This window comes from Leucoraja erinacea, chromosome 17, assembly GCF_028641065.1.
Source record: "Leucoraja erinacea ecotype New England chromosome 17, Leri_hhj_1, whole genome shotgun sequence".
Classification (NCBI taxonomy): domain Eukaryota; kingdom Metazoa; phylum Chordata; class Chondrichthyes; order Rajiformes; family Rajidae; genus Leucoraja; species Leucoraja erinaceus.
The window spans coordinates 33,475,190-33,763,547 of NC_073393.1; the positions used below are offsets into that span (position 1 = coordinate 33,475,190).

At 42.6% G+C, this 288,358-nt stretch overlaps 2 protein-coding genes across 5 annotated transcripts; one reads left to right on the plus strand and one right to left on the minus strand.

Annotated features, from left to right (window-relative positions):
* The first annotated feature begins 9,516 nt into the window (after positions 1–9,516).
* On the plus strand, positions 9,517–17,670 carry sdr42e1 (short chain dehydrogenase/reductase family 42E, member 1). Of its 4 annotated transcripts, none has more exons than XM_055648941.1 (5): positions 9,517–9,855; positions 12,447–12,650; positions 12,901–13,017; positions 13,102–13,208; positions 13,699–17,670. In XM_055648941.1, exons 4-5 carry the CDS (start codon positions 13,135–13,137, stop codon positions 14,795–14,797), a joined length of 1,173 nt encoding a protein of 390 aa, XP_055504916.1. In that variant the 5' UTR covers positions 9,517–9,855; positions 12,447–12,650; positions 12,901–13,017; positions 13,102–13,134; the 3' UTR covers positions 14,798–17,670. The 4 variants fall into 4 exon arrangements, with proteins under 4 accessions (XP_055504916.1, XP_055504914.1, XP_055504915.1 ...); XM_055648939.1 differs by having other exon boundaries at positions 12,447–12,548; XM_055648940.1 differs by having other exon boundaries at positions 12,450–12,548.
* A 3,870-nt stretch (positions 17,671–21,540) lies between these two features.
* plcg2 (phospholipase C, gamma 2) lies at positions 21,541–213,594 on the minus strand. Its single transcript, XM_055648937.1, has 32 exons — positions 212,741–213,594; positions 107,423–107,575; positions 97,619–97,712; positions 95,659–95,706; positions 93,481–93,565; positions 91,075–91,158; positions 89,330–89,373; positions 88,302–88,374; positions 86,857–86,958; positions 79,667–79,785; positions 77,481–77,566; positions 76,801–76,921; positions 75,548–75,716; positions 71,690–71,800; positions 70,411–70,506; positions 64,911–65,092; positions 63,515–63,715; positions 61,137–61,256; positions 60,867–61,047; positions 58,618–58,683; positions 58,185–58,288; positions 53,927–54,023; positions 53,246–53,312; positions 52,946–53,106; positions 51,842–51,947; positions 45,189–45,404; positions 41,342–41,466; positions 38,710–38,830; positions 34,295–34,468; positions 30,958–31,046; positions 28,556–28,785; positions 21,541–25,451 (listed from the first exon to the last, which is right to left on the minus strand). The coding sequence occupies exons 1-32, from the start codon at positions 212,934–212,936 to the stop codon at positions 25,406–25,408; spliced, it is 3,867 nt and encodes a 1,288-aa protein (XP_055504912.1). The 5' UTR covers positions 212,937–213,594; the 3' UTR covers positions 21,541–25,405.
* Between the last annotated feature and the right edge of the window lie 74,764 nt (positions 213,595–288,358).

Below are 288,358 nucleotides of genomic sequence, written 5' to 3' on the forward strand. Positions count from 1 at the left end.
CAATTACAATTAAAATTTAAGTTGAAAAATAACCAATATTGTAAATATCTTCAGATCTGCGATTTCGTGAAGAAACATATATGAAGACATCAAATTATAATTTGAGACCCACTGGAAGAAGCAATGAATATTAAGGCCGACTCACAGAAATTAATATATTTCTATAATAGTATAATAGTATAGAACTACCATCGACAGAGGCACTTAGAGAAGATTGGTATGAGAATTAATGATAAAAATCACGAAAGAAACATGGGAAAAGTATTTGATATATATATACACACAAATGTTCGATTAATGTAAGCATCCAAAATCATCAGCACTCCCCTCCCATCAATAGAATCACTCAATCTCAAACGGTCCGTGTCAAGGGTGAAGAAAATCATTTCTGATCCCTCCCACCCAGCTCACTACATCTTCCACCTGCTGCCGTCAGGAAGGCGCTACAGCTCACTACCCGCCAAAACATCACGATTTAAAAACAGTTTCTATCCACATGCAATTCGAATTCTGAACACCCTATGACAATATCACATTGCCACCTCGTGCATGTACTATATACTGTTTGTTGTTGTGTTTTTATGTTTTTATGTTATGTTTGACGGGAATCAGCTTACTGTATAACACCCTGTACTGAACCTGAATTCCACCAGCTTGACTGTGTGGTCATTAAAATAATGTAATCTAAGACATAACTTAATTCAATTTAAAATTTTACATAGATTATATTATTCAAATACTAGACTGAATAAATTTTATCCAAATACTTCTCCCTTTTGTGATAAATGTTTATCTCAAAATGCCACTAGAACACACTCTTTTGTTTCCTGCATAAAATTTCATAAATTCTGGAGCGATATCTTTGAAATATTTACAAAATTATTCAAGATAAAATGGAGCCTAACACTGAAATTATTATACTTGGAGTAACGGGAGACGGGAACAAATTGAACACATTTCAAAATTCATTTTTAAATTATGGGTTAATAATGGCAAAAAAACTCATACTTAAATTTTGGAAAAATACACCCATACCAACGCTTAAAATGTGGATTTTAAACATGTTGGCCACAGCACATCTTGAAGAAATGCGATTCCTCCTAATAGATAAACCAGACCAATTCTTAACGAGTTGGTCTCCATTTATCGACTTCTTGGAAGCATATAGTGCAACAAAATCATAAAAACAATTGTTTCAGGTCTGGGTGAAGGATGGTCAAGAATATAAATACCTATCTCCTATAAACTTCTACTTTCTACTCTTTCCCCTTCTCTTTCCTTTTTTTTTCTCACTTTCTCTCTTTCCTCCCTTTTTCCTTTTCACACACCATACATCACACGTTTTTTTTTATTATCTATTCTCTCTTTCTCTCTTTTATTATTTAAAAAAAAAAATGAAGCTATACATAAAATGCAACATGCCAATATATATTAGGCACCTTGGTGCCACATTACTGTGGCACCAAAAAAAAAAGGAACTGTAGATGCTGGTTTAAACCGTAGACGCAAAATGCTGGAGTTAACGGGACAGTCAGCATCACTGGAGAGAAAGAATGTGTGACGTTTCGGGTCGAGACCCTTCTTCAAACCAAGACCCTTTCACCAGTCTGAAGAAGGATCTTGACCCAAAACATTCAGCTCATAATTAATGAAGCATTTGTGATATTATAACTAAAGCATAGGTCATATTTTAAGAAATATTAATTTCCATTTGAACTCTTCCAAGAGTCGTATTTTACATTAAACTTATCAAGAAAATAAAAGTTATTAAGATGCGCTTAAATGAAATTGTAAAAAAAACACTTCAGGGCCTGAAAGGAAACTTGAAAATACAGCAAACAATCAGCATATTAGGCAACATTGCATCTTTGCCCATTTTGGGTCACTTCTTTCCACTACTTGCATTGTGTACATTTTTTTCACTTCCACCAGGTAAGCAGTCTTTATAAATTAAATATTTCATCGAAAGACCAGCACTGCCCTCAATATCAGCCTGGAATTCAGAGTTGATGAGTGTGTGGAAAAAATGCAAGACATGCACACCACTCAATTAGCTGAGTTTTAAAGTATGATACACCATTAATTCCATATACCCAGGAATTACATTGAATGTTATTTCAATATATCTGGATTTTCCTTTCATTTAAATATGCAAGTTGGGTCTGTGGCTTTCCTCTAAAAGCTCTCATACCCAATATCTTCCTCCCAACGTTGCATTTTATCCACCGAAATCCACTAATTAAACCAATTTCTGATGGCAGAAGGCTTTGAAAACCAACTGATACAAGAACATTGATTGCTTGAATTTGGTCTCAAAACTACACTCTGACCATAAATTAGAGAGAGAAGAGTAGATAAATAAATATATACCAAAGGTTGACACAAAATGCTGGAGTAACTCAGCAGGTGAGGCAGCATCTCTGGAGAGAAGGAATGGGCGACATTTCGGGTCGAGACCCTTCTTCAGACTGATGTCAGGGGAGGGGGCGGGACAAAGATAGAATGTAGTCGGAGACAATGAGACTAGTGCGAGAACTGGAAAGGGGAAGAAGAGAGAAAGCTAAGGGTATATGAAGTTAGAGAAGTCAATATTCATACCGCTGGGGTGTAAACTACCCAAGCGAAATATGAGATGCTGTTCCTCCAATTTGCGCTGGGCCTCACTCTGACAATGGAGGAGGTCCAGGACAGAAAGGTCAGACTAGGAATAGGAGGGAGAGTTGACAGGCTCAGCATCTCAGTATTAAAATTATAGTCAGGCTTGCTACCAATGATAACAGATAAGCACTGTTTTATTCCAATATACAGTTCTGAGTTTAGGTGCTGGTACAGAATAAATATCACTTAAACCCTTTTGATAGACACAAATTGGGTAAACTGTTAAAAATATATATACTGCTTCATGAAAAAAAAAAATCACGATTAAACCCGCACCATTTAGTTGTTCATGAAATAGGGTGCAATGTTCGTCTACAATGCAGTCAGTCACTTTGAAATTATTTTGATCAGTGTACGTGCTAGAAATCAGAAAATAAATCAACAATCTATTAGAATCTGATTTTCGATGGCATTTGTCAGTGTACATATTTTTAACACCCCATTCTTCCACAAGCCCATTGTTCATATGTTAACAACTTATAAACAACCAGTTCCTAAAATGGCAACATTGGGACACAACAGAACTTCCACAAATTGTATTATCATGTACTTCATTTTCACTCCACTGGGTTTATATCTGTATGTCTAACTGTTTCCTGGGGCTTGAAGGCGGTGATAATCGGTTCTATGCTCTGTAAATAACACAAAACAAGTTTCAATATAAAATGTGGAATCAGTGAGACTTTAAGAAGATGTTTAAGAAGGAACTCCAGATGCTGGAAAATCGAAGGTACACAAAAATGCTGGAGAAACTCAGCATCTATGGAGCGAAGGAAATAACTTTAAGACTTTAAGAAGATGTCTATTTCCTTATCTTGATCAAGTTGCACAGTAGAACAATCATTTAGCAAAATTGATTCAGAACAAAAAGGAGAAAATAAACAAAATAAATCTTAATGAAACATACCAGATTCTGAAGGAGGTTGTAAGCACAGGTACAAAAGGAGGATGCAAATCTTAAAACAATGCAGATGCTGGAAACATAAACTAAAAACCAGTGTGTTGGAAATTGAGTGAATGAACAATACTTTTTGGTCACATGTACCGTGGGTACCTAGGTATCGTGAAAAGCTTTGTTTTGCACGCAACCTAGGCAGTACACAAGTGTTGCCACGTGTTGGTGCTGACAAAGTTACAACATTCTCAGAGGACAGATGCAGCCTTGAAGTTTCTTTTGTGATTGCGGAAGTCCACAAGTTGAGGGTGGCTGTTCATGATCATTTGTCTGACTCTCACTGACAGTGAAATCCCAAAAGTTAAGCATCATGGTGTGAAGCTGTGGCAGTTACCCATCACCTGTGCTTGTGAATCCAATCAAGCAACTATATTTAAATTTGGTGCCAGGGCAGATTCTTCATTGAAGAATTACTGCTTTCCTTAGTTCTTCTCAGTTAATATTAAATATTTCAAGAGTCAACCGGGTTTTATTGTCATATGTCCCGGATTAATTCTTACTTAATTCTTACTTACTTGAAGTAAGTAATTCTTACTTAATTAATAGTAATCTATGCATGGGTATTTCGGTGGTTGTATTTCAGTGGTTTATTGAAAACAATTTAAAGAGATACAAATAATACCTTAGAAAAATCTGGTTTGGATTATATTGGCACCCAACCTTCTTAACTCATTGTCAAGCCCCCCCCCCCCCCCCCCCCCATCCCATATTGAGTTGCTGAAGGCCTTATCATTGCGACGAGCTGAGACGCAAAACAGTCGACTTCTCCCTCATATTCCTACTGGGGAAAGCACATGAAAGAATTGGGAACATTTTTAGGAGATCGGCCACGAGTATGGGCTTCTGCCACTGACTTAATGTCATGGCTTTCAGAAATTAAAGTGCGAGAATCTATCATTGAAATCGCATATCAAAGACTTTTTCAGATTAGCATTAAGGTAAAGAACACGGACCCACATAATTTCCAGCAGATCATCTCACTGACAGAACCTAAACAATATCAACTGACCACACTTATGTGGTGATGGAATACTGCAGGGCTTCGGGGGCTGAAATAGTACACTACTTTTGTGTTTCCCCACAAGAGGAATGTCATAGACACCAACATCTGTGAAGCCTTAAAGAAATAAAAGTTTTAATTTAGTTTAGAGGTACAGCATGGAAATGGCCCACCAAGTCCACACTAACCTGTTCACACTAGTTCTGTTATCACATTTTCTAATCCACTCTCTACACACTAGGGACAATTCACAGAGGCGTCTTTGGGATGTGGGAGGAAACCGGAGCACCCAGAGGAAACCTGTGAGGTTACAGGGAGAACGTGCAAACTCCACACAGATAGCATCCGAGATCAGGATTGAACCCTGGTCTCTGCCACTGTCAGGCAGCAGCTCTACAGGTTGTGCCTTTCTGCTACATTGATAATGCTCTTGTGCAGCAGTTTACAAATAAGATTTGACATCAAGTCAGACTGCAATTAAGGCAGAGGTACTTTTAAAGATTAAGGAGAAAGAGGCAGATATGTTTAAGGAGATAAATCTCCTGAAGAGCTTAGGACCAACTAAGGGCACAGTAGAAAGATAATTCTATTAAATTCAAGGATGTCATAGAGACTAAAAGTTACCACCTTTTTATATCAATGTACTGTACCTGATTAAGCAATTCTTGACACTGAATGGACTTCTTCACAACTCTCTGGGAATCATTTAATTTTTTGAGCACAGATCCTAGAATAAGAAAATACGCACAACTGGTTTCAGATGTCAAGGAAAAATGCCTCTGATATATACTACACAAGATATGAACGTCTAATTCTCAACAAAAATAAAATGTGGATAATCAGTTTAATTAAGGAAAAGTAAATTTCCAGGTTAAAGGGCACAAGGTAACACGAGTGGAATTCATTGCCACAGATGGCTGTGGATGCCAAGTCAATGAATATTTTTTTAAGGTGGAGATTGACATATTTTTGATCTGTTAGGGCGTCACAAATTATTGGGAGAAGGCAGGAGAATGGGGTTGAGAGGGAAAGATAGATCAGCCATGAATGAATGGCATCGTAGACTTGATGGGCCGAATGGCCGAATTCTGCACCTATAGGGAGGTTTCACGGCAGTCAGGTCACGACCCAGGAACCGTACTGTTGCCATGCTACTCCAAATGGAGTACATGCGATGAACAGCAGGTAGGCACTTACCATTGTTTCCAGCATAGCGGGCCCGTTAAAACCCGCTGAAATTGTCAATTTTTGCATTGTAAATAATTATGGAAATCGGGATAAGCGTGTGAGACATTTAGCCTACATCAGAATTCCTAAAGTGAGGAGAAATGACGTTAGATAGAAGCGAGAGCTGAAGGACAACAACAGCCAGAGCGCTTAGCAAACATTGGCCGTTTGCTCACTGAATTTCATCAACTAAGGGGAGGGGGGGGGGGGGGAGCGGGGGGGGGGCAGAGAGAGAGGGGAAAGAGAGGGGGAGAGAGAGTTAGGCGAAATAGAAGGGAGAGAGGGGAGAAGGAGAGAGAGAGAGAGAGAGAGAGAGAGAGGGGGAGAGTGAGGTGGGAGGGAGAGAGAGGGGAGAGAAGCGAGAGAGCGAGAGAGAGAGAGAGAGAGAGAGAGAGAGAGAGAGAGAGAGAGAGAGAGAGAGAGAGAGAGAGAGAGAGAGAGGGAGAGAGAGAGGGGGAGAGAGAGGGGGAGAGAGCGAGTGGGAGGGGCGGGAGAGAGGGGGAGAGAGAGGGGGGGAGAGGGTGAGGGGGATAGAGAGGCAGGGCTGTCAACTCCCATGCATTGAGCGTGAGAATCATGCATTTCACCAAATTCTCACGCTGATCACAAATTTCCTCTCGCTCTGTTGTGAGAAATTCTGTGATCAACGAAAATTTCAAAACTCATATCAACTGCATGGGCCGCGGGTGTTGGAAGCAGAAGCAGCGGCGCGGACAGGAACGGGGCTGGCGAGTGTTTGCCGGGCTGGTGTGTCGCTCACTGCAGCTCCGGCAATGGATGGGGGCGTTCAGAACCATGGGTCACAGTTTAAGAATAAAGGAGGGGCCAGTTAGGACTGAGATGAGAACAAACTTTCTTCACACAGAGAGTTGTGAATCTGTGGAATTCTCCGCCACAGAAGGCAGTGCAGGCCAATTCACTGGATGTTTTCAAGAGAGAGTTTCTTGGGGCTAACGACATCAAGGGATATGGGGAAAAAACAGGAAAGAGGTACTGATTTTAGATGAATAGCCAAGATCATATTGAATGGCAGTGCTGGCTCGAAGGGCCGATGGCCTATTCCTGCACCTATTTTCTATGTTTCTATGCTTGAGTATATGGCAATAAAACTCGATCACGATTTTGAAGCATTCATGCATGGTGGAGGTATAATGTAGTCAGAGTGATTGTGCGAAAACAGGCCCTTCAGTGCAACTTGCCCACACCCGCCAACATGTCCCAGCTACGCCACCTGCTTTTGGTCCATACCTCCAAACCTGTCCTATCCATGTATCAGTCTATCTTTTTCTTAAATGTTGGGATGGTCCCTGCCTCAACTACCTCCTCTGGCAGCTTGTTCCATACACCCATCACCCTTTGTGTGGATAAAGTTACCCCTTAAAAAGTTACCTCTTAAAAATACTTCATACAAAAAACATTGAAATCACACTTCTACAGTGCACTAAAACATGATTTTAATACATCAAATTTCAAAAGGTTCCTACCCTGGGAGGGGGGACCCCCTTCTTGCACACCCTCTCCCCACTCGGTTGCTCCACTCCCTCACCGGGTACCCCCAAGGCCAGTGATCAGTGATCGCACAGCCTCCCCCTTTTCAAAAACGCTCCAATTCAATTTAAAGCATATATATTGCATTCAAGTGTAAGTTAAAAGACTCGCTACAGTATGCACCATATTACTCGCTACAGTATGCACCAATTTCAAGCTGAAAAATGCAAATGTTCCGTACCAATGGGAGGGGGACACCCTCCTCCTCTCCCCCCACCCCCACACACCCCCTGTCGCTATGCTCCCTCGGGCTTGGTCTCTCGCAATTTCTCACTCCAACTCTCACCCAATGTTGGCAGCTGTGAGAAAAGGGTTTATAGGGATGGTTGAATTATACTAGAACTCTGAAAAATATAACTTAGAAAGAAATTAGCTTATCAGCAGAAGCCAGACTGCTGGTAGAATAAAGTAACAATATACAGAACAGAGAGAAATTCTAGATAAAAAGTAGCAAACAGATAGAAACTTCAGCAGAAGGCCTTGGGAGTCTTTGACATCAGGAGATGGTCCGAGACATTCCTGGACTTTCTCGTGGGAATGTGGGCTTTATGTTATGATTGGACGAAACTCGATGGGGAGACATGAGGTAGTGACCATAGTGAAGAAAAGTATAAAGATAGAAAGCATCTCCATTTTCTTTGTGCCTCTAGGGGACATCAGAGGAGAGGCACCTATTCTGCAGAATATGAAATTAATAAAAACACTTCTTTGTCTGAATTTGTCTCAAGAGCATTTGTGATTTTTGAATCTCACAGCAGCCCTGTGTAACATTGCTACCAAAAGACAACATTTAACAGTGACCACCCACCCACACAGTAGGTATATTACAAAACCTACCTGAATCGTCATTGGGAATCTGCTCTCAGCCATGGCCGCGATTTTGGCGCTGTTTGGAGGGGGCGGGTTTAAAACGCGATTTTTACTAGGCTGTACTAATCGCACATGTTCAGCCTAGTAAATCATTAACGAAAAATCGCTGCAACACCCGGTCGCAAAAGGTATTATTAGTTTTATAGGCCTCGATAATATAGTTCTAATAGTTTTAAAATTAGTTTCATTCCGCAACCTCTCGCAGCCCCAGGGTTTTATAAAGCAAACAATTAAAGGTATGTACCTTATTTTTACATTAAATGGGGCATATATATAACCCTATATATCAAGTTATCTATAGCGAGTAGTTCATTTTGGGCTTTTTATATCCCGCAGTATTTTTCTCGGCGTTTGAGGGCACTAATCCAGCGCTATGTCAACGTTCTAAACCAGCGCGTTCACATGAACCCACTAGAAAGCCGATTTAAATGGGCATTTATTTACAGCAATTGAACACTAAATTCCTTCCATTTGGCCTATAAATTAATGTAAATTAGATATAAAAATCATGTTATATTGTGAATTATTTGTGAATAATCTTTGGACACTTAGGCTATTTAAAAATGTTAATCTTTCCTTAATAAATCGGCTTTTGACTATCCAAGATCACAGCTTTTTTGTAATGTCCATTGAAAATCAATAGGGAACAAGATGCTAATTTCCGAGTATGAAAATGGTCATAACTTTTTTAATACTTGAGATATGAAAGTGAATTTGGTGTCAAATTAAACTTATTGTTATGCTTTATCTGATGGGATAAATTGCAGACTTGATTTTTTAAATCTCAAAATTTTGTAACATTGCTACATACAGTGCCCAGACCGCTGGCAATGAAGTGGAGGGTGATAACGACAAGGCGCATTAAACCTCGGATAATAATGTGATAAATGGTCCATTATCATGGCCGGTAATAAAACCATACCCACCAAGAACATCATTAATAGCAGCAAAGTCAGCGAGTACCGCGGTACATTCGGCGGCCTTTATTTTACCCGCCATTCTGCTCCTCTCCACTCTTCGCCCGCGCTGAGCCAATCACACCGCCGCCGCCATATTTGATCAAGGCAGCTCGCATTGCGTTGCGTTGCGCCGCGCCGTTCCGCGCCATCTTTGATGAGGGCAGCGCCAGGTCACCGTCCTCACCCCGCCTTCAATCAGTTGTCCATGCGCCATCTTTGATGAGGGCGTCGCAACCCACCTCACCCCCTCACCTTCTATCAAGGCAGCATCAATTGACCCTTCGCCATCTTGGATTAGGGCAGCACCAGCACCGGCGCCAGCTCCATCTTTGATCCAGGCCCCACCAATCACACACGCTCCGTCCGCCAACATTTATGTACTAAGACGAAATATTCAATTGGGCCAAATCGCAAATGAATCATTTTTGAATCACTGTACAAGGTGGCCGGCGGTTTTAGTCGGGTGAGAGGCAGGTTGATGGTAGCAAGTGGGTCGGAAGTTTGAGGCGCGGCGCTGAGTACTGGAGCTGAAGGAGAGGGACAGGCGGCGTTTATAGAGGACAGAGGGACATGACTGGACTTTTGGGGCGAAACCCTCTACCAGGACCGCATGTGGAGGCGAGGGAGCAAGTATAAAGGTGAGAGGGGGAGCAGGGGCTGGCAGGCGGTTGATGGGACCAGGCGAGGAGGGAGATGTGGAGCCATGATGTGGGAGAGGTGCATGGAATTGGGATGCAAGAGCAGCAAGAATGAGGCCACATGTAAAGTGGAGGAACAACACGGCTCATATTTCCCATGGGAAGCTTGCAACACAGCGCTTAAAGTCATAAGTGATAGGAGCAGAATTCGGCCATTTGGCCCATCAAGTCTGCTCCGCCATTCAATTTTGGCTCTCCCTCCTAACCCCATTCTCCTGCCTTCTCCTCATAACCCCTGACATCCGTACTAATCAAGAATTCTATCTATCTCTGCCATAAAAATATCCATTGGCCTCCACAGCCTTCTGCGGCTTCCAGGTATCCCTTTTGTCATCACACCTTCCCCAGCCAACAATGGGCCATTATGGGGTCCACCTTCCTGAAGTCATTTGTTGTGTGTAGGAACATAGACACAAAATTCTGGAGTAACTCAACGGGACAGGCAGCATCTCTGGAGAGAAGGAATGGGTGACGTTTTGGGGTCGAGACCCTTCTTCAGACTGAGACTAGTCTGTCTCTCCCCCTTGACTCTCAGTATAGGGGGGGTTGCATGGTAGGTCACTGGGTCATAGGGCTCAACGCACGGAGCCGCTAAATCCAACTGGAAGACATCCGTCACTTCCGGTATATGTTATTAATGCTAGAAACGCGTACTTTCCTACCTGTTAAAAACCGCCAAAATGTTGAATTTTTGCGCTGAAAAAATTTGTGGGAGTCGGGGTAAGTGTGAGAGACATGTACCCAACTTCAGAATTCCAAAAGTGAAGCGAAATGAAGGTTTAGAGAAGCGAGAACTGAAGGGACTACAGCAGCTAAAGTGCTTGGTAAACATTGAAAATATTGGGAATTATCGCGTTTGCTCACTGCATTTCGTCAAGTAAGGCATTATTTGTGTTTTTTCTTGATTCCTTTGGTATCTAAAAATTCTCAGAAGTGATAAATCTGGCTGTAAATTTTTCTTCAGATGCGTTTTCATTTTGTATGTAAAAACCCACGAGAACCATGGGCGATTAAAAAAAATTACAGCCAGATTTATCACTTCTGAAACTTTTTAGATGCCAAAGGAATCAAGAAAAAACACAAATAATGCCTTACTTGATGAAATGCAGTGAGCAAACGGCCAATGTTCGCTATGCACTTATAGGCTGTTGTTGTCCCCTTCAGCTCTCGTTTCTATCTACCGTCATTTCTCATCACTTTTGGAATTCTGAAGTAGGCTAAACGTCTCTCACACTTATCCCGATTTCCATAATTATTTACAGCGCAAAAATTGACAATTTCAGCGGGTTTTAACGGGCCCGCTACGCTGGAAACAATGGTAAGTGCCTACCTGCAGTTCATCGCGTGTAATCCATTTGGAGTAGCGTAGCAACAGTACGGGTAATGGGTCGTGACCCGACTGCCGTGAAACCTCCCTATTGGACAGTGGGTGGAGGAATGGTTGATTGAACTGATTGATTGATTGAATTTAATACTGAGAAATGTGAGGTGATGCATTTTGGGAGCATTAACATGGGCAGAACCTACACAGAGTGAACCGTATGCCTCTGGGGAATTGTAGAGCAGAGGATAGGAGTGCATGTAAATCATTTGTTGAAAATGGCATCATGGGTTGAAGAGGTGGTCAAAAAGGCTTTTTGCATATTGGCCATCAGTCAGAGCATTGAGTATAGAAGTTGGTAGGACATATTGCAGTTGCATAAGACGTTAGTGAGGCTGTATAGAGAGGATTGTGTTCAGTTTTGTGCAAGCTGGAAAGAGTGCAGAGAAGATTTACGAGGGTGAGGCTAGGACTCAACTTTTAAGAATCATGGATAGGACACGTTTAGAGGGATATGAGCCAAACACAGGCAGGTGGGACATGTTGTCCAATATGGACGTTTGGCCAAAGGGCCTGTTTCCACGCTGTTAGACTCTATAATCTAACTTCACTCTGCGAAATAACGTTATCAAATACAAAGTTCTTTTTAGCAGATAAAAATGTATATTTGTTACTGCAAGCTAAAAATACAAAATACAAAATATATTGTTTAATAGAGTTCAGTGTTGATGGAAGCGATTGCTTGTCAATTTCAATGCCAATACCATGTCGATTTCAAGTCTCCGCAGTATAACTAGCAGCCTGTTTTTAAAGAGATAGCCTGCTGCAACCAAAATTCGTTATAAAGTCATCTTTAATAACAAGGGTTTACTGTAATTTAACATTTTCCCACATTGTACCTCTTTTGCCAGATCTCTGTAAACAAAACCTCCTCCCAAGTGACATTCCTGCCTGTTTTGTCACATCCACAAGTTTACCTACCATTGATTTGTTTCCAACCTGTATGTCAATGTACTCTAACCATTTCTGATCTAACAATGATAATTTCTGTTGAAACTGGAATAGACATTTAATTACAGCATTACCAAAAAAATAAGATTACTATTCTTCCATGTTTGCTATTCTTACAGTTAAACAGAAGAATTCAAAGTATGTTTTTAAAATAAGTATTTTTCGCCATTCAGAAGTTTTAAGTGAATATGTTTTACAGCAGGATCCTGATATCACTACCATACCTGAAGACCAGTGATATCGGGGGATATTGGAAGATTGTGAACCCTGGATTGAATATAGTGTTATGATTAGTGATACAGTAAGTGCTGAAGCTGAGAATTGTCATTGCCAGCTCCTTATCACAAGATGCATGGCACTGAATGAAGATAATGGGCACACACAGGACATGTTTTTATTTACGGTATTAAATAAGTCAATTTTCCATTTGTATGCAATTAAATTAATTGTACAAAGAAGAATCCTTGTATTTCTACTTCTATCTTTTGTATATCCAAATATTATTTTGTTTTCTATGAAATGTTTAAAAAGTTATTTTTAAAATGTGTTTTACTTTCCTCTTCGGTTCTGGTTTGTTGTTTGTAAGAACTCTTAAATATAACTTACTGTTAGACTGATGATGATGATGATGATGTTTCGTTGCTTGTTGTTAGAAATCCTCCGGAGCTGATAAACTGAATTTGGAAAGGGCAAAGTCCAGATAAAAAATTCTTAATGACCACCAATCTCTCCCCCACTTCCGTGCAATGAATCCAAAAGCCAACTTGTCGGTAAGTTGCTTTCTTCATCAGTATGTAATATTGTAAATTATTTTAATCTTCAGAGGTGTCATATTTATATTTTATTTTCAACAGCGCACTATACGTTTGTACGTCTAATCTAAAGAAATGGAGACATCAGAAAAGATCACAGCATCCAAAACTATGCTGATAACTGGTGGGGGAGGTTATCTAGGATGTAGGTAAGGTCCTTCATGGTACATGTGAATTAAATTGTAATTACTTAATGGAGAAATACTTAAAGTACTGTTTGAAAGTGAAGTTAGTAGTAACTTTTTAAGAAGATGGTGCCTTGGCCCCTTGGACAGCTGCCGATTCGGCCCTCGTCGGATCTTCTAAGGGCAGCTCGTTGACTGGGGCAAGAAATGCAATTTTAGCCATAAAATTAATTTACATTTAATATTTGTTTTATTTAAGTTTCTAGCTTTTGAGTGCTTTTGAGACATGGGAGGGGTATAATTAGTGGGTCAGAGCTTTATTGTACCATTATTACGTGACCCCTGTTGGTCTGGCGAAACGGATAATGTGGCAAGGCTCTAGACCCAAGGGTGCCAGAATATCAGTGGTGAACCTTTATTAGAATCTGTTCTATCCAATGTTAATTATCTAATGTAACAATGAACTATTGTTAGCAAAAAAAATTTAAGCTGCCTTTTATCTTTTACATTTTAGACTTGGCTGCACCCTGCAGAAGATGGGCCTAAAGGTGATTCTGTTTGACATCCACGGTCCTTTGGTGGAAATGCCTGATACAGTAAGCTTTATAAAAGGAGATATCTGCAACTACCTGGAGGTGGAGACTGCATTCAGGAATGTAGACTGTGTTTTCCATTTAGCTTCTTATGGCATGTCTGGTAGGGAGCAGCTAAATATAAAGCTGATAGAGGATGTTAATCTAAAAGGAACTGATAATGTTATCAAAGCATGTCTGAGGAATGGAATACCAAGACTTCTTTACACAAGTACGTACAATGTTGTGTTTGGGGGCCAAGTAATTAAAAATGGAGATGAATCGCTGCCATATCTTCCTCTGCATCTTCACCCAGATCACTACTCAAGGACTAAATCTTTAGCTGAGATGAAGGTGCTGCACGCAAATTGCACAATGCACAAGAAAGGCTCTGGTGTTTTACGGACATGTGCCCTGCGGCCAGCAGGTATCTATGGACCAGGTGAGCAGAGACACCTTCCAAGGATCGTTAATTACGTGGAGAATGGCCTATTCAAGTTTGTATATGGGGCCGCAGATTGCCTGGTGGAGTTCGTCCACGTTGACAACCTTGTTTCTGCACAAGTACTGGCATCAGAAGCTTTAACAGGACGAAAAGATTACATAGCAGCAGGCCAAGCTTATTTCATCTCTGACGGCAAACCAGTCAACAACTTTGAATTTTTCAAACCACTGGTTGAAGGCCTTGGCTACAAGTACCCCACAATTAGATTGCCACTCTCACTCATCTATTACTTTGCTTTCCTAACTGAAATAGTTCACTGTTTTGTCGGCCGCATTTACAATTTTCAACCATTTCTGACCCGAACGGAAGTCTATAAAACCGGCGTCACGCATTATTTCAGCATACAGAAGGCTAGAAAAGATCTGGGGTACAATCCTCAAGAACATAGCTTGAAAGAAATAGTGGAGTGGTTCAAAGCCCGTGGTCACGGGCGGAAATTATCCATGTACAACATTAGACGCTTTATGTGGGATGTCGTATTTTTAATACTGCTGTTGATTGTTATCATGTCTTGGCTTCCAGTAGTATCTGCATAATATTTCATGCACCTAATACTCTACTGAACATTCTTTGCAGCCCGGAACCTAATTGGTAAAGTTCAAAAATTGGCACGGGTTTATATAAAAATAGAAAATGTATATTTTCATGTAAAAGGGAAGTTAGTTGCCACTGGAAGCCTGGGATTAATGTAGTCAACTACTTTTAGCTCTTCCATAAATTTGTGGGAAGAAATGTTGGGACCAGAAGAGGCAGAAGAAGGCAATTATCTTTTCTTTTTGGTGACATGTCTCACAAATAGAGCGGTACGGTCGTCATTAGGTTGTATCAATGGGTGTTTCAGGGGGTATTGTGCTATTTAGTTATATCTTTTTGATTGTTGGAAAAAAGGAGAATGGGAAAGCAGTCAAGAATTGTGCTGAGAAAGTGCCAAGAAGCAAAGAAGTACATCCAAAGAGAAATGTAGTCCGATTTCATCCATCATCAGATTACATCAGACAATTATACGGAATCTCATCCATTCCAACCGCAATGCCCCATCTAAGCCAGTTCTATTTGCTCGCATTTGGCCTATATCCCTCTAAACCTTTCCTCTTCATGTACCTGTCCAAGTGATTTTTAAATACTGCCTTTTATAGTTTAATATCAAGACAAGGAGAGATATATGGAATACTGGAGTAGGTTGAGAACTAATTAACCTGATCTTACAACGTAGAAGATGGGTTATGATAAGTTGAGAAATATCCTTGCCTTTCAGAACGTGTGTTAAATAAGAAACTAGTTTGACCTCTCTCAGGGAGAAACAATTTTTATTTGGGATCTAAGCATGGTTGGCAAGGACAGCATTTATCGTTAATCTCTAGTTACCGCTGAGAAGATGGTGGGACTTGCATTACTGCAGTCCCTCGTGTCAAGGGATGTCCATAGCATTTTGGGGTAAGGAGATCCAGAATTTAGACTGTGTGACAATGAAGGGTCGGTGTTTCAAATGCAGCATGGGGTACAATCTGGAGGGAATCCTGCAGTCAATGGTGTTCCCTTGTGCCTGCTGCCTTTGTTCTCAGTAGAAGGGTTTGGGAGCTGTCATAGTGGCCGAATGAGTAACTGCAGTGCATTACATAGATGGTGCACACTGCATCCTTAGTGAGCCAGTGGCAGCGGCAATGAATGCATAGGGTGGTTGATTGGGTACCAGTCGATTAATAAACTTTGCCCTGGATGATATTAGACTTCCTAAGAGTTGGCAGAGCTGCATTCATCCAAGTAAAAAGAGAATATTCCATTTGTTTGAAACTGTTATTGCTTTGGATTTTGTCTCTTTTATAATGCACACTTGTGTATGTGTAAATATAGAAAAATAAAGAAAAGTTAATGACAAGCTTAAGGAAACTAATCCAATCTCTTTCTAAAAAGCTGAATGAATGGGTAACAAATAAAATACAATATCAAATTAATTTATTTTTAATTCATTGATATATTCATAATTATTTTTCTTCGTACTGAGATTTGTGAAAACATTTGAATGGTTTGAAGGTTAAATTCAAGTTAGGTTAATGCTATTGTCATTGCACATAATTCTCCAGGCAGAAATGATGATGAAAGAGATAGTACTATATAACACTTTAATATACAGGAGTGCTTCTGATAATAGGTTATTTGGTGTGCAGTGCGAATAAACAAATGGACAATTATACTAGTAGCATTCTGCGAACAGGCAAGAGTTTAATAATTTTTCATCTCTGTTTTGGCTGGAGAAAGAATGTTGATCTGATAAAGATTTATTTTCATTGGTATCTTAAGATTATTAACTGAGCAAACAAAAGCTGCAGCAATTTGATATGTGTTTGGAGCCAATCTGAGCTATTGGATTAGGGTATTAAAGTCTGTTGAGAAACATGAAACCAATTTTCTGGCTGGGAATGTGATGTAATGAATCAACGGATTGGATGGCCTTTTGATAGGTAACCTCTCATTTTTATGTTTACAATAACCAAAAACAACGTTGGCTCTGCGATACATTCGTATTTGATCCATTTCCCCAGTTTACTTCCCTGCAACCTATTCTCTCTTGTGCCCCCCAATTCAATCCTGATGCCCCCACCACCCACCTTCAACACAAATTATATTTCTACAACCAATTAATGAAAATACTGACCAGCAGGTCCCTGAGATGTGGGAGGTAACTGTGTGAAATCCATCTATTCAAAATCCACCTGTTTACAGGACAAATGTGAAAATTGCACACAATGCTGGAAATCGGGATTAAAGCTGGGCCACTGGAGCTACAGGCCGGCAGTACTAGCACTGCATCATTGTGCCACCCACAAATCAATGCCTGATCTTGGTGAGCTCATTCACCATCGTGAATGCATTAACCAACAGCACTGCAGAAACAGGCTCCAATCGATCATCTTCTCAGTTTGATGCATAACTTAAAAAATTATATGTGCATACATCAATGTGTTTTCAAACTCTTTGTTAGTGCAGTGTAAATGTTCAAAATGTATTTAATGCAACAAAGCTTAGACCAATAGATAAAGGGGATGGGACAACTCTTTAAACTTTTGTCAAACTTGGAACTCTTCAGATGAAGGGCAAATATGGGTTTTGGTTGGTTTCTGATGTTACTTTCACGATAAGTTCTAGAAATGTATCTTCATTAACTGGACATTCTGGAATTGGTGTCCTTATCAATGTGTACAATATTTGTACTTAAAAATAAAAGTTAGCTTGTGTGATATTTTGATGGACTAACATGTAATATAACTTCTGTTAAGATAAAATGTTTAAAAAAAAAAAAAACTTTCTGAGGGAAACTACTCATAAACAAGAATTAGTTCTTTTGTGGAATATTTTTTAAAGGTATTTGCATAAATGTTACATTTACTACTAATAAATTTATCTTGCATACATTATCTGTTGAGTAGTTATGCATATTTTAAGCCATAATTTCAAACAGTTTTTTTTATATGATTGTCATCGAGAGATACAGCATGGAAACGAGCATCTGCTGAACATCTCACCCATTTTTAAACCGATCCCATCCTAATCTTCCAACATTTCCATCAACTGGTTGAAATTAAATGAGATTCATATTTAATGGGCTTCGTTTAGTAGATAATTGCTCTGACTGTGCAGGGAAAAATGAAATATTCTTCATTTTTCATGCACATTCCAATATTAACACATTTTTCATTATTTTAGATGCTGAAATATAACACTTGTTGCAATTTGCAAAACTCTCTTTGTGGTCATTTATACTCTTAATGTTCATCAACAATCTATGCCTGGTCTAGAGGGTATTAGCAATAAAGAGAGGTTGAACAAACTTGGATTGTTTCTCTGGCAGGTCAGATGCTATGGGGACACCTGGTAGAACTACATAACATTATAAGAGGCATAGATCGGGTAGACATAGAACCTTTTCCCAGGGTGGAAATGTTAAATACTGGAGGTCATGGCTTGACGGAGAGAGGCAAATTTCAAAGATGCGCAGGGCAAGTTTTTTTTTTACAGAGAATTAGGAGTGGCTGGAACATGCTACCCGGGGTGGTGGTGGTGAAGGCAGATACAAAAGGGGCTTTTAAGAAGCTTATAGATATGCAGGAAACTCATGGATCATGTGCAGGCAGAGAAGAAGTTTAACTTGGCATAATGTATGGCATAGACTTAATGGGCCGAAGGGCCTATTCCCGTGTAGTGCTGTTCTGTGTCCTATCTATATTACTAAAAGTCTGATCTTGACCGCTTTTGGCCCACTGTGGCGCGATTTACGAGAGAACGGCACCACCTACGGCCGTCATTTTTGGCCACCTCGCTCAGAGCCCCCCTCCGCCTTCCGGGACCAGAGGATTTTTCCCATCGAGAGAGATATAATAATGTTTTTACAAAATTCCCCATTCTCTCTGCTGCCCCCGCTGGCGGCAGGGGGAGGGACTATAAAACCCGGAAGTGTCGTGCCTCACTCAGTCTCTGCCAGACCCAGGAAGCGAGAGGGTCATGGCTCTCTGAGCTGCGAATAACACTGAACACATGTCTACTCCACGGTGAGTCCCCTCGATGCGGCTGTAAAGTGGCTGCAGCCCAATTGTTTGCCTCGCCTTTTTAACAAGATTGAGTTCACAAAATGAATTTTGGTTGTCGGGTGGCTGCAGCCCAATTGTTTGCCTTGGCTTGGCTTTTAAAATCGTTGCAACAGTTGGATGCCAGCACAAGAATCCATTCGGCCCACAGTGTCTATACTAGCCCTCTGGAAACCAGTACCTTCGGCCCGCAATACCCATACTAGCGCAATAGACAGCCCCCCCCCCCCACTGGCGAGCAATATTGGAATTGGTGGAGAGGTGGAAAATTGCGTTGGTGACCAGCCCTCCCGTGTGATGCTGGGACCCAACGGGTCCCACTTAGTCTAGTATTTACATATAGAAATGCATTTAGAAAGTATTCAGACCCCTTCACTTTTTCCACTTTTAGTTACGTTACAGCTTTATTCTAAAATGGATGAAATTCATTTTTTTAATCATCAATCTATACACAATACCCCATTGTAAAAAAGCGAAAACAGGTGTTTAGAAATTTTTGCAAAGTAATTAAAAATAAATAACTGAAATATCACATTTACATAAATATTCAGACCCTTTACTCAATGCTTTGTTGAGGCACCTTTGGCAGTGATTACAGCCTCAAGCCTTCTTGGGTATGATGCTACAAGCTTGGCACACCTGCATTTGGGTAATTTTGCCCATTCTTCTCTGTAGATCCTCTCGAGCTCTGTCAGGTTGGATGGGGAGCGTACAACTATTTTCAGGTCCCTCCAGAGATATTCAATTGGGTTCAAGTCCGGGTTCAAGTGGCTGGGCCACTCAAGGACATTCACAGACTTGTCACAAAGCCACTCCTGCGTTGTCTTGGCTGTGTGCTTAGGAAGGTGAACCTCCGCCCCAGTCTGAGGTCCAGAAGCTCTGGAGCAGGTTTTCATCAAGGATCTCTCTGTACTTTGCTCCGTTCATCTTTCCCTCGATCCTGACCCGTCTCCCAGTTCCTGCCACTGAAAAACATCCCCACAGCATGATGCTGCCACCACCATGCTTCACCATAGGTATGGTATTGGCCAGTGGTGCCTGGTTTCCTCCAAACGTCACACTTGGCATTCAGGAGTTCAAAGAGTTCAATCTTGGTTTCATCAGACCAGAGAATCTTGTTTAGGTTCCGTTTTCGTCACCCTGCTATGGGAAAGATGTTTTTAAGCTGGAAAGAGTGAGGAGAAGATTTACGAGGATATTGCCAGGACCTCAGGCCCTGACCTATGGGAAGAGGCGAGACAGACTAGGACTTTATTCATTGTAACGCAGAAGTTTTAAGGGTATATCTCATAGAGGTGCATAAGATCCTGAGGGGTATAGACGGGGTGAATGAACAGATTTACCCAGAGTCAGTGAATCAAGAAGCAGAAGACATGGGTTTCAGGTGAGAAAGGAAATATTTAATAGGAACCTGAGTGGCAGCTTTTTCACATAGTATGGTGGGTATACGGAACAAGCTGCTCGGGGAGGTAACTGAGGTAGGTACCATGACAACATTTAAAATACATTTGATTGTACACGGACAGGAAAGCTTTAGAGGGATATGAGCCAAATGCAGGCAGATGGGACTAGTAAAGATGGAGCATCTTGGTCGGCAAGGGCAAGTTAGTTGAAGGGCCTATTTCCACGCTGCCTCCTATCAAATCTATGCCAGCTCGGAATAGTCCCAGTTTCCACTCACTTCCTTGCAATCTATTCTCTCACACATCTGTCAACTTCACCTTGTTTTTACTGCCAACTCTACTAAGGATAACTTGCAGCTACCAATTGACCTTCTAGCCTTCCTTCGGGATATGAGCGGAAATTGGAGCACCCAGCACATTGTCACAGGGAGAACATGCAAACACTGAGCATACAACACTACAGGTCAGAGTAAAATTCAGGTCATTGAGGTTGTGTGGCAAGAAAAAGACAGATTGCTGAATTATTTGATGCAAAAGTGAAAACTAATATAAAATACAAAAAAAGACTACTTTAAACTTGGCCCCTAAAGATATTCTTTAAATTATTTTTAGAAATTAGATTAGAGAACAGCACGATCCTTAAGGATCAGTTTTGGAGCAGTTCAAATAAATGTAAATCTACCAAACAGATGCATGATGTACAACGCTTGACTGTATTATATTCCGGCCCTTGTGCAATATGCTTGATCTAATTGACTGGAAAATATGGTGCATTCATACAATGTGCAATGGCTTGCACACCCAGAGGAATCTCGTGCCTCATGATAAATGAGGTAACTTTGTCATGAAGCTTACATGGTACAATTTTAATCATGCAATCATCCTTACCCAATGCCCAAATGTTATGGCATTTTATGTTCTATAACTGCTAGCAGTTAACACCATTTTAGCAAATTACTAACACATTACAACAGAAATGCAGATATGTGAATTTATTTATATGCATATGTTAAATAATTGACAAAAAAAAAGCAAAATTCACAATGTTTAGAGCTGTTTCACTTTTTTTTAAAGAGCATAAAACTACATAAAACACCATACTCTACATGGCTGCAAAGTAAACTCAAACTGATTGTATCCAGCATCAACCAGGGTTAGTCACTTTTAACTCAAATGAATTTCGGAAACACTTTGCATAACTTGACTGTTCCAGTGACGTTCAAATGTATTTCCTTTTTTTTTTAAAGAAAGCAATGGAAATAAAATTCAACATGGCTCATATTTTTCAGCAATAAATACAACAAATTATCAGTTTCTGGAAATAGCACAAACTGTATTCACTGACCTACTTTTCATTCTGCAAAGATTTCAATCATAATGTAAAAAATGAATCCATTTAAAATGTAACTGCTGATACACCATAACTAGAAAATGATTAATCCAAAGTTATGTAACACAATAGATAGAGAAAGGAATAACAAAAATATAAATAAGACACATCCTACTAACCAATTTGAAGTCATTCAGCTCAATAAAGTAATTACCGGTAGCAACTGTAAAATGTTTGAATCAAATGTTGTTTTTGTAACTCAATTTTAAAATAGATGTAATGAAAAACTGGACTAGAAAAAAACGTAAGTAATATGTTAGAAAGCAGAAAATACTGAAAATGTAGACCAGGTATATATTATCCTGTATACTGTGTATTTCCTGCATTTTGCTTATGTTTCTTGTTTCCATTATTGCATTTGTTCCTTACTATCTATCCTCCAGTGTTTGCATGATGGATGCTTACATATGCAATAGTCTAATATTTCATCTATTTATTGTCCAATTGTTTTTTTCTATGGAAGTACATTGCCTCCCAGAGAACTCTTTGGATGATTTGGATAATGTCAGTCGTTTTTTCAAGATTCAACAGGAATGATAAATGACTGAATCATAATTTCAGAAGTGCATCATCTTAACATTAACATTCAAATTAGAACTGATGTACATAACCTTTTGTAAATTGTCTACATTAATTTCCGTTGCGAATGACACAAAACATACAACATTTTGAAGAGTGATACTAAAAGATGAAAATTCATGAGTTTCATAACTCTATTCGTGAAAATCAACAGATGCAGTTCTTAACTTCATTTTAAAAATGCATAGAACAAGCATTATCTTAGCACAATGACATTTTGCATTACTAAAATTAGTGGAAATTAATATTAATGGTAATTATCCAGAACAGTTGAGAATAGTTTTCAAAGAAAAATGTAACATTTTTTCTGTCCTGTGTTTAACAATGATTTTGACTTTTATGAGATTATACTTGTAGAAGTGATGCACTTCAGGTAAAGGCACACTGGAAATGTTTATATATGTACTTCTCACATTAAACTTAGTTTAATAGAAACAACAATCTCACCCACAACAACCTGTCAGTACTGATCAGCCATTGACACATATATCTCAACTACTGTCATCCTTAAAATTCCCAAAATAGCAAAAAATTATGGAAAGACAAAACATGAAAACATATAAGAACTTTCTGTATTTTATTTTCCACTACTACTACTATGACTGGATTCATTGCAAATTTTCGGATTTAACATCAAATATACATTCACAATGGAATTATAAAGTACATTTAAACGGAGAATGTACATTGGATAACAGCCTAAAGCTTCTGATGAAAATAATTCTGCAAATATTTACTGCAGAAATAAAAAGCAACGATTGCTATGTAAAGTGGCACTACAGACATTTTTATGTATTACTACACTACAAAAATGGTATAGTAGTTTTTTCCTGACTATCTCAGATTTTTAATAAATTATTTATCGTTTTGTGATTTGTGGTTCCATTGAAGATACAAATCCAGTTTCCTTAAATGCCTGCACTGCAGAAATTTCCTGCTAGACTCTCAAATACTAGTCACAGCGTGCAAATGGGATCTTTGGAAGTGTTAGTACATATACAGCGACCTTTTTACTTAGGAGGAGGTAAGCCAGAGTTTTTCAAATCTCACAGAAGGCTGATATTTAAATTAATCTTGGTAAGAAAGAAATATCAGGAAATAAGTTATAAGGCACAAATGGAACCCTCTACATTTGGTAAATACAGAACATTTTAGGAATAGGCAAGAAAAGTAGGTGACGTTGAATAAATTAACCAAAATTTCTCTTTGCAGATACCGGATGTGCCTCATCAAAGGTCAAATGCACATAATTAATACTGAGGCAGTTTTATACTCCAGATTAATGTTTCCTGCAGGGGGGAATTGGAGTTCAACAAGCCTGCCTGCATAAGTTAAGCTATATGAAAAAAAACTTCCATACAATTTTTCATCAAAAGGAAAGAATCCGCATGCTTTAACATAATGCTTCATAGACTTATAAATGCAAACAAAAAATGCTTGGTATTCTGAACTTAATTTACTTGAAACGTTGAACTGGCTGGTACTAACTAAATATCATGCTGTGAATACTTTTAATTTTCAACTCAATCCTATGATCCAACCTGTTTAATGAAAACTGTCAAGTGAGGTAATATTCTCTAATAATTGAATGCCAACCATAATCTTGAAGAAAAATTATAATTTACAGGACTGTAGTATTTTTCCTACACTGTTGAAATTACTGATGTAATGTTTTCTTTCCTCACTACGGGACCAAACTAATTGTGTGTTTCCCATTGATTTGGGTCTAGTCATGTTGTCTATTTGACCTTCCATGGCGTGCCACTTCTTTGGTTTGATACCAAGTATCATTTCTCTTCAGAAAACATTTATTGGGCTTTGTTCTTCCTCTGCATTGCATGATATATGTTATTAACAGTCTCAATATATTTTAATGATACATCAATATCTGAACATGACAACCTATTCCATCTTGTCTCAATGCTCCAACTTCTGTTTTGGAAATGTCAAAATGGAACACTGACACACAATATATTCTGGTCCTATTAGTACATGATTCATCAAGTTAATCTCAATTCTTCATAAATTAAGCACATAAAATTTGGGATAAACTCATCTGATCAGACAGCATCCGTGGAGTGAAAAGTAGAGCTACTAGCTCAAGTCGTTGATGCATCATCATATCTCAATTACAGAAAAAGGTTGGTGAGTTTAAATGTCATTTCTGCTTCTCTCCACAGAGTATTTGCAATTTTTTTATTTCATTTTTATAACATCTGCAGTATTTTGTTCTCAATCTATCATTTTTATAATTCACTTTAATATTTAAATCCCATTTGCAATCCATATTAATTTTGAAGTCATTTTGATTGGTTGGAAGATATAGCATGGAAACAGGCCTTTCAGCCCACCGAGTTCATGCTGACCATCGATTACCTGTTCACACTAGTTCTATGTTATCTCACACATCTAATCCCAACACACGGGGAGCAATTTTCAGAGGCCAATTTACCTACAAATCCGCATGTCTTTGGTATGTGGGAGGAAACTGAAGCATCCGGAGGAAACCCACGGAGTCACAGGGAGAACTTGCAAGCTCTGCGCAGACAGCACGTGAGGTCAGGATTGATCCCAGGTCTATGGTGCTGTGAGCTCTACCAGCTATGCCACTGTGCCAACCCAATCTGTTTTTTACCAGAGTTCAAACTTGATAAATCAACTCAAGTTCATCTGAAAATGAGTAAAACACAAAGTGCTGGAGTAATTTTGTGGAGGGCCAGGCAGCTTCTCTGGAGAAAATGGATTGGTGACGTTTCTGAAGGGTCCCAACTCAAAATGTCACCCATCTGTGTACTCCAGGTGTGCTGCCTGACCCGATGAGTTACTCCAGCACTTTGTGTATTTTGGTTATGATTCCAGCATCTGCAGTTCTTTATGTCTACTTTATCCGAAGATCATTTCATGGGATTGTAAATGTGATAACCTTTAAATTGATTATCATTTGTAGGGCAGATTCTTTGGAAAGCCTTTGGAGTCAACAGGCCATTTAATGTGGAAAATAAAAGGCACTTTATTGAAGTGGGAAGATTAATGATTCTAATATCCAACAAAAATAATAACAAGATATAGTGCAATAACCACTAAATATACTGATCTATTAACCACCAATTTCCTAATTTACAATAATCAATATTTTTGCTGTACAATATGTTGGCACCATGGATGCGGGCAAAAGGCAGTCTTCTTTCACACTTAAAACTTGTTGGTGTGACCAACTCTCTTTTCCTTATCTTTACCTCTGAAAAGCAAAACAGAGAATGTCTTTTAATATTTAACCTAGACTTCTACAGGTCAAAACTGCAAAAGTTCAGCACAATACAAACATGAGATCCATGATGGTGCCTGACCCAGGTGACTCTTTGTATGCTAATCACAGAGTGGATCTACAATCATGCATTGTAATTACTCCACTCTTTTTAACCTCTACCCCGACAGCAACATTTACCTTTATTATGCATCTGTATATTGTGGATGGCTCGATTGTAATCATGTATTGTCATTCCGCGGACTGGTTAGCACGCAACAAGAGCTTTTCACTGTACCTCGGTACACGTGACAATAAACTAAATGAAATGAAATAATTTTAGAATTTCTGCTGCGGCATTGTTGAATGTCTCCACGACGATACTACCTACCCCTTCATGTCCAGAAGGTACATCTGAGAGCCGGGTATCACTCTCCATACAGCTGACAGGCTTAAGGGGTTTTACCAAGGCATTTGGTATTGAGGGAGGTTGACGTAGAGACGATATGGACAAACCTACTTCTGACAGAGTTGTTGGAATCAAATTAAAAATATTTGGTATAAAATCAGTGGTGAATGGGCCATGTATATTCAACAAAATGCCAGTAGGATGTTGAAATCAAGCTCACTTGTAAAAAGGAACTAATTTTATAAAAAAAATACAGGGCTTCAGGTGAAGAGCAAGAGTGTGGGACATGGAGTCATATATCTATACAACATGGAAACAGGCCCAACCCGTCCATTCCGACCAAGTTGCCAAACTGAGCAAGTTCCACTTGCTTGCGTCTGATCCATTTCCCTCCAAACTTTTTCTATTCATATATCTGACTTAATTATCATAACTGTGGCTGCATGTGGTACTCGAGGAACAAAGAACAACATGGCAATGCAGAGAAGTGAGTGGTACATAATGTTTGCTAGTGCTGTTTAGAAGAGTTTAAACTAATATGGCAGGGGGATGGGAACCGATGCAGGGAGCCAGAGGGTCGTAATTTGAGGGCAGAAACAAAAGGGAGAAAAGTAAAAGTTGAAGGACTAAGAATATTAAAACAAACCTGAAAGCTTTGTGCCTCAATGCAAGGAGCATCATAACAAGGTGGATGAATTGAATGCGCAGTTAGTTACTGGATAACATTGGATGAAGGGATTCAAAGCTCTTGTTATGAAGGCCAACATTCCATTAGCTTTCATCACTGCCTGCTGTACCTGTAAGCCAACAGTCAGTGACTGATGTACAAGGATGCCCAGGTCTCGCTGCACCTCACCCTTACCTAACCTAACCTAACCCCATTGATATAATAATCTGCCCCCTTGTTTTTGCTGCCAGTGACAGGGTTGGTCAAAGTCAGCATGGATTTATGGAGGAGAAATCATTCTGGAATTGTTTCTGGATGTAACAAGTATAATGGATAAGGGAGAGCCAGTGGATGTGGTGTATCTGGACTTTCAAAAAGCCTTTTACAAGATCCCACACAAGAGATTAGTGTGCAAAATTAGAGCACATGGTAGCTGGGTGGCAGTGTGAACTGCGATGAGGATGCTATGAGGCTGCAGGATGACTTGGATAGATTGGGTGAATGGGCAGATACATGGCAGATGCAGTATAATGTGGATAAATGTGAGGTTATCTACTGGTGGCAAGAACAAGAAGGCAGATTATTATCTGATTGATGTCAGATTAGGAAAAGGGGATCGACTGATTTTATATTCACAGGAATTTAGAAGGATAAGGGGATCTAGTAGAAACATATAAACTCCTTAAGGGATTAGACAGGTTACCTTAGATGCAGGATAAATGTTCCCGATGTTGGGGAGTCCAGGACCAGGGGGTCAGAGTTAAGAATAAGGGGTAGGCCATTTAGGACTGAGATGAGGAAAAACCTTTTCACCCAGAGAGTTGTGAATCTGTGGAATTCTCTGCCACAGAAGGCAGTGGATGCCAATTCACTGAATGTTTTCAATAGAGAGTTGGATATAACACTTGGGGCTAACATAAGGGATATGGGGGAAAAAGCAGGGACGGGGTACTGATTTAGGATGATCAGCCATGATCATATTGAATGGTGCTGTTGGCTCGAAGAGCCAAATGACCTACTCCTGCACCTATTTTCTAGGTTCTGTAAGACTTCTATATTAATATTTACCGTACAGAATATAATCTGAAAATTGTTAAATCCCAGGAAAGAATATTTTCCAAGGGCAGTTCCTTCAACTGAGCAGTTAGTAATGTCTAAGCTAATTTTAGATGACTAATACAATGTTTCACATGCTTATGGGCTTCTGGCCTTAAGAATGCAGTCTCTCTTAAAAGTATAGTTTGTGTTGTTCTGTTGAGACATATTAGAATAGCTAGTTTATCTCTAAAGTATTAAATTTTATTGTTAATCTGAGCAGAATAGAATTTTTTCAATGACATGTTTGCACATCTGAAACTGCTCTCTTCCTATTTTATTAAATTTGATGTTATGTTGATTGGATAAAAATCATAAATTATGTGAATCATAATCATAAATAGAAGCAGCGTAATCATAAATGGAAATAGCATTTTTTCCATTATTTAGTAAATTAAGGAGTTTTGGGGTGAGGTGGCTTTGAGGCCAGCAAAGACATCTATAGGAAATGCTGCCTCAAACTGAGTACTATTGTTTTGCTGCTGCAAGTAAGAATTTCATTGTTCCATGGACATACAATAAAACACTCTTGAACCTTGGCATCAGGAATGGGGTTGATTTTCAAATTTTGGGAACCCAGTTAGCAAAATGCCTTGGATAGTCATCTTTAAACTCACCTCAAATGCTGAAAGAACTGACCAGTGCATACGGGCAGAAGCTCAAACATTGAACATTGTTGGGGATTCTGAAAAATTAAAAGGGGCTGCAAGATGAAGTAAGGAGCAACCCTCTTCAGCCAGCAGTAAGCACCTTTCTAAACGGTGAATGGACGCATCAGCGGGATTATTGAGGGTGAGGTTGTTCCTGCCCTGTCTTGCAGGGTGCAATGAATTAAAAATTCCAGTGAAGCTTTTTGAAATTTGTGAAATATGTCCTCCATGCAGCTTCCCAAGTGATGGCAAATGATTAGAAGTTTCACATGCATACCTCCTCTTTGGAACCTCTGGAAGTTGGTCCCTCTGTCCTCCGCTCCGGCCAGCTGGCAGTGTGTTGGAATCGTATAACATTGGATCACACGCGTGCCTCTGCCGGGGCGTGCTGCTGCTGCCATACAATCCTTCTAGTGTCCGCTGCCTGACTGGGGCAGTATCGTACAGCCCTTCAACGGGCCGCTGCCGTAACTGCAGACGCGAGGAGTACAGTTCTTCTTCACCCGTCTGCAATGATGAATGAGGGGAATTAGTGTTAATCTAGCTAAATGTCACGTGACACTTTCCCATGGCCCTGTTAATGGGACATGATAAATAATCTGATCCCACCAGTCTAAATCCTGGTAGAATGTCACAACTCATTATTGTGGAGCATTTCTCACCGTGTCATTAGTCTACAAATTTTTACAACCATCTGAATTTGTGTCGGGCTTAAAAAGTGAGATCTGCTGCTTACTAGAAGAGACTGCAAGAGATAAATGTACTTTCTTATGCTAAATTCACTGTGGTCATTCAGTTATGAGAGAAGACACACATAAGCATAAATAAACACTTTTTAGTTTCACTTTAGTGTGACTGGAATATGAATTCTCACCTACAGAAATTATAATGTGCATTTGCATTCTAGCAATCTAATTAATTCAATGATCCATTATTCTATCAGTTTGAGGTTGACCCATCGATGCTCTGTACTCCTCTGGATGCTGTAAACTGATATCTCAGTTGTACCTAGTGGGTAATATGGATTTCCTATTGCAAAACAGATTATTTCTCAAAACACCTTACTTTTCTTAAGTTTTATTTATATGTCTTTTTTACCTCTATGTTACAATAACAAGTACCAAGACAAACATATTTCGTGACCAAGACAGAATGATGCTGCCTGCCTTTGATATGGAAGAAAGGTCTCCATTTTTGAATGTGACCAGAATGTTTTCACTCGTGGGAGAACGAGAATTGGGCTTTATTGTTTAAAAATACGGTGTCACCTGTTTTAAACAGAGATAAACATTTCCCTCAGGAGTCATGTGTTTTTTGCAGTAAAAGACAATGGAATATTTTCTAGGTGGCAGTAGACATATTTTTGATAACTTGTGGGAGGGAGCAGGTGGGGTAAAAGGTTTCTTGAGCTGATGATTAGATAATCGAATATCTTATTTAATGACCAAACAAGGTCGAGGGGTTGTGTGATCTATTTCTGCTTCAACATGTATGTCCTTATGTATGTTCGTATGGAAATGGACCTCCTATCCTTCCCAATCGTGCAGCCCAGATCACATGTAAAGGATAAGGCTGAAGCATTTGCAACCATCTTCTGCTAGATATGTGGCTTAGATAATTCATCTTGTTGTTATTCTCACTGCAACTCACTGTTACTGGAACTTGTAGCCAACTCAACTTTAGTCTGTGTCATATCAGGAATGTCAGATTTTCTACCTAAATATTATAATTGATCAGGCAGCTAAAGTTTAATCATGTTACACGATAACTCGGGAGTAAATGAGTCTCAGAGAATAACAACAGTGGGAGAGCTATTATTAGGCAATAGCTTGTTCAATGTTGATTTGCTCTCACTGAAGAACGATTTTTGCTCATTTGTCTCTTTGTCAATTCGTTCATTACTTATTGTACCTCAGATATATTAGTTATTATTTTTGCATTGTCGAATCTTTGAAAAGTGCATGTTTGCCATCAATATTTCTCATGAATAAAACTCTTGGGTAGACCTGACAACATTGACTCGTAGTGACTGGAGAATATCAGAGAAGGGATAAGATACCCACAACCAAGTCCAACTGGGCAGTGGCATGGTGGCGCAGTGGTAGAGTTACTGCCTTACAGCGCAGCGGGTGTTGGGTTCGATCCTGACTACGGGTGCTGTCTGCACGGGGTTTGTACGTCCCCCTTGTGACTTGCGTGGGTTTTCTCCGAGACCTTTGGTTTCCTTCCACACTCCAAAGGTGTACAGGTTTGTAGGGTAATTGGCTTGGTAAATGTAAGAAATGTCCCTAGTGTGTGTAGGGATCACTGTTCGGCGCGGACCCGGTGGGCCGAAGAGTCTGTTTGCGCCGTATCTCAACTAAACTAAACTAGACTTTTATTCCATTGAAATTAATACAATGCAAATGTGTTGTTCTATAATAGCCACACAACTCTGCATCTCCTTCTGGTGAGGGTGAAAATCTATTCCTTGATCCCCTTAATTTCCTGGCATTTTCCTTCATCACAGAGACAAAAGAATTTGAAATGCTACTGAATGAAAGGTGCTTTTTTACCTGGTTGTTTGACCTTGAAAATGCATACAAATATATGTGTGCTCTTAACAATCAACGCTTTAAGCAACGGGTTAAAGCTCGCACCCGTGAAAAGATTAACGTTATGAAGAAAAACATTATTTACCCCTAAATGATTCACTTCACATTGGACTAGAAGAGCTGCTAATTCAATATCTTCATTGTAACCATTTTTAAGAGGAATTGACCTGTAACCTGGAGAAAAAACCCAGAAAATAAGCATTTCTTAAACATATAAACTTCTGAACACCGGATTTTACATATCAATAGCTGTTAAACATATTTCACATTAAAATTCTTTGGAAGCTAGTTCTAAGTGAGTGTAATGGAAACAAAACATCATCGCACTCCAGCTCCTAAAATATTTTAACATATTTTTCACGTGAAATTATTCAAATGGTAATGACGAGGTGAATTTGAAATCAAATTTTAAAGCTACTTTGCAAAAAGAATGATACATAGTGGTAAAATGACAGCATACACTCATGTCTGGGGTAACTGTGTATATTGAGGGTAGATTACCAAATGTTAGGCCCCGACCAAGTGTGAACATCAAAGAACATCAAAGTGGAGGATGACTGAACTTTGGTGCCTTCCCTCCCAGTGGGAAACTTTGATTCCACTGTGTGGGGATGTTTATGTTAAAGACTATCGTGTTCTGTGTTCTTTTATTATTCGTATGGCTGTATGGTGACCCCAAATTTCACTGTATCAATTGGTGCATGTGACAATAAATGTCTCTTGAATCTTGAATCTTGTTACCTCACAATCCTAGAGCCTGTCTCAACAATCCTCTTAGAAATCTGAGATATTAGCACATGTGAATTTACAGTCCTGTATTCCGTGGCACATTATTCTCACGAACAGCACCAATAAAGATGCAAGTTCTTGATCAAAGGAATCCCGGGTTGTCTCTGGAAATGTTACTTCCACGGGGAACATGGTTGAAATGAATAACAAAACTGTAAATGTAAATTACTGGGCTTAGCTGCAGTGGAGATGTTAAAATATTTGTTCAATGCTAGGCCATCCCAGACATAGTCAGAAGAAGGGTCTTGACCCAAAACGTCACCAAAACATGTCCTCCAGAGAAGCTGACTGACGCTGAGTTACTCCAGCAGTTGGTGTCCTACGCAAGATACCAGCATCTGCAGTTCATAAGTTCTAGGAGCACAATTAGGCCATTCAGCCCATTGCCTACTCTGCCAGCCAATTGTGACTGATCTATCTTTCCCTTTCAAACCCATTCTCCTGCCTTTGCCCTATAACCCCTAACACCTGTACGAATCAAGAATCTGTCAATCTCCGCCTTAAAAATATCCATTGTCTTGGCTTCTACAGCCTTCTGTGGCAATGAATTCCACAGATTCAATTCCTTCTCATCTCCTTTCTATAGATACGTTATTTTATTCTGAGGCTATGGTCTCTCGTCCTAGACTCTCCCACAAGTGATGGAAACATTCTCTTCATGCTCACTCTATCCAGGCCTTTCACTATTCGGTAAGTTTCAATGAGGTACCCCCTCATCCTTCTAAACTCCAGCGAGTACGGTGCCTTCAAGCCAGTGCCTTCAAACCTTATCATATGTTAACTCAATCATTCCTGGGTTCATTCTCGTAAACCTCCTCTGAACACTCTCCTATGTCAGCACATCCTTCCTCAGATAAAGGGCCCAGGAAGTGCTTACAACACTCCAAATGCAGTCTGACCAGTGCCTTATGAAGCCTCAGCATCATATCCTTGTTTTTGTATTATTTTTATTTTTAGATTTAGAGCCACAGCGTGGAAACAGGCTCTTTGTCCTTCCAAGTCTGTGGCGACCAACAACACACTTGTTCTATCCTACACTCTAGGGACAATTTACAGAAGCCAATTAACCTACAATCCTGTACGTCTTGGAACGTGGGAGGAACCTGGAGCCCCGGAGAAAACCCACGCAGTCACAGGGAGAATGTGCATTCTCAGTGCAGACAGTCAGGATCGAACCCTGGTCTCCGGCGCTGAAAGACAACAACTTAACCACTCTGGCGCCCATGAGAGTCAACGATGTTACAATGAACCTGGAGTCACATGTAGGTCAGACCAGGGAAGCACGGCAGATTTTCATTCTTCAAAGGTATTATTAAAGGAGATAAGCCACCATTGCTGGTAACCAGCTGTTTTTTTTATTCATGTTCTTGAATTTAAATCCCTTAGCTAGTAGGGTGGGATTAAATTGATCAAACGCCATCACGGACCATCAATCTAGTCATCTAGATTCCCAACCCGGTGACAAAATCACTATATCCTAGTGATTGGCCATCGCTGTCACAGGCTCTGCTAATTAAAAACATTACTAATCATTAATTAGATAAGTATATGCAATAAAGATAAATGGTCCTTTTTAAAGATGACAAATAAGATTAGATTTTTCATACTTGCATACTTGCAAGAGATGATTTATAGATAGCCATAAAATGGTGCAGATGTTTCATAGCTTATTTTATATTAAACATTCTGATACCTAAATTAAATTTATGTTTCCCATACTGGAGGCTGAGGCAAGTTTATGTATAGTTAGATTTAAATTGTGATATTGCAAACATTAACTCACATATAGAAAACAAAAAATGTTAACTGTCTGTGGAGGTTTGTTCCTTATGAATATACATAACCTTCACTAAATCCAATTAAAATGGAGGACAAACTGGAACTATACTCGGTTTATATATCTTTCCAAATGTGGGGGAAGGAACTGCAGATGCTGGTTTACACCAAAAGATAGACACAAAAGCTGGAGTAACTCAGCGATTCGGGCTGCATCTCTGGAGAAAAGGAGTAGGTGACGTTTCGGGTCTGAAGAAGGGTCTCGACACAAAACCTCACCTATTCCTTTTCTCTATAGATGCTGCCTTACTGCAGCATGAGAGCTGAGTGACTCCAGCTTTTTGTGTCTATATACTGTATCTTTCTAATATCAGGAGGAACATTTCAATGAAACCTCAAATCATCCTTCAGTCACACATTACTCCTAAATCATTTCATTATGACCCAGAGCTAAAAGCGAGAAAAGACCAGGACACATCAGGACTGGCAACAGGCAAGGCAAGGTGACCTGACCGCTTTCCATGGATGCTACCTGATCTGCTGAGTGTTTCCAGCATTCGGGAAGAATGTTGTCTTTGGTCACTAGTGTTATACATGTGCACAAGCAATAGCCACCAGATGGACATTCCTACACATGTTCGGATCCGTAATTAAAGGGCGATTATCCATTCCAAGAATCGTGGTACACACATGGGAAGCATTTGGCTTCTAGAAATTAATTACACATTTACCAAACTTATTTTTCTGCTAGAATGAACCTAGCATGTCCCTGCCTTTGTAATCGGCTAAACACATTTACAGGATAATGCTGAACTTAAAATATCTTTTACCACAATATTCAGATCTGTCAAACTAACCCGTTTTGATTCCTTTGATGGGGAAAGTGGCATGAGCCAAGAAGTTTGGATCACTGAACATGTCCTCTTCATACACACCAAATCGGAGAAAAGCTAAAGAGGGATCTTGGATGATAAATTCCTTATGTTGCTCTTCAGTTGCCCCTGACCACACCGGATTAAGGCCATTATCATCTGGAATACAAATAGGTAAATGATTTAAATCATTTGAAAAACATAACATTCTTTATCCACAACATAAAGCATTCCTGCCTCTATTTATACATAACAGTGTAATCATTTTCAAATAGTTGAACATTTAAAGGTATGAATATAACATAATAAAGTAATAATAAAACAATATATTGTGCAAAGAATAGCTGTTTTCCACCAATTAAAAAAATGGCTTTTTACTAAGATGCAGATCTGGGAACCTGGAAATTGCATTCCTTTACTATTATTATTTCAAATCACAGTGGGATGTTTATATGATTATATATCATTTTATCTCCTTTTGCATTCTTAGTATTAAGAGAATTGTGTCCTGACCATCTAAGTAAAGACCTCATTTGATGCAGCATACAGTGCCCTCCATAATGTCTTCGACAAAGACCCATCATTTATTTATTTGTCCCTGTACTCCACAATTTGAGATTTGTAATAGAAAAAAAAATCACATGTGCTTAAAATACACATTGTCAGATTTTAATAAAGGCCATTTTTATACATTTTGGTTTCACCACATGGAAATTACAGCTGTGTTTATACGTAGTACCCCCATTTCAGGGCACCATAATGTTTGGAACACATGCCTTCACAGGTATTATTAATTGCTCAGGCGTGTTTAAATGCCCCCTTAATGCAGGTAGAAGAGAGCTCTCAGCAACTTGTCTTTCCTCCAGACTTTCCATCACCTTTGGAAACTTTTATTGCTGTTTATCAACACGAGGACCAAAGTTGTGCCAATGAAAGTCAAAGAAGTCATTATGAGACTAAGAAACAAGAATAAAACTGTTAAGAGACATCAGCCAAATCTTAGGCTTACCAAAAACAACTCTTTGGAACAACATTAAGAAGCAAGAGAGCACAGGTGAGTTTACTAATCGCAAAGGGACAGGCAGGCCAAGCAAGACCTCCATAGCTGATGACAGAAGAATTATTTCTATAATAAAGAAAAATCCCCAATCACCTGTCCAACAGATCAGAAACACACTTCAGGTGTGGATTTGTCAATGGTCACTGTCCGCAGAAGACTTCATGAACAGAAATACAGAGGCTACACTGCAAGATGCAAGCCACTGGTTAGCTGCAAATATAGGATGGGCAGGATACATCTTGCAAATAAGTACTCAAAAGAGCAACTACATTTCTGGAAAAAGGTCTTGTGGACAGATGAGACAAAGATTAACTTATATCAGAGTGTATGGAGGAGAGAAGCAACTGCCCAAGATCCAAAGCATACCACCTCATCTGTGAAACACGGTGGTGGGGGTATTATGGCCTGGGCATGTGTGGCTGCTGAAGGTACTGGCTCACTTATCTCCATTGATGATACAACTGCTGATGGTAGTATAATGAATTCTGAAGTGTGTAGACACATCCTATCTGCTCAAGTTCAAACAAATGCCTTAAAACACATTGGCCGGTGGTTCATTCTACAGAAAGACAATGATCCCAAACATACTGCTAAAGCAACAAAGAAGATTTTCAAAGCTAAAAAATGCTCAAATCTTGAGTGGCCAAGTCAATCACCCGATCGTAACCCAATTGTGCCTTTTATATGCTGAAGAGTAAACTGAAGGGGACTAGCCCCCAAAACAAGCATAAACTAAAGATGGCTGCAATACAGGCCTATCAGAGCATCACCAGAGAAGACACCCAGCAACTGGTGATGTCCAGAAATCGCAGACTTCAAGCAGTCATTGCATGCAAAGGATATGCACCAAAATTCTAAACATGACTACTTGCATTGACATTGACATTGCTGTGTCCCAAACATTATGGTGCCCCGAAATGGGGGAACTACGTATAAACACTGCTGTAATCTCGACATGGTGAAACCAAAATGCATAAAAATGGCCTTTAATAATATCTGACAATGTGTATTTTAATCACATTATTTTATTCTATTATAAATCTCAAATTGTGGAGTACAGAGGCAAATAAATAAATGATGGGTCTTTGTCCAAAACATCATGGGGGGCACTGTATAAGGTGGAGTTTCCAGTTTGTACTTATCCGATCTAAATTTAGGTGTTCGACACAAAATGCTGGTATAACTCAGCAGGACAGCGAGCATCTATGGAGAGAAGGAATGAGTGATGTTTCGGGTCGAGACCCTTCTTCAGACTGAGTCAGGGGGGAGGGAGACTAGAAATATGAAAGGGTAAGGTGTGAAAATGACAGATCAAAGCAGATGCTGATCAAGGAAATGTAGAATGGTTCATTGTTAGCTGAGGAGAAGGTAAGAACAAGGCATAAAGATCTTTGTTTACGTAGTAGTTCGGGATGCCACAACCTGGAAACACACCAAGGGTTGGTACGGCCAGTTTCCCTTGAGGTGAGGCTAATGACTACTATTGAAAGGTTTGCGTAGGAAGACAATGGAGTAGGGAGCAGGGTACTGTAGGTTTTAACACTGCTGTTGAATTGTCCACATGTACTCAAGACCAATAGAATGAAGTACTACAAAGATTCAGATTCAGATTCAGATTCAGATTCAATCTTAATTGTCATTGTCAGTGTACAGTACAGAGACAACGAAATGCATTTAGCATCTCCCTTGAAGAGCGACATAGCAAACGATTTGAATAAAAAAAATAATAAGTGTCCGGGGGTGGTGATTGGCAGTCACCGAGGTACGTTGTTAAGTAGAGCGACAGCCGCCGGAAAGAAGCTGTTCCTCGACCTGCTGGTTCGGCAACGGAGAGACCTGTAGCGCCTCCCGGATGGTAGGAGGGTAAACAGTCCATGGTTGGGGTGAGAGCAGTCTTTGGCGATGCTGAGCGCCCTCCGCAGACAGCGCTTGCTTTGGACAGACTCAATGGAGGGGAGCGTGGAACCGGTGATGCGTTGGGCAATTTTCACCACCCTCTGCAATGCCTTCCGGTCAGAGACAGAGCAGTTGCCATACCATACTGTGATGCAGTTGGTAAGGATGCTCTCGATGGTGCAGCGGCCAGAAGAAATGAGGTGCTGAGAAATAGTCACACAACTACAGGCCCATTCAGCCCACCTTATCCACGCCAACCAAGATGGCATTCTGGGCTAGTCCCATTTACCTGCATTTACTACTTATCCCTGCAAACTCTTCCTACTTCCATAAATCTCTCCAAATGACTTAATAACATCCACCTCTACAGTTTCCTCTGGCAACTAATTCCAGATATTTCATATTCCTTAGCCTGCCTTCTCAACTGATCTAGATCCTGCTATAAATTTACATATCATTGAAATAATTGACACATTAAATAAAAAGATCAAGGGGGACTAAATATTGAATTGTAGATTCTGAAGTATTTGTATTTAAGATATATTTTTAGGAATAGGTGTGATTAGTGTGTCTATTACTAAACAAATACCCACATACTCACACCTAGCAGAGTTTCTATCCTGATCTGCGGTGCCATCTGTGTGGAGTTTGCATGTTCTCCCTATGTTTCCAGTGGGTGCTCCAGTTTCCACCCACATCCCAATGTTGGTGAGTTAAATGTTCACTGTAAATGGCCCCTAGTGTGCACGAGTGGTAGAATATTGAGGGAGTTGATCAGAATGTGGGCAGAATTTAACAAAGGGATGAATATAGTATTAGTGTAATTGTGTGGCTGATGGTCAGTACAGACAGTGTGCTGAAGGAGCTGTTTCTCTCCATCACTCTATAATGTGGCTGCACGTTGCCTTGGTGGTAGAGTTGCAGCCATTATAGTGCCAGGTTCAATCCCGACTACAGGTGTTGTCTGTGCGGAATTTTACGTTCTCCCCGTGATGGCGTGGGTTTTCCCCGGGTGCTCCAGTTTCCTCCCACTCTCCAAAGATGTACAGAAACTTGCAAACTTTGGTAATAACTTGCAATTTGTCCCTGGTGTTTGGGATAGTGTTAATGCACAGGGATTGCTGGTCGGCGTGGACTCAGTGGGCCAAAGGGCCTGTTTTCGCGCTATATCTCTAAACTAAACTTAAAGGTGATTATATACATGCTGGCGGACACACACATGCGCGCGCACACACACACACACACACACACACACACACACACACACACACACACACACACACACACACACACACACACACACACACACACACACACACACACACACACACACACACACACACCACACACACACACACACACACACACACACACACACACACACACACACACACACACACACACACACACACACACACACACACACACACACACACTTACTTACTTATCACCGCTGTCTTGAACTTCTTGATCTCATTGTCATTCTCAGGCCCACACAGTTCCACTTCTACAAAAGGACAGACTAGACTCCTCCCAGGTTTGGGTAGATGACGGGCACCAAGTAGCTGGAAGGTTAATGAAAACAGTAAATGTAAGAATATTCAACAGGCATCACAGCGATTTATAACAGCAGGATAGGCCACAAAGATACAGGATTACTTTACAACTCTGTACAACAACCACAACTCAAAGTGCTGAAGGTGGGCAGTGGGTCAGGCAGCATCTGTGGAATGCACAGGGAACATTTTGGGTTCAATCCTGACTACGGGTGCTAGTATGTAGATTGTACGTTCTTCCCATGACCTGATTGTAAGACTAATGGTAGCAGGGGCAAGAAAGCTGGAAAATAATGACCAAACTCATTTGTGATGTGGCACACTTCCTGCAGCAAATATTTGGAGCCAAAATAAAATGTTATTTCAATACATATCACACTCTGATACTTGAACTGTTATCATGTAATTTGATGACATTTGGTTAGGGTTTGGGAAGGCTATGTTTTGTTACCGTTGTGAACAGCAATTGCAATAGTCGTGGAATGAAAAGAGGATGTCCGGGCATTGTCAAGATACCTCGTCCTCGGTGACTGCCAATGACAAAAAAATTCAAATCGTTTGCTATGTCGCTCTTCAAGGGAGATGCTAAATGCATTTCGTTGTCTCTGTACTGTACACTGACAATGACAATTAAAATTGAATCTGAATCTGAATTACACAAGTAGAACCCGCTCTGGGGCAAAATAATTGTCTGAAGAAAATGGGAGCATTCAAAACTTGCCATAGAACCAGAATGGTTGTAAACCTTGCGGTTAGACACAAAATGCTGGAGTAACTCTGCGGGTCAGGCAGCATGTCTAGACAAAAAAAACAGCTGTTGTTTCGGGTTAAGACCCTTCTTCGGACTGAGAGTTAGAATGAGAGTAAACCTTGTATTACATTAAAACTCTCCATGAGTGACGTAATATGACAGTGCACAGCACTGCATTGTGCTAAAGATAGACACAAAATGCTGGAGTAACTCAGCGGGTCAGGCGGCATCTCCGGAGACCCTTCTTCGGACTCTCATTCTGACTTTCAGTATGAAGAAGGGTATTGACCCGAAACGTCACCTATTCCTTTTCTCCAGAGACATTGTCTGACCTGCAGAATTACTCCTCCAACTTTTTGTGTCTATCTTCGGTTTTATCCAGCCTGTGCAGTTCCTTCCTACACACTGCAATATGCTATTTGTCCCTTTCGCCCATTACTCCACTACACACTACATTGCCTCTCCACCTCTGTAAACTCCACTTTGACAATGCTCTAATAATTCTGTGTTCCTTCAGATGTTGTCTAACGATTTTCACATGAACATTGGACATCACACCTTCAGATGTCCAGGCATAAACTCTCAGATTCCCTTCCTACACATCTTCAACTAAACTTCCAATCTATCCGCACAGCTCCTCCTTTGACTCAAAGGGAGACAAAAATGCTGGAGAAACTCTGCGGGTGAGGCAGCATCTACGGAGCGAAGGAATAGGTGAGGTTTCGGGTCGAGACCCTTCGTCAGACTGATGGACTTGTTTTGAATAATGTAGCTCGTAAGAAGTGCCTTGGAATATTTGCTAAGTTAAATGTTTAGTTCAATCGAAACATTCTGTTATTGTTGACACGTCGTTTCAGAAGGTAAGTGTGTGAAAACCATAGGCTAATTTGCCATTTGGACAGTGAAATATGTTGATTGGAAAGTTCAGGATTGAAGCTTAGTGCAGAAGTATTCCACAATCCCCAGTAATATAAGATTTTTTAATTCACAAAAACACCCAGACCACTTTATGGGAACGTAATGAAATCAGGAAAAAATGTGGATATGCACAGGGAGTAAATAGGGCAGGATCAACATTTTAGACAGAGATTGGTATGAGCAAAATTGTTAAAATGGGACAAAAGGCAGGGAGCCAGATATCATGTTAACATAGTTAACATTTACAACAAAGTTTAGCTTTAGTTTAGAGATACAGCACAGACACAGACCCTTCGGACCAACGAGTCCGTGCCAACCTGCGATGCCAACCTGCGATCCCGCACACTAACACTATCCTACACACACTAAGGACAATTTACAATTTTACTAAGCCAATTAGCCTACCAACCTGAATGTGTCTGGATTAGGAGCAAACTGGACCTCCCGGAGAAAACCCACGCAAGGCATGGCGAGAACGTACAAACTCCGTACAGACAACACCTGTAGTCAGGCATCAACCCGGGTCCTTGGCGCTGTATGGCAGTAACTCTAACACTGCGCACCTTGCCGCACAGGTGGTACAGGGTGATATTCAGTGTGTACTGTTCATATTTAAGTGGTAAAAATACATTGTACAACTTCAAGAATACATTTGCCTGAACGATTTAAAAAAAAAAGTTAAATAATGTTTGATTTTTGCTGTTCAGTGATAAAAATTATTTGGCAGTCACTCTTGAAACTTAGAGGTTGGCCACATGAGAAACCATTTTCACCTCTCACAATATTTTCATTCCAGAAGTATTATAATTGTAAAGCAAATAACACAGTACATGTGGAATTAACTTCCTTACTTTTACTTTAATGGAATATGGTCGGTGTTTATTTGGATTGTCACTTCTCAAAGATTCAGGCTGTAGCAGATACCCAGTTTTTCCATTCATATTAAACATGGCTTGATTCAGCTGCATTGACCTATCTGTAACAAAATTGAAATAAATCAGGGCAGTTTTAAGTACAGGTTGTTTTGCTTTTACGGACGTTTCCACAATGCAAATTTAATATAATATGTGTGATGCAATGGGCAACACTATTAGTTTTATGTGGACCTAACTTGTTAAAGTGCAATTTCGATCAGGAACGAGAGAACCACTTAGTTACTTTGGAAATTGGCAAGCAGAAAAAAAACTGTCTTGGAAAAAAAATTCCATGTAGCATCCCCACTGTCAGGCACCAAAGAACACAGCTGTCCTCCTGCTCATTTCATGGAATGTGCAACTCACAGCAAACACTTCAAAACATGGAGGAGGCATGACCAATGCTTTTGAAAATATTTCTCCAAAAGCCTACTGCTGTGCCATTGAGAAAATGTTTCAAGGTCCTTATGGATATTTTGTATCGATCTCCGTATTCTTTGTAAAATGGTATAAAAGCATACAACGAAGATTCATTTATTATCATCCACCAGGCAAATCGACAAAGCTTCAAATAATTTTACCCAAGGACTGTGGCTCCATCTGGAGGTGGCATGAGCAAATACATAGTTTCTAATATTTAAGCAAAATTGATTAGCAAATCTCAAATCTTCACTGTAACTAATGCACTACCAAAGAACTATTAATTCTTACGGCATGGAAAATAGTATGATGACTTGAAAGATCAATATCTCCTCATAGATGTGAATTAAGTATTCCTTAACTTTTATCCTCTATATTTTATGTGCATATACTCCATATATTATCAATTACTTATTAAATTAAGATCAAATCAAGTTTATTGTCATATGTACAGCCAGTTGTATGTACAAACACTGTTCTCAATTTGCAACAAGGGTTCGTACAAGCAATCGTTGTTGAGCAGTCAACTGACAGGGAATAGAAGAACTTGGATTTGGAGAAGAAATCAAGTGCACTCTTGTGATTTTGCCCGGAGTTAAGGAGGTGCTGGACCACCAGTTGATGGAAAATCAGTGTTGAAACTGTAGTATAACATGATGGTTTATATAGTCTAAATACAGGATCTCTAAATCTAAAGTAAATATGGAGTTTGAGTTGAAAGAGGCGGCCGGAAGGGAGTCCAATGCCTTGATGCTTCATCTTCTTATGTTCTTAACTTTATTTTAAAAATATATATACATTTGTGGAAGTAGAATCATGGCAAATGAATTTTATCATAATTTCACTGACTTAGGAAATGAATTATGTAGGAACTTTACTTTCTTTTTTTTTCTGCAGAATGATTTACATTGATTGTATGCAGGAAGTTATGTCGTTAAGCGAGACTAGGCTAAATTATTCATACGGATTCTGCCTGGATTAGAGGGCTTTCGACGCTAGAGATCAGAGTCATGTCATGATTTTGATAGGAGCAATTGGATAGATTAAGTCTTTCACCTGGAGCAAAGGATGCTGAGCGGTGGCATGATAAAGGTGTATATAATTATGAGATGCTTTGAGAGCATGAGTTTATTTCCCATGGTAAGGGCGTCTGAAACTGGAGGGCATAGGTTTAATGGTGAGACATGGAGGTCGAAAGGGAATTTGAGAGATAACGTTCTCACACAAAATGTTGTTGGTATCTGGAATGGGCTGCCAGAAGAGGTGATGGAAGCAGGAATAGTAACAACATGTAAAAGGTATCTGGACAATTAGTTGAATGAGCAAGGTATAGAGGGATAAGGAATTAATGCAGGCGAATGGGATTACCACCACATGTCATTGTGGCTATCCCTTGAGGTCGAGGATGACGGTCTATATTCCGTTGTTTTTATGGACTCTCAGGTGGCTTTGGAATCCAATCCTGGCTTTGAAGGTTCTTTGGCATTCAGGACAGGTAATTCCAGATGGCAGATCAGGCTTTGGTTGTTTCTGCGTCTCTTTCCATTTTCTTCTCTTTTCTTCTAATTCTGTGCATCTGTTGGCTTCGAAGGTCGCTGTTCCTTCTTGGCTGATGGTTCGCCAGAGTTTCCTGTTTCCCAATTGTCGATGTCTAATTCACATTTCTTCATGCTGGCTTTTAAGGCGTCTTTGAATCTGTTCTTTTGTCTGCCTCTTTTACGTTTGCCTTCTTTAAGCTGGGAGTAGAAGGTTTGCTTTGGTAGACGCTCGTCTTCCATCCGAACAACATGACCGACCCATCTTATTGATGATGATGAAGGATTCAATGCCAGATGTTTTTGCTTGTTTCAGCATGCTGACGTTGCTTTTCTGTCTTTCCATCTGATATTTAAGCTGCTTCGAAGACATAGTTGATGGAACTTTTCAAGTGTTTTCACGTGGCATCGGTATGTTGTCCAGGTTTCTGATGCATACAGGAGCGTCACATGATAGATAATGTGGACATGGTAGGCCAATGGGCCTGTTTTAATCCCTTTAACTCTAGGACACTAACACTCAAGGGCTCTAACACCAAAACACAACAACTTTCACCACTATCAATTCAAGTCTGTTGGAATTATACATTAAAACAGTCGCAGTCCATTTCAAAATATCACAGAATATGTGGGTTTTACAAAAGAAAGACACAAAATGCTGTAGTAACTCAATGGGTCAGGCAGCATCTCTTGAGGATGTGGATCGGTGACACTTTGGGTCGGGACCAGCCACAACTTCCGCAGTGTGTTTCTGTTCCAAGTAAGCAACAATTGGCATCGTAAATTTAGGACCATTCAGGAAATGCAGCACCAAAATTGCTATTCCTGGTGTCTTATAGAACACAAACATCACCCATCCTTTCTCTCCAGAGATGCTGTCTGTCCCACTGAGTTTCTCCGGCATTTTGTGTCTATCTTCAGCTTCAACCAGCTCTGCAGTTCCTTCCTACATTATTGTTTTAATGTTGTGATAGAACATGTTTCTCAGATTAGATATGTTTAAACTTATTATTCTTAATGTAATTTAATAATGGTTTGATAATTTTAAACTTTCATAAGGGTTGAACAGTGATGCATCAGGTAGTGCTGCTACCTCACAATTCTAGGGATGTGGGTTCAAATCTAACCTCGGATGCTATCTGTGCTGAGATTGCACTTCTCCCTGTGACTGAATGGGTTTTCTCCTGGATTACTAGGTTCTTCCCATACCCAAGATGGATAGCAGGTTAACTGGCAATTGTGAATTACCCTTTAGCATAGGTTAATGGCAAAAAAGAATCAAACAGAAAATAAATTGGATAGCGCAGAGAAGATCGGAGGGGAGAAAGGGAATCATTGAATTGTTTTCCTAGGAATGTTTATGGACAAAAGGATGCAAACCATCTTCTCCTGTTTTGTGCTAAGTATAGGGGGATGAATATCAGTATTAATATTTATTGTGGTGATTACACTTTAAAACATTTTTTTTTAATTGACTATAAAATACTACAAAATGTTCTTGGGTCAAGAAAGGCTGTATTTAAAATACTTATTTTTTCCTTTTATGTGGAGAGATAAAAGAGAGGAAAAATATGTATTATCAGCATCCAATCTAATTAATTTTCAATGATAAACACATGTTCAATCCAACTCTTATAATTACGGGGACATCCAAGAGATTATCAGAAATTCTAGGGATGCGTTACTGTTGATAAATATTTACGTAAATTTCAGCTTGTCACATTATAGAGACTGCAGTCCACTCTTAACATACATTCAAAGGTTACACAATACACATTCTATGAAGTACAATTCAGAACTTCAATGTCATTCTGAAAAATATCATGTACCTGGCGTTTGATAATTTAGAGCCGCCATTTGGGATCCATGTTGCCACAACATAATTGGGTCATAGTTGGAAGATTCAATGCGTTGGCCTTTGGGGTAGATTCTGGATAGTTGCTTACGGTTGTAGTCCCGAAACTCTTTGGACTTTTGTTTGAGGATAGCTTCTGCCTTATTTTCTGCAAATGATCTTATTTCTTTGTAATCAATAATGTCTTTTGCTGAAAAAAACAACAGATTGCAACAGTTATAATTGTGTCTGTACATTAATACTTTCATAGCATCCTTGCATTTAACAGGGAAGAGCATAAGTTATAGAATGAGCAAAACCTGTCATTTTGGCAAGGATGTAAAAAAGCCAGTGTCAATGGAAAGCAAAATCAACTGAGGTGCATTGGTGTGGTGGGGAAATAGGATATGGTCAGTTTTACATGTCGGCTGAGGCTATAGATTACCAGCAATGAAATGGTCAATTTATGCTGGACGGCAGAGTAATGACAGATGAAACGGTAATGTTAAAATCTGCAAAGTATTACAAAAGGAAATAATGATATCCTATGCACAAATTGTATCAATGAAATAGATAAGGATGAACAAAACCAAGGAGTTAATGTTAAACATACTCAGCAACAACTAACAAAGGCAATTTGTAGAATGTACCACGTGCCCAGACTAATGAAGAGGTAATAGCGTCTTCAATATCGCATATCTTGAAAGCTATGCTAAAAATATGATTGTTAAAATGAAGGAGGTATAATTTTTCTATTATCGTTATAATTTTTTTGTACAACAAATTACGCAATGTTATACAACGCAATTACGCCTGGCATCAGTTCGACGAGGACGTCGACAAGGTGCTAGAAGCAACTGCGAAGGGAGACGTGGACCGAAGGTTGAGGACGATGACAACAATCATCATCAGCCTAGCAGTGGAAAGGTTTGGAGAAGTGGAGAAGAAGCTGGCCAGAACACCTTTCACCATGAACCAACGAGCAACAAAGATCCACAAGATCCGGCAGGAGCTGAAGTCCCTCAAAAAGCAGTATAAAGAGGCCAGGGAAGAGCAACGTCCCCCCTTGGCTGAGCTACGAACCATCCTGAGGAAGAAGCTGATAACCCTCCGTAGAGCTGAGTGGCATCGAAGACGCCGGAAGGAAAGAGCCAGGAAGCGAGGAGCATCCTTCATAGCCAACCCCTTCAGCTTCACCAAACAACTACTCGGGCAGAAGCGCAGTGGGAGTTTGGCTTGCTCTAAGGAGGAGATCGACCGGCACATCCAGACGACCTACAGTGACCCCGTCAGGCAGCAGGAGCTGGGCCAGTGCAACATCCTGATAAAACCACCTCCACCCATCAAGGATTTGATAGTAGAGAGCCACTCCTGAAAGAGGTCCAGGACATTGTGAAGAGAGCAAGAGCTGGCTCAGCCCCTGGCCCGAGCGGAGAATCTACAAGAACAGCCCCATGTTACTGAAACGGCTGTGGAAGATCCTGAAGGTCATCTGGAGGAGAGGAAAAGTGGCGGAGCAGTGGCGATTCGCTGAAGGGGTCTGGATCCCAAAGGAGGAAGATTCCAAGAAGATCGATCAGTTCAGAATCATCTCCTTGCTAAGCGTTGAAGGCAAGATCTTCTTCAGCATAGTGGCGAGGCGGCTGACCAACATCTTCTCCAGCAATAGCTACATCGACAGCTCAGTGCAAAAGGGAGGCTTATCTGGAGTGCCGGGGTGTCTAGAGCACACGGGGGTGGTGACCCAGCTCATCAGATAAGCCAGGGAGAACAAGGGTGACCTGACAGTGCTCTGGCTTGACCTGGCCAACGCCTACGGCTCCATCCCGCACAAGCTGATCCAGACAGTCATGGCCAAGCATCATGTGCCGGGCCAAGTGGCAGATCTCATCCTGGACTATTACAACCAGTTCAGCATGAGAGTCTCATCAGGGTCAGTAACATCAGAGTGGCACAGACTGGAGGTTGGGATCATCACAGGCTGTACCATCTCTGTGATCCTTGTTACCTTGGCGATGAACATGATCGTCAAGTCTGCTGAGCCAGAGTGCCGGGGCCCTTGGACCAAGTCAGGAATGCGCCAACCACCAATCAGAGTCTTCATGGACGACCTGACTGTCACCACTGAGTCAGTGCCAGGAAGCAGGTGGATCCTGCAGGGGTTGGAGAAACTGATTGGATGGGCAAGGATGAGGTTTAAGCCAGGAAAATCAAGGTCACTGGTGCTGAAGAAGGGCAAAGTCATGGACAAGTTCCAATTCAGCTTCGAAGGGACACCAATCCCAACTGTCTCCGAAAGGCCAGTGAAGAGTCTTGGCAAGGTGTTTAACAGCAGCCTGAAGGATACAGCATCTGTCCAGGCAACCTGTCAGGAGCTGGAGAGCTGGTTGAGAGCAGTGGACCGGTCGGGGCTTCCCGGCAAGTTCAAGGCATGGATTTACCAGCATGGTATCCTGCCAAGGATATTCTGGCCACTGCTTGTCTACGAAGTCCCAATATCCATCGTAGAGAGATTGGAGAGGAAAGTCAGCAGCTTTCTCAGGAGGTGGCTGGGACTGCCCAGGAGCCTTAGCAGCATCGCCCTTTACGGAAATAACACCAAGGTCCAGCTGCCCCTGAAGTCCCTGGAGGAGGAGTTCAAGGTGACTCGGGCCAGAGAGGTGATGATGTACAGGGACTCCAGTGACCCCAATGTGGCTCAGGCAGGGGTGGAGGTGAAAACTGGGAGGAAGTGGAGAGCCGGCGAAGCCGTGCTGCGAGTCCCGGATACGCCACAGAGTCCTGGTGGGAGCAATGACTCGGGGAAGAGCAGGCCTGGGAATCTTCCCATCTCCCCAGTTTGACAAGGCCAAGGGGAAGGAGAGGCGCAGGCTGGTCCAGGAGGAAGTGAGGGCAGTGGTGGCGGAGGAGAGGTGTACCAGAGTGGTTGGCTTGAGGCAGCAGGGTGCTTGGACAAGGTGGGAGCAGGCCATGGACCGAAATGTCACATGGACTGAGCTCTGGCAGGCTGAACCACAGCGCATCAAGTTCCTGGTCCAGGCAGTGTATGATGTCCTGCCCAGCCCATCGAACCTCTTCATCTGGCGCAAAGTGGAATCTCCAGATTGCCCGCAATGCTCAGGCAAGGGGACGTTGGAACACACCCTGAGCTGTTGCCCAAAGGCTCTTGGGCAGGGCCGGTACACATGGCGTCACGACCAGGTTCTCAAACCCATTGCAGAAGCCATCAGCGTGGGATTCAGCAGCTGCAGACGAGAACGCCCCACCACCCAGATGATCACCTTCGTGAAGGCCGGAGTGCAGCTGCCAAGAACCACAGCAGCCAGGAATCCGTCAGGAATCCTGGCGACTGCGCAGGACTGGCAGCTTTCTGTAGACCTGGTGAAACAGCTGAAGTTCCCACAGCACATTGCCACGACCACCCTGAGGCCAGATATCCTCCTGGTCTCAGAGGCGACAAAAAACATCGTCTTGTTGGAACTGACAGTGCCGTGGGAGGAACGTCTGGAGGAGGCCCACGAGAGGAAGATGGCAAAATATGAAGAACTGGTCATAGACTGCCGCAAGCAGGGCTGGAAGGCAAGGTGTATGCCCATCGAGGTTGGCTGCAGAGGTTTTGCAGGGCAATCGCTCTACAAAGCCTTGAGTGCACTGGGCATCAACGGAGTGGCGAGGAGAAAGGCCATCAAGAACACCACAGAGGCAACGGAGAAGGCTTCGAGATGGCTCTGGATCAGGAGAGGAGGTCCATGGGGAGGAGCGAATGCCACCTGAACACAAGTCGTGGTCTGATCAACCACGGCTGGGTCGCCTGGGTGAGGGTGTCTGATGTTGAAAGACCCGAAACACTCAATGACCCCAGGTTACATCACTGATGATGTGTTCAGGAGCATCTATCAATGTATTTGTATCAATACTCCTGGAAGTAGTGGTAAAGGACAAGAGAAGCACAGATTTCTCAGTTTAGAACTGAAACAAAAAGGAAATAATCTTATGAAGGTAGAGACCATTTTTAATGGTGTAATCAATACAACTTGAACGTATGTACTGATATCAGGAAGCAATTCCCAGCAGGAGAATGAACAACACTTGTTGTACAATTCCAAACATATTTTGGCTCCAAAACTCTCCACAAAGAATTTAATGAACAAATGGTTGCAACCACAGATTGAATGGATGAACAATCCATAATTACTGTGAATTTACTTTAATGTAAAGGATAACCTGCATGGTCAAAGTGGATAAGAAGGTACACAAAAATGCTGGAGAAACTCAGCGGGTGCAGCAGCATCTATGGAGCGAAGGAAATAGGTGACGTTTCAGGCCGAAGCCCTTCTTCAGACTGATGGGAGGTGGGGGGGGAGAAGGAAGGAAAAAGGGAAGAGGAGGAGCCCGAGGGCAGGGGGATGGGAGGAGACAGCTTGAGGGTTAAGGAAGGGGAAGAGACAGCAAGGGCTAGCAAATTTGGGAGAATTCAATGTTCATGCCATCCGGACGCAAGCAACCCAGGCGGAATATGAGGTGCTGTTCCTCCAATTTCCGTTGCTGCTCACTCTGGCAATGGAGGAGACCCAGGACAGAGAGGTCGGATTGGGAATGGGAGGGGGAGTTGAAGTGCTGAGCCATCGGGAGTTCAGGTAGGTTATTGCGGACTGAGCGGAGGTGTTCGGCGAAACGATCGCCCAACCTCCGCTTAGTCTCCCCGATGTAAATCAGCTGACATCTAGAGCAGCGGATGCAGTAGATGAGGTTGGAGGAGATACAGGTGAACCTTTGTCGCACCTGGAACGACTGCTTGGGTCCTTGGATGAAGTCGAGGGGGGAGGTGAAGGGACAGGTGTTGCATTTCTTGCGATTGCAACGGAAATTGCCCGGGGAGGGGGTGGTACGGGAGGGAAGGGAAGAATTGACAAGGGAGTTGCGGAGGGAGCGGTCTTTGCGGAAGGCAAACATGGGGGGAGATGGGAAGATGTGGCGAGTGGTGGGGTCACGTTGGAGGTGGCGGAAATGGCTGAGGATTATTTGTTGTATTTGCCGGCTGGTGGGGTGAAAGGTGAGAACTAGGGGGACTCTGCCCTTGTTGCGAGTGCGGGGATGGGGAGAGAGAGCAGTGTTGCGGGGTATGGATGAGACCCTGGTGCGAGCCTCATCTATGGTGGAGGAGGGCAATCCCCGCTCCCTGAAGAGCGAGGACATTTCCGATGCCTTGGTGTGGAACGTCTCATCCTGGGAACAGATGCGGCGTAGGCGGAGGAATTGGGAGTAGGGGATAGAGTCTTTACAGGGGGCAGGGTGGGAAGACGTGTAGTCCAGATAGCCATGTGAGTCAGTGGGTTTGTAGTGTATGTCGGTCAGAAGTCTGTCCCCTGCGATGGAGATGGTAAGCTCAAGGAATGGTAGAGAAGTGGTAGGGAAGGTCAAAGTGGATGTTTCTTTCAATTGCTTTAGATGTTGCGAGACATAGGCAAGCCAGTGTTTGAATCTCACTATATAAGATATGAGAAATTAAATAGGTGAGACTTAAACATGCGTCAGTGCCGTGCTGGAGGCAGACACACTATTTCGGTAGCATCCAGCGACCTTCACTACCATTCAGGAATGACAAATACTATCAAGGCAGCACCCTGGCACGGCAGGTGGAGATGTAGTCTCATAGTGCGAGTCACCCAGTTCAATCATCATCTCGGGTGCTGCATGTGTGGAGTTTGTTCGTTCTCCCAGTGCGGCCATGGTGTGCAGCAGTAGAGTTGCTGCCTTACAGCGCTTGCAGCGCCGGACACCCGGGTTCGATCCTGACCACGGGTGCTGTCTGTACGGAGATTTACATTCTTCCCATGACCGCATGGGTTTTCTCCGGGATCTTCAGTTACCTCCCACACGACAAAGACGTACAGGTTTGAAGGTTAATTGGCTTGGTGTACGTGTAAATTGTCCCTAGTGTGTGTAGGATAGTGTTAATGTGCGGGGATCGCTGGTCGGTGCGGACTCGATGGGCCAAAGGGCCTGTTTCCGCAATGTATCTCTAAACTAACCACGTGGGTTGCCTCCGGGTGCTCCGATTTCCTTCCACATTCCAAGAATGTGCATGTTTTATAGGTTAATTGGCCATTATACATTGCCCTTAATGTGTAGGGAGTGGATGAGAAAGTGGAATTCCATAGAATTAATTAGAATAAATGATCGATGGTTGGCGTAGGATCTGTTTCCAGGCTGTATCTTGAAACTAACCTGAACTAGTATTGTTATAATGTTTTTGTGTAATGTTATAATTTCTAACTGTATTGTTGCTGGGTGTGAGGTCCAAGGTTTAAAGGAGATGTGTGGGGCAAGTTTTTTTACACAGCGAGTGGTGAGTGCCTGGAATGGGGTTGAAACAAATGTTAGTGGCATTTAAAAGACTTTAGGATACTCCCATGGATATGCAGGGAATGGAGTGATATGGGTTAAGTGCAGGTAGATAAGTGATGACTTGGCATTATTTTCAACATCGTGGGTCGAAGGGCCTGGTCTTGTGCTGTGCTGTTCTATGTTTTATTATACAGGGGAATATTGAGTGAATAATTCTGAAAGGATAGATTATTTTATTTCTACATAAAGGAGAAACCATCTTCAAAATCTGCTCAGTAGTGGTAAGATTTAAAAAATTACCAGTTGGAAAAATGTCTTTGCACTTTGCAGGCCTGCAGTACACAACTAAATCAGATAACTCTTTGGCAATTTGTTGCTTCTTCTCCATCTCATTTCGATTTTCCTCCTGTTAAAACAAAGCCAAAATCAAGTACCATTTCAGGAGGAAATCATTATGCAGGAAATGCATTTCACATGTAAACTGCTTACCCATAAATCAGCAAAGAACGGGAGCAGAGAGAGACAGGAGCAGGCAGCCTTTCAATAAGATCATCTGCTTTCTCAACTCCAATTTCTCTCACAGAACCTGAGTTCCTGTAACCTTTAAAATCCATCAGTCTGTCATGAATCAACTCGAATGAACCCGCAGGTTCAACAATTCCAAAGATTCACAACTATTTGACGAAAAAACATTCTTCTTTATTCTCCTCATGTTGAGGTTGCGACCTCGAGTTCGGGAATCCCAAGGAAACATTCTTCTCACACTTACCTTGTCTTCACCACCTCCTCTGGCAACTCGTTCCATATATTTACCCCACTCTACATGCAAACGTTGCCCCTTGAAACGTTGCTCCTATTAAATATTTCGCCTCTCACCTTAAATCTATATCTTCTAGTTCTTGATTCCCCAACTCTGGGTAAATGATTCTGTGCATGTACCCTATCTATTCGCCTCATGATCTTAGACACCTCTATTAGATCACCCCTCATCCAACTGCACTCCAAGGAATAAAGTCCTAGTCTGCCCAACCTCTCTCTATAGCTCAGCCACTCGTGTCCTGATAACATCCTTGAAAATCGTAAATTAATCAATGTTATTCGGCTTAAGTTAGAAATCATTGTTAGTGATCAGGAATACTTTATTTACAGAAATAATGAAACTACTGATGATGATTTATACCAAAGATAGACACAGAGTGCCAGAGTAACTCAGTGGGTCAGGCAGCATCCCTGAAGCAAAAGGATGGGTGATGTTTCAGACTGAGGAAGGGTCTCGACCTGAAACATCACCCATCCCTTTTCTCCAGAGATGCTGCCTGACCCGCCGAGTTACTCCAGCATTTTGTGTCATACTTAATTTATAGTTTTCTTTAATTTTAAATAAATATTTTGGCAGAGACATACCTGTACATATATCTTCTGAGAATTTTGTACCACTTCATGGTACCATGAAAACAAATCTTCCAATGATTCAGTAGCAATGTCCAGTGGTGGAGCATCCACAGGAACTTTAGGTTGGATCGTGAATACAAAGGCCATCTCGTGCATCCCATTTGTCTGCTTAACTGTTGTGAAAGTAAGTATAATTCCAATGTTTAGTGTAGCGTTGCATGTGTGAACTGCACTTCAATCTCATCAGAACAAGTGAAATCAAGACAATCTAAATAATCACATTGTGTAGATCAGAGGACAGTCCATACATACCAACAGAACAGTTAGCCAGTTCCACGATTCCTATGCAAAATACTCCTAGTGGATTATCTTCTGTTATCTGAACAATAAAATAAAAATAGGAATAAGCACAGTGGAGAGATCTGCAAACTAGTTAGAATTAATTTGAGACCATTATTAACTTAAAATCTATATCTACACATATATATATATATATATATATATATGTATATATATCTCTATGCACACACACATCTATACAAACGCACATATATACACGAATATATACACACATACATATACACACACATACATATATGTACATACACACTCATATATATAGATACACACAGTCCTGATGGGAAAACTATCAGGGATGGAAACATAACTTTAAGAAAGATTCTTTACAAGGAGGTGCTTTGATATACGTACATAATTAGAATACAGCTGCTCCTCGACCTACGATGGGGTTACGTTCCGATAAACCCATCGTAAACCAAAAATATCGCAAGTCGAAAACGCGTTTGATAAATTGCGATCACGTGACCGGAAGTGACGTGCGGCTCGCTGCCATTGTCAAGCGTTTGCCGATCGTAAAGTCGAAATATCGCAAGTCGAAGCATCGTAAATCGGGGAGCACCTGTAGTGCAGCTGAATACATTAAGGTCCAGTTTTTAAGATTGTCAAATAAAAATTAAGTCAAACAAAACATACCTGGCTGCCAATATCTTCTTGAATTTCAGCAGCAATTTCTTCAACGTAGTTGGATGGGAAGTATTTTTGTATTTGATCTCCATAGTCCCCCTTCCACCTAAATGTACACAGTACATAGAATTATAGAAATCCTAAACATGAGAACTAGAAGTACATTGGGAATCCTGAGATGAAGTAAAGCAAATACAGGCCCACCATCGATTCTGGCATCCTTGATTTTGGAGTATTCCTTTCTGGATTATCCCTTTATTCCAGACCAATAGAGAGAATTCCAATGGCACAGGAACGGTCCACCTAGGCCGCCGAGGGGCCAAGATACCGGCAACGTGGGCCTCGGAGGTTGGCTATGGGAATGGATCTTCCCGCTTCGGCCCGGTGAGAGCCCGCAGGGAGCAAATTCCACCCGCCATTCAGCGTGGAAATCCAGATAAGGTCGAGATCGTCCCGCCCTACCCGGCCCAGGCGCAACATTTTCGGGGGGTGGGGGGAGTGATTTCAAGTGCACTCTCATGAATTTGTGCAGATTAAAGGAGGTGCCGGAGCATCAATCGATGGTGGCCCTATATTCTGCAGTCATCCTTCTGTGCTGCTAAATTGAGGTGGATTAACGAAGCAAAATTATTCTATTATTGATAATCCAGAAACCAGTTCTACAATCTGGAGAGACTACTGGATTGAGGAGTTTGTCTTGATTTTTGTACTCCAATGTCCATGGTGGAAGTTAAAGCCACAATCCATTAATTCCATTGCAAAAACACTACCAACTGAGCCTCGGAAGAGATTCGTAATTGGTTGATCAAAACTGAACGCAATACTCCAACTGTGGCCTCACCAGCACTTTGTACACTCATAACATAACAACCCAACATCTATGCTCAAGATCCTGACTGTTGAAGGCCAATGTGCAAAAGCCTTCTTGACCACCTTATCTACCCCTGAAGTTATTTTCAAGGATAGACACAAAAAACTGGAGTAACTCAGCAGGACAGGCAGCATCTCTGGAGAGAAGGAATGAGTGACGCTTCGGGTCAAGTCCCTTCTTCAGACTGGTTAGGGATAAGGGAAACGAGAGATGTAGACGGTGATGTGGAGAGATAAAGAACAAAGAATGAAAGATATGCAAAAAAGTAATGATGATAAAGGAAACAGGCCAATGTTAGCTGTTTGTTGGGTGAAAACGAGAAGCTAGTGCGATTTGGGTGGGGGAGGGATAGAGAGAGAGGGAATGCCAGGCTACCTGATGGGACAGAATTCAATATTCACACCACTTTGCTGTAAGCTGCCCAAGCAAAATATATGGTGCTGTTCCTCACTCTGACAATAGAGGAGAACTAAGACAGAAAGGTATGTGTAGGAATGGGAAGGAGAATTAAAGTTTTTGGCAACCAGGAGACCAGGTAGGTTCAGGCGGGCTGAGCGAAACACGATCGCCCAGTCTGCATTTGGTCTCGCCGATGTACGAGTCCACATCTTGAACAACGGATACAGTAGATGAGGTTGGAGGAGGTGCAGGTGAATCTCGGCCTAACCTGAAAGGACTATCGGGGTGTTTAAGAAGGAACTACAGATGCTGGATAATCGAAGGTAGACAAAAATGCTGGAGAAACTCAGCGGGTACAGCAGCATCTAATCATCTGCTGCACCTGCTGAGTTTCTCCAGGACTATCGGGGTCGCTGGACAGAGGGAGGAGGTGTAGTGACAGTTCTTTCAAGGGAATATGTATCTGAACTCTGAACTTAGATCCCTCTGCTCTATGACACACCCCAGAACCCTGGCATTACTGTGAAGGCCCTGCCCTGGTTAGACTTCCCAAAATGCAACATTTCACATTTATCTGATATAACTCCATTAACCAATCCTCTGCCTTCTTGCATAATTGATCAGGTTCCTGTGTAACCTTTCATAACCATCTTTACTATCGATAATATCACCTACTTTGGTGTTATCTGCTCACGTCTTGTACGTTCTCATCCATATCGTTGATGTAAATCACAAACTGCAACGGACCCAGCACCGATCCTTCAGTCACAGGCCTCCAGTCCGAAATGTTGTTCTGGACAAAATATTTATCCCTTACCCAGCATTGCTTCTACAAATGTTACTACAACATGGGGGACGGCACAGTGGCGCAGCGGTAGAGTTGCTGCCTTACAGCGCCAGGGATCTAGGTTCGATCAAAACTATGTGCGCCGTCTGTATGGAGTTTGTACGTTCTCCCTGTGATGACGTGGGTTTTCTCTGGGTGCCCCGGTTTCTTCCCACACTCAAAACACGTCAGGTTTGTAGGTTAATTACATTCTAAAAACATTCCAAAAATGTCGCTAGTGTGTAGGATAGTGCTAGTGTACGGGTGATCATTGGCCAGTGGGGACACAGTGAGCTGGTGGGCCTGTTTTCACGCTGTATTTCTAAAGTCTAAATTTCTATCTGCCTGTGGTGTGGGAGCTTGTGTTCATAATTCAGGGGGCACCGCACGATGGCAGCCTCGCCAACAGTCTGTCTGTCTTTTCGTCTTTCTTTTGTTATTTTTAGTGTGTTTTAAAGGTATGTGTTAATGTTCTCTGGCTTGTTTTATGTGGGGGGTGGTGGAGGGGATCGGGGGAAACTTTATTTCAATCTATTATCTTGCCGGAGATGCGATTGTTTTCCGGATCGTATCTCCGGTCGCTCTGCGGCCTAACATCATGGAGCTGGCGGCCTTGCTTGGGACTGACTTTGGGCCCCACATCGGGGATGTGGACCTACCATCGGAGCCAATCCCTTGCCTGGGATCGACGTTCTAACCATGGCCTGCACAATTCCATGCAGATAGAAAAGAAAAATCAGGAACAAACTCTTCCAAGCCAGGCACACCTACACAAAGAGGCAACCTGACCTTCTCAGCCACAAACAGATAGTGAGGGGAGGGTAACGTTACACCTGATGTAATGGTGGGAGTTGGTCCGAAAGAGCATTGAATGCCCTTGAAGGAGTGAAGGGCAAGGAATATGAAAATGAGAGAAATTAAGAAATATTATTTGGGGGTCAAAATGATGCAGCGCCGGAGACCCGGGTTCGATCCTGACCTCGGGTGCTGTCTGTGTGGAGTTTGCAAGTTCTTCCTGTGATTGCGCGGATTTCCTGCGGGTGCTCCGGATTCCTTCCACATCTCAAAGACGTGCTGCAGGTTTGCAGGTTAATTGACCTCTGTAAACGACCTCAGGTGTGTTGGGAGTCAATGTGAAAATGGGATAATATAGAACTAGTGTGAACGGGTGATGATGGTCGGCATTGACTCGGTGGGCCGAAGGGCCAGTTTCCATGCTGTATCTCTAAACTGAACTAACCTAAACTAAGCTAAATCCATTGAAGACAACAGGGCATAATTCAAAGAGTGAAGTGCAACGTGCAGTCACTTCCACTTCCAACGCTTAGCACGCACACCCACACAGGGGATAATGTTTTACCCTGCAGCACAACAACAGGACACGCCACACCTGAACAAGGAAATACATGCTGGAAAATACAGGGAAATTGGGCAAGAAGAATAAAAATCTTAAGAAAGAATGTAGCAGCAACTTCAGGGATTGTATCTGAGTTGTCTTTCAGAGAGAAATATTATCCACCAGGTGACGTGGGCTGTATGGGATTTGGAGAATCTTCACAGACTTGTGGAGGTGGATATTTGTGATAATCAGTGTGGGCTGAATAAGAAATTAAGACGGAGAAATTTGCAATGTCTGAAAGGAGTAATGGTTACATTAGAGCACTGAAGCACCAGATGTTTTGCCTTTATGGATATGCTGTTCTCATTATTAGCCTTAGGATGTTTAGTTTAATTTAGTTTAGTTTGGTGATACAGCACGAAACAGGCCGTTTGGCCTGCTGAGTCTGCATCCCCAAGCACTAACACTTTGACACATTGGGGACTATTTAAATTTATACCAAATCAATTAACCTACGAACCTGTGCGTCTTTGGAGTGTGGGAGGAAACCGAAAATCTCAGCGATAGCCCACAACAGGTCACAGGGAGAACGTGCAAACTCCGTACTGACAAGCACCCACGGTCAGGATTGAACCCGGGTCTCTGGCGCTGTAAGGCAGTAGCTCTACCGCTACGCCCACTTTGTAGGACACAATGTTGAAGCTTCTCAACCTTTCTTTCTCAGACTCACTAATAACAATGAATGCGTCCCTTTTCACAGTGTGAGCCTAATCTAATCACTCCAGATTTCCATGACCAATTCATGTACTAATTGCAGAACAAGAATCCTTACCATCCTTGATCTTGTTTTTTGACATTGTGGATAATGCCACCTCTGGGAAAAGTGAGTTCATCTTGTTGTTGGCTTTTATATTGGTACAGAGCTTTTACCGAACCCTACAGATTGAGAAAGAAATGGTTAAAACTAAATAAAATCACAGTGAAGGTGTTTGTATTTATAGTTAACAGATAAGAACCACACACCGACAATTTTATCACTTAAAAGTCAACAGAGGAAACCTTTCTCCTCAAATAGGGTTTATTTCATTCGGATTATAGCGATGTTGGCCTGCGGATCACAGCCCAGTCCATCACAGATATTTACTTGCATTCACTTAATTTACCATTGGATCTAGAATTTCACTTCAAATTTCCTATTCCTGTCTATTAATGATATTTTGTTAACATTACATTAAGCACAAGACAAGTCAATTTCAGACTCCTACCTTAGAAGGTGCAAGTTCATTTGGATCCACGTAATTTATACCATAGAGACTGCCGTAGTCTTTTTGCTGAAAGCAAAGCAAACTGTGATTATGCTGAATGTAGAAGATTGTTATGAGTGTGGTTTCAGGGCCATTCTGTAGAGGCCTTCCTACTCGATCAATAATGTGTTGAATAATCAAAAAGCATGTTGTGATTTAACCTGCCTTGACAAATAGCTGAAGGGCCACTCAGTCTGAATCCACAACAGGATTTATGGGCTAACCTACACCTGCCAGTGACAATGCCAATGGCCTTAGTAGAAAATACTGTATTTGCTGGAGGAAGTCCACAATTTACTGCTGGTATTAAACGTCAAAAGAGCTAGGCTTAATTTTAGGTCACCACCCCCCAACCCCCTACTTTCAGTCCATAGAAGGGACTCGACCCAAAACGCCACCCATCCTTTTTTTCAGGAGATAATGCCTGACCCACTGAGTTACTCCAGTACTTTGAAAACAGCATCTGCAGTTCTTCATTTCAACTTCTTAGTTTTACATGAGTCTTGGGAATTAAGGGGAAAACTAAAAATCCCCCTTTTGGCAAAATGCAAGATCTCAAGATCAATTGTAAACAATAAACCCTCATTCTCTGCCAGTTAGAAGACAAAGGGCTGCCTGCAGATTGCCCGGTGCATCATATACTCTCCTAACGTGGAAATACAATGCTGGTTCCTTCATCATCATTGGGCCACAATCTTGGACCTCCCTCTAGAGCAGCACTGGAAATGGACAATTAAGCTGCCTACCAACACCTTCTCAAGGGCAAACTAGCGTGGATAATAAATGCTACCGTATAAATGACAAATTCATTCAGATTGGAGATCCTCATTCAGTTTTGAGCATTCAGTATTCAATAATGTGGCAGCATGATGTTGCTGCCTTGCAGCGCTAGAGACCCGGGTTCGATCCCGACTGTGGGTGCTTATCTGTACGGAGTTTGTACGTTCTTCCCATGACCTGCGTAGGTTTTGTCCGGGATAATCATAATAATAATTGTACTTTTTAAACATGTATGTTTTGTAATATTCGAGGAATTTGATTTGCCCTACAGTCATTCCAATAAAGAGCAACAAGACACCCAAATAAATGTTTAACATGAACATCCACCACAGTGACTCCCCCACATTCCTCACGGTGATGGAAGGCAAAAAAATTCAATCATTTTCCTTTCTTTCTTATCCCGCGGTCAGGGCACTCGAATCTTCCGTTGTCGGGGCGATTTGGCTCTCACAACCGGCGATCAAGCCCTCCACATCGGGGTGATCAAGCTCCCGCATCGGGGGGGAATCTCAGCTCCCCCGCACCAGGCGATCAGCCCGGGTCGGGGCTAGTCGAACCTTCTGCGACTTTGGAGCTTCCCGACATCAGTCTCTACCCGAGACTGCGAGCTCCTCGATTCGAAATCCGCATGCCGCGGTTGGAGTGTCGATCCCAGGCAAGGGATCGTAGGCTACGATGGTAACTCCACATCCCCGTGGTGGGGTTCAAAGTCAGTCGCAAGCAAGGCCGCCAGCTCCATGATGTTAGGCCGCAGAGCGACTGGAGATACGATCCGGAAAACAATCGCATCTCCGGCAAGGTATGACAGTGAAAAAAAGTTTCCCCCGACCCCCTCCCCCACCCCCCACATAAAACAAACCAGAGAACATTAACACATAGTTTTAAAACACACTAAAAAAGACGAAAAGACAGACAGACTGTTGGCGAGGTTGCCATCACTGACGGTGTCACCCGTTTTTCTCACACACTCCAAGGACGTATAGGTTTGTAGGTTAATTGACTTGGTTTAAATGTAAATTGTCACTAGTGTTAGTGTGCACGGAACATTGGTCCGTGTGGACTCGGTGGGCCGAAGGGCCTGTTTCCGTGCTGTATCTCTAAACTAATTTAAACTAAATTTAAAACTCAGTATTCTGTGTCTCTTGTAAATATTTGTTGCGTTAATTAGTTGATATTTAAATCAGGTTTCCAAAAAAGTGGACAACCTGACAACCTTATAGATGGACCCACTTAGAAGAGACGATCAAATTATATGAGTCAAAGCACTCAATTATCTTGAATAATGGTGATCTGAGGCAAGAGACAGACAGTTAACCCCAGGGGTTAGGAAATTAATTTTTCACTTTCTCGCCTGAGGAAGGAAACATATCGGCGACAATATAGTACATAGATAGACAAAGTACTGTTAACAAAATAAATAAACCACTTACCATGTTGTATCGCTCAAGCACCTTTTCCGTGACTGGATATCGGAGTTTCATTTTTCTATATAATGCCTGCTTTTTGTGGTAACTGATCAGCTCCACGAGGCTGTCGAACTCTGCTGACGTCCCTAGAATGTACTTTCCATCTTCATAGTTAATGCGGCAATGCTTAACCTTACCCTCAGCCCTGGGGTGAGACACAATTTTAACGTTTTTTGATAGCACCACGGATACTTTTAAAATTAAAATCTATTGAGGAATGGTTAGTTCTCTCACCTGAAGGTAATGGCGTATGAATTGGGCTCATCTCGCTTTCGAACCAGAAACGCCCCGTCTCGCGGGATCCTCATCAGCATGTCCTCGGCTTCTCCTCGACATAGGTTTTTATAATACCATCTGGACATGAAAAAAATGTACACCTTTCCATTTTTGATCCCCGTGATTCAGTGCATTGAGCAATGGTCGTTTATCTCTGGGACCTATTTCGTGGGTATCAACTGGCCGGTTTCGCAACTTTTCTCAGTCTTTCCCACCAGGCTGCTAATTGTTGGAATAGAGAAACTAACGGGAAACTGCTGAATCTGCAACATCTAAACTCCAGAACCAAGATCAGCCTGACTTTAGACTTCACTTTAGAGATACAGTGCAGAACAAGCCCTTCGGCCCACGGCGACCAGTGATGACGGCGCTCACGAGAACTATCCCACACACGAGGGACAATTTACAATTTTACCAAAGCCCAATAGCCTACAAACCTGGACATCTCCGGGGTGTGGCAGGGAACTGGATCACCAAGAGAAAGCCCACGTGGTCACTGGGAAAATGTATAAACTCTATACGGGCAGCATCCGTAGTCAGGATCGAACCCAGGTCTCTGGCGCCATAATGCAGCAACTTTACTGTTGCGCCACTGTGCCTGACCTTAGTGATCAAGCTGAAATACATAGACTGTGCTAGTGTTCAGAGGCCAAGTCACTGCCCACATTGGACCAAGCGAGATGCATCTTTCAACCTGTACAAGTCCGCCTTTTGTCAAAAAAGATCCATAATGAGACAATGGAAACAGTGGAAGACTTTTTACCTCAGTGAAGGCAGACACTGATGACATTTGCCCTCAATGCACCAGCCCAGACTTTGACTGACTGAGGAAAGCAATGCCTGAAGATTAAGGCCTAACACCTTAAATCCTACAGGGCAACAGTCATTCCTGCCATTCCTCCCCTCATGTTTGCTACTGTGAGTTGCATATGTACAGCAGGCATTTCAAGGCACGGGAATGATAACACCAACACTGTGGCTGCAAAATGCGTCAAGTAAATGAAAGGAGAAGCGAACCAATGTTAGGTTCCCCTCCCAGACAAACATCCCATGCACTCAGTGGAGCCTCACTTGCACTCAGCTCCACTGGGTAGACTGAGTCGCTTGCACACCTAATTCTTCCCCCCACAACATGCATTCCCTTCTGAGCTCAGTCACACGGTGCTCTCAAACCACATGGAGAATTGCAGCGTTCAGGTTACTAAGAACCCTAGTCTCCATTACTGCTCAAACAGACAAGGAGCAAAACAAAAAAATGTTGGAGGAACTCAGTGGATCAGACAACATCTGGGGAGGGAATGGACAGGCGACACTTCGGGTCGGGACCCTTCTTCAGCCGAACCCGAAACGTCGCCTGTCCAATCCCTCCAAAGATGCTACCTGATCCGCTGAGTTTCTCTGGTATTTTGTGTTTTGCGCACGATTTAAGCATCTGCAGTCTGTTGTGCTGCAGATGTTTTATTGTCAAACAATAAAAGGCAATCATTTTGGACTGGACACCAATCATTATTCTAGCCTGCGTTTAACAGATACGATGTAAATCTTCCTTTCTCCTAGCTTGATCAAAAAATACTTAAAACACCAAGGTTTAAATTTAGTTCCTTATAAGGCTGTAGAACTTGCCAAAAACTGGGCACTGAATAAGCAATCTCACTCATGGAAATTACTAGCTATGTGAAGAAAGAACTATTTCCATTCTTTATTAATAGAAAGTTAAAAAAATAAGTCATTGAAAACAAAGACCGGTTAACACTATCCATTTGAGTCAACAACATCCAATTAATAACTCAGTTTATCCTTAATCTGCATCCACTGCATGCACTGGAATTTAGAAGGATGAGAGGGATTCTTATAGAAACATAAAATTATTAAGGGATTGGACAGACAGGAAAAACGTTCCCAATGTTTTTGGGAGTCCAGAACCAATGGTCACAGTTTAAGAACAAGGGGTAGGCCATTTAGGACTGAGACGAGGAAAAACATTTTCACCCAGAGAGTTGTGAATCTGTGGAATTCTCTGCTACAGAAGACAGTGGAGGCCAATTCACTGGATGTTTTCAAGAGAGAATGAGATTTAGCTTCTAGGGCTAACGGAATCAAGGGATATTGGGGGAAAAAGCAGGAATGAGGTACTGATTCTGGATGATCAGCCACAATCATATTGAATGGCAGTGCTCGCTCGAAGGGTCGAATGGCCTACTCCTGCACCTATTTTCTATGTTCCTATCCACTGCTGTTAGAAGACCACAATACAATAACATGCTAGATGTTTATGATGCAAGTTCTCTATGCTCTAGACAGATTTGACTGCATAAGATTTCTGATGGTACACTTACTCCTGAAATTCATGAGGATTTGGGCAGGGTACAGCTTCAGTTAAACATAGTTCAAATTCAATGCATCGTAAAGGCGCAGTCTGATAGTATTGCACCAGATCATAAATATTGTTGAAAGTTAAATTATCGGTCAGGAAATATTTTGTGGTCTCTGCGTCTGTGGACGTGCGAATACGGCAGTGCTGAACTCTTCCATTCCTCCTGGTTTGAGAAACACATAAAGAACAGAATCCAAGTGTTAATTTATTATTTACTGTTCAATAGAGTTACAGTTTAAGTTCATAAGTTATAGGAGCAGAATTAGGCCATCATGTCTACTCTGCCATTCCATCATGGCTGATCTATCTTTCCCTCTCAAACCAAATTTCCTGCCTTCTCTCCATATTTAGTTGTTTTTCTTTTAATATTTTACCTTGTATGTATCGTTAGCTTTTAGAAATGTTTGAATGGTGCACTGACTGGCTGACATTTTTATATTTCGTTGTACATGGTTCATGTTACAATGACAATAAAGAAACTATTCTATTCTATTCTATAACCCGACACCCGTGGTAATTAAGTTTAGTTTAGTTTCGAGAAACAGTATGGAAACAGGCCCTTCGGCCCACTGTCCTCTCCCACCAGCGATCCCCGTACATTAGCACCATCCTACACAATAGGGACAATTTACAACTATTACCAAAGACAATTAACCTACAAACCTGTATGTCTTTGGAGTATGGGAAGAAACGGCGCCCCCGGAGAAAACCCACCTGATCATGGGGGATAAAGTACAAACTGCGTACAGACAGCATCAGCCTCTGGTGCTGTAAGGCAGCAACTCTATCACTGCGCCACCGTGCTGCTCTTCAGTTACTCTCATTTTATTTTTGAACATGACATTCTTCACATCATTTAAAGCTGCCAGCATTAGTTACTGACCAAGAGTGTGACTGCTCTAATGTGGTTCTGTTATCATGCACTATATCAGAGTAACTTATATAGTGAAAGATAGATCAGCCATGATGGCAGAGTAGACTCGATGGGCACAACAATTTCTAATTTTGCTCCTATGACTTACAAACCTACAGTATGAGCACTGTTACTGTGAGTTGCCTCAACACAGTTTGTTATGTTCAAGTTCCTTAAAGGATATTAATGGCTTGTTTTTTGTAATTAACGTTGGACTTCTGAAAGTTATTTATTATCTTATGGCAACAAATTCCAAAGGAGAAGTGAAAAGAGTTTACCTTTTAATAGATGTTTTACCGTTTAATAATTTTTTATCTTTATTTTTTTTTTAATCTTTCTCCAAATAATTCCGCAGCTAGCAATAAAACAGTTTTTTTTAAAGAAATTAATAATCCGGACTGAGGAATATTTGGTATGAAGGTTTAATAAAAGAGATCAGCTATACCAAAATGACAGCGTGAAGACTCCGTTGAAGGTATCACTCTCACGGACCAGAAACGTCCCGTCTCGTCCTGTTGTTTCTGCACAAACCTCCTGCAGCAGCTTCTCGGCTCTCTGTTTGCCATCCTTGCCCATCTTCCCATGAAACCACTTCTCATTAAAGTGACGATACATATTATCAGTTTCCTAAAAAGAAAAAAAGCGTAATTGTTTATTTTTTTTACAGGATATAATGACCCAAGAGTCACACCAAAGGGAAATGCCCGTCGGAAACCAGCAGCACTGCGCCGCTAATGTTTTCAATGATGACGAAAGGGAATGTACAAAAATGACAGTGAAAGAGTAAATGAGAACATGAGTGAATCTAAAAGCAAAGCTGTCGAAACAAGGAACTGCAGATGCAGGTTTACAAAGAAGGGCACAAAGTGCTGGAAAACTCTCAGCGGATCAGGCTGCATCCCTGGAGCACATGGATGGGTGACGATTCGGGTCGGGAACCAAAACGTCACATCTATATTCTCCAAGGATACTGCTCGACCTGCTGAATTACTCCAGCACTTTGTGTCCTTAAGAGTAAAGCTGTCTTACTGGAATTATATAAGGCCCTGGAATATTGTGTATACAGAGCCCTCAATAATATTTGGGACAAAGACCCATTATTTATTTATTTGCCTCTGTACTCCACAATTTGAGATTTGTAATAGAAAAAAGCACATGTGGTTAGATTTGTCACACTGTCAGATTTTATTAAAGGCCATTTTTATACCTTTTGGTTTCACCATGCAGAAATTACAGCAGTGTTTATACATAGACTCCCCATTTCAGGGCACCATAATGTTTGGGACACAGCAATGTCATGTAAATGAAAGTAGTCGTGTTTAGTAGTTTGTTGCATTTCCTTTGCATGGATTGACTGCTTGAAGTCTGCGATTCATGGACATCACTATTTGCTGGGTGTCTTCTCTGGTGATGCTCCGCCATCCAGCTTATGCTTGTTTTGGTGGGCTAGTCCTCTTCAGTTTTCTCTTCAGCATATAAAAGGAACACTCAATTGGGTTCAGATCAGGTGATTGACTTGGCCACTCAAGAATTGACCATTTTTTAGCTTTGAAAAACTCCTTTGTTGCTTTAGCAGTATGTTTGGGATAATTGTCTTGCTGTAGAATGAACCGCCGGCCAATGAGATTTGAGGCATTTGTTTGAACTTGAGAAGATAGGATGTGTCTACACACTTCACAATTCATTATGCTACTACCATCAGCAGTTGTACCATCAACAAAGATAAGTGAGCCAGGACCTTCAGCAGCCATACATGCCCAGGCCATAACCCTCCCACCACCATGTTTCAACAGACAAGGTGGTACGCTTGGGATCTTGGGCAGTTCCTTCTCTCCTCCATACTTTGCTCTTGCCATCACTCTGATGCAAGTTAATCTTCGTCTCATCTGTCCACAAGACCTTTTTCCAGAACTGTGGTTGCTCTTTAAGTACTTCTTGGCAAACTGTAACCTGGCCATCCTATTTTTGCAGCTAATCAGTGGTTTGCATCTTGCAGTGTGGCCTCTGTATTTCTGTTCATGAAGTTTTCTGCGGACAGTGGTCATTGACAAATCCACAATTGACTCCTGAAGAGTGATTCTGATCTGTTGGACAGGTGTTTGGGTTTTTTTCTTAATTATAGAAAGAATTCTTCTGTCATCAGCTATGGAGGTCTTCCTTGGCCTGCCTGTCCCTTTGCGATTAGTAAGCTCACCAGTGCTCTCTTTCTTCTTAATGATGTTCCAAACAGTTGATTTTGGAAAGCCTAATATTTGGCTGATGTCTCTAACGGTTTTATTCTTGTTTCTCAGTCTCATAATGGCTTATTTGACTTTCATTGGCACAACTTTGGTCCTCATGTTGATTAAACAGCAATAAAAGTTTCCAAAGGTGATGGAAAGACTGTAGGAAAGACTCGAAAGTGCTGAAAGCTCTCTTATACCTGCATTAAGGAGGCAATTAAACACACCTGAGCAATTTCAAATGCCTGTGAAGGCATGTGTCCCTAACATTATGGTGCCCTGAAATGGGAGGACTATGTATAAACACAGCTGTAATTTCTACATGGTGAAACCAAAATGTGTAAAAATGGCCTTTAATAAAATCTGACAATGTGTATTTTAACCATATGTGGTTTTCTCTATTACAAATTGTGGAGTACAGAGGCAAATAAATAAATGATGGGTCTTTGTCCCAAACATTATGGAGGGACTGTAGCTCTGATTTTGCTAGCTCAGGAAGATAGGAAGAATGGGGACACAGTTGACTGTAGATGGTGGAACCTTGAGCGGAAAATGAACTGCTGGTGGAACTCAGTGGTTCCGGGCAGTGTTTGTGGAGGGAAATGGCAGGCAATGTTTTGGGTCAGAGTCCTTCTTCTGAGGAGAGCAAATCTTTTGATCAGTATTCCCTAAGGAAAAGAACTCTGTGGCAGGAGAATTGAGTGATGGGGTGGTCAGTGAAAATCGTGAACATATTAGCATTACAAAGGTGGAGGTATTCAGGTGACTTATTGGGCTAGAGGTGGATAAAATCACACGACCTGTTAAGATATAGCTCTGGCCGTTATGGGAGACAAGTTGTTGGGATTCTCTAGGAGATAGTGACATTTTTGCTGGATGAGGGTAATGTGCCAGATCACCGGAAAACAACAGATATGGTGTCTTTATTGATGAAGAGCAGAGTTAAGCAAGATTCACTGGAATTTTGAAGGATGAGAGGGATCTTATAGAATCATATAAAACAGGCTAGATGCAGGAAAAATGTGCACAATGCTGGGGGAGTCCAGAACCAGGGATCACCGTTTAAGAATAAGGGGTGGCTGTTTAGGACTGAGATGACAAAAAACTTTTTCACCCAGAGAGTTGTGAATCCGTGGAATTCTCTGCCACAGAAGGCAGTGGGGGGCAATTCATTGGATGCATTCAAGACAGAGTTGGATACAGCTCTGAGGGCTAACTGAATCAAGGGATATGGGTAGAAAGCAGGAACGGGGTACTGATGCTGGATGATCAGCCATGATCAAATTGAATGGCAGTGCTGGCTCAAAGGGCCAAATGGCCTATTCCTGCACCAATTTTCTATGTTTCTATAACTGCAGACTTGTAAGTAAGCAGGGAACATATTGGAAAATACCACGAGGGACATGATTAATCTAAATTAGAAATGCAGAAATTAAACAAAGGTAGTTGGAATGGCTTCTATAAGGGTGATCCTGGCTGACCAAATTGATTGAATTTTTTGAAGAGGTAATATATTGATGAGGACAGTGCAATTCATGTGGTCTTCCTGCACTTCACTATGGCATTTGACACGGCTTCACGTAAAAGATTATAACCTACAAAACTGGGACATGTTGGAAAACTGCATCCAAAATTGGTTTAGAGACATAGAAACAGAAAATAGGTGGAGGAGTAGGCCATTCGGCCCTTCGAGCCAGAACCACCATTCAATATGATCAGAATCAGAATGCTTTATTGTCATGGCTGATCATCCAGAATCAGTACCCTGTTCCTGCTTTCTAACTCTCTCCTGACAACGGAGATGATAGCAGAGGGCTGTTTTGTAATGCCCATGTTGTACAACAAGTATTAGTGCTTTAGCCTCTATAGTCCTGCCTTTTACATGAATGATTTTAAGATATGATTAGTAAATCTGAAGATGTCACAAACATTGTTGTTGTTGTTGTTGAGAATGAGGACGTCAGTCTTAAAGAGGATAGAACTAGGGGTCACAGTCTTATGAAAAAGATCAGCTATTTAAGCCTGAGGTGAGTTTTTCACCTCGAGAATAATAAATGTTTGGAATTCCCGGCTCATCGTGACTGCGGAGATTCAGTCACTGAATATGTTCAGGCAGAGACTGACAGATTTCCGATTTCAAGCAAGTGAAAGGATAAGCGGTTCGTGCATAAAAGTGTCAGTGAGGTGAAAGATCAACCATGTGTGGGGCAAGTTGTTTTTTCACACACATAGTGGTGGGGGCCAGTAATGTGCTGCCAGGAATGGTGATGGAGGCAGATACGATTGTGCCATTTAAAAGCCATATAGATGTGCAGGGAATCGAGGGATATGGATCATGTATCAAGGAAGATTTCACACAACATTGGATCAGAATGATGATATTTGACCCATTGGGTCAGCTCCACCTGCTTCTGACACAATTGTGGCGGATATAGTTTTTCCTCTCAATCTCATTCGTCTGCCCGTGACCTTTGACACCCTTACTCTTCGTAAAAGATTACAAATGAACACCATCTAAACGACGTTTGGACAGGTACATAGATAGCAAATGTTCAGGGACATATGGGCCTAGCGCTGGCTGGTGGGATTAGTGTAGATGGGGTCAGCATGGACAACCTGGGCCGAAGGGCCTGTTTCCACACTGTATGATTCTATGATTATAGGGCTGTAGTGAAAGCAATGAGCGGGTCTTTCAAAGAAATTAAGTAAACCCCCTTCAATGCAGCACAGAGTAACTGCATACAGCACAGGTTACTCAGGTAGGAAGGGAGGCTGAAGGAAGGAAGGCAATGTTAATTGGACTAAGATTTGGATCATGCAACATAAAGCTGCTTGGTTGATTCTATGTGAGATCATAGGCTGCAGTAGAATATAGTGGACACCATGACAGAAGTGACATGCAGTTAATGCAGTGGTATAAACTAACAAGGACAGCAACAGTGGCAATGAAAAACTGCCCAATAAAGTTGGAAACGTTAGGGGCTGGTTGATGAAAGAATCTAAATGCAGAAGCGTAGAAGGATGGAGTACTGTAAGCAAATTTGGGCCCCATATCTGAGGATGGATGTGCTGGCTCCACAGAGGGTCCAGAGGAGGTTTACACGAATGATTACAGGAATGAGTGGGTTAACAAATGATGAGCGTTTGACAGCACTGGGCCTCCACTCGCTGGAGTTGAAAAGGTTGAGGGGGGTCCTCATTGAAACTTACAGAATAATGAAAGGCACAGATAGAGGGGATGTGGAAGGGATCCTTCCACTCACTGGTGGGAGAGTCTAGGACCACAGGTCATAGCCTCAGAATTAAAGGGCACTCATTTAGAAAGGAGGTGAGGAGGAACTTCTTTAGTCAGAAGGTAGTTAATCTGTGGAACTCATTGCCACAGAGGGCTGTGGAGGCCAAATCAGTGAATATTTTTAAGGCAGAGTTAGACAAATTCTTGATTGGAACTGGTGTGAATGGGTTATGGAGGGAGGCCAGGAAAATAGGATTAGGAGGCAGAGATCAGCCATGATTGAATGGCGGAGTAGACTCGATGGGCGACTGGACTAATTCTACGCCTATAACTTGTGAGGACTTGCAGATTTCAGTCTTATTCCTTGAATATCCATGGAAAGTTAGAATAAACCAACAGAAATTAAACCTGATAGAATTCACAGCAGCGAGCAAAGGAATGAACAAAGGAGGAAAGGGAAATAAAGGAATAAGTATGTCAAACTGAACCTGGCATGATGTTTTTGTGAATTCATTATCATCGTCACTTGACTCTGCAAAATACAGCTTGCCATCTACGATCACACAATAATGTTTGTACCATTTCTGTGAAAAGAAATAAAGCAGAATTCAAAATACTTTGGAAAACCCCGTAATGGTTAAATGTCACTAATACAGCGCGAGTGTGGGACTTAGTGCCAAGATTTTCAGGCATATATTAAAAAACCCAGAAATACAGAGATCTGAAGATAGGTGCAGAGCTCTGTAATGAAAGTTGTTGCTTTATAATCGAGTGAGTGGGGTGATCTACATTTAATATGAGAAATCCCCTTAGGAAACCATTTTAAATATAGTTCCCCTGACAACTAATTCAAATGTGCGACAGGAGTCAGGCCTGTTCGTGTGAAGGACGTGTTGGATAAAATGGGCTGGTCTTGCACAAGCTCAGTCAGGTGGTTTAGTTTCATTCCTACATTAGAATTAGCTTCAGATCTGCTACTGTTTAAACACCATCATAAGCTGATATCATGAACTGCCATGATTGCTTCATAGCATTTTTCTCAGACAGTCAATATTTACATATTTTTTACTGAACATCTTTCAAAAATAGTAATATTTTAACACATCTTTGCCAGGATTGCTAAAATTTACTTTCTTTGATAAGGTTAACCATATTCAAACTGAATTAGGCACAGCAACAGCTGTTCATCCATGCAGCCTTTTCATTATTTGATAAAAATCAGTGCTGATCTGATTATATTCTTCACAGCATTCCCCTTTGCCTGCACTTCAGGCTTTAGAGATACAGCGCGGAAACAGGCCCTTTGGCCACCCAAGTTCGCACCAACCGATTTTACTATTTTACCGAAAGCAACAAAGCTACAAAGCTGAATGTGTTTGGAGTGTGGAAGGAAACCGGAGCACCCAGAGAAAACCCACCACGGTCACGGGGAGAATGTGCAAACTCCGCACAGACAGCACCCAAGGTCAGCATCGAACCTGGGGCTCTGGCGCCGTAAGGCTCACTCGATTATAAAGGCCACTGTGCCACCCTTATTCAGAATCTGTCTCCCACTGCCATAACAGACTCTGCTACTACCAACCTTAGAGCAAGAGTACAGAAGACTCTCAACCCTCAGGAAGATGTCAGTTAAACTCATCTTTATCTGAAATGACCCTAGATTATTCCATGAGGAAATATCCCCCCTATACGCATCCTGTCAAACCCCTGCATAAATCTAATCCATGGCACTAAAGAAATCAGGAACATTGATACTCGCATTCTTACCAAATCAATTGGATCCAAAATATAGAGAAATCCAGATTTCTTTTCAAGCTCCTTGAAGCTGGTGTATACAGTGGAAGAGAGGTTCTCTTGCTGGGTATCCAGTTTTTTGTGCTGAAAAAGTGGCAGATATTTCACAATGAGTGTAGCCGGCTGCCAATCTGATAAATGGCTATAAATGACTACATCTTCTATCCCCTCCCAGTCCAATCCCTCCCGACCTACAGTATGCCCAAGATACTTCACACACCCTTCGTCTCTTCAATGACTCCTGTTTTCCAGGCCCCCGCTCCCTCATCTTTACTATGAATGTTCAGTCACTCTACACCATCTCTCACCGGGAAGGCCTTAGTGCCATCTGTTTCTTCCTCAACCGCAGAACCTGCCAATTTCCCTCCAAATACACTATACTCTACCCAGCGGAGGTGGTCCGTACTCACTACAACTTCTCCTTTGACACCTTCAACTTCCTCCAAAGAAGTTGTAGCCATGGGCACTCTCATGGCCCCCATCTATGCCTGCTTCTTTGGAGGGTACATCGAACAATCATTGTTCCAGGCGTACACTGGCCCTATCCCTGAACTCTATCTCCGCTACATTGACGGCTGCATTGGTGCTACCTCCTGCACCCATGCAGAACTCATGGACTTTAACTTCACCACCACTTTCCATCCTGCACTCAAATTCACTTGAACCATCTCTGACATCTCCCTTCCCTTTCTTGATCTCACCCTCTCTATTGCAGGAGATAGAGTATCAACTGACGTCTATTATAAACCTACTGACTCCCACAGCTATATAGGCTACACTTCTTGCCACCCTGACGCTTGCAAAGACTCTATGCCTTACTCCCAATTCCTCTGTCTATGCCATACTGTATATGCGCCCCAGATGAAGTGTTCCTCATCAGGACATCCAAGATATCCTTATTTTTTAGGGAACGGGGGTTCCCCTCTTTCATTATAGATGAGGCCCTCACATGTGTCTCCTCGGTACCCCGCAGCTCTGCCCTTGCTCCCCCTCCCCAGTCGCAACAGGAACAGAGTCCCTCTCGTCCTCACCTTCCACCCCATCAGCCGTCGCATACGGCACATAATCCTCTGACATTTCCGCCACCTCCAACGGGATCCCACCACTAGCCACATCTTCCCATCTCCATCCCTTTTCGCAGAGACCGTTCCCTCCGCAACTCCCTGGTCAACTCATGCCTTCCCACCCGAACCACCCCCTCCCCAGGTACCTTCCCCTGCAACCGCAGGAGATGCAACACCTGTCCCTATACCTCTCTCAACTCTATCCAAGGACACCTCCTCCAACCTCATCTACTGTATCCGTTGTTCCAGGTGTGGGATCCTATATATCGCCGAGACCAAGCGCAGACTCGGCGATCATTTTGCTGAACACTTCCATTCAGTTGACCTGGGCCCACCCAATCTCCCAGTTTCTAAACACTTTAACTCCCCCTCCCATTCCCATACTGACCTTTCTGTCCTGGGCCTCCTCCACTGTCAGAGAGAGTCCAAACGTAAATTGGAGGAGCAGCAGCTCATATTTCGGTTGGGCAGCTTACAACCCAGCGGCATGAATAATGATTTCTCTGACTTCAAGTATCCCTCTCTCTCCATCCCTCCCCCCCCCTATTTTAAGTGTCCGCCTGATTAATATTACTCTTTGTAAGCCTCGTTGTCACCTTCCCTTCCGCCAACAATGAACCATTGTACATTTCCTTGATCACCGTCTGCTTTGATCTGTCCTTTTCACACCTTACATGCTCATTGTACCCTTCCATATCTCTATTTTCCCCCTTCCCCGGACTCTCAGTCTGAAGAAGGGTCTTGGCCTATGAAAGGTCACCCAACCTTCTCTCCAGAGATGCTGCCTATCCAGCTGAGTTATTCCAGCATTTTATGCCTATCTTCGGTGTAAACCAGCATCTGCAGTTCCTTCCTTCACAAAGATCTACAGGTCTGGTTAACTGCATGCAGTTGTTTCATGGGACGAATAATGGAAGAAATAAAAAATATTGGCAGAGATTATAAGGACTTAACTTGCATTTGGAATTGAATAATTAAAGACAGTCAGCATGGCTTTGTTAACGGCAGGTTATGCCCAACTATCTTGATTACGTTTTTTTGAGGAGGTAACACCTCGTGAACCTACGCTGCACTGCCTCAATAGCAAGGATGTCCTTCCTCAAATTAGGAGACCAAAACTTCACACAACACTCCAGATGTGGTCTCACCAGGGCGCTGTACAACTGCAGAAGGACCTCTTTACTCAAATCGTCTCATTATGAAGGCCAACTTTCTTCACTGCCTGCTATACCTGCATGTTTACTTTCAATGACTGGTGGACAAGGACACCCAGGTCTCGTTGCACTTCCCTTTTTCCTAATCTGACACCATTGGAATAATAATCTGCCTCCTTGTTCTTGCGCCAAAGTGGATGACCTCACATTTATCTACATTATACTGTATCTGCCATACATCTGCTCACTCACTCACCTGTCCAAGTCACCCTGCAACCTCCTAGCATCCTGCATCTGAAAATTTGCTAGTGTTACTTTTAATCCCATCATCTAATTCATTCATATATATCGTAGATAGTTGCGGCCCCAGCACTGAGCCTTGCGGCACTCCACTCCCCACTGCCTGCCATTCTGACAGGGACCCGTTTATTCCTACTCTTTGTTTCCTGTCTGCCAACCAATTCTCTATCCATGTCAGTACCCTGCCCCCAATACCATGTGCACTAATTTTGCCCAGATACACTACATCCACTGGCTCTCCTTCATCGATTTTACTTGTCACATACTCATCATGTGCATACAGAAGAGATTAACTTGGTATTATGTTCAGCTATGACACTATGGGCCAACAAACCTGTTCTTGTGCCCTATTGTTCTATGTTCTGTGCTCAATATTATGCACGACAAACATCAGCTGGTTCGTTTTCACTTCAATCACATATACAGCAAGATGAACCATGTACAATTTTTCATGCTGGGTTCATTTTTTTGCAATGATGACATTTCTTAAGATATTTGGATCAATATATGGACAGGAAGGGTTTCGGGGGATAAGAACCAACAGCTGGCAAATAGGACTAGCTGAATGTCACTTTGGACAGCATAGAGAAAGTGGGCCGAAGGACCTGTTTCTGTGCTGTCTAATTCTATAACTCTAACTCCTTCGCTTACAATTTTGTTAACTCCACACTTATTTTACTCCCATCCGCCCTCTCTCACCAGCTTCCTCCATCCCATGGGCAGGTTTCTTCTGCTTGGATCCTAGGCTTTTCTCCTTTCTATTTGCTTTTCCAAGCCACACGTTTAAAAATAAAAATATATGTAATGTTAGGTGCTCAGGCGGAGGTGCAATGAGCTGAAAGTTAGCTTCCTAGAAACATTTGCTGAAGGGGCATCATTCAAGATGCCCGCATGGAATCTGCTTGAGCCACAGCGTGTTATATGATTGACGCACATAATATTTGGAATTAGATTGGATTATGATTTAGATGAATTCATGCATTAGTTTTACAACTTACAATATTGCAATGACTGGCACAGCCTTTATAGGCTCTTGAGATGATTAATTATATCTACTTAGAGATTCATCCCTGCTTGATAGAGCTGGGATGAATTATATTTTATGATTGAATAATATTTTACCTCTCCAGTTCTTTCCATTGACTTCAATGGAATACAACAAGGTCACAGGCCACGTTTCTCATGACTGGCCTGGGATAAGTTTGTGAACATCTTTTTGTGAAAACTCTCTTCTACACTCTCCTGTTTACCAGCACTTGTTAATGCGTAATAATTTGTAAGATGTTCAAATATAACAAGTACGATATTCTCACCTTGATGATAATTTTGTTTGTAAGCTGTGCTGGGGATGGTAACTGTTCTGCATTTGCTTCAATTGGTTTGGTGATAAGCATTGACCCAAAGGTGTCCTTGAACTTGATGGCCATATGTCGTTGCTGCTCAATTGTACAGTGCTCTTCGATGGAAAGAATGACTGGATACCTTTGAAACCCAATGACAGAATCAATAAAGCATTCATCGTTCCCTAACTCTAACTATGATATGATACGATAGAATTTTATTTATCCTAGGAGGAAAATTGATCTGCCCACAGTCATCAAAAACACAAAATACATGAAACATTAAATTAAAGTGACGAGTGGAAAGGCTTGGGGGATGTACAAAGATTTGAGGAGGTGGGTGTGGGGAGGAGTCAGTCTTGGTCTACCCCACAACAGAGGGGGGGTGGTGTTGTCAAGTTTGATAGCCACAGGGAAGAAGGATCTCCTGTGACATTCTGTCCTGCATCTTGGTGGAAACAGTCTGTTGCTGAAGGTACTCTTGGGTTGACCAGTGTGTCATGGAGGGGGTGAGCTGTATTGTCCATGATGCATGATTAATGGCCAACTGTAATCAAATATTGATAGTGACAAATGCTCTCCAGCCCATCACTCTGGGAAAAAAAGTTATGAGAACATTTTATGTGGAAAATTGGTTGGTCATTGAGAGACTGTTAAGTGCCTTACCCCTACCCAATGTTCCATCATTAACTGTAAGTACCAAGCTTGGCTTAGCAGTGGAAATTCTTACCTCCAAGTCAATGGTTATGGGTTCATGGTCTGGACTCAATTACCCTGATACACAAGCAGAGTAATTAGAGTAATCACAAGGCAACTAGCAATAATTATTAAGCTGCCAATGTGACCCATTTCCCAAAGACACTTTTCATAATACAAAACTCATGTTCTAGATCTCAGCTGTCACCTGGGATAATATCAGAATGGGATCAGCAGTCTAGCCAACATTCTCCTCAGTGAGAAATTGCACAGAATGAAAGCAAACCTGTAAATAATGCAAGTCTGAAACGGATAAAGAACAAAGCTGGGGGTGCACTGAAGCTTAGTCAGCACCGATAAACATGAAGGAGAGCACACAGGATTCACATTTAACATTTAAAATCTTCAGCACCAAGAACTGTCTAATTGTCTCGAGCTTTAATGAATGGAGCTATCGCCCAGTGCAACGATAGAGCTGGTGTGCAGTGACTATAATTAGTACAATACATAATATGGCACTTCAAACTTACTCTGATGTAACAAAGGCATGGATTTTGATGGCATCAACAACATCGTCGAACTTGATTTTGGATGTAAGTGTCCAGCCATGATAAATAATGGGTTTGCCATCCGGCCCATCCCAACAATCCACTAAAATATTTAGAGTAAATGCAGAATGAGTTTCACAGAGAGAAAATAAAAGCAAATAATTAAAAATGATTACAAAGAGCAGGGCACTTGGGTCTAATCGAGAGAGAAGGCTAAAGAGAGGCTTTGGCCTCTGAAGGGCAGCACGGTGGCACAGTGGTAGACCTACTGCCATACAGGTAGGCTTGATCCCGATTACGGCCGCTTGTCTATATGGAGTTTGTACGTTCTCCCCGTGACCTACGTGGGTTTTCTCCGAGATCTTCGATTTTCCTCCCACAAGTACAGGTTTGTAGGTTAATTGGCTTGTTAATAGGTTAATGTGGTATAAATGTAAATGATCCCAAGTGTGTGTGGTGTAGTGTGAATGTGCAGGGATTGCTGGTCGGCATGGACTCGGTGGGACGAAGGGCCTGTTTCCGTGCTGAATCTCTAAACTAAACTAAACCAAAGAGAAATGATCCAGATATTAAAGATAGTGAAAATCGTTGCAGATTGAGGCAGGCTATTTTATGTGGACTGAAAGCAGATATGTGGAGCTCTTTCCTTAAATTTGTCTTACATTCAATACACCGACATCCCATCCGAAGGCACCTAGCATATGCCTCAGTAGATGAATCGCTGCGAAGCTGATCTCCTGTGAGGTACCTATGCAAAAAAATAGTTTGTAAAAAAATAAAGTTACATGCACAACAATTTCGTAAAATAATAAAATTACACACACAAGTTTAAATATCAAATAGTGCTACTGAATTTACTGGGAAGACATACTTATCTTTACAAAGTCTTAATCAGATTAAATTATTTGAGCAGCAAAATGAGAGAGGCAGACTTGAAGGACAACTGCCCTAGTACTGTGCTGTGCCATTTTATAATTTAAACATATATTTTAGTTTTGCTACTTTTTTTTAGAATAATGTTGCAATTCATGTTGAGTTTATGAAAAGGGACTACTAGGTAATATTTCCAGAGAGAAAACTGTGGCAACCTAAATAGGGGTCATGTGTTTGGTGTGCGCATGGCTTTTTTTTTTTTTTTTTTTTAATTCAATTTATTGTCATTGCACTTTTCAGTGCAACAAAATAGTTTAGCCTGCAGTCATAACATAGAATATATAACAAACACTTAACACAGTTTAAAGTCCCAAAGTCATTGGCTCTTCCCTCCTTGCTCTCCCTCTGCGCTGAGGCAATCCAAGCCTCCGATGTTGTGACCCCGCCGGGTGATGGTAAGTAAGTCCCGTGGCTGAATCCGTGCTCCGCAAACGGGCCGGTTCAAACTCCGCGGCCCGGGGCGGTCGAAGCTGCCGAAGCTGCCGCCCTCCAGTCCAGCGGACGCAGCTGTAGTTGCGGGAGCTCCGGAAAACAGGTCACCACCTGTGACCTGCGAGCTCCCGATGATGTCGTCCACTGGCCCGCGGCCGAGCCTCCGAGGCTCCAAAGTCGGGTCGGAAGTTGGGTCGCACCGCAACCACAGCCCCAAAGTCGGCCAGCCTCGCGTTGGTAAGTCCTGGCTCTGCCTCCGCAGCCTCGAGGTCGGTCGCAGTTGGAGGCCGCCAGCTCCGCGATAGGCCTCAGCGCAGACGGACATGGAGACGGGGGATATGGCAGGAAAGGTTGCATCCCCCCCCGAAGGAAGAGTCAAAAAACATGTTACACCCCCCCCCCCCCCCACACATACACAACTAAATAAACCGAAATAAACTGTAAAAACGGGACAAGAGAAAACAAAATTACAGAAAAGATAAACGGACTGCAGGCGAGCCGCTGCTGCAAGGCCGCGCCGCCACTTCCGGAAACAATATCAAGCTGAAACAATATCAAACATTCCTTATGGGCCTGTCCCACTTACGTGATTTTTTCGGCGATTGCCGACAAACGTTGTAGGTTGTTGCAGGTCGCCGAAAATCTTCAACATGTTGAAAATCCAGCGGCGACCAGAACAAGGTACGACTCTTTGGGCGGCTACTCACAACCATACAGGCTTCACCCCGCGACATGTCGCCAGGATGTCGCCTGTACGGTCGTAAGTCGTCTCCTCAGTCGCCCAAAGAGTCGTAGTGTCTTTCTGGTCGCCGCTGGACTTTTAACATGTCGAAAATTTTCGCCGATCTGCAACGACCTACGACAGGTGCCGTCAGTCACCGAAAAAGTCACGTACGTGGGACCGACCCATTAGTGTTTCATTGGTGCAGTGGATGACATGAGCCATTTTGATCAATGCTTTATATTAATAAGATTAATTCAATCCAAATCTGATCTCCAAATCAGATTGTAAACATTCCAAACGTCTTGGAATTAGCTCCCACTAAGTACTAACAACATACATGTAATAGGTCAAGTAATGTTGGTGACCAACATACAAAGTCGTACAGGTATGTAGGTTCATTGGCTTGGTGTATGTGTAAATTGTCCCTAATGTGTGTAAGATAATGCTAATGTGCAGGGATCGCTGGTCAGCGTGGACGTAGTGGGCCAAAGGGCCTGTTTCCACTCTGTACCTCAAAACTAAACTAAACTAAAGTTCAGATTCTGATATTGCACACCATATACTTTCTTGGGAGCTTGAAGGGCAGGTCAACTCTTGGACAATGTGGCCAAGGGCTACAGATGAGAAACCCCATTCCCAATTATACGTAGCCGAAATTCATCATCCTTCATTAATTGCTGCAACATCCCATTTTAAAATCATTATTAGTTGCCCTCTTACATACAAAACTTTGAAAAATGAAAATGTAAAATTCCTTACGTGTTATGTGAAGATGAGATCCAGTAATGGGACAATGGGTTATTCATATCCTGGACACAAATAGAATCATACTTCGTATCCCAGATTGTGTTTTCTTTTGAGAACAGATATGTGAGAAACTGCAAATTTATAAAAAGGCATTGCCAAATGTAATTTCTATTCAGAATATTCTTGAATTGATTAACATTTAAAGGCTACTTCCATTAGAATGTATAACATGCTACAGCAAATGGATAACATTTTGAAAAGTAAGACCCGAAGCATCTTCCAATGCCTCTCACGTTTTCTCTGACAGTACCGAGCCATGCAAAGCAAGACCAGCCCAATCCCTCCTATAAAGGCACAACTAATATTCTAACTGCACGTCCCAATTGTGACATAATTGGATCAAACTTTCATCCTTGGATTCATGTTCAGGGACTTTGACTCGGACTGGTCTTATTCAGGAAACAATAAAAACAGTTTGATGTATTGTTCCTACTGGATGGATGCAATGCTTGTAACATTTCTTGCCTGTGAGATGCAAATTCCAAAGTTACACGAGGAAGTCATCATTTTAGCAGAAAGGAAATGGAAAAGAAAATTCATACAGAAAATGTCATCCCAAAAATGGCTTTCACGTATTTCTCCGCATGATATGAGGGGACTTAATGGTTATTTAATATGGACTGAAAGCAGATAAGTGGAGCTCTTTCCTTAAATCTGTTTTACATAAAGAGGGTCCAGCTTCAAAACACCATTGAGGAAAATGCTGTCATCTTATTTTTATTTCTCAACTTACAAGCCAGCAGAAATTAAGGTGAGTAGTATTGATAAAGACATTTTAAACTTGCAATATATTGACAATCGTAGGTGCGAGAGCAGACCACCAAGACACAGAACACAAGACACTACCCTCCCCTCATGGCTGAACACTAAACAGACACACTTACCCACAAACAGTAGACACAAGACACAGAACACAAGACACTACCCTCCCCTTTATACAGAATTTGAATGTGTTACTGATTATTTTCATGAGAGCTGCTCATTTACAAAGATAAAAAAACAAAGTGGTGGAATGACTCTGTGGGTCAGGTAGCATCCCTGGAGGGCCTCATTTACCCTTGTAGTCAGTCCTTTACTTTGTCCAATGCCTTTTTGGATGCTTCCAGCACCTCCAAAATTATAACCAGATTTCCAAATGTTTAATAATTATTTTTATTACAAAAAGTTTGCTAAAGTTAAAGTAAAATGAAATGTATTTATTAAATTAAGTAGTCAGGCTATTGAAAAGCTTAAGAGAGGCACAAAATGCTGGAGTAATTCAGCGGATTTGGCAGCATCTTTGGAGAAAAAAGAATAGATGACGTTTCAAATCGGAACCCTTGTTCTGGGGGTGAGAAATGGCCAGAACAAATCTTTAAAAAAAATAAAAGCTTAAGTAGATTATAAGACAATGATCAGCCATAGACACCACCGGCGATGTGGGTATTGAAACCTTCATGTTTACAAAAGCACTGGTTTTCTCTTCCTTAACACAGCACAGTTCCTGTCTGATGTGCTGGGTAAGTCAGTGCCTGACCACATTGTCTCTGATTAATCCCTATTTTGCTGCCCTGCATCTCCACCTGCTGGACATAGCAAAATCAGCGAGTTGCCGTGCAAGGAAAATGTGAGGTGCATTATGTATCAATTTACACCTCCCTTGTAAAAATACAGTAGTTGCAACCCACATTATAATTTGTTCCGTACCACGCTCATATCAATAAACCCCCACAGGTTGAAACCCAATAACGGCTGTGAATACCCTTCATGGGAACTCTGCAAGAGATGAAACTTGTTTGTGTTGATGCTCCCTCTTGCTGAACACACTCCAGGGTGGAAAGTGCCCGCAAAACTGAAACTCTCTGTGATAAGATTCCTACGGTGATAAGATGTCCCTTTACTGGAACTGCACAGCTGTTGACTGCTCTTAGAGCAGTTCTACCACTAGTAACTAATGTAGATTACTAATAAAGGATCAATGCAAAAGGTGATCTTTTGCACTGACATTAGAAACACTCAGGTTTGTCCCACAAACTAAATGATTAGTGTTTCTGCACTGGCAACCTGCAATTCCCAATCTTCCAATCAACCTCATTGCAGCCCTTGCACTTTTTATTTTCAATCTGCACCCTCTCCATAGCTGTAACACTAAATTTGACACTGTTTTTTTTTAAATCTTTTGCACTACCTGAGGTACTCATGTATGGTATAACTTTAATCAGCCTGAAGAAGGTGTGGGAGCTTGCACATTATTACTGGAATTAGCATCGTGCAGAGAATAGATTGAAGTTCATTATGATTGCAATTTGGAGCGGAGATGTTATTCTGTGGAGCTTGATACATGGTGCAACTACCAGGGTTGTTGTTTCTAATAAGACAGACGGCTGCAAAAGCTGTTCTCTGTGAAGTCTAGCACAAAGATATTTCTAGAGTAGTTGTGAACAGTGAGGTGTCACAGCTGCACAGCAATTTAAACTGTGTGACTAGCAACCTGAATAGCTATATTTAAACAGCATCAATCATCCGATATAGATAAGGAAGCTTGTTTTCAGCAGTGTATTCTGTGTAAAAGTTCTGTGTGATTGTCCAGACTGTTTCGTTTGTTAGTCATGTTCAGTCTACATTCCTTTAGTTACGGTTCCATCGTTTCTTTGTTTTGTTAATTATGATATGTTCAGTTTTTAGTCTGAAGATATTTTAATGCTTTGCTCTGATGTAGTATAACATTGTGCTTAAATACAAAGTTTAAAAATCCTTCTATTGAACTCGGTAAATAATTGAGAATTCAACAATGCTACAATAATGTGATTGTCCTGACCCAAAACGCTGCCTATCCATGTTCTCCAGAGATGCTGCCTGAACTGCAGAATTACTCCAGCATTTTGTGTCTTTTTATGGTATAATATGCCTGTATGGCACGCAGATGAAACCGTACAAAAGTCTTTCACTGCATCTTGATATACGTGACAATAATAAAAAAATAAAAAAACACAACATTTTCATCCTCAACAGTTAGAGAGGGAAATCCTTGTGTTGGAAAGCATAAAGGAAAAACCCCAGATAGTTCCGACACACTTCATTCTTTACAATGATGGTACACTTTGGTGGCAGTTCTTTGACTATACGATGCTTGTGACATCCTGGGGTCACATAAGGCACTGTGGGAATGCAAGTTATTTTCCCTCAGCAAAAGCAACCAATTGTCACTATCAAAACTAAATACTTAAAAATACTGTAAATCTAATATTCACGAGGAATAATGTATTGGAGCCTGAAAACTGTATCGTCCAGGTTCAGAAGGTGCTTCTTCCAAACAATCATCAGGCCATTAAACACTATGGCCTTCAATTAAGCTCCAAACCGCAGAGACTTAGGAACATTGTCTTTGCACTATTATTACTGTATATAGTTTTTTTTAATACACTCAACTTCTTTTTTGTAGCTGCAAGTAAGAATTTCACTTTTCAGTTTTTGTACGTAGGACAATGAAAAATTCAACTCGATACCGGAAAATCTCAGCAGGACAGGCTGAGGTATGTTAATATTGGTTCCCACAATATGTTGTGGTATGTTAATCTTCCCTCTCCCCTCAGGCCAATGACTCACTGAGTGTTTTGGTGTATACGTGTTTAGTGTGTTTCTAGTTCACTGTGTATGACTAGGCAGTATCTGTGCTGGAACCTGCCGAGGTAAACCTGTTACACTGCTCTGAGACCTGCGGTGGCATTGTTCTGCCTAAGTGTTGGATTCAGCCTGTGAGGTTGAGGAACTCCCAATCCACAGGCCGGTTTTACTTCCTTATTTCTCCACGTTGCCACACATTTTCTCATTTAACCAAAGCTTTATAAAATCGAATCAGTGTAATATTTAAAAATAAGACATAAAGCAAGGACTATGGGAGCTAGTGATAGACACAAAATGCTGGAGTAACTCAGCGGGTCAGGCAGCATCTCCGGAGAGAAGCAATGGGTGAGACCTTTCTTCAGACTGGGCAGTGAGAGAGGATGTTTATTTATTTATTTATTTGTTTGTTTATTTGTTCCGAACAAGTAAAGACATAATAGGAATAAATAACAACAACAAAATCGAAATAGTCAAACAATTGGACATTCCAGGCAATATTTGCAAAGCAATGAAAAGCATAAAGCAAAATTTAAATGTCCAACACTTTTTCTTTACAAGCTCGAAAAGGAGTGAGAAGAAGAATAACTTATTTAATCTCACCCCTTCTCCCTAAACCCTTCTTCCATATTTCATAATTAATTAATTAATAATATTAATACCCCAGACAATTTTTAGAGATGCATACAGGCATATATATACATACAACTGATATTCCCCTACAAGTAATATGTATGAAGTAACCAAAAAAAAATAAATAATAATAATAAATAAAATAATAAATAAACATTAACCCCTGTTTGTCAACCATCCCCTTCATCCCTAACCTTGTGAAAAAAAGTTTTTTTTGTATGTCATTTTGAAGTGGTTCATATTTGGACATTGCTTTAGCTCCACATTCAAACTGTTCCACAATCCTACTCCACAAACCGAAATACAAAAAGTTTTTCTGGTCGTGCGGACTCTTTGTACCTTAAAATTAAATATTCTTCTTAAATTATAACCCCCCCCCACTCGCTCATTGAATAATTTTTGTATATTTCCAGGTAAGTTTTTATTTTTGGCCCTAAACATTATCTGTGCTGTTTTAAATGCAACCAAATCTTCTAATTTTTATAATTTTGACTAAGAATAATGGATTAGTGTGACCCAGATACCTGACATTGTGAATAATACGTATTGCTCTTTTTTGCAGAATAGTTAATGAATATAGCGAACTTTTATAGTTATTGCCCCAGACTTCTGCACAGTAATTTAAATAGGGCAAGATTAGTGAACAGTAGAGAATGCGGAGTGATTTGTGATCCAGAACCTGCTTAACTTTGTGTAATACAGAAATGCTTTTTGCCAGTTTGGATTGTACATGTTTAATGTGTGATTTCCAGCTGATTCTATCATCTATTATAACCCCAAGAAATTTATTTTCATGAACTCGTTCAATTTCAACCCCATTTATCTTTATATTTGCTTGTGTGATTGTTCTGCAATTACCAAATAACATTAAACTCAAGTTTAATGATATTTTGTTCCTGTCAAACCATGTTTTCAGTTTGCCCATTTCTTTTGTTATTTTGTCCAGTAGTTGTTTTAAATTCTCCCCAGAACAAAAAATATTTGTGTCGTCTGCAAACAAGACCAGCCTCAAGGCATTGGACACATTACAAATGTCGTTTATATACATGATGAATAGTTTTGGACCCAACACTGACCCCTGGGGGACACCACAAGCAATGTCCAAAAATGTAGAACTGTAGCTACCCAGCTTCACAAACTGTTGCCTGTTGCTTAAATAGCTTTTTATCCAATCCAGTACTAGACCTCTGATGCCATACCTTTCTATTTTTTTAAATAAAATATCATGATTGATCGTATCAAATGCTTTCTTTATATCAATAAATATCCCAGCTACATATAGTTTATTGTCAATGTTGCTGAACTCTTGTTGGAGAGAGGAGAGCTTCAAAGTAGACATACATTGAGGAGATTTTGCAGTGGAGTAGACCACTCCACAATGGACCAGTGGCTCCTTGCCCCAAAACCTGTTCTATTTTTCTTGCTCCATTGCCCTGACCCATTTGTCAGAATAGAGAAGGGCGGAGGTTCCAGCTTTGGTCACTAAAGAGGAGCTGAAGAGATTCACCAAGTTGAGATCAGGATACAGAGACTTTGGTTGAAGATATTAAGCCTCATTTCAGTTGGTTAAGAGGAGATCTAATACACATATTCAGAAATAGAAAGGGTTTTGGTAAGTTAAATAGTGGGTTATAGGGCAAAGGCAGGAGAATGGGGTTGAGAGAGAAAGATAGATCAGCCTGGAGTGGGCATGATGGGTCGAATGGCCTAATTCTGCTCTCAGAACTTATGGATTTATGAAATTATGAAATTGGAGTCCAAGCTATTACATAATGGATAAGTAACCGGAGAGACACTGCAGATGCTGGTTTTAGACCAAAGATAAACACAAAAAGCTGGAGTAATTCAGCGGGTCAGGCAGCAAGTTTGGAGAAAAGGAATAGGTGACGTTTTGGGTCGGAGCCCTTCTCCAGACTTAAAGATAGAGAAGGCCAGAACAAAACAGGACTGGCCACAGATGATCGCAGGAATGGAGACCATGATAGGCCATTGTTGGTTCGGGAAGACAGGAGATACAAAGGATGTGAACTAGTGGAACTGGCAGGACAATAAGGGTGGGGGGGTGGGGGTGGGGGGGGGGAAGAACACATGAGTTACTCGAAATTACACTTGAAATGAGCGTGCATTTATGATTGTTTCATTTTAGAAGTGCTAAGGCTTGGGACAAGCTATTGTAAACAGCAAAGGCAACAGACTGTTTGTAAGTGAGTTCAATAATTCATACACTGAAAAATGTATTAGTAGAGATTGAGACCAATACATAGCTCTGTCGGGGGTGATAGGTTTGGAAGACCTGCCCTTGTGCCTCGAGAGAATTGGCAAATGTGCGCCTTGTTGATATCAATGAACCTCAATGAACCAGGAAATCACTTGATCAAATGAAACCGACAATTTTTGGTGTACAGTTGGTTAGAAAGTTAAATCAAAGCCAACGGTCAGAAGGGAAATGACGAAGTGGAAAATGAATGTAAAAGATCTCTGCCAATACCAGACCAGCAGCACGACGCAGGTGGATAATACAAGTCACCAGACATGCTCAGCAGTTTTCAAGGAAACAACGTTGTGCAGCTAAGTAAGGAGAATTTAGAGGAACATTAACTTAGCACTCAGAAAACAGGACATGATTAAAAATGAGTAAATGGGCAAATGATTTGTACAAATGGATTGGGATTAGGATCCCACAGACATTCCAAAGACATGCAGGTTTGTAGGTTAATTGGCTTTTGAATTTGTCCCCTAGTGCGTGGGATGCAAAAGTACAACTAGTGTGAACAGGTGATCGATTGTCGGTCGGCCAGCAGAGCCCGTTTCCATGCTGTGTCTCTAAACTAAATTAAACTAAACTAATGGATTGGGTTTGTTAATCACAAATATTTAAACCTACAAAAACTTTTAAAAAGATTCCATACCTCATCCACATAAAAAAATGGCTCACTTGTTTCTCTGTAAGTGTCATAAATACATCGAGTCATCAGCTCTCGAACTTTATTCACGTCACTGGCCCACGATTCCTATGTAGTGGAAATGATGTACATGAGGTTGTAGCAAAGTAAGTCAACTTACATTTTTACTGTTACATGATTACAGATGATTTTTCACACTCCGGACAGAATTGTGATTTTTAATTCATCTTCACCTTTGTGACTATTCACAAAATCTTCAGTTGCCAGGGGTGCTAGAACCCAGGCTCAAGATTGGCAGTTCATATAATCAAAGCTCCGATCAGGGACATTGGCTTCAAGGTCAATCATTCCATTTTATTGATCAGCAATGGCGAGGAAGGGTCCCGACCCACAATGTTACCTATCCATCCCCTCCACCGATGCTGCCTGACCCGCTGAAGTACTCCAACACTTGGTGTTTTGAGCGTGGAGATATAGCAGTCAGTGCTGCTATCTCCCACCTCCAGGGTTAATCCTGGATGAATGCACATGGTCACGCAAACAAATCTTTTTGCTGCTGTGTTTGAGAATCTCTCTCTCTCTCTCTCTCTCTCTCTCTCTCTCTCTCCCTCTCTCTCTCTCTCTCGCTCTCTCTCTCACACACAAGCCAGCGGAGCCAGACACAAGCAGCTGGCTGTTTGAATGTTCCTGTTTGCCTATGGGATAAAGATTGATTTCACCATGTGTGTGTTGTTGTGGATCACTTATAAACATGGTGTCAGAAGTGGGAAACAAACCCACGCCTCCATAGGACCCACAGGAGGCGTGGATGGTGGAGAGGGTGGTGGAGAGGCTGAGTGGACCTGCACAGATATATCTTTGATTTAAAAACTAAAATAGGGCTTCCTCTTCTTTGGGGCTGCCAATTTTACAGTAGCCCAGGGATCAAGTCAAACATTTGTCTTAGGTCATCTGAATCTCATTGTAAGCAGATGGTAGACCAACTTGAGTTGTCAGACTGTTAGTATAATTTGTAACTGATTGGACTGCACAGACAATCGTTGCTCTCCAAATGTCTATTTGGCCTTGAACACATTAACCAAATTTTCAGCTTGCTCACAATGTTAATATTTAGGCCGATGGAGATGAGGAGGAATTTCTTTAGTCAGAGAGTAGTGAATCTGTGGAATTCACTGCCACAGACTTCTGTTGAGGCCAAGTCATTGAGTATTTTTAAGTTGGAGATCTACAGATTCTTATTAGTGAGGGTGTCAAGGGTTATGAGGAAAAAGCTGGAGAATGGGGTTGAGATGGAAAGATAGATTAGCCATGACTGAATGGCGGAGTAGACTCGATGGGTCGAATAGTCTACCTCTGCTCCTATGACTTATGAACGTTTGAACTTAACAATTTGAAGACAAGTTTGATCGTTCTCTCGTACACCCTGCCAAAAGAGATTATTCTACCGTTACCTTCTGTTCGTGGAGCAGAAAGCGTTGGAAATCATGAAGGTGCAACACTGAAGCAGTGGGCTTGTCTGTTCTTCTGTAAATCGAAACCAAAGTTACAAGTTAGAGAAAAAAAGTTGGTGAAAGGTATCCATGACATCTCTGGAGGACATGGATGTCAAGGTGAAATTCTGGTCGATGAAGCTACTAAGTGGAACGTGCAGGAATAGGTTGCGGGTGTTCCACTCGAGCCTTGACTTGACCCAGAAGACTGAGAAGGCCAAAGCGACCAGACTAACCTGGTAGGTGAGTCTGAAAATGCAGTTAAATCGTAAAAAGCAACCCAAAACTCCAGGTCAGTGATGAATAAAATGAAGGTAGGCAAACTCCATGTAAAGACTAATAAAAACTTTAAATTGTTTTTCAGGTCAGAGATGAGATAAAAAAATTTTAAATCAATTTAATAGCTGATAAGATGGAGGATACAGAACATCATTTCCATATTGATTAGCTAATTTGGCAATAAATGTCTATGCAAGTGATTTAAAGGCATGGATTTCATATTCTCAAATGTCTTTGTAGCATAGAGGAGACCATTCCCCCCATTGAAACCATGAATTGCACCATCCCACCCCCCATTTATTCCCTGGTGACCTAATCTCCCAAACAAGATAGACACAAAATGCTGGAGTAATTTCTCAGCGGGACAGGCAACATCTCTGGAGAGAAGGAATGGGTAGCATTTCAGGGGTCAAGACCCTTCTTCAGACTGATGCCAGGATTCCCATACAAGCCCATTAATAGCTGTGATCAGTTAACCCACCAGCATATCCTGGAGACATGGGAGAACACTGGAACACGCAGGAGAAACCAGCACCAACACGGGGAGTATGGGCAACCCCCAGGCATAAACGGGGAGGTCAGGATCGAACCTGTACCAATGTAGGTGTGTGAGGCACCTGCCGTGCTGCTCTGCCATCCTCTAACATTCAGCTACTTACTGGAGTGAAACCTCTCCTTCCCACAATCAAAAATAAAAGTTTTCCGCTTACCCAAGAATAAAAACAGATCCCTCTGCTTTAAAGGTCTCAAGAATCTGGTGGGAAAAAATTGAAAATTGAGAAACAAATATGACAGATAATGCTGGAATATCATGCAATGTTAAGATCAACAGTCAGTAGGTGGTAATATTGGGCATTGGGCCATCCTGTGGGGATTCCCACAATCAGGGACAGTGATAAGGCAGGGGTAATATTCAAGGTATCCAGGCCCAAGTGGGCTCAGGAAGCCATTCCGGCTTCTACTAATCCCGCTAGGAAAGTGAAAGGAATAACATTGTCACACAGCACAGAAACAGGCCTTCGGCCCAACTTGCCTTTGCCAACCAAAATGCCCCATCTGCACTAGCCCCAGCTGCCCACATTTGGCCTGTCTAAAACTTTCCTACCCATGTGCCTGTTCTAGTGACTTTTAATTGCTGTTATAGTACCTGCCTCAACTACCTCCTCTGACAGCTCGTTCCACATACACACCATGTTCTGTGTGAAAAAATTTGCCCCGCGGGTCCTTATTAAATGTTGTCCCTCTCACCTTTAACCTATGCCCTCTGGTTCTCGATTCCCCTACTCTGGGGGTAAAAGACTCTGGGCATTCACCCTATCTGTTCCGCTCATGATTTTGTACACCTTTATTAAGATTACTCTCATGCTCTTGTATTCCAAGGAAAAATTGTAATTTTTGTTTTGGAGCTACTTCCACTTACTGGCATCAATCTAACAGCCTAGTGGAAGTTGAAGTCAGATTTTGATGGTATATGTGACCCCATTTACATGGAGTGGGCAGCTGTTCGATTCAGCTCGAGAGAACGACACAAGGCCGGCAGCCTCTCAATGCAGCAACATTTATCCTGTTTCAATCCCTTTGGCATTAGCTAGTTCGATCGGCTTTGATGGTGGGATCTTTCTGCCTTGTGCAGCTGGAAATGGCACCATTGCCATCTGTATTGTTATCTGTGATCTGGAGTCTACCAGACTAAAGGATGCAACAAACGCTGGGAAGAGAGATTATGTCGATTGCCATAATCGATATTAAAACACGCAAAAATATTTCCAATAAATCATTAAAAATTGTCGGCACATCAAGTCAATTATTTGCGAGACAATTGGCGAATTTTAAGGTCATGTGAATTTGGATGGTTGTGAAAACACGAGGTCTAAATGAGGTTTTGGACACCCAGTGATCTTTAAGTGAACACCATACAATGATAACTGAAACTGCTGATGTAATTGTCGGACATATTAATGAATAGATTCATGGAATTCATTTGAAGACATTATGTTTAGATCAAACTTGAAAATGATCTCATCAATTATTTTCTTTACACAACAGGAAAATTAGATTTCTGAACAATAATAATGGCACTAAGTATATGGAACTTAGTTTAGAAATGCTGCTCTTCGGCCCAATGAGTTCACGTCGAGCACTGATCACACTAGTTCGACATTATCCCTGTTACCCATCCACCCTGCACACTTGGGGTAATATACAGAATTCCCATTAACATACAAACCCTCACATTTGTGATGTGGGAAGGAACTAGAGGAAACCCATGTGGTCACAGCGAGAACGTACAAACTCCACACAGAGAGTACCTGAGCTCAGGATTGGGTCTCTGGCACTGTGAGGCAGTATCTCTACCATCTGCACTACTGTGCCGCCCTGATACGAAGTGTCTGATGCAAAATGCAAACTGCCTTGCTGTTTGAATATTGGGATGTTGGAATTGCAGTGTACTTACTATTTTCTGGCTTTCGAACATCAGGTTCTTGTAGAATTGGTGAAACTGTTCAAAGCTAACGTCATCCTTGGAATTCCCCATGTCCTGAAAGCATTGGCAGAGATTATTTCACACAAAACGATGAGTGAACATTGACTTTCCTGAACAAGAAGTCTTCAAGTCTGGCACTAACACTGTGGTACTCCACAATGCCCAGAATCTGCCTCAAGACCTTTACCACTGTGACAGATGTGTGTATAGATTGGCAAAACAACTGAAAATACAAAAGCAGGTCAGTAATAAACTCACTCTGAACATGGAAGTAGGGAAGCATTTTTCCAAAATGGAACCGCTTCTCCAAGGTCCTACTTTACATCAACAATAATGGATGGGAGAATAGCAACACCTGATGTTTTATCACCAGTCCCAATCAAAGGTGTGCCGTGGCTCCAGGAAATACAATGGGGAACAATAGGTTATAACGCCTATATTATAAACATTTTAAATAGTGAAAATCAACAAGTCAGAAAGGACTAAACATGCTATGGAACAAATATTAGTTCCGATTATGAAAAGATCAATAATGTTTTGGAAGATAGACATAAAAAGCTGTAGTAATTCAGCAGGGCAGGCAGCATCTCTGGAGAGAAGGAATGGGTGACGTTTCGGGTCGAGACCTTTCTTCAGTTTGAAGAAGGGTCTCAACCCGAAACATCACCCGTTCCGTTTCTCCAGAGATGCTGCCTGTCCCGCTGAGTTACTCCAGCTTTTTTGTCTATTTTCGGTTTAAACCAGCATCTGCAGTTCCTTCTTACACAATAATGTTTTGGAACCCTGATTATTTTTAAAAAATCTGTTTCCAAAATCATTACTGCAATACCCAAAACACTGCAAAGAATGCATTATGTCATTTTGCATCCAATCCTCAGAGCAATTTCAATAATATCTGTGCCATGCATTCTTGATGGACTGCCTGGCACGTTAGTTTTGAGATAATCCATACACAATGCTACTTCACAGAGAGCAGATGTACTTGGGTAGTTTTCTTGCCAGTCGATAGCACTCCAATTAATCCAGCACTGTAGCCCGAATCTGTACTCTGATCAATTCTTTGATCGTTGAACAGTTTTTAAACATTGCCACTGCTATGCACCCTGCAAGCTGCCCATCATTACTGGTCATCATGTTGTTGTTTTTAAACACACTAAAGTAAAGGTGAACCACTGAGCTATTCAAGTACAATTGTTATTCCCTAGTCATGTATCTGTACATTGTAAATTGCTTGATTTTAAACATGTAGTGTCTTTCTGCTGACTGGTTAGCACGCAACAAAAGCTTTTCACAGTACAACCGTACACGTGACAATAAACTAAACTGAACTGAACAATCTAGCAGAGGGCAACAGTAATTTGATCTGCAATGTCTAAATGAAAAGTCTCTAACCTGAAATGTTAATTCTGTTTTTCTCATCACAGAAGCTATCTGTTGAGTAATTTGTGTACTTTTAATCTTATTTTGCCTGAATCTTGAAAGCAGAGAAAGTACAAAATTTCGCACTTAGCTCTAGTTAGAAGCCGTTGGGGAAATCTAATCTTTAATTGCAATTTTTGAGATTCTGTTCTGGGCTTTGCATCTTGGCAATGGATGAAAGGTAAAAACCCAAAAACAGAAATGGAAATAAAGTGTGTTTAGTTTAGTTTAGTTTAGTTTAGTTTAGTTTAGTTTAGTTTAGTTTAGTGTAGAAATACAGCGAGGAAACAGGTCCTTCAGGCCACCGAGTCCTCACCAACCAGCCATCCCAGCACATTAACACTATCCTACACACACTAGGGACAATTTACACTAATACCAAGCCAATTAACCTACAAACCTGTACGTCTTTGGAGTGTGGGAGGAAACCGAAGATCTTGGGAAAAACCCACGCAGTCACGGGGAGAACGTAGAAATTTGCACTTTTTCTATATTGCACCTTTCATTGTTGCACCCTTTTTAAAATACCTCAAAGTTTTTGCTACATTTTGGCATACTGTGAATATTTTAATATTTTAAATAATGTATGTCTATTGTCTATTTTTATTGGTATGTTGTCTGTCTGTGTTTTTAATATTACTTGCACATTTGGAGTATGGGGAAACGTAATTTCGATCCTCTGTGTAACTACTGTTGCATAATTGAATTGACAATAAAGTTTACTTTGACTTTGACTAGAAGCTCGGTACAGACAGCACCCGTAGTCAGGATCGAACCCGGGTTTCTGGCACTGCAAGTGCTATAAGGCAGCAACTCTTTTGCTGCGCCACCAATCCCATGTGTATAGTTTTTGTTTGGACAAGTACATAACGTATATTTTAAGCTCTTTGATCAAAGTTATTTCAGCTTATAATTTGCCATGAAACATAATTGATAACAAAATTAAAGGATAATTACCCCCATCTTGTCTTTGAGGAACTTTACATTTGGTACTTTGAAATTCACTAGAGGTAGCATCAGCTTCAGCTCCTTGAGGGAGATGCTGCAAAAAAGAAAAAAAAGTCCTTTACTTCAATCATATGAGAACGGAGCCACATATATAACGTATCACATCTCATGCAGCCCAAGCCCTGTGTACAGATCAGAGACAAGGTTACATGGCTTTGGCTGTGTGTCTTCAATGAGCTGGGATATACGAGCTGGGAATTTAACTCCTTAAAGTAGAATCCAACATATACTGTATATATCAGCAAGTGCAGAGTTCAGGTTGAGGCCAAACTATTTTTTTTTGCAAGCAAGGTGAACAGGTCAATTCTATCCCTGCATTTCAGAAATTGGATATTGTTATAAGAATAGACTAGTAACAAAAAAATTGTGCTGGGATCATATTGGAGCATTTTAACAAAACCAACACACAATAGTTCATGGAAGCAAGTGACATTTTTCATAAATCTTATAATTCCCAAGACAGTTGTTATTTATATATATATATATATATACTGCCCTTTCCTCTTTCTTTGACTACAAATAAGAAACTCTACTCATCTCACGGTGACCCTGAAATCCATTCCTTATTAGTTTCAAATCCTACTACAGTCATGTGATAATCTATAACACAAATTCATCACCAGTGATTCAGGAATATTTCATTGAACATTGCAAAAATGGCATTATATTTTGCCTAAAGCAACAGAAAAAAAAACTGCATTTCAAAGGCAGAATGAGCTCTCATTTGAATGCAGAATTGAACACATGAATTTTGATAACTTGAAAATTATATTCACCGGAAGAGTTTTAGAACCAACTAAAGTTTAGGCAAAATAAAAGTGATCAAGTGAGTAAGAAAGCTTGGAATTATACTTATACTCAAAACACAGCTTCTAAGTAAACTACTGATATGGCAGCTCATAGAATCATAAAACACAGAAACAGGCCCCTTGGCCTAACACGTCCACACCGACCAAGATGCCCCATCTAAACTAGTCTCATTTGTCAGTGTTTGGCCCATACTACTATAAGCCTTTCCTACCCATGTATGTGTATGCAAGACCTGAAAGCCAGAAAGAACCAAAAGGACTTTGAAACACCCTATGACATTGAAAAAAACTAATGAACCCTTGAGTTCAATGGAGATCAAAGGTTCAAAACGCCACCAGTTGCAATGACACACGATGCAGATTGTCTCCAATTACCAGAGGCCACTGATCACAATGCCAGGGAGAAGAAGGGTCTCAACCCAAAACGTCGCCTATTCCTTCGCTCCATAGATGCTGCCTCACCCGTTGAATTTCTCCAGCAGTTTTGTCTATCTTCGATTTTTCCAGCATCTGCAGTTCTTTCTTAAACAATGCCAGGGTGGTCGGTTTCAGTCCAGCTGTCAACAGCTCCTTAGACACAGACGTGTTCAAGAAGGAACTGCAGATGCTCTGAAGAAGGGTTTCGGCCCGAAACGTTGCCTATTTCCTTCGCTCCATAGATGCTGCTGCACCCGCTGAGTTTCTCCAGCAATTTTGTGTACCTTAGACACAGACTGTACTTTAGTCAGGAGATGGGTATTTAATATGTTTAAGAAGGAACTGCAAATGCTGGAAAATCGAAGGTACACAAAAATGCTGGAGAAACTCAGCGGGTGCAGCAGCATCTATGGAGCGAAGGAAATAGGCAACGTTTCGGGCCAAAACCCTTCTTCAGACTGAGGGAGAGATAGGAAGGGGAAGAGACAGCCAGGGCTAACATTGAACATTGAATTCTCCCAATTTTGTTAGCCCTTGCTGTCTCCTCCCCTTCCTATCTCTCCCTCAGCTCTCGGGCTCCTCCTCCTCCTTTTTCCTTTCTTCTCCCCGCCCCCCCGCTGAGTTTCTCCAGCATTTTTGTGTACGATAGGTATTTAATAGTTGCCTAAGGTAAAACACGAAAGGCATTGAAACAGTGGCGGATAAGTGACTGGTTTGACCTGCAGCTAGTCAGTGGGAGATAAGAACCTCCTTGACCAACAGAAATCCCATTTCTCGCTGGTCTTCTGTGGCACCAGCATTGCCGTATCCCCACCAACAACATCAGGGGTAGGCATGGCTCAACCAACCTTCCCAACACTGTGGTTAAAGAGATACAGAAAGCCAACTAATTATACAGTACCTGTTTCTCCGTGTGCAGTCCACTGAATAAAATTGTTTCCTCAGCCAACTGAAAAGGACAGAAAAAAAAATCAGTTGGATAAAGCCACAAAAATATTATTGCATTTTCACTATACACTTCCTGAAGCAAATAGCAGGGCAGCAAAACTGTCTCTGTAATTTAAACTTTAGACTTTAGAGATACAGCTCGGAAATAGGCCTTTCGGCTCACCGGGTCAGCGCCATCCAGCGATCACCCCTACACTAGCACTATCCTACACACTCGGGACAATTTACAATTTACAGAAGCCAAATAACCTACACACTTGGACGTCTTTGGAATGTGTGAGGAAACCGGAGCGCCGGGAGAAACCCCACACGGTCAATGGGAGAACGTACAAACTACATACAGACAGCACCCATAGTCAGGATCGAACCCGGGTCTCTGGCACTGTAAGGCAGCCACTCTAACGCTGTGCCACTGTGCTGCCCTTAATGTGACAGGGCTCTGTACAAGGAATTAAATGTCATTCGGTGTCAAACTGCAATTAATTACTTACACATTTTCCTGAAATTCTTAATAACATCTGAGATTTTCGGACATGAATTTTGGTCATTTTTGTCTGTAATGTTTTATATGTGATAGCACATAGCATGTAGCACACTTATGCCTATACATTGGATTTCCGTTTCTTGGTGGGTTAAACACATGCCACAATGTAGGGGAACTTGGCATGGTCAAGGCATGAGTGCCCACATGTGCACTTAGGGTAGCACAGTGGCGCAGCTGGTAGTGCCAGGGATCTGGGTTCAATCCTGAACTTGGGTGCCCACATTTTCCCTGTGATCATGTGGGTTTCCTCTGGGTGCTCTGGTTTCCTCCCACAATCCAAAGGCATGCAGGTTTGTAGGTTCATTGGCTTCTGTACAGTTGTCCCTAATGCATAGGGAGTGGACAAGAAAGTGGGATAACAGAACTAGTGTGAACGGATGATTGATAGTCAGCCTGGGCTCAGTGGGCCGAAGGGCCTGTTTCCATGCTGTATCTCTAAAACTAAAAGAAAGTAAATCACTGTTGGACACTGAAGCATAGATCATAGCAAACAGCTTGGATGTGCACTGCATAAACAGACTGAACCCAGTGAAAGAACAAACAATGGAGAGGTACCAAACATCCTAAACAGTACAAACTGAGGCTCGCAGAAGCCGTGTTCAGGACCTTGATGTTGGAATAAAGATCCATTGATTACTGAACTCATCGTAGTGTGTTCCTGAGATAGACACAAAATGCTGGAGTAACTCAGCGGTCAGTAGTATCTCTGGGGGAAATGGATAGATGACGTTTCAGGTCAGGACACCTTCTTCAGACTGATTGTAGTGGGGGTGTGGGTGGGGGGATGGGGGTGGGAAACTGGAGACGTAAAAAAAAAAACCAGACTAATTGTGGCCGGCAACAGATGACCTCAGGCAAGGAGGTTCCCTGATAGGTCGAACGTTGGTTAAAGATCCCAAGAGAGATACATTCTTGCAAAACATCACCTGTCCATTTTCACCTGACCCGTTGAGTTCTTCCAGCATTTTGTGTCTACCTTTAGTATAAACTAGCATCCGCAGTTCCTTTTTATTATGTATAATGTGTTCCTAGTTCATTTTGTTTGTTTAGTGAGGTCATAGGTTCCAATTTCTGTCCAAAGGAGATGAAATATACGGTGCAGGACTAATGCCGGAGGAATGTCAGGCAAGCTGAGATGAATTATACACGATTGTGCCCAGGCTAATTGGTATAATTTCATCTAGAAATGATTGTTGGCGTGGTCTAATCCAGGTTAAATTGCTTTCTTGCTGCAGCAAATGGATTCAATTTCTAGGCATAATTGTGCACATAAACATCTTTTTCATGTTTTGGTACATTTTCAGCTTTGTTTGTGTGGAGTAACAGAGGATAAAGCAACTTAAACACAAGATGGACTACGTTCCTCTACCTTTCTATTAGTAAAGGCGTTGACGAATTTTGAGCTTCTTTGTAGAGGATTTCCAGTCCCTTTACCCATTTGGAAGCTTCTTCTTTTGAATTAGCTACAGAAATAGAAAACAGTTATGAAACAGTTCATGCTTTATATTGTCAGTTCACATACTGCTATTGTAAGACCTGCAAGAAGAATGGAATAATGTTAAAATAAAATTCAATGAAAGGAAACCGGGGTTGTACTGCAAAGACAGGTTTACGAACTACACTAGGAATTATTAAGACAACAAACACCCAGAACAAACACATGGCAAATTGGACGATGTTATGTTTACAGGTCCTAGTTTATGGCAGATTCTGTTCCTAAGAATTATTTGTAACACAAACTGTTTGCAGGTTCAAAATTGGCTGTAAACTAAGTTGCCACGTGATAGAAGATGCCCACAACCCTGTAGTAGCCAGCAAATCCATTCCATTAAGGAAATTCAGCGTGTCTACAATGAGTTGAGTTTAGTTTATTGTCACGTGTACTGAGGTACAGTGAAAAGCTTTTGTTGCGTGCTAACCACTCAGTGGAAAGACAATACATGATTACAGTCGAGCCAACCACTGTGCATAGACACATGATAATGGGAATAACGTTTAGTGCAAGTAAAGACAGTAAAGTCCAAACCAAGATAGTCTGCTCGCTAGTTGTGGTAGGATGGTTTAGTTGCTTGGTAACAGCTGGGAAGAAACTGCCTCTGAATCTGGAGGTGTGTGTTTTCACCCTTCTACACCTTTTGCCCGATGGGAGTGAGGAGAAGAGGGAGTGGCCAGGGTGCGACTCGTCGTTGATTATGCTACTGGCCTTGCCGAGGCTGCATGAGGTGTAAATGGAGTCAATGGAAGGGAGGTTGGTTCGTGTGACGGTCTGGGCAGCCAACTTACTCTAACCAACTTCTGCAGATGCACTATAGAAAGCATCCTATCAGGGTGGTTCAAGAGTGAAGAATATTTGAATTGTGTTATGTCCCAGATAGAACAATGAAATTCTTACTTGCAGCAACACAACAGAATATGTAAACATAGTACATTGTAAACAATATAATAAACGAGAGACAAAAAAAAAGTCCAGTGTGTGTACTGTATATACACACACATACGCACAAAATACACATATATAACGATTATATATATACATACAGTACACTCACACACTCACCCATATGTACACACAAAAAAACAAACAACAAAACAACAACAATAATACCAATGGCCCGGCAACAGCTCTGGCCCAGCCCACATGGAATTGCAGACAGTTGGGAAAGGAGCGCAGTCCATCATGCAAACCAGCCAGTCCCTTCCCATCAACTCCATCTACACTCCCAGGTCATTCCCTCTTCTTCCCTCTCCCATCAGGTACAAGATACAAAAGCATGACAGCACATGCAACCGGATTCATGAGCTACTTCTTCCCCACTGTTATCTGACTACTGAAAGATCCTCTCATAATAGTGTAGTCTCAATCTCCCAACCTACCTCGTTGCAGCCCTTGCACTTATTTTTTATCTGCACAAGCTTCTCTGTAACTGTAACACCATGTCATTATATTCTACACTCTGGTATTTTTCTCTTTGCACTACCTATTGTACTTCTGTATGGCTTGAAAGTAGGCGTGTATAGTATGATTCGGCTGGATAGCACGCAAATAACGTTTTTCACTGTATTTCGTTACATGTGACAATAATAAACCCATACTAATACCACCAACACCATGAACTCTCATTCATATGTATGGACTGTGCATTCGTTGGCTGTTCATAAGCATGAGAAGAGCTGTACATAGATAAGACACAGACACCATTGACTGACCTAATGAATACACTAACCAAGGAAATACTGAAGTTATCAGAGCACACAATAATGAGTTCAATTATATTTAAACATCAGATTTCGCCATCAAACTCCTGTGTTCAAGCTATTAACATGATTTGCAATTGAAGGTGAGGAGTAACAATCATGGGTATTGATATCCAAAGTCTGAATTTACCCCCCTAGACTTTCGCAATATTAGCAACAAAATCTTAAGTAAAACCCACTCATCAACTTCTTAAAGATTTCTACTTCAAAATGGTTGAAGCACAAAGAGGAATGACATTTCTTTGAATGGTGGTGGACGATTCGAAGACCGAGGTCGGGAACAACCTAATCAAGTGGATTTGCAGAAACAGATGATGATACAATCAAATAGGGTGGGTTGCATCTATCTCCTGCTTGGGTAGAAGACACATGCAACGAGAGTGAGATTTGACCACTTCTAGACATGGGGACAATGTCCTCAGGGAGATCACCATGCTGACCAGTGTGTGGAGTCACAGAGAGCAACGTTAGTGACTGGAGCCGGGTGTTGGAGAGTTGGGGGGAGTGGTGTGTGGGGATGGGAGGAGGACTGATGGAGACCCCACAGTGTTGAAATACAATGAAGCTTTTACTTCGCCGTGATGAAGGGAAGCAGCAGCGGGCTTTAGAATTTTCACATTTGGCGAAGATGTCTAAAGAAGCTTTTTGCATTTTGAATGAATGGCTTTGATGCAAGGTTTTGACAACCCTGAGAAAAAGATTTGCATCTTCCCTCAGGAAAATACTGTAGTTCTGCTCTTGATCCCCTTCCCCCACCAGACGGAACAAGGATAGAGTTCTCTTGGTCCTATTTTGCATCCCACTAGCCTTAGCAACCAATGCATCATTCTCCAACATTTCTGCCCCCTTCAACATGATGCCACACTAGTCATGTTTTCCCATCACTACCTATAGACCGTTTCCCCCACAGTTCCTAGGGTCACTTATCCCTTCCCACCCAAACCACTTCCTCTCCGTGTACTCTGTCCCAGTCCCTACACCTCCTCCCTCACATTCATCAGAGACCTCAGCAGCCCTTCCAGGTGAGATAGAAGTTCACATGCACCTCCTCAAGCTTCATTTACTGCATTTGGTATTCCCAACATGGCCCCAATTACATCAGCGAGACCAAACATAGACAGGGAGACTGTTTCACCAAACACTTACACTTGGTCCATCTAGGTCTACTGGATCTCCCAGTTGCTAACCATATTAACTCCCGTACCCATCAACATACTGACCTTCCTGTCCTTGACCTCCTCCAATACCTTAGTGAGGCCACACGCAAACTGGAGGAACAACATCTCATATTCCACTTGGGTAGTTGACAACTCAATGCCATTGTAGATTGATGATGCATGTCAACCAATCACACACAAGCCAGCATCACTAACTCCACCCCACTGTAACACTTATACTAACAATTGCTTCCAGCACGGTGCAGTTCGAGCAGCCAGGATGTACTGACAACTAACCATCCTTTATGCTGTGAAAGTCTCAGTGCTGATTAAAGACGAATTTAAATCACAATCTGTGTCTGTTGTACATCTACAGCTATGAACATTTAATTTTATGTACCCTGCCTTTTCTTCCCTTACACGTCCCTGTGCCCCACTCGTGTGCACACCCATTTCTCCCACTATCCTATTCTCCGTCTCCTTCCACCACTAGCCCTGCATCTGGCTTTACATTTCACTCCTCTTCTTATAGTACACCCTTTTGTCTCCTTTTTATCTCTAGCCCTTGTCCACCCATCTGCCTTTCATAAACCCTCCCCACCCATATCCACCTATCACTTGCCAGGCTTTACCCCACCCCCACATCTTCCCCCTTGATACAATTAGTCTGAAGAAGCATCCCAACCCAAAACGTGCCCACACATATTCTCCCGAGATGCTGCCTGGGACCTGCTGAGTTGCTCCAGCACTTTGAGTCGTTTTATGTAAACCAGCATGTACAGTTCCTTGTGTTTATGAAAAGATTTGTCTGCTTTTTAATCTGAATGGGGCTGGCCTGGCTGGGCCATTCAAACTCAATGTAAACAAATATTTTCATCCATATGCCTGCCATCTGGTAACTCTGACAATACTCAGCAACATAGCAGAGAAGCTTATAAGGAAAGAGGAACACACAGAACGAATTGCTCACAGGTTGTGGCCTGTTTATAATGAAATACAAGGAGTGCTGGACCTTGGGAGGGGATGATCTCATTCAATGGTTGAGAACCTCCACGCGTATGTTGCTAATAAAGACTTCTTGGGGGTTGATTTGTGAGACCAAGGCACTTTGAAAAGGTGAGAAGGTTTTCATCAAGAGTACAAGGAGGCCAATGTCTCCACCAACGCTTCCGTAAAACATTGGAAACGTGGTTTTGTGGTCCTTGGCGCTGAATTCCTTTCAAATGATTATCAGGAAGCAAAACCCATAAAGGAGAAGTCTGGTGCATATTTCATACGTAAATGGCAACGAATGGTTCAGAAGTGAAGATATCCTTGGCAGACAGTGTTTAATTACAGTGGGACTTTGCTGCAATGGAGAGCAAACAGGTTGGAGATCATTGATTAGAAAGTGAGAAAGTTGGGTTATAAAATCCCAAATACCTGCCCTGTGATGTATCCGGGGCATTTTAAAGATATTGTAAAAATAGAAGATACATGTTTGATTAAAGTTTTGCTTGCAGCAAGCAAGAAGGCCATTACCAGGCAGTGGCTTAATGGAAAAAGTCCAAAACGGGAACAGTGGTTAGAAATTGTGCGAAACATCTTTAATATGGAGAAATTGACATATTCCTTGAGAGTCAAGGAGAATTCGTTTGAGAAGATCATGGAAAAATGGACCGTTTATTTGAGCCGTGACACCAATTAGATAAATGCCGAGCTAGATATGGGAAGGTTGTGTTATATAGAACTAGATGGTATGTTTGTATGAATATTGAATTATCTCCAGATAACTAATCAATGTAATGTTTTTTTCTTTTTTTAATTTGGCAAGTGAACCACACGGTCTTATTCCAATTTTTTATTTATTTACTTCTTTTTTTATCCCCCTATCTACTTTTTTTTTTTTTGATTGCTGTTTTTCTTATTTTGTTTTATTTATGGTGATGGTGTTGCACTGTTTTGTATATCTATTAATATATAAAACTCAAACCCATCCATCCGCCTGCAGTACGGATCCCTTCCTGCCTTTTGATTCGTTGACGGCTGCTCCTTCCTATCAGCTTCCAACACACTTCGAAACAAAGTTGCAAGACAGGAACACTGAACTTTTCACTGCTGCAGTCACCATAGAAGACACAAAAAATATTCCAACGCTGGATAAACAGGGGGCGGTAGGAATGGAGGAGCTAAATACTATTAAGATCACCAAGGAGGTGGTATTAGGGAAATTAATGAGACTGAAGGAGGATAAATCCCCTGGGCCTGATGGATTACATCCAAGGGTCTTGAGGGAGATAGCGGTGGGGATTGTGGATGCATTGGTGATAATTTTCCAAAACTCCCTGGAGGCAGGAACGGTCCCAGTGGATTGGAAAATGGCCAATGTAACACCTATATTTAAAAAAGGAAGTAAACAGAAGGCGGGTAACTATAGACCGGTTAGTCTAACATCGGTGGTGGGTAAAATGTTAGAGACAATTATTAAAGAAACACTAACGGGGCACTTGGATAAACATGACTTCATCGGACAGAACCAGCATGGTTTTGTGAAGGGGAAGTCCTGTTTAACGAATCTGCTCGAATTCTTTGAGGAAGTAACAACCCGGGTGGATAAAGGGGAACCGGTGGATGTGGTATACTTGGACTTCCAAAAGGCTTTTGACAAGGTGCCACATAAGAGACTATTGCTAAAAATAAAAAATTATGGGATTGGGGGTAATATATTAGCATGGGTAGAGGATTGGCTAACAAATAGGAAGCAGAGAGTGGGGATAAATGGTTCATACTCGGGATGGCAACCGGTAACTAGCGGGGTTCCGCAAGGGTCGGTGCTGGGACCCCAGTTGTTCACAATTTATATAAATGATTTGGAGGAGGGAACCAAGTGTAATATATCAAAATTTGCGGACGATACAAAAATGGGAGGAAAAGTAGGGGATGAGGAGGATAGGAAGAGTCTGCAAAAGGATATAGATAAGCTAGGTGAGTGGGCAACAACTTGGCAGATGAAATTTAATACTAATAAATGTGAAGTCATTCACTTTGGGAAAAAAAATGATAGGGCAAGTTATTTTCTAAATGAGGAGGAGCTGCGTTGTAATGCAACGCAAAGGGATCTAGGGGTACTAGTACATGAATCACTGAAAGTTAGTATGCAGGTGCAGCAAGCAATCAGGAAGGCCAATGGAGTTTTGGCCTTTATTGCTAGGGGGATTGAGTATAAAAACACGGAGGTCTTGCTGCAGCTGTACACAGTATTAGTGAGACCACATTTGGAATACTGTGTACAGTTCTGGGGTCCATACTTAAGAAAGGATGTACTAGCCCTGGAGGCAGTGCAGCGAAGGTTTACAAGATTAATTCCTGCAATGAGGGGATTGACATATGAGGAAAGGTTAAGTAGGCTGGAACTCTACTCTTTGGAGTTTAGAAGAATGAGAGGCGATCTCATTGAAACATATAAGATCGTGAGGGGCCTTGATCGGGTGGATGCACCGAGGATGTTCCCAATGATCGGGGAAACTAGAACTAGGGGACATAGTTGCAGAATAAGGGGGGGCTCTTTTAAAACTGAGATGAGGAAGAACTTCTTCACCCAGAGGGTGGTTAATTTATGGAATTCACTGCCCCAGGGAGCAGTGGAAGCAGAAACTTTAAATATATTTAAGACTAAAATAGATGTTTTTTTAGCTGTCAAGGGGATAAGGGGCTACGGGGAGAGGGCAGGGATATGGACCTAGGTATGGTTAGTATAGTAAGACCTGAGTGATCTCCTGGACAAGTGTCGATCGCCTAGATTGGGGTCGGAGAGGAATTTCCCGGATTTTTTTCCCGAATTGGACCTGGGTTTTTATCCGGTTTTTTGCCTCCCCCAGGAGATCACGAGGTTCTTGGGGTGGAGAGGGGTGATAGCGGTATAAAGGGGAGGGTAGTGTCTTGTGTTCTGTGTCTTGTGTCTACTGTTTGTGGGTAAGTGTGTCTGTTTAGTGTTCAGCCATGAGCGAATGGCGGTGCGGGCTCGATGGGCCTGGTGGTCTGCTCTCGCACCTACTTTCTATGTTTCTATGTTTCTATGCAGCAGGCAGGGGAGGTGCAATTGAGGGAGGCAGGGGAGTGCTGGAAACTTACATTTGGCAACGGCTTCAGTTCCATTGGAGGAGACGGGTGCATGGTGGAATATTGGGTTGGGGGAATCACACCATTGGGGGAGCAGACCCAACGCGTCTGCACTTGGTCTAGTATCTCTTAAAAATCAATTAAAATTTCAGTGAAAAAAAAAATGAAAGTGAGAAAGTTTGAAGGAGGTTGAAGCTTCGTTTGAAATGGGCGTTTTGAAAGAATGTGTTTCCACTATCAATAACTTACAACATTGTTTTAAAGTCTACGTGTCTTAAAATCTACTTGAAATGTGTTTTACACTAACGTTCCCACATAACCTTGACAACAAGTCGCATTCTTGTTTTTGAACTGCTTTCAGTTGTGGAAATAGTCTACATTTTAAACCAATGCAAGTCCATTTGGTGTGATGTTTGCATGAGCTACTTGAGAGAACCAGACTGAACGAGGAAGCCAAAACTTGGCAGGCATATTTTAAGTCTGTGCTGAGAAAGATGAAACGAAAAACTGCCAGTGAAGGATCTAGATTTAGTGTGTGTGAAAGTGTCTTATTCTTTGCCGACCTGTTGCATGTTTGAAGGTAGCTCTTTAAAGAGCAACACATCTCCACAGAAATGAAAGTTGTTAACCATTCATGTTCATGCCATTGTAGTTGGAAGTGTTCAACATTGTATAGTCTTGGAAGGAAATTTGAAAGTAAAGTCTGAAGATTAAAGTCTTTAATTGTAGATATTGCTATGTTTTCTTTTAATATAGGACTTTTTGACAGCTGTGAAAGCTTAACATTGTAATAGATAAGATATGGTCTCAAAGACAAAATTCGAGATTACAGCATTTGCTTTGAAATTAAATTACCTTTGTGAAGTTTTATTGGATTGTAGATTGAAACTGCTTTTGTTTCATTCAATCTAAATTTGAATGAGTGGGTTCACCACCACAGTCTGATTCAAATATCACAAGACTGGGAAATTAGATTAACACTTCCCACAGGGAAAAAAGAGTAGGAACTGTAAACTTAGATTTAGTGGAAAAGATTATTTCATTAACATGATTAATTTAATAAAAGAGATAAGGGAAATACTTTATTTCCTTCCTATGTTACAAGCTGAAGAACTTCCTTTATATTTTCATGAAGAGGTCCCTTTGAAAAGCAAAATGGCTGACTTCACAAGCTGTGTGAAGCTCCGATCTTTTTATCCTTCTGGTTCAAGGATGTTGGAAGTTTTGGCAATACAATAATTATTTTTCTACAGTTTTATTCTATAGTATGTCTAAGGAAACCCACAGGCACCTAAAGAAAGAATAACAAGGTTGTAATTTACTGGATTTGATTGCAAGCATGTGCTCTCTGTCTGTCTATGCCTCTCGTTCTTTCTTTCATTAGTTAGTAAGTATTGATCTGAATTATAATTTGAGAAATAAAGGCATGACTTCCATAATAATTCTATGCATTTCTGGTTTATGGTGTGACTTATGTGGAATCTCTAATTATAGATACGAGATACCCCACAAATTAAAGCAAGCCACTTTTGAAATTGACATTTCGGGTAATTGTAGGCAGTAATCTCAAATACCAACTCTCTTAACAAGTTTTACCTATCTTAGAAGAACGACTATTTTTAAAGCAAACAATTTAAACAGCATGGTCAATTGATTCATTTTATATGATTTGCTTTTCATCTCTAAAATAACTTATGGAGATTGCAAACTTTATAGTAGAGACCTTTAATATGGTCACTCGAAAAGCACATATACTTCAGACAATATACAACCCATTTAGTGCCTTGTTAATTGTACAATAATGAACATTGTAAAGTTTGTGGATTTGGAAGACTGAACAAGTATTTACACGTGGAAACAGCCACCATCACATCTCCGAGTCACACATTTTTTCCTGACTTGGAAGATTATTGACATTTTTTTTTTTAATTGTCTTGTTTTAAATCGTGGAAGTCCCAACCTCACAACACTGTGAAAGTCTCTTGCCCAGAATACGGGAATCAAGGACCAGAGGACATAGGTTTAAGGTGAAGAGGAAAAGATTAATAGGTATCTGAGGGGTAACTTTTTCACGCAAAGGGTGGTGGATGTATGGAACAAGCTGCCAGAGGAGGTAGTTGAGACAGGGGCTATTCCATCATTTAAAAAATAGTTAGGCAGGTACATGGATAGGTCAGGTTCGGAGGGATATGGACCAAGCGCAGGCAAGTGGAACTAATGTAGCTGGGACATGTTGGCCGGTGTGGGCAAGTTGGGCCGAAGTGCCTGTTTTCACATTGTATCACTCTACGACTATGACTCTAAGTATCTTCACCGAAGGACTGCAGTGATTGAACAAAGGACTTCCACATCACCGTTTCGTGATGATCAATATTTACAAATGCATAACAATAATTCAGATGCATGCACTCATGTTAATCCAACTGTAGGTTTCTGAGGAAAATGCATTAAGTTTCCCAGAACTGTTATCATTTTGGACAACACCTGCCTTTCAATTTGTCGCCAAACTTTTATTTACCCCAGAGGTTTTGCTCTTCCAAACACCACTCTATTAACAACATAGCTTTATGATTCAAAATGGAGAATGAATCCATTGCATTGATCCAGAGCTCAGGAACAATGACTGTGATGGAGAATTAATTTGTACCGGATCGGGCACTCACCTGCCAAACTGAGATTGTTCAGCACAAAGTCAGAGCCATAGAACACCGTGAAGCAAACATCATCGCTGTATTTGTCTCTTTGATCTTTCGAAATCTGCTCAAAGTCCTTCGAGTTTTTCCCAAGGCGGAGTTCTTTGATCTCTTGTAAATCAACTAGGGGCAAACAAGATATTTGTATCAGATGCAGCACATTGACTTTTGGTGAGGACACTACACAGTACCACAATATCTAGGAGAATACACGGTGATGTTGTGACAGGGGCAACCTTACAGCTCGGAATCCAAAGACCATGGTATTGGCAGCAGCTCAATGAGTTTAGTTTAGCTTAGAGATGCAGCATGAAACAGGCCCTTCAGCCCACCGGGTCCTCTCCAACCAGCGATCACCTGCACACTAGTTCCATCCTGCACACTAAGGGCAATTTAACAAAGCCAATTAGCTTACAAGCCTACACGTCTTTGGAGTGTGGGATGAAACCGGATCACCCGGAGAAAACCCAAGCGGTCACAGAGAAAATGTACAATCTCTGTACAGGCAGCAGCAGTAGACGGGATTGAACCCGCGTCTCTAGCTCTGTAAAGCAACAACTCTACCGCTGTGTGATTGTGCCGCTCAAATGCAAACACTGATTACAGGTACAGAACTGAGAGGAATTCAGTACAGCACATGCTGATTCTCAATCATCTAATGAGAATCTTTATTGGGAGGTCATGTTGCAGTTGGGAGGTCATGTTGCAATTATATAAGACGTCGGTGAGACCGCATTTAGAGTATTGTGTTCAGTTCTGGGCACCAAGTTCTAGGAAAGATGTGGTCAAGCTGGAAAGGTTACAGAGATGATTTACAAGGATGTTGCCAGGGCTAGAGGGGATGAGCTATAGGGAAAGGTTGAGTAGGCTGGGACTCTATTCCCTGGAGCACAGGAAGATGAGGAGTGATCTTATTGAGGTGTCTAAAAAAATCATGAGAGGAATAGATTGGGCAGATGCATAGTCTCTTGCCCAGAGTAGGTGAATTGAGGACCAGAGGACATAGGTTTAATTTAAGGTGAAGGGGAAAAGTTTAATAGGAATCTGAGGGGGTAACGTTTTCATACAATGGGTGGCGGATGTGTGGAACAAGCTGCCAAAGGAGGTGGTTGAGGCTGGGACTATCCCAATGTTTAAGAAACAGTTAGACAGGTGCATGGATAGGACAAGTTTGGAGGGATATAACCATATAACCATATAACAATTACAGCACGGAAACAGGCCATCTCGGCCCTTCTAGTCCGTGCCGAACACTTATTCTCCCCTAGTCCCATCTACCTGCACAGACCATGGATAAAATCAAACCTGCCTCCATCCACTGGAAGCATTCCACACAGTTTGGAGTAAAGAAGTTCCCCCTCATGTTACCCCTAAACTTATCCCTTAATTCTCAAATGGACCAAACGTAGGCAGGTGGGACTAGTGTAGCTGGGACATGTTGGGCAAGTTGTGTGGGCAAGATGGGACGAAGAGCCTGTATCTATGACTCTTATTAGTTGCAGCATAAATAGAACGTGCAGCTCCACTGAGCACTGGCTTAAATTGGTGGTCAAAAGTCTGATGAAGTGCCATGCTCCCACATGTATTTAGTGCTCAGGAATTGCATTTTAACACATTCTTATTACCTCCCCATCCCACCTAATACCATTTGTTTTCAGTCTGAAGTTCCTCTGCACCATGCACCATTTCCTGATCAAGAGTTCAACGCTGTGTCTTTTGCCCAAGGTTGCACATCTACAGTTCTGCAAACAACCGCACCACTTGTGGCCGCTTTCTCTCCCACACAGCCCCCTCCCGTTGCAAAATAACCAATACTTATCACAATAATCTAAGCCATTCCATCATGTGGGACGGCACATCAGCGCAGAGGGTAGAGTTGCTGCCTTACAGCGCCAGGGACCCAGGTTCGATCCTGACTACAGGATGGTGTTTGTATGTTCTCCCTGTGACCGCGTAGGCTATCTTTTGTGCTGCTGCAAGTAAGAATTTCATTGTTCCATTTTGGGACATATGTCAATAAAACACTCTTGACTCTACGATTAAACAGATGCCATTTCTTGCTTCTCATTTATATATAAATGATTCCAACACCATTGAAAGAGCATCCACAAGGATCTGCATATGTTCGGCCTTGCATTTAACCCTTAAACTAATACCAACAACTAGTTTCTGTAATGGTATATAGGATTTTCCTGAATACAATTGAATTATTGCATTCCATCAGCCATCAAATCTACCTGTAAAACACATTGGAAGCATTTAGATTCCAGGTAAACACAAACTTCCTGCTTAAGTTCAAGCGTTCATTGCCAGGCACAAAAGATGGAAACATAAACTGCAAACCCTCAGCCAAATGTTGACATGGTTTTACCTAAATTATTTGCATGTAATTGTTTGCAACATGTAAATTAATGTTACAATGTTGGTCATTGCAACAGATAACTACGCTATCAGGCCTAACTTTGGTAACTTGATCCAATATGGTGTGGTGAATTGAAGCAGAATATTTCATCTTTGTTAAGACTGAGCCCAGAGGACATGTTTGCATGCTATAGGTTGCAAACCAATGTTGTGGTTAACATGTGTGCAAAGCCGTCACTATCTTTTCACTCCTCAACTAACAGGTACCCCATTGCCCACCAATGACCATGAGAAAGAATGCAAAGTGCTCGCAAATCTGATTGTCTTTGTGCTTTGCAAGAAGCAAGTAAATAAACTGCTGGTATGTTTGCAGCAACAGATGAGGTATGCACACTACATGAACTACTGTTAATAGGAAGAGCACAAGGAAGCGGTTTGTGCCACTGAAGTCCCAACCGTGAAGCAGTGTACTACTGTATAGAAGTAACATGAGGGAAAGTGAATTCATTCCTCTTATCCTTCTCGACATGTAAATGTGCTATTAATCCTGCCGCTCAGTCCCTAGATTATCAAGAAACACAGTTGGGTGTACAGCGTTACTTTTCCTGCTTAATAAATCAAGTGACATTATGACCCTTGTCACTTCCGTCTTTTCGTGAGGTTATTATGTTTCTTTCTCTTTAAGGCAATACTGACCATAACTTGAATTTTTTACAGAGCCACCACTGTCTCGCTTCTACTCAAAGTACAAATGAAAAGACTTTTAAAATACACGACAAAATAGTTAATACTGCTGCTGAAGAGGCCTCGGCTGCAGTCTTTAATTTGCAACAGTTACTGGATCAATATGTCCCATGGTGGACTCATAAAGATCATTCCCAGAGGCAACCTGTCATGGATCTCTACTTAAATGTGCATTACTACACTTCCCCAATGTTGTATTAGCATTTCCTGAACTCTGTCCCTTCTATCCTATTCTATACCAATTTCAGACACCCAATTTCATGCCCTACTTTTGCTGCCATTTTCAAGGTGCTTTATTTCTAAAATTCTTAAGTGTCTGGCACTTTGGTCAAACATTAATCCACAATTCCCCTGAAAATTCGTAACAGTGGTGAAAATTCAACCACCGTTAACTGTGCTGCATGATATGGTGCTTACGCAAGTTAATCTTCCCACCGAAAATCGTCTTTCACAGAAATCAATGGGGCCACGTTTCACCAGCACTCATTCCATGAGGAATTTGAGGAATTTATACAAATTCCTCGTATGTTGCAAGACATATTTGGCTGATAAAGTGTGATTTAGATTATTATGATGATTATGATTAGTCATGACCAGAGGTTTGGCAGGCTGGGCTTATTTCCACGGAGTGAGGGGCAGGGGGGAGGAGGGTAACCTGACAGTGGTTTATGGAGTTTTAAGGGGCAAAGACACAAAAAGTTGGAGTAACTCAGCGTGTCGGGCAGCATTCCCATAGGTGACTTTTTGGGTCAAGACCCTTCTTCAGACCTGAAGATCTGAATAGGTCTGAAGAAGGGTCTCGATCGTGTATCTTCTGTTTAAACCAGCATCCGCAGCTCCTTTCGACACCTTATTAGAGGCATAGATGGGTGAAAGGAGATTTGTGCTAAATGAAATTTGACGGGTTTTTTTACACAGAGTGTTTGATTCCTCACTGTGGTCAAATGCAACAAAGTTCAGTCAGTCCTCCTTCCCCGTTTATCCATGGTCGGGGTCATGAACCCTCCGTAGTCACCTCTACGGACAGCTCAATGTACAGGCCCTCTCGCCGGGGATGATCAAAACTCTGACGTCGGGACGGTCGAACACATACGCTTGGAGCACCCGAATCGGCCACTTTCCTACCGGAGACCGCGGCTTCAGGATGTTATAGGCCGGCGGTCGGAGCTCTTCTCCTGCGATCCCCAGCAAGAGATCCCAGACTCCAGATAGTAAGTCAACTCCACGCCCGTGGCTAGAAGCTCGGCAAACCACAGCCCCATGATGCCAAAGTCACCAGGCCAGCGATCGGAGCACTCTTTTATGGTGACCCCCGGCAAGGGCCCGCCCCGCATCACGATGGAAAAGTCCACACTGCGCCCGCTGCTGAAGCTCTGGGCCTGATTCTGGGAATGGCTGCTCCAATCCAAGCTGTTAGGCCCGCGAGGAATGCGGAGATACAGTGAAAATCGCCTCACCTTCGAGTGAAAGTGACTGAAGAACAGTATTCCACATTCCCCCCATGCCCCCCTCACAAGACTTACCGTCAGACACCCTAGTCTTTGGACACATTAGAAAAAACAAAAAAGGTCGAAAAAAAGATTCTGGCAGGGCAGCCGACTCGTGTGCCCACAACCGACCCAGAAATTGGAACTCAGTTTTGATGAATACAATCAAGATGTCTAAAAGCATTTAGACAGGCAACGCTCCATGTAGAGAGCAATCCAAGTTATTCTGAAGTCTCGTTATAGCCAATACCCTCTAATCCAAGCAACTTTCTGGTAAACCTCTTCTGCACCATTTCCAAAGCCCTCCACATTCTGCCTGTAAAGAGTTGACCAGAACTGTACACAATATCCCAAGTGCAGCCAAGTGTATAAAGCAGCAACATAACTTCCCAACTCTTATCCACCATGCTGAACCAATGAAGAAGGCAAGTATACCATACAGCATCTTCACCATCCCATCTACTTGTGTTGCAGCTTTTGGAGAGCTATCCAGTTGGACACCAAGTTCCATATATACATTAATGCTATTAAAAGTCTTGCCATTCATTATATAGGCTTTCTTCTTTCTGTTGACATTTGAGCTAATACATCAGGTAACACTGAAATGATGCCAAGATTATCTGCCTGCATGTGTTCCCTTCATCCCTGCCTTTTCTCTGCCTATCCCAAAACCTCTGGTGCTGATGCTATTTCATATACTTTGACCACCACCTCCCTGGCACTATCCACATCCACCACTTCTGTGTTTTGTGGTGGAATGCAAACTTGCCCCAACTCATCTTAAAGTCATGCACCCAAATTATTTTCATCTGGGACAAAAGATTCTAAAAGTTTATCCCAGCAAAGATCCTTGTGGTAGCTCAATATGGATACAGACCGCAGCCTCCAACGCTCCAGATAACACCAATCCAGGTTATTAGAGGCTGTGAAGGTGAATACGGAAGAGGTTTACTTTCTGGACTATAGGGCATTTCTCACCATGAAGCCTCCACATTCTGCCTTGGACAAAAATGAACTATTTTCTTGCAAGCATTGCAGGCTGAGATATAGTAGACAATCAGAATCTTTGCCTAGGGTGGAAATATCAAATACTAGAGAGTGTAGCTTTGAGGTGAGAGGGGGGAAAGTTTAAAGGAGTTGTGCGGGGTAAGTTTTTTCACATAAATTATCGGTGGCTGGGACTATGGAGAATCAGTTTTTTATGGATAGTTCTCGGTAGTATGTGATTTGCAGTTAATAAAATTAAAAACCAGGTGATAAATTAACATGCACAAATCATGGTAATGTGTGCTTCCAACTGAATACCGATTACTATTCACAATCTAATACTTCAAAGACATATAATAGTTTGATTTAAAAAAATTTGCACAGGTTTTGGCCAAAGGGCATTTATTGAGAGGTTGTACAAATTTGAATTTGCAAGCATGCTCCATAGTCAGCCATCAAAAATGAGCCTAGAAGGATTATCAAAACTAGGCAGAATAAAAATGGGGGAACCAATTTGTGATTTTTTTCACATAGATATGGATTATCAGCCATTTTGCATTAAGTATGTGATTTGCAAATTTGAAACCAGGTATAAATTATACATGCACAATATATGGTATGTGTGCTTCCAGCTAAATGATTACTATGCACAATCTAATATAAAGAATATAATATTTGATTTACAACAATTTGCGCAGGTTTTTGCCAAAGCTAATTTGTTGTACGGCGCCAGAGACCCGGCTTCCATAATCCTGACGACAAAAATGAGAGAAGATGCAGCAAGGCAGAATAAAAATGGAAACCAATTGATTGTAGATTATTATCAGCCATTTTGCATTACCCTTTGAAGGTATATATATATATATATATATGGATAATTGGCTTGGTATAATGTAAATTGTCCACAGTGTGTGTAGGATTGTGTAAGTGTGCGGGGATCGCTGATTGGTGTGGATTTTTTTAAATATGTATATATTTTTATCTTTTCTTATATATTTAAGATTGCTCTTGTGAATCGCACCGTGGGATTGACTTTTAAATTTTGTTGTACCATGTGCAATGACAATAAAGAGATTCATTCATTCATTCATTCAATCATTCATTCATTCATGAAGGGCCTGTTTCCGCACTGTATCTCGAAACTAAATTAAACTAACTATGTAGTTAACAAATGTTTCACAAATCTAATTCCAGACCGAATGGTATACCTGTCAGATTGTACTGCTTATCCCAAGTTTAGGATTATTAGTAAATTTGACTCGTACACTTGTACCCATTTTATATCTGCTAATTTCCTTTCTTTTTCATATTTTACCCTTTTGTTGAATGAGGTTACATTTCTGGAAAAGGCAGTGAAAATGGACATCTCAGCTGCACCAAATACCAGATCTGTGGTAGCAAAAGCTTTCTCAATGATGGCTGGTTCAGTAAACCACAGACTGCTGAGCACAATAACAGAAAACAGAGCTGCTCACTTTCTGATCTTTATTGGTATCCTGCATGATCTGATAATTTATTAAATATTTTGCCAGTTGTGTAGATTCTGCAATGATGTTGAGAGCTCAGTGCAGGACACAACAATGGTTACTATCATACAAGGTTTGGACGGCAGCTTTCCTTTAAGCAGTGCACTCACTTCAAGAGTATTTGCACCGGTGATCCGCTTACACAGATACACATTCATGCTTCAGTGTATTTCTAGTTCAATGTTATTATTTAAATAATTTTTGATGCATGTAAAATATTTTGTTTATGAACTCTACTGATGAATGCACACATTGTTGGCATCGCTTAACTTCCTTTTTACAACTTGATTGTACAAAACTGTAAAAAGTGCCTCCAATGATCGAAGGTTTGCTTCACATCGTTTCCAACTACAGTCTCAATTAGTTTCAAAGTGGGAAAGTGTCAGATGCATTGGAAATACTTGGACATCTACACCGAGGAACTTTTTCTCCAGCTTCTAACAGATTTTATTTTAAACTGCAAATAATATTTGAATTTTACTAAGTTGTGAACAAAAAATGAATTTTCACTGAATCTAGGTACAAGTGACAATGAAAGTACGATTGAACTAGTGAAGAATATACATGGTTAGAACTGCGCTCACAGTGAAACAAACTAATACCACGGCATTGAAAATTGGCTTTATTCAGAGCAGAGAAATTTTGATCATACTTCTCAAATTGTGACAAGTTTGGTTCCTTAAGGGCCTGTCCCACTTGGGCGTCATTTGCGCATCATTTATGCGACATAATTTACGCGTCACGATGCACAGTACGTGCGCGCATGGAACATGGTGACGTAGGCTGTGATGCGCGGTCACGTGCGACGCCCAAGGATTTTGGGATGTACAAAATCTTCGCAGGCCATCTGTGTGATGCGCAAATAACGCCCAAGTGGAACAGGCCCTTTAGCTATCAGTGAGATTTTATTTCCCCTCGCTCCTTATTCACGCTGTTAAACTCCCCCATTAGATGATACACATTGTTTCCCCTGAAACCATACTATCTAAAGGGCCAACCCTCAAACTGGTTTAATACATGCGTACATGTGCCTTGAGTGCTTGGTCCAAGAAGGACATGGTCACCATTTCGCTGGGTCGGCGCCATGGAGGCGTCTGGAGAGGACCCGGCCGTGATAGTGGAGTGATAGGTGTGGTGGTCGATGATAGCACCGACCGACGGACGAGTGTGGACCATGTGGAAGTGAGGATGCCGCAACCAAGGGAAGGAACAAAGGAGGAACCAACGTGGGGGGACCGGCGTGAGGTGTGGGGGAGTGAGGGATGGGGAAGGAGGAGAACAAACCGCGACCTGGCGTGGATACTGTGTATACTTTGTAACTTTGCCAGTGCCCTTATGTGGTGATTATTTGCATACAAACAAAGGTATGCAAACAAAGAATTTCACTGTGACTTGGCACATGTGACAATAAAGTATTTATTTATTTCCTCATTCATTCATTCATTAGTCTCAGCTTCCGAGACTCTGGGTCATTCCAGGTTGCTGCAGCTTTCTGCTGTACTCTTGCATCATGATACATCCCTTTAAGATTTAGAGGCGTTAAGATCGCACCTACTGTGTTGCATTCTCTCAACTGCAAGAGCCTGCAACCCACCCGTAGGCGATCACACACTGAAATCAACAACATCAATTTCAGTTTCCATGTACCTTTACACAGGGAAATACAAAACTGCTTTGTGAAACTCACACCTTGATCTTTTGGTTACTTTCAGTGTCAATGTGGTATGCTTCTTTGAGAAAAATTTCCAAACTGAATGCATCATGAGGTACAGCCTTTAGTACATTTTATTCCAGACATTGCCACTGGTTGACAGATCAGCTTCTTCAATGGAGACACAAGGAACAGCAGAAGTTGATTTACAGGTGACATATTGAATAGGGACTCTTCTGTAGACCGCTACTGAGGGGGGAAAGCCAGAGTAGAGGTGGGGGCAGGACAAAGCCTGGCAACTGATAAGTGGGTTTAGGTGAGGAGAAGGGAGGGTGGGTTGATCGGCAGAAGGTTGGACAAAGCCCAGGGATGGGCTTGACCTGAAACGTCACCTCTCCATGTTCTCCAGAGATGTTGCCTGACCTGCTGAGCTATGCCCCTGTCCCACTTAGGCGAATTTTTACGGCGACTACAGGCGACTAAGCTGTCTTCACATGGTCGCGGGGTGACACCTGTGTGGTCGTGAGTTGGCTCCTCAAGTTGCCTAAAGAGTCGTAATGTTTTTCTGGTCGCCGCTGGATTTTGAAATGATCAAAACGTTTTGGCAACTGTGGGCATAACATAGCTTGTCTTCTCCTGTCTTAGGTTCTGTCGTAGGTTGTTGCCAGGATGGCGCAGGTTGACGCCAGGTGGTGTTGCTTGTCGCCGGGTGTTGACTTCGGTGAATTCCATTTGCGACTACCTACATCAACCAGCGACAGGTACTGGTGACTGAATTGTCTTCAGTTGTCGCCGACAAGGTCGTTGCTTGTTGTAGCTTGTCGCGGGTGGACGTAGGTTAACTTCGGTTGTTATAGGCTGTCGTCTGTGTGGTCGTAGGTGGACATCCTAAGTCGCGACGATTAGGCCGCCGGTTATTGGTAGCTTGCCGTCGACTAGGTGGTAGGTTGTCGTAGACATTGTCGTGGGGGGAGTCCAGTCGCCACTTTTTCAGCGACCTGCTATGACTGTGACAATCGCCGGCAGTCGCCGAAAATAATCGCCTAAGTGGAACAAGCCCTTTACTCCGGCATTTTGTGTCCTGACTGCCAACTTCAGTTTCCGTAATATCTTTGAGGCTTGAATGTATAAATGAAGTTGTCTGCCACACTGATTGGCTTTAAATCCACATGTACAGAAAGCAACAAATTGCAGGAGACAAAATAGTCTCAACAGTGACACAAAACTTCCTTTGGAGATTAGTCCAGACCTACCATTCTTGAATCACGTGGACTACACCTTATCTTTGGGTTATTCTTGTTAAAATCATTCAGTGAAGAGAGTGTGTGTGTGTGTGTGTGTGTGTGTGTGTGTGTGTGTGTGTGTGTGTGTGTGTGTGTGTGTGTGTGTGTGTGTGTGTGTGTGTGTGTGTGTGTGCGTGTGTGTGTGTGTGTGTGCGTGTGTGTGTGCGCGCATGTGTGTGTGTGTGTATGTGTGTGTGTGCACGTGTGTGTGTGTGTGTGCGCGCGTGTGTATGGGTGGTGTGTGTGTGTGTGTGTGTGTGTATGTGTGTGTGTGCGTGTGTGTATGCGTGTGTGTGCATGCGTGTGTGTGTATGCGTGTGTGTGCGTGTCCGTGTGTGTTAAACCAGATGCATCTCATTTAGATGAGGGAGTAACAGAACAAAACAAAGTGATACAGTTCATCATGTTTGTTCTTCTCCCAAGAACAGCAATTATATTGCCTTTCAAGTTCTTAGAAAAGCAATAATAATATCGTGCCTAACATGACATAAATTACACAGATAATTGGCAGGCAGGTGCTTTTGATACAACTGTGGGGAAGCGTTCAGAACAAGTATTTTCTTTTTTTTGCATCCAAATACAACCCCGATAAACCTTGCGGCCTGTCGAATGAAACAATGTAGATGTACATTTGTACCTTGACTCTCCAACAATTGGTGTGCTGGTACTGAAGGTATTTTGGGTTTTCCTTTGTAAGAATCAATGAAATAATAGCAGAAAAATATTAACCTTTTTTTAATGGAATAGCCATATGCTTTTTTTTTACCATATAGTTCCCTTCTCAAGAACTCTACCTACATGGCATCTATTTTTCTGCTTAACTTGATCACTCTCATGTCCTGGCTGATTTTTTATTGTCTATTCCAAATCTGTCCATAACTGTCCCGCATTTATCTTGCATCACACCAAACCTCACACCCATGATTCTACACCAACGTATGTGTGCAGCCTCCCACTGTCTTTCAAATAACATACTTCTGCCTGGAAATTGATTTTTTGGGGCAAACTGTTCATAAAAAGTCAAAATTCACTTATTTTGAGGTGTTTGTGGCATAAATCCAACAGAATGATTTGTGGGCATAACTTTCCTGGGGAAGACTTTATTTCCTTGGTACATTCCCAAGCACATTGATACATGCATAGCTCGTTCTAACTTCATGACAGAAATTCGATCAGAAGGTCATAGCTCACAAGCTTTGTCATTCATTTACTTGAAAACAAGGTGGTACAACCTTGTCTCTCAAACTGTGCACTAAATCGACTCCCCAAGATCACCGTTTACATATTCAAGAATTATGTATTTAAATTATTATTTGCAAATAAAAAAATGATGGGGAGCGGTCACCTGTAAAGATTGAGGTTTCTGTAATCTGGGAAATTAGTGTCACAAACCCCTTAACCTTTAGACCACCCAGCATCGTGGGGTATCATCATCAGGAGGACTTCCCTTGTGTCATTATCATCCCACCACCTTTCCCACTAGCCCCCTTCACCAGGCCTCTGTATTCTGTGATTCCTGTTCCCATTCCCCCTCATGCCTTTGGCAGCTGCCATGTGTCAAATGTGCACGCTGGGATTTAATGCTCTTAAAAGTAAGAAAACTACGTAAATCATTTCTCAAACCTATTTTACGGTTGTTTTGCGAGTTTCAGCTTGGATTTTGTTCCATACACGGCACCATTTACATCAAAAATGGTAAAAATGCAATTTCTACACATGATGATTAAAATTCTCAACGTATCTGCACTTCCTCCAAGGGGCGGCAAGGTGGCGCGGCAGTACGGTTGCTGCCTTAAGGGCCTGTCCCACTTTCACGACCTTATTCACGACCTCTGCCGAGTTTGCCCTCGACTCAAACTCGCAGCATAGTCGTCACGAGGTCGTAGGAGGTCGTAGGTAGGTCATGATGTTAGTTATAGGTACTCGTGGCATCAAGTAGGTCAACATGATGAAAAATGTCCACGTGTAAAAAAGGTTGTGAATTAGATTGTGACAGTGGGACGGGCCCTTTACAGCACCAGAGGCCTAGGTTCGATCCTGACTACGGGTGCTATCTGTACAGAGTTTGTACGTTCTCCCTGTGAACGTATGGGTTTTCTCCGGGTGCTCCGTTTTCCATGCACACTCCAAAGACATACAGGTTTGAAGGTTCATTGGTTTTGGTAAGAATTGTAAATTGCCCCTAGTGTGCGCAGGATAGTGCAAGTGTACGAGGTAATCGTTGGTCGGCTCGGACTCGGTGGGCCGAAAGGCCTGTTTCCACGCTGTATCTGTAACCTAAATTAAACTTTCCAACCCATGCGCTACATTCTTCTGATTCAGCTTTCCAGTGCATTCTTCATAACTCCCCAAAACCTCTATCCACGACACTCTGACTCTCTCCAGTCTTTTCAACAGACTGAATGTAACTTTAAATGTCATACTGGAATTTCTACCACCACCCACTGCCCACACTCTCTCCACCTTCTTCAAGACACACCTTTTCTCTGTTTTTTGGTTCTATGGGTTGGTGTTTAATCTTGCACATCTTGACATAGGTCTAAGGTGAAGGGGAAAAGATTTAATAGTAATCTGAGGGGCAACTTTTTCAACAGTATGCAACAAGTTACCAGAGGAGGTAGCTGAGACTGGGGCTATCCCAAAGTTTGAGAAACAGATAGACAGGTACATGGATAGGGTCTGAAGAAGGGTTTCGGCCCGAAACGTCGCATATTTCCTTCGCTCCATAGATGCTGCTGCACCCGCTGAGTTTCTCCAGCAATTTTGTGTACCCAGGTACATGGATAGGACAGGTTTGAAGGACCAAATGCAGGCAGGTGGGACTAGTGTAGCTGGGACATGTTGGCCGGTGTGGGCAAACTGGGCTGAAGGACCAGTTTCCACACTGTATCACTCTGATTCTATCTACATTAAATACATTATACAAATGCACTCTGGAAGCATTGAGAAGACTCTTATTATCTTAGTCAATGATTTCCCCTTATTTCACTGCAAGCAAGCAAGATGGCACAGTTATGAACACAAGCAGTAATCTAATGACTTTGTGTAAAGATCTAGAGACATGAGCTCATGTCTACCTAAAATGTGGTGAATTAAATATGTCTGTAAACTTAATAATAAAATTAAATCATTTTATTTTTGAAAACGCCACCTGGTCCACCTGAAGTTTGAAGCTTAAACAGTCCCTCTGTGACTCCAGACCCACATTAATTTGGCTGACTGCCCTCTGAAATAGCTCAACAAATTATTCAGTTGTCAAAGAAGTGGTATGCTGCCAATTCCTCCAAGCCATTTGGAGTGCACAACTAATGATGGCTTCCTGACATACGGTGACTAGAAATGGAACAGGATCCTCATTGTGGCCTGATCAGAACTTTATAAGCACTCGTTATAACTTCTCTGCTTCTGTGGAAATATAATTATTTTAAGGTGACAGAAACAGTTAAGTCGAACTGCAGAAACAGATTCATAAATGGAGAGTCCGGCAATAATATATCTCATCCTCTGTCACATGCACCAAGCAAAGGAAACAGTGATGAATATGCATTGAGCTCTGATTCCAACCCTTGGTGATAGATGTAGGAGAATCAATGTACACTCCTACAATGGACTCTTTTTCAAATCCCAAAACATCATCTATTCATGTCCTTCAGAGATGTTGCCTGACCCACTGAGTTACTCCAGCAGTTTGCGTTCTATGCAAAATTCCAGCATCTGCAGTTCCTTGAGTCTCCATTTAGTTATGTTTAGTTTGTTATAGTCGTGTACAGTGAAAAGCTTTTTTGTTGTGTGCTATCCAGTCAATGAAAGGACTATAAGTGATTACAAACAAGTCATCCACAGTGTACAAAGGTATATAATTTATACACAGGATAAAAGGTATATCATTTAGTGCAAGATAAAGTCTGATAAAGTCCACTTCAAGATTGTTCAAAGATCTCCAATGAGTTAGATGGTAGGTAAGGTCCACACTCTAGCTGGTGAGAGGACGGTTCAGTTGCTGGGAAGAAACTGCCCCTGAATCTGTTGGTATGCGGGAGCGGGGAGAAGAAGGAGAGACTGGGGTGTGACTGGTCCTTGATTTTGCTGGTGGCCTTGCCAAGTAGCATGTAGTACAGACAGAGTCTACGGAAAGGAGGTTGGCTTGCATGATGGTCTGGGTTATATCCACAACTCCCTGCAATTTTCTTTATAAAATATAGGTTAGGTTACAGCTTGAGTACTTTTGGACATCAATCTTTGGGAAGGCTGCCTTGGAGATGGTGCCAAGGAAACTTTCTGTGATGGTACCAAGGACCTCGGTAAATGGCAGTGACTGGATCACCACGGCTGTTCTGCTCATGGCAGGGAAGAATTAGAGGAGGATTAAAAATCATGACAATTAGATTTGGATATCTGCCTATTTCAGGAGTGATCCAAACTGTCGATTTAAAATATTTGTCAAAAGTAAAGAAAAATTCACAAGGAAATAAAAACCTATCTTGTGATTAGTTACAAACTGGGAAGCATAGTGGAAACTTCAATACTAATTACAGGAGTATGGGGAAAGAGCAGGGAATGGGATTGCTTAGATAAAGCTTTCAGAGAGCTGTCACAGGCACAAAGGTCTCCTGTTGTACTGCAAGAGTATAGATCATTTTAAGAGCCCACCAGCGTTATTTCCATCAGGCAGAATATGATCTAAATCATCCCTACTCTTTGCCCAAATCAGTTTTCATGTCAGCAATTAAATGTGTGTTGTTTTTAAAAATCTGATCACCCTAGATGAAAAGTGGCCAAGGTCTGAATTCTCGCTCCATTGGTGCAAGTCAAGATAATCAGCCAAATCCAGGTCTTTGACAATCATAGACACTGTGCATTCAGCTGCATGTCCCCTACTGCCAAATACAAACTTACAAATGGAAAGTGTTATCATGGCCTTCTAAACATGTGTGTTAACATTGTGGCTATTTCACCAGTGGCCAAGCACCTGAGAACGCTTACCACAGCACATGTGGTCCAGACAATAGTTAGTCACAAACACATTTTCAAAGAGAGGTTTAAACAGGCACTAGGCTCCCTGTTTTCAGATGTGAAGAGCATTATCCCTTTTTCTGGCATGGATGTGTGCATTGTTAAAACAAGACAATGGTAAAACCAGCCTCAGTGTGTGGTGGTAATGTGTTATGCAGCACTGAAACAAGCTCTTCAGTCCAACCATTCATGCCGACCAAGGTGGCCCATCCAAAGTTGTCCCATTTGCCCACACCTGGACCATCTATTAATATATAAAACTCAAATCCATCCGTCCACCTGCAGTACGGATCCCTTCCTGCCTTTTGATTCGTTGACGGCTGCTCCTTCCTATCAGCTTCCAACACACTTCGAAACAAAGTTGCAAGACAGGAACACTGAACTTTTCCCATTTGCCCTATTACCTGGACCATAATCCCTCTAGACCCAAAGGGTCTGCACTCTAGTATCCCTCTCCATCTCCATGTACCTATCCAAATGTCTTTTAAACGCTGTTATTGTACTTGTCTCAACTAATTCAACTGGCACCCATTTCACAGATCCACCATCCTGTGTAAAAAATGTTGCCCCTCAGATTCTTACTAAATCTCAACTCAATTCTCATTCTCTCTCTAGTTTTGGATTTCCCAACCCTGGGAATAGGTCTGCGCATTCACCATATTCATTCCTCATGACTTTATCCATCTCTACAAGGTCATAAAGTTATACGTGTTAGGAGCAGAATCAGGCCATTCGGCCCATCAATACTCCACCATTCAATCATGGCTGATCTATCTCTCCCTCCTAACCCCATTCTCCAGCCTTCTCCCCATAACCTCTGACACCTGTACTAATCAAGAATCTATCTACCCCTGCCTTAAAAATATCCACTGACTTTGCCTCCACAGCCTTCTGTGGCAAAGAATCCCACAGATTCACCTCCTCTACCTTCTATTTCATTACTTGGTCATCGTGTCACCATGGTAACATTACATGGAAACTAAGGAAAAAGGAAGTAATATCAGAATTCCACAGATTCACCACCCTCGAAAATTCCTTCGCATCTCCATTCTAAAGAAACATCCTCTAATTCTGAGGCTCTGACCTCAAGTCCTAGACTCTCCCACTAGTGGAAAAATCCTCTCCACATCACTGTTCGGCATGTTTCATTGAGGTCCCCTCCTCAAATACCGGAAACATTCTAAAAAATCGACAATAAACACAAAATGCTGGAGTAACTCAGTGGGCCAGGCAGCATCTAGGGAGAAAAGGAATAAGTGACATTTCATGTCAAGCTCTGTCTTCAAAAAAATCGATAAAGTCAGATGTTACCATACGTTTAACGTCCTGCAACTTCTGATTTAACCAGAGAGGGAGCCAGAGTCACATTCTCAGTAGAAGCCTTGCACAGAATAGCTTTGATCTGTGGTTTATTAAAAGCTGACATTCTGCTGGAATCAATTAATTCCAAGGAAAGGGTTTTACAAGGTTTTATTTTCTTGTGAAAAACATAAAACACGTTCCAGCATTTTGATCAAAGCTCGAGAGATGTTAATTAAGGACAAGTTTGAAAAATATGATTCCCATTCATGAGCTTTTGTGTTGGATTAAACATACCTTCAGTGGTTTTATTCACCTATAATATTTGACGCTGACAACATGTCTGGGACAAATGTTTCCCCGCACCTTCACCTAGAGATCTGTGTACATTTTTGCAGAAATTATTTAAACAATGGTAGGTCTTCCGACTAAAATTGCTTGCTTGGTAATATTGCATCCATGTAAAAACAACAAACTACAGATGCTGGTTTACAAGTGCTGGATGAGCTAGGCGGGTCAGGCAGCATCTCAAAAGGACATGGATAGGCAACATTTCGGGTCGGGTCCATATTCTCCTGAGATGCTGCCCGACCCGCTGAGCTACTCCGGCACTCTATATCTAATACTGTATCATTTCACCTTGATCTCCACCCAGCAACTAGCCATGCACTCCACTTTCAAAAAGTGTGAATCAGTGAGGTCTCAGCATTGGGTTCAGACTATCAGCCATGATAGGCCATTAAACCCATCTCTCTCACCTTCAAAAAATCAAACTTTGAGTATTTTTACAAATTTATTCTCAGTGTGATTCGTCCTTTTCTTTTTCATAGTTTATATGTATGAATGGGTTTATGTGTGTACTTTGCTTGTTCTTGACACTTGATTTGGTGTTTACTTTACATCTTCGATTCACCGTGCCCAGAAATTGCTAAATACATCACAAAGTAGCATCAACACCAATAACATGGACTTCAAGGTCAGTTTACCAGATGACTATGTTTCTATACAGTGCATCTAACAACATGAAAACATATGGATTTCTTAGCAAAATAAATTAAAGATTAATTCTCCATTTCCCAAAACGGACCTAGAAAGAAAATGATGCTATTATGCTCTTGTAAAGTTGATCATCTATTCGTGAGTAAACGCTGATTGACACTAGGGAATTGGACCATGGATACTCCAAGATTCATTGTTTCACTGAATTATGCCTGTTGAAGACTTTTCTAATGAGACTGGGAAGATACCTGAATGTAACTCAACACTGACAAATGGCCAGAGTATTAGGTACAAATCCAGCCAGGCTGTTCCCGAACATTAACTGGCATTAGGATATGGGAGTGAGGAAGGAGAGTCTTTTCTTAGGTTCACGAGAACTGCGAGCAGGGATTTTAGGGCACCGGGAAACTAGAGCTTGGAGCTATTCGCACAAATTCAATTGTTTCAGATGGATCTAACGAAAAGCTGCTTTATAGAGGAGCGAGAACTAACAGGACCTAAATTGTAATCAGGTTCTCTTCACCAATATCCATCTCCCATCCCATATTCCTGTTCAATACAATCCTACCCCATTGTCAATTCCACTCTCTCAGCTAACTCTACATTCTACCCATCATTATATCCTGTAGCCAACCTTACTCTTACCTTTCTAACCGCACCATAGGATTAACCACTACAAGGACTGCAGTGGTTCATTTAGGCACATTACCTTTAGATGCTCAGGGCTAATTACTGAAGAGAAAAACCTTGCCATCTACACCCATAAGAAAAATAATGAGAAGCAGGGGGTTTACTTTACATCTTTGAGTCACCGTGTCCAGAAATTCATTTTGGTATTGCTAAGTAACTTCACAACTAGCATGAACGTCTATAAAAATGAACTTCAAGGTCACCATACAAAATACCATTGCTACTATCCAGTGCATCTAACAACACTGAAAGCAGATGGATTTCACAGCAAAGCCAAATCCATACTCCATTTCATAAGACAGACACAGAAATAAAATTATGGGCTGGTATACAAGTGAAAAGTTGATAATCTACTTGGGAGCATATGCTGATTGATAACCTCCAGACATGAGTGAAATTGACCAAATTTATATTCAGATATTCATTATTTCTACATTTGTAAAAAATACATTAAAGAAGCATCAGAAGTGGTTCTGCGGGATGAGTGATGGGAAACCTGGTAGAAGTATATCAAATTATGAGAGGAACAGACAGAGTAGATAGTCAGAATCATATTCCCAGAATGGAAATGTCAAAGACCTGAGGGCATAGCTTTCAGGTGAGAGGAGCAAAGTTTAAAGGAGATGTGTGGGGCAAGTATTGTTGTACAGTGTGGTGGGTGGAATGCACTGTCAGGGATAGTGGTTGTGACAGACACAATAATGGCATTTAAGGGGCTTTTAGATCGGCACATGGAAATGCAGGGAATGGAGGGGTAAGGATCATGAGGTGCAGGCAAATGAGATTTGTTTTTCATGGCCTTGTGTTCGGCACAGACATAGATAGAAACATAGAAAATAGGTACAGGAGTAGGCCATTCAGCCCTTCGAGGCAGCACCGCCATTCAATATGATCATGGCTGATCATCTATTCCTGCTTTCTCCCCATATCCCTTGATTCCGTTAGACCGAAGAGCTATATCTAACTCTCTTTTGAAAACATCAAGCAGGATGGGTTGAAGGGCCTGTTCCTGTGTTGTATTATTCTGTTCCATGTTCTACGTAACAAGAGATAAACATTGTGTTTGTGAATGGCGGTGTTGGATCAAAGGGCCAAATGGCCTACTCCTGCACCTATTTTCTGTTTCTATCTATCCCTGTGCCGAACACAAGGCCAACAAAAACAAATCTCATTAGATCCATACCCCCTCCACTGGGTTTGTTTTCTCACTAACTTCCTGTTGTAAGTTGAAAATATTCATTAAAGGAAAATCTTAATCAAAAATAATTATCAATGAGTAAATTCTCTTTGGTTACGTGGTTAAGGATAGAGACATTCAATGTGGAAACAGGCCCATCGGCCCACTGAGTCCATGCTGATCAATGATCACCCTACACACTAGAGACAATTTATAGAAGCCAATTAGCCTACAAGCCTATGCATCCTTGGAATGTGGGAAAGAAACCAGAGCACCTGAAGAAAAACCACACAGTCACAGGGAGAATGTATATATACTCTGTACAGGCAAGCACCTATAGTCAGTATCAAACCCAGGTCTCTGGTGCTGTAAGGCAGCTACTCTACCCCTGCGCCATCTTGTTTTCCATTTTCTTTAAAATCTTATTGTCAATATATTAGAAATTTCAATTGCAAGAAAAAATCTCACCTTTATAGCATACAGAATACTACACCGCAGGAACGGGCCCTTCAGCCTACAATGTCTATACAGGGCAGGTGCCAAGACAAATATATCTCATTGCCTGCACATGATCCATATCCGTACATTCTCTGCATATCCATGTGCCTTTCCAAAAACCTCTTAAACGCCACTATCGTATCAGCCTCCACCACCACCCCAGTGTGTACCAGGCAACTGCCACCCTCTATTTAGAAAATAAAATGCCCCGCATATCTCCTTTAAACGTTGCCCCTCTCAACTTAAAGCTGTAAATGCCCTCTCGTCTTTGATATTTCCATGCTGGGGAAAACGTTCTCACTGTCTACCCTATTTATGCCTCCCATACTTTTTTTCTGCTTCTGTCAGGTCTTCCCTCAACCTTTAGTGTTTCATAGAAAACAATCCAAGTCATTCCAACCTCCCCTTATAATGAGCGCCCTCTAATCCAGGCATCATTCTGAGCAATGCTAGTGGTTTATACTTTTTTTCAAAGACATATATGATTGATGATAAATAAATTGTTTGATATTCAGAACAGATTTTCTCCTTGCTAAATATTTATGAGGATCGTCAATTTAAATTGTTGAAATTAACTGTTCAATACAGCTGTGAAATATAAAATTAGATATATCAGGCAAGAGCATGCTATATGGCAGAATTTTAAAGTAATATCAAATTTAGCCCTGGATTTTTTTAAATTTCAAAAAAACATTCAGAATTAAAAAAATATAAAAATTGAATAAACTATGCAAAAAAAAGTTATGCGTTTGCAATACATTCATTGGTCATACTTGGTAGTGTTCACACCTACCTTTAAGCAAAATTCCCATGCCACTCATGTAGCCTCATGGGGTGATATCCCTTCCCTTGTATCTCCACTGGACTCTGCCCCTCACTGTCCAGCAGTGGCTGGGACCCAAGACTGAGGACCTTGACTCCACCAAGGTTCAGTCAGTCCCTCAGCATGTTCTGCACTAGTCTAGAATGGGCCAGTTGGCAACATTCCTTGATGGACAACTGGTGCGCTGGGATAACAAGATATTTTTGGCAGAACAATGAGTGTCTTTCACCAAGGTGAGACTCTTCCAGCAGCACTTGATGTCCTGGATTTCTACAAGGTTCTCTTGATCAACTCACAAAGCATGCTGCGGATGACTAAGTCTGACTTTTGCACTGTTGTTCTGGGGGCTCTGCTGATCTCCTCTATACAATCTTGTGATATTATTTGAATATTTGTATTTTTGGCAAATGTGAATTATTGAAATGTAACGTGTGATATGTGATGTCTAGAATGTTACCAAGGAACTAGCTTTACATACATTACAGACCTCCCATTGTTGACTATGGGAACTTCGCAAAAGTACATAGCATGACATGATTTCTGCATTGTGATGTCTCCACCTTAGAACATAGAACAGTACAATGTAGGAAGGAACGGCAGTTGCTGGTTTTAAGTTGAAACCCTTTCTCTGGAGAAAAGGAATAGGCAACTTTCCGGGTCGAGAGCTCACCTATTCCTTTTCTCCAGAGATGCTGTCTGACCCGCTGAGTTGCTCCTGCTTTTTTGTGTCTACAGAACAGTACAGCACAGGAATGGACCCTTTGGCCCACAAAGTATGTGCCGAACATGATGCCAAGTTAAACTGAATTCACCTGCCTGTACATGATCCATATCTCTTTAATCCCTGCACTTCCATGTGCCTATCCAAAAGCCTTTTAATTGCCACTATCGTAACTGCCTCCACCACCACCACCCCTGGCAATGTGTTGCAGGCCCCCTCAACTCTCTGTATAAATAGCCAGCACATCCCCATTAAACTTTCCCCTGCTAACCTTACAGCTATGCCCTCTGGTGTTGGGCATTTCCACCCCAGAAGAAAGGTTCAGATTGTCTACCCTATCGATGCCCCCCATAATTTGATATACTTCTATCAAGTCACCGTTCAACCTCCAACGTTCCAGAGAAAACAACCCAAGTCTATCCAACCTCTAGAATGTGGCTGCAACCCTCAAATCCAGGCAGTGTTCAGGTAAACCTCCTTCTTTGCTTAAGGAATACAACAGTCTATTTGCCATATATATGGACTTTGGCATTGATATGGACTCTCTGCAATAACCAAATGAGACAACAGAGGGAAAATGCACAGTCACAATTATGCATTTTACTTCTGCAAATGTAATCACACATTTAAGCACATAATATATCAGCCAACATGCAGGTGGATGAATTATAATGCATGCAAGTGAAGAGCATAGAGTGTATGACGATATACTGAGATCGCTATTCAGCATGGATACCAGGAGAAGAGAATCAAAGGGTTTCGGCCCGAAACATTGCCTATTTCCTACGCTCCATAGATGCTGTTGCATCCACTGAGTTTCTCCAGCATTTTTGTGTACCGAAGAGAATCAAAGATTGATCCATGACTGGAGTTTAAATCAATGATGGTTTAGGTAAATATTGGAACAGGCACCGTAAAATATAGAAACTTGTTTGAGTTTGAATTCCTATGTTCACTAGAATGGAAGGAACAAAAAGTAATCTGCAAGGAGAAAGATATAAAAACAAACATACTCTTTCAGTCAGTCTTTTGTTGTCTTGGTTTTGCCCTTGAAATTGGGTGGTTTAGGATTGGTAGATGGAAATCCTACCACAGAATTCCTGCCAACATTGAAAGCCACAAATTGGTGTGGCTCAGTTCCAGCTGGACCAGCCTCACAGCCTTCTGCTTCATTCCTTACTGAAGAAAGCTAGCAGTGTGAAAGATAGGAAACAGAAAATGCTGAAAACACACAGCAATGGAGGGTATTGGTCCAACATTCAGCAGCGAGGGATATGGGCTAAGCGCAGGTAGGTGGGACTAGTGCAGATGTGCTAACTTGGACATGTGCTAGCATGGATGGGCAAAGTGGGCCAAATAACCTGTGTCCGGCTCTAGGCTCAGAGGTTGTATGACTCTATGAATCTGCCAGCATCTATAGAGAGAAAAAACATAGTTGATATTTCAGATCAATGTGCACTCTCAATGGAAGGTCACCAATTTGCAATGATAAAATCTTCTCTTCCCTTAGATGCAGCCTGACCTGCTGAGTATTTCCAGCCTTTTTAGCTTTTATTTCAGATTTTCAGTGGCCCACAGCTTTTATCTATGGCATTACTGTGGAATGTTTTTGTTTCTGGAGAAGGATTTGTCGACAAACGAGCCCTCCACTGAACCCTTTCTCGCTTGTTTGCATTATTTTTACAACCTTTTGAACTTCCTCATTCAAGGTAAGATAATCAGGGATTTACCCCCGTCCTGGAAACATTTACAGGGACAATATTTTGTTCGCAAAGCCCTCAATGATGAAGTCCTCCAGCATGTCAAAAGCCTTCTTCAACATCTTGTTCAACTGTGACACCAATTTCACGAAATATGCATTTGTAATCCCAGGTCCCCCCTCTGTTCTAAAACACTCTCCAGGATCCTAGAGTTCACTGTTGTTAGTTCTTACAACTCTGAGTGATCGTATTTGCAATGACTCCAAAGACACCATTAGAGATACTTGCACTGATGCTGCTTTAGAAGACTCGGTGTGTGCTTAAAGCATCTGGCAGTGATCAAGAGAGTTAATTAATAACACAAATACTAAGAAACTATTCCCACAATGAACATGAAATGATGTGGAATGGCACCAGTAATAGTGGGTTAGGGTTAAATACGTTTCATACTTGCAGGAGATAAATGCAGTTAGATTTTACAGAGATTATATTTGAGAATAAACTACCCACAAAACAGTTAAGTAAATAACTGAGCAGTAATCCTGATTAAAATGGAAATACTTTTGGTATTAAAAGCAAGTGAGGTTATTAAATGTACACTGTGACTGTGCAGAATTTTTAAGATCACCAGTTAATATCAGACAACCGTAATTGACACCTGACTGACAGAAAATGCTGGAGTAACTCAGCGGGGCAGGCAGCATCCCTGGAGAGAAGAAATGGGTGACGTTGCGGGTCGAGAGCCTCCTCAACCTCTTTCACCCCAGGGTAAATCATCCCAGCCTTCCCAATATCTCAAGCCTCCAGACCAGACAACATGCACGTGAATCCTTTCTGCATCCCTCTAACTTAACCAAATTATTCTGATAGCAACTGTACACAATATTCCAAACACGGTCTAGCCAATTTTTCCATACAACTTTAACATGACACCTTAATTCCTGTACTCAATGCCATGGCTGATGAAGGCAAGCGCATCATATGCCTTCTTCACCACCCAGTCGACCTGTGTTTCCACATTAAGGAACCATACACATGTGCCCCTTGGGTGCTCTGTCCAATAACTCTCCTCATGGTCTCCTCAGTCCGAAGAAGGGTCTCGACCCGAAACGTTGCCCATTCCTTCTCTCCAGAGATGCTGCCTGTCCCGCTGTGTTTGGAAGTGGAATGAAATAATAGAAATTGCATTCATTGCAATGTGGAAAAAGAGTTGAGATACTGTATTATAATTTTGCTGCATGTCATTGTGGTATGTATCATATCTTGATTGGTGAATATGTTTAGTTTGTAACTTTATTTGAAGCAGAAATAATATGTGAATACTTCATTGAGCATAATTCCGACTGGTAACTATGCACTTCGTCCGAGCACATTATCGCACACGTCATGCAAGCCATTTTAAATGACCACCTAAACTGTCATCTGGCAACCTAAAAAGCTGCCTAGGTTGCCCGGCTGGAAACAGAGAAAACAAGTTAAGTGAGAGCCCTGCTGACTGGCTTGTCGGGGCTGCCACCCCCACAGGGTCCGATGGCCTCTAAAAAGTGATCCCCACTAGGATCGTTGTCGATCTTCTGGAGGGGCGCTTGGGACTACATAACCTTTTAGAGGTGCCTGTTTGCACGAGGCTGAAGGGCTTGGACATGCAGAGACAATGATCGGACCCACGGTGGTTAGGTATTGTGTAGGGAGTTTGTTGTTGTTTCAAAAAATAAAGTTTAGTGGTCCAGTGCTTGACTCAGTGTTTTACTGAACTACACTAAGGGGGGTTAGTCTAGGGCAGTGGTTCCCAACGTGGGGCGTACGCCCCACAGGGGGGCAATTTGATTTTTAAGGGGGGCAATTGAGCGCGACTGAGAAGGTCTGGGTCCAAATTTTCGATTTTTATTTTTTTGGATTTTCCATCAGGTGTAGTTTATGTTTCAGATGTTATTTTGAGTAAATAATTTTTTTTGGGAAAAAAGGTCTTTATTGTGTAGTTATTACATAATCCAAGGTATTGGCGTTTTAAGCTTCTTCAGCTGAAACGGAGTTCACTTTTTAAATGATAAGAATTATATATCACCACATGGGGGGGGGGGCATCAGGAGTTTAGAGGTGATTAGGTGGGGCATGGCCAAAAAAAGGTTGGGAACCACTGGTCTAGGGGCATAATTACACAATCTTCTTCATTGTCATTCTGATGTCATCTGTAGACCTAATAATTATGTCATCTACATTCTCATCCCAATTATTAATATGTATGCAACAAATCTACCGATCAGGCAAAGTTGTTGACGCCTCCCCCACACCAAACAATGATAGGAAGCTGCAAAAAGCAAGATGGTGGTCCTCATACATTACAGAGACAAGCCGTCCAGCCAACCAAGTCCACATTGACCATCAAGCTCCCACTGACACTATTCAAACACTAATTCCTTTTTCATTCTCCCCACATTCACACAAACGTATCCCCCCCCCCCCCCACCTCAAATTCTTCCACTCATCTACACACTAGGGGAGGATTACAGTGACCAAGCTCACAACCTACACGTCTTTGAGATGCAGCAGATGTTGCAACCATGGGAAAGTCACACTTTAACAGGAAGAACATGCAAACTCCACACAGACAGCACCGGAGATCAGAACTGAACCCAGGTCACTGGAACTGTGAGGCTGCAGCTCTATTAGCTGCACCACTGCGCCAACACTTCATCACCTGAGTGCAGCGGCACAGAAATCAGGAATGTATCAGAGTTTACTTGTCAGCAATGACTTCCTGCTCCACCTGAACTGAGCCCACAGGAGGTGCATAGCTGGACATACGCTGCATTATGGAAGGAATGGCCAGTGGATGTAGTACGTATAGAATTTGTGGGAAGGAACTGCAGATGTTGATTTACATCATAGACACAAAATGCTGGAGTAACTCAGCGGGATAGGCAGCATCTCCGGAGAGAAGGCATGGACTGGTAATAAAGGATACAAGAATCAAGAATGAAAATAACTGATATATTGCAATCCCATGTTAGAAATGTTTACAATGTACAACTGAATTTTCCGGTTAAAAGCTTTTGTCTACGTCACGTATTCTAAAACCTCATGTTTAGTCACGGGACACAATCTTTGATATATCTGTGGGTCTTTGTGCTATATTTATCCAGATTGCAACCCACATCAGAGATCTGTGCTTATATTAAGTCAGCTTTGTGCATTCACTTCATTGGAGAGGGTGCAGATTAGTGCAAACACTGTGAAACTAAATCTTGATTTGTCCTGGAGATGGACATTAAGATGGCCCTGCAAAATTAACGACATCCTTTGCTTCTGTTGCGGCCCGCAGTTTCAAACTCTGCATTACCTACTAATGACTGTGCTTCTGAATGACTTCACACCACAGCAAGGACCACTGCCTTAGTGGCTAGAAACATTACAGACACCTTTCATAACGTCAGCCTGCTCCTCTTAAAGGGCAGGTGTATTGTAGCAGTCTCATGAGGTGGAGGCCACTCTGTTATGGGCCCATAATGTCCATTATCACTAATTGTCATCATTCAGTAGATCAGTCACTCTCTATCCATGCCAATCCCTACCCATGCTGATCACTACTTAGAAGAATATTGGTAAAATTTAAGGTTTCATTATAAACACTGAGACAGGAAACTCAGCGATAAGGGCCAAACGTGGCAGAGAATCATCAGTATTGACTGAGTTGGTGAGCTCTGAGAGGTATAATGCATCTAGTTTAGTTTAGAGACACATGGTGGAAACAGACTGTTTGGCCCACCGAGCCCGAGCGACCAGCGATCCCCGCACACTAACACTATCCTACACACAAGGGACAATTTACAATTTTACCACGCCAATTAGCCTACAAACCTGTACATCTTTGGAGTATGGGAGGAAACCAGAACACCCGGAGAAAACCCACACAGGTCACAGTGGGGGGAACGTACAAACTCTGTACAGACAGCACCCGTGGTCAGGATCGAACCTGGGTCTCTGGTGCTATGAGGCAGCAACTCTACCACTGTGCCACTGTACCACCCAATGGTTCAACAGTTCTTTATTGTCACGTATGCACAGTACAGAGAAATTATTTTGAACAACCCACAAATGCACAGTTGCCATATTTTGGCGCTGCTTACAAAGAAAAAGAAAATTTCCAAAGTCCGGTCCACATGTTGGAAGCCCAGGTAAGCATCTGCAGCAGATACTGAGGAAACTAACGCAAATGATAAACCAGCTCAGTCTAGACCTCCTCAATCTACCGGCAGCAGACATTGCTGTGTTTGACATAATTGGTAGGTGATCACTGCAGAGTACTTGAGAACTCTATACTCTTCCTTCATGCTGAGGGCACCCCACAAATCATATGTTGTGGCACCACCACCTCGCATCATAGCAGACCTTGCTGTGCATTCACAGGAAGATATGATGTGTGGTTCAGTTGGGCAGAGAAATGGCAAATGCAGTTTCATCCACAGGTATTGCAGAAAACTGACGTGATTTCTAATGCGGGGTGCAAAAGGCAAGGAAATGCACATAATATGGATTAATATTGAGTGGCAATGAAGAACAGAGGGTCGTTCACCGATCCGTAAAAAGACACATAGGCTGTCTATTTTTATTATGTAAGGCATAGAATATAAGCGAGGGAGATTATATTAGAATGGTACAGAATAGTTGTTAGCTCGCAGCTTGAGTAATGCACACAGCTCCAGACATGACTTTATGGGAAACTCATGATGGCATTGGAAGGGGTAGGATAGAAGATTTACAGAGCTATTTCCATGTAGCAAGACTACGTAACACTCTGAAATCGAGAGATTGAGACAATACTTAATTGATGTGTATATAATTGTGAGAGGCCGAAATAGAATAAATAGGAAACCCCAACAGTACATCCCTCAGCAGAATAATCGAGAAATAATAGGCATAGAGTTAGAGTGATTAGAAAATATCAGAGGGATGGTAGGAAGATCTTATCCACCTAGACTGCACAGAACAGGCCTTGGGCCAATTTAGCCTGCGCCAACTAGCCACTATTTACACTAATTCCACATTAATCCTATTTTTTAAATTATTTCCATGTTCTCCTCAATTGCCCCAGATTCTGACACTCACATACCCACTGGGGACAATTTATTAATCGACCAACAAACTCATACATCTTTCGGAGGTGGAATGAAACCGGAGCACCTGGAAGAAAACAGTACGGTCACAGGGAGAACGTACAGACTCCACACAGACAGCACCCGAGGTCAGGATTGAACCTGCGTGTGTGGCGCTACAAGGCAGCAGCTGCAGCAGCTGCGCCACTGTCCTGGTGTGAGGGTGATGGGAATCTGAAACTCACTGCCTGGAAGGGTGATTGAAGGAGAAATTCTCATCGTCTGTAAACGGCTGCTGCCACTGCACCCAATGAGGAAACCAACATCGGACGGAGCATTCAGGATGGCAGCGGTCAGGGTTTCTTGGGAAGTTTGAAATTTCCCTGGTCCTTACCACAAAACCACTGTATTAGGACATGGCTAGTGTGTGGCACTTGCAAATGTTTAGACTTTAGAGATACAATGCAGAAACAGGTCCTTTGGTGCACCGAATCCACGCCGACCAATGATCACCCCGTACACTAGTACTATTCCACACACTCGAGACAATTTACAATTTACAGAAGCCAATTAACCTACAAACCTGTTCACACGTTTTTTGATCTTGGGAGGAAACCGGAGCACCCGGAGAAAGGCTACACGGTCACAGGGAGCACGTACAAACTCTGTACAGACAGCACCCATAGTCAGGATCGAACCTGGGTCTGTGGCGCAGTAAGGCAGCAACTCTACCGCTGCACCCCTGTGTTGCTAAGTACTTGATTACAGAGCATGAACAGTAGAGCACAGCGCAGGAACCGGCCCATCAGCCCACACTCTCTGTGCCAAATATGATGATGACAAATTAAACTCTTCTGCCTATATGTACACCATATCCCTCTAATCTCTGCATATCCATGTGCCTATCTTAAAGCCACTATCATATTCAAGATGGCGGACTGCGGGGGTGATGCGCCGTTGTGTATGGCTGCTCCTCCTGCAGTCCGTCCTTTCACCCTTTTTTATTTTTATTTTTAGTCCTGACCGTACAAAATGTTTCTTGGAGGTCTTCTTTTATGTGGTGGGAGGGGGGAGGGGAAGGGGAAAACTATTTTAACCCCAGTCCTACCTGGTCGGAGATGCGGTTTTTCTCCGAACCGCATCTTCGTCCTCTCTGTGCGACCTACCATCGGGCTGGAGCAGCGCTGGAGTGGCGTTTCCTGCCGGGACTACAGCTTCGCCGGTGGTGTAGATGCTGGGACACCAACATGGAGCGGGCGATGCCTTACCGGGTCGCCTTGCGGTAAGCTCCGGGGCACTGTGACCGCCGACTGCGACATCGTTGAGCTGCGGCTACAGAGCGTCCAGCCGCGGGCGGGCGGCACTGGATTTACAGCACCGCGGAGCCTGGGATCCGAGATCGCCAGAGTCGGAGGTCCGGCCGGCGCGGCCTGTGAACTTTGGTCGTTGCAGTCTTCGGGGAGGAAGCGGCCGCTTCAGTCCAAGCCGCTGAAGAATGTTCACCAGACGCCGATGATCCAGCTTCGCGGCAAGAGGGCCTGAAAACACCGGGTTGGCTGAGGAGGCCAGATATAGGCCCCGACCTCGGGTGGACTATGAGGGGGAGAACTGGATATTTTTAGTGCCTTCCCTCACAGTGAATTCTGCTGTGGGGGGACGTTTCATGTTGATTTCTATAGTGTACTGTTCTGTGTCTTTTTTTCTTTTTCTCTTTTTTGTTTTGTATGGATTTATTGACATTTGATCTGTTCAATTAATTTAATCAATCTCTGTAAAGCACTTTGGTTCAAATACTGGTTTTGTTGAAAAGTGCTATATAAATAAACATTATTATTATTATTATTATTATTATGTCTGCTTTCACCACCAGCCTTGAATGCATTCCAGGCACCCGCTACTCTCTGTGTAAAAACTATCCCCCTATAATCTTAAAACTCTGCCCTCCAGTCTTGGGCATTATGTGTATGGATAGTACACCACTCACCCCTAGTGAAAAAAATCAATGGTCTTATGTTTTGGCTTGTGGATCTTTCCCTGCTGCGTGAGTGCTTGGCTGACCTCAGTTTGGCTACAGCACCTTTAGTTCAGGAAACTGGGCAGCGTTCTATTTCTTATAGCCTTGATACCGGAAAGCACCCTTCAAAGAGTTGCTAGGTAACAATTGAATTGAATTGAATTGAATTGAATGCCTTTATTGTCATTCAGTAACAACCACAGAACTGTGCCACACTGAGGTAGCCTTTGGGATGGGGGAGAAAGGGGAGTTGCACACAAGGAGATTGGAGGAGAACATAAACTTCTACAGAAGAAACCACAGTGGCGCAACGACCGATTTGCTGCCTTATAGCGCCAGAGACAGGGGTTCGATCCTGACCACAGACTGTCTGTTTGTACATTCTCCCCCTGACCGTGTGGGTTTTCGCCGGGTGCTCCGGTTTCCTCCAACACTCCAAAGATGTACAGGTTGGAGGTTGAGTTGCAAAATTGTCGCTCGTGTGTGCAGGTCAGGATGACTGTGGACTCGGTGTGCCGAAGGACCAGTTTCCGTGTTGTATCTCTAAACTAGAGAGGCTCAATAGAGCAGCAAGCTTCATCACGCTGCTGATTGTCGGCCAAAGTGCATGACCATCAGTTTTGCCCAATGGCATCCTTGCCACTGCACACAATCAAGCAGTTAACAAGGTTTGTATCTGCCACAGGCAAAATTATTTTCGTTAATTGGAAAGTCTCTATTAACACTGTTTGTGGGAAGGCAACTAACATACCAATGCTTGTTTCGTAACTACTTAGCAGTGCTAGATCTTGCCATTGGTTCCTTAAAGAAACGCAGTTGAGCGATACAAGGAAAGTAAAACACAAAGCACAAATATATTCCAATTTCTGTTGCCCTTCACTCAACCACAATTTTGTATTTGCCCTCAGCTTGTGGATTAATGGATGGAAGTGGGTTTACTCAACAAGCAATTGGTCAATTATTCACAAAAACTGCAGTGCACGTTTATTATCGCCTTTGTCGGAAGGAAGTTGATCTTTGCCTTGATAGGAGTTTTCACAGTCTGCTTGACACTTCTGAATTATCTTCCTTAAAAGTAGTTAGTCTAAGCTTTCTGCACAAGTTTTTAAATCATAATATCATGTCAATAGTAATACATGTGCTTTCCATCCGATAGCTCATAATTTTTTCTCTTTGTTCAGTTTGTACGATCCAGGCTACTGTAGAAAGGGCAGCCTGCATTGCCCTTCTCCATTGCCGATGGTGAACTGCCCTCTTCAGCTACTGTAGTTCTTCTGGTGATGACGCCGCAACGATGCTGTCAGGAAGTATTCCAGGAGTTAGATCCAAGATGATGAACTAATGGTGACGAAGTGCTGGAGTAACACAGCGGGCCAGTCAGCAACTCCAGAGAACATTGATAGGTGACGGTACACAATAATGCTGGAGAAACTCAGCGGGTGCAGCAGCATCTATGGAGCGAAGGAAATAGGTAACGTTTTGGGCCGAAACCCTTCTTCAGACCAATTGATAGGTGACATTTTGGTTCGGGACCTTTTTCAGGCTCATTGATAGGTGATGTTTTGGGTCGCCGATCCGGTCTGAAGCAAGATGGTTTGTAACTTGGAAGTAAATCTGCAGGAGGTGGTGTTCTCATGCACCAGCTGCCCTTGCCCCCCTTGGTGGTAGAAGTTGTAGTTTGAGAAGTGCTGTTAGAGTAACCAAGTTGAGTAATTACAGTGCATCTTGTAGATGGCGCACCTCACACCCAGCGGACATCATTGGCGGTAGGAATGAATGTTTAGGGAGGTGCCATTGAAAATACTTTTTTGGAACACATTGTAAACCTGCCTCCAAGAAAGACAAGGGTATCACATGCTGGGTCACCACCAGCTGAGGTTCACTTTCAAGCGGCATAACTTCCTGTCTTGTAAAATATGTCACCATTCTATTTATGGTTCTGGCTACAAATCTCAAAAATCACAACCACAATACTTTTCATCTGTTTTTGGGGCAGCACAGGGGCACAGCAGTAGAGTTATGGCCTTACAGTGCCAGAGACCCGGGTTTGATCCCTACTACAGGTGCTGTCTGTACAGAGGTTGTACCTTCTCCCTGTACTCGTGTGAGCTTTCTCTAGGTGCTCTGGTTTCCTCCCACATTCAAAAGATGTACAGGTTTGTGGGTTAATTAGCTTTGGTGACAAAAATATGAATTGTCCCTCATGGGGTGGGTGACCGTTGGTCGGCACAGACTCAGTGGGCCGAAGGGCCTGTTTTCGTGCTGTATCTCTAAAGTCCATAGTTTAAAGTCAAGAGCATTTATGGTCAAGTAACAAATGGTGGCCAAATGACAAAAGTAAGAATAAATGTTAAACCTTGTCCATTTGTGAGGAACGCCTTTTTTAACCTATTAACATGAATGCATGGATTTATGGATAATTGAACAAAGCAACACGAGTGCTCCAGACAGCTTGTTTTGTTTTTTTTGCCTTGAGAATCTGTTTCCTTAAATGCTTTAACAAAAATAAACTGCAAGTGTTGGCAATCTGAAGTAAAAACAAAACTGACCTAAAACATCAATAAAACAACATCCCACATTTATCTACTGGCTGTCACAGAAAAATAACCCCTCAGAACTGCCTCAGTTCGAAAAATGAAAGGAACAAGTGGGTTGTAAGTTGCAGCGAGAGAGAGAAAGGCAGATAGCAAAACAGGGAGTATTGTAAGATGCAATCACTGCACAAGGTTCTCCTTGAGCTCTGAATTACGTGTCACTTTAATTCCACATCCCACTCCCACTCTTAACTCTCCATCTATGGTCCGCCCAAACAGTTTCAGTGAAACTCAATCTAAGCTTGCAAAACAGCACTTCATCTTACATCTAAACCTGTTGCAGCCTTTTAGACTCTACGCTGAGAGGTTCAGATAATTAGTCTTACATGCTTGTGTCAGAACAGGCAAGCTCTGATGTTTTGCATGTTCTCCCTGTGACCGCATGGGTTTCCACAGATACTTGTGTTCCTCCCACCCCTTTCCACCCCCCTCCCACTCCACCCCAAAGACGTGCTGGTAGCTTAGCTGGCATTTGTAACTTGTCCTTCATGTATAGGAAGGAACTGCAGGTGCTGGTTTAAATTGAAGATAGACACAAAAAGCTGGAGTAACTCAGTGGGTCTGACACCATCTCTGGTGAAAAGGAATGGATAACGTTTTGTTTCGAGACCCTTCTTCAGACTTCATGTAGCTGCATGATAGAAGAATTGGGCGAGCAGATGGGTATTTGACAGAAAGGTGTTTACAAGAGAGGAGGTGCGAGAGTGAGACCGGTAGCTCTGAATGCAGTAAAACAATGAATGGGATGAGCAGAGATGAGTACTTGAGAGTTGAGAGAGAACCAGTTTCAGTTATCAATGGTAGATTAACCCAGTTACTCTCTCTGCAGATGCTGCCTAATCTGCTGAGTATTTCCAGCATTTTATTGCAGTTGTCGAACAGCAACTTTGTTAGCAGTAGTTTGTTTATTCCTACATCCCTCATTCATCTCCTCCCCTATTTACACACCTTCAGAGATGAACACAGATGCTGTTGATCAACAAGCAATCATCACCCCCTCTGAACAGCGTCACCTTCATTTGTGTCATCATGAACAGCCTTGGTCTGCACCAGTTCCTTTTGTTCTCCCGACCCCACCTACTCTTTTTTCTCGCCTCTCCAGTTCTCATGATAGGTGATCATCCTGAAATATCAACCCTTTCCCTATATAAGTGCACGTTGCTCTATTAGAGGAGAGATTACTCAATATAGTTGATAATCTCGCCATGAGGGTGTGTTCTGAGTAGCTGGTCAGATGAAAGGTGGAAAGGTTTCAGGAAGAAGACAGCCTTGAAACTTAAACAAAATTGTAAAACTCTATCCCTGATTTTACTATGGGGTGCATTAATGGGTGCACTGCCCCGCGTAGGTGCCACCACCTTGCTCACCTCCACAGTAAAATCCAAGGGATCTTATCTCCCTAAACTCACTGAAATTACCCAGTGAAGACCCTGCCTCAATTGAGGGAGAAAAGTAATCTCTTCACATACACGCAGTACCATGCTTATTATAGAACCATTTGATTTTCAGAGACGATTAAAACTGAGTTTTATTTCGACTGACCTTAGACAAAATCCAGAGTTTCTGATATTTGTCCTTCATTATGGAATATCATTTTGTTTCACAACAATGCACAATGGCAAATCTACCTGGAACATGTACATTTCAGCTAGGGGTAGGTAAAAAGTCCACACATTTACTGGGTTTCTAATGCATGAAGGAACTTTGTAAAATTGTTGGAGATATTCCAAGAATGTTGCAGGTCACATAGCGTGGATGTAAATTGAAATTATTTGTGTTTAAACATTCATTGGCAAATCATGTTATAGTCTGCCCTGGACTCAGCACTGGACCCAGAGGACAGATGCACTTCATCACGGACAGTCACCAAACTTGATTAGAAAAACAAGCATGGAGATAGAGTTATGCCCATTATGAGCAGGCGATCCACCGTTTCATAAGATCCTGACTGGTCAGATTGCAACCTGATCTTCACATTCCACTGTATGTACCTCCCTCGTGGCCTTTTCTCCATATCAAGAATATAACTACCTCTGCCTTAAAAAATTTCAAAGACTCTGCTCCCAATGCCCTTTGAAAAATAGCTTTAAAGATTCACACCCTTTGATGTAAACAAAAAAGCTTCACCCAATTACATGAATAGGAAAGGTTGAGAAGGATATGGGCCAAATGCAGGCAGGTGTGACTAGTGTAAATGGGCATCTTGTTCAGCATGGGCAAGTTGGGCTGAAGGGACTGTTTCCACGCTGTATGACTCTATGACCTCTGTCTTAAATAGGCAACTCTTTATCACTGGATAATGTTCCAGATTCTCCAACAGGACAAAATATGCTCTCCATATCCATCCTGTCAGGATCCAACATGTTCTAATTAAGGTGGACAAAATTGCAGGAGAAACACAGCGGGTGCGGCAGCATCTATGGAGTGAAGGAAAGAGGCAACGTCTGAAGAAGGGTTTCTTCAGACTCTTCTGACCAAAGAAGTTCAGTCTGAAGAAGGGTTTCGGCCCGAAACGTTGCCACTTTCCTTCGCTCCATGGTTGCTGCCGCACCCGCTGAGTTTTCCCAGCAATTTTGTCTACCTTCGATTTTCCAGCATCTGCAGTTCCTTCTTGAACATGTTCTAATTAAGTCCCCTTTCATTCTTCTAAACTGCAGCAAATTCAGACCTAACCTGCCCAAGGCCAAGGCCAATTGGCCATTCTATAAACTGGACTGTTTCCATTGCAACATCTGTCCTTAAATAAGGAAACCAATGTACTCTTCAGATCAGATTCAATTTTAATTGTCATTGTCAGTGTACAGTACAGAGACAACGAAATGCATACTCTAGATGAGGACAAATCATTCTGTTAAGTAAATGAAGTGTAATGGTCCCTACATTTGTATAAATTTGTCCAACAGTTTGTCAGCCTTCCTAATCACGTTAGTCACTTACAATTTGTGTAATGGGGTATCCAGCTATTTGGAACAGGGGAGCTCACGATTGTATCTAATAGAATCAGAGAGAGTCATAAAATAATTCAACGCCGAAAAAAGCCCTTCAATCCAATTTGTCCATGCCGACCAAGACGCCCGTCTAAGATCGTCCAATTTGCCCGCTATTGGCCCATATTCCTCTAAACCATTTATATCAATTTAATACAGCCACTCCCACGGCTGCTGTGAATAGACACAAAAAGCTGGAGTAACTCAGCGGGTCAGTCAACATCTCTGGAGAACATGAATAAGTGACATTTCTGGTCCCTTCTTCAGACGGGTCGAGACCCTTCTTCAGACGCTGTGACCCGGATTCAATCCTGACTTCCAGTATTGTCTACGTGGAGTTTGCACGCTCTCCCTAGGTTCTACGTTCTAAATGTTCCAGTTTCCTCCCATATCCTAAGGGCATGAAGTTTGTTTGGTGAATATTGGACATTGTCAGTTGCCCCTTGTGTGGAGGTGAGTAGTAGTCTAGGGGGAGCTGATGAGTGGGGCAAATAAAACAGAATTAGTTTGGATGGGTACGTGATGGACAGTGCAGTTTCGATGACGTAAGGAGCCCATTTCATACAGTTTCACTCTATGACGAATCCCACTGCATCTCAGAGCTCTGCAATCTTACTTTTTGAACAGTGTTTCTTACATACTTTTTCCTGACTAAATGGACATTTTTACCGTTTCCCATTATACCTAATTTATTGGATTTATACATTTGCCCATGTAACAGAGATCTTTTTTATATCGCCTTCTTGACTGCTTTCATGTCATCAGCACAACACTAGCGGTGTTTTCATCCAAGTCAATGGTTCCGTGGTTTCTTTATTATCACGTGTACTGAGGTACAGTGGGATTTTTTTTTTGGAAATAGTGAAATTATTGCCAAGCAGGAGTACAATGCCCAGTTAGCACATAATGCACAGAAACAGCCCACTGAAACTCTAATGCAAGAGTCGCCAGGTTCTGATGCCATTTCACACACCCAGCTGTAGCTGGCCATCAACGCCTTTTGCAGCTGTCGACTCCATCCATTCATAGTCATAGTGATACCGTGTGGAAACAGGCCCTTCGGCCCAACTTGCCCATGCCGGCCAGCATGTCCCAGCTACACGTCCCAAATGCCCGGATTTGGTCCATATCCCTCCAAACCTGTTCTATCTATGTACCTGTCTAACAGTTTCTTAAATATTGGGATAGTCCCAGCCTCAATTACCTCCTCTGGCAGTTTGTTCCATACACCCACCACCCTTTGTGTGAAAAAGTTACCCCTCAGATTCCTATAAAATTTTTCCTCTTCCCCTTCAGTCGTGCCGTGAACCATTGTCCTTCTCCCTGTCTGCGCCACCTTTAGCCTTCGTGCCCCAGGAGAGTGTGTCTGGCGCCTCCTTCAGCTGACAGTGAAGACGCGGAAGGTAAGATGCTCCCTGGTTCAGCCAACCATCCCTTGACCAACATCCACCACCGTCAGTGACTCCCTCTACCTCCTCATGACCAGGGGCCGGGCTCGGAGGCATCCCCCTCCCCGTTTAGTTTAGTTTAGTTTAGTTTAGTGATATAACAACACGGAAACAGGTCCTTCGGCCCACCAAATCCGCACCGACCAGCTATCCTCGCACATTAACACTGTCCGACACACACTAGGGACAATTAACAATTCACAGAAGCCAATTAACCTACAAAGCTGTCCATGTTTGGAGTGCGGAAGGAAACCAGAGCACCTGGAGAAACCCACGCAGGTCATGGGGAGAAAGTACATACTCCATACAGACAGCGCCGTTTGTCAGGATTGAACCCGGGTCCCTGGTGCTGCAAGGCTGTAACCTGCTTGCTGGTATGTTCAGCCGCGCACTTTCAGTCATTTACATAACAGGTAAAAAGTTGAGGCCCCCGCAACACTCAGTACATGCAAACTCCGCAAAAACGGCGTCAGAGATCAGGAATGAATCTGAGCTGCTAGACTTGAGGCAGCCAGCACCTCTAACAGCTACCCAGCTAGTGATCTCCAGCTGGATGCCCATCCTGAGATCCCTCTTTTTTGCTGACTCAGCAATATCAAAGCACTGGGAGCGGAGAAATGTAGAAACAAAGATATGCAGATGGTGATTTACAAATGAAGAATGCTGGAGTATTTGGAGTATAGGAGCAGGGAGCGAGTCACTGCAGTTGTACATCTCTTGGAGAGACCACACCTGGGATATTGCGTACAGTATTGGTCTCCAAATCTGAGGAAGGACATTATGGCCATAGAGGGAGTGCAGAGACGGTTCACCAGACTGATTCTTGGGGTGTCAGGACTGTCTTATGAAAAAGACTGGATAGACTTGGTTTATACTCTCTAGAAGTTAGGATTGGAGAGGGATCTTATAGAAACTTACAAAATTCTTAAGGGGTTGGACAGGCTAGATGCAGGAGTTCCCGATGTTGGGGAAGTCCAGGACAAGGGGTCACAGCTTAAGGATAAGGGGGAAATCCTTTAAACCGAGATCTGAAAGCTATTGCCACAGAGGGGAGGCCAGTTCTGAGAAGAGGGAGTTAGATGTGTGCCCTTGTGGCTAAGGAAACAGAGAGGGTGGGATCTCTGTCTCTGCCACAGACCCAGTTCATTTCACCCAGAGTTTGTGAATCATATTGAATGCCGGTGCAGGCTCGAAGGGCCGAATGGCCTACTCCTGCACCTAATTTCTATGTTTCTATGTTTCTATGGAGTAGCTCAGCGAGTCAGGCAGCATCTTAGGAGAACAGGGATAGGTGATGTCTTGGGACCCGACCCTGTTTTCACCTGACTTGAGGAGAGTTGGGGGAGATCATTATAAGCTCTATTTAGGGCTAGATAGAATCACCCAGAGATGCGAATCTGTGGGTCACAGATGGCAGTGGAGGCCAATTCTCTGGATGTTTTCAAGAGAGAGTTAGATATTGCTCTTAGGGCTAATAGAATCAATAGATATGGGGAGAATGCAGGAACAGGGTACTGATTCAGGATGATTAGCCATGATCATATTGAATGGTGCTGCTGTCTCAAAGGGCCGAATGGCCTACTCCTGCACCTATTTTCTATGTTTCTATGACCCACTAAGCTATTCCGGCACTCTGGGTCTTCCCCTGAGAGCAGAGTTCCCTGCAGAAGACTGTACCGTGAGCCACAATGAATAGACAAGGTGGCTCATGGGCAGAAAGCAAGCAATTCACTGTTAATGTACGACCTGCCCCATTATCTCACAATTCATTTTGAAAGGAGGAAATAGCAGTGTTACAGGAGGTGAATTAATATCTATAAATGTGATGGATGATAAGAGACATTTCAGAAAAGCAGAAGTAACACCAGTGCCCAGCTGAAAGCCCCAGTGATGTGTGCTGATAGTATCAGGGTGGTCCATGTCAAATCACAGGAAGTGGCACTCAAGCACACTGAATTTGATGCTTAGCAATGCGGAAAAAGATCCTCACCCTTCAATATTTGAGAAGGGTGATTTTACCTGGTGCCTATTACTTGGACTGGCCCAACCATGTCCCTTGAAGTGTGCTATATTCTGTATTTCTTTCTGTAGGCAGTGACTTGCCAGGCTGCACCTTCCTACCATATGTAGTGTACAGCTGTATTAAGAGACCTTGCCTGGGTCAATCAAGGAAACCTCTGCCCTGCCAAGTCACCCTCTGCACTATCCACTCTGCCAATCTATTGAACTGCATTGGAGGACATCTCCCTACCGACTACTGGAAACAGATATTATTTTTATGAGGACATTGCCAGAACCTAGGAGCCCGGGGTATAGCGAGAAGTTGGGCAGCTAAGACTATATTCGTTGGAGTGCATTAGGCTGAGAGGAGATTTTATTGAGGTATATAAAATCATCAGGGGGATCGAAAGGGCAAATGCACAGAGGATACCCAGGATGACAAAATAACAAACTAAACGGCATAGGTTTAAGTTCAAGTTCAAGTTACATTTGTTGTCACATACACCAATTGGTGTAGTGAAATTTGAGTTACCCTGCAGCCGCAAAAACAAACTAAACACAACACTATAGAATTTAACTTAAATACCCCCACAGCGGGATCAACGTTTCCGACTGTGAGGGAAGACAACATAGTTCAGTCACCTTCCTCTTGTTCACCCGTGGTCGGGGCCTTTGAATAGCAACGTTACAAAATTTTGAGATTTGAAAAATCAAGTCTGCAATTTATCCCATCAGATAAAGCATAAAAAGAAGTTTAATTTGACACCTAATTCACTTTCATATCTTCAGTATTAAAAACGTTATGGCCATTTTCATGCTCTGAAATTAGTATCTTGTTCCCTATTGCTTTTCCATTGACTTAACTCAAAAGCTGTGTTCAAGGGCAGTCAAAAGCCCATAACTTTCTTAAAAATTAAGAGAACTGAATGAAATTTTCAGTTATTATAGATTGAAGCATTCTGAAACAAATATGAAACAATCTTACTCGGATGACCTGAAATTAAAGCATATTAGTTAGTTACCTAATTGTAGCTAATTACAAAATTCAATTACTAGATCTAAACATCTATCCTTTCTTAAGAAAAGGTTAACATTTTTAAATAGCCTAAGTGTCCAAATAACATTCGGAACGCGATCGATTGGAACGTAGCGGTTGTGGTGAATTTGAACCCCATATCGGCAGGAAAAACACTGCCGGTTCGTATGGGGCCAAAATCACATTTTCACCAAGGAAATTTTGATTAAAGTCATCCTAAGAAGCAAGTTAATATGTAAAATAGACGACTTACACTTTGTTTCGTCCCCTACTTGAGATCCATCACGTTGTAGGCGTTGATGGCATTAGAAGTAGCTTTTTATTTTAATCCAGCGATTAAATTGTCCCGCGATTTTTTAAAATAACATCGAGAACGGAAGCCCGGTCGATTGTTCTGCAGCAGCTGGCAGACGAGGAAGTTCGCCTCCAACAGGCAAGAGAAAACGGCATTTTAATCCCGCCCCCCCCAAAGGCGCCAAAGTTGCGCACACGGCCAGTGGCAGAACTGTAGCACCGCTGAAGGTAATTTTGTAACATTGCTACTTTGAACTCTCCGCACTCACCACAAGGGCCGCCCGATGTTTCAGGCCCTCTTGCCGGGATGATGGAACTCCAACGTCGGAAAGAACACACTCAGCGAACTGGACTTCCGAATTGGCCTCTTCCTACTGGAGACCGCAGCTTCCGAAGTCCACAGGTCGAGCTGGGCGGAGATTCAACACTGCCGATCTTCGGCGAAAGATCCCAGGCCTCCGCAATGTTAAAAGTCAGCGCCGCCCGCAGTTGGGAGCTCCGCAGACCACAGCTCCACGGTGTGAAAGTCAGCAGGCCCTGCGGAGCTCCAACACGGCGATCCCGGTAAGGCATCGCTTGCTCAGCGATGGTAATCCAGTGCTGCGCCGCTGCTGAACCTCTGGCCGGTCTCCAGCAGGAAAGACCGCGCCAATCCAAATGATAGGCCGCGAGGGAGGGACGAATATGCGGCTCGGAGAAAAGACGCATCCTCTACCAGGAAGTAGCTGAGAAGTCGGTTCCCCCTCCCGCTCCCCCTACGCCCCACATAAAAAGACTAAAAGACCTCCAAAATTAACTTTTAGACAAACTAAAAATAACAAAAAAGGATGAAAGGACGGACAGCTGCTGGCGAGGCTGCCACACTCGAAGGCGCCACCACTCGGACATTGAACTTGAACTTCAACTTGCATTGGAGGATATTTCCCCACCGATAACTGGAAACAGATTTTATTTTTACGAGGACTTTGCCAGAAGCTAGGAGCCGGGGTATAGCGAGAAGTTGGGCAGCTAAGACTATATTCGTTGGAGTACATTAGGCTGAGAGGAAATCTCATTGAGGTATATAAAATCATGAGGGGGATCGAACGGGCAAATGCACAGAGGATTCCCAGGATGGGGAAATAACAAACGATGGGGAAATAAGGTGCGAGAGGAAAGATGGGACACATAACCGGTGGGGCATCTATTTCCACACTGTGGGTAGTGTATATGTGTTGCCAGAGGAAGTAGTTGAGGCAGGTACAATAACGTTTAAAAGACATTTGGACATAGGAAATATTTAGAGGGATCTGGGCAAAACTTGGGCAAGTAGCACGGGTTTAAATGGGACTTATTAGTCGACATGGACAGTTAGGGCTGAAGCGTATGTTATTTTTGCAGTAACACTACTTTTTATTTCCATATTGTGCATTCCATCCTTACTTGACAGTCCATATTAACATACCCTATCTCTTAGACACAAATACTGTAGTAACTCAGTGGGACAGGCACCATCTCTGGAGAGAAGGAATGGGTGACGTTTCGGGTCGAGACCAGTCTGAAGAATGGTCTCATACAGAAACATCACCCATTCCTTCTCTCCAGAGATGCTGCCTGTTCCGCTGAGTTACTCCAACATTTTGTGTCTATCTTGTGTGTAAACCAGCATCTGCAATTCCTTCCTACATGCTCCTATCTCGAGTCTCGGCTTTGTCGCTTTCATAAAAGCTCTCATTCATCTTCCTTGGGGTGGAAGATTGCAACCTTCACGTGGTCCACCCTGTTTCGACGAATGCAATCAACCCGGCATGTACAATCAAATAAGATCAAATAGAACGAGTTGTCCAACAACTTTAGGCTGTGCACGCCATACACAAGAAGATTAATCTTCCTAAATTTGTCCATTTATCTTTATGTTAACCACATGTTCTAAACATTAAGCAGCATCTCTTCGATCGCCGAGGATCAGCAGGTTTCCTCATCAAATAGAGTCTGTACTCAAATTATTTAATCCCTCAGAATCTAACACAATGTGATTCTCATTCCAACAATGTGAAGTGTGGAATGCGCCAGAGTAATCAGTGAATTGTCATCATGAACAAGTTTCCAGCCATTATTTCTTGCTGCACATTAGTCGTAATTATTTTCATGTCGGCAGCATAGTGTCACTGACCACATGACATGGCAGCTCAACAGAAGAAATGAGGTCCCGCAAAGATCTTTAATGTCTTCCCCTCCCTCTCCATAAAGCCGCACATCACTTGTTCCAATGCGCGGTGAGTGAACTCGGGCTTAATCGCATAGAAAATGCTCTTGCAGTGTTACATTTCCTGAATGATGGGAATCTGGACAACAAGCCGGAAATCCCTGGCAAATGGCAGCAATTCTGTGCTGAACTTCAGGCAATGTTTACATTTGCACGATTGCACGAGCGGCCCTGAGCTATAATCTACCTCCTTGGAGACCCTCGGACTATCTTTAATTGGACTTTACTGGACTTAATCTTGCACTAAAGGTTATTCCATTACTGGATCTGCCTGCAGATTTCACAGCCTCCAGCATATTGCAGAGAACAGCACCAGATGAATAATTCACAGAAGAAAGTGACTGAAAAAAATTATTTTCCCCTCACCAAACCAAACATAATGTGCAAACACTGCTTAACAAACAAACTGATTGCAGTGGTCAGTGACAATTTTCAAGTTGCAAGTTTAAACAAATGTTTGAAAAGGACAAAGCCATCATTACATAGCATGCAGGTCATTAAATTATCACGAAGGGGGTTTAACAATGCAGCAGGTTTCAAGAAAGTAAAATGCTGCCTTGTGACAACAAAAATCATCTGTGCGGTCAGTTTGTGGCTATTTCTCTGTGCAAACTGCTTGTGTGGACAGGATTAATAGGATCTGCTTGCTTAAGGTTTCGCAATAAAGTCTGGGCTCGTGGCAAGGCCATTGCAAGTTGAACTGGTTGCTGCACTTCAGTTTCATTTACGGTTGCTCTGCTCTTTGGATCGTTTGCAAATTTGCCTGTTTCCTTCACGCATTTCGCCCAATTCTCACGCTCTCACGCTGATCACAAATTTCTCGCGCTCTGTGATCAACGAGGATTTCAAAACTAATATCAACTGCTTGTGTGCGCGTCTGTTGACAAGACGGCAGCATTCTTATTCTCTGTTATTCTCATCTGACCGAACCGTCGCACACACTTCCAAACCATGTCCCCATCCAAATTTACAATGAAAGTTACGGACCGGGCAGAGATTGAGTGTCACCCAGGGCAGCAAGTAAGGCCATGTCCTGCTCCCGGCAGCAGTCGGAATTTAAGGATTTGTGGGAAGTGGCTGACATGAGCAAAGCCAGTGAGCGGGAGGAGAGAGGTGCATGGGCCACCGGAACGGGGGGGGGGGGGGGGGGGGGGGGGGGGAGGAGGGGGGCTGCAACCCCCCCACTTTTTTTTGGCTAGGCATGTTTTAATGTCTCCAGCTTTGGACGCGGGGCTGCTGTGCGCTGAGCAACCTGGTCGTGGGTGTTGGAGAGCCGGGACAGAGGGAGGGATGGAAGCAGAAGTAACGGCGGGGGCAGATGTGGACGGGGAGCCGGGGCTGGCGAGTGTTTGCCGGGCTGGCGAGTCGCTCACTGCAGCTTCGGCCATGGAGCAGCCTCGGTGCAAGAGTCCCGGGCCGTCGGAGACATCGGAAGCATTGCGCCGCTGCCGTGAAGAGTCTCTGTGCCAAATTCGTCCAGGTGACCGGCATGGACCAGGCTACAGCTCGGTGCATCCTGGGGGAGAACCAGTGGCTACTGGAAGTAGGTACCAAACACTAGGTAGAAGATAATGGCCTTCAAATGGGGGTGGTTGGACAAAGCATCCTGCTTGCCTGCTAGATTTGCACTTACAGTAACTGCAGGAAAAATGTTCCAGATGTTGGGGGAGTTTAGAACCAGGGGTCAAAGTTTAAGAATAAGGCGTAGGCCGTTTAGGACTGAGATGAGGACAAACTTTCTTCACCCAGAGAGTTGTGAATCTGTGGAATTTTCTGCCACAGAATGCAGTGGAGGCCAATTCACTGGATGTTTTCAAGAGAAAGTTACATTTAGCTCTTCGGACTAGCAAAATCAAGCGATATGGGTGAAAAGCAGGAACGGTACTGATTTTAGATGAACAGCCATGATCATATTGAATGGCAGTGCTGGCTCGAAGGGCCAAATGGCCTATTCCTGCACCTATTTTCTATGTTTCTATGCTTGAGTATATGGCAATAAAACGCGACCATTTGATTTTGAAGCATTCATGCATGGTGGGGGTATAATGTAGTCATAGAGTGATACAGTGTGAAAACAGGCCCTTCAGCCCAATTTGCCCACACCCACCAACATGTCCCAGCTACACTACCTGCTTTTGGTCCATATCCCTCCAAACCTGTCCTATCCATGTATCAGTCTAACTGTTTCTTAAATGTGGGGATAGTCCCTGCCTCAACTACCTCCTCTGGCAGCTTGTTCCATACACCCACCATCCTTTGTGTGGAAAAAGTTACCCCTTAAAAAGTTACCTTAAAAATACTTCAAACAAAAAACATTGAAATCATACTTCTATTATGCACGAAAACATGATTTTAATACAAATTTCAAAATGTTCCTACAGTGGGAACACCCACCACCCCACCCGGTCACTGCACTCTCTTGCTGGGTACCCCCAAAGGCCAGTGATAACTCCGCCCCCACACATTCAAATATGTTTAATTTATTAATCCAGAATATCCAGGAGGATGGGATAAGTGTATTATTAAAATGACATGTAAGGTGTCAGGCTGTCTGTCACAACGTACAGCCCCGATAACCCATTATTTCCTTCAGAAATATTGGGAAGGTAACACTATTGTTGTTATACACCATTATTATTTTATAGTTTTGTAGTATGACGAGCACTGTGTTATTTGTGGTACTTTATCCACATTAAATTCATTAAGGTTCAATTTATTAATTTTGACCAACGTTGAAGGGGGAGATGTAAGGTAATTTAAGGGAAGGGGGAGAATTGTAATTAAAGTAAAGGGGGAGATGTGATGTATATGTAAATGCCAGTGCCCCTTTAATATAAAGGGCTGTGCCTCGTGATCGAGAGCAGGTGACCTTGGAGAAGTGTCCGTGGGTGGAGCAGAATAAATCATACTTACAAGATGTCGGACGTGTTTTCCTTCCAGCAGAGTTACTGCTTTACAGCTCTGGAGGTGCTGGAGACCCGGGTTTGATCCCGACTACGGAGTTTGTACATTCTCCCCGTGGGTTTTCTCCGAGATCTTCGGTTTCCTCCGATATTCCAAAGAGATACAGGTATGTATGTTAATTGGCTTGATGTATGTGTAAATTGTCGCTAGTGTGTGTAGGATAGTGTTAATGTGCGGGGGTCGCTGGTCAGTGCAGACTCAGTGGGCCAAAGGGCCTGGTTCCGCGCTCTAACTCTCAACTAAACTAAACTAAATTAAAGGTTGTTGCCTTACAGCGCCAGGGACCCATGTTCGATCCCAACTACAGGTGCTGTCGATATGGAGTCCCTGTGACCGCGTGGGTTTTCCCATGTTGATCTGGTTTCCTCCAACACTCCAAAGACGTACAGGTTTGTAGGTTAATTGGCTTCAGTAAAGATTGTAAATTGTCCTTAGTGTGTAGGATAATGCTAGTGCACACACTATAGTGTACAGGGGTTGTTGGTCGGCGCAGACTCGGTGGGCCGAAGGGCTAATTTCCACGTTGTTTCTCAAAACTAAACTAAAAACTAAAACATCCTGCCTGATATACCCCACAAGTCTGTATTCTCAGCAGCTTAATACTCTTCCCCTACACTCATGACTGTGCAGCTAAATTCTACTCTAACTCCATTTACAAGTTTGCAGATAACACCTGGAGGCCCAGTCCTCTAAGTCAACGCCAACCAGCAATCACCCATAAACTAGTTCTATCTTACTAAGGACAAATTACAGAAGCTAATTAACCTACAAACTTGCACGTCTTTGGAGTGTAGGAGGAAACTTGAGCACCCAGAGAAAGGTACAAACTGCGTACAGACAGCACCCGTAATCAGGATCAAACTCGGTTCCTCTGGCGCTGTATGGCAACGACTATATTTGTTGCACCAGTGTGCTGCTGTAAATGTCTTCAATCATCCCAGTGCAACAGGTCTTGCTGCAATACACTCACTTGCAGTTGAACACAACTTGCGCTCCTGCCTGCTATCAGCAATTTCAAACTGTCTTTCACATTGAGCAGGAAAGCAAAATTTGACTTACAGCAGTGGCAAACTTAGCAAAATGCTTGCGAAGGAGCAATGTAGCCATGCAAGTCTACAACAGTTTGACCACTGGAACCACATATTTCAATAGCAGAATTCCAACACATACACTACTTTAGCACACACTTAGCTCATGCCACAGAGGGCAAATGTTTATACTGCTGCATTTACGGTGCAGTAGATAAATTGTGTTTTAATTTGTTAAAACAAACCAGTTTACATGGAGACTTCCATAACATAAAATAAGGCTTGGGACAGTTCAAATGAGAGACCATTGACATTATGCATAAATTATTCCTCCCACACATGCCTGACCTCAGATAACTCCAGCACATTCTATTTTTATTCTAGACTTTCAGAATCTGCAGATATTTGCTTTTCATTTCTCAGATATTCTTTATTTCTGATAAATTTAACATGGTGTGGTGTGGCAGCGCCTAACGGCAGTGGCTCGACTACAATCTGTCTATCTTTTTTTTAATTTTGTCTCGATAAATGTATGTTCTGATTCTAGTTTTATTATTTTTTTAGCTGTGTATATGTGGGGGGTGGGTGGAAACTTTTAAATCTCCTCCCCGTTCAGGGACCCGACTTTTTCCGTCGGGTCTCCGGTGTCGTTGGGTCTAACATCGAGGAGCTGGCGGCGGCCTCCAACCGGAACTAACCCGAAGGCTCCAGTCGCGGAGCCTGCGGACCTGCCATCGCAGAGCTGGCCGACTTCGGAGCGGGGGGAGCTGTGGTGGCGCGCGGCTGCGACCCGACTTCGGAGCTTCGGAGGCTCCAGCTGCAGGCCCTGCGGACAGTAACACTGGGAGCTTGCAGGTCCATGGTGGGAGACCGCTTTTCGGAGCTCCGACAACGGCAACTTCTCCCGCTGGAATCGCGGGGTTTAAAGGGCACGGAGCGGGGCCTAACATCGCCCGGCATGGCTTAAACAGCCGCGGGGCTTATCATCACCCGCCGGGGGCTTTAACATCGGGAGCCCCAGTCGCCTCGACGATGCAGTTGGACTGCTGGACCGCGGGAGAAGAACAAGGGTAGAGATAAGACTTTTGCCTTCCATCACAGAGAGGAGGTGTTGGACATTCACTGTGATGGATGTTTGTGGAAATTGTGTTAAGTGTGTGTCTTGTTTTTTTTTTGTAATTGTTAAGATTGTAGAAAATGCAATTTCGTTCAAACCAAGCTGTTTGAATGACAATAAAAGGCATTCTATTCTATTCTATTCTATTCTATTTAATGGTTATTAATCCAATTGTGGTGGCGATACCCAGTTAAAACAATACTATAGAAAACAACAAAATTGATCAACTAAACTGTCTTTCTTATGGATGCTTTACAGTTGCAGATTGTTTCTACTATTTCCTGCAGAAAACTTTTGCTTGAAATAAAACAGTGCTTGTTTATCAAGCTTGAAGCTTCATGGTGGAGATACTCCATTTCCACTCACGCAAACGCCTGTGGAAAGATTCACCAATTTAAAGCATGACGCTGTTGCTGCTAAACCATTGCTCGCAGAGGTGAAGAAGCAAGATTACAACAAACACATTTCAGCACATCCATTTTGAATTATCCATTTGGCCAAAGATTCTTATCTCCATTTACTAGATGAAAGATCTATTCTTGCTGTTAAAGTGCTACGTTATTGGAGAGAAGTACATGGGGCAACTGATACTGTCATGCTCATTAACACTCTAACTCCCATCCCCACACTGACCTTTCTGTCCTAGGCCTCCTCCACTGTCAGAGTGAGCCAGACACAAATTGAGGACCGGCACCTCAATTACGCTTGGGCAGCTTACACCCAACCCAGCGGTATGAATATTGACGTCTCTAAATTCAAGTAGCCCATGCATCTCCTCTCTGTCTCTCCCTCCACACCCTAGTCTCCGTACTAGTTTCACTGTCATCCTGCTTAGTTTCACACGTTATCACTTTCTCCACAGCCAACAATGCGGGCTTCACCTTTCCTTAACCATCGTTGCTGGCTTTGATGTCCTTTTTTCATACCTTTCCATTTGTTTCACTGTACCTTTTTATATCTCTCGTTTCCCTCTCCCCTGAGTCTGAAGGATGAAGAAGGTTGAAGAAGGCTGCTGCCTGACCCACTGAGTTACTCCAGCTTTTGGTGTTTATCTTTGGTGTAAACCAGCATCTCCAGTCCCTTCCTACACATTAGGTGATACAGTTGGGAGAGCTGCTGTCTCACAGATCGGATGACCCAGGTTAAATCCTGATCTCTGATGCCTTCTTCATGGAGTGTTCCTGTTACCCCTGTAATGACATGGGCTTCCTCTGTGTACTCCAGTTACCTCCCGTGTCACAAATAATTGAGAGTTATTTGTTAATCAGCCACTCTAAGCTGCCCCTTGTGTTTAGGTGAGTGGTAAAACTGGGGAATGATGATCAGAATGCATGAGAATAAAATGAGTCTAGTGTGAATGGGTGCCTGGTGTTCATTGTGGGCTAGGTGAAGGCCTAAATATATACTGTGTCACTCTGTGGTTCTATTGTCTAACTCTAAGTTCCCCGTGAACTGTGTGGATTGCTACGTCATTTTACACAGTAGTCATGGGGGAACTACATTTACCAGTCTAAAACCATATATCAGGGAAAGCACGTGCTCATGGGTGATTTCCTGTCACAAAGCAAATTTAAATGAAATCGATTAATATCCTTATGATAGAATATGTACAGTATCTTTAGTTACAGTCCTGATTAATTTCCGTCATTTTATTTTGTAAATGATTTCTGCTCCCACACAATGTGCCCAACCACGCGATGCTCTTCAATATCCTTTCATACCTTCCTACACTTACAACTAACCAACTTGCTTTTCTGTTAACCTCAAGAGCCATAGGAGGAGTAATACCAGCGTGAATTCGTCATACATGTCACCTGGTGTGAACTATGGTTAAGAGGCAACCAGTTTGTTCATGAAACCGATGAATCAATCATTCTGTCAGCAAACGTAATTATTTATTAGCAAATGATCTGTTATTTTAAAGAGTTGGGGATGGCTTTTTAGAAATTTCAGACTATTGAAGTCCTTTGATTCACTTTTGTCATCATTGTTCGAATTAACGATTATAGTCACTTATCCAGCTTCCTCTCTCCCCCCCCCTCCCCCCCCCCCCCCCCCCGACTATAATCAGTCCAACGACGGGTCCCGACCCAAAACATCGCCTGTCCATTCCTTCCACAGATGCTGCTCATCCCACTGAGTTTCTCCAGCACTTTGTGTTTTGCTTATATTATATCAATATACGATAATGAGAATCAGATATTTTTTACAGAAAAATACTGCAAAATGTTTCAACGACACTTAATCAACGACAGGTATTTCCTGAATATGATACCTGCTGAGAAATGGACACAAAACCCAGTCCCCCAAAAAAACTTGAGTGGTGTTACCACTGCAGGTAACCCCAAATCCATTGAGTTCTATAAAAAGGCCTGCTTGCATGCTATATCTCTAAACAGATGATGGTTTCAGTATCAGATGATCCGAGGCAGTCAAAGTTGGTCATTTTACTGGGGTAAATAGGATGGTTACATAAAACCTAGCTTGGGATCTGATAGATAAGAGATATAGCATAGAAACTGGCCCTTCGGCCCACTGTGTCCATGCCGATAATTGTCCACACTGGTACTATGTTATCCCGCTTTCACCTCCACTCCCTACATACAATAGGCAATTTAAAGAGGCCAATTAACCTACAATGTTTTATGTTTTGTGTTGAATTTCTGTTGTGTGTAGTGTTCTTTCTTTCCTGCTGGGAGAGGACTGCTCATCCGCCCAGCTTACCCTTGAGTAAAACTGCATCATGATGGATGGCCAACACAGTAGCAAGGTTTCAGTCCCTGATTATAGTACATCAACTCTCCGGTCAGAGCTAGAACACTAGCTGGAGATGGAAGAGAGTGGCAGGACATCATGAAGCGGATGGCACCACTCAACCTTGAGTTGGAGTAAAAGCCATAGAATAGATAGATAGATAGATAGATAGATAGATAGATAGATAGATAGATAGATAGATAGATAGATAGATAGATAGATAGATAGATAGATAGATAGATAGATAGATAGAAAGAATTAACCTACAAACACGCACGTCTTTGGGATGTGGGAGGAACCCCGAAATACCCAGAGGAAACCCACACGGTCATAGGGATAACGTTCATACTCCACACTGAGAACACCCATGGTCAGGATTGAACCTGGGTCTCCAGCACTGTGAGGTAGCGGCTCTACCAGTTGTGCCACTCTAACACCTGGTTGCAAACTTGCAAAATAGGATTACAAACAATCTGGATCAGGGTGAGACATTAGCAAAAGGAATAAGTAGTGATGCTGCAGAGGTTGGGATGAAAAACTTCAGCCTGAAAATTCAATCTGGTAGCACTGCTGGTCTTGATGCTACCTGTCACAATGTGCACTCTTCCCAGAGTAAGATGTGAAGCCAACTAGTTCCAACCTGTTTTATTTCATTCCAGAAGTTGAATCAGACTTTCATCAAAATATCTGATCAGACGAAGAATGCAACACAGTCTTTTACCTGGAGTAGGGAAATCAAGAACTAAACGAGCGAAGGAAATATCAACGTTTCGGGTTGAGGCCCTTCTTCAGACTGATATGAGGGGGGGAGGGGGTCGAGAAGAAGAAAGGAAGGGGTGGAGACATTGGGCTGAGGAAGAGCTGAAAAGGGGAGGAGAAAATATGGACTACCTGAAATTAGAGATGCCAGCGAAGGTATTTGAGGCAGGTACAATAACAGCATTTCTAAGAAATTTGGACAGACACATGGATAGGAAAGGTTTCAAGTTATATGGTCCAAGCATGGGCAAATGGGTCTAGTTTAGATGGGGCATCATGGTTGGCATGGACATGCTGGGCCGAAGGGCCTGTTTCCATGCTGTATGTTTCTATGACTCTTTATCATGAAATCATCATGTGAGCCAAATACTCCCACTCCCCACATCCACCTCTGGTCTTCTGGTGGCCTCCGAAAGCCAAACGCCAACCAACCCTGACTCCCCACTCAGATCTTGGCCCATTCCTTCTCTCCAAATACTGATCCATTCATGACTGAGTTTATTCCCCACTACAGCCCTGCATGTCCGAGTGCTGGCCCTCTTTCCCTCCAACCCCTTGGACTCGACTCCTCTCCCACCATTGGGGTGTGAAGCAGAAAACCGGCCTGACTAACTGGTCTTTGCAGAACTCCGCGACAATCATATAGCAGGCGGTGATGGAATGCCACTATTTCAAAGCCAGCATATGTTTAAAGCTGAGAAACATTCAGCTCACCCAGGACTGATTACTGGACATAGAGTCTGACTCACGCAGCAGAGGTGGGTAGGTGAGGGTTCAGTTCACTTTAGTTTATTGTCATGTGTACAGTGAAAACATTCTGTTACGTGCTATCCAGTCAGCAGAAAGACAATACATGATTACAATTGAGCCATTGTATAGATACCTGATAAGGAAATAATGTTTAGTGCAAGGTAAAGCCAGCAAAGTCCAAGGGTCAGCAAAGATGTAGATAGCAGTTCAGCACTGCTCTCTTGTTATGGTGGGATAATTCAACGCCTGATAACAGCAATGAAGATACTGTCCCTGAATGGGGAAGTGTGCGTTTTCACACATCTATACCTTTTGCCTGATGGGAGGGGGGAGAATAGGGAGTGGCCAGTGTGCGACATCGTTGATTATGCTGCTAGCCTTACCGAGGCAACAGCAGGTTTAAATGGAGCCAATTGAAGGGGGGTTGTATTGTGTGATGGTCTGGGTTGCGTCCACAATTCGCTGCAAATTCTTGCGGTCGTGGATGGAGCTGTTCCCAAACCAAGCTGTGACATGGTGCTGCCATGCCAAGTGTTGAAGCTAACCCGAGGTCCCCAGATCCAAGGACAATGTTGCTACGGCACTGAAGGGAGGGGAGAGCATCTTGCACAGTAGGTGAACCTCTCGTCGCTATCACAGGCACAAGAGTGGAACCAATCTCACTGAAACAGACAACGCAGAAGACCCTGAAGGAGATGCCATCAAATCCATCTAAGGCTGTGTGGAAGCTGAGGAGGGGTAATTCTCCAAGGTACAGGTCACACCAGATGCCACTTGTGGCTGGGTGCAGTTTACCTTCAGAGCTGTGCAAAAACAGATGCTTAAAGCATGTAAATAATAATTTAAAAACAGTAAATGTTAAACCATGTCTACAATTGCAACTTTTCTGGCATTTTAATGCTGGAAAGTATGCATCGAATAAAGCATAAATAATCAATGGAAGAATGAATGAAAATGTTACATTAGCAATGTATATATGACACACATCCTGTTGCCCAGTGACCTGAATAAACCTCTTACAGAGGGCCCTGTTCTGCTTTGGTTTGCATGCGATTTGCATTGGGAGAATGCACACTTAATTTTTTTTTTATTTTGACGTAATTCAGTGCAGTTACTCTACATTCCACACTACACACCTGCACACTTCCTCTGGTGGCTTTGACTTCTGTTAAGTCTTTGAGGGCAGAAGTTGGTTTTGTTGGTCTCGGGGCCTGTGCGTTGCTTGCTTTCCATCACAGTATTCCTGTCCACCATCAGAAACGTCAACTGCCCAAAGTCCCAGTCAGTAATGAGACACAATGAGCTGCACAATGGAACTAGTATCAAGTTTTTTGATCAACCACTAACTATCTCTGGGTGCAGGGTACTGCTACACACATTTTTATCATTGATCAATTGAAAGGCTTGCATAATTTCCAGTCTTGGGGGTGGTTGTTTTGTTAAATCCAGTTAAGGCAACGTTATGCGTTCATCAAAACGCATTCTTTCTGATCTGCCCTTTGACATTATTTACTTCCTTTCTTGAAAGTCATGCAGTAACCGGTTCGCTGATGTTGTCAGCAACTGGCCTTGTTTCTTCCACTGACAGTCAGCAAAGGCACAAGGTAGCACAGGATGCATGTTCAACACCGATGCCCTCTACAAAAATGGACAGAGCAGACTCTATTTCCTCAGAAGGCTCAGATCCTTCAATGTGCGCAATGATATGCTGTACATGTTTTACAATACTGTGGTTGCAAGTGTCATTTTTTTACACTGTTGTCTGCTGGGGCAACAACGTCAGTGCTAAAAACAGCAAGAAGTTGGACAAGCTGGTAAAACAAGCTCGCTCAGTGCTGGGGGGCAGAGTGGACTCTGTGGTGGATGTGCTTGAGAGGCGTATGAGGTGCAAGGTGCAGGTCATCCTCGACAACTCCGGGACAACTCCATGAAATTCTGGAGGGTCAAAAGAGCACACCGAACACCAACCGGCTCCTCTCCCTGCACTGTAGAACAGAGCGGTTCAGGAGATCCTTCACCCCTGCAGCCATTAGATTTTATAGGCTGTATGGGGATGCTTTTGCGTTTTTAATAGTTAATTATTGGGTCTTTTTAAGTATTTATTGCTTTCAGGTATTGTCCATATTGTATTTTATGTATTTTTTGTCTGCTTTCGTTCTGAATGTGTGGGTTTGTTGGTTTTTGGCTTCTGGATATCTGAATTTCCCTGAGGGGATCAATAAAGTATTTATTATTATTATTATTATTATTATTATTATTATTATTATTATTATTTGATAGGAGCAGAATTAGGCCATTTTGCTCATCAAGTCTCCTCCACCATTCAATTATGGCTGATCTATCTTTCCCTCTCAACCCCATTCTCTTGCCTTTTCCCCAGAACCCATGACACCAGTACTAATCAAGAATCGATCTATCTCTGCCTTGAAAATAGCTATTGACGGCCTCCACAGCCTTCTGTGACAATGAATTCCACAGATTCACCACCCCTCTGCCTAAAGAAATTCCTCCTCATCTCCTTTCTTAAAGGAACGTTCTTCAATTCTAAGGCAAAATCTCTCCCACTGGAGGAAACATCTTCTCTACATCCACTCTATCCAGGCCTTTCACTATTTGGAACGTTTTAGAGGTCCCATCAAACCTTCCAAACTCCAGCGAGTAGAGGCTCGGCGCTGTCAAATTCAATCTCATATGTTAACCCACTCATTCTTGGGATAATTCTCGTTAATCTTCTCTGGACCCTCTCCAGAGCCAACACATCCTTCCTCAGACATGTGGCCCAAAACTGCTCACAATACTCCAAATGTAGTCTGGCCAGCGCCTTATAAAGGCTGAAGCATTACATCCCTGTTTTTGTATTCCAGTCCTGTCTCATTGCGTTTACCTTCCTGACTACCGATTCGACTTGCAAATGAGCTTTTTGTGAATCCTACACCAGCTCTTCCTAATCCATTTACACCTCCGATGCACCAACAGAATGGTTCCGTGAGCTGCTGAGCTCCTGTTTCCCGTGCTCAAAGCTGCCATGTTGTTGAATGTGTGACAGTGTCATTGACCTGCACAAATGTCCACAATCACCGGGACACTTAAGAAAAATTAAAACATCATTGAAAAATAAAAATATTTTAAAACATTGAAAGCCTAGTTAAAACTCGCTGAAATATTTAAACACCACAGCACTGTTCTCTCAGCAGCTAATCAATCCCATTCGATCTCATGCTACTAAGCCATCAAAGATGCCCACTGCTCCATCCCCTGAATGAACTTTGATACACCTGACCTGCTGCCTGTGCTTCTACACCTCGCTTACATGCAGAAACTGAAGTGGGAGGATCGGCACAGGAAGACGTGCAGTGCTGCTTTGAGGAAACGGATGAGATCTTTGGCCACTGTTTTGAGTCAATGGACTGGATCATATTCTGTGGTCAACCTAAATGAGTAAGTCACCACCGTAACTGTGGCCATCAGTAACCATGTAGAAGACTGCGTGTCAAAGAAGACAATGGGAGTATTCTGCAAACAGAAACCACAGATGAACCTTGAGGTCCACTCCCAGGTGAAGTCCAAGTTTGAAGCATTTGAGTCAAATGATCCTGACCTGATATATAGATATAAAATGCTGGAGTAACTCAGCAGGACAGGCAGCATCTCTAGAGAGTTATTTTAGAGAGATTTTAGAAGTGTCTCGACACGAAACATCACCCATTCCTTCACTCCCTTGATATCAGTCTGAAGAAGGGTCTTGACCTGAAACATCACCCATTCCTTCTCTCTAAGAGTCAAGTGTCAAGAATGTTTTATTGTCATATGTCCCTGACAGGGCAATGAAATTCTAGTTTGCTGCAGCACAACAGAATATGTAAACATAGTACATAATGGGAGAAAATAAATTTCAGTGTGTGTATATACACATGCACACATACACAATGAATAAACATATATAGTGCAATAATAATAATAGTCTGTTGTAGTTCAGAGTTTATTTCAAATTCAAATTTCAAATTTATTTTGTCACATACACCTAGGTGTAGTGAAATTCTTTTTGCCATGCAGCACATTAAAAAAGAATACAACATGACAGTAATAGATAGTTTCAACATCGAAACATCCCCCCACTGGTGCGGAGATGAGTGCATGGCTGCATTTCAGCCCAGGAAGAGCCTAGTTATGGGTCAACATGCAAGCAACCCTAGGTAACATTTTTTAGCAACCCTAGCAATGATTCCTTGCTATGTGGAGAACTAACGTGGAGAATTATTCTGTCACCTATTCTAACTGATTGTGGTCCAGGTAGATCTTGGTGGAAGATCCACCTCATCAATTTGAGCACCTGTGCTCTGTACACCAAATTTCTGCACTCAGTAACTTGTGGCAAGCAACCTGACCACGGGGATACACTGTCAAATAACACAATTACATAGCAACCTTAACATAAGAAAACATCCTCTGGTACTTACAAAAACAAGGTGCTTGTACATTGGTTTAGTTTAGTTTAGAGATACAGCGGAAACAGGCCCCCTCGGCCCACTGAGTCTGCGCCGACCAACGTTCACCCCATACACCAGCACTATCCTACACACTAGGGACAATCTTGCAATAACCAAATTACCAAAGTTAATTAACCTACAAACCTGCTAGTCTTTGGCATGCACAAGGGAACCGGAGCGCCCAGAGAAAACCCCTGTGTAGCAATGTTACAACATTTTAAAAATCAAGTCTGCAATTTATCCCATCAGATAAAGCATACAAATAAGTTTAATTTGACACCTAATTCACTTTCATATCTTCAGTATTAAAAAAGTTATGGCCATTTTCATACTCGGAAATTAGCATCTTGTTCCCTATTGCTTTTTCATTGACTTAACACAAAAGCTGTGATCGAGAACAGTCAAAAGCCCATAACTTTCTTAAAAATTAAGAGAACTGAAAGACATTTTCAGTTATTATAGATTGAAGCATTCTGAAACAAATATGAAACAATCTTACTTAGATGACTTGAAATTAAAGCATATAATTAGTTAGTTACCTAATTGTAGCTAATTACAAAATTAAATTACTAGATCTAAACATCTATCCATTTCTTAAGAATAGATTAACATTTTTAAATAGCCTAAGTGTCCAAATAACATTCACACAAGAATTCACAATATAACATAATTTTTAAATCTCATTGTCATGGGTTTATAGGCCATATGGAAGGAATTTAATGTTTAATACCTGTAAATTAATTGCCATTTAAATCAGCTTGCGAGTGGATTTTTCTGGAATGCGACCAATTGGAAAGTTGCGGTAGCGATGATTTAGTCCCCCATATCGGCAGCAAAAACACTGCCGGTTTCGCAACTTAAAATGTGAATTAAATGCATCTTAAGAAACACTTTTATACATAAAAATAAACTACTTTCTTTTACCTGTCCCCTACGTAAAATCCGTTCCCGTTGTCGGCGTTGACGGCTTCAGAAGCTGATTTTAAAATCACTCCAGCGATTAACTTGTCGGGCAAATTTTTTTTTAAAACACACAGAACGGCCGTCGGAACGATTCTTCAGCAAAAGCTTGCACTCCAACAAGATATAACCCAGGACCAGGTCGGAGAAAATCGCGTTTTAGGACACATCTCAAGTCTTGTACAACTGGTCAAGCACTTTTGAACTTTTGTCCTTGATGTGAAGGGAATGCATTATATTATACACATGTCTCTCTGATAAACACCAATGTGAAAATGAACAAAATATAGGCACCTCGCATTTTACGCGTCTATGATGAATGCGCTTTTGAAATAGTTGTTCCTCTAATGCCAAAACTTAAATTACATGCTGCTATTTCTGAAATAACACACTGAAATTTACTGCTGCAAAGTAGTCATGTACATGTTTAATTTAGGCAATTTTGAATTACGCGCTGTTTTTCAAGCATGTCACCCCCACGAGTAACGTGAGATGCCTGTTGTCTCTTTGGTATTTAATGCTGGATGAAGGACAAATGCTACCCCAGACACTGAGGCAATTAGCCCTGCGTAAAGTACTGCCATGAAATCCTTTACATGTACTTGAGAGAGTTGCAGTTCTTTTTGTCCCATTCCACTGACAAAGCCACCTCCCCTACTACAGGTGCACAACCTTTTATCCGAAGATCCAAATAACGAAAACCTCCGAATAGCGACATTTTTTCAGTCCTTGAAAAAAGGTCCTTGAAAACGTTCACCGAGGGCGGCCCGCAGAGGTGACAGCGGAACCTCCGGTCGGTCCTCGAAGAAAGGGGAACCAAATCCCCATTCATAAAAGAGAAGGTGAGGGTATATTGCGCGGGAGGGTTAATAATTGACAATATGCTGCTGTCTGCCCGCTGCGTTAAAAAGTTCCCACGGTAGACTCACGATACACAGTCTTGCGTGTGAACTTTTTAACTCAGTGTGCAGGCAGCAGCTGATTGTCGCTCCCTTCAGTTTCACCCCACCTACACCCCTCTGCTTCCCGGCCATGTGTGTGACCCCTTCCCTCCCCTCTCCAGCTCCCCGCCCATTGCACCGGCGTGGGGGCTTTGCACTGTCTTCACGTCGGCAATGCCAGTCACCGGAGACGTCAGGACCAACGGGACACCGACCCCCAGGCCCACTGCAAGCACGGAGATGCCAGAGACCCACAGCCAGCAGCAGCCCAGCCCCGTTCCAACTCCAGAGGAAAACTGCAAACTAGCGGGAGACATCAGGATCACCAGAAGCCGCTCCCCGATGGGCCGCTACGGCAACAAGTGGCAGTTCGCCCACAGCCCGAGCTGCGCCCTCTCATCGGGACACCGACCCCCAGGCCCACTGCAAGCACGGAGATCCCAGATCAGCAACTCCAGCCCAGCCCCGTTCCAACTCCAGAGGGGCAGCTGCTGCTGGTGTGCAAGGTGCGTCTTGTTCTTGGGGTGGCGCAGCTCGGGCTGTGGGCGAACTGCCACTTGTCGCCGTAGCGGCCCATCGGGGAGCGGATTCCTCTGGAGTTGGGGGTGGGGGGGAGGGGGAGGGGGGTATTGTGCTGTTTGATCGCCCCCTATAATCCCAGGGACAGGGAGACAGGACGTTCACCGAGGGCGGCCCGCAGAGGTGACAGCGGAACCTCCGGTCGGTCCTCGACGAAAGGGGAACTAATTCACCTTCATAAAAGAGAGGTGGAGGGTATATTGCCCGGGAGGGTATATCGCCTACCTGGAAGAAACCAGACATTTTTGGCGCCTCTGCTGCACACGGATATAAGAGTGTGAAAATGTCGCCTTAAGCCGCCTTAGGGCATGTAGCCCCGCTAGGGTGACATGAGTGCGGGAGGTGATTCAATGCTGCGGTCACATTTACAAATTCAGGAATTCATTCAACACACTGCATTTTATACAGACATTTATTCTGCAAGAAAAAACTCCATTGAAGACGGAAACTCGCGACCGAGGAACTGCCGGGATCAAGGCGCAAACTGGCTACCTTGCGGATATGAGCCGGGCACTCTACCACCGAGCCAGCCATTAAAATCTACGCTAAAAAATTTCCATTCCGAAGACCGACAAATTCCAAATTACGAAAAGTGTCTGGTCCCAAGGCTGTCGGATAAAAGGTTGTGCACCTGTACTACGTTGAAGTGTCAGCCAAGGCTTTTGTGCTTAACTCCCCAAAGGGGAGTCTTGAACAGAGAACATTGAGACTCAGAGGTAGGGAGAGATGTCGAGAGATGCTGCCCAACCTGCTGAGTTACTCCAGCACTCTGTCTACCTGGGGAGACATGTTGCAAAAGAGCATGTTCAGACAAGATCTGAGTGCGCACAGAGAAGAAGATATTTCTCAGGAGCACATGGAGAAAGAAAATAACAGCAGCCCAGAGATTCTTCCATGAAAGGTGGAGGCCCAGCTTTGGGTGAATCTTCCCCACCTCTCCCAACAGTGAAATTCTATCACACACACAGCCCAATGCTTTGTCCTTTAAGAGCAGGGTTCAGACCATCCTCAGCTTTCTGCACCACTCTGGAGGAAACCGGCTCGGTTGCTGACCATGAGAGGGGAAGTGGTAGAGATGATCGTGGAGTTGGAGCAAGTGTATAGCCAGCCATGTAATGTGTTGGGGTTTGGTGGTAACCAGATAACAGTGAAGCACCCTAAAGACACTTTTGGCTGGGAGAGGAGCGGAGATGAGAACAAATAGATATTCAACACTCCAGTTCAAGCCTGCCTTTCTGTGAGTGGCCCACACTGTTTGTAGGATTTGGAGGAGCAGGAAGAATGTCAAAATATATATTTGTTGCCTCTCTATAAGTACCTGGTGATTTCATAAGACAATTATAAGATTAGGTCAAATCGATTTACTGGGCGAATGCTGTTTGGGAGTTGGAAAGGGGGGCTCAGAGTCCACCATAAGATTTGTACACAATGCTTCTCAGAGTGCAGCAGTCTTCAACGTGTCTTCTTTGGCGATAAGGGGGCTTAGATGAGACGAGGGTGATGTTGAATGGGGCCTGAAGGAATATCTCTGCACCAGCTATTAATTCCACCGTTTTCATCACTGCAAGTTGGGTTGGTGTCGGGCGAGTGTTTCCATTCACTTCTACAGTTTATGGATTATTTGTGAGGGTAAGACACAGCAGGGCAGCTGAGTCGGGACCCCAAACATCGTCAAGTAACACAGAAAATGACAGTGACAGAAACTAGAGAGCATTTCATAATTAGTGCAAAAATCATTCATATGTGGCAAAATAAGCAAATGAGAAAAATAATTAATCCGCGGCTGAATAAGAGAAACTATAGACTTTATTCTATTAATAGAGGCCGGCAGAGTAGGTTTCAGGATTTGAAGCAATTAAGAACACAGCCAATAAGGCCAAAAAAGTTGATAAAGAACAGCAAGACAGAATATGACAATAAAGGAGTAGATGACATAAGTTTATCTTGGCATCATGCTTGGGACAGATACTATGGGCTGAAGGGCCTGTTCCTGTGCTGTACTTTTAGTTTAGTTTAGTTTAGAGATACAGCGTGGAAACAGGCCCTTTGGCCCACCGAGTCCTCGCCGACCAGCGATCCCCGTACACTTGCACTATCCTACACACTAGTAGGGACAATTTACGATTTTTACAGAAGCCAATTAACCTAGGTCTTTGGAGTGTGGGAGGAAACCAGACCACCCGGAGAAAACCCATGCAGGTCACGGGGAGAACGTACAGACAGCACCCATAGTCAGGATCACGCCCGGGTCTCTGGCACTGTAAGGCAGCTACTCTACCGCTGCGCCACCATACCGCCCCTAATCTTCTATGTTCTATGTTTAAACATAAAAACAAATTAGACAAGCTTTTTCAGGTATGCAAAAAGGAAAAGACGAGCATAGCAAATGTGATCCCCTTACAGAGAGACAGGGAAATTGAGAAAGAGAAAATACAAAAACAGTGGTGGAATTTAAACAATTGAATGCATCTAAATTCATCGAAAAACACACAGAAACCAGATATACAAGAGAATTTAAACAATTGAATGCATCTAAATTCATCGAAAAACACACAGAAACCAGATATACAAGAGACTCAGTTACTGAGAATGAGGAACTGAAGGAAATAAGTAACAGTCAAAAAAATGTTTTGAGAGAAGTTGGTGAGCTGACTGATAAATCTCAAGAGACTGAAGATCTATATCCGTGAGTTTTGAAGAAGGTGGTATTAATGCCGTGGATGCTCTGGTCAATATCTTCTAGGGTTCTGTTGATTGGGAATTCGCTGTTTCAGAAAGAAGGGAGAGAGCAAACAGGGATCCACTGACCTGTTAACCTAATGGATTTATGAGGATGTTGCGAAGACTCGAGGGCCTGAGCATTAGGGTGAAGTTGAGCAGGCTAGAACTCTATTCCTTGGAGTGCAGGAGGATGAGGGGTGATCTTATGGAGGTATACAAAATCATGAGAGGAATAGATGGGGTAGACGCACAGAATCTCTTTCCCATAGTAGGGGATAATCGAGAACCAGAGGACATACAGTAGGTTTAAGGTGAGGGGGGAAAGATTTAATCCAAACCGGAAGGGCAACTTTGCCATACAAATGGTGGTGGCTATATGGTACTTGGCTTGTACTATCGCAACATTTAAGAAACATTTAAAAAGGTACATGGCTAGGACAGGCTTAGAGGAATATGTGCCAAACATAGGCAGGTGGGACTATTGTAAATAGGACATGTTGGCCAGTATGGCCGTTCAATCGAATGCCTGTTTCCACACTGTAAAGGGCCTGTCCCACGAGCATGCGACCTGCATGCGGCAAGTGCGACCAAACCGGAAGCGAGGTCGAGTGATCCCCGTACAGGGCTGGTCCCACCAGCATGCGACTGCATGCGGCGAGCGCGACCAGACCAGAAGCGTGGAGGTCAAGTGAGTGACGTGAAGTTCGAGCGAAGTCCGCGGGAAGTTCGCTCGTGACGTACGGCGTCAAGACGTGCGTACGGCGTCAAGGCAGCTGCGGGCCGGCAGGCCGTTGCCGCGCGGAATTTTTGAACACGGTCAATTTTTCGGAACCCCCGCGATGTCGGGACCAGCTCCGCACAACTCCATACGGCTCCGGCGATCGAAGTGGGACTGGCCCCGCGAGGCCGTACAGCTCAAGCGGCCACGTTAGGTCATGCTTGCCGCATGGAGTCGCCCGTACTATGAATACAGCACAGGATGAGGCCCTTCAGCCCACAATGTCTGTGCCAAACATGATGTTAAAATAAACCAATCTCATCTGCCTGCATATAATCCATATCCTTCCATTCCCTGCCTATCCACATGTCTATCTTATGCCAGAATGTGCATTTAGAAAGAATGGGAAAGACATCTACATAGCCACGTTAAGTTTGACACTGGGAAAACTACAGAGGGAGAGAGGCAAGAATAAATCAGCCCATTCCTTTCCAAGTTCATCTGCATTTAATTCGGACAAAGTCTGCAGTAGATTTTACATCTGTTTCTTTAGTCATCAGACTGAATAAACCTTAATGAAGCCTCACCTGTCCATCCACTCACACTAAATGAAAGCAAAACACGGGCAGTTTCATTATGACAGACACAAGACTGTAAACCTCACGGTTCAGGAGTGGGGGCCTTGCCAGAAAGATGCCCAGCAGACTGACACTGCTTTCTCCCTCTCTCTCTGGTGAAAACAGCAGGAAAGTGAAACTGAGAATATGACTCACTTATTTCAAAAGAAACCGCACCATAAAATTAATACAAGGCCTTGAAAGCATTTGAGTTCAAAAGTTTTGTTCCAGTTCCCCGAGGCTGGTATCCACAGCATAAAACTGCCAATACTTCACTGCTAATTGAATTTATTTGGCAAACCAATGCTAGAAGGGGCCACAGAGACATGAAATGCAAACACAGCATTATTAAAATGCTTGGAGATTCACAGAGGCTCTCAGTTTGATAGTTCCTCCTGCAGCTGATCAAAGATGCTATCAGCTATCCTTTGCCGTAAACTGCCACTAGGTGAAATCAGAAGTAAAATCTTTCTTATTAGCACGACATACCTCAATACGTCAATTAAATGAGATGACACACCCCTACATTTTTCTATAGCTGCGTTCTAGCATAATTGGAACAAAATGTAAACTGGTTTCAATCCGATCTGTGCTGAGTCACATTTAATTCCCGAATAAATGCAGCAATAATTCGCATTGTGTTTGAAGGTGTCCCGACCTGGAACGTCACCTATCCGTGATCTCCATCGGTGCTGCCTGACCCACTGAGTTACTCCAACACTTTATGTTCTACTTCCCATTGTACATCAGGTTCAGCAACATTTCAATGCTCCCAGTTTCTGGGTCCCAAAGAGCAATTCTCGAGGGTTGACTGGATGACACCAACAAAAGGTCCTCGGCCTTTGGCTGGCATTTACCATCCTTCCATTCACCCAGCAAGCAAAGTCTATGATGCACAGCTAGCAGTAACGGCTGCAAATGAATCCTCAACTTACTCTTTGGCAGACTTCAATCAGTACAAATTGGCACCGGGCTACATGGCCACATGGCCACATGTCGCAGGGTGATGCCTGTATGGTCATGAGTAGTGAGCCCAAAGAGTCGTACCTTTTTCTGGTCGCTGCTGGATTTTCAACATGTTGGAAAATTTTCAGCAACCGGCTGCGACTATGACGGGTGCCGAAAACTTCGGGTAAGTGGGACAGGCCCTTCATGTACCTCTGCAAAGATCTACTGAAAATTGATTGTATTATTAATTAGTGTATATTTGTTGTGTTATTGCATTAATGGCTCTGTAATCCATATAATGGCTCTGTAAAAAGCTGCATCAAGTGAGAATTCTCCCAATGATTATAACAATTAACACTCTTGACTTTCTTAGTTGGTATAGATATGATGGGCTGATGGCTCCTTTCCTGTGCAGTCTTAGTCCAATCGAGTTCTGAGATCCAACCTGAGCACACCGTAACACTTACACCGTAAGAGTTTGGAACATTTTCATTGATGATATTAACAGGAGCTTTTTCAGGCTTCCAAACCTTTTGTTCTGAAAAGCGAGGAAAAACATGTAGTGGTTCATGAACAGGAAAGGATTAGGGGGATATGGACCAAATGCAGATGGGACTAGTGCAGATGGGGCTTCTAGGTCGGCATGGGCAAGTTGGGCTGAAGGGTCTGTTTCATGTGGTATGACTATAGTACTCTTGAATTATGCACTTGTGCAAGTAAATATCTTCTCAAGCCTGATCACTGTACACACACACAGATACATCACGTGATATATAATGATATCAAAAGGTGTGCACTGCATGTTTTAACGTGTGCAAACTTGTGTTACACATTCCAGGTCCACAATCAGCATAGGTCACTCTCATCAAAACAGCCCGTTTTCAGTGTTGCTTAAGGGGGATGGATCAATGTTATCTGGTTTGGCACATTAATAGGTTCCTCTTTACTTTACCCACCAATGATCAGGGTCCCTGCACTTGTGTTTGAGTAACCCACGCACATGTGACTTGATGTCACTCCAGTGCTCTGATAGACCATTAAATCATTCCATCCCTACTTCTTGTTGCCTTGATGCCCATTGTTGTCAATAGCTAAATATACTGAAATATGTATAGTTTAGTAACAAATATCACAAGGCCACACACAGACTGGTGGAATAGATAGACAAATGATTTCTGCAGAAGATGGCAGTCATTTAGATTTTCACTTTGGTGACAAAATTTAGTTTCGTTTAGTTTAGAGACATAACACGGAAATAGGCCCTTCGGCCCACTGAGTGCGTGCCGACCAGCGATCCCGTACACTAGAGCTATCCTACACACTAGGGCCAATTACATTTTTATATCAAAACCAATTAACCTGCAAACATGCACGTCATTGGAGTATGGGAGGAAACCGGAGCACCCGGGGAAAATCCACGCTGTCACGGGTAGAACGTACAAACTCCATACAGACAGCACCCGTAATCAGGATCGAACACAGGTCTCTGGTGCTGTAAGGCAGCAACTCTACCGCTGCGCCGCCTCGATTGATGAGAGTCAACATATACCAAACCACAAGTGCAAAGGCGGTTGGAAAAGTGCTGGGGGGTTTTTCAGAAAAGTATAAACTCTGGATTTATAAACAAAAGATACGGATGTAAACATTCTTCCTCAATTCAGAATGGCGAACATATTCGGTGCCCCTTGTACTCCAGTCTAGAAAATCTAGGGAACCTAATGTCAAGAGTACATTGTACGGCAATGATTCAATATACAGCTTGTGCTTCATAAAATACTTGAAAAATATTTTACATTTATGGGTTTAGGTTAATGAATCAATACTTTGATTGAAATAGTTAACCTTTCCCTTCAGTTACGTAATGCCTGTGTATTTCTCTTGGATAACGATGTAGGATTTTTTTTTTTAAAGGGAAACCATGAAACCTATACCAGGTTCCCCACTAGCAGTGAATACAACTTCCCTGGTTAATTGTGTAGGAAGGAACTGCAGATGCAGGTTTACACTGAAGATTGACACAAAATGCTCGAGTAACTCAGCGGGACAGGCAGAAGATGCAAGAAGTGTGTATTGAACAAAAGGAAGATTTTGACAGGGTGAGACCAAATGCATTAATATAGTTGTCAGAATAACAGTTAGATTGGATGATGAGATGTTCTCCACAGGTGCTTCTGAATAGTCTACTTGCTGAACCATGTCTTCCTCTCCATCATAGGGGACAAGGCCCTCAACCCTATTTCCTAAAGACAGACACAAAATGCTGGAGGAACTCAGCGGGACAGGCACCATCTCTGGAGAGAAGGAATGGGTGACGTGTCGGGTGGAGAACCCAAAACCTCACCCATTCCTTCTCTCCAGACATGCTGCCTGGCCCGCTGAGTTACTCCAGCAGTTTGCGTCTATCTTCTCTGGATAATTCAGCTTGTTGCTGAAATATAATGACAAAATGTTGATGCAAGGAAATTTGGCACAGTGGTAGAGTTATTGCCTTACAGCACCAAGGATCGAATTTGTTCTTGACTACGAGTGCTGCCTGGATGGAGTTTGTACGTTCTCCCCGTAACCTGCGTGGGTTTTCTCCGGCTGTTCCGGTTTCCACCCACACTCCAAAGACGTACAGGTTTGTTGACTAATTGGCTTGGTATAATTAAAAATTGTCCCTAGTGTGTGTAGGATAGTGCTAGTGTGTGTAGGATAGTGCACATGTGCGGGGATCACTGGTCGGCACGGACTCGGTGGGCCAACGGGCTTGATTCCACGCCGTATCCCTCCCTCGATATTGGTGCAAAATGCATGACTTTGAATCACCGTTAGTTCTGTTAAGACTTCTGAAACTCTGTTGAAAATATATCAGCAGGGGAGAATTTGCAGGAATGACTTTCGATGGCATGAGTCTTTTTGAGAATTGTGAAGGCTTCACTTCCTTGATTGAAAAGAATGTTGTTGTAGCTGAACCTGTAAAATCTGTTGAACGACTTTGCTCTACGCAACATGGACTCGCTGCACAAATCTAAGGCTGTAAGTAAAATAATATGTACATCCTCTCTGATCTATCTCATGTTTCAATGTGTCATCTCTTTTAAAGATAATGATCAGTGGTAAACAGGGAGCAAACATTTGGAATTTACTTACATGGGCATTACATTCTACTTAACCATATAACAATTACAGCACGGAAACAGGCCATCCCGGCCCTACAAGTCCGTGTCGAACAACGGTTTTATCTTAGTCCCACCTGCCTGCACTCATACCATAACCCTCCATTCCCTTCTCATCCATATGCCTATCCAATTTATTTTTAAATGATACCAATGAACCTGCCTCCACCACTTCCACTGGAAGCTCATTCCACACCGCTACCACTCTCTGAGTAAAAAAGTTCCCCCTCATGCTACCCCTAAACTTCTGTCCCTTAATTCTGAAGTCATGTCCTCTTGTTTGAATCTTCCCTATTCTCAAAGGGAAAAGCTTGTCCACATCAACTCTGTCTATCCCTCTCATCATTTTAAAGACCTCTATCAAGTCCACCATTAACCTTCTGCGCTCCAGAGAATAAAGACCTAACTTATTCAACCTATCTCTGTTACTTAGTTGTTGAAACCCAGGCAACATTCTAGTAAATCTCCTCTGTACTCTCTCTATTTTGTTGACATCCTTCCTATAATTGGGCGACCAAAATTGTACACCATACTCCAGATTTAGTCTCACCAATGCCTTGTACAATTTTAACATTACAGACCAGCTTCTATACACAATGCTCTGATTTATAAAGGCTAGCATACCAAAAGCTTTCTTTACCACCCTATCTATATGAGATTCCACCTTCAAGGAACTATGCACGGTTATTCCCAGATCCCTCTGTTCAACTGTATTCTTCAATTCCCTACCATTTACCATGTACGTCCTATTTTGATTTGGCCTGCCAAGGTGTAGCACCTCACATTTATCAGTATTAAACTCCATCTGCCATCTTTCAGCCCATTTTTCCAAATGGCCTAAATCACTCTGTAGACTTTGGAAATCTTCATTATCCACAACACCCCCTATCTTGGTATCATTGGCATACTTACTAATCCAATTTACCACCCCTTCATCCAGACCATTGATGTACATGACAAACGACAAAGGACCCAACACAGATCCCTGAGGATCCCCACTAGTCACCTGCCTCCAACCCGAACAAACAGCCATCCACCATTACCCTCTGGCTTCTCCCATTCAGCCACTGTTGAATCCATCGTGCTATATAAGTTTCATTACAAGGCAGAGAGTCACACAGCACTGACACTGGTCCTTTGGCTCAACTGGTCCAAGATGCCTCATCTGGGCTTGTTCCATTTGCAAAAGAATGGCCGGTGTGCTATAGACACCCTTTTCTATCCGTGACATTTTTAAAGTAATTTCACAAAATTAATTATCGAAGAACTTCAGCCATTCACAGAAATGTGCAATTTCTAAGTACAAGACATAGACAGATTATCCCCCTGTGTAACACTTCAGACTGGTTGACAGTTGAGATAAATACAGTTTCCCCTTTAATTAGTTTCACTACCACATTATTTATTTTCTCTCACAGCGAGGAACTCATCCTGCCAACGCACAGATGATCTCCACTCTTGCTGTGCCTCTCTCTCAAAACTTCGTCAAAATGTTGGCTGCCGTCCAACCTCCCAACGATTAATACAATGAGCAACAAACAGGAATATCTAGCATTAAGCAAAGGAGGGGATTGCTTCAGAAGAAGATTCTCAGTCCGAATGGTTCAGATGGTGTCTACGTCTAAACTCCACTTCCATGAAAAGCAAAGGCACTATTTAACCAACCACTTAATGATTTATTTTTGTTCATGAATTGGTTTCCTTCATTCAATATATTTCTGTGCAAACAAATTAGGCCAGGTTAAGCGAGCTTGTTCCAGGATTCTCCTGTTTCCTGGACGTGGGGTTGGATTGACTCCTAAACTCCATTTGTACACTTTCTCTGCCAACCTGCCATACTACTGTTCCATAGCCACAGAGAGGAGTTTATTTAGGAGGAATAAAAACTGCTCCTACCCACCGGCGACATTTGTTTTCAAGTTTTCGTGGAAACTTTCTACTTACATTAATCATCAAAAAAAAAAGCATTGTCACAAAGTTACTGAAGAAAAGAATTAGCAACATTGCAACCTGTTTCTATTTTAGGACATGTACAGTTTGCTATTCTCTTGAAATTACAAGCAAATATGCACGTGTCTTATTTGTTCCTGTTCCTGTTCAGTCAGGCTGAGGGTTATTGTTTTTTTCCTCCCTTTGTCATACCCTATTACTTGTCGGAGTGGTGCAAAGAATATAATTATTTTAATACGCTATTTCAAATAAATTTATTATCCTAACATTAGCACCTTAACCAATAATGAAACACAGCCAAATCCTTTTTTGCCCATAGAACTTCTGATTAAATCCCCCTGCATGGGTAAATCCCCCCTGCATTTAGAACATGGGGTTCTAAAGTGTAAGTTGCAGGATTTAGCTGCGCCCTATTCATAGTTATAAGATATAGGAGCAGAATTGGGTCATTCGGCCCATCAAATCTACTCCTCCATTCAATAATGGTTGATCTATCTTTCACTCTCAACCCCATTCTCCTGCCTTCTCCCCATAACCCCTGACACCTGTACTAATCAAAAATCTCCCTAATGAATATCCATTGATTTGGCATCCACAGTCTTCTGTGGCAATGAATTCCACAGATTCGCCACACTGTGAATAAAGAAATTCCTCTTCATCTCCTTCCTAAAGGTGCGTTCTTTTATTCTGAGGCTATGGCCTCTCATCCTAGACTCACCCACAAATGGAAACAGCCTCTTCACATCCAATCTACCCAGGCCTTTCACTACATGGCAAGTTTCAATAAGGTCCCCCCTCCTCCTTCTTAACAGTGAGTACAACGCTCATCACATGTTAACCCGATCATTCTTGGGTTCATTCTCGTAAACCTCCTCCGGACCTTCTCTCAGGCCAGCACATCCTTCCTCAGATATGTAGCCCAAAACTGCTCACAATACTCCAAATGCAGTCTGACCAGGGCCTTATAAAGCCGTAGCATCACACCCCAATTGTTGGTTAAGATGCTACTGTTCAATTATGAATAAGGTAATAGGATTAATTGAAATGGTAAATCTAAACTGTTCGGAGAGCATGCAAAGTAAAGCTTTTCACTGTACCTCGATACACGTAACAATAATAAACCTAAACTCCACCTCCGAGGCAACGGCACGGTGGCACAGCGGTAGAGTTGTTGCCCTACAGCGCCAGTGAAACGGGTTCGATCCAGACTATGGGTGAAGTTTGTACGTTCTCCCTGTAACCATGTGGGGTTTTTTTTCCGAGATCTTCGGTTTCCTCCCACACTCCAAAGATGTACAGGTTTGCAGGTTAATTTGCTTGGTGTATGTGTAAATTGTCCCTGGTGTGTGTAGGATAGTGTTAGTGCGCGGGGCTCGATGGTCGGTGCAGACTCGGTGGGCCGAAGGGCCTGTTTCCGTGCTGTATCTCTAAACAAAGCTAAACTAAACTAGGCACAACAGAATTGGCTTATAAAAAGTGTACAGGTCTGGGCAGAGGAACAAAATGAAAAGGAAGGCAAAGAAAGCACCAGGATGAACTGGGAGAAAATGAAAACGAAAGAGAACATTACTCAATAAAACCTGTTAAAAGAACACATGTTACTGATATTTAGATCGGAGGGGAGGCTGGCTGGACTATGGTGCCTTCCTCACCTTGGTGCCACTGTGTTGTGTTGTGTCGTGGACTTTCTGTGTTTGTGCTTTCTTTACATTTCTATTTTATTTTTTTAATTTGTTTTAATATTTATTATTTATTTATTTTTATGATACTGACTGTAAAGGGAAATTCATTTTGTTGTATCTAATTGAGACAATGACAATAAATTTGAATACAATACAATACAATAATGGCAAAGGTGGATTAATATAGAGCAGTTGGGATGGAGGGGTGTAGCTCAATCTCGTTACATTGTAGCTAGAGCTACACATTGTAGCTAGCTCACTAGAGCTACAATGTAACAAGACATTTGTTGTGCAAAGTATGGAGCACAGGAGTGAATCAGTACATGCCCCATTCATTTTATTACTCCGATACCCACCACCACTTATTGGAAGGCTGACAAAACTAAACAGAATTGAAATGCCAGAGAGATAAAATGGAAAGACAACAGCACACAAGGCAAAACAGAAGAAGAAAAGGTAACGTTAAATGCAGAAGAGAGTAAAAATAAAATAACATTTTCTCCAAATCTATGCAAACAGAGGGGTAATCATACTGTAAGTTACATTCAATTAATCAATTAAAATATGCCACTGGAATGTGACGGTTGGTATTTAGTCTCATTAAAAAAGGAAACTTCATCATTAAACACACTTCCTGGTCATTTTTCTCTTTCCTCTAAGAAAGGACTGCCAAATAAGGGATTAGATAAGGGATTAACTGGAAAAAAATTGCATTCAGGAACCAAATGTTCATTTTACAAGACACCACACCACACACCACCCACCCACATCACACACCCCCCTCCCTCATCCTCCCTCCCCCTCTCGCAAACCCCTCTAGCCCACATACACACTTCTTCTCCTGCATCTCTAGAGAAAAAGGATGGGTGACATTTCGGGTCAGGACCCTTCTTCAAACCCTGATCTTGAAAAGATGAGTTTTGCACTTGTGAGCTGGTTGATACTGCTGATGCTCTTGGCCTTGGATCAATGATGGGAAAGGTACCAGTATCCTCCAGAGAATGGAAGTGTTAGGGAGCAGAAGAATGAAATGACAACAGATTCTCAAAAACACGAAGCAAAAGGCAATGTTCCCCTAACACTGCACTGAATTGCCTGCATCAAGTGTGTGCTCCCGTGCTGACTCTTTCCGTCAACTTAGACTCAAAGCAACACTCACCCAGTACATCTACCAGGTCTGAAGAAGGGTTTCGGCCCAAAACGTCGCCTATTTTCTTCGCTCCATAGATGCTGCTGCACCCGCTGAGTTTATCCAGCAATTTTGTGTACCTTCGATCTTGTAGCATCTGCAGTTCCTTCTTGAACAGTTCATCTACCACTTGTGCAGGAAGGAACTGCAGATGCAGGTTACACACCGAAGATAGACACAAAATGCTGGAGTAATTCAGCGGGACAGGCAGCATCTCTGGAGAGAAGGGATGGGTGAAGTTTCGGGTCAAGACCCTTCTTCAGACTGAAATCTACTACTGTAGCTGAAATCTACAGCTACAAGACCCTTCTTCAGACTGAAATCTACTGCTTTCCACTTCTGGTGAGACTGACAAAATACCAAGGGGAAAACCATATGTAATAATATCAGACATTGCTCCAAAGTTAAAACAAGTTCATCGTGCCTTCAGCAAATATTTTGTTTAAATATTACTATCGGGGGTTACGTTTTCATGTTTACGTTGCACAAATTGTTCGCGATGAGACTAACTAGTCAGATATATCCCACTGAAATTAATCAGCCACAAACTCATGGACTGCACAAGAAGTCTTGAGGATTTCCTGCTGTTCTCCTCCTGAAGAAAAATGGCCACAAAATCTAAGCAGTCACATTTCCTGTGAATAATTACCACTGGTATTGTGGTTGGCATAAAACAAGTGTTAGGAATCATTTAATTAAATTCACTCATTTGTAGTTTTGTCAATGAATAATAAAATCCCACACAGTAAATCAACCATTTACATTCCGCAGTCGTGCAAGACGCTGTTTGGAATATATTTTGTGTCATAAGTCAGGTAGAGTAATGAGGTGCAAGAGGCAAAGGGTGAGGAATTTTAACAAGGCTCCGCTGCTGTGCTGAAAAGTCTGTCTAGGAAGAATGTGGAGCAGAGAATCAAAGCTGAAGTGTTAAAGCCTCCCCTCGAACACCTCTCCCCCATCTCTGACTGCAGAACCTTGCAGAGTCAATGCAACAACTGTGTTACTTCAACTAAAGTTTGAAAGTGCGCCAAAAAAAAGACATCCAAGAATCTAAGAGCGACTGACGGGGAAGGCACTCAGAAGTTTCTTCGAGGTGGGAGAATGCAGAAATGTGGAACACAGAAAAATTGTGCCATTAATTGGCAGAATATTTAAGGTTAGCCTTTAATTCGATTTCTCAGATGATTGAAAATCTTGGATTCATCTATCCCAAGGATCTGTGGGCACTCAGCTGCGGGGAATATTCAAGGCTGAGCTCAGTAGCTCTTCGGATACCCACGCAATCGGGAAACGGAAGGGGTGGGCAGGAAAGAGGCCTTGGGATGCAGGACCTGTCATCGTTGTATTGAATGGTGGAGCGAGCACAAGAGGGACATCTGGTCCACCCCTACTTTTATTACTTCTGCTCTTATGAAGATCTAACTGCAGGTGTGTTGGGACTGAGAGTGGAAAACTACACAAATCAAACACCCCCATGGAGAAAAAGCAGGGAAATGAAACTGGTGTGATGTGAAGAGCTGGCTCCACCACAATGGCTTTTTTCTCTCTGGTAGCTCCGATGATTTCATTGGAAAACAAATATGATGTTTGACTTATTGAGTTTCTTTTCTGTTTGTGTATATGGCACTTGAAGTTACGAAGGGTATTGCTTTTATTTCAAGTGTGGCCCGGTGATGTGAAGTCTACACAGACTTAGTTTGATCCATTTTTAGCTGGCACTAGCTACATTTCTGAATTACAACATTCTTAATTACAAGACCTGATTTAATGAATGTCCCCAAGAGACCGAGAAGGATGTTTCAACTGGCCATGCCATACATACATTTTTTTTAACTTGAGTTAAGCTGATCCAGTTGTACTCCCCATGGACCAAGTAGGAGGCAAAAGGTTCTGTCAAATGCCTGCTCATTAAGTGAATATATTCAGCATTGGAATAATTCAGTATCCCCGTTTGCCTTCAATGGCTGTTGGTCTCACTGAATGGTGAAATATTCAATATGTGGATGGGGAGGAAGAGTTTTGGCCCCGGAGGATCAAATGGATTTACCCAAAGGGGCGCCGGGGAGATGGCAGCCCTGCCGGCAGTCTGTTTGTCTTTTCACTTTTTTTGTTATTTTTAGTTTGTTAAAAGTTTTGTTTTAATGTTCTTCAGTTTGTTTTATGTGGGGGGTGCGGGGAGAGGGTTGGGTGAAACTTTTTTTTTTCAGGTTCTTACCCCATAAACTCCGACACCTGTACTACTCAAAGATCTATCTATCTCTGCCTTAAAAATATCCACTGACTTGGCCTCCACAGCCTTCTGTGGCAAATAATTCCACAGATTCACCACCCTCTGACTAAATAAATGTCTACTCATCTCCTTCCTAAAAGAACGTCCTAGACACTCCCACTATGAGCTACCATTCTCCAATGCAATTGAGAATCATTGGAAAGCACTCCTACCAGGCAACAACCCTAATTGAAAAGCACCATAATTGGAAAGTAGCTTCAAAGAGTGGGCAGAGGCATGATGGTTAAAAGCCCCACCTCCTCTACTGCTTTATTTCATTCATTGTCTATAATGTCACCATGGTAACATTACACAGAAACTAAGGAAAAAGGAAGTAATATCAGATGATACCATAGGTGACTACTGGGACTATAAATAAACAGTTACACATTACAGATGGTGAATTAACCTAATATGTTTGCATTTGTAGTTTTTTTCAGATTATTGATAAGCAGGTACCAGATGGAGATGAAGCACTATTATCCCCTTGTCTCAAAGGGATGAGGTCAAAGGGACGAGGTCAAAGGGACAAGGTCAAAGGGACATAGTGCATCTTCTCCATTAGTTACCACTAGTACCTGTTTATCAATTATTTTTTTTAAACGCAAAAGCAAATATATTAGGTTCATTCACCATGTGTAAAATGTAACTGTTTATCATCCATGGGCAATATCAATGGACAAATTCTAATTAAAGTAATGTAGATGCTCATATAACAATTTCACTAACAATGTTTCAAGTGAAAGTTAACGTAAGGGCAACACAGTGGCGCAGTGGTAGAGTTGCTGCCTGACAACACCAGAGATCCGGGTTCGATCCCGTCCGGGTGCTGTCCGTACGGAGTTTGTACGTTCTCTCTGTGACCCCATGGGTTTTCTCCGGGTGTCCGGTTTCCTCTCACACTCCAAAAACGTACAGGTTTGTAGGTTAATTGGCTTTGGTAAAAATTGTAAATTGTCCCTAGTGTGTAAGATAATGCTAATGTACGGGGGTGATCGGTGGTCGGTGGGGACTCAGCAGGACGAAGGGCCTGTTTCCGCGCTGTATCTCTTAAGTCTAAAAGTGAGAGGGAGGCTGGGTTCAAATCTTGCCCACTTTGATGGAGTTGAAGTTTCCTCCATCTGATCCCACATGGAAAGAGCCTGGCCTAGCAACTCGTGAAAATAGGACAATGGCAAGAAACGAGGGCACCAGTTAGTTTCAGAGTAGAGCACCTTTGTAAATAACAGCAAGAAATGCTGGAAATTGTCTATCAGGCAGCTTATTTGGAGACAGTAACAGCATCAATGTTTCAGGTCAATGGCACTTCATTGGAACTGTACAAAGCAGGAAGGGAAATGGGTTTAAAATCGTGGAGGAAATGGGAGGAGGCAGGGGCAGAGAGAATAAAAGGGAACATTAAATTAAAGCAGATAAAGTCAGAGATGGTGAAGAGGGGATTGTGGCTCCGATGGACAAAGGATGGTAAATCCTAGAGAATAACGATACATATGCCCAGTCGTACATGGAAATAGCAGGAAAATAATTAAAATGATAGGCAAATGGAAGATCCTTGTGGACGAAATGGAGGTGTTTTGCATTACTGAGCGTATTTCTTTGTGTATCATACAGATCAGGAAACCGATTCCTAACATTTGTTGCAGGATTTTTTTTTTGTTCCAGCACAAACCTTATGGCAGCTTACCAGTTCTGTGAGTGCACACTGAGACCTGTAAAAATTGAGAACAAAATCTTCAATGGCAGCACTGTTCATCAGTACAGTTTGCTGGCCCAAGTAACGCAGGCTCTCGACAGAATAAACATGCTCTGCTATATAGTATTCCACTATATGCATGTAGCTGGTTCCTTCTAATAGCAGCTTTGTAAGCCGCACCACCAGTTTTACTTTATTTAGTTTCTCTTAAAATATTAAAGTATAGCAATCCTTTAAAAATTGTGTTGCAAACGTGACGCCCACAGAATGAAGTGCAGTGGCTGAGGGAATGGAAAACTGGCTGAGGGAGAGGAAACAGAAAGTCAGAATGAATGGTGGCATTGCAGAAATAAGTATGCAGTGATTCTCCCCAAGGGTCATTAATGTCTATTTCCCTTCACATACACGATGCCCGACCCGCTGAGTTCCCCCAGTAGTTTTTTTTTTTTGCTCCAGTCTTTTCATGCCACTTGCATTCGTTTCTAACTCCCATCTCCTAAACTTTTCCTTGCATTCTGTCTGCAGCCTTCACTGACTGCCTTTTCGCTGACTGGATAGCACACAACAAAAGGCTTTTCACTGTACCTCAGTATACGTGACAATGATAAAGTAAACCTAGTTTCTGACGTGTAGTGACTAGAATTGGATGCAATATCTGTTTCAGAGAGGATCAACATAAATCCTTGCTTTGGCCTCTATAATCCTGCACATTATTTGAATCAATTTTTAATCTGCTTTGCCAGATTAAAGGCCCTGTCCCACAATGCGAGTTTACCCAAGAGCTCTCCCGAGTTAAAAAAAAAATCAAACTCGTGGTAAGTACGTAGAATGTACGTAGCGGGTACGTCGGAGCTCGGGGACATCTCGTAGCGGCTCATAACGCTAACGGCAGGTACTCAGGAAACGCGGTAAGTTCGTGAAACTCGTTACGTTTTTTCAACAGTGTGAAAAATTTCCAAAGTAAAAAAATACTTGTGATGAAGTACCATGAGTTTGATACATTTTTTAACTCGGGAGAGCTCTTGGGTAAACTTGCATCGTGGGACAGGTCCTTTAGCCAAGCAAAAGATTTTGGCATTTACACACCCTGTTCTTGCATCCCCTCTTGCATCCCCTCGCGTATATTAAATTGCCTTCCCTCATACTTCCTGCCAAATATATCACTTCACTGCATTTAATATCTGCCATGTGTCAGCCATTCCGTCTGTATTCTCCTGATTAATGACCCTCTATGAGGCACAAAACAGGAGCAGAATGCTATGGCCCTACTGAATAAGTTCAGTGCCAACAAATTTTTAAAAACTCAGCACCATCAAGGACAAACCTTAATTTCCTTCATCATTGGCAAACAATGGCTGCATTGTGCACCATCTACAAAATGCACCACAGTTATTCACCCAAGTTAGAATAACAACGCATCCCAAACCCACCATTTCTACTATCCATAAAGACAATGGCAACAGCACATGGGTGCCACAGTAGCAGAGCGGAGGGTGGCACAGTGGCGCAACGATAGAGTTGCTGCCTTACTGCACCAGAGACCCGGGTTTGATCCTGACCACAGCTGCTGTCTGTACAGAGTTTGTACGTTCTCCCTGTAACCACATGGGTTTCCTTCGGATGCTCCAGTTTCCTCCCATTTTCCAAAGACGTGCAGGTTTGTAGGATAATTGGCTTCTGTAAATTATCCCTAGTGTGTAGGATAGAACTAGTATTCAGGTGATCGTTGGTCAGTGTGGACTTGGTGGGCTGAAGGGCCTATTTCCATGCTGCATCTCTAACCTATACTAAAGCATGCGGGAAAATCACCCCCTCCAGACCCCCCTCCAAGCCGTACACCATGCTGACTTGGAAATGGATCCCGGTTCTCCGCTCCCACTGGGTCAAAATCTAGGAACTCCTTCCCGAATAGCATTATGGGAGTACCATCACCAGATGGATGCAGCACTTCAGAAAAATAGCTGAGCCTCTTCTTCCTATGGGCAGCTAGTGGTGAACAATAAATGATGCTCAAAAATGAAAGGGAAACGCTTTGCCTAATTTCCAGAGTACACGAATAACATTTGTAAACGTTATTTACAAATAACCTCTTTGGTTCTGAAAGGGCCATACTTTCAATGTTGACTGCCAAAAACATGCCTATCTTTATTTGTTGGCTTTCAATTCAATATTTTCACTTGGACTGCATTGATTAAGATGTGCATAATCTCATTCAAAGTTCTTTGATCTGATTGATTGAGGAGACACACTATTGCTTGGGTTCATACACATATTTAATCCCCTTAGGAAGACACCAGACTGTTTCTGACCTCTCATGACAGGGGATTGCTGAGGAAAAGCCCCCAGAAAGGTTGTTGGCATTCACCCGTGCAATGAAAAGCATTTATATCAAGAGGACTGGAATGCAAAAACAGAGATGTGATGCTGAGGCCCTATAAGGCACTGGTCAGGCCACATTTGGAGTATTGTGAGCAAATGTGGGCCCCATATCTGAGGAAGGGTGAGCTGGCTCTGGAGGAAGTTTACAAGAATGATTCCAGGAATGAGTGGGTTAGCATATGATGAGCATTAGACAGCACTGGGCCTCTACACACTGGAGGTTAGGAGGTTGAAGAGGGACCTCATTGAAACTTACAGAATAATGTATGGCATAGATAGAGTGAATGTGGAAAGGACGTTTCCACTGGAGGGAGAATCTAGGACCAGAGGTCACAGCCTCAGAATTAAAGGGCGCACCTTTAGTAAGGAGGTGAGGAGGAACTTCTTTAGTCAGAGGGTAGTTAATCTGTGGAACTCATTGCCACAGAGGGCTGTGGAGGCCAAGTCAGCGGATTTTTTAAGGCAGAGATAGACAAATTCTTGATTAGAACGGGTGTCAAGTGTTAATGGGGAGAAGGCAGGAAAATGGGATTAGGAGGCAGAGATCAGCCATGATTGAATGGCGGACCTGATGGGCCAAATGGCCTAATTCTATTCCTATAACCTGTGAACATGTGACATTTAACTTTGGTTAGTCATTGTTGCCTACAGCCATTTGGCCCTGTGTAAAGATGCATGTAGGCCTCAGAACATGCTTGTTGCCTGTAATATTTCACACCAACCACTCTTGCAGGTTTTGGTCAGGTTTGCTCATTGAATGCTCCAGAACAAAGGGGTCACAGTTTAAGGATAAGGGGGAAATCTATTAGGACCGAGATGAGGAAAAACATTTTTCACACAGAGAGTGGTGAATCTCTGGAATTCTCTGCCACAGAAGGTAGTTGAGGCCAGTTCATTGGCTATATTTAAGAGGGAGTTAGATGTGGCCCTTGTGGCTAAAGGGATCAGGGGGTATGGAGAGAAGGCAGGTACAGGATACTGAGTTGGATGATCAGCCATGATCACATTGAATGGCGGTGCAGGCTCGAAGGGCCGAATGGCCTACTCCTGCACCTATTTTCTATGTTTCTATGTATCTATGAATGAAATTTGTGCTGATCTTGGGACAACTGCATTTCTTCATTGTGCCTTGATATTCATTAAGGGATAGAATGGGGTTGCCACAGTAAAACAATTTAACAAATAAAGAACATAAATGATCAAGACATGAATGTACAGCAACATTCATTTCTAGCTTCTCAAAGTCACTGTTGAAACTGCTAGAACGTTCATTACATCTGTTGTCCCACTTTCAAGCAAGCTGCCTAATAACCCATTACATTTAGTCGTGAACGACAGTTACAGATTTACCTGTCAGCAATTACCATGAAAACTTCAAGCAATTTTTCCTTAAAACCAGAAAATGTGTGTGGAAAAGTAGTGGTAATAATGACTGTGAATTATTGCAACATTGAACAGGTGGAGGAGGTAATTCCAGTCAAACAGGCAATTACAACCAACCCTCTTTATGTGGACAACAAGATGCATTTTTCCAGTTAGATAACAGTGCTCCCCTGGGCTCAATGCTGCAATCACTGCCTTTATAATATATGCTGTGCCAATTACTTCATACTTCAGAATTTCTATCTACACCTACATTCAGTCCGCCTTGGCCTATGCGATCTCCTGGTTGCCAAAACACTTTAACCCCCCATCCCATTCCCATATTGACCTCTCTGAACTGGCAGAGTGAGGCCAAGCGCAAATTGGAGGAACAGCACCTCATATTTCACTCAGGTAGCTTACACCCCAGCGGTATGAATATCGATTTCTCTAATTTCAAGTATCCCTTGCATCCCCTCTCCCTCTGTCCCTCCCCCACCCGTCATCCAACTTGTTTCACTGTTTGTATCCACTTGATATCACCTTCTCCACAGCCAAAAATGATTTATTGAGGGTTTGATCATCGTTGCTGGCTTGGATCTGGTCTTTTCGTACCTTTCATTCATTTGTTCTTTGTACTTTTTCATACCTCCAGTTTCCCTCTCCCTAACTCTCAGTCTGAAGAAGGGTCTCGACCCGAAAGGTCGCCTATTCCTTTTCTCCAGAGATGCTGCCTGACCCGCTGAGTTACTCCAGCATTTTGTGTCTATCTTCTGTTAGTCTTCCCATATCCGGGACGTGTCACAATTCTGTGCAGACACATTGATGCAGAGATGTCCAAATATTTAACTTCCACACCACACTTGCACTCATCCAGTGGTAAAGCCATGACATGCTGCGGGTTAGATTAGTTTAGTTTAGAAATACAACGTGGAAACAGGCCCATCTGCGTACCGAGTTCGTACCGTACCCCACACACACTAGGGACAATTTTACATTTTTACCAAAGCCAACTAACTTGCAAACCAGTATGTCTGTGTAGGAGGAAACATAGCGGAGGAAACATAGAAACATAGAAAATAGGAGCAGGAGTAGGTCATTTGGCCTGTCGAACCAGCACTGCCATTCAATATGATCATAGCTGATCATCCAGAATCAGTACCCGTTCCTGCTTTCTCCCATATCAGGGCATTCACTTAACTTTTTTTCTTTGTTGCCAGCCGGGCAACCTTGGCAGCTTTTCAGGTTGCCAAATGACAGTTTGGGTGGTCATTTAAGACGGCTTGCATGACGCGGGCGATAATGTGCTCGGATGAAGTGCGTTGTTACCAGTCGGAATTATGCGCAATGAAGCATTCACATTATTTCTGCTTCAAATAAAGTCACAAACTAATATTCACTAATCAAGGCATGATATATACCACAATGACATGCAGCAAAATTATAATACAGTATCTCAACTCTTTTTACACGTTGCAATGAATGCAATTTCTATTATTTATTTCCACTTCCAAACAAAAATGTGATTGGATTATTCAGTGTATGATCAACCTGTGTGAATAAATCCTGGACCATGGTAACATATATGCTTAACCATGCACACTACAGATTGATGCAGGCATGTTTTCTGTGAAGGACCGAAAATTATCATGACATGGCCATAGCATGGGTCGTTATTGCTATTAGTACATAAACACTCTCGCTTCCCACATAATTTATCCACAACAAAATATACAGTTTGCAAAGGACATAACTGCAGCAAATGTTCTTTTGGTAATATGTTTAAAGGTGTCAAAACGCCACATTACTGGACATTCAGATTAGATGTATGTGTTGTGAACAGCAATGAAGATACCCAGTTTGTACGCACCAGATTTTAAAAAATGTATTGATAAACGCTGTTTCCATCATTCCCACTTCAGAATTAACGTTAAAATTTCAACTGAAATATCTCCTGATCAAATTCGTGATGTGTATGACCGACTGTAGAAGTAATACCTGGATAAATCCAACGTATGGTTGTGAATGTTGCTCATTAATTAACTACAGTACTGATACTCCATAATAAGAGCATTGATTTGCCATTAAAATTAATTCTGTAATAACGTGTCAATGGTAGCAGTGACAATTGAACACTGCGGTTTTAATGCTTCACATATTCACAATTTAATTAATCCATCTTTATGGATTAAAACAAATTATAACATTGGGAATTAAAAAACATTTGATTGCATTCCGTTATCAAATATAGTCAGTGTTTGCTCTGAAGACATTTCCAGTGCAGTAGGGTCGGGGGGTGAATCAGTGCGGGATGGATAGATGGGGGGGAGTTGAGAAGGCAATCGGTGCGGGATGGATGGATTGAGGCAGGAGAATTAGTGTGTGTTGGTTGTAGTAGTTAAAATTGTGAGGGGAGAGCGCGGGGGATGTCAGTGGGGGTTGAATGGGGGGATCAGTACAGGATGGATGGGGGGGTCAGTACAGTGTGGATCGGGGGGTCTGTGCAGGATGAATGGGTCAATCTTCGGTATAAACAAGTATCTGCAGTGTCAAGCTGGGCAAAATGACACGGCTTTTAGGTTGCCCAGCGGGTCTTTAGGTGGCCATTGGCAACTGGGCAACGGTTAACTTCGAGCGCTGCATATCCCTTGATTCCATTAGTCTTAAGAGCTATATCCAACTCTCTCTTGAATCCACCCAGTGAATTGGCCTCCACTGCTTTCTGTGCTAGAGAATTCCACAGGCAAACAGACAGTGGGGAGATAATGTTTCAGTTTTCATTGGTAGGTCAGTGGTGGAAAGAGTTACCAGCTTCAAATGTCTGGGCATCAACACCTCGGATGACATGTTCTGGGTCCAGTATATAGATGTAATCGTAAAGAAGGCGTGTCAGCGCCTATGCTTTCTGAGAAGTTTAAAGAGATTTGTCACGTCTCTGAATGCTACCATAATGTTCTGCAGATGCATTGTGGAAAATATCCGAGCTGGTTGAATCATGGGTTGGTATAATTCCAAAGCACAGGAATTAGGGCGGCACATGGCGAAGTGGTAGTGTTGCTGCCTTACAGCGCTGGAGACCCAGGTTCCATCCTGAGCACAGGTGTTGCCTGTATGGAGTTTGTACATTCTCCCCGTGACCGCGTGGGTTTTCTCCAGGTGCTCCGGTTTCCACCCATTCTCCAAAGGTGTGTAGGTTAATTGGTTTTGGTATAATTGTAAATTGGCCTTAGTGTGTAGGATAGTGCTAGTGTACGGGGTGATCGCTGGTCGGTGCAGACATGGTGCGTCAAAGGGCCTGTTTCCACGCTGTATCTCTGGCGTCTGAATGCAAGATGCTGCAGGGAGTGTGAATGCAAGATGCTGCAGGGAGTGGTGTACTCAATCTGGTCCATCACTGGCACAGCCCTCCCCACCATCAGAAGCATCTACACAAGGCGCTGCCCCATAAAGAAGATCTTCATCATCAAGAATCCCCACCATCCAGCTCCTGCCTCTTCTCGCTGCTTCCTTCAGGCAGGAGGGACCGAAGCCTGAAGTCACACACCACCAGGTTAAGGAGCTGTTATTTTCCTGCAACTATCAATTTCTTGAACCCTAATCCTACCAAGGCAAAGAAACACTATGACCCACCTCTAGCACGACCATGGACATGTTGTCTAATTGTGTTTTTGCACTACATTTGTGTTTTTGCTGTCTTTTTCTTTTCACTATCTTGTATAGTTTATGTATGTCTAAGAGCCTGTGATGCTGTTTAGTTTAGTTTAGAGATACAGCATGGAAACAGGCCCTTCGGCCCACTGTGTTCGTGCTGACCAGTGATCTCCACACATCTACACTATTCTACACACACTAGGGACAATTGTCTGTCTGTCAACTGTGCTGATGTAAACAAGATTTTCATTCTACCTGATTCCCGGCAAACTGTGCACATGATAATAAACTCGACTTGACACGACTTGGACAGGTACATGGATAGGAAAGATTTAGAGGGATATGGGCCAAATGTTGGCAGGTTGGATGAGCGTAGATGGGGCAACTTAGTCGTCATGGGAAAGTTGGGTCAGGGGCCTTTTTCCGTGCTGTATGATTCTATTACTGGGAAACTGCCTGATCTTTGAACAATTGGATGACAATTTGAATACTGTGGGTTTATGGAAATATGGTTTGTGGGATTGGGTGGAGACAAAGGCAAATGAAGTGGATATCTAAACAGGAACTACATTGTGTCTTGAAATAAAAATGCTGGAAAAGCTCAGCAGATGAGGCAGCACCTGCGGGAAGAGGAACAGAGTTGACATTTCAGCTCAAAGTCACCTTGTCAGAAGAGAGAAAAAAAAATGTGTTTTACATTGTGATTTCAATTACGGTGTGTCTTTTATGATGGCCTTTGTTTTCTAACAGTGAACCTTCCCACTGACAAATAAGTATATATGAAAATACAGAATTATTTTATGCAAAATCTCAAAGGACAACGTTGACATAATTTCCATAGGGATTTTGTTGTTTTTTTTTACCTTAGGATCTGATTTCAATCAGCAGTCAGGTGCCAAAAGGTGGGGACACTTGTGTACTGCAGTACGCCTGAGGTTTGCTACATGGTTTTACTGGGTTGTTTGCCAAACAAAGCATTTCACTGTGCGTGTGACGATAAAAGTATCTTTGAATCATTGAATTCCCTACACGGATGCTGCCTGACCTATAACGTTCCTCCAGCAGTTTGTGTTTTATTCAAGATTTCACCATCTGAAGTTCCTTGTGTCTCCAGCTTCCACTTGTCATAAGGTCATAATTGGTGGGAGCAGAATTTGGCCATTCAGCCCATCAAATCTACTCTGCCATTCAATCGTGGCTGATCTATCTCTCCTTCCAAACCCTAATCTCCTGCTTTCTCCCCATAATCCCTGACAACCAGACTAATCAAGAATCTATAAATCTCTGCCTTACAAATATCCATTGAGTTGGCCTCCACAGCCTTAAGTGGAAAATAATTCCACAGATTCACCATTCTCTGATGAAATAAATTCCTCCTCATCTCCTTCCTAAAGGAACGTCCTTTTATTCTGAGGCTATGACCTCTGCTCAGACTCCCCCACTAGTGGAAACATCCTCTCCACTTCCACTCTATCCCAGCCTTTCACTATTCGGTAAGTTTTAATGAGGTCCCCCCTCATCTAAACTCTAGCGAGAACAGGCCCTGTGCCGTCAAACACTATTGCGGCTGAAACTCCTCATCTTGCAAATCTACTCTGCACCTTTGGTGAGTACCTTCATGTATTCCATGAAGGGCACTGATTTGTACTGAACACAGTAGTCTTGTTGTAGCCCTGCCACTGTTTATTCTGATGTTAAAGATAACCTGCTGTGCTTCTATTTATGAATCCCAGGAGAGCGCGTACTTTACTAAATGTACCCTCAACAATTCTTACTGTCTTCAAAGATTTATTTATTACATTTGGTCACTCAGGTCCTCTGTCTCTGCACATCCTTCTCTTGAGTCTCATGAATTTTTCTGTCAAACCATGACATCTTGTAATTCTCCATGTTAAGATTCATCTGCCACGTGTATTTTTACAGACCGTTACTTTCCACCTCATTGTTGACCTAAGTTTTGTGTCATCTATAAATGCCACTCTTTTAGCCTACACATCAATGTTTAAGTCATTAATATGTTCAGGGTTACACAGAAAAGCTGGAGAAACATTACTATGTTCATCCCAGCCACTGCTTGAACTTGGCTACCGGAAGAACCTTCTCTGAATATGGAGGGGAACCTGATCCAAACAGTTATGGACAGTGCACTGTGCAGCTCGCTTCTGTTGAAGGCTTTCGAACAATTTTTATATATTCTGATTGTTAATCAGAAAGTCATGGAGCATGGAAACAGGCTGTTCGGCCCAACTTGCCCATGCCGATAAAGAGGCTCAATCTACACGAGTCCCATCTTTTCAGGTTTGGCCCATATCCCTCTAAATCTTTCCTATCCATGTACCTGTCCAAGTCGTGTCAAGTCAAGTTTATTATCATGTGCACAGTTTGCCGGGAATCAGGTAGAATGAAAATCGTGTGTTTACATCAGCACAGTTGACAGACAGACAATTGTCCCTAGTGTGTGTAGAATAGTGTAGATGTGTGGAGATCACTGGTCGGCACGAACACGGTGGGCCGAAGGGCCTGTTTCCATGCTGTATCTCTAAACTAAACTAAACAGCATCACAGGCTCATAGACATACATAAATTATACAAGATAGTGAAAAGAAAAGGGCAGCAAAAACACAAATGTAGTGCAAAAACACAATTAGACAACATGTCCATGGTCGTGCTAGAGGTGGTTCATAGTGTTTCTTTGCCTTGGTAGGATTAGGGTTCAAGAAACTGATAGTTGCAGGAAAATAGCAGCTCCTTAACCTGGTGGTGTGTGACTTCAGGCTTCGGTCCCTCCTGCCTGAAGGAAGCGGCAAGAAGAGGCAGGAGATGGATGGTGGGGATTCTTGATGATGAAGATCTTCTTTATTGGGCAGCATCTCGTGTAGATGCTTCTGATGGTGGGGAGAGCTGTGCCAGTGACGGACCAGATTGAGTACACCACTCCCTGCAGCATCTTGCATTCAGACTCCGGAGATACAGCGTGGAAACAGGCCCTTTGGTGCACCATGTCTGCGCCAACCACTAGCACTATCCTACACACTAGGGACAATTTACAATTTTACCGAAGCCAATTAACCTACACACCTGTACGTCTTTGAGCGTGGGAGGAAACTGGAGCACCTGGAGAAAACCCACGCGGTCACGGGGAGAATGTACAAACTCCATACAGGCAACACCTGTGCTCAGGATGGAACCTGGGTCTCCGTCGCTGTAAGGCAGCAACACTACCACTTCGCCATGTGCCGCCCTAATTCCTGTGCTTTGGAATTATACCAACCCATGATTCAACCAGCTCGGATATTTTCCACAATGCATCTGCAGAACATTATGGTAGTATTCAGAGACGTGACAAATCTCTTTAAACTTCTCAGAAAGCATAGGCGCTGACACGCCTTCTTTACGATTACATCTATATACTGGACCCAGAACATGTCATCCGAGGTGTTGATGCCCAGACATTTGAAGCTGGTAACTCTTTCCACCACTGACCTACCAATGAAAACTGACACATTATCTCCCCACATGCCCTTTCTGAAGCTAACTATTAGCTCCTTGGTTTTGTGGACATTAAGCGAGAGGTTGCTGTTGCGGCACCACTTAACCACGTGCTCTATCTCTCTGCTGTCCATTGACTCATCACCTCCCGTCATTCAGCCATCAACAGTGGCGTGGTCGGTGAATTTGTAGATGACATTGAAGCTACAGGTATAAACTGTTTTGGATACAAGGAAAATAGCAGCAGGGGCTAAGAACATGTCACAAGTTATAGGAGTAAAATTAGCCCATTCAGCCCATCGAGTCTGTTCCACAATTCAATCATGGCTGATATCTGCCTCCTAATCCCATTTTCCTGCCTTCTCCTCATAACCCTTGACACCCGTCCTTGATGTGCACCTATGTTGATGGTCAGAGAGGAGTAGATGTTGTCACCAAACTACACTGATCGAGGTTTGCCCAAGAGGAAGTCAATGATTATGTTACAAAGGAAAGTATTGGAGCTTGGTGATGGGTTTAGAGCACAGCAGCATGGTATACATTTTCCTGCTATAAAGATGGCCCTGAGCAAAGCAGAGAGCCAGCAAAATGGTTCATCCAGGATTCTGGTTAGGGGAGACTCAGAATGATTTTAAATCCTTACATTTCCTTATGGATTTGATGGTAAGTGTGGCATTTTCATTCAAGTTTCCTGATGGATCATTGAACATTGCCCAGACCAGCAATTCAAAGTAGTCCCTTAACCGCTCCTGTCTCCCCTGACCAGCACCTCATAGTCCCCTTCATGGGTGATGTGCTCTGGGTCTGTGTCTGTAGGCAAGATGAAGTAGTAGCCATGTGGTCAGACTTTCCAATGGGCAGGCAAGGGATGGAGTGGTAGGACTCCTGACGGTGATCTAGCAGTAGCCGAGTGTGTTGGGCTATCTGGCATTGAAGGCTTGGGCAGTGAGGGTGACCAAGAGTTTTGTCCAACAAGTAGGGGAGCTGAGTGGCGCAGCGGTAGAACTGCTGACTTACAGCGCCAGAGACCTGGGTTCGATCCTGACTATGGGTGCTGTCTGAATGGAGTTCATATGTTCTCTCTGTGACCGCGTGGGTTTTCTCCAGGTGCTCAGGCCTCCTCCCACATCCCAAAGACAAATAAGTCTGTAGGTTAATTGGCTTCGGTAAAGATTGTTAATTATCCCTAGTGTGTGGGATTGTATTAGTGTAAAGGTTGTTACCATTTTGATAGAATTAGTAGTTTGTAAAACACTTGCTAATGGGCCAGAGCTGATACTTCTAACAGTCCTCTTTGGTGTGTGCCAAACTGATAGCTGCATTAATTTAGTTCCGTGCGTTGCTACATGATTTAATCGCCCCTTGAATTCATGGACTAAGAACCCTTGGCCATCAGTAGCCTATACAAGGATGTAGCAATGAGGCAGGGGAATGGCTGGGGAGTTCGGACAACTGGATCAAGGCAAGTACTATTTTGGAGGTGAAGTTTAGGGAGTTAGCAGCCACAGGTCCAATCGGGGCAATGCTGCAGCCAGCGTGAGTCATGGGGTAGAAATAAAGTGAGGATCAGACAGTGTAATGATGATAGCGTGGGTGGAGGGGGGGGGGCAGGAAAATGGGCCAAAGTCAGATATTTGATGGGGTTACAAATCAATATTACCATTGTTGAAAGGAGAAGTTGGATTGAGATCAACATTGAGTAATGTTGTGGTGTAGAGGATAGTCTAGTGACATGTATATAGAACTAAATCAGCAGTTGTTATATGTTAGGGTCAGGAAAGTCGGGGGGGGGGGGGGGGGGGGGGGGGGGGGGGAGTGTGCTGACAATTAGGACCAGTACTACATGGGAGGAGGAATAATATACAGAGGGGATTCTCAATGCTAGATTCAATTGGGGGGGGGAGTCAAGATTTTAAAGGAGGGGAAAAAATGAGATTATTTTTTAAGCACTACAATGAATGCTGAGCTTTTGAAAGCAATTCTTCCATCACACTCTCGTATACATTTCACTGGGTGCACCATAAATCAGCCAAGGATAAAGGAATGTTTTAATTTTTTATTGGGGAAGTCTGCTACTCAATAGGGAATCATGGAATCCAGATGACTTTTAACACCTATTCCAAGATATCAATTCATTTCCCGACAAACCACACTAAATATTCTGACGACAGCAATAATTAAATACTAAGTTCCTAAAACAGACCTTTAGCCATTGGATAAACAGCGCAAATGATCCATTGCCTCTTCACGTGCTTGCACCTTAATTAGCTGACCTTAAATATGTGAGTTGTAATCTAGCAATGATTACCAACATTCCAGAGGAGTGAGAATTAGAGAACAGCAAATGTGATGGCACCATTAAAAAAAATGGATGGAGAAAGAAAGCAGGAAGTTATAGGCTTGTTAGCCTAATGACATGCATTACAAAAGCAAGGGAATGCATTAGTACAGTGGTAATAGCAGGTGATTCAGTGTGTTGGTGAAATCAATTGTGAAATGGTAGATGGAGTTTAGTCCAGATAAACGTGAGGTGATGCATTTTGATAGCAGTAAATGAGGATCAGACATAAAGCATCCATGTTCAATTATACTAGTGGCCCATCATCTGGTGAAATACATTGAGTATTTCAAGGACTTCAGTATACTATTGAGTATACAGGGGTTTTAGTATATGTCTAGTTTTCTTGAAACCCTTGGAATTATACTTCTATAAAGAGTAAGAATCAGTTTTGAAAATTTAAGGTGCACTTAACTGCATCACACCCTATGATAATCTGTGCCTGTACAAGGATGCAGCAACAAGGCAGGGGAATGGCTAAGGAGTCGGGGGAACTGGATCAAGGCAAGTACTATTTAGGAAGTGAAGTTTAGGGAGTCAGCAGCCACAGGTCCAATCAGAGCAATGCTGCAGCCAGCGTTTTATAGAAACTCAGTTAAATGTTCTTCCTTGCAAAACATTCATAAAGCAGATCAAAAGCTGGTCTCTTGCCCAGAGTAGGTGAATCGAGGACCAGAGGACATAGGTTCAAGGTGAAGGGGAAAAGATATAATAGGAATCTGAGGAATAGAAAACGTTTTCACACAAAGGGTGGTGGATGTATGGAACAAACTGACAAAGGAGCTAGTTGAGGCAGGGACTATCCCAACATTTAAGAAGCAATTAGACAGGTACATGGATAGGGCAGGTTTGGAGGGATATGGACCAAAAGCTGGCAGATGGGACTAGTGTAGCTGGGAAATGGTGGCCCGTGTGGGCACGTTGGGCCGAAGGGCCTCTTTCACACTGTATCATTCTATGACTCTAACTGGCTCGGTATTGTTATATTTGTATTGTTTGCAGAAGTCCATAACTTAGCACGATGGTTATGGCCCTGCATTTACAATACATGGATGGCATACTCACGGGCTCATGTCCAGTTTCCAATTCAAAGCAGGATGAGCCAACGTACATTTAGAAGTATGGTAAATGACTGCCATTGAGAGTGATGTTTGTGCCACACTTGCCTTGGTACTAGCAGCTCCTACATCCTTGAACAGTGGTTTGGATTGACAACTTAATTTCATAATATATTTTGTTTTTCTCATGTCTCAGTTCAGACTTCAAAGTAGTTAGAAAATATTATTGTTGCCTCATGTACAAGTACTTAAGTGACTTCTTGCTTCACCAAACAGCAGATCCATTGTGGCCAGAGCAGTGCTTTGCAAGATATCCAGTTCCCTGTATAAACATAGTAAGTCCATACAAAATGGACGGAAAATTCAGTACGTTTATTTGTCTAGGTGAGGACCATAGAAGTTAAACTGAACTACAGCACAGGAGTGATTGAAGTAAAGTTGACTCTAAAGTTGCTTTGCTGTGCCAAGCTGCAAAGTTGCCTTAATAATAATACATTGTCCCTAGACACTTCACAGGAATGTTTATCAAAACTAAAATTTGACACCAAAGGCCAGTACTGGGGCACATGAGCATCTTGTCTGCTCCTACATGGCATGCTGAGACACAATATTAAGTCTTGCTTGAGAACTGTTTTGTAAAATGTTTCCAAAAAAATCTGTGTAAGTTACTCTGAAATATGATGCTCTTAAAAGATGTTTAATATCAATATTTTTGCACATAGACTCGCTATCAATTCATCAGTTATCAATGCTACATGTTCAGCAGCATGATCATATACTGTTTGACTGGTTAGATGACAACTAACATTAAGAAAAACATGATAAAATAAGGGTCTCGACCCTGAAACGTCACCTATTTCTTTTCTCCAGAGATCCTATCCGACCTGCTGAGTTACTCCAGTTTCTTGTGTTTATCTTCTGAACAAAATATCAACTGCTTCACAGCGATAAGGCTACAATAGCCAAGTTGATTTGTACCAAGCTAGGAATAGAGGGCTTAAGAAGGAACTGCAGATGCTGGAAATTTTAAGGTAGACAAAAGTGCTAGAGAAACTCAGCGGGTGCAGCAGCATCTATGGAGCGAAGGAAATAGGCAATGTTTCGGGCCGAAACCCTTCTTCAGTCTGAAGAAGGATTTCGGCCCAAAACGTTGCCTATTTCCTTCGGCTCCATAAATGCTGCTGCACCCGCTGAGTTTCTCCAGCACTTTTGTCTAATAGGAATAGAGGGCCCCTGTTTCATAAACATGAGAGATGCATCTTCAAGTGTCACTCCAGCAGCTTAGGAATTTAAGTTCGTCAATAAAGTAGTATGAAATAAAAGGATAATATCAGTAAAGGTAACTTTGAAACAACTAGAATTTTGCACTAAACTGCCTGGCTCACTTGCAACCTTCAGAGAAAGAATTCTGCTGTTTTTACCTTGTCTGACCAGGTTAAGACTTTAGACCCACATCAACAGTCTTTTGTGATGCTAGCATATGTGGATGGGTAACAATTCTTAGCCTTACCAGCAATACCAATATCAGAGGATGAATTAAAAAACAGCATGTCTACATGGTGAATGACCATTTGCAAACTCACTGGCGAAGTGAGGCCCTCCGATCATTTAAGTAAGGGAAGAAATCCATCAAGAATTAGTAACTTGGAGCAATGTCTGGATAGAGTATTTTAAATCATGTTACTAAAACAGTGAAAGAATTATTAAACAACTAGACTTAGTGGGACCCGTTGGGTCCCTGTCACACGGGAGGCCTGGTCCCCCAACGCAATCCGTTCCCCCAACGCAATATTCCACCACTCACCCATAGCCCCCAACTGCGCAGGCGCGGCTCATTTTCCCTCATCCCCCATCACTCTATCCCCCTCCTCTTCACCCTCCCTCTTCTTTCCCCTCTTCTCCTCTAATCCTTCCCTCTCCTCTCACTCCCTCTCCTTTCCCCTACCCTCAGTCACTCTCTCCCTCCCTCCCTCCATAACTACTCTCCCCTCCCTACCCTCCTCCTATCCCTCCATCCCCCACTCCTCACCTCCCCTATCCCCACCACTACCCCTCCTCACCTTCCCCACTGCCTTCCTCTCCCTCTACTCCCCACTCCGTACCTCCCTCACTCCTCTCCCACTCTTCCCGCTCTACCCTACTCTCACTCCTCACCTCCCCCACTTTTCTCCTTCCCCTCCACACCCCTTCATCTCACTTAACACCCCCACTCTCCCTCCTCACCTCCCCAGGATTCGAGGGTGTCGCTCCTTTCCCTCCTTGCGTGCCCCTCCCTCACCTCTCCCTCCCTCTCCTTTCCCCTACCCTCAGTCACTCCCTCCCTCCATACCTCCTCTCCACTCCCTACCCCCCTCCTATCCCCCCACTCCTCACCTTCCCCTATCCCCCCCACTATCCCTCCTCACCTCTTCCAATGCCCTCCTCTCGCTCTATTCCCCACTCCCTACCTTCCCCATTCCTCTCCCTCTATTCCCCCTCCTCGCCTACTCTCACTCCTCACCTCCCCCACTTCCTCCCCTCTTCCTCCCTATCCCCTCCTCTCTCTCAATCCCCCCACTCTCCCTCCTCATCTCCCCAGGATCTCAAGGTTGCCGTTCCTTTCCCTCCTTGCGTGCCGGAGCAGCGGCTGCCATGGGCCGTGGTGGCTGCGAGCTTCGGGCCACGGTGGCTGTCGGCTTCGAGCCACTGCTGCTTCGGGCCGGCAGGCACGCCTGCAGGCAGGCGGGCCGCGCCGGAAGGTGGGTGCCGGCACGAAGGTGGGCGCCAGCAGGGAGGCAGGTGCGGCCGGTGACTGACAGCGGGGGCCGGCCAATCATTGCAGTGGTGGTGCAGGAAGGGGCGGCGCTGTCCCAGCCGTGACTGACAGGAGAGGAGATTTTTTTAAACATTAATAACTTTTAAAATATACCATCGATCGGAACAAAACTTGGTGCATTTGCAGCACATGACAACGGTGAGTAAGGTGGCGAAAAATTATAGCGCCATCGCATACCGATTTGCGCAAATTTAAAAACAACACAAACCAGATGATATCAAGATGAGAGTTTTAGTTATGTATAGATAGATGTTTTGGAAAAATAAACAGTTTAAAATTACTCAGATCCAATGGGAATAATGAATATGAAGATAGATGTCAATGTTTACCTCACAATAAAATGCATAGTAAATATTTATAACAGTCAACAATGCATTATATAATAAGTTCATCAGCTCAAAAGAAGAAGAATTAGGGCAATCGGTGCATCTCTACTTTACCATTCAATCATGGTTGATCTATCTTTCCATCTCAACCCATTTTCCTGCCTTCTCCCTATAACCCGACACCCTTACTAATCCAGAATCTGTCAATCTCCACCTTAAAAATATCCAATGACTTGGACTCCACAGGCATCAGTGCAATTAATTCCACAGATTCACCACTCTCTGACTAGAGAAATTCCTTATCTCCTTTCACAAGGTACATCTTTTATTCTGAGGATATGGCCTCTGGTCCTAGACTCTCCCCTCATCCTTTTAAACAAATAGTACAGGCCCAGTACTATCAAACGCTCATCATATGTTAACCTAATCATCCCTGGAATCTTTATCATAAACCTCCTTTGGACTCGGAGTCTCTCCAATGCCAGCACATCCTGAAGATTCAAGATTCAAGAGATTCAAGAGAGTTTATTGTCATGTGTCCCAGATAAGACAATTAAATTCTTGCTTTACTTCAGCACAACAGAATATAGTAGGCATGAATAATACAGAACAGATCAGTGTGTCCATATACCATTATATAAATATACACACACACATGAATAAATAAGCAGATAAAGTGCAAATAAACAGATAATGGGCTATAAATGTTCAGAGTTTTGTATGTTGAGTTTAATAGCCTGATGGCTGTGGAGAAGTAGCTATTCCTGAACCTGGATGTTGCAGTCTTCAGGCTCCTGTATCCTACCTGAAGGTAGCAGGGAGATGAATGTGTGGCCAGGATGGTGTGGGTCCTTGACGATGCTGCCAGCCTTTTTGAGGCAGCGCCTGTGATAGATCCCCTCGGTGGTAGGGAGGTCAGAGCCGATGATGGACTGGGCAGTGTTTACTACTTTTTGTAGTCTTTTCCGCTCCTGGGCACTCAAGTTGCCGAACCAAGCCACGATGCATCCGGTCAGCATGCTCACTACTGTGCACCTGTAGAAGTTAGAGAGAGTCCTCCTGGACATACCTACTCTCCGTGATCTTCTCAGGAAGTAGAGGCGCTGATGTGCTTTCTTTAAAATTGCATCAGTGTTCTCAGAGATCTTCAGAGATGTGCACGCCCAGGAATTTGAAGCTCTTGATCCTTTCCACCATCGACCCTTTGATTTCCTTCCTCAGATATGGGGCCAAAAACTGCTCACAATACTCCAAAAGCAGTCTGCACAGTGCCTTATAAAACCTCAGCATTGCATCCCTGTTTTTGTATTCTAGTCCTCTCAAAATAAATGCTAGCATTGCATTTACTTCTATTTAGGAACGTATGGAAAGGGTCAAGAGGTTACAAATAAACCCCTTGGTCCATCAAAGCCACTGAAATTCTTTGGTCTGGGCTGCTGATTCCTATGAAAAATATTGTGTTTTTTCCAAATGGGAAGTGTTTTTGTATTATTGTCACCAAGGAGTTACCGAACAATCAGGTGCATCTCCCAACAGAGGCCAAATGTGCCCCTGAAAATACAGAGAAGCAGGTCCTGGCTTCTGATCAGCTACCTGCTATTCTATTAACTCAAAGGAGTACATGTGTGGCATAAGTTAAACAAAAGCGCTCAAAGTGCAACGTACAAATTGAGAAAAGGAAACAGCTTTAAGAAAGGTTTATGCTATAGAAACCATATGCAAATATCCACTGAACATCTGTACAGTAGCAATTTATTAATAGCACATTTTGAACCTATTGAGACTTACACCATTTTCCTCCATCTTATTAAAAGCTCATCCATAATATGTATGAGGACGCAAGCAGAGTTCTACCCATCAAACACATTATACATTCTGTTATCAATGTAAAACGTCCTCTGTGCAACCAAGCCAGTTCATAGTTTAGTTCATTTTTTGTAGTGTTCAAAAGCCTGATGGTTGTTGGGAGGAAGCTGGTTTGTGAACCTGGAGGTCACGGTTTTCAGACTCCTATACCTTCTTCCTAGTAACCATGATGCAACCAGATTGTTACATTGAACTGTCTGCTTCACATATCCTTTAGAAAAAGAAATATGCTGATTTCACATTGTCTAACCATTTTAAGACTTCAGACCCACAACGACAGAACAGATTCTGAAATGGCCTTTCACATGCCCAGCAATTATGGGCGTGGATGGGTAATAATTGTTAGCTTTAGCAGTAATACCGATATTCCTGAATGAATTAAAAAACAACCATGTTGATATTTGAAAAGTGAACCATTTGAAAAAGATCTGATCCAATTGGAATAATGAATAAGAAGATATGTCACTGTTACCTCACAACAAAAGGCACTGTAAATACTCAGAACAATTAACAATGTGTTTCACAATAAACCTCTGCCTACAAACTAACATGGAATGTGATACGTTTCCTGTCTAAGTTAATAAATGAAGCTTGCAATCCACACCAGCCAAAGCACAACTTGCAAACTGAGATAGGGAAGCAACCTTTAAAGACTTAGTGCTGTTGAAATCATAGCAAATTCCTGCTAAACATCTGTACTTATTAATAGCATATTATAAATCTATTAAAATATGCACTGTATTCCTCCATCTTGATGACTGTTTCTGTCATATTAAAAACATTCCATAACTTGTAAGCAGAATGTCAATACTCACCAAAAAGATTGCACAGTAAACCCTCTTTATTACAGACCTTTTTATAACGGATTTCAGTTATAACAGACTGTCTCTTTAAGGACACATGCTGCTAGTTACAATGGGAAGGCTACTGAAATTGTCAAGGCATTGAAATTGACATGGCATTGATATTGACATGGCATTGATATTGACAAGGCATTGATATTGACAAGGCATTGATATTGACAAGGCATTGATATTGACAAGGCATTGAAATTAACATGGCATTGATATTGACAAGGCATTGATATTGACAAGGCATTGATATTGACATGGCATTGAAATTGACAAGCAGTCGCTTCCATCGATATTCAACTCTATTAAATAATGTAACAAACAGCCTTTAGTATTTTTAGCTTGCAGTAACAAACATTTTCAGCTGTTAAAAAGAACTTTGTATGGAAAAAAACGTGTTTCACAGAGTGACTGTTCAGTGGTTGGGGCATATCCCTTACTCAGTTATAGCGGACAATCGGCAATAACACCATTTCCTCCCCCCATGGTTCATCATAACGAGGCTTTACAGTACTTGGTATCCAACATTTTTACGCCTAAAGTGCCTTACATTTTCCTAGAAATCTGCTTGTGCTTTTGAGACCTTGCCTTTCCTGCAATAGACTGCCAACAAAATAAATGAATGCATACAATATGTAATTTCCTCCTGCATTGTGTAGTTCCAGAAATACTGTAACATTTTCCATATCTGAGTTTGGGGTTATGTGCAAACTTTGAAATAATGTCAGTTGTTCCTGAATCCAGATCATTAATGCATTTTAAAAGAAGCACTGGTCCTAATGTTATCCCAGAAGACAGCATTTCCCAACAGTCTGAAAAACAAACTGCTCATTCTCACCATCTGCTCTCTGTCTCTAAGCCAACTTCACAGCCACACACCAAAAATCCGCAGAGCAGCACCTCCAGTACAACAGCTGCCTGACAGCACCAATGATCGAGACTCCACCCTGGCCTCCAGTGCTACCTGTCTGTGTGGTGTTTGCATGTGCCTCGTGTTACAATGCGAGTTCCTCCAGGAGCTCCAATTTCCTTTCCCATCCCAAAGATCTGGGGTTGGAAGGTTAATAGGCCACAGGAAGCCATCCACAGTGCATAGATGAATGGCGATCTTGGATGGGCATGTGCTGAACATATGAAGAGTCAAGACAGGATTGGTGTAAACATTGCTCGATGGTTGGCACAGACTCAGTGGGCTAAGAGGCCTGTTTCTGCACTATATGACTCTGTGGCTGTAAACTCTATGAAGTTAGTCCAACCAGATTACTTTTTAATTACATTTATGTTGCCTTTCCTTTAGTAACCAAATCCAAGTTAATTTGGTGTCATATTATCAAATGCTTCCACTAGTAATATTAAAGAATGCGTTTGAGCTGTAAAGAAGGCAGATGCATAGTAGGAAGGAACTGCAGATGCTGGTTTAAACTGAAGATAGGGGGCACTGCTTTAAGGTGAGAGTGGCAATGTTTAATGTGCAGGGAACATTTTTATTTCACACGGAGTCTGGAACACTCTGCCAGGGGTGGTGGTGAAGGCAAATAGTATTGTGGCATTTAAAAAGACACATGGATATGCAGGGAATGGAAAGATATGGATCACATGCAGGCAGGGGAGATAAATTTAACTTGACATCATCTTCGGCATGGACGTTGTGGGCTGAAGGGCCTGTTCCAGTGCTGTTCTGCGGTCTATGCATTTGACTGGTGGATTGTCACCAGTTTTTGGAACAATATAGCCACTCTCTCAACAATGTAATTATTACCACTTAGGAATATAGGTTGCCTCTAGGTATCAATTGATTTGAGAGATCTAGCAGAAGACAAATTAATTCTGATTAACTTGACAGAGTTTTTTGATTAAGTGGAAAAGAGGGTGAGTGAAGGAAATGCAATTGCCGTGGCATACCTGGGTTTCCAAAAGGGATCTGATAAGGTCAAACAGAAGAGGTATGTCATAAAGTCCGACAGCAATAAGCCGGAGCATCGTGGAGAGGAATCTGCCAGAGTAACAGGAAACCGAGAGACTGGAGGGAGGTGTAGACGGGAGATCCCCAGAGGTTGGTACTTTCTTAATATGTTCTTATGATTTGGACTTTGGCATATAGTGTCCAATGTCCTGATCTGCAGATGACACAAAACTTGGAAGGGCAGTGAACTGTGAGAACTTTAGTAAAAGACTAGAATGAGATTAAACATCCTGCAAAATATGAGGTGTTACATTTTAGTGAGAGGAATGGGAAAATATATCATCAAAGACTTAGTACTAACAGGATAAAGAACTGAAAGGTATGGGATTGTTTGCTCGTAGTTCATATAGAAGACAGGTTTAGAAACTGATAAAATCCTGGGCTTTTTATTAATCATTTGTATTATTTATTTATATTTATAAGCCCGGAAGTCAGGATGACACTGTCGAACTACAACTGGAATATTACATTCAGTTCTGCATGTTACACTTTGCAGAGAAGATTAAACTAAATAATACCATGGATGATAGCTCTTCGGGTGTGGGAATGGAGTGGAGAAACTGGGGTTCACTTTGGAACAAAGAGGTTGGGCAGCGGTCAGGAGACACAAGAGATTACAGGTGCTGGAATCTTAAGTAAAAAACAAATTGCTGGAGAACCTCAGGAGGCCAGACAGCATCTGAGGAGTGAGTGGACAGATGATATTTTGGGTCAGAACCCTTCTTCAGAGATCTGATTAAGATTGTATTAAACCACACATAGAGTATAGAGTCATAGAGTCATACATGTCCATGCCAACCAAGTTGCCCCATCTGTACTAATCCCACCTGCCTGTGTTTGACATATATCCTTCTAAACCTTTCCTATCCATAAGACATAGTATACCTGCTGTGGAAAGACACAGCAGATAGAGAGAAATAGTTCCCAGTGGCGGAGGAGTCAAGAGCTAGGGGAATTAGGATAAAGGTTAAGTACAACCAAAGTAACAGGGGAACAAAATGTTTTGATACTGTCAGTGGTTACGATCAGGAATGTATTGTCAAGGGAAGTAGTGGGGGTATTTTTAACGGGAGCACACAAAAGAGACCTGAATAAGTAGATGAAGGGAAAGAACTTGTAAGGTCTCAGCAGCGGAATGGAAATACATGGATATCTCTTGCCCCAGGCTGGTTCGGACGTCAGAGTTCAAATGGCCTTGTCTTATCCTGTAACCAACTAGCTACACATTATTGTAATGCTTCTTGTTTGTTCCAGGCCTCTACACACTATTGCTCTGGCCCCAAAGCAGAAGCATCCACGTCGCGGGGCCGGAAACTGGAAGTATCCCAAGCTAATTCTGCTATCACCATCATCTATTGCAACAAATGATGGCTCCCACTGATTGTCACCGGAAGCTTGCGTCCTTTTCAAGATGGACAATGACAGCGATGTCAACATTTGAACCATGGAAGATGGACATGAAAGAAGAAGACTATTACTCTCCCTTGTTCCATCCTGGTTTATTTTCCCAGGCGATCACAAATTAGCACCCCAACCTACTCCCCCCCCCCCCCCCCTCCCCCCTCTCTGCCATTGCCTTGTCTAACCAGCAAAGAACTAACTCATGGGTGATGTTTCGGGTCAAGTCCCTTCTTGAGACTGAGAGTCAGTCTGACTCTCAGTCAGAAGAATGGTCTCGAACTGAAACATCACCCATTCCTTCTCTCCAGAGATGCGGCCTGTCCCACTGAGTTACTCCAGCATTTTGTGTCTATTTTTGGTTTAAACCAGCATCTGCAGTTCCTTCCTGTACAAAGAACTATCTCACCTCACACTCAAGGCCAGCCCACCATTCATTATGTTCATATCTGTGAATTTTATTTTTCGCACTGACAATCAATTGCCTCCTCTTTATCTATTTTCATAGTCATACAGCGTGGAACCAGGCCGTTCAGCCCTACTTGCCCACACCAACCAACGTGCCCAGGCTAAACAAGTCCCACCTGCCAGCTTTTGGCCCATATCCCTCTAAACCTACCCTATCCATGTACCTGTCTAAAGTTTTTTTAAACATTTCATCCAATCTAATATTTCAATTGCTTTTTATCTAACTTTAAGTTGTAAGCTGTCCCCTTATTTAGTGAGGGCACATAGAAAGCACATATTTAACATCTTAGCAAAGAGCTCAAATGCCATAAGACCTTTATTGGTCCTCATTGCCTTTATCTCCCCTTTGGGAATCTCTTTATTGCATGTACACTTAGGGATCTCAGATTCTATTTTTATGTTACCCTCTGATTTATTCTCAAAGGTTTGCTTTGCCCTTTTAATTTCCTTGTTCTCTCCAATACTTTTAGTATTCAGATTAGCCATAAACCCCACACGCTTCAAAAGACCGCAGCTTTTTCTGGTACATTTAATTTGTAAATCTTTAATTAAGTAACCAGCTACAATTCCGAATGGCAGTTCTTTCATTCTCGGGTAAATGTGTCCAGTCTTAATCTAAATCATCCCCCCTCAGGCCATTTACTGTTTCACTTAGCTCTCTGTAATTCCAAATAATTCAGGCCATTGAACATTGGAAGTTTATGCATTTGCACAATAGTTATGTTCTTTTCTTTTCCCCTGACTATCCTAAACCAATGATTGTTGTCTTTTGTCTGGTCTCCTTTTGAACAGTCTTATTTTGTTTCCCTGAAATAGATCCAGCATTCCTTCCTTCATCCTCCTGTTCGAAACATTCTGATCAAAATTATCCTCAAATATAGTTCCAAATGTCTACGGCACTGTTATTTTCCCAATCTACATTAGGGTACCGAATGAAAATGTTTAACAAAATTATAATGCTGTAAGTTTGAAACAATTTCAGAAAATACTCAACGGGTCAGGAAGCAGCTAAGGAACGAGAAACGTTTCAAGTAAAAAAACATTCAGCTAAGGGCAGCACAGTGGCACAGCAGTAGAGGTGCTGCCTTCCAGCACCAGAGACCTGTGTTCAATCCTGGCTACAGGGACTCTCTGTGTGGAGTTTGTACGTTTTCCCTGTGACCGCGTGGGTTTCCTCCAGGTGCTCAGGTTTAAATCCACACTTTAAAGAAGTGCTGGATTGTAGGTTAATTGATTTCTGTAAAATTGTAAATTGTCCCTAGTGTGTAGGATAGTACGAGTGGATGAGATAATCGCTTGTAGGAGCGGATTTGGTGAGGTGAAGAGCCTGTTTCCACGCTGTATCTCTAAAGTATAAAGTCTAAACTAAACATTAAAAGACCTTCAGTCTGAAACTTTAACTCTGTTTCTCCATCTGTTTCTGCCTGACCTGTTGTGTGTTTTCTGTGTGTTCCGATTTTATTACAGGTTTATCGAGGTCCACTGTGAATTCCTGCACATTTCCACAACTTGTCAGCAAAGTTGTTCTTCTTCTCACACTCCAGCTGTCTACAACAGCACACAGCAAGTGCACAACAGTTCCCATATTGTTCCTCAATTCTACGCAAATATATTCTGCCTTTGAGGCCTTAATCAAATAACCAATTTCCAGAATTATGAAAATGTTTTTGACCAACACAACAATTCTAACCCCTACTTTTCTCCTTCCCTCTCTTTCCTAAATGCATTATGGTGAGGAATATAATCATTACTTATTTAAGAAAATACTCATTTTTTGACATAATGTGTCAGTGTGTCTGCAATGCTGCTGCAAGCAAGACTTTCATTGTACCTACAGCTCACTGTATTTGTGCATATGTCAATACATTCGACTTGCCTTGACTATGTCATGATCCAACATGGCTATGTGCAACTCATTCTTTTGGTTTTCTGCATTCGTATTAAATCCTTATCATAGACGTTCTCAATTGCCCTACCAACATCGTCCAAGCTCAAAGCCCCTCCAATACATTCTCCCACCCTACTCTATCCCACACATCTCCTTACCCCATTCAAGCCACATCAGATTGATGAATGTGTGAAAGATTGAGAAACTAAGAGTTCCGGGGAAAGCCTCCTGAGGAAAGAGTTTTAGAGTCCGTTGCTTCCGGGGAAGTATTGCTGGATGTCCATGCATTTCCTATGATTCCAGTTGTTCCTCAAGCTAAGAAACTCAAGGCTTGAGTGTCAGCAACGGACACTATAAGCACTAGATCTCAGCTTTCCCATTATCTTGCCTTCCCCTATATATTTTCCTTCATCTATATATTTATTATTTATGTGGTATGTTTTATTTAATGTAATTTAAACCTCTTTCATATATGTTTTTTCCAGTTATTTAATTTATTTTTTAAATATTATTTCTCATTACATTTGAAATTTCTTTACTTGCTGGGTTATGTGTTTGCAACATGGTTTAACATACTAAGCACCTCCTTCCACCTCTGCATATACTTCCCACTCTCACTAAATGTTTGCTTTCATTTTACTCAGGAAGCTAATCGACTTGGCATTCACCATGATTTAGCGCCTTGGGTCAAAACTCTGGGGTAAGATGTGTGGAGTTAAAGCTTTAATATGGAGCATAAGGTTGACATCTGGATCGCTGGCTCCAATAAGTATGAACGATATTGAAGACTGCATTGAATACATAAGTGACTTGAACACATTTTTAAAAGTTGAGCTTCTTAAGAAACCCATTGTGCAACAATACTCTGACAGTAAATGCAAATAATTGTGCGTCAAATTCAAGGAAATTAACAGAGTGTTTAAATGGGCATATTGTTTCCAAATAAAGTTGGCGTTAATTTTCTTCCATTAATGCTAAACTGCAAATATTAACAAAGCAATGGTGGTTTTAGAAACTTAATTTGTGAATACTCAATAACAAGCAAATAACACCAAAAAATATTGAGATGACACAAGCAGCTTGATGGTCTAAACATTGAGATGTTTTCATTAACACAAGAACAAGGGGATATAGATACAAGATAAGGTGAGGTGCACAGAAATGTATTTTCGTAGTGGGTAATCTGTAGAATTATCTGCCTCAAAGGTTGGTACCCATCAGAACATTATAAGTATTTAAGGTGGAAATAAATATTTCAAAGATTAAGGAATTGAGCGCTAAGGGGAACTGCCACAAAAAAGGAGTTGAGGCCTGGGCTTAATTAGCTATGATCATATTGAGTGGTGAGACAGGCTGGAGGTCATGTCCCACTTCTAGTCCCAATTCCTTCTCCCTCTGTTCTTGTGTTCACTGTCCTCTGGGATTGCTGGCATACCTTAGGTGAGACGTTACTTTTAGTTTAAGAGGTACAGCATGGAAACGGGCCCTTTGACCTACCTCATTCATGCTGATCATCGATCACCCGCTTACACTAGTTCTACTTTATCCCACGTTCAAAACAATAGGGGAAATTTACGGAGGTCAATTAAGTTACAAACCCACAGGTCTTTGAGTAGTGGAAGGAAATCAGAGCACCCGGGGAAACCCTTACATGGTCACAGGACGAAAGTGCGCGCTCCACACAGACAACGCCAGTGGTCAAGATCGAATGAGGGTCTCTGATGCTGTGAGGTAGCACCAACGAGAATTATTGTGGGTGAAAGGGAAGAAAACACCCACCTCCATTTTATATTGCGATACTTTGTGTAAGTGTTCCCATTCTACCATGTTGCAAGTCCAATAATTGTCCATATAACTGCACTAATACCATACTCCCACCATGTTTGTTTCATCAAATAATGGAAATTTCTGCAGTAGAGGTGGACCACGTGACTCATTGCGCCAAGGGTCCCGACCCAAAATGTCACCCATCCTTTTTCTCCAGAGATGCTGCCTGACCCGCTGAGTTACTCCAGCACTTTGTATCTATCATTGTGAATACACTGGCCACAAATGCATTTTGAATTATCTTATATATCCGTAATGAAAGACCATTTTGGTGTCATGAACACAAGTTGTTACAAGCTACTGGTCGGAAAGTGGCGAATGGTTTATTTGTAATACAACAGTACTGATAAGAAGCTTGAGTTGCATTCTCAGCCATGCTTTGCAGAGAATTCTAGAATCCCCCCACATGTTGGGTGAAATTAATTCATCTCAACAAACCCCTGGACCCTTCAGCCAATTAACTTAAACCAATGTCTCAAGTTACTGACCACAGCATTAAAGGAAATTACTCTTTTCTTTCTAGGAATTTTAAGCAGCCCAATGAAATCTTCCTTCCGTCTCCTTTGCTCTAAGAAAGCCATCCCAGCCCAGACTGCCTCTCATATCCCCATGTGATATCTCAGAGGCCCACAGTCTCAAACGCAATCTACTACATCTTGTTCCCATCTCAACATGGGGACTGAATCGTGCAACACACGTTGACCTGACCAGCACTTCACAAGTTCACAAGTTATGGGAGTTATCGGCCCATTGAGTCAAGAATAAGGAGCAAGCCATTTAAAACGGAGACGAGGAAACACTTTTTTTCACAGAGTGTGGTGAGTCTGTGGATTTCTCTGCCTCAGAGGGTGGTGGAGGCAGGTTCTCTGGATGCTTTCAAGGGAGAGCTAGATAGGGCTCTTAAAAATAGCGGGGTCAGGGGATATGGGGAGAAGGCAGGAACGGGGTACTGATTGGGGATGATCAGCCATGATCACATTGAATGGCGGTGCTGGCTCGAAGGGCCGAATGGCCTACTCCTGCACCTATTGTCTATTGTGTCCACCCACCCATTCAATCATGGCTGATCTCTGCCTCCTAACCCCATTTTCATGCCTTCTCCCCATAACCCTCGACACCAGTTCTAAACAAGAATTTGTCTATCTCTGCCTTAAAAATATCCACTGATTTGGCCTCCACATCCCTATGTGGCAATGAGTTCCACAGATTAACTACCCTCTGACTAAAGAAGTTCCTCCTCACCTCATTTCTAAAAGAGCGCCCTTTAATTCTGAGGCGATGACCTCTGGTCCAAGATTCTCCCACCAGTGGAAACATCCTTTCCACATCCACTCTACCTCTGCCTTTCATTACATTGTCCTTTCACTTGCAAGCAATACGCCCATTTCGAAGAATATGTGCAGCTCACTGGAGCATTCATCAACGTCTCTAATATGGGGCGCACTTAACGCCAGCCCGTTGATCAGTCAACCATCAACGATGAACTTTGCAATGACTATCAAATCCAACCAATGTTGACTAAACGGAAACGATTTAGGTGGAGGCAAGTAACTGATAGTTTTGGGAGGTCCAAGTGGAGAGCAGTTGGAGTGTGTGTTGGGGGGCGATGGTCTGAAATAAGGGAGCAGGAGGATCTGTAAAGTGAGATACTCACGGACACCCTCGATCTTGTCCGCCGTCCTATTCCAGGAGAGTTGCTGAGTCTCCATGATCACCTGCAAGGTTCTCCTCTCGGGCTGGGACTTCCTCAGGCTGAACACGGTCATAACGGCACCCAGCTCCAAGGTCCGCTTCAGCTGGCTCTTCTCCGGCTCCGACATAGCATCCAGCCCGTCCCTGTTCCAAGACATTGTTCCCTTCCCTCTCTCACTCACTCACTCTATCTGTACAGCCTCGGATCTTCAAGCCCAGCTCCTTCCGACACTGAAATGAAACCAGCTCCGCCGCCCGTCTCCCAGCCGCTGCCGCCTCTCCCGTGCACGGCGAGGTTACAGATTAACTTGCATCGAACACCATTATCTGGAAACTTTGTGCGGGGACAAGGGGGGGGGGGGGGGGAAAAGCACCTTTCTTCTCACTTTGCACACACACAGAGGGCCGTCCGGCGAAAGGCATTCATGGCTGCAACGCATTCATCTTGCATGTTCCGCTATTTAGCTGCATGAGGAAGTTGGCCGAAATGCTTTACTTTAAAAAAAAATCTAGATCCGGAAGCGGCGTTGATGCGATCTATGCAAAACCAACAAGTTGTCGAAAGGTATGTTGCATTTGCAGAGTGCATCGATTCCTCTGACGCCTCACGGGCTCCATCTGCTGCCCATCGCATTGAATGAGTTCATAAAGAACTGGAGTAACTCGGCGGCTCAGGCAGCATCTTTGGAGAACATGGATAGCTCTCTTTTCGGGGTTGGGACCTTTCTTCTGATTGATTATAGAAGCGAAGAGAAAGTTGGAGGGAAGTCTTGGACAGGAAAAATCCTGGCAAGTGGAGATACAAGGGACAAAAAAAGGACACAAAATACTGGAGCAACTCAGAAGGTCAATCAGAGAACATAGTTAGGTGATGTTTCGGTTCAGGTCTGAACAAGGGTCCAGACCTGAAACGTCACCTCTCCATGTCCTCCAGAGGTGCTGTTTGACCTGCTGAGCTACTCCAGCATTTTAAGTGATAGGTGGATACAGGTGTTTAGTTTAGTTTGGAGGAACGGCGCGGAAACAGGCCCTTCGGTCCACCGAGTCCGCACTGACCAACGATCCCTGCACACTAACACTATCTACACACACTAAGGACAATTTACATTTATACCAGGCCAATTAACTTACAAACCATCACGTCTTTGGAGTGTGGGAGGAAACCGAGGATCTTGGAGAAAAGCCAGGCAGGTCATGGAGAGAAGTTGCTGTACAAGCTCCGTACAGACAAGTTACCCAAAGTCAGGATCAAACTGGGACCCGGGGATTTGGTGCATGCAAGGCAGTAACTCTACCACTATGCCACCATGATGAGGAAAAGGGGGGGTGGTAGATAAGTGCACAAAAGCCAGCGATGAAAAGAAGACAAAAAGCGTAAATTGTGCAGCAGAGGGAGGGATATTTGTGGAAGGGGAATGGGAAAAGCAGGTGGGATAGTGGGAGAAATGAGTGTCCATCCAGGTAGAGCATAGGGAAAAGAAGGGGTAAAAGAATGGCTGGGGGATGATTTGGGTCAAGAGCTAAAATTGAAGAATTCAGTGTATCATACCATTGGGTTGTAAGCTACCCAAGAAAATATGAGAGGTGTTCCTTTAATTTGTATGTGCCCTTACAGTGGCAGTGGAGCAGGACCAAGACTCCTTCATTGAGGCAACCAGGTGGATGGCCCCTGTAGCCTGACCCACTGAGTTGCTCCAGCATCAGCAATTGCATTTTGTAAACCAGATCCTCGTGGCTGCGTTCAATTAGGTGCTAAAGACTTATGTCTTTCCCCTATAATTCAGTCCCTCAAGTTCCGGCAACATCCTCGTAAATCGTCTCTCCTCTCTTTCGAGCTTCTCTGTTGCTTTTTACACTAATATTTTAAATTTGCTCTGAAGAAAATTTGACTTTTTTGCCTTCCATCACAGTGAGGAATGTGGGGAATCGCTGTGGTAGATGCTTATGTTAACTTCTATGCAGTTTTGTGTCTTGTTGCTTTTTTTAATCATATGGCTGTATGGTAATTCGCATATCACTGTACCTTAATTGGTACATGTGACAATAAAAGACCTTTGAAACCTTTGAACCTTTGACTCCCTCGTTCTTTTTCTCTTCCTCTTTCTGCAATTAAAATACGATGACACTTCCTTTCATATGAAGTTATATCTCATCCTGTTGCGAACTGAACAGCTGTAAGGAAAATATGCCTGTGTGTGCCCACATGCTGCTTGGATTTACGTCTCCATACATTGTCTCAGTTATATTGTTGTTAGAATTGGTGGAGAATGGATTGAACAATCAAAGGATTTGTAATCAAGATTTCTTCTTAGCTTTTGGGAAGACAGGTATGTAGAACATGGAACAGAAATTCACAAAAAAAGGTCCTTTGGCCCACAATGTCTGTGCCAAACATGATGCCAAGACCACATCTTATAAACACATGCACATAATCCACATTTCTCCATTCTCTATATATACATATGCCAAACCAAAAGTCTCCTAAGTGCCACCATCATATCTACCTCAATCACCACCTGCGGCAACACATTCCAAGCACTTACCGCCCTCCGTATAAAAAACTTTCCCCACACATCTCCTTTAAACTTTGCCCCACTCCCCTTAAAGCAATGCACTCCGCTATTTGAATGTTTCCATTCTGGGAAAAGGGTTCTGACTGTCTACCCTATGTATGCCTCTCATCATTTTCTATACGTGGGTGCTTATGTCACTGACTAAAATAGGATATACAATCATCACCTCACTTTCATTTCCTTTCACCCCACAAGGATCTGACCCGTCTTTAAAAGTTCATAACCTACTTCAAAAAGAAAAAAAGTACTGACCCGATCACATGGTGTCTGTGGAATGAGAAGCACACAGTTAATATTTCAACGAGAGGACTTTTTGGAAGTTCTTATATATTAAGGTCATAAGTGATAGGATCAGAATAAGGCCATTCGGCCCATCAAATCTACTCTGCCATTCAATCATGGCTGATCGGTCTATCCTAAATCCATTCTACTGCCTCCTCCCCATAACCTCTGACACCTGTACTAATCTAGAATCTATCTTTCTATGCCTTAAAAATATCCATTGACTTGGCCTCCACAGCCTCCTGTGGCAAATAATTTGACAGAATCACCACCCTTTAATGAAATTCCTCCTCATCTTCTTAAAGGAATTCATTGATCAATCCTCATTGATTATGTTGGTATTTGGCATTTCATTTCAAAAGTCTGAACTATACCTGCAAGAACTGAAGACAATAACACCAACTCAATAGTGCTAGCCATTCATGTAGCTCTGCTGCCTGCGACGATGGGTCCTCGGCGGTGGTGAGGCCTCACGGCGGCAGCAATGGTCGACCCGTGGTCGATGGGAACGTGGAGAACCACCGTGAGGGGGGGGAGGGGAAGAACTATGGAGGACCCGGCATGGGGGAGAGGTGGGGGGAGAACAATGGACAATAGGGAGGGGGGGGGGGGGGGGGGGGTGTCAAAGGACAATGGAGACCTAGCATGGGGGACGGGTTGGGGGGGGGGGACAAAAGGAGGAGCCGGCGTGCTTTGTAATTTTGTCAGCACCCTAGGTGGCTGCATACATTGGGAATGCATTGGGTATACAAATTTCACTGTGCCTAGTCACATGTGACAAGAAAGTATTCCTATTCCTAGTCAAACCACTGGTTGATTTACCTAGTATTATATGAAGGAAGCACATTAGAATCTTTTTTTGAAGTGTAACAACTCCAATGATTTTGAAACTTTAGTAAGGCCTTTGACAAGGTTCCTCATGGAAGGTTGGTTAAGAAGGTTCAACTGTTGGGTATAAATGCAGGAATAGCAAGATGGATTCAACAGTGGCTGAATGGGAGAAGCCAGAGGGTAATGGTGGATGGCTGTTTGTCGGGTTGGAGGCAGGTGACTAGTGGGGTGCCTCAGGGATCTGTGTTGGGTCCTTTGTTGTTTGTCATATACATCAATGATCTGGATGAAGGTGTGGTAAATTGGATTAGTAAGTATGCAGATGATACCAAGATAGGGGGTGTTGTGGATAATGAAGAGGATTTCCAAAGTCTACAGAGTGATTTAGGCCATTTGGAAAAATGGGCTGAAAGATGGCAGATGGAGTTTAATGCTGATAAATGTGAGGTGCTACACCTTGGCAGGACAAATCAAAATAGGACGTACATGGTAAATAGTAGGGAATTGAAGAATACAGTTGAACAGAGGGATCTGGGTATAACCGTGCATAGTTCCTTGAAGGTGGAATCTCATATAGATAGGGTGGTAAAGAAAGCTTTTGGTATGCTAGCCTTTATAAATCAGAGCATTGAGTATAGAAGCTGGGATGTAATGTTAAAATTGTACAAGGCATTGGTGAGACCAAATCTGGAGTATGGTGTACAATTTTGGTCGCCAAATTATAGGAAGGATGTGAACAAAATACAGAGGAGATTTACTAGAATGTTGCCTGGGTTTCAACAACTAAGTTACAGAGATAGGTTGAATAAGTTAGGTCTTTAATCTCTGGAGTGCAGAAGGTTAAGGGGGGACCTGATAGAGGTCTTTAAAATGATGAGAGGGATAGACCGAGTTGATGTGGACAAGCTTTTCCCTTTGAGAATAGGGAAGATTCAAACAAGAGGACATGACTTCAGAATTAAGGGACAGAAGTTTAGGGGTAATATGAGGGGGAACTTCTTTACGCAGAGAGTGGTGGCGGTGTGGAATGAGCTCCCAGTGGAAGTGGTGGAGGCAGGTTCATTGGTATCATTTAAAAATAAATTGGATAGGCATATGGATGAGAAGGGAATGGAGGGTTATGGTACGAGTGCAGGCAGGTGGGACTAAGGGGAAAAAAAATTTGTTCGGCATGGACTTGTAGGGCGGAGATGGCCTGTTTCCGTGCTGTAATTGTTATATGGTTATATGGTTATATGGAAACCTTTGACCTATAATCATTCAAAGTGGAAACAAAACATTCAGGATGGCATTGAGATCCTCAGGACTTGAAGCCATGCATTAAGATCTCACAAATGTCCTGTGTAGGTGGCAGAGGGATCACTTGCCACAATAAAACACAGAGTGTTGGAGGAACTCAGGGGGTCAGACTCGTGCCTGAAAGAGGGCCCGGACCTGACCATTCCTCCCAAGATGGTAAAGAAGGGTCTCGACCTGAAACATCACCCAGTCTTTCTCTCCAGAGATGCTGCCTGTCCCGCTGGGTAACTCCAGCATTTCGTGTCTACCCTCGAAGATGATGCCAGACCTGCTGAATTCTTCCAGCACTTAGTGTTTTGCTCAAGATGTCCTGCGTCTCGGAGTTCCTTGTGTCTCCAGTCACTTGTCCCGTCCGCCACCACCTACCCCATCTGTGGACCAGCCTGCAGCTCCCACTTCAGCCTCCGTGGACAGCAATGAATGCACCAAAGAGGAGTGGAAGTAAATCATCCTTGGTCCCAAGAGACGGTCGAAGAAGAAGATATGAAATAGTAACAATTAATTTTAATTCAAAGCCAAATGTAAATTCAGTCCTTTGATGATGATATTGGGAGGGAATGGAATGGTCAGGAATTGAAATGGTTAATCAGGGACGTAACCAGGAGCCCCTTGTAGTGGAAGAAATTTGGTGCGATTTTATTGCTTGGTCACACTGTGCATTGTTTTATGTGAAATACTGTCAAAAATTATGACTTCATTTAAAGACAATGAAAAATATACGAGGTCTGAAGAGAGGCCTTGACCCGAAATGTCACCCATTCCTTCTCTCCAGAGATGCTGCCTGTCCCGCTGAGTTACTCCAGTATTTTGTGTCTACCTTAAAAAATATATGTATAAATTCTACTTGCCAGCACTAAACAACTGGAGTCCCATTCAAGTTAATTGAACCGAATATCAAGTTAGTGTAATCCTCCCCCCACCCCCTTTGCAATCACATACTCAATGACATCCACTTGGCATTTGTGCTCTAAAATGTATTTCTACCATAATCGTTTAAGCCACAATGGATATTTATTCTGAATGTTCCTGACAGCTGTGAATTGCTGGCACTTGTTGCTGACTTGTGTGGTTAGTCAAAACAACAATTGCTGTTACCCTGTATCAGTTACTGAAGTGAGCCTGGTCCGTTCCAGGTGGCGATGAGCAGGGCAGATTTGGTTTCATTCAGAAATAACAGCGTGGAAACAGGCCTTTCTGCCCACCAAGTCCAGGGCAACCATCAATTACCCAGACACTAGTTCTATGTTGTCCCACTTTCATATCATACACACTCGGGGCAATTTACAGAAGCCAATGTACCGACAAACTTGCACGTCTTTGGAACGTGGGAGGAAACCGGAAAAAACCCACGCCGTCACTGGGAGAACGTACAAACTCCACACAGACGGCATCCATAGTCAGGATTGAACTTGTGACTCTGACTCTGTGAGGCAGCAGCTCTACTGCTGTGTCACTGTACCACCATTGTTGAGACCATGCTGGTTGGGTGGGGTGATTTGCAAAACAAGCTTAATCATGAACCTGCTGAAACTATTGGCAGCTGCCCAACTAAAGCCCTTCGCTTAGTTGACTGTCAAGCCTGTCAAAACTTTAAATGTTTTTGAAATTCGCATTGAAAGTTGTTCAACGGCACATTTTATTCTTTTAAAAGTAACAACTAGAATTCTTAAAATTAGTTAAGAAATATTAAAATGGTATAAACCAAATAAGCAATTAAACACACATAAGTAACCTCATGCGATCTTTGTCCCTTGCAGGAATTCTGATCCATTCAACATTTTCTTGGTACTGGGTGTAAACTGACATGTCTTTTGAGACATCCCCCAAAATCTGTTCTGAGATTCATCGTGATTCTCCATGTTCCACAGTTGGATTCCTGAAGTGGTTAAATATGGAAGCAAATTGATGAAAGAGCTATTGTCTATTATCTACAAGAGACAATAGGTGCAGGAGTAGGTCATTTGGCCCTTCGAGCCAGTACCGTCATTCAATGTGATCATGGCTGATCATCCACAATCAGTACCCCGTTCCTGCCTTCTCTCCACATCCCCTGACTCCGCTATTTTTAAGAGCCCTATCTTGCTCTCTCTTGAAAGCATCCAGAGAACCTGCCTCCACCGCCCTCTGAGGCAGAGAATTCCACAGACTCATAACTCTCTGTGAGAAAATGTATTTCCTCGTCTCCGTTCTAAATGGCTTATTCCTTATTCTTAAACTGTGGCCCCTAGTTCTGGACTCCCCCAACATCGGGAACATGTTTCCTGCCTCAAGTTTCAAACTTACAGATCCACTCATGAACATGTGGGAAGGCCACACTTGGTGCCATCTTCTGAGGGAAACTGACCAAAATTCCAGCCGAACTGCAGCAACATTATACAACTGAGGATCATGCAACAGTGTAAAGACCAACAGCTAAAGTACAGCAGGCACTGAACTAAAACAGAAACTGCTGGGAATACTCAGCAGAGCAGGCAGGAACAACGCATAGTTATGGGCCTGTTCCACTAAGGCGACTACAGGCTACTGCCGGCGAAAGTGGCGACAATTTCTGCTGTCGTAGGTTGTCGTAGGTGCTTTGTACATTGTCGCCAGGTGTCGTCGGTGAATTCCTTTAAAACTAGTCCCTGGCAGTCGCCTAAAGAGTCGCCTAAGTGGAACAGGCCGGTAATACCCCTGTCCCACTTAGGAAACCTGGACGGAAACCTCTGGAGACTTTGCGCCCCACCCAAAGTTTCCGTGCGGTTCCCAGAGGTTTTTGTCAGTCTCCCTATCTGCTTCCACCACCTTCAACCTCCGGCAACCACCTGCAACCTCCGGGAACCGCACAGAAACCTTGGGTGGGGTGCAAAGTCTCCAGAGGTTTCGGTCCAGGTTTCCTAAGTGGGACAGGGGCATAACTATTCCAGGTCAGTGAACTTGTTTGGGGTCGGGATGTGCTTTTGAACAACATGACCTAATATCTTTCAGAAAAGGAGTCAAAGTTCTGGGGTGACTCAGTGGGGGGTCAGGGAGCATTTCTGAAGAACATGAATTGCTTATAAATGTTCAACGCAGATGCTGACTGACCCACTGAGTTATTCCAGCACCTTGTGTCTTTTTATATAAACCAGCATCTACAGTTCTTTGTTTCTAATTTCTATCAGTATTGCTCTAAAACGGTGTCACTTGACATCATTACATGCACAGCATAACGTTGACTTTTCAGTCCAATTTCCAAATGGTGCAAATGGACTGGCGCCCATTCTTAGTTCAAGTTCAAGTTCAAGTGAGTTTATTGTCATGTGTCCCTGATAGGACAATGAAATTTTTGCTTTGCTTAGCATACAGAACATAATAGGCATTTACTACAAAACAGATCAGTGTGTCCATTTACCACAATATAAATATATACACACATGAATAAAAAAACTGATAACGTGTAAATAGCAGATAATGGGCCACCAATAATCAGAGTTTTATCCGAGCCAGGTTTAATAGCCTGATGGCTGTGGGGAGTAGCTATTCCTGAACTTGGTTGTTGCAGTCTTCAGGCTCCTGTACCTTCTACCTTCTTACCATGTTAAACTCCAGGAAACTAATTTCATGTGTGCAGTGCTGAAGAAAGAATCATCAATGAATGAATGAATGAATGAATGAATCTCTTTATTGTCATTGCACATGGTACAACAAAATTTAAAAGTCAATCCCACGGTGCGATTCACAAGAGCAATTTTAAATATATAAGAAAAGGTAAAAATATATACATATTTAAAAAAAATTACAGATAAATAACAATAGCAGCTGAGGTAGAACCATTCAGTTGAATGTGAGTGTTATTACTTATTTTGCATTGTTAAGTTCACGTATGGCTATGGGGTAGAAGCTGTCTCTGAGTCTGTTTGTGCGAGTTTTGAAAGACCTGTACCGTCTGCCAGAGGGCAGCAGGTGGAACAGGTTGTGTCCAGGGTGGGAAGGGTCCTTCAGGATGTTGGCTGCCCTGCCAAGGCAGCGAGAGCTGAAGATGTCCTTCAGGGAAGGCAGTGGGCAGCCAGTGATTTTTTGTGCGGTGTTGATGACCCTTTGAAGGGCTCTCCTGTCCGCTGCAGAGCAGCTGGCATACCATGTGGTTATACAGTACGCCAGCACACTCTCGATGGAGCAGCGGTAGAAGGACACCAGCAGCTTCTCCTCCAGGTTGTTTTTCCTGAGGATCCTCAGAAAGTAGAGTCGCTGCTGGGCCTTCTTGACTGCTGTGGTGGTGTTTGTAGTCCAGGAGAGATCCTCCGTAATTTGTGTGCCCAGGAATCTGAAGTCTGAGACCCTTTCCACACAGTCCCCATTGATGAATAGGGGTTTGGGGGCTGCACTGTTCTTACGGAAGTCTATGATCATTTCCTTTGTTTTTGTGGTGTTTAGGATGAGGTTGTTGTCTGAACACCACGCTGCCAGTCTTTGGACTTCCTCCCTGTAGGCTGTCTCATCTCCTCCTGAGATACGTCCAACCACAGTCGTGTCGTCCGCAAACTTGACGATGGTGTTGGTGGAGTGGGCGGGGGGGGGGCACAATCGTGGGTGTAGAGGGCGTAGAGGAGGGGGCTCAACACACAGCCCTGTGGGGAGCCAGTGCTGAGTGTGATGGGGGTGGAGAGGTGATGGCCCAGTCTGACGGTCTGGGGGCGGTTAGACAGAAAGTCCTTGATCCAGAGGCAGATGGGTTGGGAGAGTCCTAAATCCATGAGTTTGGTGACCAGTCTGCTGGGGATGATGGTATTGAAGGCGGAGCTAAAGTCAATGAAAAGCATCCTCACATAGCTCCCCTGGTGTTCGAGGTGGGTCAGTGCAGTGTGAAGAGCAGTGGCGATGGCATCCTCAGTGGACCTATTTGCTCTGTAGGCAAACTGGTGTGGATCGAAGGTGGGGCGGGAGGCTGGCTTTGATGTGCTGCTGGACCAGCCTCTCGAAACACTTCATGATGACTGGTGTGAGAGCGACCGGTCGGTAGTCGTTAAGGCCGCTGATAACAGGCTTTTTTGGTAGTGGGATGATTGTGGCAGACTTCAGGCACGGTGGGATGATGGATTTGGACAGGGACAGGTTGAAGATTTTCGTGAAGACCTCGGCGAGCTGGTCTGCACATTCCTTCAGAACCCTTCCTGTCACGCCATCCGGGCCGGCAGCCTTCCTCGGGTTCACCACCCTGAGCACCCGCCTCACTTCATGCTCCTGCACAGTGAGGGTGTAGTTGTTGTTGTTAGGGGCTGGTGGGAAAATGGTGATGAACCCTTCTGGTTTTGCCTCGAAGCGAAGTTTAAAAAATCAAGTCATAATTGTTTGAAAATGCTGGTAACCCTCAAGAGATCTGGCTGCATCTTTGAAGAAATGATCATAGGTTTTTGATCAAAAACCATCAGTTCTGTTTCTATTTCCACAGAATGTTGCTGAGCGGCTGAGTGCTCCTAGCAATTTCTGTTTGCATTTCAGATTTTCAGCACCTGCAAATTTTTGATTATCTATCAGTTTCCTCTTCTGGTTCCTTTTCTAGCAGAGAGTATTCCTTCCACGTTGCTCTGAAAAACCAGCTTGAGGTTTTGTGTTTTCCACTGAATTCAAAGGTTGGCTGAAAAAGAAAGATATTGCAGAAATAACATCCCTTGGTAAGAATGTTTTCCAGCAACAGCACGTTGCAACTTCCTATTGTAAGTCATCTTCTCCTTTTAGTTGTTGTGACGCTGTTCAGACATTTCCTGTCATCATCTGTATCCTACTTGATCTCAGTTTGAAGTGGGGAGTTTGGATGTACAGAAGGTGCAACAACATAATAATCGTAAGACTGTGGAAACCAAATGTTCTGCTGAGCATGCACTCAATCCACCTTCTGTATCCATGATTTCTTGCATCTGTTTAAAAAATGTAAGCCTTTGAAGGCTTTCAAGGGTGCTCTAAAATAACACCTTTGTGTGCAAGCCACCATAAGGCACAGATTAACAGGTTTAAATGAGTATGTATCTTAAAGAAACATATAAAACTCTTAAGGGATTGGAAAGGCTAGATACAGGAAAAAATATTCCCCATGTTGGGAGAGTCCAGAACCAAGGGTCACAGTTTAAGAATAAGGGGTAGGCCATTTAGGACTGAGATGAGGAAAATGAGCAAAATACAGAGAGTTGTGAATCTGTGGAATTCTCTGCCACAGAAGGCAGTGGAGGCCAATTCACTGAATGTTTTCAAGAGAGAGTAAGATTTTGTTCTTAGGGCTAAAGGAATCAAGGGATATGGGAAAAAAGCCAGAACGGGGTACTGATTGTGGATGATCGGCTATGATTATATTGAATGGCGGTGGTGGCTAGAATAGGTACTCCTGCACCTATTTTCTATGTTTCTATGTAAAAATTATTTTAATTTTAATTTGCTACCCAACTGATTAATGAGCCCAAATATAGCTGGAAAATGTTTATTTTTTTAATAATTTGGTAATCTAAAATCCAGTTGAACAGTGATGATAGACTGACTTTTGATTTTTTTAAAACCCCGTGAAAATGGGTTTCAAATTTATCTATACAATTTTAAAGCAGAAGTCTTAAATGCTGACAAACTTCCTAGGTTCGAAGTGGGAAATACCTACTTTCCCTCGGAGATATAATTCTCGATACAGAGTCATGAAAAAGTTAAACAAATTTTCTGGTTTCAGTCTAATGGCTCTAAAATCACCCTATTTAAATAAATGCTCGTTCCCCTAATCTTCCATTGAATTCATTTGCATAAAATCAAACAAAGGGCTACAATGAACGTTCGTCAGCAATTTTAAACTTCTGCTTTAAAACTATATGGATAATTTAAACACAATTGAGTACAAGTTCACAAGTATTTTTAATCAACCCATCCCCACTGAGCAACCTGATTTTAGATCATCAAGTTCATTAAAAAAATATATAAACACCTTCCAGTTATATAGGGGACCATTAATCCATTTTGTAGCAAATTAAAATGAAAGTCATTATTAAATATATTAATCTGTTCATTTTGGTGCCTTTGCACCCAGTACAAGTGTTATTTTAGAACTGCCTTAAAATGGTCACTTTATTTTTGTTGCAAGATATCACAGCAACCCAGGCTGAATTGAAAACAGAAAGCATAAAAAATGTTAATGAATGTATTTTGCTCATTTTGATTCAGTTATGCTGGAAAATAAACAAGTCAATGATACTAGCCTGCCATGGACTAAAGGGACATGTTTTTCTACAATATCATTTCCAGCAGATACAATTATGCACCTACTGGAAATTCCCTTTGATCTCCACCAATGCGGAAGGAAACCAAGTTACAATATTGCTCTGCCATAGAGACTAGAGCTACAATTCAGCCTGGCTTGGCCTGGCCTATGCCCCTCATCCTGAATATCATCATTTTAAGCACCAACATGCACCAATCAGCAACAAAGACATTGTCCACAAAACCTCAAACAACTGCAGGAGATTGTCCTGGTATTTTTACATAGGCAATACATTCTAATACAAAGCTCATTCTAGGTCATAACTTGAAGAGAATTGTTAGATAACTTCTAGTGCATTCATATCATCAGTCATCATCAAATCAATTCTGGGGGTCTGTAAATAGACAGAAAGTGCTGGAGTAACTCAGACCCAGGCTTCCTCCATTGTCAGAGCGAGGCTAGACTCAAATTGGAGGAACTGCATCTCATATTTCACTTGGGCAGCTTACAACCCAGTGGTATGAATATGATTTCTCTAACTTCAAGTAACCCCTGCATTCCCTTTCTCTCTGTCCGTTCCCGCACTCAAGTCGCACCAGCTTCTCGTTCTCACCTAGCAAACAGCTAACAATGGCCTGTTTCCGATATCATCATCACTTTTTTGAATATCCTTTATTCATTTGTTCTATATATCTCTACATCACAGTCTATATCTCTCATGTCCCTTTCCCCTGAAGAAGTGGCTCAACCTGAGTCTGACGAAGGGTTTTGACCCGAAACATCACCCATTCCTTCTCTCCCGAGATACCGCCTGTCCCGTGAGTTATTCCAGCAGTTTGTCGATCTTCGGTTTAAATCAGCATCTTCAGTTCCTTCCTACACATTTCGTCTGAAGATCTGTAATTATGTTTGAATGATGTCTAGTTCCATTGGTGCTGCTTCTCACTGAGGGGCAAGGATGTTTGCCCACTAAGCTGCCAGGAAGGCAGTGCCCAGTCTGCAGGACATGGTGGACCTGTGCTGATGATACAGGCTCTGCTTTGTTCACCGTCCAAGCCTGTGTTTTGGCTAATCCATATGCTATCTGTTGTGGCAAGCATTCAAATAGTAAAACTTAACAAAAAGATTTTGGTAAGGCAGGTTTACACAAGTTTTCCTGATAACAATTTTGCCTTCATTATTTCATACAGATTGTATGTATCATGCGAGACCAGAAAATGCTGGAAATTCTCAGAAAGTGGATAGAGAAACAGATTTGATACTATGGTTGTAGAAACAAGGAACTGCAGATGCCGTTAATTGACAAAAGAACACAAAATACTGGAGTAACTCAGCAGGTCAGGCAGCATCTCTGGAGAACATGGGTAGGTGATGTTTCGGGTTGAGACCTTCTGGATTCTGAAGAAGAGTCTTCACCCAAAACGTCACCTTCCATGTTCTCCGGAGATGCTGGCTGACCTGCTGAGTTACTCCAGCACTTTGTGTCCTTATTGTGATACTACATTGAATATTTCTCTCTTCACAATACCTGCTGTGGATTCCCAGCATTTCCTGCTTTTATTTGAAATACAGAGCATTTGTCATTTTTATTTGTTAATATGAATTTCATTTACACAAATACCTGCGCCATCGTACAGGGGAATTGAAAGGACAAGGTTTAGATTTCAGATTAATCTTTTTGATTGAAATGAAGGATATGATGATATTCTATCTCTTGTGATTGCTGCAACACTGAGCTGATTACACTTGGAAAGAAATGTCACTTCTTGGGCTAGAGGAGAAGACTGTAACTGTTGTATTAACCCTACTACCATATGTTGGCTAAAAATCCATGTTTCTTGTACTTAAATAAAACTGTGTTGCAAGTGCTCAAAAGATTGGGTAGCATCTGTAGAGAGAGAAAGCGAGCTAACACTTGGTCAGAATTCAATTTACCTTTCAACACTCAGATGGTGCTGGAAATTTTCTAATATCAGGCAATTAACTTATGATAGACGATGGTGCAGTGATCTGCAACGTAGCACAATTACTCTCCTCCATGCCTTGCAATAATATTGCAGCTCTGTACCCTCAGACGTTGTGGAGAATCTAATTACTGCTGAAATGACAGGTAAGTTCAGGTTTATACAACCCAACCAAGATTCATACTGTGATAGCAAATAATAAATAGGTTCAGAATAAGAATAGAGGGCGGCATGATAACGCAGTGGTAGAGTTGCCTTACAGCGCCAGAGACCCATGTTTGATGGGTGCCGTCTGTACGGAGTTTGTACGTTTTCCCTGTGACCGTGTGGGTTTCCTCTGGGTGCTCCGGTTCCCTCCCACACTCCAAAGACGTACAGGTTTGTAGGTCTAAGAAGGAACTGCAGATGATGGAAAATCGAAGGTACACAAAAATGCTGGAGAAACTCAGCGGGTGCAGCAGCATCTATGGAGTGAAGGAAATAGGCGACGTTTCGGGCCGAAACCTTTCTTCCTTGTAGGTTAATTGTAGGTTAATTGTTAAATGTAGGTTAAATGTAGGTTAATTGTTAAATGTAGGTTAAATGTAGGTTAATTGTTAAATGTAGGTTAAATGTAGGTTAATTGTTAAATGTAGGTTAAACCTTGTAGGTTAATTGGCTTGGTATAATTATACATTTTCCCTAGTGTGTGTAGGATAGTGTTAGTGTGTGGGGATCGCTGGTTGGTGTGGACTCGGTGGGCCGAAGGGCCTGTTTCCGCTCTATATCACTAAAGCTAAAACTAAAACAAAACCAGCAATAAATGACTAGCTGACATAATATTTGGCATAAATGTATAATGCAAAGCAGGATTATTAATATGCAAGGCAGAAAACTGCCAGGTCTCAGATTAACCTACAATTAGCAAACAGAAATCAATCAATCAAACAGAAACGGGTCTGAAGAAGGGTTTCGGCCCGAAACGTTACCTATTTCCTTCACTGCATAGATGCTGCTGCACCTGTTGAGTTTCTCCAGCATTTTTGTGTACCAAACAGAAATCAATGTTGGCTTTGATTGTTCTTAACCCAGAATCCCAGAACGTATGAGAATGTGTGCTCTTATTCACCAGTTTTGTGGTTTCAAACCTGTTCATTAACTTCTCAAATGAACCACCAGGTGGCAACTAAATACTGCGTCGGACGGAACTGCAGATGCTGGTTTACACTAAAGATAAACTAAAAAACTGGAGTCACTCGGTGGGTCTGGCAGCATCTCTGGAGAATAGGAATAGGTGAGGTTTTGCATCCAAACCCTTCTTCAGACCATTCAAACTAAATATTGTTCTTTACTGAAATCCGACAGCCAGTGTTTGCATTTAATTTCACAAATAAGAGCTAGATTTTAAATGTTTAAAAAGCAAGGAAAGGGCAATATTTGTATATCCAAAAGCCAGTCAGAAGATTACTTAAAGTTGACCCAATCTTCACATTCTGATATGAACAGTACAGACATTCCAGATATCTTTGGAGTTTCCCAGCCTGGTTCTGTGCTGTATAACTCTAAACTATTTCCTCAGTAATCACATTTATAAAGGCAATCTGTCCCTTCCAGATCCAACCCCCTGGCATGAACAATATAATCTCGACATTTCACAGTGATACTCTTGTATGCAGCAATGTTATTACATATAGCAATTATAGACTCATAGCCATAGAGTGATACAGTGTGGAAACAGGCCCCTCAGCCCAACTTGCCCACACCGGCCAACATATCCCAGCTACACTAGTCCCACCTGCCTGCATTTGGTCCATATCCCTCCAAACATGTCCTATCCATGTACCTGTCTAACTATTTGTTAAACGTTGGGACAGTCCCTGGCTCAACTACCTCCTCTGGCAGCTTGTTCCATACACCCACCACCCTTTGTGTGAAAAAGTGATGTCTCGGATTCCTATTAAACCTTTCCCCCTTCACCTTGAACCTATGTCCTCTGGTCCTCAATTCCCCTACTCTGGGCAAGAGATTCTGTGCATCTACCCGATTTATTCTCATGATTTTATAGACCTCTATAAGATCACCCCTCATCCTCCTGCGCTCCAAGGAATAGAGACCCAGTCTACTCAACCTCTCCCTACAGCTCACACCCTCTCGTCCTGGCAACATCCTCAGAAATCTTCCCTGAACCCTTTCAAGCTTGACAATATCTTTCCTATAACATGGTGCCCGGAAATGAACACAATATTCTAAATGCAGTCTCACCAACGTCTTGTACAACTGCAACATGACCCCCCAATTTCTACACTCAGTACTCTCTGATGAATTAATATATCCTTCGTTGATTGAACCTAAGCATTTACTGTGTCAAACTTATCTGTTTAACTCCCAGTGAAGAGCAGTATTTAGTTTTCACCTAGAAAGTTAATTAACAGCATGGACATCTCAGAACTGATGAATGGGGAAAGGGCCTGTCCCACTGACGCGACCTTTCAGCGACTGTCTTCGACCTTCAAGCTCGAGGGCACTCGCCTGAAAATCCTCGAGCTGGATCGACCATCAGCGATGAAACACACACGCGCAAAGTCGGGGCGGGAAGCGTCCTCACACACACACACACACACACACGACACACAGGAAGGTAACACACGGCACAACACACACGGTAAGTCCACAGAGAGGCGGACAGGGGGGGGGACAAGGGGGGGGAAAGGGGGGGGAAAGAGGGAAGGGGGAAAGGGGGGGGGGTGGGGGGAAAGGGGGGGAAGGAGGAGTGGAGACACTTTCAATAAGCCAGACAACTTATAATATAGTTTAGCGGGCATTTTACATTACCGGTAAGTTTTCCCTGGTCCTGAAAACTCCAATGAGCCAATTAAAATGCCCGGTCAGCGACGGAGATTGCCTACGACTGCCCTCGACTGCCTGTAACTACATAGCGACCCCACTCCACTGCATTACGAGTTCAAAAGAACCATGCCGACCAATTTTTACTCGCGGAAACATTTTCAACATGCTGAAAAATGTTCCTCAACCAAACAGAAGCCACGAGTAGGCGGGAACTTCCCTCGAGCATGAAGGAGAGTTCCAGTGACCTCATAGGACCTCGCAGGACCACGTGTCGACCATGCTACGAGTTTGAGTTGAGGGCAAACCCTTCTAAACTCGCAGATTAGGTCGTCGCAGTGGGACTGCCCCTGAATCCTGATTCATCAACCTGAATCATAAGGTGGTTCGTCAACCTGAAACATTGACTGCTGCCTGCCTCCACAGAAGCTGCCTGATCAATTGAGTTCCTCCAACAGTTTGATTTTTGCTCTAGATTACAGCATCTGCAGTCTTTGTGTCCCTAGTGAATTCTCCGAGCATGGTTTGCGCTGCAGGGGGCAATGGTTGGCGCTGTGCTGCTGCAGTGGGCTCCTGACAGAGTTTAATGATCATAGACAGAGTTTGCCTATGACAGATCCTGACAGAGTTTAATGAACCTTCCATAGGCTTCGCAATACTCCAGCTAGGGAATGTGTCATCCACACTTGTACTGCCTTAAACCTGGCACAAACACAACAGTCCCATTCAAGTGAATGTGAGAAATCGGCAGCTGGCAAACAGAGTCTTAATATTTGCAGGAAAGAACTGCAGATGCTGGTATAAACTGAAGATAGACACAAAAATCTGGAGCAACTCAGCGGGTCTGGAGAAATGAAATAGGTGACGTTTTGGGTCGAGACCCTACTTTCGACATTATATTTTGTTATTTCAAAGTTCAGAATTGAAAGTGATGTGGACAGATGTTGGTTTTGACGTGAATGTTTCTGGTGTTTTAAAATCTGATGGGACATTTGAATTTGAATAATGATTTTTACGATGGTGCTTTTTAAAACTGTTTTTTTAAGTGTGACCGACTGTGTGTGCCAGAGACAATCAGTTATGTTGACACCTTTGGCAATTGGTGAGCCAGGAAATGGGGCCTCCCTGAGCTGTCGAGGCTACTCTGTGAAGGCAGCCAGCTGCAGCTGCCTGAACCAAGGCATCTCCTACTGTGACCAGCCTCTCCCATGGACTTCATCACTGGAAACATATTTTTCATTCTACCATTCTTTCAGGCAGACCCTTGTCAGTCTATGAATGAAAAACAAATTCACAACTTGTCTACCCCCCCCCCCCCCCCCCCCCCACTATGGTGACACTCCCTTGATATTAGCCCTGCTAAAGTTTGTCTTATCCACGTAATCTCGGCCTTTCAAAATTTGTGCAATTCACTTGCATCTTCACCTTGCCCTTACTGTCCCAGATAAATGTGCAGGAAGGAACTGCAAAATGCTGGTTTACACCGAAGATATACACAAAATGCTGGAGTGACTCAGCGGGACAGGCAGCATCTCTGGAGAGAAGGAATGGGTGACGTTTCGGGTCACCCAGACCTTTCTGACGAAGGGTCTTGACCCGAAACCTCACCAATTTCTTCTCTCCAGAGATGCTGCCTGTCCTGTAGAGTTGCTTCAGCATTTTGTGTTTATCTTCTGTCGCAGGGTAAACTTATCCAACCTAACTAATTCTTCTCCGTAACTAAAATTCTCCAGCTCTGATAATACTCATAAATACCTCTGAGCTAGTGTGATCAAATTTTTCCAATAGTATGACCAGAATTGTACTTAGCACTCTGGCTCTGCCAAAACATGTGCTTTGTGCTGTTATAACAGAGTCTGCCATCAGAAAACTGCGCTGTCACCACACTGGAACAGTTTGGCCAGTGGTCAGCAATGTTGGGGCAACAGCTAAAGATCTACCCTAATGTAAACTGATTCCCATCTTAGTGCTCATCAAATGAAATGGAATAACCTTGGGGAAAACAATGACTTGTAGACTGGCGGTGGGCTGCCCACGGCCACATGTGAGGCCTGGTTCACTGCTGAGAAGAAGGGCCCAGCGGGCTGCTGCCTGAGGGGGAAGCTCGGAGGCCCCAAAGACCGTACAGTCGAGGAGTCAAGGAGAGAGCCTCAGGTGACGATGGATGTGAGGAGCGGGCTGGTAGGATAGGGACAGGGGTATTGCCTCAGCGGCTCCAAGGTTGGCTGCAGGAGGTGCCCCCCCCCCCCCGGGATAGATAGGCAGTCGGTCTAGGAGGGGGATGTTGGGTCGCGGGTCTGCAGCAGCCTGGAGAAAAGGAGTAGGTGACATTTTGGGTCGAGACCCTTCTTCAGACCTCGGACTTCAGACTTTTTTCTTTGTAAACAACACCAAAATATCGCGACTCTGCATTTGTGGGTTGTGCAAACTAATTTCACTGTTCTGTGCATACATGAGAGTAAAGAACCACTGAACCATTAAAACTTCCAGACTAAGTAAAAAATACTTACAGACATTTTTTTTTAATGGTGGTTTGGCATTGCAGAACATTAGATTTTATTATTGGTCAGTTAATGCTCGTTATTTAACGTTTTGGACAAAAGATTTAGAAGATACCCAATGCCCAGGATGGATAAATCTGGAACGTGATTCTATGCAAGGGTTATCATTGGCTTATTGAAACCATATTCGCAATGTGTGCCTTATTATTGGGTTAATTTTGGGTTAATTATATGTATTCAATCTTGCAATTGTAAAAGGTAATGAGGCCCCTAGGATAGAAGCCAATGATACCTAGGTAAAAGTGGAAAGAACAAGCCTTCTACCATTAGCAGAAGGGCCAATGTTGCTGATTGGAGAGAAATTAGAATAGCTTTTTCTTTCAGAGATTGATGACTGCCTGAAAGGACTGTAGAGACAAAAGTGCTCACTGCAGTTATAAAGAACATACGTGGGCCGCAGAGCAATGTCGATTAGAGGAGGTAGGATTTGTTTGGCCAGCATGGAGAAGACAAGATTAATGGCATGATTAATCTTGTGGTGCGATTTTCAATGATTCCAAGATTCCAGAAGAATATTTGTCATCCGTTTGACAAGTAATCATCTCACGTCAGAATCCCAGAGCATCTTTTTATGTTGTTGTAAGTTGCTTCCCTTGGGTCTTTTGCTAAACGGTCACCATTTATTCGCCTTTATTCAGTTTAGTCCTTCTCGGAAGACAAATGTCCTGGGTAGGTATCACCCATAGCCTGATGCTCACACAGCTACCATTTGGTTCCCTGTTACAAATTACATCCTTGGGGGGCACTAGATTCTCAGAGAATAAAGCTTGTATATATATTTGTTTTTTTTAAATTATTGGTCAAGACTACCTCCAAAGAGCCTTTTGCATCTGGAACAAGCTTTTTTTTCCAGACTAACAAAAATATATATTTTCCTCCGCTCCCAATAACATTATGCAACACTACAGCATCTGGTTTTGATGGAAGCCAGTGCGTCAAATACTAAGAACTACTCAGACTTGAAATAACATACTATAATTTAACAATCTGGTAATTGTTGTGTTATAAAGTAAAGGAACTCCCAAGGTAACAGAAATGAGATGTGATTTTGTTTTGTTTTTCATTTTCTAAAATTGTTTATAAAAAAGATTAAACAGTTCTTATTCATTTGGCTAATATCAGACACCACTTTTGAGAATGTGAGTTAGAGCTCCCAAAAGGTATCAAACATTCATTTCTGTACATTTGCCCAGTTTTTTGCGATATTTTGTAAAACTGCTGTGCAGGGGGTGCATACAGAAGGAAGATCATTCCACTGTTCTTATTGTGAAGGTTGTTTAACGCTTGAAAGATAATCTCAATGTTTCTTGAACAGAATATTCACAGTAAAACCAATATCATGAAATGACTACTTATAGGTCAACCCAGATGAGCAAATTCAGAAAACCCATGGGTGATAAGGGTGACAGCAACTAAGTCACTGAAATTATTAAAGTGAATATTGTCCAGTACGAGATTATTAAATAGAATTTGTAATTATGAGATATATTTCCTTCCTCTAAATTAAATACACATGTATGTGAAACATTTCCATTCAAGGCAGCTTAATAATGAGTTAGATGGGATCTTTAAAAAGATGCACGATAAATACCTGACTTGGAATATGGCTGGGACTAAATATCTCAAAGAAAAAAAAGAGAAGTTTTAGAATCACACAGTACGGAAACGGGACCTTTGGTCCATAGACTCAGTACGGCACAGTGGAGCAGCAGTAGAGATCCAGACTTGATCCTGATCATGGGTGCTGTCTTTACGTAGTTTGTATGTTCTCCCTGTGACTGCACTGTCAGGAAGCAGCTACTACTGCACCATTGTGCCACCCATTATTAACTAATATGTAAACAATATATTGTGTTGAGAAGACACTATATAAACAATATATTATATCCTAATGGAAATCTAAATCATTTTGGTCATCAAAATTTCCATTTCTACACAGAAAGTTCATTTTGTTTCCATATAATGCCTGAAGGTTCATCCACGATCAATCATGTTAAATCTACACCACAGCAAAAACGTCCTCTGAAGTTTATTTCTGTTGACATCAATTCTGTTGACTTCTAGGCAACAGTCATTGAGAAAAGTGGAGAATATCCTGAAACAGTTTCAGCATCAGGGACACTCAACAATAATAACTGATGTGGTTTGAAAACTGTACAATGTAAAGTGGTTGTATTATTTGACCATAAGTGTCAGAATAGCATTTATATTTTTTTTTAAACTCATTTTTGTGCGAAATTATGTTCCAGTCCATTGAATATTTTACATTTACGCAATTACACAATGATATTGTCAATATTACTTAGCAATTGGCCGATTAAAAAAATAATATTTGCAACCAGTTCTCACCAGCATTTGTAGACAAAATAAACAATCTGCAACAATGATATTATCCAAGCCCCATTTTTGCAGAAGGTGGGAGTTTGGTTTGTAAACATTGCCGAATACATGTGTGCCCTCCAAATGCTAAAGAACGACTAGAGATTACATGTGCTAATTCACTAACGACCCTTTAAGTGTAAGTGGAATAAATTACAGACAAGATGCAGTGACTTCATAAAACTTCTTATTGAACATGGAACCGTATAGCATAAGAACAGAGCCCTTAAGCCCACAATGACCATGCTAAACATGTTGCCAGGTTAAATTAATCTCCTCTGCTGACCTGTGATTCATATTACTCCATTCATTGTATATCCATTTGACTATCTTAAAGCCTCTTACCTGACATTATGGTATCGGCCTCCGCTATGATCCTTGGCAGCGCATTCCAGGCACCAGCCACTTGCTGATAAAATACTTACACCTGCTCATCTTTTTATATTTTGCCCCTTTCACCTTAAACCTAAAGCCTTTAATCTTTGACATTTCCACCATGGGAATAAAAGTTTTAACCATCTATTCTATCTATGCCTCTCATAATTTTATATCCTTCTATCAGGTCTCCCATCAGCCTTCGACATTATCCAAGTTCATCCAACCTCTCCTGATAGTTAATATCTTCCACACCAGGCAACGTTCTGGTAAACCACTTCTGCACCCTCTTCCAAGCCTCCACATCCTTCCTGTAAAGGGGTAACCACATCTACACACAATACTCCACAATGTAGTATAAACAAAGTCTTATAAACATGCATTAGTTTCTCCCAGATGTTTTGGTTTCTTTCCACTTCCCTAAGATCTGCTGGAGGGTGAACTGGTCAGAGTAAATCTCCCCAAGGTATGTCTACTTTGAAGAAGTTCTCCTCCTCCTCTCTCTGACGAGAGTTCAGGAACATCCTCTCATTGCTCCCGTTCTGTGATTCCTTCTTCCCTCTGACTAAAAAAAGCTGATGAAGGGTCTCGACCTGATGTTTCCATGCTGTATCTTTTGTTCAATCAATTAACTATTGATTGAATGAAAGAAAGATATGAAGAAAAAAGGCAGGAGCAGGAAATGGTACAGATTAGATAAATATGTTTTTAAAATCTGGTTGCGTCTGCTGCGAAGAAAAAAAATAGTTAAGACAAATGTGGGTCCCTTGAAGACAGAAACAGGTGGATTTATAATGGGGAACAAGGAAATGGCAAATGAGTTGAACAGGTACTTTGGTTCTGTCTTCACTAAGGAAGACAAAAAACAATCGCCCAGATGTACTGGGGGACAGAGGTCCCAGGGTGATGGAGGAACTGAAAGAAATTCACATTAGTCAGGAAAAGGTGCTGAGTAGATTGATGGGACTGAATGCTGATAAATTCCCAGGGCCTGATGGTCTGCATTCCAGGGTACTCAAAGGGGTGGCTCTAGAAATCATGGACACATTGGTGATCATTTTCCAATGCTCTATAGATTCTGGATCAGTTCCTGTGGATTGGAGGGTAACTAATGGTATCCCACTTTTCAAGAAAGGAGGGAGAGAGAAAGCAGGGAATTAGAGACCAGTTAGTCTGACATCAGTGGTGGGGGAAGATGCTTGAGTCGATTATCAAAGATGTAATAGCGGCGCATTTGGATAGTAATAACAGGATCGGTCCAAGTCAGCATGGATTTACAAAGTGGAAATCATGCTTGTCAAATCTTCTGGAATAGTTTGAGGAAGTAACAAGTAAAATGGACAAGGGAGAGTTAGTGGATGAAGTGTACCTGGACTTTCAGAAAGCCTTTGATAAGGTCCCACACAGGAAATTAGTGGGCAGAATTAGAGCACATTGTATTGGGGGTAGGGTATTGACATGATAGAAAATTGGTTGGCAGACAGGAAACAGAGTAGGAATTAACGGGTCCCTTTCAGAATGGCAGGCAATGACTAATGGGTGGATGTGTGAACTGTGAAGAGGATGCTATGAGGATGCAGGGTGATTTGGACAGGTTGGGTGAGTGGGCAGATGCATGGCAGATGCAATATAATGTGGATAAATGTGAGAACAGGAAGGCAGATTATTATCTAAGTGGTGTCAGGTTAGGAAAATAGGAAGTCCAATGAGACCTGGGTGTCCTTGTACACCAGTCACTGAAAATAAGCATGCAGGTACAACAGAGTGAAAAAAGCTAATGGCATGTTGGCCTTCATAACGAGAGGACTTGAGTATAGGAGCAAAGAGGCCTTTCTGCAGTTGTACAGGGTACTGGTGAGACCACATCTGGAGTATTGTGTACAGTTTTGGTCTCCTAATTTGAGGAAGGACATTCTTGCTATTGAGGGAGTGCAGCGTAGGTTCATAAGGTTAATTCCCGGGAGCGCGGGACTGTCATATGATGAAAGAATGGAATGACTGGGCTTGTATTCACTGGAATTTAGAAGGATGAGAGGGGATCTTATAGAAACGTATAAAATTATTAAGGGATTGGACACGCTAGATGCAGGAAACATGTTCCCTATGTTAGGGAAGTCCAGAACTAGGGGCCACAGTTTAAGAATAAGGGGTAGGCCATTTAGAACTGAAATGAGGAAAATAATATTCACACAAAGAATTGTGAATTTGTGGAATCCTCTGCCTCAGAGGGCAGTAGAGAATGATTCACTAGATGCATTCAAAAGAGAGTTAGATAGAGCGCTTAGGGCTAGCAGAATCAAGGTGTATGGGGAGAAGGCAGAAATGGGTTACTGATTGTGGATGATCAACCATAATCACATTGAATGGCAGTGCTGGCTCGAAGGGCTGAATGGCCTATTCCTGCACCTATTGTCTATGTATCATTGCATAACATGGTTTTACAATTGTACTGAAGGTAAAACTATCAGCATTCACTATCATTATTCAAAAAAATCTGCCAGAAATCCCTGGCTACACATTTAACCTGGAAATACTCTCAGCCCCTCCTTCACTGCCTGTGCTATTTCGCAGTCTTCACAGTCATAAATGATCACAGGAACTGATGAAGATTTCAGATATTTTAAAACTAGCCCTGATGCTCTTAGCTTGCTGCTTGACTTTTGACTCCCTGCTCATTAAACTCACCTATGCTGTAAGCGAAAACCAGAACACATAGACCCCGTGCAACCTGTGTTGTGTTGTAGTGGTCTCAGTGGTCTTGGATTTTGTCTCAGTTCAGAAGTGTCAATATTTGGGTATAGATTGAAAAGGTTTCTGATATTCAGAGGCATTGGAAATCAATTCAATTGAATGGGATCTCCAACCATCTGTCCTTACTAAGAGTCATATTGCCACTCAACAGTTGCCAGACTTGTTAAGTGAGTCTGTTAAGTGCAGGACATATACACGGGAAAGGGCAGAGAAATGGCAGATGGAGTTTAATCTGAGCAAGTGTGAGGTATTACATCTTGGAAGATCGGATGTAAGGGAAAAGCATACAATCAATAGCAAGGCCCTTAACAGCATTGAAATGCAGAGGAATCTTGGAATCCAAGTCCATAACTCCCTGAAACTGGCACGCAAGTAAATAGAGTGAAGGGAAGCTAAAGTTATTGCTGGCCTTCATTAGTTGAGGCATTGAGTATATGAGCCAGGAAATTATGATGCAGCATTATAGAATGAAAGAATGAATGAATACTTTATGAATACTATAGGACTTTGGTTGGGCCGCATTTGGAGTGTTTTGTGCAATTCTAGTCAGCCCATCACAGTATGGATGTGATGACGTTGGCAAACATGCAGAGGAAGTTTACCAGAATGATAGGTTCATATGTTCATATGTGCTAGGAGCAGAATTAGGCCATTCGGCCTATCAAGTCTACTCCGCCATTCAATCACGGCTGATATAACTCTCCCCTAACCACATTCTCTTGCCTTCTCCTTGAGGAAAGTGGATCATCTCTGTGATGTGCTTTTCACTCAGGCCTTCCCCAATAACCGTCAAGCCTCCTGTCAAGGGGAACCCTTAGCTTCAGGGACATCAGGGTTGTGAAGAATTGCAGCATGATCTGGATCGAGTGGAGGAATGGTTGGAATTTAAAACAGAGAAGTGTGAGGTGTTGCATTTTGGGATGTCGAACAAGGGCAGGACCTACACAGTAAATGGTAGGCCTCTGGGTAGTTGTAGAGCAGAGGGATCTAGGAGTACAGGTGCATGGTTCCTTGAAGGTCGAGTCGCAGGTAGATAAGGTGGTCAAAAAGGCTTTTGGCACTTTGGCCTTCTTCAGCCAGAGTATTGAGTATTGAAGGTGGGAGGTCATGTTGCAGTTGTATAAGAAGTTGGTGAGACCGCATTTAGAATATTGTGTTCAGTTCTGGCCACCAAGTTGTAGGAAAGATATTGTCAAGCTTGAAAGGGTTCAGAAAAGATTTACGAGGATTTTGCCAGGACTAGAGGGTGTGAGCTATAGGGAAAGGTTGAGTAGGCTGGGTCTCTCTTCCATGGAGCAGAGGAGGATGAGGGGAGATCTTATAGAGAGAGGTATACAAAATCATGAGAGGAATAGATCGAGTAGATGCACAGAGTCTTTTACCCAGAGTAGGGGAATCGAGGACCAGAAGACATAGATTCAAGGTGAAGGGGAAAAGATTTAATAGGAATCTGAGGGATAACTTTTTCACACAAAGGGTGGTGGGTGTATGGAACAAGCTGCCCGAGGAGGTAGTTGAGGCTGGGACTATCCCATTGTTTAAGAAACAGTTGGAAAGGTACACGGACAGGACAGGTTTGGAGGGTTATGGACGAAGCACAGGCCAGTGAAACTAGGGTAGCTGAGACATTGTTTCCGGTGTGGGCGAGTTGGGTCGAAGGGCCTGTTTCCATGCTGTATCATTCTAATACTCTATGATTGACGTCACGAAGCTCCCTGAGCAGCTGAGCACAGCGATTTGTCACAATCAGTAAAGCGGTAAGGAAAACGCACCATCTTTAGCTAGTGTTTTCAAAATTTACAATGCACTCGACGTAGAACAACATCATCTTGGATTAAGATAAACTATTTCACAGGTATAAACATTTTAGATATTAACTGAATGTTATTTTAAAATCCATTTCTTTAGAAATTGGATTTAGTTGTGCATATTTTAATGAACAATTTGCAGATTTTCCAAATAAAAAGGCATTTTGCTCGTGTTAGACTGAGCTAGAAGTCATTTCTTGGTCAAGAGTGACCTCCAGAAAATTGGCCCAGACACTTCTCTGCACAATTAACCTTAGCATGGTTGACACAGACACTGCATCAGTCATGCAGCTAATGATATTATTTATTCACCCAATGCACATGTCCTTATTCACAGACCTAAAATGGATGTGGTCTACCCACATAAAATGGACGTGGATTCTGAGTTAACAGGAGGGAGCGAATAAAACCTTATTTTTAACTCTCAAAATACCAAGAGCATATTGAACAGGGCTTGGTCAAGAGCAATGAAAGGGTCTGCAAGTCACTTCCATTGCCTGTGCTCGGCATTTCCCAGCCTCAGTTTTCAACGAGAATCATCGTATTAGATAGTCCACCAGATCTCCAGTCAGCAAACAAATCCTGTTTTTTTTTAACCATCCTCGGTACATGATAAGCCCAACGCCACTTGTAGCTGGGGAGTTAAACGGGCCTGCTCTCCAGGTGGTAAGCATCCAAACATGCTGGAAAATGCCATGTTCCCCAGTTTAGTCCATCTTCCTTCACTTCCGCAGCAGCCTTTCCTGCCGTGGTGCCTTGGCAGTCTTGAGGTCCATCCTCTTAATGGTGACTCGCTTTCATGTAGGCCCAGCACATTGATGCAATCACAAAGAAAGTTCATCAATGCCTCCAGTCCCTTGGAAGATTGAAGAAACATAGAAAAATAGGTGCAGAAGGCCATTCGGCCCTTTGAGCCAGCATCGCCATTCAATATGATCATGGCTGGTCATTTAAGATCAGTACCCCCGTTCCTGCTTTTTCCCCATATCCCTTGATTCCTTTAGCCCTAAGAGGTAAATCTAACTCTCTCTTGAAAACATCCAGTGAATTGGCTTCTGTAACAGAGAATTCCCTAGATTCGCAATTTTTTCCTCATCTCATTTCTAAATGGCCTACCCCTTATTCTTAAACTGTGACTCCTGGATCTAGGCTCCCCCATCATCGGGAAACGTTTTCCTCCATCTAGCCTGTCCAATCCTTTAAGAATTGGATATGTTTCTATAAGATCTCCTCTCATTCTAAATTCCAGTGAGGTTTGGTATATGGAACTTCTACAGGTGTAGGGCCAATAGCATACCGACTGGATGACCTTCCACCATCGAAGGGATCTACAGGAAGCACTGCCTCAAGAAGGCAGCTAATATCGTCAAAGACCCACACCATCCTGGCCGCCTTCTCCCCTCACAGTTATTATCAGGAATAAGGCGCAGAAGCCTGAGGACTGAGATCTCCAGTTTTAAGAGCAGTTTCTTCCAAACGACTATCAGGTGGTGCAGCATTGGAGTTCCACTTACAGTGCCAGAGACCTGGGTTCAATCCTGACCATGGGTGCTGTCTATACAGAGTTTGTACATTCTCTCCATGACCGCGTGGGGTTTCCCCTGGTCCTTTGGTTTCCTCCCTGACCTGGTGAGTGTTCTCAGCATTCACCTGTTCATTTCCTATAACGACATGGTACCAGGTTTTGCTTGCTAGCACCCCTGTGAAGCACCTTGAAACATGTTGTCACTTTAAAATCACTTGCCGAACAGCGTATGTTGCTGTTGTTGCACAAACCCTTGCTCAGAACCTCGCTGGAACACTTTGTTCAGTTTTGTCCATTGCGTCACAGGGATTACGCATTGGCTTTGGAAGGAATCAAATATTGGTTCGACGGAATGATACCGGGGCTTAAAGGCTTATGCTAATGGAACAAACGGCATCAATTTAGCTCGTATTCCCTTGTGCAACAAAAGCTGAGGCATGTTGTCACGGAGGCCCTCTGACTGAGAAATGGACAAGAGAACACAGTGGCTTCCTCAGGTTGAGGCATCCAGAGTAATGAGAGCGCACTCATAAGATCTGAGACGCAATTCACAAGAGAAATCAGGGGGTGCAACTTCATTGAGCTGGAAAGTTAGAAAACAAATTGGTTTTACAGGTGCAGATAGGGTTAGGAAGGATGGTAGGACAAAGGATACATCTCTCATAGGGTACAGTCGCAGGTTACCTTGGAGACAAGCTGTTGATGAAGCTAACAGGGGAATAAGAACTGTTCGCAAGTGAGAGAACAAAGAACCCTGTAAAATGCAGGTCAAGACACAGGCGATGCCCAGAAGACGAGGTAGATTTAGCAGAGGGGAGGTTTCTATCACAGAGGGTTATCCTATAGCAGAACTAATTACTCTGTCACAGAGAAACCCAATGAACCAAAAATTGTTCAATATATTATTGAGCTATTAAGAGGCAACTGCATGATCCTACCACAACCAGAGAGCAGTGCTGAACTACTATCTACCTCTTTGGTGACTCTCGGACTATCCTTGATCGGACTTTGTTGGCTTTACCTTGCATTAAACGTCATTCCCTTATCGTGCATCTATACACTGTAAATAGCTCAATTGTAATCACATATTAACCATATAACCATATAACCATATAACAATTACAGCACGGAAACAGGCCATCTCGACCCTTCTAGTCCGTGCCGAACACGTATTCGCCCCTAGTCCCATATACCTGCGCTCAGACCATAACCCTCCATTCCTTTCTCGTCCATATAACTATCCAATTTATTTTTAAATGATAAAAACAAACCTGCCTCCACCACCTTCACTGGAAGCTCATTCCACACAGCCACCACTCTCTGAGTAAAGAAGTTCCCCCTCATGTTACCCCTAAACCTCTGTCCCTTAATTCTCAAGTCATGTCCCCTTGTTTGCATCTTCCCTCCTCTCAGTGGGAAAAGCTTATCCACGTCAACTCTGTCTATCCCTCTCATCATTTTAAAGACCCCTATCAAGTCCCCCCTTAACCTTCTGCGCTCCAAAGAATAAAGCCCTAACTTGTTCAACCTTTCTCTGTAACTTAGTTGCTGAAACCCAGGCAACATTCTAGTAAATCTCCTCTGTACTCTCTCTATTTTGTTGACATCCTTCCTATAATTAGGCGACCAAAATTGTACCCCATACTCCAGATTTGGCCTCACCAATGCCTTGTACAATTTTAACATTACATCCCAACTTCTATACTCAATGCTCTGATTTATAAAGGCCAGCACACCAAAAGCTTTCTTTACCACCCTATCTACATGAGATTCCACTTTCAGGGAACTGTCTTTCTGTTGACTGGATAAGACACAACGAAAGCTTTTCACTCTCCCTCAGTGCACGTGACAATAAACTTAACTGAACTGAGCGCTGAAGGTTAGAACATGCCGAGATGGAAGATGAGGTGCTGCTCTTCAGGCTTATGTTGTGCCTCTTTGGAAGAGTGTGGGAGGTGACAGTTAGGGTCATGGTGGGGAGTGGAGAGCTATGGTGTCAGGCAACTGGAAGTACAGTCTGCACCTGTAAAACTGACCAATTCCAAAACCATCTAATCTTGATCTTATTTAAACACTAGATGGCAGCATTTTCCCGCAATAGGTCAGAAACCAAATGGACATGAGCAGCAAGGTAAATGTTATCCTCAGAGAATCTCCCATTCGAATCAATATTGGTGAGCCAACCATTTCATCTCCCATTCCCATACTGTCCTTGTCACTGAAGAAGGGTCTTGACCCGAAACGTCACCCATTCCTTCTCTCCAGAGATGCTGCCTGTCCCGCTGAATTACTCCAGCATGTTGTGTCTCTCTCCCTGACTGACCTTTCTGTCATGGGCCCCCTCCATTGCCCGAGTGAGGCCACACACAAATTGGAGGGACGGCACCTCACATTCCGCTTGGGCAGCTTACTACCCAGTGGTATGAACATTGAATTCTCTAATTTGAATCAACTTTTGCTGACACTTCCCTCCCCTCCCCGCTCCAACTTTGGCCCCTTCCTCCACCCTGTTCCCCATATTGTTTCCCTCTTGAGACCACACCTTCCCGAGCCAACAACAGGCTTTCTGCCTGAGGTCATTTGTGGCCGCCCTGGATTGGTCCTCATCTTGCCTCTAGCTCTTCAACCCCACCCCTACCTTCAATCTGAAGTCCCATAACATCACCCATCCTTTCTCTCCAGAGATGCTGCCAGACCCTTAATTACTCCAGCACTCTGTGCTAAATAATGGGTTGGATCAAACGCTGATCAGCTGCAGAAACCCAGCAGGTCAGGTAGAATCTATGGAGGGCAATTTTGGATCAAGAGCCTTCATCTGGATAGGGGGTTTCAAACCAAAACATCAACTCTGCATTTCCCTCCACTGGTGCTGCCTGACCCGTTGAGTTCCTCCGGCAGGTTGTTTACTGCTGCAGATGTCTGTACCTGCTGTCTGTTACGTCCTGTGTATGAAGGAACTGCAGACACTGGTTTAAACCGAAGAGAGACACAAAAAGCTGGAGTAACTCAGCGGGACAGTCAGCATCTCTGGAGAGAAGGAATGGGTGGCATTTCGGGTTGAGACCCACCGTCAGACTGAAGAAGGGTCTCAACCCAAAATGTCAGCCATTCCTTCTCTCCAGAGATGTTGCCTGTCTCTCTGAGTTACTCCAGCTTTTTGTGTCTCTAATGTCTTGATTGAGATTATTTTTTTGTAGTTAAAACGTGACTATGGTCAGCGTTGAGGGAGCAACAAAAGGTTGAGATTGTAATGTTCACAGAACTATATGATTGGGAGTCCCTACGTAAGGCCTGGCTAAAATTGAAATTGTTCTATAGATGTAAGTCTTGACTCTTGGTAAAATATATCAAAACAGGACCGGCACAGTGGTAGAGCTACTGCCTCAAAGTGCTAAAGACCTAGGTTCGATCCTGACCTCCAATCCTGCTATCTGTGTGAGGTTTGCATGTCCTCCCTGTGACCGCGTGGGTTTCCTCTGGGCACTCCAGTTTCCTCCCACATCCCAAAGATATGGGGGATTGCTAGTTAATTAGCCTTTGGAAATTGCTCCTAGTATGTAGGGAATGGATGCAAATGTGGGATGACATAGAACTAGTGTGAACTGGTGATCAACAGTCCGCGGGGACTCAGACAGCAAACGACCTCTAAAAAAACTAAATATTCTTTACTTGTTCTCAGCTCTAACCCATCTCCTTCATTTTCACTGCATGCTTCTCATTGGGCCTCTGGCTAAACTTCCTACATTCATCCCTCATTCCCTACTAACCAAGCCCAAATGAGAAGGAACTGCAAATAGACACAAAATGCTGGAGTAAGTCAGCGAGACAGGCAGCATCTCTGGAGAGAAAGAATGGGTGACGTTTCGGGTCGAGACCCTTCTTCAGACAAGGAACAGCCGATGCTGGATTAAACCGAAGATAGACAAAAAGCGGGAGTAACTCAGCAGGTCAGACGGCATCTCTGGAGAAAAGGAATACGTGATGTTTCGGGTCGAGACCCTTCTTCTGAGGAGTTGGGTTGCACATTTTGGCATATCGAACTATCAACAAAGGCCAATACACCCATTGCATTCCCATTTCTCAGAAAGTGAATTTTAAAATGCTATTTAATAAATATTTGAAAAGTAGAAAGGGGAACAAGGATGAGTTGGGAGAAAAGGATCTAAGTGAAATGCTCCTTTAGAGAGACATAAAATGATGGAGTAACTTAGCGGGACTGGCAGCATCTCTGGAGAGAAGAAATGGGTGACGAGATGGAATCACTGTGGTGCACTGAATGACTGACCTCCATGAAGCAAAATTCCATGTGTATAAAATTCCTGCTTCCATAGTATTTTTCAATGTAATACTGCCTCTGGATATACTGTAGCTTTTCCCAATCAACAAGAAATGCAAATTATTACACTGCACTAAATCATCCTTTCTCTGATATATGTTATGGCTATTTATTTGTGGTATTTAGTTTTCCAAGCTGAGTTCCATTTCTCACCCGCTGTGGGTCACATAAGATATGGATCTATAGTGAAGGTAGACAAAAATGCTGGTGAAACTCAGCGGGTGAGGCAGCATCTATGGAGCGAAGGAAATAGGCAACGTTTCGGGTCAAAACCCTTCTTCAGACTGATGTGAGGGTGGAGGGGGGAGGGGGGAAGAAGAAAGGAAGAGGAGGAGCCAGTGGGCTGAGGGAGAGCTGAGAAAGGGAGGAGAAAGTAGTGACTAGCTGAAATTAGAGAAGTCAATGTTCATACCGCTGGGGTGCAGACTGCCCAAGCGAAATATGAGGTGCTGTTCCTCCAATTTACGGTGGTCCTCACTCTGGCCATGGAGGAGGCCCAGGACAGAAAGGTTGGATTCGGAATGGGAGGAGGAGTTGAAGTGCTGAGCCACCTGAGTGGAGGTGTTGGGCGAAGCAATCGCCAAGCCTATAGTATAATCGCCAAGGATCTATAGTGATGATGTTTTAATCAAACTATTTAATCTTCTTACTCACATACAGCAACAGTAGAAGACCATTCAGCCCATCTGGTCCCCGTCTGCTCCCAGCAGAGCAATCCAATCCAATCCGGGCGGCGTGGTGGCACAGCGCTAGAGTTGCTGCCTTACGGTGCTTACAGCGCCGGAGACCCGGGTTTGATACGGCTGCTGGCTGTATAGAGTTTACACCTTCTCCCCGTGGCCTACGTGGGTTTTTTTCCAAGAACTTTGGTTTCCTCACACACTGGAGGCATACAAGTTTATACGTTAAATGGTTTGGTATAAATGTAAAAAATGTCCCTAGTGTAGGATGGTGTTAATGAGCGGGAATCGCTGGTCAGTGTGGACTCTGTGGGCCGAAGGGCCTGTTTCTGCGATGTATCTCTAAACTAAACTAAACTAAACTAAACTATACAATCAATCTCTTCCATGTCTTTCTTTTCCTTCTTCACCCTACGACGGAGTATATCTCTCAGGCAACATCAACGCCCTTTAAATTTTCTTTGTCCAAACATGGAATCATTTCTAGTTGATAGTTAACCTACAATACATCTTAGGAGCACGGGAGGATACCTGACAACCCAAATAAAACGTACACATTCAAAAGGAGAATGTGCAAACTCCACTTAGAAAAGCACCCAGGGCCAGGATCGAACCTGAAGCTTTGAGTTTGCTGCACCACCATACTGCCATCATTTTCACTATTTCCATTTATTCTGCTGGTGATAAACATATGGACTCAAGGCAGCTCACTCAAAAATACTTCAATCAAGGTTTAAATAGCTTCCAAAATCATTCCTTATTCAGGTATACAACTTTATTAAAATGTATTAAGTTTACTATTAGTTGAATACCAATCCTAATGTTCATAAGTTCATAAGTAATTGGAGCAGAATTAGGCCATTCGGCCCATTAAGTCCATTGCTCCATTCAATCATAGCTGATATATCTCTCCTTCCTAACCTCATTCTCCTGCCTTCACCCCATCATCCCTATCACTCATACTAATTAAAAATCCATCTGTAACGGCCTTTAAAACTTTCAGACAATTTGTATTCATTAATGTGTGTGCTACAGTGTCAGGACAACAGAAGACCTTGAGCTCTGCACCAGAAGGCATGGAGATGTCCATCATTGCTCTGTCTCATGGAGGAATGTGGAGATGAACAAGCTATTTGAAAGGGAGTGTCAGGACAGGATAGAATGCTGATTAAAACAAAAATTCATGTTTTTTTACGAGACTAATGTTTTTTTCTTATCAGGCCAAAAATGAAACAGCAGTTCCCAACTTCACCAATTAAAAAAAAAGGATAACATATCCAAGATGAGATATCTGAAACTGCGTTAGTGCTGACTGGTGACAATGGTGTCTTTGAAAGCAGCTATCTGTTTTCCCACAGATCCTGAGCTGTGGGGCCACAATGCTGAACCGTCCTGGGCTTTGATTAACAAGCCAATGACGCACACAACATTATCTCAGAGTTGTTGGTGGCACATACCTAGAACGAGTTAGTGTAGTGCTCACAAATCTCATGAAGTGCCAACAACTTTCCTGAAAGTCAATTGCTAGAAGAATAAAGGATCCATTACCATGGACCTGATTAGCACAGGTTGAAGTGTCGCTGTGAGGCCGACATCCCCTAAAGAGAAAAGAACAATCTACGATTCAAATTGGTGTTGCAATCCCAAAACAATCCAAATTAAAGCAAACAATACTGCAATAAACATTGTAACTTGATATCACTAGTTGCATTCGCCAGATATCCGTTTGTACAGGATTTGTTTTCATGTTGCCACATTATTTAACCAATGCCTTCTTTCATACATGCTCCGAGTTATCTTGTTGGCCACTTTCTTCTCGCATATCTCTTCTGCTCAAAACTGCCCTCCTCCATCAGAGGAACAAGCTATCTTACCTTAAAGCTGTCCCCATTGATAATATCATTGTTTCTGACGTCTTATTCGAAACATGCCAAGCAGAAATTCATCTTGCTTCCAGCTTTTACAGAATCTTCACTGTTCAGTATGAAACGATATAAATGGGGAACATCAAATATTGCAACATTGCTATAGTCATGAGGGGACTGGTGCAAAATATATCACAAAATTAGTGGACTTGAGCTGTTAGATTTATATTCTGTATCTTTCTGTTCCTTAATATATCTTAAATATTCAGCTTCCAACTCCCCACCATTTATCAAGCTCCACTCGATCATTATTACTATTTATTCCAATAGACATTGAATATTAGTCTCCAAATCAATCTTTTCAAATTCCACAAATGTTTTGCTGTTCCAGAATATAAAGCAGCAAACTATCCACTGCTGTTATGTCTAAATCATACCTGGCATCATTAAACGTATAATAAGGAGTTGAGAGACATACCGATAAAAAGAAATATGCATACATTAAATATGACACATAAATATAAGTTCACATTAATTTAACCACTAACAATTAGAAGTTAATTGTGCGAGTAATAGTGAATAAAAAAATAACTATCTTCGCATATTTTACACCCTGTTACACAAATTGCAGTTTGGAGATACCGTTTGAAGACCTCTGCAAATTAATGTACCATTTTGACCTAACTGCAAGAGGAGAGATTAATTATGAACATGCAAATATATGAATTGGGAATAGCAGTAAGCCACTTGGCCCCTTGAGTCTACTCTGCCTTTCAGTAACTTTGTGATGATCAGACTGTATCTTCAACTCTAGTCCAGTCTATCCCTGCCTATCCCTGTCTTGAATCCGCCTGTGACTCTGCTTTGACGGCCCATTCAGGAAGACAATTCCAAATACTATTGATGATTCATTTGATTAAAAAGACAAATACATTAATAAAGGGGAACTATTTTTCTGTCTCTTGTCACAGTGCAATGAATTTAACTTCTCATAACTCCTCTTAATGTTAATTAACTTGAAAGCTCCAGATCAGCAAAGAACTCCATGTACCTTTGCAACCATTTCCCCTGTTCCTCTGCTGTCCCGCAATACCTCATTTATACTGCAAATCTGCCACTAGTATGACTGCTAGACATGTGGTGAGCAACATCTGGCCCAGAGGCTGCATCCAGCCCATTAGATCTTTCACAAAATAGACACAAAAAGCTGGAGTAACTCAGCGGGACAGGCAGCATCTCTGGAGAGAAGGAATGGATGATGTTTCGGGTCCACTCTACACCAGAGGCTCCAACATGGCTGGGCCCCAGTTAGCTACTGCACATGTCTCTTCCACAAACTATGGAAGCTTCCAGTCTGACTATCTCCGAATACATTATATCTCTGTTTGCTTTGCTGTTACCTTCTCCCAGCTAACAATGATCTATTCTACATTTTCCTTGATCTCCATCTTCTTTGTCCCATTTTCACACCTTACACTTCCTTACCTATGTATCTCCCCCTCCTCTGACCAGTCTGAAGAAGGGTTTCGATCCAAAATGTCACCCATTCCTTATATCCAGAGATGCTGCCAGTCCCGCTGAGTTACTCCAGCATTTTGTGTCTATCTTCATGGAAGCTTCCAAACATTTTATAGAGACCATAAGATGAAAAGAAATGGGAACAGAAGTATCCATTCGGCCACTAAAGCCTGGATCAAATCCTGGGTGATTGAGCTTTCCACAAGCTCATCTACTTGCCGATTGTGGGTGCGTTCTCGCTGGCTCTCCACTCTGCCCTGGATCAGTTGGACAATAAGAACACATACGTCCAGGCCTTGTTTCTGGACTAGCTCGATGCTCAACAGCATCATCATCTCTAAATGTACCATCAGACTCAGGGAACTGGGTCTCTGTTCGTCTCTATGCAATTGGATCCTCGACTTCCTCATCGGCTGGTCTCCAATAACATGAAATGGCAACATCTCCTCCATGGCCATCAGCACAGGAGTACATCAAGGCTCTGTACCTAGTCTCCTACTCGAATCTCTCTATACCCATGACTGTGTAGCCAAACACAGCTCCAACGCCATCTTTAAATGCACCGCGATACCACCGTTATTGGATGAATAACAAGTTACGATGAATCAGAGTACAGGCATGAGATTGATAATCCTATTGAATGTTGCCAGAGCAATGCTCTTGCTTCCAACATTAGCAAGACCTACGAGCTAATTGTTGACTTCAGGAAGGGAAAGCCAAGCATCTTTATGGAGTCATACAGCATGGAAACAAGCCTTTCGGTCCGACTTGCCCATGCGACCAACATGCCCGACCTGTACTAGTCCCACCTGCCTGCGCTTGGTCCATATGCCTCGAAACCTATCCTATCCAGGTGCATTGTCCAAATGTTTTTTAAACATTGTCATAGTACCTGCTTCAACTACCTCCTCCGCAGCTCCTTCCATTTAATTCCTTCAACATGACGGCAGTGGATGGAGTCGACAGCTTCAAGTTCCTGTGATGGCACATCTCTGAAGATCTGTCCTGGGTCCAGCACACTAATGCAATCACAAAGATAACTCATCAAACACTCTCATCCCACTGCTACCATCAAGAAGATACAGCCTGTGAACCATTATCTCCAGGTTCAAGGACAGCTTCTTCCTATCAACCATCAGATTCTTGCACAACCATAACTACAACCCACACAGCAACAATCTACCATGGACTTTCTCTCAGTTGCACTACATATATCAGTTTGTTTAGTTCAGTTCAGTTTAGTTTATTGTCACGTGTACTGAGGTACAGTGAAAAGCTTTTGTAGCATGCTAACCAGTCAGCAGAAAGAAGATACATGATTACAATTGATCCATTTACAGTGTACAGATACATGATAAGGGACAAGGGAATAACGGAAAAGGGATGAAGGATAAGGATTACATTCAAGGGTTTAACCTCCACAGCTTTGTAGGGCAAGGAATACCAAAGACCTTTGCGATTAAAACAAATCTTTCTCATCTCAGTATGAGCCGGTGGTGCAGCGATAGAGCTACTGCCTTACAGCGCCAGAGACCCGGTTTGATCCTGACCACGGGTGCTGTCTGTGTGGAGTCTGTATGTTCTCCCCGTGACCTGTGGATTTTGTCTGAGATCTTCGGTTTCGCCCCTCACTCCAAAGATGTACAGGTTTGTTGGTTTATTGACTGTGGTAAAAAATGTAAAATTGTCCCTCGTGTGTGTAGGATAGTGCTAATGGTTATAAACTATTATTCTCCTGGATCTAACTCCTGGGCTAACACCTGGATCTCCTGCCATCAGGCAAGAGATATCGAAGCATCAAAGCCCGGACTACAAGACTGCTAAACAGCTTCCTATCACAGGCTGTGAGGCTGCTAAACAGTCACTCTGTACTCATAGTCACTTGATTCTGCGGCTGGCACAGACACTTTAATAACTGGCACTGGCCACTCAAATCAGCTGCCCCAGACATTTTTTATGATTGGTTTATTGTATTTTAACATTGTGTTTTTACCTGCTTTTAACTATTTATACTGTTCCATCAGGGACTGGATTGTTTTTAGTGTTATTATGTGTGAAATGTTTTAAATTTCATGTGCGATGCTCCGCTATTCACTGGGAAACGTCTTTTCATTTTGCACTGTACAACTGTTGCTTGCAAGATGACAATAAAGGTTGATTGATTGATTGATTGATTGATTGATTGATTAATGTGCGGGGATTGCTGGTTGGAGCAGACTCGGTGGGCTGAAGGGCCTGTTTCCACGCTAAACTAAACATTTGTTTGTCAGGCAGATCAGCTATTTATTTCATGTCCTTTATTTCAACCGCAAGTTAAGAGTTCTCAAGTTGCTGTTTTTCGCTGCCCATTCGGTAGCACAATGGAGTCATCTAACTCATGTGGAGCATAATAGTATATAACCAGCAGTGACAGATAATGGCAAAATAATCTAGTATGCATTGGGCTAGGAGAAAGCATTTGCCATTGGTTATGTCAGACATCTTGGTGATGTTGTATTCTGGTAAATTTGATGGAATAAAGCTGGGAGTATGGTTGCAGTTGAGATGGAGGTTTACAGGATGTGGATTTGCACGTAATCCTCCTACACTAAAACATGTCAGGACCCAGCGATCTCTTGACTCTTTCTCCCAAGGATTAAATACAACTCTGAGCTCCTGATATGCATTAAGGGTTTTAGCTCAATATGCCCAGCCCGATTGCCCTTGTTGCCTAATATTGCCTGGGTGTACAGGCATGCAGTCAATGGCTCAATGGTACTTTATTGTCACATGTACCAAGGTATGGCAAAGGGTCTCGACCTGAAATATCACCTATTCCTTTACTCCAGGTAAGTGCAGGTTTCTTGACCTGACCAAGAAGACCCATTGACCTGGCTAGACCCAGTTTTGATGACCTAACGCATTCAAGATTACTGGAAGTGCCCCTGTGCTTGATCCCAGTCTGCGTCAGGCAGTGGTAGAAGGGATGTGGTGCAAGAGAGTAGTGGTGTTGGACAGTTGGCTAGTGAGGTGAATCTGAGGGTGAGGAACCAAATCAGCCAAACAGAACCACATCTGACTCCCACATTGGCATGTGGCTTATGGGGCTGTACAGGATCACAAATAACAACTTTGTAACATTTAGTGCAATCTGTGCTTTTGTAATATAAGATCAGTTTAGCTTACTTCAGACTGGTATATTTTCACATGTACCATGGTGCAGTCAAAAGCTTTTTGTTGTGTGCTAACCAGTCAGCGGAAAGGCTATACATGATCCACACTGTACAGACACAGGATAAAGAGAATAACGCATAGTGCAAGATAAAGTTCAGTAAAGTCTGATCAAATATAGTCTGGGAGGTAGATGATAACTCAGGTCCGCTCTCTAGTTGTTGATAGGGTAGTTCAGGTTGCCTGATAACAGCTGGGAAGAAACTGTCCCTGAATCCAGTGAAGATGGGGTCAATGGAAGGGAGGTTGGTTTGTGTGATGGTCAGGGCTGCGTCCACAATTCTTTGCAAGTTGGTTAATTTGCATTGTTCGATGCCTAGTTCAGCCCACATGAACATGCTCTGTCTAGATTCTCCTCAAACAATGTTATCATTCTCCTCAAACAATGTTATCATATTTGTTTCTACAACTTTTCCTGACAACATGCTAAATGGCTACCACACTGAGTGTAAAAAAAGTTATCTTGTGTATTCCCTTTAAACTTCCCCACTCTCATGATAAAATCTTCTTGTGTTTGACACTTCCAACCTGGGAACAGACTCCGACCATCTATCCTATCTATGCTTCTTATAATTTTACTAGATTAAGTAGGACCCGTTGGGTCCCATGTTCACACAAGAGGGCTGGTGCCCCAATGCAATATTCCAACTCTCCACCAATTCCAATATTGATGGCCAGTGGGAGGGCTTTTTGGAGCGCTAGTATAGGCATTGTGGGGCCGAAGGGACTGGTTTCCGGAGGGCTGATATGGACATTGTGGGCCGAATGGATTCTTGGGCTGGCAGCTCAGTCACTCAGGGCTGGTGGGCTGGCAGCTCAGTCAGTCAGGGCTGGTGGGCTGGCAGCTCAGTTACTCAGGGCTGGTGAGCTGGCAACTCAGTTACTCAGGGCTGGTGAGCTGGCAGATCAGGTCAGGGCTGGTGGGTTGGCAGCTCAGAAACTGCCAGAAATTCTGCCCAAAACAGTTGAGAGACTCTGTGAGAGAGAAAGGGGAGAGGGTGGAGAATCAATTTTAGACATTTGTCATCTTTTTCTACAGATCACAGCAATGAAGGAGGAAAGTCTATCCTGGCCTGGATCTCACAGGGAGCCAATGGAGAAAAATACTGGGGTGAGGTTTAATAATTACAGGGGGAATACTTACTGATGGACCAAAGGGACTCCCCCTGGGCTAGTACATGCCTGATGGGCCAAAGGGACTTAAAAAAATTGAGAGAAATCTTAGTGAAAGGCACTTTTTGAAGACTTTTCCAGACCTGGCATGTGCCTTTTGGACCAAAATGCTCCTCTGGGGCTAATACAGGCATTTTTGGGGCAAATGGGACTAGTTTCTGGGCTAATATAGGCCTTGTGGGCCAAAATGAGTGGTTTCAGGCAGTTCATTTCATACCATTTCAAGCACAGTGCAGGCTACCAAATTCAAATCAATTTCATACCATTTCAAGCAGAGTGCAGGCCACCAAATTCAAATTCAATTTCATACCATTTCAAGCAGAGTGCAGGCCATCAAATTCAAATTCAATTTCATACCATTTCTAGCAGAGTGCAGGCCACCAAATTCAAATTCAATTTCATACCATTTCAAGCAGAGTACAGGCCACCAAATTCAAATTCAATTTCATACCATTTCAAGCAGAGTGCAGGCCAACAAATTCATTTCATACCATTTCAAGCAGAGTGCAGACTACCAATTCATTTGATTTCAAGCAGAGTTCAGTTCATTCACGGCGTAGACTCACAGTTCTGGACTCAACTCTCACTCACAGTTTTCCTGGGTGATTGACTCACGTCCGGCCTCTATGGCTTTATATTCCTGCCCCCCCCCAGAAGGGGCGTTACCTTCATCGTGGTGATTGACAGGTAAGAGGACCAATCAGCTGACCTCAAGATTTTTTAAACATTCATAACTGTTTTATTTTTCATTGATCGGAAAAAATCCTCAGGGCTGTGAGTAAGATGGCCAAAAATCATAGCGATATATGGCAGCGTTTTTTCTAAAATCAACATAGAGCGCAGACAGGAAGTGGTCAAGATGAGACTTTTAGTTATACAGATTTACTTCTCTTGGGCCCCTCGTCTCCTATGCTCCTGCAAAAACAATCCGTTTGTCGAAAAGTTCTTTATAGCTAATACTATCCAATCTGGGCAACATTCTATTGTACCTCTTTCACACTTTCTCCTAAGCCTCAATATCCTTCTTGTTGTGCAGTGACCACAACAGTGCACAACACATGTGGCCTAACATAACTTTTATACAGCTGCAACAATTGGCAACTGTTCAGACATCCTTTATTGAAGGCAGTGACTCTCAACTCAACTGCACTTAGCTTATTGTATCAAGTGTTATATTTGTGATACCATCTCGTTGTTAAAGAAACCCTGCACGAATATATAACTGACTCCAGATATAATTATCTGAAATGAGGGGTTAAAATAGAACTTTTCATGAGATCACAGAAGAAATTTGGATTGCCATTTACATTTTTAGCAAAAAAAAACAAAGTACATCTCTGCTAAAGTAATTTAAAGATATACTTTTAATAAGATGGCATGTTTACATTCACATTAATGAATGAATTTCAAGGTATACATAAAAACCAGAACAATTCGCAGGTGAGTCAGCCGTGTCTTTCCAACATTATCAGTATTCATTTTACGTCTCCACAGTTTGCAATATTTATAATCCGACGCCTTGTTTTTGTTGATGACTCATTTACAAGTGAAATCAGTGCTGCCCTGAAAAATGCTGATTGCTGCAACATTCGTAAGAAATAGGGAAATAGGGAAAGGTTTCCTATCATCTACTCGATCTGCATTCCTGTTTCATCATAATCCTTTCATCTTAAAGTTAGAAGTCAGAATATTCACTGATATTGCATCATGCTCATTCCATTTGAACTCCTGAGCAAATGAAGCAGCCCACACTGAGAATGAATGCAGCTCAAACTCAACAATGCTCAGACATGCACTGCGAAGTGGCTAGTAATAGTAAAAGGAACTGCAGATGATGGTTTACAAAAAAAGACACAAAATGCTGGGGTAACTCAGCGCTCTGGAGAATAATGGATAGGTGACGTTTCAGGTCAGGACTCTTCTTCAGACTGATTGTAGGAGGGAAGAGAGGAGGGCAGGACAAAGCCTGGCAGGTTGCAAGTTGATACAGGTGAGGGTGGTTTTGATAGGCAGATGGTTGGACATAGGCCAGTGATGAAAAGACAGGATTGAGACTAAAGGATTGAAAAGTTGTGAATTGTGAAGCTAGAGGAAGGAATGTAGGTGGGAATGGAGGGGGTGGGAGAAATAAGTGTGAGTCCAGGTGGGGTACAGCGAAGAGGTGTGTGTGCGTGGGGGGAGGAGGTAGGAAGAGGGGAGGGGGTGTAATTACCGAAAGTTGGAGAATTCAACCTTAATTTATTCAAATAATATTCAATTGATATAAGTGCCAAACTGTGATCATCACTAGCTACAAGAACAGCTCAGAGAGGAATGTGTTAGAATACTCGGGGCTTGGCGGGATGAGTGTAGCTCCAATAATACTCACAAAGCTCAATAGCATCGAGGACAAGTCATCCCTCTATGCATCCATTGCCTCCACGATCTACAAAATATACTGCAATCACCTGCCTGTGGCTACACTGATAGCACTTCCCAAAACTGCTACTTCTCGTACCATTAAGGATAGGTGTTGCAAGTCCAAAACATCACCCTCCCAAATCACACACAAATCCTGGAAGACCCAACTCAGGGAACAACACTTCATCTTCCAACAGGGCATGTTCCAGTCTGTAAGATTCAACACTGAGTGTCTGTAAGTTTAGATAACTAACTCTTTATTTTGTTTGAATGAGAACTACCCATTTTCCTTTCCTTTTTATTTGTACAGCCAGATAATGGTAACAAGTAACATGTTATGGGAGTAGAATTAGGCCATTCCGCCCATCAAGTCTACTCTACCATTCAATCATGGCTGATCTCTGCCTCCTAATCCCATTTTCCTGCCTTCTCCCCATAACCCTCGATCATTACTGGATCCAAGAACGCCCATTCTAATCAAGAATGTGTCTATCTCTGCCTTAAAACATATCCACTGTCTTGGCCTCCACAGCCCTCTGTAGCAGTGAGTTCCACAGATTAACTACCCTCTGACTAAAGAAGTTCCTCCCCACCTCCTTTCTAAAAGAGCGCACTTTAATTCCGAGGCTGTCCTCTGGTCCTAGACTCTCCCTCCAGTGGAAACATCCTTTCAATAAAACAGTACACAAACAATACAACATTAGCAAGCTTTATACAAAGACGCAAAATTCTCTTTTAACTCCCTAATTATTTCACCTTATCAGAGAAATTCCCTTTATTCCACTCATCATCCCCTGCCCCCAACTTTCTTTGCTACCTGGAGTAATTTGTCTCTCTATCAATCGGTTCTGATGAACGTTTACAGACTGTTTCTCTCGCCACAAGTGCTGTCTGATGTATTGAGTATTTATTACATTTTCTGTTTTGAATCCCACATGACAGCATTTCATCCAAAGGTGTAACATGCTTCAAGGAGAAGAGGGTGTCACTGCCCTCTTCTCAAGGGCAACTGGGGATGGACAATAAATGGTGGCAAAAATAAATCAAAAAGAAATCCAATTTTTGCACAATTAATGTATTAAGCAACATGAATGAAAGGTAGAGATAATCTAATCATTCGGCCATGATCTCATTGAATGGGCTGGGCTTGAGAGGCAATACAGCTTTGTCCTATTCCTTGTTCTTAAATTTATTGTGTAGGAAGGAACTGCAGATGCTGGTTTACATCAAAGATATATACAAAATGCTGGAGTTAAGCCCCTGTCCCACGATGCGAATTTACCCAAGAGCTCTCCCGAGATTAAAGAAAAATCAACTCGTGGTGCTTCATCACGAGTATTTTTTTACTCTCGAACATTTTTCACATTGTTGAAAAAACTTCACGAGTTTCCTGTTAGCACTTGCTGGAGCCGCTACAAGACATCCACGAGCTCCGACGTACCCGCTACGAACATTCTACGTACATACCACAAGTTTGATTTTTTTTTTAACTTGGGAGAGCTCTTGGGTAAACTCACACCGTGGGACAGGGCCTTAAGGCAGCAGGCAGCATCTCTGGATAGAAGGAATAGGTGATGTTTTGGGTCAAGATCCTTCTTCTTGAGTCTTAAATGTATTGTTTTGTTCTGAGTGACTACTCAACCTTTTCTCATGGGATAAATTTGGTGATGCTGTGAGGCAGGGTTAGAGTGATCATGTCTACTGTTGCATTGTACTTTATAGTATTATCTCAATGTTACCTATAGCAATAGGCGAATTAGCACTTGGAATCTCAAAGCACAAAAGACCAACAATGAACTTGAAGTACTGGATTTTCATATTGCCCCCAAATGTCTGAATATTAATTCAATTATCTGTTGAAAATCTTGGGAAATTTAATCCCATCATTTTTTTTCAGACAAATTACTTCAGACTTAACAAATGTCTCCTCATTTTCTTGCTACTTATTCTGTTAGTTTAGTTTAATTTAGAGATACAGCATGGAAACAGGCCCTTCGGCCCACTGAATCAGTGCTGACCAACGATCCCCGTACACCTACACACTAAGGATAATTTTACTATTTTAACGAAGACAATTAACCTACAAATCTGAACGTCTTTGGAATTAATTTAATTATTTAAAAATTGTGACCCCTTGTTATCAACCTACTTGTAAATTGAAAGAATATCTCACTATGTTTCTGCATTCTTGCACAATCAAAACTTCTCCTAGATTTGTTATGTGTTCGGTTTCTTCTTAATTTTCTCTGCTCCGTGCAAACAATCCCAGTATATCCAAGTTTTCCATCTGACTGCAATGCTTCACCTCTCAAATTATCTTGGTGAACCTTCTCTGAAACCAGCGCAAAGGTTAGATATCCTTTCTAAAGTTTATAATGCTGATGTTGTCCTCCATTTGTGGCCTAGTCCAGGATGTAAACATTTCTTGCATGACTTCCTTATATCTTTTGCCGATACTGACAATGTCAAGTCTTTTATGTGTTTTTTTTAAATACCCTACAAGGATACTTCAAAAATTTGTGAATAGGACCTCAGTACAATCTTTTTTTAAAATAATAATGTTTAGATTATACCGACTCTTCATACTTTTTGCCTCAAGGGATATTACGTCACACTTTGCCCACATTAGACTGCAAATGCCAAGTGCCATCCCTTCTCAATATCGTCTCCATGTCTTCCAAAATGATTCAATTTCACTAATTATTCACTATTCACTATTGTGAGGAGATGAACGTTGGTTCACGGGCCGAGCCGGTCGAGGGGGATGGAGGAGGTCCCTGCAGTGGCCTGGAGCTTATCTGGGCTTACCTGGATCATGGGGCTCCAGTACATTCAGTATGTAGACCAGACTTTGGACTTTTTCTTTTCTAAATTGTACCAAAATATGGCGACTTGTGCATATGTGAGCTATGCAAAAAAAAAATCACTGTTCAGTGCATACAGTAACATATGATGAGCGTTTGACGGCACTGGGCCTATGTTCGCTGGAGTTTACAAGAATGAGGGGGGACCTCATTGAAACGTACAGAATAGTGAAAGGCTTGTATAGAGTGGATGTGGAGACGATGTTTCCACTAGTGGGAGAGTCTAGTAGAGGTCATTGCTTCAGAATTAAAGGACGTTATTATGGGAAGGAGATGAGGAGGAATTTCTTTAGACAGTGGTGAATCTGTGGAATTCTTTGCCACAGAAGGCTGTGGAGGCAAAGTCAGTGGATATATTTAAGGCAGAGATAGATAGATGCTTGATTAATACAGGTGTCAAAGGTTATGGGGAGAAGACAGGAGAATGGGGTTGGGAGGGAGAGATAGATCAGCCATATTTGAATGGCGGAGTGGCCTTGATAGGTCAAATGGCTTAATTCTACTCCTATCACATGATCTTATGATACGTGACAATAAAGAACCAAAGAACGATCCTGCCCTGTTTGTTGATTCTGCACACTTCAAAATAATGCTCCTCTTATTAAAATCCATGATTCCTATACAATAAAAGCAAGCCAAGAGCATTCATAGAATTAGAGTCACACAGCATGGAAACAATTTCTCCAGTCTAAGTTGTCCATGTCAATTAAGATGCTGCATATAAACTAATCCCACCTGCCCACGTTTGGGCCATCTCCCTCTAAACCTTTCCCATTCAAGTACCTGTCCAAATGCCTTATATATGTTGTTATAGTACCTGTTTCAACTACCTTCTCCGGCAGCTTGTTCCATGTACTCTCCATCCATTGCGTGAAAAGATTGCCCTAATGTTGCTATTAAATCTTTCCCCTCTCACTTTAAACCTTTATCCTCCGGTTATTAATTCCTCTATGTCTTCTGATTCTTGATGCACTATGGAATATTCTCGTCAGAAAACTGCTCTCTGTTTCAGTCATTTAGCTGATTGCCGCATGTTGCCACAATCCCCTTCATTGCACGTGATTCTATTTTATGAATAGATTTGTTGTTGAAGTACTTTCAAATAGATTTTATGAATAGGTCTGTTGTAGCTTTATCATGTTCAGTTTGAAAGTCCACATAGGCAACATTAGTGCACTAACTTTGTCAACACTCTCCGTTAGTTAATCGAGGAAGTCAGTCAGGTTAATCAAATACTCCCTTTGTGTCTGATTAGTGGACATTACGAGATTAAAACATAAACAGACCATGCCATAAAATGTAGGCATCAGCCAGCGATACAACACAATCCATTGGCACAAAGGAAGGAAAGTCTCGACTATTGCTTTATGATTACATATGGAAGACCTTCATTGTTTGAAAAATATTAAGCAATAAAATAATAGGGACACAATGTTCTACCAGATTTTACGTAAATTCTTGAAATTAAAAAAAGTCCAGGTCTGGCAGAGTTCCCAAAATATTTGTCATAAGTAATAATATTGTATTTAATAGTCCAAAACCATCTTCGAATAATCATCACACTTCTTTCACAAAATTGAGTAGTTTAAATACTATGTTGTGCAGCAAAAAGAAAGTTGTCAATAGAATGCATGAACCATTCTTTTCAAAATTTCAGACTAGGTATTGGTCACAAAAATCATATTCAGGTATCAAGATTATTTGGCCATTCGTATTACAGGATTAATGATAATGGTTTAGGTGTCAGGGGTGCTGTTATAAGACCTTTTTGAGAAATGTGTGCCTCAACAACTTTAGTAAAGCTAAACCTCAAAATAAATATTCATTTTCTTCTGCATTGCTTGAGCTAGGAGAATATTTAGAGTCACAAGGTCATACAACATGGAGCAGGTCCTTTGGCCCACCTCTCCATGACAACCAAGAAGTCCATCCAAGCTGGTCTCATTTGCCTGCATTTGCTACATCCCATTGAACCTTTTCTATTCATTCACCATATAATACTCAACAGTTTCAATCCTGGCTATCTTCCTAAGTACTTAGGTGGTAAACTTATTTAATAATGTAATGAAGAAAGTGGAAAATAACAACTGCAATATAGGAATAACTGAAGAAGCTTCCCAATCACCAGGAAGAAGAATCAAATACACAGGACTAGATGTTAAAAGTCCCTTGTGCCAATAAGTGGGGAGCATTTCACGACATCCGTTGATTGTTGAGAGTGGTAGACGCTCAACATCGGTGGGGGGCGGGGGGGTGATACACATATCTTGGCCTGTGTAACCTTCAGGATAGTTGGGCACAGGACACATCATCAGTAGTGTACCCTTGCATCACTGGGTGTTTCGGCCTTTTAACACTATACACCCTCCACAGGGGCGGCCCGCTGCAGGATGATCAGCCCTCAGCGCGTGTCCCGTGTCAAACCATCCCAAAGATTCACCCTGACGTACTTGGGGCCCAGCATGGGTCTTTCCGCTTGAGCCAAATCCACCGGCGGCTTCTTTCAGCCGCCTCTGAGAGTGATCTTATGGTCTTCCGCAGAGCCTGACCGTGGATTCCAAGCTCCTTCAGTAGTCTGATTGTAGATGACGCAACAAATCCTCTGCATCCCACTTCAACTGGATAGACTTTGGTGTTCCAGCCACGCTGCGTTGCCTCTGCTGCAAGCTCTGCGTAGCGCAGCTTCTTACGCTCATAGGCCTCCTCAACACATATTTAATTGATAAAAATGCATATCCTCACCCCCACTAATGTCTCCGTGGATTTGTGCAAGAGGTATTTTCATGTACATTCATGATTTCTGATCTCCAGAGAATTCATTCTCAAGTAGACCTTTGAAACAGTGCCCCTTTCAAACACTTCCTTTTATTCTTTTCAATGCAACATTCCACAGGACAGCAACTAATTTCTAACTTTTATAACTTTTTTTCAACTGTACACAAGGAAAAGAAAGAAAAAGAAAGGCGTATTTCAAAAGCAGCTCAATTAATTTTATAACTGATAAAGTATTTTGAGTTTCTGCAGAAATAAAGAACTGCGGATGTTGGTTAATACACAAGAGGACACAAAATGCTGGAATAAATCAATGGGCTGGGCAGCATCTCTGGGAAACTTGGATAGGTGATGTTTCTGGTCGAGACACTTCTTCACACTGATTGTACGGGGGGAGAAGAAACCGGTAACGGGGAGAGGAAGGACAAAGTGTGGTAGGTCATAGGTCAACATAGGGGGAAAGAAGGGGGGGGGGGGGGGGGTTTTGGGGGTTGAATAAGCAGATGGTTGGAACAAAGGCCAGAGGGAAGAAGTGAAGAAAGATGTGAGACAGGTTTGAAGAGTTGTCGACTGTAAAGCCAAAGTGATGAAAGGTGCAGATGGGGGAGAGTGGTGAATGGAGGGTAGTAATAGGGGGGAAGTCCAGGTGGGGCAGAGGGGAGGAAAGTGGTGGAGCGGGGGGGGGGGGAGGAGGAAAAAAAGAGAGGGGGGGGGGGGGGAAATTAATGACAGGTTCCCTAAAATTGGAGAATTCAGTGTTCATACCCAAAAGAACAGAAAGTGCTGGAGTAACTCAGCCGGTCAGGCAGCATCTCTGGAGATCGTGGATCGGTCATGTTTCGGGTCAAGACCCTTCATACCATTCATACCGTAATATTCAAACGATTAGGTTGTAAGGTACCCAAGCGGAAGACGAGTTGCTATTCTTCCAGTTTGCGTATATGGCCTCACTCAGGCAATACAGGTGAGCCAGGACAGAAAGGTCAATGTGGGAATGTGAACAGGAGTTAAAATAGTTTGTAACTGGGAGATCCAGCAGACCTTACTGCATGGATGTTGCCACTGTGGCCTCATGTACATCAACGAGACCAAGCGTGGACTTGTCAACTGTTTTGCTGAACACTTGCCCTCACTACTCCAAGGCCTCTTCCCATTTCTAGATTTCTTCTCCACCCTCCCCCACACACACACAATCAGTCTGACGGTCTCAATCAAAAATGTCACCTTTTCATGTTCTCCAGGGATGCTGCCTGATCCGTTGAATGACTCAAGCACTTTGTGGCCTTTTGAGTTTGTGTCGTCTGTATTCATTTGTAACTTGCAGTTGCTGTGCCTGGATTCAGACTGTATTAAATTGATTGATTGATTAAAAGATACAGCATGGAAACTATAGTTTAAGAAGGTACTGCAGATGCTGGAAAATCGAAGGTAGACAAAAATGCTGGAGAAACTCAGCGGGTGAGGCAGCATTTATGGAGTGAAGGAAATAGACGATGTTTCGGGTCGAGACCCTTCCTCAGACCCTTTGGTCCACTATCCACACCAACCATCAACCACTGATCCACACACTGGTTCTATGTTATCCCACTTTCTCATCCACTCCCTACATATCATGAGCAATTTTTTTTCACGAAACCCAATTAACCTGCAAACCCACACATATTTGGGATGAGGGAGGAAACCGGAGCATCCGGATGAAACCCATGCAGGCACAGCGAGAATGTGCAAACTCCACACACAGGTGATCTTAGGGCAGCGCAATAGCGTAGCGCCATAGATCCGGGTTCGTTTCTGACTACAGGTGCTGTCTGTATGGAGTTTGCATGTTCTACCTGTAACCTGTGTGGGTTTTCTCCAGGGGCTCCGGTTTCACCCACACCAAAGACGTACAGGTTTGTAGGCTAATTGGGTTGGTAAAATTGTAAATTGTCCCCAGTGTGTGTTAGTGTGCGGGAATAGGTGGTGAGCACAGACTCAATGGACCAAAGGGCTTGTTTCTGCGCAGTATCTAGAAAGCACCAGTGGTCATGGTCGAACCCGGGTGGTCTAGCGGTGTGAGGCAATAACTGTACCAGGTGCACTGTTCATGTTACAGCTTTCTCTCCATAATCAGAATCAGAATCACACTTTATTCGCCAAGTATGTTTTGCAACATACGAAGAATTTCATTGGCCAGGTCAGTCATACAATTAAAAAGCAACAGATCACTCAAAAACACATTTTAACATGAACATCCACCACAGTGACTCCTACACATTCCTCATTGTGATGGAAGGCGAAATAAAGTTCAAGTCCTTTCCCTTAGTTCTTCCTCAGTTGTGGGCCTCGAGCCCCCGTTGACGGGATGATCTTGACTCCCGTAGCCGGCGGCATTTCAGGGCCCTCCGCGTCGAGGCGATCCGCTCCCGCATTGGGGGGGGGGGATGTCAGCTCCCCCGCGCCGGGCCGTTCGAACCTCGACCAGGGCTGGTCGAACCTTCGGGAACGTTGGAGCTCCCAACTCAACCTCTCCCGGAGACTGCGAGCCCTTGATGGTAAAGTCTGCGGTGGTCATGGTGGGAGCGATCCCAGGCAAGGGATCAGCTCCGATGTTAAATCCGCGCCCCGCGGTGGGACACACGACAGTCCGAGGAGGCTTCCAGCTCCAGCGATGGTAGGCCGCAGAGCTGGGAGAATGTGATCCAAAAAATAATCACATCTCCGGCAAGGTAGGAACTTGAGAAAAAGTTTCCCCCGATCCCCTCCCCCTCCCCCACATAAAACAAACCGAAGAACATTGAAACAAACTTTTAACACACTTAAACATAACAAAAAGAATGGAAAAACGAACAGACTGCCGGCAGGGCAGCCATCTCTCCGACGCCCCTAGTGGTCACACTATTATCATCCAGACTCAGGCACTTTCTTTCACATTGTAGTAAAGCACTGCAAATCACCAGAATGATGTTGATATAAGATTCCTATTCAAATATGTTGGGAAGTCCAGGGTGGCGTGAAAGTTTGCAGGTCTAAACAAGAAAGCATCTACAGCTCCCAATGTTACACTTTTGTTCCTCCTCGTTCACCCTTTGTCAAAGTATGACAATGAACCCAGCTCTATCTCTTATTAAGTCCACCAACATTACAGTGACTATAGTGCTAAAGAAGGGTCCTATCCCGAAACGTCACCTGTCCATGTTCTCCAGGGATGCCAGTAACTGACCCATTGAGTTACTCCAACACTTTGTGTCTTTTTTTGCAAACCAGCATCTGCAGCTCCTTGTTTCTACTATAGCGCTGTTGGCCAGTTTTACATTCAGTAATGATTAATTTTGTAAACTAATCAAAAAGCAAGGAGTCTATAGCTGTAGTTTTCTTTCTTCTTTAAAAAATCACGACTCGGGTCTAAAGAAGTGTCATGACCTGAAACATCACCTATCCATGTTCTCCAGAGATGCTGCCTGACCTGCTGAGTTATTCCAGCACTGTGAGTTCTGTTGTTTATTCCCTACCCACCGATGGCATTCAGGAAATGCTCAGGATTGAGCCATAACCCAAATATCCTATTTGATCTGAACCACAATTCCTATATTACAAGTCCCTATCTCTGCTCACTATATTCTATCTTTGCAATCCCATTCCTAAATTCTTCCCACCCACATCATCTCTTCCTAAAGCGCAATTATTTGGATTCTCTTCTTCGTTCTCTCACTAAAGTCGAGTTTATTGTTGAAGATTGGCGTGGGTCCAGGTTTTATATGTGAAGTGCCTTGGGACAATAGAAGAATGTGAGTCAATATTATTTTGAGTACTCAGTGGTTTGCTTTGGAGATTCTGAAGCATGATGATGTGGCTACGCTACAGGATGGTTTTATTCTTCCCCAGTCTCCTGAGTCCATGTTCTCAGCAATCAGCCAACTAGCGTGCCTTTGTAGACAGGATTCTGGAAAACAGCTGCCGGGATCCTCTGAGGAATTATGTAAAAAGCTAGAGATTTGGCAGTTCTTAAATAAAAAAAACAGCTTTTAATAAACAGCTTACACAGGGTGTTGCAAAGGTGGTGATTTCCATTATTCTGTCAGGGTCATCAGGAACACATTAGAAAGCTAAAATGTACATTTACTTTCATCGAGGCCAATATCCCGAGGCTCCGCTTCACTGCAAAATTTCTCTTATACGCCGCTCTTGTTTAGTGAAGCACAATCTATAATTGTGAGAGTGGGGACGGTGAATGGGGGTGCTGGCTTTTTACAACTCCCTTCACTCAGTATAAATTTGGTGGTACCTGTTGTATACAAAATATGTCGGACGGTCCCTATTGTTTGATGCCATTTATTTCGAAGTGAAATATTATCTCAAAGAAGAAAGAATAAAGCATGAAAACAGAAACATATAAAATAGATGCAGGAGTAGGCTATTCGGCCCTTCGAGCCTGCACCGCCATTCAATATGATCATGGCTGATCATCCAACTGAGTATCCCGTACCTGCCTTCTCTCCATACCCCCTGATCCCTTTAGCCACAAGGGCCACATCTAACTCCCTCTTAAATATAGCAAGGGAAAAGGGTAAAGACAAATGGAAATTTTAAAATGGTGAAAGAAATAAAAGTGCCTCTGATAAGAAGACAACAAAGGAGATTGAAGTCAAATATGGACATCAGATTTATCTCACATTTCTGACCTATTCGCTCTGTTTCACTCATTTCTTAATAGTGAAAGGCATGGATAGAGTGGACGTGGAGAGGATATTTCCACTGTAGGGAGAGTCTAGGACCAGAGGTCAAGGCCTAAGAATAAAAGAAGATGAGGAGGAATTTCTTTAAGAAGATGAGGAGGAATTTCTTTAGAGGGTGGTGAATCTGTGAAATTCTTTGCCACAGAAGGTTGTGGAGGTCAAGTCAATAGATGTGTTTAAGGCAGAGATAGATTCTTGATTAGTACGGGTGTCAGGTGTTGTGGGGGAAAGGCAGGGTTGAGAGGGAAAGATAGATCAACCATGATTGAATGGCAGAGCACATTTGATGTGCCGAATGGCCTCAATAGTTTGCTTTCCTGTTTTTGGCCACAAAATGGATAACCTCACATTTATCCACATTATACTGCATCTGCCAAACATTTGCCCACTCACCCAGCCTATCCAAGTCACCCTGCAGCATTCTTCTCCTATCACATGAAATTATGAACTTCATGTTGTCCTGTTTTATTGTGTTGGAATTTTGTTTATAAACTTAGCAATGTGGATTCAACGTACCTGTTAGAATCGAGTTGTTGCCTCACGGATTATTTTTACTTCATCGATTACTATTTGGTTCTCTGTTGGGAAACTGTTCAAACAATGGGAGATTAATTGATTTGGTTACAATGGGCCAAACGGTGCTGGGAAATCTACCAGAGACCAGAACGAGGCCCAAATGATTGCTCATGTGGGGAAGCAGTGAGCTAATGAGCATCAGCCAGCTCATATTTGTTAAAGGCCAATTGATTTTTTTGATAGGCCAAAGAGGCTGTTTGCATGCTCTTTGACTTTAGTATAGTTTAGAAATACAGCATGGAAACAGGACCTTCTACACACCGAGTTCAGATCATTCATCCACACACAAATTTACTGTTATCCCGCTTTCCCTCTTAGTTACTTCTCTGCCAGATGCATCCCCACTGCACTAGATTAAACCAGTTGAGGGAGGTTGATTTCACTGATTGCTATGGGCCAGTTTTTGATTTAGTTCTCACTGCTGGTGATAATAATGGCTTCCAAATGAATGGCTGTGCATTTTCATTAAAAGCAGCAAACCTTGCAACACATTTTAATAAAGTTCTCATCTGAGATGGCAACCAAAGAAAATCACTTCAGTTCATTCTAATCTTCCAACATAACAAATGACAACAACTTCAATTCAAAATAGTTCCAAGATCGTACATGGAAACTTTATTGATGGTGAAAGATGTGGCCAAACTGACTGCTCAAGTGGACTCAAGAGGTGTCAGCATTTCTCCAAACGACTGGCAGAGGTTGCAGATCCAACAGGGCAGTCAGGGAAATCAAGAGATAAATGACTGTCAGACATTAGGCTGAGGCAACGAAAGAAAAAATAACCTGGGATAAAAATACATTATTTACAGAGGTGCAGTGATCAAGATACTAGCATGAGTTTATCAGAGTTTGTGAGACATAAGAGCAGACCTAGGCCATTCAGCCCCTCGAGTCCATTCCACCATTCGATTATGGCTGATCTATTTTTCCCTCTCAACTCCATTCTCCTGCCTTCTCGCTGTGACCGATGACACTTTTACTAATCAAGAACCTATTCATCTCCGCTTTAAAAATACCCCAATGACTTGGCCCTCACCATCATTTGCACACAAACAAGGGGCAAAGGTATTAGCACCATTAAATGACAGTCCATCGGAAGAGGAAAGTGATGAGCTGAAAGAGAACTAACTAGCTAACCTTTTCCATTGGTAGATAAGCCAATGGTCTGGCAAAAGTATGGAAAGGTTGTGCTGGAGGGGGAGAAGAGAACGCGTAATATAAAGAAAATGCGGTGGGGAATAACAATTGGGTATCTCCCTGGACGCTCATAATGGGCGGGCAATAACAACAAATATGGTCATAAACATAAGGCATTCTTTGAGAGTCTGAGATGCAATGCTGGAAGTGTAGTGTCTACCAACGAGGGGATTACTCACCTGTTTTGCTGCAGGTTCAGGAGATGAAGCAGACATTCTCTTTGATGGTACTATGGCAGACGGTGTTGATTGCAGAAGTATCTGTGGAGGCCACTGGGGTTGAGGAACAATCCTGCAAGGCCAAGAAGTAAGCAGCCACAGAATTAGACATGGGTGAAGCAAAGTCCATTGCAAATGAGTTAAGTCCGAGGCCTCATTTGGACAGTGATTCGGCAATTGCAGAGTGATGAGTGTTTCCCAACCTGGAGAGCAAACAGTTTGGAGGAAGATTTTGTCATCTGTTCAGAGGCCATGAGAGAGCTGGTTCCTGGGGCAATCGGGACAACTGTGCCTCTGCAGGAATCACCAGGAAGATGAAAGGCAGAATGCTTGCAAAGGGCAGTTTAGTAATGTGAGTTCAATTCATTCTGGTACTCGGCAGCATGGCAGAAGGTGTCGTATGTCATAAGGTCATAACTGATAGGAGTAAAATTAGGCCATTTGGCCCATCAAGTCAATTCTGCCATTCAATCACGGCCTATCTATCTCGCCCTCCTAACTCCATTCTCCTGCCTTCACCCCGGAAGAGGTCCTTGTCTGTGTTGTTGTCCACAGAGCTGCTCATTGACCTGAATCAACCCTCATTTAAACGTGATGCTTAAAGAGAGAACTGCATTGCAATGTGGAGCCGGTTCAAAAGCCCTAAAGATCTTAAAAGGATAGAATATTTTGTGGGTTTGAACCTACTGGTGAGAGTCCAACCCAGCACGACATCTGGCAATAGAAAGCAAAGAGTCGGGGGCAGTACTGAGAGCCTTGGAATCAATCCAGAAATGGAATTGTATTTTGACTTCACAAGGGACAAAAGAAAAGAGGAAAGGTCTGGTGTCTGAAGAGAGCCAGAGTGGGTCAGGATGCAGAATACAGGATGAAAGTGAATCTTAAAATGCAAACTAAGTAGAATAGAATGTGATTGAGTTCTTGTTACCCAGTTATGCAGTAAATAACATGCATAACTGTAGCTGATGTAATCATTGATAAGACTGTTAGCATTTGCCATTTAATGTCAACAGCTGGCATTTAGAATATGTAATACAATATATTCATAATTACGCAGAGATGTGGAGACCAATACTTTAAGGAAAGAGAAAGAATATGAATAGGTTGTTGCTCTGATTTGCCTACTGATCCCACCCACCATCAACTTAAGTTCATGTTGTAGGAGCAGAATTAGGCCATTCGGTCCAGCAAGTTCCTCTGAAATTCAATCATGGCTGATCTATCTTTCCCTCTCAACTCCATTCTCCTACCTTCTCCCCATAACCCCTGATAACCATACTAATCAAACTCAGGATCTCCTGCCTCTCTCCACTCATCTCCACCCCACCTCAAAGTCTGAAGTGAAGCCAGAATGCAGGAGTAGGAAAGCTTTTACACAACATTTGGTTCAATATTTTAATTACAGACAAAAGAATAGTGAAGAATCTCGAAGGCTGTGGAGCCCAAGTCAATGGATATTTTTAGGGCAGGGATTGTCAAATTCCCGATTCTAGCCAAATAAAAACTAACACCTCTTTACCACAATCTTAATAACTTCAGTGGATCAGAGAAGTTTTTACACAGTAGAAGCAAGGAACTGCAGATGATGCTTTACAAAAGTGTTGGAGCAACTCAGCAGGTCAGGCAGCATCTCTGGAGATCTTGGATAGGTAATGTTTCAGATCAAGACCCTTTTTCAGACTGATTGTGGAGGGAGGAGAAAGAAAAGCTGAAAGAAAGAGAGGGGCAGGACGAGACTTAAACAATATGGAATTAATGACAAGAGCACAGCAGCCAGGGGAAAAATGCAGAAAACTGCAGCTTCTTGGGAGACCAAAGAATGAATTCCCAGAGGTCATTAATTAACCCAGAACTTAGTTACAATTCTCCTATGTATGCCTTAATGACAAGTGAAAGGTGATAGTTTTAATTTAAAAAAAATTAAGTGCTACATCTGGTCCATATTTTCACTCCAGCTTCTAACAAAATCCATGTCTATTCCTGTGAGTTCTTTAATCTTATTCGCGAATCCTGTCTTTTGTTTTGTATTTATCTCGTGTCCAAATTGCACAGTTAGCTTTCCTTTGTGGTTTTTTCTTTAAACTATCGTGCACCTTTGAAACCGTTCACAAGTGTTGCCATGGGAACCACATGCTTCGGAACATTGGATATACTGGAGTGAAGATGCTATCCCCATGGTGATGCTTATGTCATCTGCACACAAATGGGAAGATAGATTATAACTTACCTGCAGCATATTTTCGAGTGGGGATTTTAACGTTTCAATTAATTCCTTGACCAACTTCAGGAGGTTATACATTTAATAAAATTCAAAGATAATTAAGTGTATTGAAATTTTTTTATTACATGGATTCCTGTCATTTCTCAGTTTCAACTGTTTCTCAGTTATTAAGATGTGGTATCTTTTGGTAATGTAAAGTATATTGTATACTGCAAGTTTAATGCAATTACATAATTATTTTTATTACAATATAAATGTATAATTTCCTCACAACTGTTTTAAATGGATATAAAGTTATCATCAAAACAGCAGGATTTCAATATTTCTCACATCAAAAATACTATTAATATTACAATAGACAATACAATAGACAATAGGTGCAGGAGTAGGCCATTTGGCCCTTCGAGCCAGCACCGCCATTCAATGTGAACATGGCTGATCATCCCCAATCAGTACCCCGTTCATGCCTTCTCCCCATGTCCCCTGACTCCGCTATTTTTAAGAGCCCTATCTAGCTCTCTCTTGAAAGCATCCAGAGAACCTGCCTCCACCGCCCTCTGAGGCAGATAATTCCACAGACAACTTCTGATGAATTTTGGGTATTTGCTTCTAAAATTATTGCAGATGAAGAAGGCGGCACAGTGGCGCAGCTGGGAGTGCCGCTGTCTTTCATTGCCAGAGACCTGGGTTCAATCCTGACCTCAGGGTGCTTCAATCCTGACCTCAAACTATGGGTGCAGTTAACACATCATGGATTTCCTCCGGGTGATCCAGCTTCATCCAACATCTCAAAGACGTGCGGGTTTGTTGGTTAACTGGCCTCTATAAATTGCCCCCAGTGTGAAGGGGCAACTACTGAGAAAGTGGAATAACATAGAACTAGTGTGAATAGGGGAATCGACAGTCGGCGTGGGCTCAGTGTCATCCATTTCTAAACGACACTAAATTAAGCCATGGCCTTGTATGCGATAAAAATGTTCTGTTAAAGGTTAAAATGTAAATTAAAATGGATAATTCTAGTTTTAGATAATTCCAGTTCAACTCTAGTTGTTAATAGAATGGTTTTGTTGCCTGATAACAGCCGTGAAGATACTGTCCCAGAATATGGACATGTGTTTTCATTTCTGTGTACCTCTTGCCTGATGGCTAATAAAGGGTGGGGTGAGACTCGTCCTTTATTATGCTGGAGGCCTTACCGAGGCAGCATAAAGTGTGAATTGAGTCAATGGAAGGGCAGTTAGTTTGTATGATGATCTGGGCTGTGTCCCCAATTCAATGCAATTTCTTGCGATCTTGGATGGAGCTGTTTCCTAACCATGCTGTGATGCATCCCGATAAAATGCTTTCAACGGCACATCTGTGGAATTTGGTGAGAGTTGTCGGGGACATGCCGAATTTCCAATGTCCTCAATGGAAGCAGGGGCATGGTGTGCTTTCTTGGCCATTGTTTGGTCCGGGACCATTGGGTGGTCCTGGACAAGTTGTGGGTGATATTTACAACTAGAAACTTGAAGCTTTCAACCATCTCTATATCAGGCCGTTAATGCGTTACGTGGTACGTGTACCAATTCGCTTCCTGAAGTAGATCACCATCTCCACTGTCTTACTGACATTGAGAGAAAGATTGTTGTCTTGACACCAGGTCACAGGATACCCAATTTCCTGCTTGTACTCTGGCCAATATTTGATATCCGGCCAACAACAGTGGTGTCATCCACAAATTTGTAAATTGAATTGGAATTATACTTGGCTGCACAGTCATGGTATAAGAAGTGAAGAAATCTGGCTGAGAATGCAACCTTGTGGAGCACCAGTGTTGAGGATTATCGTAGAGGATATTTTACCCCCTATCCTCACTGATAGTAAGATTAAACGAGAACTTACCAGTTTGAAGTTTGATCTTGATTTTATGAGGAGTTACGATGAGCGATTACGTGAAGAAGGAACGTCCGTCTGCGTGCGCATAAATCTTCAAAGCAGCGGTGTTAAATCACAGATAACTAAGAAGACCTGAAAATAGTAAGATTAGTGAAAAAAACTAGAACTTCTATGTGACCTTGATAATATGAGGGTGGGCACGTAATCGCTCATCGTAACTCCTCATAAAATCAAGATCAAACTTCAAACTGGTAAGTTCTCGTTTAATCTTACTATTTTACTTCGGAGTCACGTGAGTGACTACGTGAAGATTTCAAAGCTCTGTGATTTTATGCCGGCTATGAATCCAGGCGTCACTCACTGAATGGATTGACCATGGATGAGATTATTGTTAAAGCATTCAGACATAATGTAGTTAGTAATGACACTGATGCTTTAAAATAAAGGAAAAAATAAATGTTTTATTTGCTTCCCCTCCAAACCTGTGGGAAAACTAGGTAACAGAACTTAAGATGGCACGAGCAAATACCCCTGGTCCGATTATGGGTTTATTATAAAACCGCTGGAACGTTCTTTCGTTCACCCATCCTGCAGCTGCTAGGGTGTCATCAAGGGGCACGTCCATCGTTCTTGCTGCCGACGTAGATGCAGCCCTGGTGGAGTGAGATTTAAAGATATGAGTATTTATTCCAGCTACCACCATTACCTCCTTTAACCATCTGGAGATAGTTTGTGTCGACACCTTTCGGAGTGGTTTCTTGAGGCAGATGAGGACCGATTGTTCTGAGCCTCTGAGGTTTTCCGTGACTCTCAGGTAGTGGTGTAAATGTGTTACCACACGCAATCGTAGGTCCTCTGGATATGCCAGGAACTGGATCTTCATCCCTGGCATTCCTGGCCTGCTCTGTTTGATCAGGTCCTTAACAACGAATGTTATATTATTCATGTTGCTGGTCATGTAGTCCAGTCATAGTTTTTGTAGTGTTTAAGAAGGAACTGCAGATGCTGGAGAATCGAAGGTACACAAAAAAGCTGGAGAAACTCAGCGGGTGCAGCAGCATCTATGGAGCGAAGGAAATAGGCAACGTTTCGGGCCGAAACCCTTAGTTTTTGTAGTGTCTGGACTCTTTGGGCTGTTATTAGCGCCATCAGCATAACCACTTTTAGTGTTAGTTTTGACAATGATAAGGCCATCAGCGGTCCCCACTGACGAAGTAAGGTCAGTACCACGCTCACATCCCATGTGTCCGTGTACCTTGGCCTTGGGGGTATCGAATTGTAAATTCCCTTCATGAATTTTATTACGAAGGGGTGCGTTCCTATCGGCCCGTGCCCTGCCTCCAGTGTCAGATAGGAGGAGAGTGCACATCTGGCACTGTTGATTGTGCTATAACTTAATTTATAGTCATAGTACAGGGTTGATAGGAACTCCAAGACATCCGTTATCCGAACTGTGTTGTATGCTATATCGTTTGCATGGCAGAAAGCTTCCCACTTCTTAATATGAGTGGCGTACTGTTTTTTGGTACTGTCCCTCCATGCCTTTGTGATGACATCCACAGTTCGTTCGGATAATCCAATGTCTTGAAATGGCCTCCTCAGAATCTGCAAACCAACAAATCAATCCGGTCAGAAAGTGGATGGTTGCTCCCTGAAACTGGGTTTACTAGGAGATCTCTCCTCTTAGGGTCAACCATTAATGGCTGGACAATGATCCCCAGTATTTTTGGGAACCAGGCTTGTGTAGGCCAATCTGGTACTACTAAAATGCCTGTGGCTTTGTCTTGCTTGATTTTAGTCAAGCATCGCTTTATGAGGCAGAATGGTGGGAATGCTTAAATATACATTCCTCCCCAGTTTAGGCAAAAGGCATCCACTGACTCTGCTCCTGAGTCTGGCTCCCAGGACACATATCTGGGTAATTGATGGTTTAATCTAGATGCAAACAGATCCAAATCTGGAGTGCCAAATCGTATAGTTATTTCATTGAATACCGTACGATTCAACATCCATTCTATGTTGTCATTAAACATTTGTGACCTTGCATCTGCCACCGTGTTATATCTTCCTGGTAGATATACTGCCATGACCCAAATATCCCTCTCGATGCACCAGTGCCAAATGAGGTTTGATAATCTGTCACAAGATATAGATTTTACACCGCCCATGTGATTGATATATGCTACCGCAGTAGTGTTATCAATCTGAATTTGAACATACACATGTTGCATGTTGTTACAGAGAGACTTGAGTCCATATTGTGTCCCCAACAATTCTAGGTAATTGATTCCATATTGTTGGAGTATAGTTGACTCTTGCTCATTCCATCTGCCTCCACAGCTCCTGACTGTGTTAGTGGCTCCCCATCCTAACCTGCTTGCGTCGGTTTGGAGAAACACTGACGGGCTCTCAATTAAGATTTCCCTTGAGCTGAGTCTTATGTTTGCCATCCACCATTGTAGTTCAATAATGGCTTCAGCTGGTAACCGCATAGATTTGCCAAACTGACCTGCATGTAATTTCAATGCTCGTTCCTTTGCCCGCTGTAAATGCTGGTAATGCAAAGGCCCGTAGCATACTGCAGGAAAGGCAGCTACCAATTTGCCAATTACACTTGCTGTTTGTCTGATAGTTGGTTTGGGTTTTTCTATCAGATCATTGCAGGCTTTCCTCAAGTCTTTTTGTTTGCCTTTTGGAAAAGTCACCAACATGGTTACTGTGTTGATAGTAAATCCTAGGAAAAATATTGGATATAAATTGGTGAGGTTCTGTGTATGACCTCTCAATGACATTATTGTCAGATAGCGTTTCAATTTCTTTTTGTATATCCATTGTCTCTTTTTGGGAAAAGACATATGTGCGAGTATTAGAATGTGTTGGTGGTGGTGATAAATTTAAATTGAACTCAATTTTGAATCCTTCTATACTGTGCGGTATGAATGGATCCTTAGTAACCCAACACCATTCTTTTAAGAAGTTTTTCAACCTTCCCCCCACCTGTAAGTGAGGTTCATTTGGTATGTTCCCTGAGGAACTGGTTTGACTTACCTCTGTTGTTACTGGCGTCGTGGTGCTGGCTTTCGTCCGCGAGGTTTGGGGAGCAGAGCTGGTGGTTGCTCTCTCCTCATCCTCGCTGTCGGCCTGCTGGGGCCTGCCCCTAAAAAAGACCTTGTCTCAGGTGTGAATCTTCCTCCGGTGCCTGGCTCTCTAGGTGTAAAACGCCAAGAGCTGTAGGGGTGGAATCTCGTGGATAGGCCCCTGGGTGTGGGCTGACCTCTTGTTATGAGACGCACGGTTTTTGCCTCATCATCCAGGTTCCGTACCTGTCTAGACAGGTCTTCTCCAAACACGTAGTTTGCGGGCTGGGTGTCGCTAGCTTTGCAAAGTGCTGCGAACTTCGAATTTATAGCCGGTTTCATAGCCTCTTTCCGTATACAGTTTATTTCGAAACGGGCATTACATAGCAGTGCCATGGTACCCTGCTCCCGCTCAGTGAGGATGCCTCCTTCCACACCTCCTGCAAACAAAGTGATTCCTGACCCCAGCAGGTTTAACACTTTTTGGAACTTCAGTTCCTGGTTCCTGATTATGGGACCTATTTGTCCCCAAATTATGCGGTTCACCGCTTGTACCTTGAGGGAAGCACAGTTTGATGGTGGGGGTACCTGTTTAGGGTTTCTTCCATGACAAGATCCTTGAGTTGATGAGACGCCAAGTAGTTGACGTTACTTGCTAGGTCTTCATCCAAGGGAGGGCTGTGGAGATCGCAAATTTAGTTGATTGTATGGGGTACTTCCTCCAGCCCCCCCTGGGAGTGTTCCCCCCCCTGTGCTTCCAAACTCTGAGTCCGGGTAATCCCCGTATGTACTTCCCCCTTCCATGGGGAAGACATATTGCTGCCCAGAGTATGAGGCTGCTGGCACGGTCTGTAAATGGGACTCGTGCTGATAATGCTCCTTTCTCCGGAGTTTATCATTGTGGAGCAGCTTCTCCACCAGCTGCTCCATGTGGGAGAGTCGTCCTCAGACGCTTCCCGATGAGGGAGGGTATCCCTCTTCCCCGGACTCATCCAAGTCTACGGGTCTGGCAGACTTATGGGTGGCTTTACGTCCCGCCGGGACCACCGCGGTGCTGATCTCCTGCACCAAGTCTGCTCCTGCCGGTTCTAACGCCGGCGGCAATGTCAGAGAGAATGAGCGTTGTCCGCTACCGGGAATGCCGCTGTCTTCGGCAGCTGGTTTCCCCACGGACCTTCTCTTTGACATTTTTGGGGCTCTGAAAGAAAAATCACTTCTTTAGCCCGAACAGAAAGCGCAGGGTAAGTGGTTCAACTTTTCTTACCTGCCGCCTTTATTAAATCCCAACGGCTGGGAGGTCGCAGTGCCGCTCCCGTCCGTTGTGCACGTTGCTTTCAGACGTAATGACGCGCACGCAGACGGACGGCCCTTCTTCACGTAGTCACTCACGTGACTCCGAAGTAAAATCATAGTCTGTTGATCAGGAAGTCGAGGATCCAGTTTCAGAGATGAGTTCTGACTCCAAGGTCCATGAGCTTGGCGATGAGCTTGGATGGGATAATAGTATTAACAGCAGAGCTGTAGGCTATGAATAGAAACCTGACGCATGAGTCTCTCTTATCCAGGTGTTCCAGGGATGAGTGTAGGACCAGGGAGATGATATCAGCTGTGGCCGTGTTGTGGCGGTAGGTGAACTGCAGTGTGTTAAGGCTGCTTGTTAGATTGGATTTAAGGCATTTAACTACAGTATATTTAACTAACCTCTCAAAGCACTTCATAGAAACATAGAAAATAGGTGCAGGAGTAGGTCATTCGGCCTTTCGAGCCTGCACCGCCATTCAATATGATCATGGCTGATCATCCAACTCAGTATCCTGTACCTGCCTTCTCTCCATACCCCCTGAATCCTTTAGCCACAAGGGCCACATCTAACTCCATCTTAAATATAGCCAATGAACTGGCCTCAACTACCTTCTGTGGGAGAGAATTCCACAGATTCACCACTCTCTGTGTAAAAAATGATTTTCTCATCTCAGTCCTAAAAGACTTCCCCCTTATCCTTAAACTGTGACCCCTTGTTCTGAACTTCCTCAACATTAGGAATAATCTTCCTGCATCTAGCCTGTCCAACCCCTTAAGAATGTTGTAAGTTTCTATAAGATCCCCCCTCAATCTTCTAAATTCTAGCGAGTACAAGCCGAGTCTATCCAGTCTTTCTTCATATGAAAGTCCTGCCATCTCAGGAATCAGTCTGGTGAACCTTCTCTGTACTCCCTCTATGGCAAGAATGTCCTTCCTCAGATTAGGAGATCAAAACTGTACGTAATACTCCAGGTGTGGTCTCACCAAGACCCTGTACAACTGCAGTAGAACCTCCCTGCTCTTATACTCAAATCATGATGGTGAATGTCAAGGCCACTGGACGATAATCATTAAGGCATGAGACCTTGCTTTTCATCGGCACCGGTCTTCTTGAAGCAGGTGGGTGGTTGGTGTGGACTTGTTGGGCCGTGAGTTATGTTCACAAGCTGGATGATTCCGTGATGATTCTATTACTCCAAATTAACGATTTATTAGGCCAGAGAATCCATGGGTAAATAACTCTTATTTTCTCATTGTTTTGCAGGTTCATTCTAAAATTCTCTTATCTACAATGTCGTGATTATTTTTAAACATTGTCTTTTTATCTCCTTCCAGTTAGCCGATCAATTGCACCCACAGAGACACTGAAGGCTGAGATGATGAGGAATTTCTTCTCTTAGACTGCTGTGAATCTTTAGGATTGTGTAGCCCAGACAGCCATGGCTGCAGAACCATGAAGTACAAGCTTTGGATTTTTGGACTGATGGAAAATCAGGGATAAATAAAAACTGCAGGAAAATGGAATCCGAGGCCAACTATTAGATCAGCTCTGATCTTAATTAATTTGCAGAGACTGAGGGAGCTACACATGGCTGCCTCCTGCTTCTATTTTTTATACTATGTTCATCCACATGCACTACACTCGCTCTGCCTGTTTGTCTTTCCCTCACCTTGTTTCCACGTCTGCTGCTCTGATATCTTTATTGCCATTACTCTCCAGACTTTGATTTAGATTTCCTTTCTCATTCTCTTCTTTTGAATGTATAGTCAAGGTCCGAATACCATCTGCTTCAATTGCTTTTAGTTTTGTTTAGCTTTGTTTAGCGACACAGCGCCAAAACAGGCCCTTCGGCCCATTGAGTCTGTGCCGAGCGGTGATTTACACTAGAATTATCCTAGACTAGAGACAATTTACAATCTTTGCCAAAGCCAATGAGCCTACAAATCTGTATGTCTTTGGAGAGTGGGAGGAAACCAGAGCATCCGGGAAAACCCATGTGAGAACGGGGAGAACATTCAAATACTGTACAGACAGCACCTGTAGTCAGGATCAAATCCAGGTCTCTGGCGCTGTAAGGCAGCAACACTTCCGCTGCACAATGCTTTCTGAATGCTAAAACAATAACTCGTTCCCAAAACTAATTTAAACAAATAGATAGCTACACCATTCATTACACCAAACATTAATGACTTCATTAGGTACATTGGCTGTGTAACCAGCAGCTTATAAGAATGAATCAGTTAAAACTGCCCTTTTGGATGAGCAAGGGCTGTTTCCATCCATTGAGGCAATTCAACGAAGAACAGTGAGTGGAGGAAGCACAAATAATTCCAACATGATGCACGCATTTTATATGAAATATATGGAGAAGGTATAGGAATCTGAAAACTAACATCCAGGTTCAGGAACAGCTTCTTTCCAACAACCATCAGGTTATTGAAAGCTATGAACTCCAACTAAGCTGTGAACTATCAACTGCCTGGGTTACACTAGTTCACCTTGGGTTTTGTTTTGGTTTTGCACTATATAAGTGATTTTTACTTATTGGGCTACATTTCTATTTTGCTTAAGGTACACAAAAATGCTGGAGATACTCAGCGGGTGCAGCAGCATCTTTGGAGCAAAGGAAATAGGCGACGTTTCGGGCCGAAACCCTTCTTGTTATGTTTGTTGTGTTATCTATTGAGTATTTTGTTTACAATCCTGTTGTGCTGCTGCAAGTAAGAATTTCAGTGTTCTGTTTTTGGGACATATGACAATAAACGCCCTTGAGCCTTCACTCTGATACCAAGTGTCACACGCGTCTTTGTGTTTCTTTGTATATCCTATGGGGTGAATAGCTGTACAGATGGTTAGACTCAGCAGAGCATGACTGAATCCCAAGGGAATCTCCAGACTTATCTGACAAGTCTTGAGAGACAATTCCTGCAACTCGGAGAGGTGTTGATCATGTGAGCCTTCTTATTGAGGGAGTAATCTAAAGACCATAGTCATCTCTTACTAGACCCATAATAGCTATGGTACTTTTTCATGAACCAAATTGTGTCATCTGCAATTAAAATGTAACCTAATTGTGCTTTACAGAGGGTGCAGGGTAAACAGAAAGCTTCCATAATGTTACCATCCCCTGGGTTTCATTTCAATGTGCTTGATTTTCCTTGTGCAATTTCTAGAGGACAAATTGCAGCTAATATGGAAACATAGTCCTTGAAGCCAAATTGCATACCGAGCTGCTGGGTTTCACTATTATATCTCTGCTGGCAAGAGGAACTGCCTCTAAATGTTCTATTGGTTCATATTGTGGAGATCGGGGATAAGAAGGAAATGCTGTTCCATGCTGGAAGGAATTAGTTTAATTAGTTATAATGTTCAGCACAGGCATTGAGGGCCGAAGGTCCCGTTCCTCCTATGTTCAACTACTCGCAGAATCTTCACCAGGAAAACTGATGATATTGCTTTCTCTAAGAAGGGATTATCCTAAGTAGAGGCATAATTAGAATGGACATTTATTGGAGTCATAGGGACATTCAGCAAGGAAACCAAGATGCCCCATTCAAGTAAATCCCATTTACCTGCACTCAGTCCATACCCCACTGAACATTTCCTGTCCACGTACCTGTCCATATTTTCAATGTCGCTATTGTACCTTCCTCTATGATTTCCTCTGGCAGCTTGTTGCATATACCCACCATCGTATGTGTGAAAATAATGACCCACAGGTTCAGACTAAATCTTTCCCCTCCCAACTTGAACCTATGTACTCTAGTTCTTGATTCACCTATCCAAAAAAAAAGGGTATCCACCCTATCTATTAATCTCATTATGTTATACACCTCAAGATAACCCCTTACCCTCCTGTGCTCCAAGGAATAAAGTCCTAGTTTGCCCAACCTCTCACTATAGCTCAGGCCCTCAAGTCCTGGCAAAATCCTTATAAATCTTCTCTGAAATGTTTCCAGCTTAATAGCATTTTTCTTATAATAGGATGACGAAACGTGAACACAATATTCTAAGATTGGTCTCACCAACTTCTTGTACAACTTTAACATGATGTCCCAACTTTTATACTCATTTTCCTGACTGATGAAGGCCAGTGTACCAAAAGCCTTATTCACTACCCTATCTACCTGCGATGCCACTTTTATGGAGCACTGGTCTAATAATCTTAGTTATTCCAGCTCTACCACCCCCTTCAGGGCCCTATCATTCACTGCAAAGATCTGCCTGGTTTGACACCTTTAACTTACCTGAATTAAACTCCATTTGCCATTCCCTGCTCAGCTGATCAAGCATCCAATGGAATTCTTGATAACCATCTTCAGCGTCTACTATAGCATTTGTTTATACCACTATCTGCAAACCTACTAATGGCACATGACACCTTTTCATCCAAATCATTTATATAAATGGCAAGCAGCAGTGGGCCCAATACTGACCCCCTGAGGCACACAACTAGTTGTAGACCTCCAGTCTAAAAAACATCTTTCCACCACTACCCTACCTTATGGTTTCCTACCATAAAGCAACCTTATTAAAGGCCTTATGATTTCCTTCTTAAGTATGCCCCACACTCCTACAGGGAAACACTTGATCGCAGCTGCCTTTACCTGGCTCATGCCTCACCAGACCTTCCTCCTGACCAGACCTTCAATTTCTCTTGAAATCCAGGGTTGTTAACTCCCATCTGTCTTGCCCTTTACTCCAATGGAAACATACATACCTTGAACTATTTCAATGACATTTTTAACAGCTGTCATTTATATTATTGATTGATATATATTTTTGTCATGTGCACCTAGATACAGTGAAAAGCCTTTGTTAGTGTGTTATCCATTCACAACAGATAATATTATGCATGAATACAATCAAGCCATACACAACAGATAGAGTGAGAGAAAAATACCAGTGTGCAGAATAGAGTTTCTCAATATCGTAGCATAACAGTAGCAGAGACAAAGTCCAATGTTTGCAATGAATGAGTTCAGAAAATCGAGACTGTACCCTGGTGTATGGGAGGACTGAAGAACAAGGACTCAACCTGAAACGTCACATTCCTTCAATGCACAGATGCTGCCTATTCTACTCCAGCATTTTGTGTCTATTGTCGGTGTAAACCAGTATCTGCGGTTCCTTCCTACACTAAAAGTTTGGACGATTTAAGTCTCGAAGGGGTGTTTAATCAGATTTTGACTGTTATTTTGTTCAGTCCAAATAAAGATAATGCGATCAGGAGCCAATTGAATTAACTTCAGCGGCAGGAAGTCTTCCAATGCCTTCAACAGAGCAGCAAATCTCTCCAAGTTTCATCTCTCTGCACAGCTTTGCAACACCCGTTAACACTGGTTTAATTCTCTACGGGGTGGGAGATTGCAACCTTCACGTGGTCCGCCCTGTTTCGACAACTGCAATCAACCCGGCGTGCACAATCAAATAAGAACAAATAGAACAAGTTGTCCGACAACTTTAGGCTGTGCACCCCATACGCAAGAAGAAGAAGAAGAATTCTCTACCATTTTACCCATTCTCCCTTCCCCAACATATCTTGCAACATACGAGGGGTTATTGCACTGTCACCTTCTTCTTTGCAGATACACCATGTCCCGCTTCCCTGATGCAGGCATTCTTAAAGAAACACCAAAGCCAAAATTTCTTGCAATGTGCAGGATTGTCCCAGAAAGAGCCGTTTTGCAAAATACACCAAAGTCAACATTATCTCAGTTATATAACACAGAGGGAATGAATGTCAAAACAAGAGAACCAATACCAAAATTGCCTAAGAAAATAATCAGGAAATGAAACAAATTTAGCACAGATGTGCTCAAATATATTGAGACATTTGGCAAAAATTTGTTCAACTCTGCAAACTTTATAGACTTTAGACTTTAAAGATACAGTGTGGCAAAAGGCCCTTCAGCCTACCAAGCCCGCACTGACCAATGATCACCCCATACTCTAACACTAGGGACAATTTACAATGTTACAGGGGCAATTAATGTACAAACCTGTGTGTCTTTGAAACTAAAGCACCCGGGGAAAACCCACGCGGTCATGGGGAGAACGTACAAACTCCATACAGACAGTACCCGTAGTAAAGATTGAGCCCGGGTCTCTGGCGCTGTAAGGCAGAAACTCTACCACTGCGCCACTGTGCTGCCCTCTTTTCTAATATACTTGCAGCATTTCCAAAATGATTATTGTAAAATAATTTCTAATCTTTGGAACGAATTGAAGTACAAGTGAACTCACAGCAGCGGACATATCAATTGCTTTTGCCAAATAGCATTTGAAAGCTGGATGATCCCATGGCTCACCTTATATGCTCTTTTACCTCTTGACGATGTTTACCAATCCAGCCTAATTGATGATTCTTTGACTTTAAGGACTGTGGTTGATCTCAGTCCAGTTCTCTGTATATATACTGCAAGACAAGACTAATAAGAATAATCAGTGGGGGCTAAATTGGATGTCCTCCAGAATGTGCGCAGGACTCCAGTGTGTGATTAACCAGCATCCATTGCCTTTGTTCCACTCAGAATTATAGCTTTGTGCTGCTTGCTTACTTGCACAATCGTGCAGCTGTGCTAAACATATTGAGAAGCTGTACACTCAATCGGTCAATATTGTGGATAGCTGCCACTACCTTAAAAGCAGTTTGCACATTTTCCCAACGTGACCCCACCACTTGACACATCTTCCCAGCTACTCCCATGTCAGCTTTCCGCAGAGACTGCTCCCTCCGTAACTCCCTGGAAAATTTGTCCCTTCCCACCCGAACCATCCCCTCTCCGGGCACTTTCCCCTGCAACTGCAAGAAATGCTATTCTTTACCTCCCCCCTTGACTCCATTCAAGGACCCAAGCAGTCTCTCCAGGTGCGGCAGAGGTTCACCTGCACCTCCTCCAACCTCATCTATTGCATCTGCTGCTCTAGATGTCAGCTGCTCTACATCGGTAAGACCAAGCGTAGGCTTTGCGATCGCTTCGCCGAACACTTCCGCTCGGTTCACAATAACCAACCTGATCTCCCGGTGGTCCAGCATTTCTACTCCCCCTCCCATTCCGAATCCGACCTTTCTGTCCTTGGCCTCCTCCATGTCCAGAGTGAGGACCACCGTAAATTGGAGGAGCAGCACATTATATTTTGCTTGGGCAGTTTGCACCCCAGTGGTATGAACATTGACTTATCTAATTTCAGATAGTCCTTACTTTCTCCTCACCTTCTCAGCCCACTGGCTCCACCTCTTCCTTTCCTCTTACAAGTCTCTGTCTGACATGATAAAGGGTGGTGCAACGCAAGGGAGATAAAGCTACAGGGTAATCTTCGGGCACTCTACTGGTGCAGGAGCTGGGGGCAAGGGTGTTGGAGGAGAAATATACTCCATCTTGAACAGAGCCTCTACAGCCTAACTAAGCAAAGACAGGAATGTAAAGAGTCAGGTTCCACAGACATGGATGTGGTGTATTCAATGATCTTGCTTGTGTTGCTGCTACACACATAATGTCAAGAGACAAGTCAAGTCAAGAATGTTTTATTGTTATATGTCCACATCTGTGGGAAGATGGGGATCAGGTCCAAATACGCTATTTGAACTGGGGGAAAAAACATAAAAGTCACAACTAATTGTAGAAGCTGGAATCTTGAGCAGAACACAAAATATTGGAAGAACTCACCAGGTCAAGCAGCATCTATGGAGTGAATGTATAGACAATGTTTTGGTTGCGACCCTTCTTCAGACGGCTCTGAAGTCTGAAGGATAGCCCAAGCCAAAACATCATCTGTCCAATCCATCCACAGATGCTGCCTGACCCAATGAGTTTTTCTAGCAAAAAAAAAAATAATTTGATTTGCGGCACTTTCTGTTTTCATTCCCCATTTCGGGCATCTAAAGTCTTTGATTTTCATCTGCAATGCAGATTATCATCAAATTTCATCAGGTCGGGAGTTTATCCCCACAGACATCCTACCAGACACACACACTCACCCCCACCCTCCTTGCAAGTTAACAAGATTATTTTATCCACTTCCCAATTCTGTCGTAGCGTTTTCGATTTGAAACTCTTCCCTGACCTGACCTGCTATTTCCAACATTCTCTGGTGTTATTTAAGCACTACAGATTAATTAGTTTGCACCTTTTCTCTTTAATAGAGGGGTTAGGTCTCAGCCAGAGCATTAGTCGATAGTCAAGAGTGTTTTATAGTCATATGTCCCGAAACAGAACAATGACATTTTAACTTGCAACAGCACCGCAGATATGTAAAAATAGTACTTTGGAAAACCCATAAAAAACAGCAAAAAAAGAATTCAGTATATATTAAAAATCAGACAAATAAATAGACAATAATAGGGCAAAGTGAAAAAAATTGTCCCCAAGTCTATGTAGTTTGGAACTTATTTAGAGGTTGTAGCATTTAATAGCCTGATGGTTGTTGGGAAGAAGCTGCTCCTGACACTGAATGTTACAGTTTTCAAGCACCTGTACCTCGGGGTGCCTCTTTGAGATAGCGACTCTTGGAGATCTCTTCAGTGGTGGGGAGATCATTACCCGTGATAGACCGGGCTGTGTTCACCACTATTTGCACTTCTTTGGTCCTGGGCATTCGAGTTGCCGAACTAGGCCGTGATATAACCAGTCAATATGCTCTTGGCTGTACACCTGTAGAAGTTTAAGAGAATATTTGTTGACATACCGAATCTGTACCATATCAATGAAGTACTAACATTGGTATGTGCCCAGGATTAAGTAGAGAATAACTATCTGGTTAGGGTGCATATCTTGGATAGCCTTCACTGCAATTACAGGGAGCTCATGAGATTAAAAAAATGTCACAAAGTGGTTCACTAAAGTGTAATAAGGTAAGAATCATCAGCAAACCAGAGATGGGAATGTTAGGAGAATTTCACCATTCACCGTTGTTTAAATCTGTGATGTTTACACTCCTGATAGGATGATTTTAATGGGATCAGGAATCTGTTAGTAATTTGTTAGGAATCCTGCATTACTATCTCCCTTGACATCCATACATTGTCATGAAAACAGAAAATGCTGGAAGCATTCAGCAGGTCAGGAAGCATCTGTGGAGAGAGAAACACAGTTAATATTTGAGCTCAAAGGCACTTCATCAGAATATTGATTTTCTAAATTCTCAGACTGCTTGTCCAACATCCAGTGTTGGATGTATAGAGTTTTCTTTTTGTCCTGATCTTAGGAATACTGAAGACATGTGCCTGTTTATTTGTTTAAGAAAGAACTGCAGATGCTGGAAAAATCGGAGGTAGGCAAAAATGCTGGAGAAACTCAGCAGGTGAGGCAGTATCTATGGAGCGAAGGAATAGGTGATGTTTCGGGTCGAGACCTTCCTTCAGACTGATGTGGGGATGGGGGGGCGGGAGGAAGAAAGGAAAAGGCGGAGGCAGTAGACTGTGGGAGAGCTGGGAAGAGGAGGGGAAGGAGAGAGAAAGCAAGGATTACCTGAATATGGAGAAGTCAATGTTCATACCGCTGGGCTGTACATTATATTTGTAGCCAGCCATGAATTGAAAAAAAGTCACACTTACATTCAGCGAACTGACCTGAAACTTCATCCATTGCTTCTCTCCATAGATGCTGCCTGTCAAACTGAGTTACTCCAGCACTTTCAAGTGTGTCAGATCCTCGCCTTGATGCGATATCATGGTCTGGTTTGGCTCAGTCACCAAGCATGACATCGGGAAGCTGCAGTGCATCGTTCGATCAGCCGAGAAGGCCTTTAGCTGCAACCTTCCCCCCATCGATGAAGTGTACACGGCAAGGGCCAGGAAGAGAGTGGGTAAGACCACCTGGCCACAAACGCTTTGAATCACTTCCCTCTGGAAGGCGACTCCGGACTGTCAAGGCCGCCACAGCCAGACATAAAAATAGTTTTTTTTCCATGAGCAGTAGCTCTACTCAACAGCCAAAAGTCTGTAGCCTCCTTGTGCTCTGGTATTTTATTTCATTCTTCACATGTTTAAGTTGTGATGTTTTATGTTTAATTGTCTACTCTATATCATGTTGTTACTTGCGAGCAAAGCACCAAGGCAAATTCCTTGTTGGTATACATACTTGGCAAATAAAATGTATTCATTCATTCATTTATTATAATAAATACACATTTAACAACACAGAATATGAACATGCTGTTTTATTCCTCCACCAACCTGTGCCACCTGACCTTTCTGACTCAGTGTAACATGGGATAACTTTCAATACAACGTCAGTTACCATGACAACACGTACTGAGGTATAATGCAATACTTTTTGCATACAGTCCAGTGAATTATAACTATACATAACCACAACCCCAGATTAAGTACTAATGGGCCTGTCCCACTTAGGCGACTTTTTAGGCGAATGCCGGAGACTATGCGGTCGCCACATAGTCGCTATGTTTACGGGTGGTCGCCTTCATGGTCGTGAGGAGTTCCCACATTCTGGGAACTAATCGCGGCCTTAGTATAGACGCCGTGAATTTTTCAGCATGTTGAAAAATTAGCGGCGACCAGAATGAAGCCGCCATGGAGAGTAGCGAGAATTCTCATGCCGTAGGTGGGTTGCCAGGAGGCTGAAGGTTCTCAGAGGTTCTCGTAGGTTGTAGCCGGTGCTGACTGGTGAATTTCATTGGCTCATTGGGGAAAAAAACGTAAGCAGTAGTTTTCAGAACCAAGGATAACCGACCGGTAATGTTTAATGTCCGCCGAGCTTCACAGCCGTGTATCTCTGGCTTCTTAAAAGTTGTCTCCACTCCTTCTCCCCCCTTCTCACCTCGCTCTCCCCCCTCTCCCCTTCTCTTTTAAAAAAACTTATCATACACTGTGCTTTTTAGCTTCTTAATTACAGCGCCAACCTTCCTATTCGTCGCGGTGTGTGTCTGTATTACATTGGCTTTGCACCGTGGGAATTTCACTCAGTGCTTCCCCACTTACCCTGTCCCCTGCCTGCATAACGGGCTGGTGAAGGAAGCGATGTGTTTGTTTGTGTTCCACTCTGACAGTCGCCATTCCAGCTGCCGGTTTTTCAGGCGACTGCAGGCAACTTGACAGTCGCGGGCAGTCCGCTGAAAAATCGCCTAAGTGGGACAGGGCCATAAGTGTACTAAGTGTATAGAAATAGTCCACTGAGACCATATACTTCAGGAGATCCTTCTTCCCTGTGGCTATCAAACTGTACAACTGTATAAACTGTAGACTGACTCCCCCCC

Bases quoted from the DNA above. Each gene is read 5' to 3' on its own strand.
- sdr42e1 (XM_055648941.1), top strand. From the start codon at position 13,135: ATGGAGACATCAGAAAAGATCACAGCATCCAAAACTATGCTGATAACT. The intron at 13,209-13,698 runs GTAAGGTCCTTC...TTTACATTTTAG, and splicing joins GGAGGTTATCTAGGATGTAG to ACTTGGCTGCACCCTGCAGA.
- plcg2 (XM_055648937.1), bottom strand. From the start codon at position 212,936: ATGTCTTGGAACAGGGACGGGCTGGATGCTATGTCGGAGCCGGAGAAG. The intron at 93,566-95,658 runs GTACTGTATAAT...TCTTTTTTGCAG, and splicing joins GACTGCACACGGAGAAACAG to CATCTCCCTCAAGGAGCTGA. The intron at 45,405-51,841 runs GTAATTTTTTAA...TGTTTTTTTCAG, and splicing joins CAAAGACATTTTTCCAACTG to CAAAAGACATTATTGATTAC.